Source organism: Anolis carolinensis, chromosome 5 (genome assembly GCF_035594765.1).
Source record: "Anolis carolinensis isolate JA03-04 chromosome 5, rAnoCar3.1.pri, whole genome shotgun sequence".
Taxonomy (NCBI): domain Eukaryota; kingdom Metazoa; phylum Chordata; class Lepidosauria; order Squamata; family Dactyloidae; genus Anolis; species Anolis carolinensis.
Genome location: NC_085845.1, coordinates 77626972 through 77894058, shown reverse-complemented (window position 1 = coordinate 77894058; position 267087 = coordinate 77626972). Strand labels below are relative to the sequence as shown.

The 267087-nt window shown below is 39.6% G+C and overlaps 1 protein-coding gene and 1 long non-coding RNA gene across 3 annotated transcripts; one reads left to right on the top strand and one right to left on the bottom strand.

Moving 5' to 3' along the window:
• Positions 1–25253: 25253 nt before the first annotated feature.
• Positions 25254–142890, bottom strand: LOC100565311 (gamma-aminobutyric acid type A receptor subunit alpha2). Of its 2 annotated transcripts, XM_062981629.1 has the most exons (10): positions 142523–142890; positions 141580–141669; positions 128995–129110; positions 88104–88171; positions 67511–67731; positions 63761–63843; positions 51740–51883; positions 51017–51169; positions 44425–44627; positions 25254–42461 (listed from the first exon to the last, which is right to left on the bottom strand). In XM_062981629.1, the coding sequence occupies exons 2-10, from the start codon at positions 141648–141650 to the stop codon at positions 42132–42134; spliced, it is 1389 nt and encodes a 462-aa protein (XP_062837699.1). In that variant the 5' UTR covers positions 141651–141669; positions 142523–142890; the 3' UTR covers positions 25254–42131. The 2 variants fall into 2 exon arrangements, with proteins under 2 accessions (XP_062837699.1, XP_008109866.1); XM_008111659.3 differs by lacking the exon at positions 142523–142890 and having other exon boundaries at positions 141580–142311.
• LOC134299281 (uncharacterized) lies at positions 113316–124813 on the top strand. Its single transcript, XR_010006466.1, has 3 exons — positions 113316–113373; positions 116260–116412; positions 124660–124813. It is a non-coding gene; the product is annotated as an uncharacterized LOC134299281 (long non-coding RNA).
• Positions 142891–267087: the final 124197 nt, after the last annotated feature.

Below are 267087 nucleotides of genomic sequence, written 5' to 3'. Positions count from 1 at the left end.
ATACCATGGCAGTTAAGGTGTCAAACTGTATTAATTCTACAGTGTAGATGCACCCTAAATAATGTTTTTATAGCTTTTACTGAGATTTTTGCAATTAGTTTATTAACCCATTGGTCATTTTATATTCACGAAAGCCTCAATAATATTATTTCTCTCTTTTATGTCTGAGAGAAACAAATGTAGAATTCTAGGACATAGTCAGGTAAATCTAAAACAGTTTGCAAAGCGATCATGTTGTAGCCTGGCAAACATCAGATGAGCTTTCTGAGTACTCAGAGGATGAGGAAGGGGCTGATGGATTGCAACCTGTATTTTCTGAGGAGTCTGTGGAAGATAGCAGGGGCCTGGGGGATGTTTTGGAATTGCCAGGCCATTCCCAGGCAACAAGAGAAAGTCATATCAGTTCCCAGAGTGACCTTCGGAGGAGAATGTGGGAGACAAAGGTTTTTCCAAATTGAGTTGCCTTGAAATTAGGAGGCAGAATGTAAAACAAAAACAAACTCATTTTTCTCAGAGGCTTAGAGAAAAGAAGACAAAAAGCAGGTGTGTGAAGTGATGTAATGGGAGGGATTCAGGCCTTTTACATGATTTCTGGGCTATCAGGCCTTTAGTGGAACAACGTTGTAAAAAGGCAAAACAGCTCCCAGTTTCTAGTCTTAAGTTCCAGGTTCATATATTTCAAGATTCTTAGTTTGATTCCTGTTTATAACTTCGTGTTCTTTGAGGTTTTGCTTTTCTTGTGTTCCTGTTTTCATGTCTATGGATATAACTTTTGGACATTACCCCGCTTAAGGATTCTTTTTCCTGGTGTTAACTGAAGTCTCTGTGCAGGCATGTAGCCGGGGGGGGGGGGGGGGGGGCTTCAGCCCACCCCCCTGAAATTCTCAGGGTGGTCCGTGAAAAAGCCTTACATTTATTATTTAAACTGTTATGTTTATTCATATCATGATCTGATCACAATGCTCAATATATCCCATATGCATGGGGATATTGGGATAATGATACAAAAGGTTTGTTAGGGTAGATCCCCCCCTCATCCAGACTCAGACCCCCCCAAAAACCAAAAAACCAAAAATCCCAGCCCCTCCCAAATCAAAATCCTGGCTACAGGCCTGTCTCTGTGGATTGCTTTTTGATGCCTTGGTTCAAAAGTAAATAGACTCTTGATCTCATTGGGAATTAATTTTGTGCTTTTGCTGCTTCTTTTGTGACTTGCCCTTTTTCTTTGATAATTATTTATTAATAAACTTTTACTTCTTGAACATTGTGTGGTGTTGGGTGAAAAAGGGCTGAATTACAATACATGTAATATTTAGAGTCTACATGATCACTTTGCATCTACATGGGCACCTAAACTGAGGGCCGAACCAAGGCATTGCTGATTCAGAACAGCCCTGGATTCTTTGGAGCTGTTTTCATCTTTCTGTTGCCAAACAATAGCAGTGGAGGGAGCAGAGACCTGACCATCCAGTTAAACTAAAGCAAATTCAGCCCCACTGGATGGTCACCCTTACCTTCTGCATTGTTTTTCACCATAGCAGCAGCCATGGAGTTCTGGATAGCTCCTGCCTCCTGGCCATTACTGAGCACCTTTGTTGGTGAAATGAGTGTCATCCCCTCTTCCTTGTGCCATAAAGGATGATGATCTATGAGAACAGTGGGACTGCTTCTAAATTAGAACTGGCCCAGCTATTCAAAACAAACACAAAGTTTAGGTCTGCTCTTCTACTTCTACTAAGGCAGGGTGCAATTGGGCTGACTAATTTTATTCTGTGTTAGGATACAGATATCCCTGAACATCATGTGCATATCCAGAAGAGATTTCTGGCTCCATTAAGGGAATGTAGCCCAAGCAGATAGTCTACAAACTTATTTTTCTCAGTCTCTAAGGTGCTGTAAGAGATAATTTGCATATAGAAAGGAGTGTGATAAACCAAAATCCAAAAGTCACAAAAGAGCAATACTTTTTTTGGCCAAGCAAAATGTACAAACTACATCAAACAAACTTTCCAAAACTTTGATGTCATCTTCACCAAATAAAGTGTTTAAAAACCATTCAAGAGAAAGAAAAAAAAATTGGTGGGGGTGGTAAATAATGCCTGTTGGAGTCACAGGTCTTCCTTTTATATAGATGTCTCTGCTATTGTTCGATTGATCTCGATTGCCATGCAAGCAGAAGCAATTCCTCATTTTTGACCATGTGTACACTGATACTGGGACAGTAAACTTTAAACTCTATTAGCATCACTAATAGCATTTCTGCATTACAGAAATTGTAGTTAGAGAGTGATGCAGACATGAGCTAACAGTATTGGATTTGTATGAGTTCTGTTGTCTGAATCAATGCATTCATTGTGTCATTCATTGAATAAATTCATTCAGTTCAATTGAATCAATACATTCAAGCATTCATTCAATACTGTAGACATTTGACAAGCAACTTCATTCAATCATCCTTCCTTAGGAAATCTACTTGTGAGGTATACACATTACAAATGATTATTACTAGCACATTTTTATATATACTTAAAAGCACAATTTATGTAGCAGCTTAATATATGTAGAAATCCTGTTTTCTTTGAAAACGTGTCTTCCATCAACTTTGCTTTTGATCACCAAAGAGAAGACACTGGCTTTAGAAGTACAAATCTTGAACTATTCAGGCAAACCTGATCATTTAGAAGAATCCACTGACTTCTCACTGCAATCCCTCCACTGTTTATAAAGGCCGACTTCAGTTGGTCTAATGAGAAAAAGATGATTTGGGGGCCGCAAGCTTAAGCTGAAATGGAAGATTAGCTTGGTAGCTCAATGCTTTGACCCATCCAATTGGGAATTCTTCTTAGAAGGAGCAATCTTTGCTTAAATATAGCAAATGCGTATCTTGACTCCTCTCTTCTGAGCTTTAAGCATATAAATCTTTTTCCTCTTTTCTTTCCCTTCTCCTGCTATGTAAGTGCTCTGTGTGTTTATCTAGGTTGGTTGTGTGATAGGGATTAATAGTAAAGGGATTAAATGGAAGAAGCCCAGGTAGGAGAACAAGTGCCACAAGCTCTAGAATAAAGATCTGCAAAGTATGCTATATTGTCTGATCACCTCGATCCTGATTTTCCTAATCCATTCCATCCAGAAATGAATGCTGACAGATGGACTTTGCACTGAAAAAATGTACATTTCATAGGCCCTATTCCACTGTCTTTCTTACACATAAGGTTGTTGTCTTGAAATGAATACACATAAAAAGGTACAGTGCAACCCCTCCCCCCTCAATTACTTTTTTGTCTTTTATAGGCAAAATTCTCATTGGCTGGCCAGTTGTAGATTTCAATAGGGAAAGCAAATCTGGGCTTGTCCTCATTCATTTTTATTCCCTATAATAAAAATATATGACAAACTTCCAGGATGAGGTGTAGAGTAGAATAGCATCTGTATAGTCATCCTGGAACAGAAATGGTCTGTCACTTTGGCTCTGCTGGCTTTTAAACTTGTAAATTTTAATTAATATCATACTTTTTATCTTGTTTGTCTTGTTCTTTGTTTGTTTGTTTTTAAGTTAGGTGTGAATTCATAATTTTGTTATTATCCCTCAATTTTGGTAATGTCTTATTATTTTAATGTGGATGTCGAATTAGTTTTGTAGGACTTGTGTGGTTTCAGTTATTTTGTTCTTCATCCAGCACCTTATGGCATTGAATGTTTGCCCATTTGCAGTGAATGCATTGTTTGTTATACCAGCCATAGGCCATGACATCAAATAATATCCAACCTTTAAAAGTACAATAAGTACTTTCCAATATGAACATTCAAACTTATTCTATATACTGGCTCTTTAAAATTACAGTAGCAGTGGCATGATAACAATAACAATGTCTGATTTGTATCATCCCAAACTATCTCCATTTCAATTTCTAGCCTCTTTTCTTTTCCCCAACTCACAAATACAAAGTTGTTGGTCATAAGGGATCCCTCTATATCTTCTCTCTAGCCAGCCTGATGGCATTGTTTGGAAGCGCATGGCTGTAAATGCTTTTCTAAGAGCTACAGACGTTAAGTCTGGAAAATATTGTTGACAACTACACAAATCTAATGTGAATGAGAAATGAGAAATACATTAACAGAAAACCAAATTGTAATAACAATGTTCAATAACAAGAAACAAACAGTATCACAAATTATAATGACAAGAAATCAATAGAAACAGAATGATTAAAATGATAAGAAACTGGCAAAAGTAATATATTTCTCAGCATCTTCATGTGTCATCGCATTTCCTTCAAATTAGCTGTACCTTCTTGATAAATTGCCAAGATATGTATCCTAGTAAGCTACATAAATTTCCATAATGAGAGATAGCCACATGTTAATTAGAAACACTCACTAACCACCTAAGATATCTTTCAAACTCTGGATTCCATAGTGAAATACTTAATTGATTAACTCTATTTCTTCAGACAGAATAACTCCAAAATAAATAAATCTTCACATTGCAGAAAAATATACAATGTATGAAAAACATTACTTTACAAGTGAAAAATGAATCAAACTAAATGACTGACTTTAAAATTCAAATAAGTAAATCTCTCCCAGGGGAAGCATACAAATAATGGAATGGATTCAAATATATAAACTGAAGAGTACAGGCAATAGACTAGAAAAGACAAAATAGGTTCACATACAGTCATGCTCACCAAAATCAACAACAACAACAACAACAACAAACCAAACTAAAAACATACAAAGCACTTAGCCCTTGGAGTAATACTATTAATCTGAAAATCCATTTGGCATCCCTTCACTACAATACATTTTCTGTCACAGACAGAACGCCAGCGAGTAAAACAAAACTCAGTTTATTGAGGTTACAGAACTAAAAACGCCCGTAGGAAACAAAGAACAGGGCAAACACTTGACTTCAGTGTGATAAGTAACAAAAAACAGCTCAGTTTGAGCTAAAACGGTTCAAAGGGATAAACCGGGTTAAACAGAAGTATAATCCGGATTAAATCAAAAGTGCTTACTTCAGCCTGGCAAACAATGCAAACAAAAGAGGATCAACAGGAGTCAGAATGTAAACAACAGACTGGTAGCAGATTCCTCTCTGCTACTCAGAAACAGCAGGAGAATAAACCAGGCTTGTTTATTCCCTCCTGCAGCGAACGAAAAGCGTGGTCGTAGTCAGGATTCAGTTTAAGGTTCAGCGGCCAACGATATCCAGGTCCAGGCACAGCAGTCAGGGTAACGGCAGTCAGCAGGGTCCCAATCCGGTCCAGAGGTCAATAGCCAAGCGTAGTCGTCTAGAAATCCAAAGGTCTCACCGATAGCCAGCAGAAGGGATAATCCGGAATCGAAGCCAGTCAGTCCAGCGTCAATCCAGTGCGAGTAGATATTGCCCGTCAAAAAGACGACGGAGGTCCAAGGTATCCAGTAACGAATCACACCTGTCTTCAGGAAGTTCCCCAGCAAAAGCCCAAGCGTCCGTCCAGATTACCTTGCCCAACGCAATTAGACATTGGTCCCAAACCCCAATTTATCCCAGTTCAAGCTCATCATCGCTGTCAGCTGCCATCCCAATTCCAGGTGCCCCAACATCATCATCCTCATCAGAGCTTAAGCACCTTTGACTACACCCCACAGCATCCCCAGCTGTGGATCCCGCTCCATCCCTCCAGCCAGTCCATGGGTCTGATCCTGCAACCCGCCAATCACCTCCCATGCTTTCATTGCCTGTTTCCCCAACACCCAAATCCTCCCTCACACAAGTCCATTCCATGTCGTTCTCCTCCGAGCTGGCCATCTCTTCCTCCAAACCCTCAGAAAAACCCTCAAATGAGTCCTCATCTGTCGGGTCTGTAAACAAATCCCGGAGCCGTTTTCTTTCACGCTCCTCAAAAGAGTCTGACTCTCGAGGAGTCTTATGACCCCTTCTTCTATTACCGGAGCCCGAAGGCTCAACCATAACATTTTCAGTCAATCTAATTTTATTTATGAGAATAATTATTGTTGTGTTTCCAACTTGTGATGACTCTAAAGCAACTATAGCATACAGGCTTTCTCAGCAAAAATTGTTCAGAGTGGGTTTGTCTTTACCCCCCTCTCAGACTGAGACAGTGTGAATTGCCCAAGTTCACCCAGTGAGTTTTCATGACTAAGCAGGGATTCCAACCCTGGTCTCCCATGTTATAGTGCAGCAGTCAAACTACACTTTACTGCCTCTATAAGAAAATCACTAAAGCCATAAGAACAATCAGTAAAGTGCTTGATCAACTTGATTCCTGACTTTTGAAATATGTTTTTCAATGCATGTTCTGATCTTACAGAAAGATTCTCCTAGCTGAAACTATATGGACAAATATTGATGTAAGCATCCCACTTAGTAGCACTGTTGGAGAAGTGCTATAATGTGAAAGTACAATGATCTAGAAGTTATTAAAATCTTGATGTGTAAGGATAAAAGATGTAGTGAACACGCACAGCATTTGGTCCTGAATTTATGGGTTGCAACTGGATAACAGGCAGTCCCCAGTCACAAACATCTGACTTACAAATGATTCACAGTTAAGAATGGGGGTGAGACAACAGGAAGTTATAAAAATCTACTCCTAGGAATGGAAATGCACTTGTGAAAGAGTTATCATGCGGAAAAGGTGTCTCCAGTGAAGCTTTATCATCAATTCTGGATTCCACATCAAACCAAATTTTTCAAAATCCAATTCTCACAGGGATAGAAAGTGAGGTGAAATCTTCTGAAGAGGAGCACGGACAGCAAAACAAAAAGAAAAACAACATCAACAACAATATTCCATACAGCCCTATATCCCAGAATATCAAGGCAGAAAATGCCACAATATCTGCTTTGAACTGGGTTATCTGAGTCCACACTGCCATATGTTCCAGTTCAAAGCAGATAATATGGGGTTTTATTCAGCTGTGTAGAAGGGGCCTTATTCATAATATGCCTGTACATATCGAAGTATTTTTAGTGAGACCCAAATAATGTAATTTAAATAGAAACACAGTCCATTCCATCATAATGGGACTACGGGGAGATGACTTGCATGTTTTTGTACTCAGTTATCTGCATGTTATTTATGTGCAGATTTAAGACTTCGGCTGCTTTCATTTGTGAGCGCCTTTATCTTTTCAGCAGAATTGGACAGAACGTTGGCAGTATATCAATAAGAAGACTATCTATATATATAAAAGAGTGATGGCATCACGGCAATTCACAAAACAACAAAAGTACAGGCCCCCCAACCTCAAAATTTGACAACACAACCCATCATCCACGCCTCAAGGTTGATACAACAAAAAGAAAAGAAAAATAAAGTCCTAATTAGAGGGAGAGCAATAATTTTTTTTATCCAATTGCTGCCAGTTTAGAGGGCTAATCTCTGCCCACTTGGTTGCCTAGCAACCAAGGGACAGCCAGGTTTCAGTTAGGGGACAGGCAGATTTAGGCCTCACTTAGACTTCTTCCACAGATTATCAGATTTGCACTGGATTATATGGCAGTGTAGACCCAAGGCCCTTCCACACAGCTATATAACCCATTTATAATCTTATATTATCTCCTTTGCACTGGATTATCTTGACTCCACACTGCCATATAATCCACTTCAGTGTGCATTTTATACAGCTGTGAAGAAGGGGCCTCATATAATCCAGTTCTGAGCAGATAATTTAAGATTATCAATATACAGTAGAGTCTCACTTATCCAACGTAAACAGGCCGGCAGGATAAGTGAATATGTTGGATAATAAGAAGGGATTCAGGAAAAGCCAATTAAACATCAAATTAGGTAATCGTTATACAAATTAAGCACCAAAACATCATATTATACAACAAATTTGACAGAAAAAGTAGTTCCATGCGCAGTAATGCTATGTAGTATTTACAGTAGAGTCTCGCTTATCCAACGTTCTGGATTATCCAACGCATTTTTGTAGTCAATGCTTTCAATATATCGTGATATTTTGGTGCTAAATTCATAAATACAGTAATTACTATATAGCATTACTGTGTACTGAACTACTTTTTCTGACAAATTTGTTGTCTAACATGATGTTTTGGTGCTTAATTTGTAAAATCATAACTTAATTTGATGTTTAATAGGGTTATCCTTAATTCCTCATTATCCAACATATTCGCTTATCCAACGTTCTGCCGGCCTGTTTATGTTGGATAAGTGAGACTCTACTGTACTGTATTTACAAATTTACCACTAAAATATCACAATGAATTTAAAACACTGACTACAAAAACATTGATTATGAAAAGGCAGACTGCGTTGGATAATCCAGAACATTGTATAAGCGAATGTTGGATAAGTGAGATTCTTCTTTAATATGAAATAATTACTGGGATAGAATAATGCAGAATAATATAATCCCTAAAACCAGGACAGTAAATAAACAGGGGAATTCCACACAGGAAACAATCGGGGCCAGCTAACACCTCCCAACAAAGTATTCCCATCATCAAAGTCTGGCAAATCCTGTTTTCTCAGGGCCACAGACAGTAGAAGCACATAAAATATCGCAAACAACACCACTCTGAAAACAAGGGAATTCCAGACAGGAAACAATCAGGGCCAGCTAACACCTCCCAACAAAAAAATCACTCAGAGGAAACAGCCAGGCTTTAAAGCTGCAAGGCCATTACATCCTAATCATTTTTCCTAATTGCAGCATTCATACTTGCCTCCAACAAACAAAAAAAACCAATCAGAAATATTGTATATTCACAACCTTTAGGAAATAATATCCCCTGATGGCGCAGCGTGTTAAAGCGCTGAGCTGCTGAACTTCTGGACCAAAAGGCCACAGGTTTGAATTGGGGGAGCGGAGAGAGCCCCCACTGTTAGCCCCAGCTTCTGCCAACCCAGAAGTTCGAAAACATGCAAATGTGAGTGCATCAATAGGTACTGCTCCAGCAGGAAGGTAACGCCGCTCCATGTAGTCATCCCACATGACCTTGGAGGAGTCTACGGACAACGCCGGCTCTTCGGCTTAGAAATGGAGATGAGCACCAACCTCCAGAGTCAGACACGACTGGACTTAATGTCTGGGGAAAACCTTTACCCTTGACCTTAACTACCACCAATTCCTCAATACTTTATTTCCCATACCACCATACTTCGCCACAGCAACGCGTGGCCGGGCACAGCTAGTTCTTTATAAAGTGGGAATGAAGGAAGACCATTTCTGTATCAGGGCAAGATTTCCCCGTCTTTGGATGGGGAACCAGATGATAGTGGAAGCATGACCATAAACAAGCCTCTGGTTGATTCAGATTGATTGCTGGTGAAAGTATCAGATGCTCAAGCATTGTGCCTATTGACATCTACAGGGGCTTCACATTGTAAAGTAATCCTTGTGAGCCCACAAAGGTCCTATTCCTGTGAGATCATAAAAGATCACCCCTAAGTTTCAGGCCCTGGGATAGTTATGAATTGGTTACCCTGGCCCAAAGTTCAACCTACATATTTGCAGCATTAAAGTTTTATCTTAGGCTGGATATGTCCCCCAGTGTTTTACAGCCCTCTCCCAAGTCAGACTCCCACAGAGTGCACCTTTGGGTGGGGGTGTTGAATCATTGCCTCACTTTTCTTGAATGCCTTGAGGAATGACATTTTAAATGGGCTGCAGAACTCCTACTGTTTGGCATTTTGTTTTTGTTTTTTAAAAGTTATTTTTTTAAAACCAGAAGTGATTCTGTTCTTGCCATTCTGTATTGCTTGGCATATTTGGCCATACAGCTATCAGGGGCAGACGGTTGACTCAATATAGTACCTCTGCTGGAAAAAGGCTACTTGATATGTATACAAGAATAAATCCTTGTAATATGTGTTAAGTAATTAGAAAAAGCTGCCAGCTTCTACATTCTCTGCTCCAACATTCTCCAGCTATGTTAGTTGGGTGTCATAGCAATTTCAATCTCCAACACAGCTAGGAATCACTAAATTGATAAATGCTACAAATTTCCATGGCCCATTAATCATGTGCATTTGGGTCGAAAGGCACGCCGTTTTTGGGTCCTTTTCCGTCTGACCCTCATTTTATTTACCAGAAAGTTACCCGAAAGGGGAGGGTTGTTTTCTGTTTTATTCGGCAGAGATTCGGCACATTGGATACAATGGGAAACTTTAAAGGTTCAATCCTCACCCATTTTATGGTCTATTTTCATGAAACCTCAGTTTTAGATCTCATTTGCAAATTCAGGCCTGCCATGTTTCAAAACAATTCACCAATCTACTGATTTTTAAAGAATTATTTTAAGTTTCTACCATAACATTTTGGAATTGTAGTTGCTGGTTGTGTCCATTCTCAGCTAATCAGAGCATGAACACCACCAGGCTTTTTATTGGCTAAGAGACACACAGAGAGAAAAACTTCAACTCCATCATGCTCAGAGAGTAACTTTCAATGGCCAACCTATGCTAGTGCCACTGGGAAAGTGAGTTCTAGGGCCCTCTCTGGAGGAAGAGGTAACTTTCCAACTTTCTGCCGAGGAGAGAAAAAGACACCACAGATCCCCATGCCTCAGGTATTTTTTGGACTTAACTCTTTCCAAAAATATTGTCTCTCTGAATCCGTTTCACTGGTCTTTTAATCTCTCTTCCCCTTTCTGTTTTCAGAAATTACATGAAAACGACCCTTTGAAAACTACAATTTTTTTCGTGATTTGGGCCCAACTCTATTGTCCATAAATACACCTTGTGTTTTGAGTATGTGTGGGGAAGAATACATTTACATTTTTTCCACAATTATCATAAGATCATGAATAATAGTTGCATCATCATGTAGATAGCCATCATTTCATGAGTGCTTGCTCATACCACAGAATATGGGAGTACACCTTCTTGAGCACAGAGGTTTCTCAAGTATGTTCATATATCATCATTAAATATGCAATATTTTTAAGTATAACACTGGAGCCTCCGGTGGCCTAGGGAATAAAAGCCTTGTGACTTGAAGGTTGGGTTGCTGACCTGAAGGCTGCCAGGTTTGAATCCCACCCGGGGAGAGCGCGGATGAGCTCCCTCTATCAGCTCCAGCTCCATGTGGGGACATGAGAGAAGCCTCCCACAAGGATTGTAAAAACATCAAAACATCCGGGCGTCCCCTGGGCAACGTCCTTGCGGACAGCCAATTCTCTCACTCCAGAAGCAACTCCGGTTGGTCCTGACATGAAATAAAAGTATAACACTGACAATCCCTTCTTTAAAAATATAATGCTGCTAAGAAATCCCTATTGCTAAACATTTCAAAACTCAATATATGCATTACAATGCAGTTTTACATTTCAATTGCTTTTTCTTTTCAACATTTGTTTACATTCAAAAATGTATTATTTATTTATTTATTTCTCACATTTATATCCCGCCCTTCTCACCCGAAGGGACTCAGGGCAGCTTACAACAGTGGCAACAATTAGATGCCCATACAAACCAATATAAAACAGCACATGAAACAGTTAAAACTATTAAAATACATTATGAATTAAAAAATATACATTTCAAACATAAAATCAGATCCGTTCTTCCTCATGCTTTGTCCATAGTTCAGTCCGTGTCATTTTCACCATTTATTGATTAAAAGCCTGGGCACACAGCCATGTTTTTAGGGCTTTTCTGAAGCCCAAAAGGGTTGGAATTTGACGCATCTCTCTTGGGAGGGTGTTCCACAGCCGGGGAGCCACCACCGAAAAAGCCCTGTCCCTCGTTCCCACCAGCTGCGCCTCCGAGGCAGGTGGGAGCGAGAGCAGGGCCTCTCCAGATGATCTCAGGGATCTTGCTGGCTCATAGGAGGAGATACATTCGGACAAGTAGATTGGGCCGGAACCGTTTAGGGCTTTATAGGTCAAAACCAGCACTTTGAATTGGGCTCAGTAGCATATCGGCAGCCAGTGGAGCTGGCTTAACAAGGGGTTGGTGCCCTCCCTGTAAGTCGCCCCAGTTATTAATCTGGCTGCTGCCCGTTGTACTAGTTGGAACTTCTGGGCCGTCTTCAAAGGCAACCCCATGTAGAGGGCATTGCAGTAGTCCAAACGGGATGTAACCAGAGCGTGGACCACCGTGGCCAAGTCAGGCCTCCCAAGGAATGGGCGCAGCTGGCGCACAAGTCTGAGTTGTGCAAATGCTCCCCTGGCCACTGCTGAAACCTGGGGCTCCAGGCTCAGCGATGAGTCCAGGAGAACACCCAGACTGAGAACCTCTGTCTTCAGGGGGAGTGCGACCCCATCCAACACAGGCTGTAACCCTATTCCCTGTTCAGCCCTACGACTGACCAGGAGGACCTCTGTCTTGTCTGGATTCAATTTCAATCTGTTTTTCCTCATCCAGTCCGACACAGCGGTCAGACACCGGTTCAGGACCTGAACAGCCTCCTTAGTGACAGGCGGAAAGGAGTGACAGAGCTGGACATCATCTGCGTACAGATGACACCGCACTCCAAAACTCCGGATGATCTCTCCCAGTGGCTATATGTTGAACAACATGGGGGACAGTACTGACCCCTGCGGGACCCCATAAGTCAATGGTTGTGGGGCCGAGCAGGTGTCCCCCAATGACACCATCTGGAAACGCCCCTCCAGGAAGGACTGGAGCCACTGCAAAACAGTGCCTCAGAGCCCCATCCCAGCGAGGCGCCCCAGAAGGATACCGTGATTGACGGTATCAAAGGCCGCTGAGAGGTCCAGCAGAACCATTAGGGACACACTCCCCCTGTCCAGCTCACGGCGTAGATCATCGACTAAGGCAACCAAGGCTGTCTCGGTACCATGCCCTGGCCTGAAGCCAGACTGTGCTGGATCCAGAAAGTCAGCGTCATCCAAGAATGCCTGGAGTTGTGCGGCCACCACACGTTCCACGACCTTGCCCAAAAAGGGGAGATTGGAAATAGGCCGAAAGTTCTCCAATTGAGTGGGGTCCAGTGATGGCTTCTTCAACCGCAATTTGATCACAGCCAGTTTCAGGCTCGCTGGAAATATGCCTTCCCGAAGGGAGGCATTCACCACCACCTTCACCCACTCGGCCAATCCCCCTCTGGCTTCTCTCACCAGCCAGGATGGGCAGGGGTCTAGGATGCATGTGGTAGCCCTCACCTCTCCAAGCACCTTGTCCACGTCCTCGAGTTGAACAGATTGAAAAGAATCCATCAAAATGGGACAAGCAGGTGCTTGTGTTACATCCCCGGAGACTGCCGTTAATATGGTGTCAAAGCTAGAGCGGATCGAAGCGACTTTATCCGCAAAGAACCGAACAAATGCTTCACAGCAGGCTGCCGAGTTGTCAGGGATCCCGTCCACAGGGGCGGGATATAGCAAACCTCTGACAACTCGAAACAGCTCCGACAGACGGTTCTTTGCGGATGCCATATTAGCTGCAAAGAAAACATTCTTAGCAGCATCTATTGCCACGGCATAAGCCCTGAGATAGGAGCTTCGCCATGTTCGATTTGACCCGTTCGGCTCTGAATGCCACACGTCCTCTAGTCCCCTCTTCTTTCGCTTCATTGCTGCCAGCTCCTCAGTAAACCAAGGAGATGGTTTAGCTTGGGTACTCGAGAGGGGACGTTCCGGAGCAATCGTGTCTACTGCCCTGGCTGCCTTCTTGTTCCAGAGAGCGACCAGAGCATCGACAGAGTCACCAGCCGAGATGGCAGGAAACTCCCCAAGAGCCGTCAGGAATCCATCCGGATCCAGAAGTCTCCTGGGGCGGACCATCTTAATTGGTCCTCCACCCCTGCGGAGGTTGGGGGCGCAGTGAGCCTAAACCTGATCAGATGATGGTCGGTCCATGGCAAAGGAGTGATGGTGAGCTCCTCCACACTGCCACCTTCCTCCCATCTCTGACAGAAAACCAAGTCAAGTGTATGCACAGCTCTGTGGGTAGGGCCAGATACAAGTTGGGACAGCCCCATGGTTGCCATGGTGGCCATGAAGTCCTGAGCCGCCCCAGAAAGAGTGGTCTCAGCACGGACATTGAAGTCCCCCAGCACAATAAGCCATTGAGATTCCACTGCCAGGCCTGAGATCACCCCCGCTATCTCAGATAGGGAGACTGTAGTGCAGCGGGGTGGTCGGTACACTAACAGAATCCCTAAACTGTCCCGGCTCCCTACCCTCAGATGGACACATTCAAACAAGGTTGACTGCGGGATGGGGCACCTGGTCAGGGGGGATGGACTCTTTATAGACCACAGCGACCCCTCCTCCCCTCCCTCCAGATCTTGGTTGGTGCTGCACGGCATAGCCTGGTGGACAAAACTGGGTGAGATTGACACCCCCAGCCTCGTCCAACCAGGTCTCCATTATGCACGCCAGGTCTGCCTGCTTATCCAGGATAAGGTCCTGGATGATAGCTGATTTACCATTGACAGACCTGGCATTCAGCAGCACCACCTTCAGATCGGAGGGCCCGCCAACCTGGACACCCAAATTTACTATGTCGGGAGACCGTTTTAAATCTACAAGAACTCTCCTCCTGACCCTAGGCCGAATTAAATTATGCCTCCCTTTCCCGTATCTCCCCCTCCCCCAAACTACTTCGATGGGGGCCCCCCGGCCGTTAGATGCACACCCTCTCCCCGCATGGTCTACCATGGTGGTAAGTTCACCTTCCCACATACAGATCTTCTTGCCACTACCTCCTGCCCACCTCCTAAGGTATAATCCTAAAACTTTCCCTCCTTCCCTCTCCCTGCCCAGGAGATTCTCCAAGTATACTGCTAACAGAACCTCTGTAGTCCTCAGTCTTATTGTAAGATCTAAAGTGCACTTGTGCTGAGGTAGGTAGATATTACTCCCTCAGTCTTATCATATAGATCTAAAATGCACTTGTGCTGAGGTAGATAATTATTCCCCCACCTGGGAGGGGAGCTTAGGGCGAGGGGATTATGATGGGGTTACAGTTGGGAGTAGTGGTGTACTCAGGTTAAAGTGCTATGTTGTTAATTTCTATTACCACAATCCCCAGTAAAGTGCTCCAGTACTTCAATTTAACTGTTTTCCTGTGGTGGCAATCACACATTCAATGGAACCTGCCCTCCCTTCCTTCCCACCCTCCTATTAACCCTCCCTGGCCCTTAATTAATATTTTGGATAATGGCACATCTTGCTCATTTGAGATGTTAACTGTGGTTATCACCACTACAATGCTAAAAGTGCAATAGCGCCAATTCAATGGTAGGGTTCAATAGTAATAATTGATGTCATCGATATTAAATAAAAAGGAGGTAGGAGGCTCAGTTCAATTCATAAAATGCAGCAGTTCAGTTCCTTTGGTAAAGTGCTCAGTGCTTAGTAATGTCCATTCTGGAGTGCCTTGCTGGAACAAGCTATCCCCAAAAGCATTTGATTATTAATAGCTTAGTAGATGGTAGTTTGGATAGAGCAATGTCCTCACAACAATGTCCTTAGCAGTGGGTGTCAGCTGCCTTCTCCTTTGAGCAACCGCTCACCTCTGTTGCCGCTGCTGCTGGCACAAACGCCGCCTCCTACACGATGAGGACAAACAATCACTTGGCACCTCAGCCACCTCAGCCACTATACGCTGTTTCCGCTGTTCCTGATGACCACCAGACCGACAATAATGAACAAGTGAAGAACGAGAATCTGAACCGACAGCCAAAATAAAGATGCATGTGCATCTTTATTTTTACAATCAATTTGCAAGTTACACACATATTTATTCGGAATCTGCCACATCATTCAAATTCATTTTCTCAAGGAACTCTTCATGTCAGGCCATTGTTAGTGCTTTGGTTAGAATGTCAGCCAAATTTGCTTAGGTGGACAGTATTCTAGTCTAATTAATCCATTCTGTGTTAGCTGTTTTACATTCTGATATCTTAATCTGAGGTTCTGTTTTTGAATTTTTTTGCCTCTGCCATGGCTATACAAGATTGTAAGTCTTCATTGAAACAAATTGGGAGTTCACATTTTTTTTCTCCTAAGTTCGATAATAACTGTTGCACCCACTGCAGTTCATTCACTCCTGACAATGCTGCAAACTCTACTTCAGTTGCACTCAATGCCACACAATTCTTTTTTCTGGATCTCCAGGCTATCAAGCTACCGGCAAACTTGATTACTAATCCAGTGACTGACTTTTTATCTTATTCGGTGGTAAAATAAATGTCAACAAAACATTCTAATTTCACTTCATTTCCACTAAGACTAGACACAGGTCAGTTGTTCCTTTTAAATACCACACTATTGTCTTTAGTGCAATCTAATCTGCTGTTCTGGGTTTGCTACTCTTCTACTCAGAACACTTTTAGCAAAGCCGATGTCAGGCCTTGTGCAATTAGCTATGTATATGAGACTTCCAATAACTGAGTGATAGACATCCGGTCTGTTAAATAACTCTAAATTGAAGAAATCCACTGTCATTGGTGTTGAGACTGTCTTGGCATCCACTAATTCACATTTTCCAACAATCTGTTCTATTTTTCTTTTCTGGTTCAAGTACACTGCGCCTTCTTCTGATCGTTTTACCTCTAACCCTACATAGTCTTTTAAACATCCTGTCTTTTATCCTGAATTTGCTTTCTAAGTCCTTTTGCACTTTGACAATATGTTCTGACCTTTTGGGAACTACATATAAATCATCCACATAAATTAGAAGTGCAACCCATTTTCCCCCTGTACCTTGAAGCCTAGCCTTAGCCTACACAATTCTTTTTGTACACAGAGATTCCAACATCTGGCTGATTGTTTCAGACCATAAATTGCTTTCTTTAGTTTATAAACTTTGTTTTTCTCCAAAATAAAACTGGAGCTTGCTCCATGTAGATGGTTTCTTGTAAGTGTGCGTTCAAGTACGCTGTCTCAAAGGCAAAATGCCTCACTTCTATTCTTTTCTTTGGTGCCAATGTTAAAATTAATCTCAAACTTTCCAGTTTTGCTGTTGGAGCAAATGTTTTATCATAATTTTCAAATTTTTATTGGGTAAAACCTTTTGCCACCAACCTTTATATTTGGTTTGGCCATCAGGAAGGAATTTCTTTTTATAGATCCACCTACACCCTACAATCTTTTGATCCCTGTGTCTGTTGACTACGTCATTTGTTGCTGTATCATGGACTTAAATTCTCTATCCATAACTGTATTCCAATTTCCCTCTCTGGATTGCTCAAAGCAATCTGGTTCCTCTCTATCAACAAGATTTGCATTTGCCCGATGTGCTACAGGTTTTCCATATCTATTGGAGGCTTTCAAAATTCTCTTGCTTCTCCTTGGCTTGGCTACTTCTGGCTCACTATCCACTTATTCAAGTGGCCTGGATCTTGCTTTCCTCAAAGCACACCTATATCTCAATCTGGATGAGGGTAAGGGGGTTTCTTGTACACTATCACTATCTGAGAAAGGTTCTTCTTCTGTTTGAGTAGGTGTGTTCCCTCCTCCATTCCCTATGTTTTGTGAGTTGACAGGTTCCTGATTTGACTGAATAAAAATTTACTTCTTACAGTGTATTCTCTCCCAACCACTGTAAGTTTCAAAATTAGCACTCATTGAGTACACTACCTTCCTTCCCCACTGTAGAATCTATATTTGTTACCAGTGTACCTGACAAATCTCAATCTTCTTCATTTGGTCTGGCTCTTGTGCCTCTGTTGGGCAGAAAATAAAATATTGGCGAATTGCCCAAATTTTCTCAAATACTTCAGGTTTGGTGGTCTATTGTGGAGTGCAAAATAAGAGGTCTGGTTAATTTTTGAACACTCAACACAAATAGCCCACTTATATACAAAAAAGAAAATAAATAAGTTCAGCAAATAATTTGACTGTTAAACTTATTATACTGTTAAAATTCACAGTAATCACAAATAATATTGTATAAGTTTTGTACAATCACTCTGAAATAATAACGACGCCCTGTGTTCTTATGCCGAGTTGAACATGAATCAGCAGACCACAACCGGTTTTGGCCTTACTCCAGGCCTTATTCTGGTGGTCTGAAATTGCTATATACATCAACATTTGCTACAAATATATCCATTGAACATCATATACTAAAAGACATTTTAAGGTACTTACAATAGTTATAAACTTGACACTTGTTCTCCTTAGAGATACAGGTTTTTATACATAGTGTAATCTAAATCAAAGGAACAAAATGTGACTTTAAGCATTTGAAAGTTACATATACAGAAAATAAATGTTTTATTAAGATGTAAATATATTTTACAAAATACATATGTACTCACATGATACTCGCATCTAATTGCGAGTATGAGAAACGCCTGAGAGTTCCCTCAATTTAAAGGGGGAAGATGTAAAATGTTAAAGAGACAAAGAAGCTCATTTAAAGTTTTAGGAATGAAAAATGTAGACACCAGATGATGCTGCGAGTACCCTCAATGTACTCAAATTGGGATGTATAGTGTGATTTGAATAATTTGAATAATTTGAACTCTATAACAATTATACGAATTTTGTTCATTTAGACCATGTGGATATTCTGTCTGTAATCTGAAAATCCAATATGTGTTCTGGATATCCTCGGTTTCGTCACTTCAATCTCATGATGGAAGTCCTGTGGGGTCAAGGAGTTATGTTTAATCCTAAGCATCTGTGCAAAGGGTAGATTGTTTTTAAATGCCCAATGGTGGTAACTGTTATAATGTAACAAAGAGTTTCTATCAGTGGTTTTATGGTGGTTTTTCACTTTCAATTGGTCATTTTCTTTTATAACCAGGATGTCCAGGAAAACCAGGTATGTGGAACTGATCTTCCCTGTAAATTTGATTTTGAGGTGAATGGTATTAATCCAAGATAATAATGTTATTGCCTCACGGTGTGAATTTACAATAATAAAGATGTCATCAATGAATCTGCAGAATTTGATTATGCTTTCCACTACAGGGTTATTTGTACAATTTTAAATAGTATCCTTTTCCAAATTGTCCATAAATAAATTTGCTATAGATGGCACAACAGAGCAGCCCATGGTTACTCCTTGTACTTGGAAATGATATTTTTGGTCAAATTTAAAATATTTTTTTGAGGATGATACCAAGAAGATCCAACAAAAAAAAGTGGGTGGTGGCAATTAGACTTCCTGTTTAAAGTAGATTCACATATAATTAGTGCCTCCTCTATTGGAATGCTGGTATACAGTGATGTTACATCTACAGACATCAGAACTGCATCTGTTGGAATCACCAAGGGTTCAATGATATTAATAAAGTGTTTAGTGTCCCTGACATAAGATGAAGTCTGTTTTACAAAAGGTTGTAGATAGTAGTCCACAAATTTAGCTAATGGTTCTAAAACAGAACCCGATCCTGATACAATAGGATGGCCAGGAACTGGCCTGATGTTCTTATGTATTTTAGCTAGAGTATACAGTACAGGTGTTCTGGGCCACAGATTGTGTAAAAACCTGTACACATCCTCTGATATGTATGCAAGCGCCAGCCCTTCCAATTTCATCATTTTTATAATCGACTGGATGTGATGTATGGGATCCCGTTCTATATTAAGACAATACTCTCTTATTGATAATTGTCTATGAATTTCATCCATATAATCAGTGTGATTCATTAACACTATGGCTCCACCCTTGTCTGTTGGCTTCCAAATAAGGTCTTTGTCGTTAGCTAAATTTCGAAGGGTGTGCCACTCACTTTTAGAAAAATTTGTACTATATGACCCCTTGTTTTTTTTTGTAAATGTGCAACATAGTTCCTCACACACTGTTTTTTTCAAAAATTTTAAGCCCTATATGGTCAGTAGTGGAAAAAAAAGATTCATGGTTTAAAGTTGAAGGTGATAGGGTTTACTGTAGTCCTGAAATGCTGTCTTAATCTAATAGTACGAAATAACCTGGCTAATTCTATGTACATCCTAAAAGAATTGGGTTAGGGGGCAAACATTAGACATTTATTGATGACGTTCTTCTCTTGAGGAGCTAGAACTCTTCTGGATAAATTCACTATTAGGTCTTCCGTTTCACATTTGGAGCCTCTTGAAAAAAATGGTTAGGTCTATTCCTAATCTGACCCTTACATCTAGGTGCACGAATGTTGTTTCTCCTTGTTGAGACCATACTATATCTCAAGCTATCAGACATAGACCCTGTGTCTTCTTCAGAAGTGTTATACCACATCCTGTTATAAACATAATTGACAGTCTGAACCACTTCCCCCCAGAGACTTGTGGGAGCACCTGAGTTTTTTAACATACACTCTTTCAATATCTGAAGGACCCCTATCAGCCTGTCTGCAAGACCATTCTTTGCAAGGGGATACAGATTTGTTGTTTAGTGATGAAAACCCACTTTGTTTAACCAGTCTTGGAACACATTACCATAAGACTCTCCTCCTCTGTCTGTCACTAGGGGGGGGGGGGGGAACGTTATACATAAATTCTCTTTCAACCATGTGGACCCATTGTTTTAATTTTTCTAACGCTTAGTCTTCACTTCTTTAAAGGTATACATAACCATATCGAGTGAATCTGTCCACAGTAACAAATATATACCTTGCTTTCCCTTCACTCTCTGGGAAACTCTCTGCCAAATTTACATGGATCACTTGGAATGGTCTCTTTACCATGATTTTCCTTTCTTTCACAACGGGAAAGGCTTTAACTTTCACTTGCTTACACACGGCACAATTCAGGACAAACTTTCACCCCTAAAACTGACATGAACCATTACCCTATGTAAGTAATGAGCACATGAGAGCACATTCAAATTATTGGCCAAAGTTGGTACTTCATCACAACTGTTGTACTTATCTCCTCCCCCTCCATTTCCTTTTACTACTACATTGAAATTATTTGCTTTATAGGAGAAGCTATTACCTATGCCACCTTTGCAATATTCATAATTGTTCCTCAATTGTCTCTGAGCATGCTTGTATTTTTTTACAAAATGACTAAGCTTGTTACAGAAGAAGCACTCTTTTCTTCTCAACCTGAACACAGTTGGGGAATTTGACTCCACATGCTCATCCTCTTCAGCCTCTGCCACCTGCTGGCTGGCTCCACAATGGCGACCTTCTTGACTCATGTCTTGTGCTGTTGCTTCAAAATTTCTTCAAAAAACATCTTTTGCAGTGTTTTTGTCCCTTACATGCACCAATTAATTTTCTTCTAGGCACAGCAATATTGTGGCACATGCTTTGTCATTTCTCTCAGCTGCATTTGGAGACTGATCCTGGCCGGTCAAAGCCACATCGATCCCCTTCCTGGTCAGCAGGCTCCATATGAACACCACCCATGATTAGTAGTTTCCATCAGATAGCTTTGGAAATAACACGGCACTTGGTAATGCTGCAACCATAATTCAGCAACTTTGGTTCAGCTCACTCCACTCACTGCATACTGTATGCCATTTTATCAAGTTGCTTGACTCCAGGAAGCCTGAGAGCTTTTCAACATTCATGCACTGCTGGTTGTCTGCTGGACTCCAAATTGAAGTGGTCTAGGTTGGGAATAATTGGGGAATTTTTACCAACTGAAACAACTGAGAAAAGCGACCCTTGCTGTAGGGGTGCACCGACTATTTGTTTTCTTGGCCACATTAACACCAACAAGTGCTTCTTTTTACCATCAAAAGCATCTTGGTTGCCCCAACATCTTTGGCCATGGAGAACCTCCCCATACATATGAACTGCAATCCATCTAATATGTATGAACTAATGAGCCAGACTTTGCATCTTATTTTTAACATGTAAACATACTTTATAGGAAACTTGACCACCTTTTCATATGTGTTTCCTTAGTTGCAAAGGACCCATTTGGCCAATTGTGTAATTGGGAAGGGGGGGGCCGGGTGGGGGACTGGATCTAACAGGTAGGGAAGGGGAAGGAAATGGTTCTTGGGGGGTTGGAGGGATATTAGACCCTGATCATAATTCTTGTAGATCAAAAACATTAATTTTCCAGGAAGTTGCCACTAGGGGAGCTTGAGAGTTACCTTGCGATCTGGAAAATCAATCGCAAGAGAGGATTTTACAGTGAGATAAATTGGCTGTTGAAATTCTAGATTTCCGTGTAGAGGGAGATGGGGTACCCAGAAGGCAATTAGGGAATCCTACTTACCTTCTTTTTATTTTTTTTTATTTTAGGACATACACATACACAACATTTACAATTCCCACACCACCGTGAGGATTGTTTTCTTTTACATATTGATCCTTATAGATTTACACACTATATAACATTTGTATCCTGTTTCTTATGCCCTGATCTCTAGACTTATTCATAATATAATTCTTGACCCGGTTCCATCTTTCTTTAACTTCTCGCATTCTATTTTCATTACCTTTTAACTAATTTGAGTTTACATCCATAATTTCGAATTCTATTTGATCCACCATGTACTGATGCCATTTATTTACTGTCCATTTTGATTTGTCTTTCTATCCAAATACTATCACCACTTGTGTGCACTCAAATATTGCTTCCTTTATTTCTCTGTAATTTCCCATTCCCTCTCTTTGTACTAAGAACACCATTTCTTATTATGACCAAATCAATTCCTAATATTTGATTTGACACATTTTGTATAGTCTGCCAGAAGTATTGTACCTGTTCGCATTCCTACATCATGTGCATAAACAGCCCTTTCTGCTGACAATCATGCCAGCACTGACTGCTCCCCTTTTTATAATAGTACACTAGTTGACGTGGTGTATGATACCACTTACATAATATTTTCCTCCTCATTTCTCTTACTTTTGTATTTCTTATCATCCCTATTGTCTCCACCACTTCTCTCATATCTTTTTCTGTAATATGTAACTCAATTTCCCATATATTTTTCAAGTCTTATATTGTACACCTGTCAGCCTCTATTAGCATTGTATATATTTTACTGACCTGCGCTTTATTTCCTTCCACCTTTTCTCTCATCTTTTCAAAGGAGGTGTTTTCTCTTTTTACCATATTAATATTTTCTTTAGTATTGAGATACGTACAAATTGCTCTTATCTGAAGCCAATTTTTCTGTCCAAGCCATTGAATAATTTTGTTCTCCCTTACTGTTTCCTCACTATTGTATAATTGTTCTACTCTGTCTACTCCTTTCATTCCTTTTGCAATTGACATTTTTTTCTTACTCTTGGTCTCCCCCCCCCCCCCCTTCAATCCAATAATTACATTTCCTATCTCATTCTTTTAATTTTGCTAGGGGAGGAGTTCCTTGAAGTGCCTGGAATAGATACATCATTTTTGGAATTATCAACATTTTCAGTTTTAGCATTCTCTTCCATACTTTTCTGTATTTCCCACCTATTATTTTCGCTAATGTTTTACAAATTCAAATTCCCAAATACTTCATTTTAACGCCCAGTTTTAATTCTGATTCCTTCCTTATCTCTAATTGTTCTCTTGGGGGAGAGGTATTAATAATTAATATCTCTGATTTCTCCATATTTACCAATAGCCCTAATTCTTTTTTAAACACCCTCAAGATTATTTTAGATTATTTTAATTGACTTAAATCATTTTCTTTGGTTTCTTGTTTTTGTTTCTCACAAAGTGGACAATTGTATCCCTTGCCACTTTGTTTCTTTTTGCAAAATTAGTATACACTCGGTGAACTATGTCTATCTCCTTCTCACATTCTTGTTCTGTTGTTTGTAAAGTCTTAGCCAGTAGACATGGTACAATTTGACGAATGTCTTCATTCGCCTCTTCTTGAATATTTCTGAATCTTAGTTGGTATTCCATCTCATTTATCTCTAATCTCTCTTGAAGTGTGTCTGTTTTTACTATTTTGCTTTCCAAATTTTCCACTTTCTTTTGCCATTTGTTTTGAGATTTTTCTGATTTTGCTTTATCTACTTTCAATTGCTTAATATCTTCAACTGCCTTAGTTAAATCTGTCTTAATAGAGCTCACTTCCTCTTTGATCTCCTTCATTTCCTGCATTTCATTAGGGCTTGGAGGTATTAACATTTTCATTCCCCTCATGCTGCCATATCAGAAAAAAGCCCCCTCCTCGAAATTAGCCATGAAACAAATGGATCTGCCAAGAAGATGATGAGGATGGAATCTATTTATGTATATATTCGTGTGTGAGACAGAAAGGAAAGAGATAAATAGGTGCAAAGTGTGTGTACATGTACATATGAATAGGGTTGACATGTTTTTCCTTGAAGGAACTGGGGGCGGTGACGGCCGACAGGAAGCTCTGGCGTGGACTGGTCCATGAGGTCACAAAGAGTCAGAGATGACTAAACGACTGAGCAGCAGCAGACATGTTTTTATGAACAACTATGTGTAGGACTCCTCCCACTTGTGCTTTGGCCCTAACTACCTCAGTATGTTCCTAGAAAGTTGGCCATAAAATGTGCTACTTGGGCTGAAATGATTCTTCATCTATAAGGATGGGAAACTATATATGTATATGGGATTAGATTCTTCTTCCATACCAGGGATACTTCTCAGAAATTATCAGCTTCCAACTATATTGGCATAGTTGATCAATTTTGACCACTGTGCTCTTTCAGCAATGGGAGAATGGGGTAAACCAGGGCTGGGAATCCCGCTCTTCTATTCTAATCTTGATTGGATATAAGATAAATGCCACTTCAGGCAATGCACCCTTCTAATTGTCCAGTAAGCAAGGGAACACTTTGTACTTGGGGAGGATCTTCTATAGAAACTTCTGTGAGGATGGTATAAATCAAGAAATGTTTGTCAAAAAGTCAGTCCAAATCTGGGTCAATTTATCCATGGGTTAATGTATGTATTCTAGCTTAACTCTAATAAAAAAGAAACCTTCACTTTCTCTGAGCAGAGCTTAAGACAAGATCTTGGTCCATCTTGGGAAGACATAAAGGAAGCTCTTACCCTCTCTAGTTTCTCTATAGTTCCACTTCTGGCATTTTTGAATGCCAGGAAATGGCAGTGGAAGCCAGGAGTGGCTGGTCTCCAAAGGTAGCATTGATGTTTTCCCTCTGGTCAGCTTTAAAGAGTTAAAATAGCTATCAGCCCAGAGTAAAGTTGGCATTTGTCAAGAGCACAATGCAATTACTGCTTCTCTAGGCTTGTTGCCATCAGAAAATTCAATCAGTTAATTGCATTAACAGATATTGCTTTATAATAAACATGGGGAAAAACTTGTGGAAAAAAATGAAATGGCACAAGAGAACACAGAATATTTCCTTTTCTCCAACAGATGTTTTTATGTGACCATCTTTCATTACATTTGTTTCATTCTCTCTGTTTTACAGAAAACACAAGGATGAAGAGTGGGTACATCATCAAAACCAAATAAAACAAAACATAGTATACTTAAATTAATTTTAATAGGTACCAAAAAGATAATATTTAGCAAAAATTTGCATGGGGGTTACTACTTTTTTTTAACAGCAAGCAAAGTGAAACATTCAAACATTGGTCAAGTTATTTCTTTTACATATTCATGAAAGCAATAACTTTACCCCCAGCTAAACAAGGTCACAAATTACAGAATATTATATTCCCCTCTGTTTGTGTTTGTGTCTTCTCCGTAATTATAAAACATTGAAATGTGAATTGCCATCCAGAGATTTCTTTTGACATGGATGTTTAAGAATTACATAGACTACATTTATCATGCAGATTTTTAATTATGCAAGTGTATAATTGTGTGTGTGCATGTGTGTTCTATTTTTTAGAAAAGCAAACAACTCACCAGCTATTTTTTCTTACTCAGCCAAGAAAGAAAAGGTAACCAAAGTTGCAACATGTAGATGATTATCTACATGTAGATGATTATCTAGCACTATTCTTGGATGCTACATCATCATAACTCCAAGTACAGGCAATCCCCAAGTTACAACAGGAAGACAACAGGAAGTCACACATCAGATGACATCAATTGAATTGTGCCTAGAAATATCTTGCCTTCTCTGTGTGCTCAGAAATTTCAGAGAATTGAAACTGCCCAGGATCTCACTAGGAGTATCTTATCTGGAGCATTTAACATTTCAACATTGTATCATCATCTCTGATTTCCAATATATATTGATACCAAATTCAAATTGCTGGGCTGGATGCTATCTTCCAGACTCTGGTCATCTACAAATAAAATGGCTATGAAGACATGCACAACTAGTGATATACTTGGCCAAGCAACTCACTAGACATGAATCTCACCAGGGATTTATCAGATCTGCTTTTCTTGCAAGCAAGGAACTGCAAATACAATGGGGGTTATTAAGTGCCTGGTAGACTACAATGCATGGCTTGCAGAATTTCAAAGTATTCAGACCTCCTGTAAACACTTTCAGTTACCCTTTATCATTGATTGGTTTCTTTAAAAAAATCATGTGACATCATTTCCCAATATTAAACATTGGTTTTTTTAATGGAGGCAAGTAAGTGGACATTCAGTGAAATCTCCTCTGTTGAACACAAGTTCCACCAAACTATTTCCCATAAAGTGACAATTTTAAATCGATTTTACATTTTTTCTGTGACTGATGCCCAAAATGTGGTACATGTATCTTCTTGATGAATAAATACAAAAATCTATTTTGCATTCTGCTCTATAATATTGTAAACAAGGAACTGTTAGATGCAACTAACATGATAATCTAGAATAGAACTGCTAAAAGTAAAAAATCAAAACAATTTCTTCTTTCATATTTTGTGTTAATGTGAACACAATGGGCTGAACCTGAACACATCAAAGATCCTATTGGCTAAATATTTGGTGGAAGCTTGAAATCATTAAATACCATGAACAAAATGTAGTTTTGTGCAATCCTGAGCAACTTGAACACACATGAGCTGTAGCCTAATTGAATGCCTTAGGCTACACCGAGCAACTTAATGTAGGCTAAATGATAAACCCAAGTTACAGAGCTGCATATATTACTTTATGATGAAAATGATACAAACTATCTTGCATATTATCTTATAAAACAGATTTTATAATCGTTTTCAAATGTGTATCCAGCCATGATGCGCATCAGTTTCTTGTTATTCCTCACATCAATACAAGCAGAGTTGAATAATTAAAAAAAAAACAGATATGACTGAACCATTTTGAGTGAAATAGCTTTCGTTAGTTGATTTAACTGCAATAACACAACTTCCTGGCAAAAAGAAAACTTTTAGAAAGAGAAGTCAAAAGAAGAAACTTCTCTTGATTCTGTATACACATCTTGAAGACATCTGCATTTCTTAAAAAGAGCATAGAACTGAAAATCATACATTAATTATGTATTTCTAAACTCTCTTTCAAGACTTGAAATTTTAGGAATTGAACAATGTTATAAAGAAAGGGTTACATGTTACAGTGCCAGACAATGAGACTGAGAATGGTTGAGAATGAAGTTATATGAAGTTCATATAAGGACATATATTTTGAAAGTAAACAAAGTATGAGCAGATACTCCAAGGTTTCTTAGATATTAATGTAGAATTAAGCCCTATATGCAATCAGATTTCAACACAAATAGACTTTAGGAGTGCTTAGCATGTCCCTTGAACAGAAAAAAGTGTATCCAATGAACAATAATGTATCTTTGAACTATTTGACAATCGTATGAAAATCACTTGATTACTACTAGTCATTGGATGTGCAACGCAACAAACAGGACAATCATACGCCTCATATCTAACGCAGGGTTTACTAGGTGAACTTAGGACAGGGATCCTCAATTTTTTAAAGCAGAGGGCCACTTCATTGTCCCTCGGACTGTTTGAGGGGTGGGGGAATATAGTTTGGACATATCTTCTTTGTAGTGAAACATGAAGGAACAATACAATATTTAAAATGAAGAACAATTTTAACCAAGATACACTTACCAGTATTTCAATGGGAAGTGTGGCCTGCATTTGGCTAATGAGATAGCCAAGTTAATTAGTGTTGTTGTTGTTGTTGTTGTTGTTTTTGTTGTGTGTCTTCAAGTCATTTCAGATTTAGGTCGATCCTAAGTCTAAAATGTAGGTCAGAAGCTGGGTAGATTACCTTGAAGGGCCGCATCTGGCCTTCGTTTGGTGACCTCTGTCTTAAGATGTTACAAAGAGCACCCTAACTGACCTTCTGGCAGGATGTTAACTCCAGAAGGAAAACATAACTCTGTCGTTATTGCAATATCACTGTAGGCCTTTTTCATTGTGGACTGAATGTATCTAATGCATTGTTGAAATTGCAGCTAGATTTGCCAGCTGACACATTAATGCATGAGAGTCAGATGAATCAAGTAGCCATACCTGAACGTGTTCAGCAGCGTATGCCATTTTTTTCTGGCATTCTATGCAACTAAATGAGATTTGCTTTCTAGAAAATAGGATTTGGATACTTACCTTCATATGGACGTGTGGCCAGCCTATCAACTGAGCAACCACTTGTAAAACAATGACATCTGTAATGCACTTTATCTAAACAAATGAGGCAACCCATTTGGACTTGTAGCTTTTTGTGCAATTCTGTAGATTTCTAACAATAGCAGCACTAACATTTATATTAGAATCCTGACTTTTTTTCATCCAAAAATCTTTGGATCCAATTCTTTAACTATCCCGTCATAAAATAATGTTCTGGTGATCGGGGTCCTTGTTTTATGCAAGTAAATCAAGAAGAAAGATAAATGAACAGAAACGATACTTTAGGAAACTAGAACAGTATTAATTTCAAGTTAATAGTGTTCTCATGGTAGACAAATTGGCTGGATCCATAATCTACTTGCAGTGGTGAACCTCCAACAGAATTACTCTGAAGTAAATGTGGTCTGGCAGCCAGGACCAGGGCCATAGCCAGAAAAAAAATTAGGGGGGGGGGGGGATTGAAACTTTTTTTTTTTTTAGCAAATCATGAAAAGTAGTTCCATAATACAAAATAATTTAGAAATCAGGCTCCATCGATTAACTTCAGTGGACACTCAAGACAGATAAACTTCAGTGGACATTCATGGGGATTTGGTTAATCAGTTAAAATTCATGAGTAAACCAGATTTTTTTAACCTGAAAAATCTCCGGGGGGGGGAGGTTAAGCCCCTAACTGCCCCCCCCTTCCCAGCTACAGCCCTATTGGCAGCTATTATAAAGCTTCTGAGAGAAAATGCTCTTCATGGGTCAACAAGTGGGTTCCTTTTTGTGAGGATTCCAGTTAACAGCAGTTTCTCCCAAAAACATTCTTTTCTTAAGTAAACTTCTAAAAATTGTTCCTTTTACTATGTGCAAACAAAATGAAAAATTATTTATTCATGAGATTTACTATATTAAATCAATTGAGCACTGCGGAGTTCTGTTGTAAAATATACATATTAAATTACTGTTCAAAGTCATCATCTTCATCGTAAAGATACGTCTCTTAAAATCGTTCAGTCCAACTCTTCTCAGTATGGTATATCTCCACCACAATTGCTTTAATAAAAACAGTTCTTCACTATCTCATAGTATAGCAAAGCTCTGTTTCACAGTGAGTTCTTTGTAACTTGAATGGACACCCAACAAGTTGCCACCTGCACAGAGCATACAATGCATTATAGGGAAGTGTAGATGGGACCTGTGAACAAGCCTAACAAGTGTAGTTGTGCCATATATATATATATTAGGCTTGCTCAAATAATTCGTTTTCCCCGTTTACCGTTATTGATTCGTTATTTTCGTTTGTTTTGAAGCAATATCGAACCTTGGTTGTCCACACGCCTGGATATCGCGGTTTCGAACCGCGATTGGCCGTTTTCCGTTATGGCGCCTTTTTTTTCGTTTTTAAAAAATGCTTTGGCAAATCATCCAAACTTGTTTAAGTCCACTGGGGCAATCTAGCGTGTTGTTTGCACCTTGTAGCCAATCAGAGAGCACGTTTAACCAGGGGGAGGGGCTGGTAGGACGTCCTGAGCGTGCACACGCCTCGTGGCTCAGTCGCACTGGGAATTTTGGAGAGGGTGGAAGGGAGATTTTGGTGCAGGCACTGGCAGGCAGGAAAGATTGCTGCGTCACAGCATGGCTGTGTGAAGACCGGGAGAAAAGGTGGGGTGGCTGGCTGAGTTTGGGTGGTGTGTGTTAGTTGGGTCTTTCTTTTTCTTTTGTTTTTGCAAAGGGCTGTCCTGTGGGTGTTTTTTTCCTGGCGCAGCAATTTTTCTGCTACGCCATTTTTCTTCTTGCGGGCGGGGTGGGCTTTCTCCTTTCTTTTTTCCACGCAAAAGTGTTTTTGGAAACAAGGGATCCGAGCCAGGGACGCTTCCTGATAATCCTAAACCAAGTTTGGGAAAGAGTTGCATATCCCATACTTCCCTGTACAAAATACAACTCCTTTTGGGGAAAGAAGAGGGGGTGCCTTTGTCCCTTCACTGCTCTCAAACACAAGCGGGGCTGCTTGTGTCTCAGCCAGGGACGCTTTCTGATAATCCTAAGCCAAGTTTGGGAAAGAGTTGCATATCCCATACTTCCCTGTACAAAATACAACTCCTTTTGGGGAAAGAAGGGGGGGTGCCTTTGTCCCTTCCCCAGTCTCAAACACAAGCAGGGCTGCTTGTGTCTCAGCCAGGGACGCTTTCTGATAATCCTAAGCCAAGTTTGGGAAAGAGTTGCATATCCCATACTTCCCTGTACAAAATACAACTCCTTTTGGGGAAAGAAGGGGGGTGCCTTTGTCCCTTCACCGCTCTCAAACACAAGCGGGGCTGCTTGTGTCTCAGCCGGGGACGCTTCCTGATAATCCTAAGCCAAGTTTGGGAAAGAGTTGCATATCCCATACTTCCCTGTACAAAATACAACTCCTTTTGGGGAAAGAAGGGGGGGTGCCTTTGTCCCTTCACCGCTCTCAAACACAAGCGGGGCTGCTTGTGTCTCAGCCGGGGACGCTTCCTGATAATCCTAAGCCAAGTTTGGGAAAGAGTTGCATATCCCATACTTCCCTGTACAAAATACAACTCCTTTTGGGGAAAGAAGGGGGGGTGCCTTTGTCCCTTCCCCAGTCTCAAACACAAGCGGGGCTGCTTGTGTCTCAGCCGGGGACGCTTTCTGATAATCCTAAGCCAAGTTTGGGAAAGAGTTGCATATCCCATACTTCCCTGTACAAAATACAACTCCTTTTGGGGAAAGAAGGGGGGTGCCTTTGTCCCTTCCCCAGTCTCAAACACAAGCGGGGCTGCTTGTGTCTCAGCCAGGGACGCTTTCTGATAATCCTAAGCCAAGTTTGGGAAAGAGTTGCATATCCCATACTTCCCTGTACAAAATACAACTCCTTTTGGGGAAAGAAGGGGGGTGCCTTTGTCCCTTCCCCAGTCTCAAACACAAGCGGGGCTGCTTGTGTCTCAGCCGGGGACGCTTTCTGATAATCCTAAGCCAAGTTTGGGAAAGAGTTGCATATCCCATACTTCCCTGTACAAAATACAACTCCTTTTGGGGAAAGAAGGGGGGGTGCCTTTGTCCCTTCACCGCTCTCAAACACAAGCGGGGCTGCTTGTGTCTCAGCCGGGGACGCTTTCTGATAATCCTAAGCCAAGTTTGGGAAAGAGTTGCATATCCCATACTTCCCTGTACAAAATACAACTCCTTTTGGGGAAAGAAGGGGGGGTGCCTTTGTCCCTTCCCCAGTCTCAAACACAAGCGGGGCTGCTTGTGTCTCAGCCAGGGACGCTTTCTGATAATCCTAAGCCAAGTTTGGGAAAGAGTTGCATATCCCATACTTCCCTGTACAAAATACAACTCCTTTTGGGGAAAGAAGGGGGGTGCCTTTGTCCCTTCACCAGTCTCAAACACAAGCGGGGCTGCTTGTGTCTCAGCCGGGGACGCTTTCTGATAATCCTAAGCCAAGTTTGGGAAAGAGTTGCATATCCCATACTTCCCTGTACAAAATACAACTCCTTTTGGGGAAAGAAGGGGGGGTGCCTTTGTCCCTTCCCCAGTCTCAAACACAAGCGGGGCTGCTTGTGTCTCAGCCGGGGACGCTTTCTGATAATCCTAAGCCAAGTTTGGGAAAGAGTTGCATATCCCATACTTCCCTGTACAAAATACAACTCCTTTTGGGGAAAGAAGGGGGGGTGCCTTTGTCCCTTCACCACTCTCAAACACAAGCGGGGCTGCTTGTGTCTCAGCCGGGGACGCTTCCTGATAATCCTAAGCCAAGTTTGGGAAAGAGTTGCATATCCCATACTTCCCTGTACAAAATACAACTCCTTTTGGGGAAAGAAGGGGGGGTGCCTTTGTCCCTTCACCGCTCTCAAACACAAGCGGGGCTGCTTGTGTCTCAGCCGGGGACGCTTCCTGATAATCCTAAGCCAAGTTTGGGAAAGAGTTGCATATCCCATACTTCCCTGTACAAAATACAACTCCTTTTGGGGAAAGAAGGGGGGTGCCTTTGTCCCTTCACCGCTCTCAAACACAAGCGGGGCTGCTTGTGTCTCAGCCGGGGACGCTTCCTGATAATCCTAAGCCAAGTTTGGGAAAGAGTTGCATATCCCATACTTCCCTGTACAAAATACAACTCCTTTTGGGGAAAGAAGGGGGTGCCTTTGTCCCTTCACCGCTCTCAAACACAAGCGGGGCTGCTTGTGTCTCAGCCGGGGACTACACCAATTTAACAAAGTTTCAGCCACAAAAACAAAGTTGGTGAAGTAGAGCAATGACTTTCACAGTAAAGACAACCCAATTTAACAGGAAATAAGACTTTCAAACCAGGAACAGATTTCTGCAATTATTAAAAAATGGTTTATTATAAAAGCTATGAAAATTTGCCAAAAATCAGAGGATAAGGGAAACGTTCCACATTTTGGTGAGCTATCAGTGTTAAATGTGTTCTACCACTGTACCAAGTTTGAAGAAGATCACTCAAAAAATGAGGGCGGGAGAGCCCCCTAAGTCCCCCCCCTTCGGGCTGTTTTTGGGCCACCGCGCATGCGCGTCCGCCATTAACAAATTAATTTTGAAAATAACGAATTTTCGTTAATTTCGAAAAATTTTGGGGGCCAAATTCGTTATTAGCAACAAAAACGAAAAAATGCCCCCTCTAGTTTTGAAACGAGTTTAGAATCAAATTTTTCATGGATCGATCAAGCCTAATATATATATATAGATAAAATGTTTAGATAAATACTTGAAAATATTAGAAAAAGAAATCCCAACATAGCTAAGATTCCAGGTGAGACTGGATATACTAACTTGATAAGACAGAGTCTCCAGGATTTTCCTCCTTGAGAGAACTTACCTTCAGAATAATAGCATGACAGCAAATGGCAGGGGTGGGGAGTTGTGCAAAGACTTCTGTGCAATATTTTCCCAATTTGGGAAGTTAAGCACACACATACACAGCAAACACAAAAAGACAGGCTGATTGGTTGCAAAAAACACACACATACAACCTATCCACTGCTACTCCTTTAACCAGTCCATGCAACAAAACAATATTTTCTCCCAATTTTTCACATTATACACAATTGTCCAAAGAACAGTCTCCAGAAAGGCAAAATTTCTCTGACCAAACGAAACAAAGCTTTAAAAAATAATAATCTTTTGGAGGTGGCATTATTTTAGTTACTAAGGAGGGGTAATCAGATCATGATTTACATCCCTGATATCAGTGAAAAAAAGTAGAACCTGGGGCTTGAGACACTTGCCAAAGCTTTACCCTGAATTACATAAAGAAGATTGAGAACAGAGGCTTATGTAGTCATTGCAGTAGTAGAGCTACACCTTCTGAGCTTTACTTGTCATACAGATGCTGTAGAATCAGCAGCCCCATTAACTCATTCTAAATATGGATAAAGTAAATTTACAAGAAGATGAAGTGAGGATGAGCACCTTTTCTGTATCCTTCCAGTGTCATTTTCATTACTCTTCATTGTGCAGAAACAACTTTATGATGGGGGAAGCCAATTCTGTTTCTGTGGGTTATCTGAGTTGTTTGAAATCCCAAGAAGCCAGGATTCCAAATCATGGGGAAGAGGTTCAATGAACAGGACAGGCTCTTTCCCTTCAGAACATTTCCTTATATTTCTTGAAGGTGATGCAAACAGTGACATGGACAGGTGAGTGAGCCAGATATGCTTGCTTACTTTTAAGATGCCTGGTTAGGGTTTGAATCTTTTTTTGAATCAGGAACTGACAACTCTATCAGGAATCAATAGTTTTGGTCTCCCACTATCAATTCAAATTTGTGTTTACATTAGTTTCTACTGACATATCTATTTGAATCTAATGAAATCCACACAAATGATACCTCAATAACACCATAGTAAATGTTCACCTTCTGATTTCAAATTCAGTTATAAACTTCAAAAATATGTACCTATTGATGCTCTTTTGTTGCAAGAGATAATTACACAAGAATTCCTTAAAGAGAATGGTTTGTTTCAAAAGATGAGCACTAAATGCTCATTTCACAAGACAAATAATGTAATAAAGCATAGCTATATGTTAAATATAACTTCTTATTCTAATTTTTTAACTTAGTATGTAGTCTGGTGGGAATAAAATAAAAGACTAAGTTGGAAAAGATTAAAAATAGATTTTTTTCACTTTCTCTTTTAGTCACCAGGGGGGAAAATACCGCCATTATAAGTTCTCTATAGTATAATACCTTAGTCAAGAGGTAAAAATACACATTTTGCTCACCCTAGCAAAATCTAATCTAAATTCCTATGCACAGATTAAAATACAAAACATTCATTCATTCCTATGATGTAAAGTCAACTGCAACAATATAAATACTGTAAATAAATAAATAAATAAATAAACAATGTATTTCAATATCTCTTTACTCTGAATTCCAGCTCCTTTCAAATTCTTTCATTCACATCTCTCAATGTCAGACTCTGGTTCATCCTAATGAGATAGATGGAGCAACATCCTGAGACAGTGTAAGGAAGCTTATTTTCTTCCTATTTAGCTTGCAAATCTTTCTGTTGCCAGCTTACCCCTGTTATCATACTGATCCCAAAAGTTGAAAACATACTGGATTTCTTTCTCATCTTGGAAACTTTATGGTAACAGTGAACAATCTCTTTCCCCTGGCCTCACTTCTGCTGTCCTTCATCCATGTTGGAAGCTCAGCTGAGAAATTATTATTATATTTATTTATACCCTGCTTTATCTCTCCTGCAGGAGACTCAAAGCAGTTAAAAAAACCTTTTCCATAGCTGATAATTGACAAAGATACCAACTCTACTATGAATGGTATGAATATTCATATCAGCTAATAGCCAGGAGCTTTCCTAGCGCCTCATCTTGCTTGCCTCATAACTGTGTTGTGGTTAGTACAAAGAAAATTCTGGAATGACAGTCCCCATTGTATATGAATTCTTTGGCTTACTAGACATAATTTCAAGAAAAAATCTATTAATTGTAAATGGCATATAGGGGATGATGATTGTTATGACATATTGCCATCTAAAGCCCATACCTTTGGATTTTAGAGATTATCTTTTTCTGTCCAAGCTTCAAATGTTGGACAAAATACTTAAAAATGATGACCACAAAATAAAGCACTGCATTGATTTAACAGTGGATTTATTAAATCTTTAATTTCATGCTGGATTATACAGAGATCACTTATGATTTGATTGTAATTGCCTTTCATTAAATAATGTTTTGTGTGTGTTTTATAAAGGGTAATATTGAAACAGTGGGTAGAAAATTAGTCAAATCCAGTTTGAAAAGCTAAAGGAAAAGCTAAATTCCATTAGTTGGTATACCTGTAAAATAGGAAAAATAGGGTCATTTTTATCTCTATGCCAGGATAACACTGCTAGCAGTCAAATCTAACATTTTGTCGTGCCACAAGAGATGGGTTGCGGTTACATGCATGAAAATAGCTACCATTACCAGATATGATAGTTGCATTATAGAAAGCTACTCTAGCTGTGAGGAAGTTATAAAAGTCTTACTAGTCCCCAAAGTTGACAATGATATAGCATCACATTTATTGCATATAGTGTTCCATCCTATCATTTCTGTTCCTAGGTTTTGTAATGTTTACATATTCCGACGCTATTTGATGAGATATGATAGTGGGATGAAATAAATTAGTATACTTTGAAAACACTGCCCATCATGGTATCTCTAACTCCCTAAAAACAAATATATCTTTATCTGTCTTCTCTGAAATCATGCAGAATGGGCCCTGAGAATCAGTGTAATAGAAAAACTTCAAGAGACAAAAGTGATTATGAACCATTCCTAGACTTAGGCATAGCTTCACGGTATAATTCTATAACTACTGTTATATATTTAGCATCTATAGAATACTAGACACTGGTGCCATTGATATCAGTGCAACTGTGCACATCTGCTACACAGATTAATAACTTGTTTGGAACATGGTCAGGCAGAAAAATAAGATGAGCTTTTTCTGTGTGAGAGACAACTGTAATTTTATAGTTAGAATCAGCCTTGTGTCACTTCTGTGGTTATCTGTATCTTTAAAATTTGGGTTTTTAGGAACAAAAATTTAATTTAGAAAAATTGTTCTCTTTGGACCTCATCACATTCAAAGCAACAAATGGCAAAACTCTGTATACCTCCACCACACCAATTTTTTACGTTTTGAATTTAATCTCCTTCACTCATCACATGCTAAAAGTGTTGCTCCTCCTTCCCAATCCATTCAAATCCAGCAAGAAGAAGAAAAATTGCAAAGATTCATTAAGTTGATTTTTTAAAAAACAAACCTTTAATTCGTAAATAACAGCCTTTCTGCAATTCTCTCCCCAGCAACCATGGAAAGAGAAGTGGCAACTACTTTTTCAAGGAAGACTCCCAGGGTCAGCAGAATCTGGCCCCAGACATGCCCTCAAGGAGACATCACAACACAGCTGATGAGATGCATACTGGATGGAATTGGGTATTAAGTACACCTTTTTAACATGTGCTTTTCAGCTGTTAATCTGATTCCATCTGCACTTTAGCTAAACATCATTTAACACACACACACCCTTATCCTGGTTACTTCTGGGGTTTTAGGCATGTTTAGAAGGGCCCTGAGTCTCTAGTTTTCATGAGTCATCTCCAGATGGGGGACAAGGAGATTTGGTTTCAGACAAGAGGAAAGGGCTGAGTGCAGATCTACTGCTCAACTATGAGTAGAAGCTTGCAACAATTCACAAGGCTAACTTCATGTGTTGCTGCAACTTGCAACTGCCCTCCAAGGGACCTTTGTGCCTTCCCTCCTAGTTATCATGGTGCCAAGATTTACCCTATTCTCTTATGCTTTGCTATCACTTTCTGACTAGAAACAAGATCAGGAACAATAAAATATAATAATCCTTATCCCGCCTTCTTAAATAGATGAAGTGTAATGAATCTCATTTCATCTTTATCTGAAAACAGCCCTTTTAGCTAATATATTTTCATTCTCTTTCTCTCCCTCTCTTTGTGTGTGTGTGTGTGTGAGAGAGAGAGAGAGAGAGCGAGAGAGAGAGAGCGAGAGAGAGAGAGCGAGAGAGAGAGAGAGAGAGAGAAATAGAGCAACTGTGGTTGGTACTTAATGCATAAAGCTTAATGACATCACTCTGGGCTGTACTTAGATCAAAGGTTTTCATTCATAAATCAGGGGCCTGAAAAATCCTGAATTGGCTAACCCATAAGTGCAAATGCTGAATATTTACATATAAACCTTTTCCAAAATGTATTAAATAACTGTTTTTATTACTATATTTGATGTTGGTTTGTGTCTGTATCCTACAGTTCTGTTGCCTGATATGGTGTTACTGTAGGTTCCTTCGTACAAACTCAGTGTATAAAACAGACAATTATCAATGGTCAGAAAAAGGTTGACACATTACACTGATCAGAAAAAAGAAGAAAAACAACTCACTTCATTGTGCAAGTAGTATCTTCTTCTATGTCTACTGTTCTTAAGAACATATGCTTACTACAAACCTGAAAAAATTCTAATCTCACCATAACCTCTGATTTCTAGAATGAAAAGTTCTGATTTTTTTTGTTTATGGAACATCACAGTTGTTCATCTACATCACATGGAGTTCTGAGAAATCACTTAGGATAGAAAATCTACTTGTTTTCCCATTTCTGTGACATGCTGTAGCTGTTAACACTAATTAAAATTACCAAGACAGTCTATTTCATGTTGTAACAGAATTACTACACACAGCACAACAATGACAGAAATTCAAGTGTTAGATTCCTAGATATTCCCTCAACCGAAGCTTCATTTTCTTCCCAGATTGTATTTTCAAAACAAGCAAATACATAGTCTCCCAAGTCTGGTGATCAATCCTTGGATAGAATTAGAGTTTGAAAATTGAGAAAGTCAGAGAGATGGCCAGTAAAAGGTGGCAAGAAGAAGTGGTGTATTTGCATATGCCCAACCTTAGTGAAGGTTGAGCAGTCTCCCTGGAAAGTCACATTAGAATAAGTCACATCAAAACCGTTGAGATGGGCTTTGCATCACCATTATGCCATCAGAGCCCTTTGCCTAAAACAAAGATAAAACTAAAGAAGGCTTTCTACAATACTGGTATTTACAATTGATTTACATATGTACATATTTATATTTATACCTGGAGAGTGTAGCATTAAAGGGTAAATTTATAATTTACAATTAAAACATTTTAGATATGTATAACTATATTATGAAGAATTTTTTATTGCTCACCTTCAAACCTTACAATGCTTTAGCATGTTACTGCACCCATTTCTATTCACAGATCTACATTATATATAAACAGATATGAAAATAAGTAAATTCTATATTTATGTGTCAAATAAAGTGCTCATTTCCTCAACTACTGTTCAAGAATACTATTGAATTTATTAGAGGGGTCAAAAGAATACATCATAGGACATTAATGTCTCATCCTTCCACTCTTTTTGTATTGTATGATGCCAGATCTGTTTTGCTTCTGTGTTCTAACCAATAAAATGCATTTGCGACCTTGCCATCAATATTTGTCATGCAGAGCAAAAATCAAAATCACACTGAATGAACTAATTGTAAAAATATACAAGAAAATAAATCAGTAAATGAAAAAAAAAACCTTTGGATTTTGTGTATGAGTGACATATCACACATTTAAGGTAATTTTCAATTTGTTTAAAAAATATTTATACAGTGTTGATAAACTTTGGAATATTTAGTTTATGCACTATATTCAAGTACTGTACAAAACTGCAATAAATGACACTATACGACTACATATGTTTCTACTATAAAGACACCATCATAAAGGTGTATCCTTTTTAAAAGGTCAACTAATAACTGCTAATGTGTATGTGAATCAAAATACTTTTGATAGACCAAATATGCTAATAAAATCTAAATACAGTACATAATCATTTATGGGTAGTATGATTTACAGGGTCTTTAAGGAATGTTAACAAATGCTCCATGAGAAAGAGTCAACGGATCAGTATTCAATATTATACAAAAATGCAAATGGATGCTCCAATTTGTTTCCATTTGCACTTAAGAACAGATGATGCACTGAAGTTTAATTTCTTTTTTAAAAAATTATTTCTCTTAGCAAAATCATTTTAATATATATATATATATATATATATATATATATATATAAACTTGTTTTGAATTTATTCCAGCAAAATATAAAGATGCAATTTACAAAAGCAGCAATACTCCTTAAATATGAGGGCATTCTCTTGAGGGTGAAAATAAAATGCACTATTTCCAGTGCTTGCTATGGACTCACTAACAGTATGAAGGAAGGCAGGTCTCAAATAAACTGAAAAGTTTATTGAAAAATCTGTATTGAGAAATCTTATATACCTAACCTAGAACAATATCTGAAAACTTGTTCTGGACATTTGTCTTTTTTTTTAAGTTATAAAGGTATTGGTTCACCAATAATGGAGAAATACTGAAAATCAGTTTGTGATTGGCTGCTATGTGCAAATTGTTGCCATTTAATCTAATAAATGTACACTTAAAGTTTTGGAATGTTGTTCTTCATGGGATTGGACATAGAAAATTGTTAATATTATAAGTAATAACCACTTTACAAAAATGTTTTCATCTATATGCAGTTTCTGGAGCAGTCAAGTCTGAAAACAAAGTTTTATGAGCCTACTGGCAAAAGCTTGCTTACCATTTGGAGGACACTACATGCTCTACGGTGGGGCTTTAGGCCTCATTACAGAATAAGCCAAGGTCTGTTGCAGATTGCGTACATCACGCGCCATGAATTCCAGTCTACAGGTCGCATACAGACCTCTGCCTCTTTCCTCATCAGCTGGAAATGGCCATTGAGCAGTGTCCAATAAAAGCACTCCACATGCATTGTGCAGCTTGCGTAAGTCAGTAACAGGATGCTGGACTGCCAAAATGTCTCACACCCAAAAAATCTAGAAGTGGTTGGAAGTCTTTTTCTGATTTTGAATAGTGGAACATGCAATATATTTAAAAGGCAAATTTACATCTCCCAGAGACTCATTTTCACTCTTTTATAGGTGTAGATAGAAATAAGGGAGGAGCCCAGAAAGCCATGAAGTCTTGGAACATCATCACAACTACAACACAAGTATCAAATATAACATATCACCTCAAACATATGGATTGTGTGCAAAGAATGCTGGAAGAAAATCACAATGCTGATATGTGAAATGCTTGTGCAAGCATGAATTTGCACAGTGCTCCAACAGGTAGCACTTAGATTTAATATGACTTTCATGCTTCCACTCATACAAGAATATGCACAAGATCTTTCACATTGGGAAGAATACTTTTGGATTTAGTTTCTCTTTTCTCATTCAGCACTCTAGTCCATGGTGTAAAACAGCCCTTCCATCAGTAGAAAGCACCTTCCTGTTGTGCACCATTGAATCCAACAAGACAAATTATGCATTCAGCTTCAAATCATCAAATGTACAACAACACAGTGGTGTGAATGTAAATTATTCTTAAAGCTGCTCATCAGAACAATTCAGAATTTATAATACCTGGAAGAATAATGGTCTCCTACTGCATATCAACAGTTTTTATAAACAAATAAGCAAACAAACAAAAACAACCTGATCTCCTCTTGCTACTCATTGTCTACACACCTGACTCTGAAGATTCATGTGGAAATTAAGTCTGCATGTGAAACTTTGAGGCAAGGGGAGAAATAAAGGAGAGGCATTTTAACTGGATGGTTTTGCTACTCTTTCCAGATAAACAATCCTATATGTAATTTCCTCATTTTTTCAGGATCTGGAATGTCTGCAGAATGTCACATAATGGATTTTATATGAAAACAATTAACAAAAAACATCTGTGACAAAGCAAGTAAACAATGTATGAAATTATTATCAGACATCCTCTAGTTTTGTAGATTATATTCCAGAAATTAACTCACTGGAAACTGATAAAGGTAGGATTATTTAACAAAAAGAACTGAACAAATGATATTGATGGCGTAATTAGAAGCGGAAAAAGATATAGTCTTTGCTTTGGTGTACCACAGCTGTTTTCTATGTATACAGCCAATTGCTAGTGCCCTGTGGTGTGGTGGGTTCATCCCAATGTTTTTCCTCACCATTGGCACTGCACACGTGGTGTTATTTATGAAATACTCAAGTGCTGGACAGAAAGAGAAAGGTTCTTGTGGAGAAAGTAATTTGTAAACCTGCTTGGGCACATGGACTACTGGAAATCTATTTTCCCCTTTCAGACAAAAGTTTTGGAAGATCACAGATTTAGCCTTCAATCATTAACTCTGAACCTTCACTAAAAGGAAGAAATTATTAACCCTGACATTCCAATAGCTTTCACATGTACCTTGCATTCAGAATGGTTGCAATAAGAGAATATTTGAACTCACCGCACATCTATAATATTTACATGGGCGCTGCTACCGTAAGAAATTATTAAGATTACTTTGTTTTAAAAAATCTCTTTTAAATGATAGCTTCTTTGCATTAAAGTAGAATTAGTCATTTTATAGAAAAATATTTTAAACTTTAAATTAAAAAAATAGTGTTACTAAATAGTTATGTAGGACCATTTAAGGTTGTATGGATATAATTCAGGATATTTGAATCCAAGTTTAGGAGAACTCACATGGGTAGGAGAGCAGACTATATTTGACATGGGTGCTATCTGTTTTTCAGATCCCATGAATAAACTTTGTGCACCTCCTTTGGAGATAAACGGACATGATACCTATATACATTCTGTACATATTGGTTCACAGATTAGCAGTTATTAGTCGTACTGTACATAGGAAAACAATCTGATTATCATGATGTTATGCACCCTCATCATAAAATTAAGGTTTTAGTGTGATGGAGCAAATCCATGTAAGACAGGTTCCCTGTTTAGATATGTTGCCCAGTATACCAAGTTGAAAGTACCAAATAAAACAGGAAATACTATTCTTGACATCCTGTCAATTTTACTAACACTGTTGAAGGTTTTCTTTGCTTCTGCTGGTTTGGCATCTGGCTTTGCCTTATTAGGTTCTGCAGTGGTTGTGCCAGTAGACGTGGTGGTAGCACTCTTGGAGATGGTTGGGAGAGCTGAGTCTTTGGTGATATTTGGTGCATAATTGGCAACCGCCACTGCATAAGCATTATTTTTCTTCATGACAGATGCCTTTTCTTTTTTCTGTTAAAAGATGGAATGCAATTACTCATTTCCAATGTTATGACTGTATTAACATATAACAAATGAAAGACAAATAAAAATAGTGAGCTAAGTTTAATGCTACACTCATGGTAGCATCAGGACATTTCCTAACCCCTCTTCTGCAAAAGAGGGTTTTCCCACTGCTGTCATCAGATCTATCAAATTATTTCCTGTTGTATATAATTTGTCTCCCCTTGGCTTCCAAAAGTTTCTGTAGGTACCCATAATTATTAGGGCTGTGCACAGATCCATTTTTCAAAATGGGCTTCGGCTGATTCAGCTCTTTCGGCCAGGCATAACATCATAGGTACCTGCACCATTTTTTCCAGCTGCGAACACACAGCTGCCTACCATGGCTACATTTGGTTTCATTTGGCTATATGTGAGCCTACCTGTTGAGCCAATCAGAACAGAAGAAAACCATGATGTGTCTTTAGCTAAGCGGGGCTTCCATTTTTCTGTTGCAGGCAGGCTTCTAAGAGAGACAGACTGTGCTCTAGTCTGCTGGTGATCTAAATTCTCAGTGCCACTCTTAACTCTGCATAGCTAGCCTTGTTTTTTTTACTCAAATAGCAATAAATAAGCATTTACGTTCTACACACTTAAGACACTGCCACTGAGGGTGCCTTAACTCAGCTACATTGAAAGGGTATTGAGGAAAAATGAAAGGGTGGTTTCTTAAGTCTGATGCCTTAAACATGGGTCCTATTGAAGGATATAAGGAGAAAAGATCCCAGAAAGGGTGGTTTCTTAAGTCTAATGCCTTAAAACCAGATGTTATTGAAGGACCTGAGGAGAAAGGATCCCAGAAAAGGTAGTATTTTAAGTCTGATGCTTTAAACCCAGGTCTTATTGAAGGATCTGAGAAGAAAGGATCCTAGAAAAGGTCTGATGCCTTAAACCTGCCAATGGGTTGGATCTTCCTGGAGCAAAAACCAATCTTTCAGTTGCTGGACCAAAAAACAGAATTTTACCTGCCCAAATTCAGGAGGCTCCCAAAAATGGATCGGGAGACCACTGAAATCAGGAAACCAACAATGGCATGGGGTTTAGGTGAATTGCACACCCCTAATAACTATAGAACTACTACTTTTGTGCAATTCTGCTATTATTGCTTGTTTTTCATGCATCAGATGTTTTTGACACTGAACTCTCATTAGAAACATAAGTATCAGTATGATTGCTGTTTCTATCAATTCTGTTGAGATTTTTTTGTTCAATTTCATGTCATATTCTCTCCCCCACAGAATTTGTACACATTTCCAACAAAATGCTTTTATCAGCATTTTTTTCAAATATACACAACTTTGTATGCAACAGCCATTGGTTAAAGCTCATATTTAAGCTCATTGTAGAACTGTATGTCATTCTCTGCATAGTTTCCAAATGTGTGCATGTTGCCAAATAGTGGTCTTTCTTTCACAAGTTTAGAGATGTACACTATGTTGACTGAAATTACATTTAGTTTAGTGTTTGGGTCTGGAAGTTGTGAAAAGAGTATAAAGGAATCTGATGGAGTAAACTTCATGCCCATTGCTAAATATGAGGTTTAAATATGAGATGTTGGACATCATTAAGCCTCATTCATATTTTTTCTTGAAAAATCGTGGAAGATAATGAAATCTTGTATAAGATAATTTGGTGTGTGTTAACAGGCAAAACAGGATATTGTTTAATTTGTAGACAGCCTTTGGACAATGTTTGTGTCTTATGATGAAACAGATGGAGAAAGACTCCATATGTTCAAATTAATTTCTGCTAAAATGTGTGTCCAAACTGCCAGCTTCTCTTCATCTCCACCTTTGCTTTAATCTGCTCTGTCTGTATATTGGTTTAAGACTTCATTTATTTTTCAGTAATAGAAAGCTATCAACATCAGATATTGCTAAATTGATTTCTTAGAATTGGAAACAGCTTTAAGCATGTTTTTTTTATCACTCACCTTATCATTCACTACACTTTTTCCATCCCATGCCCATCCTCTTTTTGTGAAATAATTTACAGTGGCAAATTCTATCAAGGCAGAGAATACAAATGCATAACAAACAGCAATAAACCAGTCCATAGCTGTGGCATAAGCTACTTTGGGTAGGGAGTTTCGAGCACTGATGCTTAAAGTTGTCATAGTTAGGACTGTTGTTACTCCTGCAAAGAAAAAGAGAGAAAAGTATTTTTCAATTCATTCATAAGATTAAATAAAGGAAGTCAGTCACTGGGAACTTTAAGTCTGACTATTAATTATTATCATGCTTTAGAGGCTTGATCCAAAATTCAGGTGAAAGAGAGAAAACAAGCAACAAAGGAAACCTAGGTTAAAACATTTATTAGATAAACAATTACTGACTATGGAGATGTCAAAAGTTCAGGAGAATAAAATGTGGATTTATTTGAAGAGCTTTGGAAATTCTTTTGCATTGGGGTAGGTAGGAGAATAAATCAGAGATATATTCTTAGTAAATAATTTATACTTTTTGGCTTTATTTCCCATAAAATTGTTATTGTTGCAGTTGTGTTTATTCTTGTTTGCCTTTAAGTGATTTTCAACTTGGGAGATCCCTGAGGCCATGGGGTTTTCTTTGCAGGATTTACTCAGAGGGGCGTTTGCATTTGCGTTCCTCATTCCTGTGAAGTTAATAGAGTGTGATTTGCCCAAGAAGTCTCATACATATCCCAACCTGGGGGGAAAGGCAGGGTAAATATGAAGAACTGGATGGTGATGGCAGTAACAACAACAGCAACAATAACAACAAGAGGAGAGGCAAGCAGTTTATTCATACTTGACCATCTAAGCTCACAGAAAGTAGTAAATGTTAAAATGAGTGTTCTGATCTTTAGAGCAGAAGGAGCATATTAGTAAGGACAGCTGACCATTTCCTATACTCAGGAAAGCTTTTCAAAAAGAATAACACAGTTCCCATCTACACTACCTTATAATGCAGATTAAAACTGCATTATATGGTCAATATAGATTCATATAATGCAGTTGAACCGCATTGAACTTCATTATATACTGACCATATAATGCAATCGCCACAGTGACAAGAATTCTGCACCATTTTTACCTGCACACCAGAGTATTTGAAGACATTGCATGGCGTTTTTTTTGTTGGAAAACACCCATGTCTTTTGCTCAAAATGAAGTAAAAACGTTTCCAAATGGCAACTTTAATGCAAGTTCCCCCCTCTGCAAAAATCATAATATTGTGGAAAAATTTCACATAGATATTTGAAAACAATTCCTCGCAACCCCCCCCCCCCTCAATGTTGTAAAAAATAAATTTTAAAAGCTGGATTACTAAATGGAAATAGAATTGTTTTGTGCTAACCCTTGCTCCCATGCTTCCTGTGTAGAATTATTATTATTTTTTAAAAAATACTTTGAAGTGTGTAAACAAAGAGCAAGAACTATGCAGAAATATGTTTTCTTTGAAATGGCGATGAAAACTGCAGAAATTATTTATTCTCAGCTGTAAGGATGAAACAGTTCAATATTTATTTATTTTTGACATTTTTACCTTGCCTTTCTCAACCCCAGAGGGGACTCGAGGTGGCTTAACATATAGTTAACTATTTGATGCCTTAAAACAATATACAATTAAAATAAACATTTTAAAATAGAATTATAGAATACATTAAAACATTTTAAAACAATTAAAACAATACTTCAGTTATTAACCACAATCATAATCCGGGCTGTTCCAATAGTATTTGCACATAATTCCATATCTATCTATTGCACAATTTCTTGATCACAAAGCCACATTTTCACTCTCTTATGGATGGTTAGGAGGGAGGGGGCTAATCTAATATTCCTGAGGAGGGTATTCTACAGCCAATCGGCCACCACTGAGAAAGCTCTGTCTCTTGTCCCCGCCAGCCGCGCCTTTGAAGGGGGTGGGACCGAGAGCAGGTCCTCCCCAGACAATCTTAAACTCTGAGGTGATTCATTAGCTTTATAGGTTAAAGCCAGCACTTTGAATTGTGCCCAGTAGCAGACTGGCAGCCAGTGGAGCTGACATAACAGGGGGGTGGTATACTCCCTGTACACTGCTCCAGTGAGTGATCTAGCTGGCGCCCATTGGGCTATTTGGAGCTTCCAAACAATCTTCAAAGGCAACCCCACGTAGAGTGGCCCATCCCTACTTAGGAGTTTGGTTAACTAGAAAAGTACCCTGGGTACAAATTTCAAGGTGAAAGGAAACATACTTTTTGTTCTAAAAATGGCAATTTAAATAAGTTGCCAGGTCAACCTCAGTCACAGAATGAACTTTCTCAGGTAGTGTTCTGGAACAGCTTCAAAAATCCATTAAATAAATTTCTTAATGCCAAAAAAAGTTATTATTCCCCAAATAAAGAAAATAAACACAAAAAGTAAAGGATTTAAATTTTAATTGGTTTAATCATTTACAGTTATAACTTGTGCATTAAAACATATTTTAATTACATTTAATTAGAATAATCAATCCCATATATTATCCACCCCTACAAAAAACATAAAAAGTGGGGAGCTAGTGAAAGAAAAAGTTTTGGATGAATTTTGGAAGAAACATTCTAGTGGATGGATTCTTTGTGGTCATTGTTGTGTGCCTTTACTTTATTTCCTACTTAGAGCGACTCTTGGGGCCCTTCCACACAGCCCTATATCCCAGAATATCAAGGCAGAAAATCCCACAATATCTGCTTTGAACTGGAATATCTGAGTCCACACTGCCATATATCCCTGTTCAAAGCAGATAATGTGGGATTTTCTTCAGCTGTGTGGAAGGGGCCTCAGATATTCCAGTTCAAAGCAGATATTGTGGGATTTTCTGCCTTGATATTCTGGGATATAGGGCTGTGTGGAAGGGCCCTAAGGCAAATCTAGAATAAGGTTTCTTTGCAAGATTTCTTCAGAGCAACTTGCCCTTTGCCTTCTGCTGAGACTAAGAGTATGAGACTTGTAATGGTTCACCCAATTGATTTTCATAGTTGACCAAAGATTGCATCTAATGCTCAAAGCACTACACTACATTAGACCTCTTTTAAACGTGCTCTAGAACTTTCAATATGTTTTTGCTTCTTTATGTAAGGCTTTCCCTATTTGAATGTTTAATTTCACATGAGCATATTGTTAGTTTTAAATAACAAAGTTTTTTTGAAACGTATTGAAAATGAACCTATCTCTATCCTTTCTCTGTTATGTCTACTTCTGGTAACAAATTTTCTGCTAAGGAAGTAATGTCTTCTTCATTAACTGAGGTTTACCAGTATTTTGTTTTCATTGAGTTAAAGGTTGTGATTTTAGTTATTCTTTCTATCTTTTTTCTTGAATTCAAGGTATTTAATGATGATGGATATGTTGCCAGGGGTATTTCAGAACTAGCATTTAATTGGCTGTGCAACATTATCAAAATATGCAAATGCTATGCACAAAATACTATAGACAATTTAAAGATTTTTTTTGAAGGATTTGAATCTTGAACCAGGCAACTGTGTGCCAGCTTTATGGTGAGTCCCTGAAGGCACAATCAAATGCTTTTCAAATGCATCTTCTATGAAGAACATATTCAAGATTTATCCAATTAGCAGCACTGTAACTTTCTACACAGGCTAATTTGAAGCAAGGCAAAGACAACAAATCATTCGGTCGTAATTCACCATGGACACTTTAGGTCAACCACATTAAACAGATGTCATAAATGAAAGGAACTGAAGAGCTTGATTATTAAAACTGCCTCATTATCCCAAGTCCTTAAACATAACCTACTGCTTAAAAGTACATTATGTGAGTAGAGTAAAAGCAAGATGGGGGACAGGAACTGATCTCAGAGAAGAAATATTCAATATAGTTTTAAAAATAGATGCTGCTTTCTCACCGTCCTCTCCCCTGCCTTCAGGATGTGTTCCAATTTAAGGAAAATAATAATAACCTTGCACATATATTTAATATAAGAGAACAGTATGAGATTTTTTCATGAAAAAAGAAAGCTGAATTAATTCTGAATTTATCCTGTCAGTGCATTTGAGTTTGAATGGTTCCTATACAACCAGTCTCTTTGTAACAGAGCTGTGACCCATTCCTAACTTCAGAACTGGCCCCGGTGAAGCTGCCAGTGTGAGGTTATCTCTCAAGTGAGTCAGCTGAGCATTTTCAAGGCAATCAAAAAGAGTTCAGATTAGGAAGGAAAAGTTATCTTGGGGAATCGACACTCCAAGTTGCCACAGAGATTTAGCCCAAAGTGAAACCTGTGGGGAATTCTGAGGATCATGACTGGGCATAACATAAAAGAAAATTCAAAGGAAGTCTTCAGAGATTTCTTTGGGAAGTTTCGCATGTCACTAAACAACGAAGATAGCTTGCATTTACAGGATTTTATTATGTTTAACATGGTGTACTTTCATTTGATGATAATCTGGAGAAAACACTGTGAAATTACATGGAGCTATACAGTATTTTGGGGTATGCATTCCTCAATTTACAGTGAACCCTACTGAATTAACAACTTCTATCAGAAGTTACCATAGAATTACCTGAAGAACCTAGAAAATTCTTAGTGAGGATATATTTTGTCAGATGGGTACTAGTCCATCGGGGCATGGGAACCACTAAGCCATTTGCTTTAAATCATTCCGCTGGCAGCAAAGCATATGTATTTGTGCCAAAAACAGAACAACTTGCAAAGAAAAAGTCTCTTGAATCCCCAAGGACCTGAAAATTATATTAAAGTTATACAAATGCGTGCAAATCAGAACTACACAGGGATGCACCTCTCAAATTATTAAGGAGTTGAAAGCAGATGTATGCTCTAATTCCAGTTAATGACCATTTAATTGAAGGATTTTATGTATTAGTTGCTATTCTGTCCTTTGGCCTACAGCTGAGAGCAGATGGAATTTGGGATTCCACATCTTCTAAGATAGGGAGAGAGTTAAACCACTGAGCTGCTGAACTTGCTGACCGAAAGGTTGGCGGTTCAAATCCAGGGAGTGGATTGAGCGCCCACTATTAGCCCCAGCTTCTGCCAACCTAGCAGTTTGAAAACACAAAAATATGAGTAGATCAATAGGTGCTGCTTCTTCGGGAAGGTAATGGTGCTTCATGCAGTCATGCTAGACACATGACCTCAGAGGTGTCTACAGACAATGCCGGCTCTTCGGCTTAGAAATAGAAATGAGCACCAACCCCCAGAGTTGGACACAACTAGACTTAATGTCAGGGGAAACCTATATCTTTAAGATATGGAAAAAATCAGGAATCTTCATGCAGTATGCTAAGATACAGACAAATTTGCAAGACATAGAGTTAATCTATTGTATAATGTATTTCACCATTGATTTTTCAAAGTAGTGAGTCCCTTTGCAGCCATAATAATTATATTATTGGACAGACATTTCTGTCAAGTTTTTACCTCTTCTTCCAAAACCTGAAGAAATAAGCATATATGCAAAATAGGAAAAATGAGCAATGTCCACATTAGATTAATGGGTTTTGTCCTACATCCTGCTTGAATACGCCAGGGGTTAAAGCCAATTTACTGTCCCCAATTTGATGCCTTTAAAATGTGAGAATGCCCTTGTACATAAAATTTGCTTTATAGATTTTGTAGATGCAAAGGTTTGCTCATAAAAAGTGTCACACACCTATCTCTACAGAATAAGGAAGTGCCTATCTAGAACCCAGCCTTTGGCAAATGAGTCTTCCGAAACTTAAAGCAAACTGCAATTTCGAAGCTACAATGTGTGGGAGGATCTATAGATTTACATTTACTTTCTGTAGACAATGATTTCTGTTGTGGGACTGGAATTCTAAAATATACTTGTAATGATATCAGACAAAAAGAGAACTTATTCTATATACTCTTGTGTAGGTTGACCTCATTCATAAGTCAAAAGTTTGGGGTCAAAATTATGAATTTTGGTATGACCTGTGAATTAATTAAAGGTCATTCTGCAGAGAGGAGAAAGCACCCCTGGCTACCATTGCCATCTCCCCACCCAAGCATTCAAAAAGCTCAGAAGCAGGATTAAAGAAGAGAGAATAAAGGGGGTGAATGCTTATTTTAGGATTAAGTTTTCGCCTTTTGCCATTTTACTCAGAGAAGGAGATGCCTCCTTTTGGGATAGGTGTTAAGTCGCAGTGGTCACATTGACCCATGGACAAACTGACTCAGGTTTTTTGGGTTGATTTTTGAAGAACATTTCTAGACTTATACATGAATCTGTAAGGTAAATCTGTTTTTCAAACACTGAGGCACATTTCTTCTATACTCACCCCTATCTACAGTCAAATTCATCAATTTGCATGCTTCTCTTTCATGTTAATTCACCTCCTAGCTGCCTGGAGTGCTATAGAGTGCTGTAGCCTATACCTGGAAGCAGTGTCGGAAATAACAGTAATTTTCCCCACTGCAAAATGAACTTAAATTTTTAAAAAAGATTGATAAAGAGAATCTGAAAAGAGAGATGAATTAAATGTATTGCAGCTGGCACCTGAAATGCTGGACTGCCTTTAGTGCTAACATACACAACATCCAGGTGTCCATCACAATACGCACCAAACACTGTCCTTGCTGGCACGGATTCTCTGTTCAACCAGAATGACACCTGGGACAGGATGACAGTCATAATGCAGGGGAGATAAGTCTGAATCACAAAATAACCAATCTTCCTCTTCAAATGAAAATGAGCTGTCATTACTGTGTATTCACCTGGAAGAAAATGGATCGAATAAATAAGAATAAAAATGATAGAAATCATTACAAACAAGTCCATAAAAACATGGCAAATTGAGAAAAATAGTTAAAAGAAACAGACAAATGTGCTGCAAATCTGTCAGATCTCTAAAAAGTGCAGAAAGTCATGAAATGGAAATCGGAAGATCAAGGTCCAAAGCTTAGCTCACTGAAGGACTTGGATGAATCCTTTTTTTCTACCTTGTACATTTCACCTTGGAGCCATAAAAAAAACTGCTCATGAAACTTTCTTCAGTTTCAAACGCACTTGATGAACTCTAAAATTGGTTTGTCAAGCAAGATCGCTTGTGAAAATTTTGGATCCTGTCCATGGATTTTTTTTTCTAAAGATTTCAAGCACTATAAAAATGAATGAAAATTTCTTTTCCCTCTCGCTCTCTTCTACGTAAACCCACCTAAGCCTCTTAGGTGTCTTAAATGTTACTACAAAAAACACAATCAAATAGTGGAGCCCATGCAGTAAAATGTTTTGGCAAATAGATAACAATAGGTTGTTTGTTATATCTCTTTTTTCATCCTACATACCTGTGCTAGATTTAGCTGTTTCTTGTCCAATTGTCTGACCTAAGAGATCATACTGATTTAACCTTGAGCCATCTGAAGCCACTTCTACTGAATTAGATGCATTGAAAGTCCACTTGTAGGTCACTTCTGAAGATGTATATGCATCTACAGAAAGGGAAAAAAGACACTTTTGTAATATCAAAAGACCAGAAGTGTTTTGCAATTACTTTTTAATGATATGCATGTCCGTAACCAGAAAAATGGGGAGGGGGGTTGAAACATTTTTTAGCAAATCATGTGTCCATAACACAAAATAATTTAAATTATATTATTCATTCTATATGGACCGGGCTGTGGCGTAGCTGGTTAGTAGCCAGCTGCAATAAATCACTACTGACCAAGAGGTCATGAGTTTGAAGCCAGCCCGGGTCAGAGTAAGCTCCTGACCATAAATAGTCCAGCTTGCTGTTGACCTATGCAGCCGAATGACAGTTGCATCTGTCAAGTAGGAATTTAGTTACCGCTTATGCGGGGAGGCTAATTTAACTAATTTACGACACCATAAAATCTCCAGCAGTATGCGGAAGAGGAGGAAGTTCCATCAAGGACTCAAAGTTGCAGTGGATGATGAAGCAGCAGCTCCCCCTGTGGCCAGAATCGAGCATATCTTCATGAAGCCAAAAACTGGAGTGTTAAATTGCCTCTATGTCTTTCATAGAATCATATCATAGAATCATAGAATAGTAGAGTTGGAAGAGACCTCATGGGCCATCCAGTCCAACCCCCTGCCAAGAAGCAGGAAATTGCATTCATAGCACCCCCGACAGATGGCCATCCAGCCTCTGTTTAAAAGCCTCCAAAGATGGAGCCTCCACCACGGCCCAGGGGAGAGAGTTCCACTGCCGAACAGCCCTCACAGTGAGGAAGTTCTTCCTGATGTTCAGGTGGAATCTTCTTTCCTGTAGTTTGAAGCCATTGTTCCGTGTCCTAGTCTGCAGGGCAGTCTTTGTCTATATGTGGTTGTCTATATGTGTCATTTGTCCAATGGCATTGAATGTTTGCCATTATATGTGCATTGTGACCTACCCTGAGTCCCCTTCGGGGTGAGAAGGGCAGAATATAAATAATGTAAATAAATAAATGAATAAAATATATTTATATAGACTTAATTAAATCAAATTTTTATTTTAGTTACAAAGTTTTAAGTCTAAAAACTTGAAATTGACTCTTAATTGGTAATTTGACGGTTACAAAAGAATACCACAACACCTGTTGGAAACACTTGAAAACTGTGTCAGTGCACTTTGACAGAAATCAGGCTCCATTGATAAACTTTGGTGGACACTCAAGAGCACAAGTCCAGTCAGTCTTTCTTGCTCCATTGTGCTTCTTATGTATGTTTTCAAACGTTTAAGAATTGAAAATGACCTTTCATTTGTAGCTGTTGACACTGGCAATGTTGCAGAAATCTGAATAAGTTCCTTCACATTCAGAAAAAAACCTGTCCATCAGAGACAAGATAGTTTCTCTGCAGGTGCAATATTTTTCCATTTTCTATACCACAGGTCTAACTCTTCCATCAGTATGTCAGTCTCTTGAAATTCTGTACCTATCATTTCCTTCCATTTTGTTGATTAAACAATATCATTTCCTATAGCAGTTTTGTTTTGAATAACTATTCAAATATTTATTTTTCCTTTTATAAGGTCGTTAATTAAATATTCAGAGAAGTTTCATGTTCCATTTTGTTTTGTCTTTCCAATCACGGGTGATTTTGGCATGTTTGGCAGATATCATACATTTTACTATTTCTGCCTATTCTTCATTCCTCTCCTTTACCTCAACTGTGAGGGACAGAAATCAGGCTTTATTCCAATATAATTTTGCCCTATTATTTCCTCTATTACTTTTCTGACTGTGTTCTCATATTTTGAATTTCAGTGCAATCCCATCACATATGTGAAAATGTACCATCTCCCCACACTTATGTCAGCATATATTAGAAATTTTTCCCATAATATGTGCCAATTGTAAGGGGCTTCCATAGTATTTTGTAATTATTTTCCATTATGTTTCTTTGATTCTTAGGTGTTTAAATTTTTAAGTTTTGTCAATCCAAGGCCTGACTAAATTCGCATTAAAGTTTATATCTTGTTTTCAAGATATATTTTGTCTTCTGGATAAGGCTATTAGTTCCGTATACATTTCCCCAATAATTTCTTCTCTTTTTCTATTTTCCAGCTAATAATTCTATCTAATGGGGCATCTGTTGCTTCTTTCTTTTTCATTTCCCGTGTTTTATGGGACAAGCCTAACCATGCTATCCAGTTCTTTACTCCACATTTGTCCTTTATTTTATCCCATTTTTTAAAGTTCTCCAGTGGGTTCAAAGAGGTCTCCAACCTTATTTTCACAGTTTTCTTTCTGGGCCTTTATTAAGTTCCTAAACAGTTTGTCTTTGTTTTCCAGGGTTTCTAATGGAAAGGGATCTGTTTTATTTATTTGTAATTTATTTTGCCATTTCTTCCAAATGTAGTGTTGAGAGTAGGGGGCCAGCTCCTAACTTTTTAAGTTCTTTTTATCAATTTTTCTCCCATAAATTATTCCTTTTTCCAATTGTTTAGTTCTTCTCTAATTTCACACATTTTTGTCCCAATTCCAGTTCTAGTGATCTAGCAAATTTACATGCCTCCAGGGAGGGGTTTCCCCATCTACCCATTTCTTGGGTACTATAAAATATAAAGTTCAAGATTATATTTTTATTTTCTCCTGTTACCCATTTTTTGATGGAGTCCCAGTTCCTGAATAGTTTGATGGGGATATTTACTGGCAGAGTTTGAAATAAGTATAGAAATATGGGTAGGATATTAATCTTATAATTTTTTTGTTTTGTTGTGATATCCTGAAATTTCTTCCTCCAAGTGTTAAGTAATTTGCTTATGTTTTTCCATAAGTGACTGAAGTTTGAATAATGTTATTTAATTTTTTTGGAATATCTCCTCCTACATATTTATATAGTAGATTTCTGATTTTCTGAGGTTAATTGTGAGTCCAAAAATTTTCCCCAAATCCTTAATTATTCTGACTATTGAGGTCAGCGACTCCTTCACCTCGCTTAAAAGCATCATGGCATCATCTGCATAAAGATTGATTTTGACTTCTTCTTTACCCACCTTATATCCTTTAATGGTTTGCTCCTTTCTAATTAAATTTGTTCATTTTTAGACTATTGCATTTCCAATTTCTGAATTCATTATTGTGCTATTTAATTTTAATTGTGACTCTGGGTCTATGTTTTCCTTTAAAAGTCCATCTTGTTCAATTGTATCTTCACCTTCATAAAGTTTCTCATAAAAAGTTGCCATGATTTCACTTATTTTGTTATCTGATGTTCTTAATTGTCCCCTGTCATCTTTTAACTTTAGTATTCTGTTTCTTGCTTGTTTTGTTTTTGTTTTTTATCTTTCTGTTTGTTCTTAAGTTATTAATTCCTACTATAAAGTAGTCTATATTAGTAACTTTGCAGTGTCTATGTGAGTAGAAGGTTGGTGTCAAATCCATTTCACCTATTCTATTATGGGCCTTGATTAGGTTCCATTTTTTAAAGTTGATTTTACCTTCCAGCCCTGGCGGGTTAGTCCCCAAACTTCTTTTTTTCATGTATAGCTCCATATTTAAATCTCCTCAGATGATTACATCTCCCTTGGCGTGTTTTTCAATTTTGGTGAAAGTTATGTTTATTAATCTTAACTGGTTTTTGTTTGGCGTATAGCTGCTTGCAATGGAAATGTCGCTGTTGTTTAGTTTCCCCCTTATCACTATGAGTCTACTTTCTTTTTCTTTTTCCCTAATTAAAATTAATTAGTATCTTCTATTATAATTGCCACTCTTCTGGATTTATTTGTTCCTCTTGATTCATACTGATTATCCCAACTTTTTAGGTTCAACAGTTTCATCTTATCCTTTTTTTGGGGGTCTCCTGAATTGAACATTGTGATATGGATGGTGTTATGGATGATGATGTGAAAGGGAGGAATCCTTTCAAACCCACCTCTGACACCAATTTGCGATAGAGGAATGATTGAATGATGATTGTGATAGTGATGTGATGTTATGATAGCCAATTTGTGTTTGCTGTTTCCTTCCTGCTGAGGGGATTTTTGAGTCTTTTAATCCCTCTAGATTATATATATATCACCTTTATATGAGGGGAAGGATTACAGGGGGTGATCTTTATTTCAAGATCCCAGCCTCTGTCTCTGTAGTTAGGGACTTCTGTGTTGTGGTTCCCTTTCTGAGGTAAATGTGACTATTACTCTTCCCCAATTAGGTGATTTATTAAGGTAACTGCCACCCACGTGAGGCTTTTGAATTATCACCGATGAAATTTGGCTCCACAGACACAGATGAGATGAAATGAGTCAGTTGTTAACAAAGAACAACAAGTTTATTGCGTACAAAGCTTATGGTTGCAGGTTGATTGATTTACTTATGGAACTTTAGATAAACAAGTGGTTTAATAACTCTTATAACCACCACAACAGTAGTCTTTGGTGTAAATCCACTCTCACTCTCCTATTGATGATATAAATTGTAGCGAACTCTAACCTCAGCTGAGCTCCTTAGTGAAGAATGTTCAAACTACAATAAAACTTTCAATTTGATCTACTACCGACCAAATCCCTGATCACTAGTCTTTTCTCAACTAGAGATCTTAACTAGGCTCCCTTTACTTTAGGCCTTGACTAAAGATTTTTGGCCAGGCCTGTCTCCTCAGCCCTTCTTGACTGAAAAGCCTCCAGCCACGCACACACACCCTCTCACTCTGGCTTCCCTTTTTTAAAAACTGCCCTTTTTTTCCTTTTCTTGGCTCCGCCAACTCTTCCTCTGGTGAGCTAGCCAGCTTCGTCTCCTTGGTAACCGCACTACTGTGGATTGAAACAAGATGGCTTCTGTTTCAGCTACTGTTAACTAAACACAAATACATACTCCAACAGTCAAAATTAAACACAATAACTATGACTTCTCCACAAACATGTATTGGCATGCTTTTCCCATAACAATCCACAGAGTTTATACTTTTTGAACAGAGATGAAAGGCCATTAATATTGAGCAACAATATTTTAATTTCATCCATCATAAATTGATTGTTTATATTCTCATCTCTCTTCCCAGGGCCCTCCCCTTATATAAACCCATATTCTAGCTGTGCCCAGCTTCCTATCCCAAAGCTTCCCCTCCTTTGTAACTCTCGACCCCCTCCACAGTGAGGGAGTTGCAAGGAATAAACTCCTTACATTCAACCAGAGAATAGCAAAGGGCAAGGACCCTGCTTCAGCCCCTCCCATCTGTTGGATACCTCATAACCCATATAACACCCTTCTATGCTACTAACCTTTTTATTCTTTTTAGTATCAGTGCATACTTCAACACCTATCCTCCCTTTATCCCCTCTCCTAATCTCTTCCCCTTAACACCACCCTCTTCCCTATTACTATTTCCAAATCTTCCACAACTCTTATATTTCTTACTAAATTTCCAACCATTTCCCCCAAGTTTTATACCTTGACAATACAGTAAAACCCCACTCGTCCGAGCCCCGCTCGTCCGAGCCTCCGTGCAATCCGAGCGGGTGAACGGGGAGGGCCGCAAAGGCCCTGCCCGGTCACCTGCTCACTGGCGTGCGTGTTGCTAGGTAGATAGCAAGCTACCTAGCAACACGCACGGGGCACCTCCCAAGGGGCGAACGCCCCCTGCATGTTGCTAGGTAGTTCGCTATCTACCTAGCAACATGCACGACTGGCTCCTTCACCACGCCAGGCACCGGTGCTGCCGGCCCGCGGCATGACGAAGGAGCCGAGGCACAGGCGGTTGGGTGAATGGGGAGGGCTTTTAAGGCCCTCCCTCTTCACCTGCTCAATGGCTGGCCCAAACGCCCGCCAAAGGGAGAAGTTTCCTCTCCATTCGGCGGGTGCTTGGACCCAGAGAAGCGGCAAGCTCCCCTGGATCCAAACCGCGGCCATGGAGGCTTCCCCTCCCTTTGGCTGCAGCCTGGATTCAGGGGAGCTTGCCACTCCTCTGGATCCAAACCGTGGCCGAACTGAGAGGAAGCCTGGTAATCCAAGTGACCAAGCTGAGGTCCGCCCGTTTAACTCGGACTACCGGGGTTCTACTGTAATAATGTTTCTGAATACCATCTCCTTATTTTGAAAATTAGACTGACATATTCCTATTTTTGCTGGTGGTTATTACTTCTTTCCTTTATATAATTAATATATATATATTTGCAGATACCAATGGACACATCTATCTACACATCTGCAGGGACAGTCATTCACAACCTATGTAGATGGGTTCTTACTCTTGAGATGCTAAATCAGGTCAAGATGTAGATTAAAGAGACTTGGTTCACTGTAGAGTGTCTGCAAATGCACCCCAGGAACCAGCTGGAGGCTGATTGTGGATCAATTTAATTCAATTTTTTTTCTATCTCATCTGGTGGAATGTGCTGATAAGAAGCAGTCTGAAATGGTCTCCAGCACTATCCTAGGACTGTTCCACACAGTCATATAACCCAGAATATCAAAACAGAAAATTTCACAATATCTGCTTTGAGCTGGATTATCTGAGTCCAAACTGACATATATTCCAGTTCAAAGCAGATAATGTGGGATTTTATTCAGCTGTGTGGAAGGGACCCCAGACTCCCTGCTCTTTTACTGCCATCTTACAGAGCCTATTCTTGTTAAAGCACTGCTGTTCTTCAGTACTAGGGACCCCCCCCCCCCATGCACTCATGCATGTGCCTGCCTTTATCTCTGCAAGCTCCTTGTCAGAGAAGGCAGACAACAGTAATCCTGCATTCAAGGGCTGCCAGGATTACAAATACCTTGTTCCTCACCCTCTTCCTTTTTTCTTTCCATATCAGGGATCCAGAGAGATGGAAATGGTTTTTAGCAGCCTTGTTTGTCTGATGGAAGTAGTCGGCCTTTCCTGGGTCCTTACCTATGTGAGCTTGAAATCCACAAATATAGAACTATATAAAAATTCTTTGGAATGTGAAATTATTTGTTTAAATATGTTTATCTCATATAGCAAATGAATGCCATCATTTTATTATCATACTTAGGCTATGCCTATTTAGAAAGTTTTCTAGAAATCTCAATTCTATGAAGAAGACTATATATATATATAGTTGATATTATCATGTTTTCCATGAAATATGGTAGTTATATTTTCATTTCATCACATTGAATTGGTTCTGTCAAACCAAGTTATCAGGTTTGAATTATGGAGGTACTATGGAAAGTGTACCAGAAAGCATTCTTCCTAAGACATAGTAAAGATAAGGTAGAAATACTTAAAATGATATATGAATAATGCAACCTATGCCGCAGGGCAACCATTTTTCAGATAGAATCATAGAATCATAGAATAGTAGAGTTGGAAGAGACCTCAGGGGCCATCCAGTCCAACCCCCCGCTAAGAAGCAGGAAATCACATTCAAAGCACCCCTGAAATCCGACATAGAATATGCATCGTTTTTCATTTTGTCATGTTGACAGAGTGGATCACCTGAGTCTAAATTCATCCCTCCACTCTTTGATTAAGAGACCATTCTGGAGTAGGTAGGTTTTTAATAGGATGTATTAAGTTACTAATAACTAAGAGCCATCCACCTAGTTCAGACATAACACCAAAATATTATTTATTCTGCAAACCACGATTTGTGTCACAGATATATCAGCTAATCTGTAGTTTGTGTAGTTTATCTCTCCTTTTTGTCAAAGGATCTGCACCTGATCTTATCATCTTGTCATTGTCCAGTAGTTAAAATGGGGAGGAGGAGCTAGGAGTTGCTTGTTCAGAGATTTACAGCCAGTCTCAGCCAATGTCAAATTCATTCCACGTTTAACCCAGCATTCCTTTTACAGAAAAATAATGGAAACAAAGATTGTTGTTATATTTATTTCCACAGCGCCTTTCTCCCAAAATTAGAACTCAAGTCAGATTACAATTTGAAAAGAACAATACAACAAAAAACATTAAAATGTGACCATTAAAATGGAAATAAATTGTTCTCAGTGTTCAGAACGATTCAGAACCACACTTAAAAATGAAATGTAATTAAAAAGCTTTAAAAGCTAACAGCATAGTTTCAAACAACACAGTACCCTTTAAACAATTCTTTCAAAATATTCTATATTAAAAGCCTGTTGAAATAAAACAGATCTTGCCTGCAACCATGTTCAGATGGTGATGTCCCCTTCCACACAGCTGTATAAAATCCACATTGAACTTGATTATACAACAGTGTGGACTTAGATAATCCAGTTCAAAGCAGATATTGTGGATTATTGGCCTTCATCTTCTGGGTTATATGGCTATGTGGAAGGGCCCTGAGAGAAAATTCACATGTGGTTGATTCTCATTTTAAAAGAACTCAGTATTTTCCTCACAGAAATCAGCTTCTTCTGTGCAGAAAATGCCATCCATTCATCACTTTATTTATATCCAACTTTTAAAGCAACAACAACTAGAATTAAAGGTGGCTTACAAGAAGCAGAAAATAACAATAAAAGCACATATCATTATCAGAGATGCCTCTTTTCTGAAATAGTGAGTATATGTATACTGCAGTTAGACATTACCAGAAGCTCTTTTGATCATATCATGGCCGCATCCTATGGAATCCTGGGTGTTGTGGTTTGGTGAAGCACTAGAGCTCTTGGACTGTGTACACTATAAATACCACTAAACTACCCTAAAAATTAAACCCTGAGAGGATATAGCGGAAGACCCCTAAGCTCTTGCAAAATGAATTGGCATCCTTAAAGTTATAATGGAGCCAAGGGCATTAAAACTCACCTTGAAAATAGAAGAGATTCTGCATGAAAAGAACCAGGAGATGCATGGTGGGTCCAGTCACCATGCTAATTTCCCCTGACAATAGTGCTGCTTCAAGGTAATGCTAGAAATTGATGGATCAAATAACCCAGCCCCTTTTCAAGCAGACGTGTAGTGCTTATTCATAGTGCACCCTGACAGAATACTAGAGTGCTGGCTCTCTTTGGGCTGAAAATTTTAAATTGAATTTCTGACCTAAGATGCTAATATATATGGTATTAGTTTCAGAGAGCAAAAAATGAATTCGCCGGCAGCAGCAAAAACGTTTTGTCAGTTTGCTCAATGCTCATATGTTTTACCACAGTACATAATGAAAATTCCCACAGTTAGTAAAACTAGATTCAAAGTGTATGAGTTTACCGAATAACACTAGTGCTATCTTTACTTGGACCTTATTGCATGACATTGTGACTCTCTTGGTGCTTTACCATGTTGTACTGTTATTGATCCACTTGGAAAACTCTTATGCATGAAATAACCCATTAATGGCACCCTGTCCTGCTATAGGTGTAAATGAGTCTTTCTACTTTGTTATGAAATTGGGAGCATAATAAGTGAGGTGTCAGCTGGGAGGGCAACTGCCAAGCAAACCACTGTGCAATCTGGTATATTTTTCATTTTTAAAAAAGATAAGGGGACAAGCACAATTGCATAATTCTGATATGCAGGCAGTCCCCGGGTTATGAACACGATAGGTTCTGTGGGTGTTTTCTTAAGTTGAATTTGTATGTCAGCTGGAACAGATACATTTTTAAGTGTAACTCCAGCCAATACCACCCCCCATTTTTGGACAGCATAACATGACACCCCTGTAATGTTTGTTTTGCTGCCTGTGCCCTTATTGAGAATCTATCACCTCATTTTCTGTCCCTGTGACAATTTGATTTTGGGTTGTTATGGAAACAAGGTGATAATGCTTCAGTTGATACACTTTTTTCCCATGATGACTCTTTCAGTAATGAATTTTCTTTCCTAGGGATAAATTTCCTCTCAATTCCTGTTGTCACACACCCCCATTTATTACTAGGCATTGCATGTGCCAGATGTTTGCAACTTGGGGACTGCCTGTAATCCTATTAAGGATTAATGTTCAGCGAGACTACAGAGTTCAGGAAAAGTCTGAAGAAGAAATAAATATTACCAAAAAATCTCATGTATAAGTCATATTTATGTATAAGTTTAGGGCAGGTTTGGGGGCCAGTTAGGGTGGTGGTGTTAAAGCACTGAGCTGCTGAATTTGCAGACCGAAAGGTTGCAGGTTCAAATCCCGGGAGCGGAATGAGCGACCGCTGTTAGGTCCAGCTTCTGCCAACCTAGCAGTTCGAAAACATGCCAATGTGAGTAGATCAATAGGTACCATTCCGGTGGGAAGGTAACGGCGCTCCATGCCGTCATGCTGGCCATATGACCTTGGAGGTGTCTACGGACAACGCCGGGTCTTCGGCTTAGAAATGGAGATGAGCACCAACCCCCAGAGTCAGACATGACTGGACTTAACATCAGGGGAAAACCCTTTTTACCTTGAGGACCAAAATTATGAATTTTGTTATAACCCATGAATAACTCAAGTGGCAAACCACGGAGATGGAAAAGTACCAATGTTACATTGAGGAACAATGGCCCCTGTCTACATTGCCATTTCCCCACCCAGAAGCAGCACTACCACAGAGAGAATACTGAGGAATTGTGCAATTACAACTTCCTGGTTTTTTTTTAAAGATAACATTAGTCATGGAGCAAATGACAGACAAAGAGTGTAGTATAAAAGGTATGGTTGTATTTTAAGTGTGTGTAAGCAAACACAAGGATTTTCATTAAAATACAAATTCAGAAGAAGCAGTTTTCAAAAAGAAACACCTAAAATAACTGACTAGTGTAATATGCGCTCTAGTTTCATATTCCAGTTTGTTGGCCAATTACAAGTCATGGCTTGATTTTTCAGGTATCACAATAAATCACTGTGTCACACCCTCATCGTTTGGTGCAATGTCTGAACATAAGCTTGTGTTTTTAAAAAGAAAATTAAAATATAAATGAAATAAACAAACCTTACATTTAGAGGCCCCTTAACAACCAAATGTTATGGATTAGCAAAAGGAGATGCACTCTCACATTACTACCAACAATGAAATTAATTATTTCACTTACTATGTATTTTATCAGTAGAATTAATTTTGTTCCTTGAAAAAGTAAATCAGTTGTCTAGCTAATCTTGTCCAACAGTTTTATCTTATGATATTTAGTTCTTAATAACGATTAACTGTCTTACACTCTGTCTGAGGCAAGTTATGTCACATATATTTTAAATAAATAGGATACTCTAGAATTAAAAATGAAGCATCTCATATCTCGAAGAATGTAACAAATCTCACATGATCTGCATATAATTTGAGAAGAATGGGCACAAAGCTAGGGAGAAAGGGAGTGATGCAAAAGACATGTACAAAATCTAATGATCTAATTTAGAGAATCTTTTTCTCTAAATTAGCAAAAATGATGATATACAATGCAATCCTGTGTAAGCGAACTCAAAAGTAAGCCTTATTGTGTTCATTGGAGCTTCTTTCAGGCAAGTGTCCACTGACCATCAGGCTTAAGTACACTTTTGACTAAATAATTGACTTGTGCCAATTTAAATATACAATACAGTTCTAACAACACCTTTTAATTTGTCAAAGAGTTTGCCTGTTATAGCTTTCATTGATGAAGAAAGAAAATTAATTTTAAAACAAACTTCATATTGGGTAACCCAATATAACTTTCAAAAGTATCATTTATCATACATATGTGCTTACTTTGTTTCTAAAGTATTTTAGATATGTAAAACTGTATTGATCTCGGTGTTGAACTAACAACACTGTCACACTGTTACTATAATATCTATTGATGCCATCATATGAGGGAAAGCTGCAAGTATATTTATGATGAATTAGACAATAGCATCTTTTAAAACAAACACAGGGTGAGCTAATACATTAAACGTGAAAAGCACTAAAATGAAATTTAAAAACTCAGACTCAGAATATATAACGTAGCACAATGTTGTTGAAGCATATATAAATTTGTGCAATGAAACAATGCCTTGTATTAGATATTTAATAGCTATAGGCTAACTGAAGAGTCATGTTACTTACAGCTGCCAAATTTCAATGGACATGAGTGAGCATCCATAGGGAAGTCTTCTAAGTGCATTGGACACTCGGCCTGGACTGTGAGCCTAGAAGGCAAAAGACCACGATATGCTTGCTTGCTGCTAAGAGGTAACAGAAATCAGTTTCACAAAAATTATTCCAATCACAAAGTAATATGTAAAAGTAATAAAAACTTTTACAGCCTCTGAGGATGCCTGCCATAGATGTGGGCGAAATGTCAGGAGAGAATACTTCTGGAACATGGCCACACAGCCCAAAAGACATACAACAACCCTGTGATCCCGGCCATGAAAGCATTCGACAACACAATAAAAACTTAATTTACTATTTCTCAGAATTTATTTTTCTTTAGTCCTTCACAGAGCTTTGAGCGATGTAAAAAGAACTAATGTAATGTTGTGCTGAAGTGAACTGTAATAAAATAAGGTAAGCCAATATTTTGGGACCCTTTTTAGTCATGCAGAATTTTGGCAACAGAAAAACTTAACACAGTTTCAAACCGAAACTGAAGAAAATGATTTCGCTATGCAGATTATTACATAAGAAATCCTGGAACCAGTTTGGGGCCTGGATGGTGATTACACAACCCACAGAGCACTGATGTGCATTAAGGACTTTTCCCACATGCCTTTGAATGGGTTTGTTGTTTGGCTGCCGAAGTTTAAAGCTAGCTTTGACCTGAATTGAATGGTCACTGCTAAGGATAAGGTTTCAATGAGCTGTACTCTTAATTATTAAAAACTTTCCTCTCTCTCTCCCTCTCCCTCTCCCTCTCCCTCCCTCTCTCTCTCTCTCTCTCTCTCTCTCTCTCTCTCTCTCTCTCTCTCTCTCTCTCTATATATATATATATATATATATATATATATCATCTGTTGGTTGCTTTGTTAAGATAACTAGTAGGCTTGCTCAAAAAATTCGATTTCCCCGTTTGTCGTTAGTAATTTGTTAGTTTTGTCGCTTTTGAAGCGATATTCGACCTGGATTGTCCCATCGTGTGGATCCTGCGGTTTCGAACTGTGATAGGCCCTTTTTCTGATGTCGTCGGTTTTTTTCGTTAGGAAAGCAAGCATTTGCAAATCACCCAAACTTGTTTCAGTGCACTGGGGCAACCTATCATGTTGTTTCCACCTTGTGGCCAATCAGAGAGCACGTTTAACTCAGGGGAGGGGCTTGTACGTCCTGAATGAAAAGAGCCTGCAGGGAGCCTCGTGGCTCATTTGCACCGGGGATCTGGAAAGGGTGGTTGGGTTGGCTAAATGGCTAGCTTTGAGTGAGATTCCAGGCAGGCAGGCAAGATTTTAGTGCTGCGTCACAGCTTCCTTGGCTGAGCTTGATCCAAAGAAGACCGGGAGAAAGGGTGGGTGAGGAGGGAAAAAGGGGTGGGTGTTTGGGGAGGAGGGTGTTTTTTCAAAGGGCCTGTGGGCCTTTTTTCCCCACCAGCTTGGCGTTTGCCATTTGCCCACCAGCCCTGCAACTTTTCTGCTGCGCCATATTGTCTGGTGCTGGGTGGGCTTTTTTCTTTCGGACAAAGAATAAAAGGAGTTCAGCAGCTTTTTGGGGGTTTTATTGGGAAACTTTTCTTTGCATATACCAAGGCGTTAAAGTGAGTTGCAAATAGAAGAAATCAAATTTTCCAATTTTCATTTTGCAAAGTCTGGCAAACAGTGCAACTCCCACAATCCACCGAAATACAACTTGTGGAAAAGGGAGGCTGTATTCTTTTCCCCCCTTTCCTTTCAGTGCGCTGCTCATTGGGCTGGCAGTGGCTCTCTTTCTCCTATCAACGCTTGCAAAGTCTGGCAAACGTTGCAACTCCCATAATCCACCAAAATACAACTTGAGGAAAAGGGAGGCTGTATTTTTTTCCCCCCTTTCCTTTCAGTGCGCTGCTCATTGGGCTGGCAGTGGCTCTCTTTCTCCTTTCAACGCTAGCAAAGTTTGGCAAACGTTGCAACTCCCATAATCCACCAAAATACAACTTGGGGAAAAGGGAGTGCAGGAGAGCCCCGTAAAAGCCCCCCCCCCGGGCTGTTTTGGGCCACTGCGCATGCGCGTCCACCATTAACGAATTACTTTTGAAACTAATAAATTTTCGTTAAATTTCGAAAAATTTTGAGGGCAAAATTCGGAAATGACATCAGAAACAAAACGCTAGCCCTCCTTACTTTTGAACCAAGTTTAGAATCAATTTTTTCGTGGATCGCTCAAGCCTAACAACTAGTATAATAATATAATATGTTTTTAATTTATTTGTTTTTTAAATTATGGGGTTGGGTTTAGCACAGAGGCCTAAACCGCTGTGAATCTGCCATTCAAAAGGCTGGCAGTTGGAGCCCAGGTCGGGGTGAGCACCTGTCATCAGCTCCTGCTCACCTGCCGACCTAGCAGATCAAAAGCAGAAATGTGAATGGATAAGTAGGTACCGCTTTTAGCGGGGAAGTAATAAAAGCTGCTCTTAAGGACATTGATCGGGAGAATGTCCAAGGACAACAAAAAACTCCTCAGCATGGAAGCGACAGCACCCTCTGTGGCTGGAATCAAACACAGCCTCCAAGATGCCAGAAATAAGATGGGAAATGCCTTTACCTCTGTTTGTGTATTGTCTGTCTTTGTTAATTGTATAACAGCATTGACTGCTTGCCATATGTGTATCCTGTAATGCACCCTGAGTCCCCTCAGGGAGAAAGAGCAGAATATAAATTATTATTATTATTATTATTATTATTATTATTATTATTATTATTACTACTAATGACATACTTTAAGTTTTAGTTCCCTGTGAAAGGTGATGATGAGGATGATGATGATATGGTATCCAGTCTTCTTAAACATAACTTTAAAAGTTCTGCTCATATGAAACTATCTCACTCTATTAAAAAAAATAAGTGACTTCAAAGTTATGAGGGAAAACCCAGTGACAGTAATGATATAACTGAAGATTTTCTAAAAACAATAAGAAGAATATGGCACATGCCTTGTGCTCATTGAAACCAAATATACAATTTAGCTTTTGCTGTTTATTCAACCAATTGTAAACAATAAGTAGATCAATGCAGAGATAAATCTTAGACAATGCCATGATATATCTGGTATTTCTCTTGTAATACATCATCCAAATTTACTAGTTACTAATCCCTACTCCTAAAATGTAACAGACCTCTCTATAGACTATACAGCAGTGTACTAGCGAATTGTGGGCATTACAATTAGTAGCATGCATGTGTGCATAGGGAGCACCACAATGATACTGCTCTGGGGATGATGCACTTATTTTCTGTATTTAACACTCTGACAGGTGACTTATAGAGAGAGCGGCTCATGGTGACTTGGAACTAAAATGATAGGGACTCACAAAGTTAGGTTTTGAAACATGGACAGCCCAATACTGTTTCCCACCTAACCTCTGACCCCGGATTCTCCATTTTTTTCTGGTAAGAAAGCAACTCCAGAAGTGACAATAGTTTGTAGGGAGAGTTTGCATTTTTGACAGCTGCTAGAGCCTCCTTGCAGTCATGCCGGCCACATGACTTTGGAGGTGTCTACGGACAATGGCTCTTCGACTTAGAAATGGAGATGAGTACCAACCCCCAGAGTCAAACACAACTGGACTTAATGTCAGGGGGAAACCTTTACCATTACCTAGAGCCTCTGATGGGCAGAAGAGTTTCTCCCTGGCTCACCAAAATAGTCTACCAAGAGAGTAAATTGAATGAGATGGAATAGAATTTTTACCTCATAGTATATAGGAGAGTCCCATCATCTTGGATTCTTAGGAGTTTGTTTGGCATGGTCATGTTATGAGCAACTGACTTCTTCCCATTATGAAAGAATGTATCTGGAGTCCATATTTTGCTGGCCATTAGATTGTTCAGTCGAAGAATATTCATAGGACCTTTAAACTTTAACCGTTCGTCTTTCCATTTTTGACGGAAAAAAACATCTATTGTGTATTCCTGTCATGGAAAAAAAAGATAAAGTGTGGAACTACATTATATTCAACCTGTTATATTGTAGAAATAGCACCTTACTGCCAACTTTGTGCTAATGGGGAAAAGCTGTCGGCGTAGGAGGGAGGAGGCAGCATCAAAGGAGAAATAAATTAAATTAAATTCTGTAAAAACATCAAAAAATTCAGAATCTTTTTCAAGATCTTTGGCTATATACATCTGCATTTTGTGTGGGAATAGCTGTTTATACTTCCAAAGAGTGTTCCAAAGTAGATACTGGTAACTTTGTAGATAGAGGTGTTTGTGTAAAAGTAAGTTACTAGCAAAGTTTATCTTAATTTTCTTGGTTAACTGAATCTTCTGGTATCATTAAGTACCATATATCTTTCTGACTTCAACAGGACTCATTAAGACAGATACAATATACATTTACGAACTTCATTTTTGTTGAATTCATTAAGAAAAATGATGGGGGAAAGCCTTAATGATACCAACAAATTCAGTCAACCAAAGCCACATATAATCTTCAAAGAGATGTATGCAGACTAGACTGGACAATTATGACCCTTGTGCTAGTGGTTGTGGGTTAAAAGAAAGATATAGCAGCATACAAAGAAGAAGGCAACTGCTAGGTTTGAATGTCCTATTTCCATATGCTGGGAAGCGTGGTGGTGGTGAGAACCAAGATATTTGGGGGGAAATAGCCTTGGCATAAATCTTTTCTAAGCCATTTCTACCAGAGAGTTTTAGGACTTCATTTTCCAGAGATTGGGCTTTCAGAAATAGTTGATTCAGAATCTACAAACATTTCCTCTTATAGGCACCATTTCTGATTCTGCCCTATCCTTGCTGTTATTGCATGTGACTTTCAACATCTGACTGCCACCACTGCTGCTTTTGCATGTGCTGGCCTCTTTCATATTCATACACATTATCATTAAATATAAAAGTCAGGAAAACTGTTTCAATAAAAAGACAATAAAAGTAGGAGATGAGATATAGTTATAGAATTTAGAAGACAATACAAGCTTATCTAGTATTCAGATGAAATAAAAATTGAAAGTTGAAAACATTTTTTAAAACAAGGACAGGTTGCTTACCTCTAACTGTATTTCTTCAAGTGGTCATCTGTGAATTTATATAATTGGATAATCTGCACAGGTGCAGAGCACTGTTTGGAACCTTCTAGAATTACTAGACAGAAAAAGTTTTAGCAGTAACCCACTATCCTGAGACTATACAAGGTGCGGTTTCTTCCCAAACCCCTCAGTTCCTAGGCTGCAGCTGCAGTGATGTGTTGCTTCCGGAGCTGACCAAGGTTAATTGATGGACAGATCTGCACAGTGGGGCCCTCAACCCACCATCAAAGCATCTGTTGTGATTGAGGCCTCTGGTTTTGGAGACTGAAATGGCATACATTTTTCCTGATGATCCACCAATTGAAGGATTTTCAAACTAGGCTTGGGAAAGGCACTTGCCATGGGGATTTCAAAGAGGATTGAAGGCATAGAGGAACCATTGCTGAAGTGGATGCATGTGAAAACGTGTGAAGGATGTGATCACCATGGTAGAGGTCATGTGTCCCAGAGCAATTTGAATGTCTTTGGCCTGGACTCTCTTGACGATGCGACAACGTGTGATTGCTTTGTACATGTTGAGAAATCTGTCCTCAGGAGTGGGCTCCTTGGACTTTGTCTTCTTCTAATGAGAAGCAACCACTACCTCTGCCGAACATTCCATAGCAGCTTTCATCGAAGACATTGAAACAGGAACAGGTTTTCCCAAAGTGGATGCAGGGACTGGTGTTGAGAAGCCACATCTGAATGCTTCAACCCAATCTGGGACTTTGAGGTCGAAGTCAATGCCAAAGCTAAGGAGGAAGGTGCGAGAGCCTGTTGGTACAAGGAAGAACGAAGCCTTGCCTCCCAATTCTTCCTTGCTTGAGGCATAAAGGCCTGGCAATGAATGCAGGAATGGACAGAATGTCCTTTGATGAAGCAAAAAAGGAACTTAGAATGTCCAACTGTGTCAGCAAATTTACCTGAACATTGCTCAAACCATTTGAAGCGAGTTGTGGAGGCCATACTGGACTAGGCCATAAGTACCATACCCACAGAATGAGATGACTGCAGTACGGACGAAAGGAACTGAGGTGTTTTGACAGCAACCGTGCCTTATATAGTCTTGGGATGATGGGTGAGGTTAGCGCCAAAACATTTTCTGCCTAGTGATGCTAGGGTTCTGAACAGTACTTTGTGCTTGTGCAGATTACCTAACTGTGTGATTTACAGAGATCATGAAGAAGAAGCAATATTATAGTTGTCTCTGAGTGCCCAGTTAAAGACGTACCCCCATTTATATAAATATGGCTCCTACCTAGAGCCTCTTGTGTCTGTCATTCTCTCTGTTCCCTTGAGAAACTGTCCCAGGAATAATACCTGCCAAGTCACCTAGAAGTTTACAGATGGGTGGGTGAATGCTATATAATTATGTATGTATGTACTACATATGTAACAGCTACAGCAATACTGTAGAAGTAAACTGAAATATGAATGTGACTTCAAAGATTTTGTTTAATAAATGATGGCCTAAATCCAATTGTTTGATAAACTATGCAATTAGACCAGACTCACTAAAGCCCTAAAACTTACATAACAGTTGACCAAGTCACCATTCATTCACTGGCTCAATTGTAGGTGAAATGTCCAATTGCATTCAGGCCTAAGTGATGTTGTGCTTGCATGAGTGATTAACTTCTAAGCATTCCCAAAGTAATGATGCAGCATCTACAGCTTGATACAATTTTCTATCTTCTAATACTTGTAAATTAATAAAAACCAGCACATTTCATAAGGAAATTGTATTTAACCGTCATCCACTCAGATTGGTTATTTTAGCCTCACAGAGACAGGTTTTACAGCAGAATTCATGCAAAACTTGACATAGATGGCAAGCATTTATGATACTGTCACTAGAAAAATTGTAAACAATGTCTGACTTTCAGCTACTTTCTCTCTATCTATCTATCTATCTATCTATCTATCTATCTATCTATCTATCTATCTATCTATCTATATTCCAACCACTTTGGTCTCTCCAATGTATTAATATATTTGAGAAACCAAAATGGCTGGTATGGTTAGAATGAAAAACAACTAATCTGCTGTATTATGCTATTAGGGTACTTTTATGCCTTAGCCACACACAAACAGCAGGATTAAAAAAAAGAATGAACATAACTATTGGTAGTTGCAACAAGATAAATAAAGGCTGGTAAGGGTAATCAGATGAGAAAAATGTTTTTCATATGTAGATAAATCGAAAGATAACTGTAAGCTATAATCTCACTAGTATAAACAGCTTATTGGCTACTAAATAGTGAAGGTATCCTATTTTATATTACCTTTATTAAAAAAAGAAATACAAACATCTGCAAACAATGCTACTAAACAATACCATCCCCTACACACTACCAAACACTCCTACTACTCTAGCACACCCTTTACATTTGCATATAAAACAAACAAATTTAAAATTGACTTCCTGTGCTCCAATCCAAAGACATCTATATGAAAGAAGTCACATTTTCATTATTATCTAGTATTCCATACTAACTTCTTCCTAGTAAGTAAAAAAGTAAACCTTAATCCTCAAAACCAACAAGCATTTTCATTATTTTACTGCTTCTTCATAAAAGTTAAGAAAAGTTTCCAGTCCTATGGAAAATTATCTAATGATTTTAAAAAATAATTTATCCATCTCAGGGCCTGTCCAGGCAGGCTCAAAAAATCTGGACCTGTCTCTGTTTTACCGGAGGCATCCAAATGACACCTCCAGTAAAAATGAATTAATTCGGAACAAACCAAGGTTTCTTGCTTTATTCCAAATTAATTTTATACCCCATTAGATCCAGGCCTTCCTAATGGGGTATTAGGCCTATGGAGACACAGCCATTTATTTATTTATTTACTCTATTTCTATCCCGCCTTTCTCCACCCCGTAGGGGACTCAAGACAGCTTACATGGAGGTAATAATTCAATGCCTTAAAAACATATAATACAGACATTAAAATTAAATTACTGTATATACTTGAATATAAGCCAAATTTTCAGCCCTTTTTTGGGCTGAAAAATCTTCCCTCAGCTTATATTTGAGTTATGCCAGGCAGCGGAGCCTGAAGGTGAGACTCAAAAGCCGGCTGACTATGGAGGAGGAGGAAGAGAAGTGGGAGAGGCTGCACAGGGGGCCCATGGGTGAGTCTCCTATGCCATGAGGGCCGCTGTTCCTGCCAATCCTTCTCCTCCTCCAGCTGGCCATCAAAGAGGAAGTGGAGGAGGAAGAGGAGAAATGGCAGAGGCAGCACAGGGGCTGCTGCCCTTGTTTCTCCTCCTCTTCCTCCTCCCCCTCCCCCTCCTCCCGCTAAAGGAAAGAGGAAGAGAAGAAACAGTCCCCTCCAGCTGGCCATTGAGGAGGAAGAGGAGGAAGAAGAGGAGAAACCATGGCAGCAACCTGTTCTCCTCTTCTCCCTCCTCTCCCTCCAGCTGGCCATCAAAGAGGAAGAAGAGGAGAAATGACCAGCAGCAGCCACTTCTCCTCTTCTTCCTCCTCCCCCTTCAGCTGGCCATGGAGGAGGAATAGAAGGAAGAAAAGGAGAAATGGCAGCAGCAACCCTGTCTCCTCCTCTTCCTCCCCCTTCAGCTGGCCATTGAGAAGGAAGAGAAGGATGAAGTGGTGGCAGTAGGTGTTTCTCCTCTTCTTCCTTGACTCCCTCCTCAATGGCCAGCCGTTTCTCCTCTTCTTCCTCCTCCCCTCCAGCTGGCCATTGAGACAGGCAGGCAGCTGGAGGATTGCAGGAGGAGAGTCTCCTCCGTGCCTCCATTCCCCTCCTGTAGTCCACCAGCTGCCTGGGGTCGCCTCCTCTTCCTCCCCCTCCTGCTCCCCAGAAGGGAGACCTGAAAAGCAGAGAGGGGAATGGAAGTGTGAAGGAAACACCCCCTTTCACGATCAATAAGCCGCCTCTGTGCTTCTATTCCCCTCCCTGCTTTCTAGGTCTCCCTTCTGGGGACAGGCAGAGGCGTAGGGGGGAGGAGGAGGAGAAGGAGAAGGAGAAGACGAAGGAGAGCAGGCAGGTAGCTCTCCCAAGCAGTTCCTTCCAAAGAGCCAAAGGAAGGACCTCCCTGCAATTTCCCTCCCCAAGCTTTCCCCTTCCTCTCTTCCCACCTCCATTCCCCCCCCCACTTTTACAGCACCCCTTTCCTACTCCAGTCTTCCCTTTTTCTTCTTTACCCCTTCATATCCCAGTCTTTATTGCCTCCATTCCCCAACCTCTCTCTCTCCACTTTCCATGCCAGCCTTTCCCAGGTTCCAGCCTCTTTCCCATTTCAGTCTTGCCCCTTTCCCCACTGCAGTTTCCCACTTTCCACCCCCCTTTCCATCTCAACCTTTCCCAGTTTCTAGCCTCCCTTTCCCACCTCAATCTTTTCCCCTTCCCCAGTTCCCATCTCAATCTGTCCTACTTTTCCAGCTACCCCCTTTCCACCTAATTTTCCCACTTTGTCAAACACCCCTTCCCATGCCAAGATTTTTTTCTTGTTTCCAGTCCTTCATTCCCACCCCTTTCCTAAGTCAGTCTTTTGCACTTTTTCTTATTTATATACATAGAGCACTTTCCCCAAAATATATACTGTAGTTAAAATAATCTATGGTGATTATTGGATTGTTGTTCTTGTTGTTGTTGGTGGTGTTACATTTATTATTATTATTATTATTATTATTATTACATTATTATTTTTTTCTATTATTATTACATTTAGTATTTTACTCTTTATTATAATAAATTTATTATTTTTCTCTATTATTATTACATTTATTTTTCTCTATTATTATTATTATTATTATTACATTTATTATTTTACTCTATCATTACGGTTACTATTATATTTTTATTTCACTCTATTTATTAGTATTGGAAGGATATATAAGCACATTTATCAGTACATTGAAGAAGGTCAGAATAATGATTTAATCAGAGGTAGATAATCTTATTTTAAAATTACAGTTTTATGTAAATATTCAAAAACATTTAAGCTACTGATGCCTCAATTAATGTAATTTTATTGGTATCTATTTTTATTTTTACTCTTGAAATTTACCAAATAGCTGCTGCATTTCCCACTCTCGGCTTATACTTGAGTTAATATGTTTCCCCAGTATTTGCAGTAAAATTAGGTGCCTCGGTTTATGTTTGGGTTGGCTTATACTCGAGTATATACGGTAGATTAAAAAGCCATCTTGCTTCTTCGGGATTCCAAAAGGAAGTGGTGCTTAGCTCAGCCAGACCAGTAAGCAAGATATATGTGGAACATATGAGTATCATGGCCATACTTATAAAAGGCCCAGCGAAGATCTAGGAAACAAGTGCTTCTTTATCTGATACTGTTCAAGAGGGGTCAAGTACAGATAACTGCTTTGAGTCCCCTTTGGGGAGAAAAAGCAGAATATAAATAAATAATAATAGCATTGTCATGTAAGGCAAGGATGGAAAAATTGGTAGATATTTCACTGAAGAGTATAACAGGGCCAAAGGAGGGTGTAAATTAATCCAAAGTATTGGAAATTTTTGAAATGTTATTCATTGATACATCAAAAAATAGTAACAGTATTCAAGATATGGAAAAAGAGAAACCCTATCCAAGAGAAAAAATGGAAGACATCACTGAACTAAAGACATATGTTGACTTACTGCTTCTGGTCGGTCAGAGGGCGGAGTGGGTGTATCATGGATATCATAAAGCCTTGGAGGAAATGTGACACTTAGTCTCAGGGGACTGCGACTTGAAATGATGAGTCTGAAGAGTTGCTGTGAACTCACAAGTCACTTGAGATTTCAGAAGGAAATAAGAATGATGCCACTGATAAAGTGGCTGCCTTTTAGAACATTACTTTACAGAGCAGCTACAGAAGTAGTGCATTCCAGGAAAAGACCCAGGAAATTTTATAAAAATGTAATGGGAATATAACATAATGCCTGAAATCCTCTGAAGAGACTGACTTGAGCTGCCAGGTTGGTACATCATGGATTACTCAGCTTGTTTATCTCATCACACTAACTGAACAATATGTCAGCAAACCTGCAATCAAACTGGGGTGAGGACAATTTATTCAACAGCCTAACAATATCAGAAGGCTGCTAAACAAAGAACGAATATACAATGGTTACTGTTCAGTAGGGCACATGTATCCCCCCTTATGCGTTGTTATAGCTATAATAGCATAATGGATAAGAAACTGCATAGCAATGCATGTGGGAAATTTGCTCAGAAAAACAACTTCAGCACTAAAGTATCAGGTTCTCCTTCTTGACAGATACCTACCATAAAATATTTCTTCACTGGGGAACATTTCTCTCAGCAGAGGCTATTTTATTATAAAGATAGATATAAAGTTTTCTTGTACATAAATAACATCAGCTATTTTACTTCAGGGATTGTGTTAAGTCCTTACTGTTTGGGTTTCAAAACAAGGTTTTTGTTGATTTGAATGAGAAACGGCAGAAGATATTTATTGGAAACAATATTGCTTATTTACTTTTGCAAAAGAAAAAAAATGACTGACAGCTGCTCAAACAAACATGTGAACAAAATGTTTCCTGATGTTGTGTGTTTGAGTATGTGTAATTCTGCAGCTATGAAAACTTCTATGGATATGGAACATTTTTGTACCCTGAAGTGCACTGGAATTCCAATGCCATTTTTTATTTTAAAAAACTATACAAGGCTGTCAGTACAAATTTTATTACCTACCTAGATGGGAGCCAAATCAATTATTTAAATGAGGAGGTGGTTCTTGAAAAATGAAATGATGATTTCAAATTTATTTTTGATTTTAATCCATGCTGGCTGAGACTGAAACAAGAAAACAAGCAAAAGATATCCTACAAAACCATCTTAAGTATTACGTTGCTTTATTTGTTTTCCCATTAAAAATGCGTACACACAATAAACACACAATTTTACTGGCTAATGTGTATCATCTCCAGTGGTTAATTTGATTTTAGATCTATCTATCATTCCTTTTCCTTAGCATTGATTAAAGCAGTGATCAGCTTTCTACTGAACAGTAGATTTTTTTTAATGAGGCTTTTTAGTTGTATGACATTAACATTACTATGCTACTGTGACTGCATGCATTTACAGCACATCTGATTGCATTCCCCTTGTGTTAAATTTCTTCTCATTATGCAACTGAAACTTCAAATTCAGCAGTCTGAAAAGGAAGAAAATACTTCCAAAACAAGTAAAAAAAAAGAAAAAGTCAAGAAAAATCTGTCTCCCACAGTTTTAGCCTTTGCTTTCTTTGCTAATATTGCATTTCACCACAACATCAAGCTCAGCAGGTTTATCCTGAACACATTCTTCTCCGAGTGTCAAGTTCCTCTATAGAGGTTTATAGGTTGCCTTAACTGCCACATCTCTTTACTTGCACAATGTTAAAAGCCAAGAATTGCAGAGCAACACTGGCTAAAGAACTGACATTAACTATAAGGGAGGGAGAGTTTATAAAATCTGGCTGGATATTGCAAGTGATATGGATGCCACTGACACTTTAAAAGTGTCAGTCTAACTGATTGACCAGCTCTCTTGTTAAGTGAAAAGCTCACTTGCTCTATGGTAGAAAGTTAGTATTTTTGATCCTGAAAATACCATTTCTGTCAAGCATTTCTTTTAGGTAATTTTCATTGTTAATTTTTATTTTCTGAATCAGCTAGTTTCAAATGCATGTGAAAGGATAGAAAGAAAACACAAGCTTAGTGACTTTAGCTATTGAATTTTTTCAAGAATATTCTTAAAAGTGGTCGTATTTAAAATTAATCAGACAATCATTTTTTAAAAAGTGATCTCCAACACTAGGTCCCCATGGCAGTGCTGTTTTGGATGGAAAGGGGTCTTAACTGTATTTACATTTCCAAACAGGATTCATTAATTCAAAACAAAAATTGGAAATCAAGCTCTCAGTTACAAAAATCTTATTATTTCTGAGACTTAAAGTCTTCTGTGCCTTGTGTTATCTAGGGATGTTAATTGTTACTTCTCCTTCCATCAATCATGGATAAACGTGTTGACCAAAATGCACAAAATGAGAGTTTTAGGTGCATTTTTTAAATAATGTTTTACAGTTCAATACTTTTTGATAAAAAAATCTGATTCTTCACACAAAATTAGTTAACATGTGAAGTACAATACTTCATGCAAAACCATTACCTTTGTGTAAAATAGCATATGTACCTTTTTGCTATTGCAACTGATAATATAAAAATGCTGAATTTTTTGATCTGGTCCATTAGTGAAAAGCTTCATGCCAGTTCAATTTTTTGTACAGAATGATTTTACATGTTGAGATATATGACCCAGCAAGGACAAGAAAATTTGTTAATATTCTTTTTGTCAACAGTACTTGAATTAGTAAATTAGTGAATTAATGGAACACCATTTGGAATAAAAATACTAAATTATGCTACTCTATCGAATTGAAGGAAAATTGGCTAAAAACTGTACACAGGTGGTATTTAACACCAAAAAAAATAGGATTCATGTATAAAGATAGAAATAATATTTGTTGGCATTGTAGAAAACAGGTGGGATCATACTTTCACATGTGGTGGAGCTGTAAGGTAATTAATAATTTTTGGTTGATAGTTCATAGAGAATGTAAAAAAAATTTCAAAGTAAATCTTGAATGTAAACTAGAACATTTCCTATTAGGACTATACAATTTAAAAAAAGAAAAAGACTCAAATTCGGAAACAGAAAAAAATAACAAAGAGAAAATTTTTATTTATGCTATCACTGCAGCTAGAACAGTACTAGCCAAAAACTGGAAAGATGGGGAAAATCTCACCAAGGAAGCATGGCTGGAGAAATTAATGGACATCAAAAATATGGACAGACTGACTTTTTTGTTAAAAAAAACTACCGGAAGACCAATGAAAGAAACGAATTGGACACTTCTAGACAACTATCTACAAAAATCAACGTCTTGATACAATAAACACACGGGAAGTTAGAAGATCGGAAGTCTACCCCCCCTTCTCTTTCCCTCTCCCTCCCGTCCCGGATAGGGACCTTCCCTTTAGGCTATACCCTTCCCCATTCCTGTGCCCTCCTTCCCTGACCCATACCTGTCACCCCCACACTGACGTCCCTATAGCTTTCCCAACCCCCCTCCTTTTCTTTTTGCTTTTATGTAACATACCAAAACTTAATAAAAAGTATTTTTTTAAAAAAAGAATTAGTGGTTATTTAAACTCTGTGTTATTATTTATCTGAATAAATGGTTTTCTGATGAACAGATGGAATAACAAGACCACAAAAAACATATGGATTGAAATAAGGGCAACCTTATTAACGTTACCTATTCAATTCTGTCACCTTTGTGAAGATGTTGATATGCAAAGCCCTATAAAATTACCTTATTGTTACCCCAACTTTATTTTTTATATATGTTTGCTCTCCAATTCCTGGTATAAAGTGCTTTGGTTAAAAGATAACACACCTACATTTTATCTTCTGTATCTTTTGAAAATTGCATCGGTCCTTTTGTTTGCCAGTACAAAATTGAAGGTCACTGGACTGAAAGATAGAATGGTGGGTTATGCTTACAACAATGCGGTTTGCCAAAATACTATTTTATATGTTTATATAAATTGTATTCGTGTATTTCAGTAATCCTGCCTGACATTCCCTGCAGGCAATAGCTTCTTTCTATAGTTTATTTGTTAAACAATAAACTCTGAAGGATCAGAAGTTGATAAAACTGAGTAGGAGAATTGTCCTCAGCTTTTCACTCCCAAAGGCAATGTCCTTAGCTCCAAAGGCTTTAACAAAATACGCTGCACTCAGGAGTGTTCCTAAAAAAAATGTAAATTTCCTACTACATACTACATAACTGAACTGTTTCATTCAAATTGCTTTAGTAAATAATACAAAAGTTCCAGAAAATGCATATTTTCCCCATATGATCTATATAATTTCCATATTATTTTCTTTATTGTGGTAACGGTCAATTAACTTTGGCTTTTAGGATCCTTCACCTGATTGTCAATTTTGTCACAGATCAAGGATTGATCTAGTGAAATCAACTCAAAAACAGCAATCTTAGGCCCCATCTACACTGCCATATAATCCAGATTATTAAATCAGATAATCCACATTATATGCTTTGAATTGGATTATATGAGTCTACACTGCCATATATTGCAGTTCAAAGAAGATAATCTAGATTTTATCTGGCAGTGTAGAAGGGGCCTTAGGATACACCTACCTGGTACAATTAAGGCAGTTTGACAACACTTTAACTCCCAAGGTAATTGCAATTTTACAAGGACTTTAGCCAAAGAAGTGCTGGTTCCTCAGCAAACTACAGCTCCTATAATTCCATAGAACTGAATCATGGCAGTTAAAGTGGGTTATTTTTCATGTCAGGAGTAATTTGAGAAACTGCACGTCACTTCTGGTATGAGAGAATTGGCTGCCTGCAAGGACGTTGCCCAGGGGATGCCCAGATGTTTTGATGTTTTTGATGTTTTTGTAGGAGACTTTCTTCATGTCCCCACATGGAGCTGGAGCGGATAGAGGGAGCTCATCCATGCTCTCCTCGGGTTGGATTTCAACCGGCAATCTTCAGGTCAGCACCCAACTCCACTTTGCTTGCATAAATAGCTCCAGCATAAGGCAGCAATAACTCTGGACTCTATTGCACAGCAGCTGTAGGACAACCGATTGGAGCAACATACCAGCATGACTATCCTCACTATTGCACCCCTTCACATTTGCACAGTTGCATCACTTTGCCAATCCATGTACCATACCCATATCTGCATACCCTTATAATCCCACCTTCTTGCAGATTCATGATTTTTAATTATTTTTTTCAAGAAATCATTTTTCAGTTGCAACTAAGGATATTTTTTAAAAGCCAAATAATATTGAAAATGTAATAAAAATAAGCTTGGGAAAGTAAAGGGGAGAAAGGAGGAAAATTCCACTATATGCTAGAAGCAAGCAGTTTGGCAGATGCAATGACCAGTGGCAGTGAGTAGTAGGGGTGATCAATAAGCAGGGACAAACTCATCCTGATGCCCTCCAATCCTCTGCCTAGGGCATGGAACTCATTGTGCCTTTTGTCTGTTTTTGGAATTAAATTCTGCCCCTGAATTTGAGCTTCTGGTGGTGCAGCAGGTTAAACCAATGAACTGCTGAACTTGCTGACTGAAAGGTCGGTGGTTCAAATATGGGAGCAGGGTGAGTTTCCGCTGTTAGCCCAAGCTTCTCCCAACCTAACATGCAAATGTGAGTAGATCAATAGGTACCTCTCCGGGGAAAGGTAACGGGGCTCCATGCAGTCATGCCGGCCACATGACCTTGGAGAATGGAGAATGGAGAATGCCAGCTCTTCGGCTTAGAAATCGAGATGAACACCACCCCCCAGAGTCGGACACGACTAGATTTAATGTCAAGGGAAAACCTTTACATTTACCTACCTGAATTTTTACTGTGTTTTTAAGTCTCTCAGGCCCCTTCTGTATAACTGTATAAAATATACATTGGACTAGATCATATGGCAGTGTTGACTCAGACAACCCAGTTCAAAGCAGATATTGTGGTTTATCTGCCTTGATATTCTGTGGGCTCTTCCACACAGGGTCCATAATGTGGGAGCTCCCGCAGTTTTACCGGAGGTGTCCAAATGACATCTCCAGCAAAACCAAATTAATTCGAAACAAAGCAGGAAAACCCTGCATTGTCACAAATTAATCTGATACTGCATTAGACTTGGGTCTTCCTGAAAGTATGGGCCCTGTGGTGACTGACCCCTCGGTAGTCCTGGGACTACTGAGGGATCAATCTGCACTGCCCTCTAGGGTTTTCTGGGCTGAATCAGCCCTGAAACTCCCAACGGCACCAACCCTCTCCCCAAAACCCCCTCAAAAAGACTTTAAAAATAAAATTACCTGGTTGCCATTAAACTGCTGCCAGAGGTCTCCTGGTGCATAGAAATGACGTGCTAGGAGAAGTGGGGTGAGGAGTGATTTTGCTCCTCATCCTCCTCTCCTGGTGCTCTGGCAGCAATTTAATGGCAACTAGGTAAATAATTTTATTTTTAAAGTCTTTTTGGGGGGGAGTTGGATGTCTGGATGTATTCCTGGAAGATACTGGGAGGACATTTGGACAACCCTCACTGAAAGTGTAGGCTTCTGGGCTGGTGTGCAGACTTACGTTCACCTCGACCCGGGTTTCTTAGACCTAGTTCAGTACAGACTTTTCGACTGTGTGGAACTGACCAAGGTTATATGGCTGTGTGGACAGGCCCTCAGACTACCACCTCACTCTGTTTAAGGTGCAGATTGACTTGAAACCAAGGTATTTTTTGTCACTGGAATGCAGTACAACCAGAGCTTCAGAAAAGGTTTGCAGCAGCATAGATTTTACAGTCAAAATTCTTTTGATAGAACTAAATTCCAATTCCATGACAAATGCATCAGTACATACATAAAGGAGTAAACAACAAGACGATTTAAATCCAGTCTTCCTTGCCCAGATTTGAAGAAAATGTTATACATTTCTCTAACTGAACTGAAGACACCGAAATTAGCTATTTAAATTAGGATTTAATATTATAACTTTCCTTTGACAATTATGTTGATTAGTCATTCAGATTTACTGGTATTTGTTTTTCTGCATTGTGTTTTTGGGAGAGTTCCTTTTACATTTTTTTAAAGTGAACACAGCTTTTCCTCTCAGGCTAATGTCACAATAAATTTATATCACTGGCCTCTCTAATTCTTTAGGGCTTTTCGGCACAACACTAAGCTTACACATTTCATAAAAACAGCTATAAGACAGCTGAATCTCCAAAGGTGCAATCTGCTTTACTCTTATTCTTTAGTTTTCTTCTGTTAGGGTCAGTTATTGTACATAATCAAGTTGCGAATCATCTTTCCAACCTTCACCTATGATGTAAAACTTGATTGCTAATGCACTTATATAAACTTCTAAGGTAGGAATTAAATGTTGGTTTGGATTCGAAACAAACAGAGATAGCTAGTTCGCATTGGTGAAGTCATGAAAAGAATACAGTTGAGAAACGTGCCCAAAGCACACACATCCATTTCTGTATGGACAGAGGAAGCAATTTAGTGTATGGATTCAATGAGGCGTTTTCTACAGTGCCATAGAATCCAGATTATCAAAGTAGATAATCCATAGTATTTGATTTGAACTGGATTATATGAATCTATACTGTCATATAATCCAATTCAAAGCAGATAATCTGGATGTTATATGGCAGTGTAGAAGGAGCCTGAGTTTACTGACTGGAACTAGTTACCTCCAGAAGATAGTACCAGAACTCAATTTTAACGATTTTAACAGATTAGAGAGATGGGCCGAAACTAACAAAATGAAGTTCAACATGGACAAATGCAAGATATTCCACTTAGGCAGCAAAAATGAAATGCAAAGATACAGAATGGGGGAGGCCTTGCTGGAGAACAAGCCCTATGAAGAGTGGCTTAAAGAGAAGGCTGGGAGGAGACATGATGGTAGCCATGTATAAATATGTGGGGGGATGTCATAGGGATGAGGGAGCAAGCTTGTTTTCAGCTGCCCTGGAGACTAGAACAGGGAACAATGGCTTCAAACTACAGGAAAGGAGATTCCACCTGAACATTAGGAAGAACTTCCTCACTGTGAGAGCTGTTCAGCAGTGCAACTCTCTGCCCGGAGGCTCCTTCTTTGGAGGTTTTAAGCAAAGGCAGGATGGCTATCTGTCGGGGGTGCTTTGAATGCATTTTTCCTGCTTGGCAGGGGGTTGGATTAGATGGCCCATGAGGTCTCTTCCAACTCTATGATTCTATGGTTCTAAGACCTCAAAAAAGTTGAGCCTTTGAGATTTCCATGTCATTAAGTTTCAGGCACATAAAAGAGTTAATTTAAGAGTTGGATAATTTCATTTAATATATACTGTCCATGAAAAAAGTGCCACCATACTTTACCTGTGCACATTTTGGGAATATACAAAGCATACATTCCTTAGCAGAGTATAAAAGAACTCAGAAAATCAATAATCTCACATGCAGCAGACATGCATTTCAGGAATCCCTTGGTGCAACAAAAACCTGTAAACAACACTGCTTAATTAATAATTACATTGTCAACCAACTTTTTCTCCAAAGAATTAATGGTAAATCATTCTTCCACACCTCATTTTATTTTCCCAGTAACATTTGTGGTAATTTATGCTGAAAGATAGTCACTGGGACATGGTCACTCACTGACCTTTCTGACTGTATGTGGATTTTAACATGGGTCATCTGCTTCTAGTTTTACACTTTAAAATCTTATGCAGCTTGACATCAGTAGCAACAAGAGAGAGGAAACAGAATGACTCAGAAAGAGAATGGCTCTTGTAGCAGACCATTATACTCTTAGTATTGCACAAACTATTATTTATGTGTCATCACATCTCAACATCATTTCTCAATGTCATGTACACCAATCTAAAATATTTATCTTCTGTTGTAAATTCTAGTCACTATCTCTGGACAGAAGCTTGGCTAGAGTATCTGACTGCAATCATTTATTCAGATGGACAATGCTGTATATCAGCAATTCCTTGTTCTAGTATGAATCTTTGGAAGCACTGACTCCTAGGGTCTTGGTGAAATATAGTGTGAGGATAATTGTAAACTTTTCTCCAGAAGTATTTATATCCCTTTCACTGATAACTGTACTCATTATACACTTCCTATGTCTGTATTCCCCATTTTAACCGTACTTAATGCCAAAATTATGGCATTCAATAATATGCACTTGATCAGCTTAACCACAAAGAGTTTTCTTTACTTTTCACCCATTTCAATCTGACAAGGAATGTACAGCACAGCCATCGATTGCTCAATGACACATTCCTTTCAATGTTTCTTTACTATCCTTTTGTGTATATCCACACTGTCTGTGTGAAGTATTTGTTGCTTTTATTGGAATTTATTGTTAGTCACTGTCACTAGCTGTTCTAATCTTCTCAGCATCTCATTGATCTATCTCAAGAGAGATTTTAAAAAGTATACAGTTTGAGTACTCCTTATCCAAAATCCTTGGAACCAGAAATTTTTCAGAGTTTGGATTTTTTTAATCATGGACTACCTGTATTTGCACATACATACATACATACACTTTGAATTGTGCTCAGAAGTAGGCTGCCATTTCCTAATTGGTTCTATCATAAAAACATGAAAAAGGTTTATTAAACTGCAAAAACTTTGTTTTTGTGGGACATACTGTAACCAATTTTGCTATAGTTTTTTAATGAATATTTCCTAGAATCTCAACCAATTCAACATATGAACTCATCAGATGGGGCTTACTTTGGTGGCATACGCTGGTTGAGCCATAGTTTACCCACAGAACCTGCTGGCTCTCATTCCACATTGCAGAGGAACTTCCAGCAGGGCTCCATGGATAAACTGTAGCAAAACTGGCATATGTCACTGCCACAGTAACACAAGAGGCTTTCCTGTGTTGCACCAAAAGCAATGGGGGGAAGCTATGCTTTCTCCCATGGGATAGGCATGCTGGTAAGCTGGGCGATGCAGGGCTTGGAGTGACAGGTTTCCCACACACATTGACAGGCGCCACTGGATTTGCCATAATCTATGGCTATTCTGGCAGCCTTTATGATAAAGTCCATAGTTTGTGGCAGCCACAAAAATGAATTTTCTGGAATATAACAGTTACTTTCAAAGTATGTACTGCACATTAAAAAGGAACAACACTTTCAAACCAGGAACAGTTTTTTTTTCAAATTTTGCGACACAGTAATTCAGTTTTACTAGAAAATGTGAGGTTAAGACAACTGTATAAGAGATCTAGACAAATTGTAATAATTGATTGTATGGAGACACAACATATCTTATGAAAACTTTTCATTTATATTTTAAAAAATAAAGTTTGTAAGATAATTATATACAGTTCCGGGATTGTTGTCATTTCTTGTTACATTTGCACAACACACCTACCTGCTGAAGCTGACAAACTAACATGTTGCAACACACAGTTTGGAAAGCTGTGTGAATTACGTACTTTAGCCATTCCCATGCTGTTCTAACCCTAATCTAACCCTATTCACATGAAGTTGCCTCATGAGCAGTATGTTATAAAGCAGTTAACTAGTTTCTTATTGATTCTCTTTGAACTCTTCAATCAAAGTAAAAAAGTGTCAATCTACCATAATGGAATAGTGGGGTGGAAGATAAATCTGTTATGAACTATATGGGAGCTTCTTTCAGATCCCCTCATCTGGCATAACAGCTACTTTTGTTGTTGATAACTATTAACACTGATAGCAGCAGTTTAGATGGGAGAATATGTCATTGTTTAGTGTCAATTCAATTGTTTACTACTGTTTTCTATTCTTAGGTTTTTTGGCACCATCCTCAATCAAAGTGGTTTAAATTGTAGTTCTGTGAGATCAGATTGACTAACAGCAATTTGTTCAGAGTCCTAATGGAAGTTGTGTGAATAAACATCTGTATCTGCATTGTTCATCAAAAAATGCATGGGCCGTAGCTATAATAAAGCCATAAAAAGAGAAACAAAAAAAACTCCACTTATTAAAATGAAAAGGAACATAAGTAAAGCTCACTGGATAATCAAATGATACATCTTCATTCCCCAAATGCCTGTTTTCTTAGTAAGACAGAAAAGAAGCAAAGGATTTTTTTAGTTTGTTCTAGGTATGCAATGCTACCTGTCAAGCACTCTGTAGACCTCTCAAGAGTAATTCCCTTTTAATTTGTTATAATTGTTAATGATCACCTCAATAATTATTTACTTTCAAATTTATGAAGATAGCTGTAATTTTATGTTTGTCCCTACATATTTGACAGTTGTCTATTAAATAGCAGTGCCAATAAGCACTTTAAAGGAAATGCTTCCTATTTCAGAGTTAATGTCAGCCCTTGGCTTTGGTAAACACTTTAACCACTTTTGTACAGCTGACTACTTATCTACCAACAGACCTGCAACTAATGGCTGTGGCTGTCATTTTGAGGCACAGATTTTCATTTCCATAAGGACTCTCTAGAGAGCTATCATTTTTGTAAAAGCTAAATAGGATTCCATTATCTGTTGCTGTGTGTCTTATGTTCTCATTTACACCCAAGCAAAGCAAGTGTGAAATGCTGCCAAGTGAATTCTCCACCCGCCTCTCTAGATTTTAAAAATGTATTTCATACTACATGTGCTGCAATGGCAAACCATGCTGACAGTGCCGAGCTACTAAAATGATTGATCTATTAAAGTAAGTGATAATATTTTCTATCACTTAAAGAACTTCTGATATTCTCTTGAGATACATGCTGTCCTTTAATCATTTCAAATTTTACATATGCTCTGTAGCCTGTTGCCTACCTGAAGTGATTGATTAAATCTGGTATATGCTCTTGTAGCAGTTATTTGGAAATTAAGCAATAAAACAATATAGTGATTTAGTCTTGGTTAATACATATAAAATATAGAGTCTTCTATGATATGAATATTACGTTTTTTGATTAATATTAGTGAAGAGGTCATTGGGCCTGTAACCAAAGCACCTCCTACTATACCTTATTCCACTGCACAGTATACTCAGTAAAAAGAAGTTAACTTGTGCAGTGTTAAATATTATTTTGTTCCAATTTGGTTGTTTGTATTTCTTTTGTATCAAAAGAAGAGCCATAACAACAACATAAATGCTATATGTGTTAAAATGGAACTAAGAAAGTGAATATAGGGCATGGCTAGAAGAGTAATAGAGAAAAGAAAAAATTGAACATATTTCAGAAATAGGTAATGCCTATTATAATCAAGAAGGTAAAACAAACATTTTTTGCTAAAACAATGATATCTATTATCTTTAGGCATCTTGCAGAATAAACAACAAAAGACAGAAGAGGGCCACCCTTACACAAAAGATTCATTGTATCAAATTTTAGTTACAACTCTAAATATTGTGCTGTCAATAACAGTAACTTATTCAAGAGTTGATCAAGTATACCATCAAATGTTCCAGCTTCTGCTGGCATGTTCAGTTCATTCATTAGCCCAGCGATATATTAACTTTTGCTTACACGCAGTCACCATGAGAAGAGCATTATAACTAGCTACAAATCTGAGAGACTGTGCCATGTCAACCTTTTCAAATTGCCTGGTTGTTGTTTACTTAAAAGGCATGTCCTAAGCTGCCTGTGGGATCTTCAGTCTTCAGCTGTGCCTGACAGACCATGCTGCTGTAATTGGATTCTGTGAGTATGACACTGGGTCAGACTTGAGGTTTGCTTTCCAAGGTTGAAAGAGTAATTACAACGGGAAACAAATCTGTATGTGTTACTTTGATATCTTGGACTCATACCCTATTGCAGATTGATTTCTTGCCCTTGATGCTGTAAAAATGACTGCTTAGCTTTCCCTGTAAGGAAATAAAGAAATGGCACCTCTTGTGTATTGCACATATGATTGCATTACTGTCTGATGTACTTTCCTGAAAGGCAAAGGGCCATTGCTAATCAGTGCCTTGAGGGAATCTTTCAATTATGGAGTTTCAGGAGGTCGGTAACCTTGTTAAGACATGGTTGCAGCTCCCTCCCACATTTCCCTGACAACCCATGGAGGTCAGAAGTGCAGAGAGGGCTGGAAAACACATCCCCAGTGTTCCCTACGTACTGTACTTGGACAACATGTCTGAATAGGGTTGTAGCCTAGTTGCAGAGTGGCTTTACTTGCAAAGACCATAGGTGCTTCAGTACGTTTTGAACCTCATCATATTAGCCAGGCAAAGCATCCCGCTTCCTCTGGCAACCAAGAGGAAAGAGGGGACAGTGGGGTGAACCTGTCGCCCCGCACTCAGCTGCTTCTCAGTGACACTTTTCCCCATCACATGGAGAAAGTGTCACTCTATTGGAGCAGCCCAGTACTGGCTCCATTGGAGCCAGCATAACACAGGAAGCCTCCCATGTTGAGAGGGAAGTGTCATATGATGCTTTCCCTCCAGTTGGAGGAAGGGCTTCCACAGGAAGCTTCCTTACATCATTTGATGGGCAGCGGGCCCATCAGTGCTCCAGTTGGAGTGGAAGCATCGAAGGACGTTTCCCAAGGTAAATGTGATGAGGTGGTTAGATCCCAAAGGTTCAACAACAGTCCATGAAAGAGTGTGAAAGCCATGTCCCCCAACCAGTTTCCATGCATTCTTGCATATTTCTACCTTATTCTACATCAGCTCTTAACACTACCGCTATACGCTAAATAGCATTATGTAAAAAACTTCTTTCACTTTGTAGACTCACCATGTCTGTATCTGAAACTGGCCCAAAACTGGTCACGTAGATGTTTGTGAAGACTTCAGTTGTACTGTCTGGTATTAAAAAAAGAAAAGCAAAAATAAGTGCATATGTGTGTATTTTCCTCTTTGTATTCTGTTTACAAATATGCTGAGACAGGTCTTGCAATGCATTTTCTTCAACAAACAGTAATGCATTTTTGTCAGCAAATAACAAACAGGTATTTTTGGAGTGCAGCCATGAGTACCTTTAAAAAAAAGAAACTATTTATGACCACTGTAAAAAACTAGTTTCTAAAGGAAACCCAGTAAAGCCTCTAAAATTCTTCCAATAAACAAAGAGCTGATCATTTCTTTCAGTGGGTTGTCTTGTTGTATCTAGGATAAGAACATCTGTGAGAATTTGGTATATCCTTAATTTTGTGTGTATATCATTGGCACTTTTGAATAATACATTGGATATAGGTTTGTATACAGAACACTAAAAATTAAAAAATATGCTTTTAAAGTCTAATATAGAATTATAGAAGCATAAGGTGGCTCATGAACAGAACTTATAAAAGATATTGTGCTGTCAATTACAATGTCAGGATCCCACCAGTGAGAGCTGGAGACCAAATTCTGAAAGCATTTCCCAAAAACACAGCCCTTCCAAGCTTTGCTTATGAACCAAGTATTTTTCTGCACATCAAATCATGTGAGCCTAATTCCAGTCTTTTTCTTGCTCTCACAGAGGGCCGGTCCAACAATGAGGCGAATTAAGCGGTCACTTCAGGCGCAAAACATACAGGGATGCAGTCGAGACTGCATTTTTTGTTGATTTGTTGTAAAACATGATGTTTTGGTGCTTAATTTGTAAACTCTTAATGTAATTTGATGTTTAATAGGCTTTTCCTTAATCCCTCCTTATTATCTAACATTTTTGCGTATCCAACGCTTTTATTTTTCAGTGATTGGTTTGGGGGGGGGGGGCAAAATTCTGTTTGCCTACACTTGAAAAATACCTAGGGCCGGCTCTGCTCTCACATGTTCCATTTTGGATAAGTAATTTTGTTCTTTAAAGGTACACTGCTACAGTAGATTGGCAAACTATGCACCCCTGGACACTCCTATATGTAGATGACATAGCACTTGGCCAACTAAAACATGCAGCCCCCCAACAACAGCTGCAGACATGGAGTAATAGTGAAAATTGACTTCAATTGAACATACCCAAAATAGAGTATCTGGAATGTGGGCTTCAAACTGGAAAAACAATTCAAATTCATGGACAAGCATTAAAGGAGGTCAGTCAGTTTAAATACCTAGGGTCACTGACCTCAAAACAAAGTTCCGTGGAAATGACAGTCACAATACTAACCCCTCCATTGGGAAAATAGTTTAGAAAGAAGGAAGTTCTTTTAAGGTACACCAATACAACTGTCCATCCTTCAGGAAACACTGCCCTAATGTACCAGCTGGTCCCAATTAGATTACAAAATCACTTACTGAATGATAAACCATTACTAATATGAATCCAAATATTTTGTTGAAGGCTTTCATGGCCAGAATCACTAGGTTGCTGTGAGTTTTTTGGGCTGTATGGCCATGTTCTAGCAGCATTCTCTTCTGATGTTTTGCCTGTATCTGTGGCTGACATCTTCAGAGGTTCTGTTAATAGTGAAGCAAGTGGATATCTGTGGAATGTCCAGGATGGGAGAAAGAAGCCTTGTCTGTTTAAAGCAAGTGTGAATGTTTTAATTAACAAGCTTTAAGTCACATTTAGTAGCCATGAAGCTGCAAAGTCAACAGTAAGGGTATCCGCATAGAGGTAGGAATGAAGGAATGAAAAAGATCCTACAGAAAGGTAGTGTCTGGGAGAACTTTTTCTCAAACAAGTAAATTCAGCACATTGCTTCAGGTGTCATTTATAATTATAGCAATTGCGGTAACTGTGAGAACCTAAACATTGGACACCAACTTTTTGGGTGTGTAGCCCTCTGTGCAGAAAACCATATTTTCAAAAAGACAGAAGTGGGCTGGTTTAAATGTAACATAATACAGTATATTATAGTCCCTCCAGGAGATAGAGTGGTCTACAAATAATAATAATAATAATAATAATAATAATAATAATAATAATAATAATAATAATAATAGAAATTGACAAAATTACGATCTGCCAACTGAAAAAGGCCACTCTGCTGGGATCTGCACACATCATCCAAAAATACATCACACAGTCCTAAACGCTTGGGAAGTGTTCGACTTGTGATTTTGTGATACGAAATCCAGCATATCTATCTTGTTTGCTGTGTCATAAAATAATAATAATAATAATAATAATAATAATAATAATAATAATAATAATAATAAACTTAATCCATGGTTGATCTGATGGCCGAAAGTGAGGAAGAGCTGAGGAGGTGAAAGAAGAAAGTGCAAAAGCTGGGTTGTAGTTAAATGTCAAGAAAACCAAGATCATGGCAACGACACCTATTCATAACTGGCAAATAGAAGGAAAAAACGTGGAGGCAGTTTTATATTTCTAGGTGCAAAGATCACTGCAGATGCAGACTGCAGCCAGGAAATCAGAAGACGTTTACTTCTTGGGAGGAGAGCAATGGCCAACCTTGACAAAATAGTGAAGAGCAGAAACAGCACACTGGCAACGAAGGTCCGCATAGTCAAAGCAATGGTATTCCCCATAGTAACCTATGGATGCGAGAGCTGGACCATAAGGAAGGCTGAGCGAAGGAAGATAGACGCTTTTGAACTTTGGTGCTGGAGGAAAATCCTGAGAGTGCCTTGGACCGCAAGAAGATCCAACCAGTCCATCCTCCAGGAAATAATGCCCGGCTGCTCACTGGAGGGAAGGATATTAGAGGCAAAGTTGAAGTATTTTGGCCACATCATGAGGAGACAAGAAAGCTTGGAAAAGATCACAATGCTGGGGAAAATTGAAGGAAAAAGGAAGAGAGGCCGACCAAGGGCAAGATGGATGGACAGTATCCTTGAAGTGACTGGCTTGACCTTGAAGGAACTGGGGGTGGCGACAGCTGACAGGGAGCTCTGGCGTGGACTGGTCCATGAGGTCACAAAGAGTCAGAAATGACTAAATGACTGAGTAGCAATCCATGGTTTAGCATTATGAAGTTTTATCCATTCAGTCAGTATGTTTCGCCCTCATGCACTTCTTCTTGCCCTCTGATTCAGCCACAAGATGTTGACTTCTATTTTAAATTAGTCACAGCTTGCTCTTTCATCCAAACACAGAAAAGTTGGTTAACTTTACTCGTTTCAATTAAGAACAAGTACTGTAAGTTTCTATTTTGTTCATCTTTCCCTTCCTGCATTTTATTCCCCATCTAGTTTTGCATCAGATTACAAAAGTGTGTTTTCTTCCTACACTGAGATTTTCAGAAATGTGAACCATTTCCACATAATCATAGAAATTAGGCTGGAATCACATCTGCAAAAAGGTCTACATGTACTTCAATCCCACTGCTGTTGAAATACATGATGTTCCTCCATTTTCAAAGTTAAAGTGCTTCTTTTAGGGTTTAGTGTGATTTATTTTAAAAGCTCCCATTTTACTTTGCAGTTTTAGGGAAAACAGTTTTTTTTTACACATGAGACCCATGCCCCCAGAGGACTGGGTTGAAATTGAGGGGAAGTGATTGAGGGTGGGACAGGTTAGTAAGTGATTAAAGGAACCAGATGAGAGAGAGGAGAGGGAGGAAAAGTCCAAGAATCACTGAGAGTCCCTCATAGTGCTAAGCTATGCTTTGGCATTATGACAATGACACTTGGAAGCTTTGGCTTCAGTGTTATCTCCTTACACAGACAGCCAAATTACTGCCTTTCTCATTTCTTCTGTAGTTATTAATGTACTGGGTACTATATTATTCACAACTGCTTAGTGTTAATTTATTTTACAAACTGAAAAAGTCCCCATAGTTTATTTTTCTGCAGAATGAAAAATCCAAAATCCACACCAGGGCAGTTTTTTTATTAAGATCAAACCAATTATTGGAAAATAGTGCTTTCCAGTGCTCTGAAAGCTTTCACTAAAATAGATGTTAAGCAGAACAAAACAAAACAAAAATAAAAAAGGGAGGGGGAGCTGACAGCATGTCAAAACCACACTGTCAGTTGGATGAAGCAGTCTTAAAATGAATTTCAGGAATTGCTCTCAAAATTTAATTAGTTTAGCCTTGGCTAGGTGCTATGCAGGTGATAAACTAGAAAAAATTGGATAAGACAGAGCATTAAAACAGCAACAGAACACAACTAATCACAAAAAGCCTTTCTAAAAGGAAATGCTTGTTTAGACGATATGAGTGCCCAGATCTGTTACACTGAATTTGACCCCAAAGGTTTAGGACCAACAACCAAAAATACTAGTTCATCGATGTCTGTCAATGCAGCTGTTAGCAAGATTGCTCAAAGATAGTCATTTAAGTCCAACAAGGTCAATACCTAAAGTCCGCAACTCTAAACTAGGGGTGTGTGAAATGGCATAAATCTGTTCCGTTTTTTGTTCCATTTCTAGATTTTCCCCTGCCAATTTTGTTTTCTAGAAGATTCCAGGATATTAGGAGACATTCCGATCCGTAATTCAGAATTCTGAGTTCTATTTTCATCTTGATAACATTCAGTCCATTGGTGCCAATAGGGGAACATGCAAGGCTCATCTTTCTGTCATCTCTATGGCTATCATGATTAAACTTGCCATACTAGCAGAACACATTTACAACTGCAAACCTGCCAAGTTTCAAATCATTTCACTAATCCATTAATTTTTGGGAATTTTTAAGTTTTTATCAATAATATATATATTTTAAAAAAAACTTGCAAGAGGGGTTTCTGATATTTGAAGTCCAAATTAGCACATGTCACAAGAGGGGAAGTGAATGGACAGAGCCAGGCCTGTGATTGGCTGAGAAATGTGATGCAGCAAATGTAGCTGCACTCACTGCTAAACCCTGTCATCCCACCATGGAGAGATTGCTGCTTACGCATACAAAACAAATAAACACTCAGAATACTAATGATGAAAAATAAGCCAGAATCAATGAATTTTTCCTGAATTTAGCCAAAATATTTAGCAGCCCATGTTTCATTCTGGTAAGGCTTCAAAGAGGTCCTTCCCAGTTCATATTCAACAGTTTGGCTGCTGAATAGAGTTACAAGCTGAGTCGATACAGGGAACACTGTGGATGTAGCGTACCTGGATTTCAGTAAGGCCTTTGACAAGGTCCCCCATGACCTTCTGGCAAATAAACTAGTAAAATGTGGGCTAGACAAAACTAGAGTTAGGTAATTGGCTAAGCGAATGAACCCAAAGAGTGGTCACCAATGCGTCTTCTACATCCTGGAAAGAAGTGACGAGTGGAGTAGCGCAAGGTTCCGTCCTGGGCCCAGTTCTGTTTAACATCTTTATTAATGACTCAGATGAAGGGCTAGAAGGCATGATCATCATGTTTGTAGATGACACCAAACGGAGAGGGATAGCTAATACACCAGATGACAGGAGCAGAATCCAAAACGATCTTAACAGATTAGAGAGATGGACCGAAACTAACAAAATGAAGTTCAACAGGGACAAATGCAAGATACTCCACTTAGGAAGAAAAAATGAAATGCAAAAATACAGAATAGGGGATGCCTGGCTGGACAGCAGTACATGTGAAAAAGATATTGGAGTCCTTGTGGACAACAAGTTAAACATGAGCCAGCAATGTGATGCGGCTGCTAAAAAAGCCAACGGGATTCTGGCCTGCATCAATAGGGGTATAGCATCTAGATCCAGGGAAGTCATGCTCCCCCTCTATTCTGCCTTGGTCAGACCACACCTGGAATACTGTGTCCAATTCTGGACACCATAGTTGAAGGGAGATGTTGACAAGCTGGAATGTGTTCAGAGGAGGGCAACTAAAATGATCAAGGGTCTGGAGAACAAGCCTCATGAGGAACGGCTGAAAGAGCTGGGCATGTTTAGCCTGCAGAAGAGATGGCTGAGAGGAGACATGATAGCCATGTATAAATATGTGAGGGGAAGTCATAGGGAGAAGGGAGAAAGTTTGTTTTCTGCTGCTCTGGAAGCTAGGACATGGAACAATGGCTTTACACTACAGGAAAGGAGATTCCACCTGAACATCTGGCAGGACTTCCTCACAGTGAGAGATGTTTAGCTGTGGAACTCTCTCCCCTTCTTTGGAGGCTTTTAAGCAGAGGCTGGATGGCCATCTGTTGGGGGTGCTTTGAATGCGATTTTCTGCTTCTTGGCAAGGGGTTGGACTGGATGGCCCATGAGGTCTCTTCCAACTCTATGATTCTATGCTTTTATGAATTGCCTAAATTATCCAAAATCTGAATCGACCAACAAGATTTCGCACACTCCTACTCTAAACTAACTTGATAATGATTCCACAAAACCAATCCATCAGATTTGGCTACATGACAATATCATGAAGCCAGCTAAGAATAATGATTGGAAGCATAGTCCAATAAATATTATAGAGAAAGGATGTGGTTGCTGTAATGGGAAAATCTGTTCCACTATTAATCGCATCTCTTGCATGTTCCCTTTTGAACAATAATAAAAAGAGACAAAATTTTCCATGGGAATGAAATTGAATCCCCTCTTTTCACTTTAGCTGACAGGCAAAAATGGAATTTCCCCTCTCATTTTAAAGTCTCTCTGGAGATTTTATAGACACTGGTGAACTGACAACTTGCAGCTTGTAGTACAAAGGAAGTAACTGATCCTTAATTCACAGCTTGGTTTTAATTAGCTAAATTGGGTGAAGTAAAGGGAGGAATAAAGAGGAAAAGGACAGACTTTCTGATTATTTCTTTCTGTACCACTGGTTCAAAATTATGCTGGGTGGTCATCACCTACTCCTTTGTCTCTTGATTTCGAAGAAATGCTAGCTAGAGAATGAAGCAGGCAGATAGGATCATTCCTTAGATTGCTGCATTGCTATCCATCTTCTCAGAGTTGTAGGTGAACCTTTCCCTAAATTTATTTTGTAACTTTTAGTCATGAGAAAATCATTTGGGAAACAAAATATGGGGGGGGGGGGGAGCTTGGAGAATATGCTCTTCCATATATACCTGCTAAAGCAAGCAGCCCATCTTAAATGTGGAGGTGATGAAAGAAAGCAGCACAACTTTACATTGTGAGGATATCAAACTGTTATATACCATATATGTAAAAGGCAGGCCTTGAAGCTTCAAAGAAGAATGATTTAGAAGGGATGCTGTCACATATCGGAAGCCAGCGAAAGAAATTTGAAAGTACTAAAACTGATGGACAGTTGTGTCAGTCTGTAGTACTGAATAGTACTACAAAGGTAGCTGTGTTATAATAACAGTGTGAAACACCCCTGAAAGTCATGGGGGTATTGCAATTTTCACTTCCACCTCTAATATAACCAGTACTCTCCAATCCAAAAGACAGGCGATGATTGCAAGTCATGAAAGAGTGATCCAGTTGGCTGTATTGATAGGATGTTGACTGTTTAGGTAGGAGTATCTTTAATTATGTGGCTTGTTACAAAATTATAGTAAGTGATGCAAAATTGAAATGCAGAACATGTATCTTATTGTTTAAGCATCTTAGCAATGATATTCTCATGGTACTCTCCTAAAACGGTGCTAACGGTGAGAGAAAAAAGGTTGAACATTGTGAAAGCCACCCACTGCATGGCTATCACCCTCCTCCCACCAGACTCAAATCAAGGAAGGGCTTCATGAGAACCACCACTCCTCTTGATGTTCCTCCAGCAACAGCAAGGGTGTCTCTCTGGGCAGCTAAACCTGGCAATTCTAACTGGATGGCCCCCCAAGAGGGTCTTCCTCCAGGGGCAAACCAGGAATGGGCAACTTGGAAGTCCCTGAACAGACTCAGAAGTGGAGTAGGCAGATCAAAAGACAACTTGGCAAGGTGGCACTACCTGGAGGAATCCTCCACCTTGTGTGACTGTGGAGCTGAACAAACAACTCAGCATATGTATGCTTGCCCACAATGCCCTGCCTCATGTACGGAGGAGGAGTTGCTTAAAGCTACGGACAATGCGGTTGCTGATGCCCGCTTTTGGTCCAAAACTATTTAGTTGCTTGTGATTTCTTTTCTTTTCTATTTTATTTCCATTATTTGAAATGTATTTGCTGTACCAATACTTTTGACACGAAAAAAAAAACTCTCCTAAAAGCTAGCAGCATTGAATTAAATTAATAATAATAATAATAATAATAATAATAATAATAATAATAACAACAACAACAACAACAACTTTGCGGTTTTCTGGCATTGTATATTTCTGTCGCTTCTGTGACTGTTCATTTGTATTTTGATTCCGTAGCCCACTTGTTGATGGATGTCCAGAATCAGCAGCATCCACCGCGGTCCTTTTTATCCTGGGCGATGACCGAGCCAGTATAGACTTCGTTTTGGTTTGATTCCCCATAATGCTAATGGGCTAGGTGCTCTTAGTTCTACTCCTCAGCTGAGACCTCTCTGGCTTGGTTGGACCTACCGGTAGTTACACTACCACCAGCACAGCTCTCAGTCATCACTGGAGCAGTTAAGCTCCAATTAAGTTTGCCTAATGACCAAACAATAAAGTGTCACCAGCCAGAGGCCTGTAAGTATCTGGGCATATTACAGCTGGACAACATCAAGCATGAACATGTGAAAATTGTGGTCAGCAAAGAATACACACAAAGGGTCAGAAAAATTCTCAAAAGCAAGCTCAATGGAGGCAACACCATCAAGGCCATAAACACCTGGGCCATACCTGTCATAAGATATACTGCTGGCATTATAAATTGGACACAGGCGGAACTGTACAATTTGGACAGAAAAACAAGAAAACTCATGACCATTCATCATTCACTACAACCCCGCAGTGATGTTGACCAGCTACATCTGCCTAGAAGATCATGTGGCAGAGGACTCCTACAAGTAAAACAAGCAGTCAAAGAAGAAGAACATGCCCTTGCAGAATATGTAAAGCAAAGTGAAGAACCTGCTTTGATTGAAGTCAAAAATCAGAAACTCCTCAAAGCAGAGCAGACAAAAAACCAGTACAAGAAAACCACACTACAAACTAGAGCTGACAGCTGGCACAACAAAACACTGCATGGAAAGTTCCTTGACAAAACTGAAGGAAAAGCTGATAAGGAGAAGACCTGGCTCTGGCTCATGAATGGGACACTGAAGAAGGAGACAGAAGGCCAGGAGCAAGCCATCAGAATAAAGGCAATTAAGGCCAAGATAGAAAAATCACCTGATGACCCAAAATGCAGACTGTGCAAGGAAGCTGACGAAACCATTGATCATATCCTCAGCTGCTGTAAGAAAATTGCACAGACAGACTACAAACAGAGGCACAACTATGTGGCCCAAATGATTCATTGGGACTTATGCCTCAAGTACCACCTCCCAGCAGTAAAGAACTGGTGGGATCACAAACCTGTAAAAGTATTGGAAAATGAGCACGCAAAGATACTGTGGGACTTCCGAATCCAGACTGACAAAGTTCTGGAACACAACACACCAGACATCACAGTTGTAGAAAAGGAAAAGGTTTGGATCATTGATGTTGCCATCCCAGGTGACAGTTGCATTGACGAAAAACAACAAGAAAAACTCAACCTCTATTCTGGACCTCAAGATTGAACTGCAAAGACTCTGGCAGAAACCAGTGCAGGTGTCCCGATGGTGATCGGTACATTGGGTGCTATGCCAAAAGATCTCAGCCGGCATTTTGAAACAATAGGCATTGACAAAATTACGATCTGCTAACTGCAATAGGCCACCCTACTGGGATCTGCGTGCATCATCCGAAAATACATCACACAGTCCTAGACACTTGGGAAGTGTTTGACTTGTGATTTTGTGATACAAAATCCAGCATATCTATCTTGTTTGCTGTGTCATACAATAATAATAATAACTTTATTTTTATACCTTGCCACCATCTCCCCAAAGGGAATCGGGGTGGCTTACATATGGGACAGAAAGTCCAATATACATAAATGCAATAATACATTAAAACAAAACCACCAGTAAAATAAAATAAAAACATCATAAAATAAATTATCAGTACAAAACACAATTGAATATAAGAGAAAAACAGCAGCATCGAGGCTCCATCAGACTGTGTTCAACAAGAACCAATGACCATAATTATAAAAATGGGTATGACCAGGCTATAAAAGGGCCGGGCATGGGATAGTGCAAAACAATGTACGATACAGTTGGGGAAATGGATTAGGTGACCTAGGGACTGGGCATTTATATCTAGGGACTAATCATTTGATTGATAAATATTAATTTAAAAAGAATAAATATTTCAAAATCTGTCCACTGAAAGGTCTGCTTCTCCCTTCTTCATGAAAGAAGAAGACCTTTGTGTCAGACAGGAAGAATATATCTAAACTGTTTCCAGAACTGGAACCCGAGGTGGCTTACAGCAAGTACAAATGAATACACAAAAATTAAAATCATACAAAAATAATAGTTCAACAATGGTTAGGTCAACTGTAGCATTAAAATATTTTAAACTGAAATGGACAAATATCAAAGGCTGAGGAGGGGGGCACCATATTATCCCCCAGGAAACCACAGAGAGATGCATCTTCTCTTCATAAATTCTTTTTTAGAAATTGACTGGAGTACCAATAAAGGCCAGACAGTTACACTTTTGTATAGGGAAGGAAGTAAAATGTGAGGGAGAGACATCCTACATCTAGAACACCAAATGGTGTACTATAGCAAAAAATGAGGAGTGAAAGAGCAAAAATACCTTGCAGAGATAATTTGCATATTTACAAGGTACACAAGAGGATTAGAAATATGTCATGAATTATCAATATGGGGAATGCTGTTAAAATGTCAGTCTCTTTAGTTAAAACACATAAGAACCCATTTAAAATTAAATTTCTGCATTTTAAAGAACAGAAGAAAGACTTGCAGATGCTATAAAGGAGAGATGCATGAAAATGTTTTCCTTGTTTTAAAATTATTAAAAATATCATAAAGGCAGTATGTCCACTTTGGATATGTGGTCCTTCTGAATATGAATTATATGTACAAAACACATGAACAGAAGGATTTTTTGCATTTGAGTACTATGGATGTTTTTTTAATTATTTTTTTTCAAACTATGCCCAAACCAGAAAGACTTCTTGCAGTACTTCTTTCATTGCTTTAACAATCTGTTATGCAATCTGGACACAGTTCGATTGAACTCCTTTGAAAATCACATTCTACAGAAGTGCAGTTCTGTCCTACTTTTGCCTCTCAGCTTGCTATCTCTCCCTGCAAAAATTTGGAAAATGTACAGAAGTAAATACCTGATAAAACTATTGGGCCACTGTTAATGTTTTGAAACAGAAGGGACATCTATGTTTTATCTTAATGGACCTCAAAAACCCCAACAAATTTAATTAATATGATTAAAACATAATTCTGACATTATTAGTGATATCTGCCTTTAGGCTTGGAGTGCGATGTCCAAGCCATATGTTATTGGTCTTGTATACCTTCGTCATTTCTGACTTATGGTAACACTATCTGGGGTTTTCTTGGCATAATTTATTCAGAAGAGATTTGCCCTTGCCTTCCTCTCTGAGGCTGACAGACTGTCGTTAACTAAGGTCACGCTTTAGGTTTCCATGCCTGAGTTTATATGCGAACCTTGGTCAAACCACTACACCACACTGGCTCTCAGTCTTCATACTCTTCCACTACTGCCATATGATACATTCCTTTATGGACACTGCCAATTCAACACCATGTAATTTTCACTAGTATCAAACATTCTCTCTGTATGGTAAGTTGGCCTACACTAACATCATTCTTTGTTGAATGCCAGCTTTTTGAACAAGACATTTTTGACATGGAGGACTACTTAGCTATAGCATTATTTGCTTTAAACACTCAATTTAACCTTTCCCTGCCTGCTGTTTCTACATGCCAAATGTTTCCTCATATTTTCCCTTTATGGCTTTAAACCAATCTCCAAAGAACAAATCACCATCATCATCATCATCATCAACATCAACATCAACATCATCATCATCATCTTTATTTGTATACTGCCCTATCTCCCCAAAGGGACTCAGGGTGGTTTCCAACATATAAGGCAAACATTCAATTGCCAGAAGGAAACCATACAGATAATACATCGAAATGGACACATTCAACAATATAACACAAACTAACTTAACATAAGATGTCACACGAAATTTCCTCAGACATTTTGGCTAGTAGCTCTTCCTTAGCAAGTGACAAACCTTCTATATTAAGAGACATAATAGTTAGCAATGGTCTTGATAAAGACCTTTGGTGTTCATCCATTTGTGGAGGGGGGGAAACACACCTCCAATTTAAAATGTTTAAAAGCGATGCTTTTGGGTTTTGAAAGATTAGCCATTTACAAGAAACATTGCCCAGGGGATGCCTGACTGTATTTACTCAGTTTTCTTTCTCATCTGCTGAGTATGCCTGCCCTGTCTGGCACAAGTCTGCCCATGCAAAGCAGGTGGATATAGCATTGAACAAAACATGCTGAATAATCACAAGATTTTCAAACCTACACCTGTTGATGAACTCAACAAGTTAGCTGGCATTGCCCCCTCCCCCGATGTGTGACAGGAAGTTGTTGCTAACTGTGAGAGAAATAAGGTTTAACACTGTGAAAGCCATTCACTGCATGACTATCAGCCTCCTCCCAGTAGACTCAAATCAAGGAAAACCTTCATGAGAACCACCACTCCTCTTAATGTTCCTCCAGCAACAGCAAGAATATCCCTTTGGGCAGCTAAACCAGGAAATCCTAATTGGATAGCACCCCCACGAGGGTCTGCTTCCAAGGGCAAACACAGAATGGGCAATGTGGAAGTCCCTGAACAGACTCAGAAATGGAGTGGGCAGAGCAAAAGACAACCTGACAAAATGGCACTACCTAAAAGAATCCTCCAACTTGTGTGAATGTGGAGCAGAACAGACAACTCCGCATGTGTATGCTTGTCCTGCCTCAGCGGAAGAATTGTTTGAGGCTACAGACAATGTGGTCACTGTCACCTGGTTTTGGTCAAAAGATATTTAGCTGCTTGTGCTCCTTCTATTTTTTATCAGTTTTATACTAATTTATGCAATGCTTTTGATACAAAATAAATAAATTAAATTAACAACCAAAATATCAACAACTAAAAGAGAATAACTGCAGATAAATGACAATTTTTCAACAACAACAACAACAATCTATAAAGCATATTGCTAGATTAAAGGCCTCTTTAGACCAATTTTCTGTTTGCATTGTGGTCAGTCAATTGCCTACATGAAGACTTTTTGTACTGTATTCCTATCATGTTTCATAAGCACCAGAGGAAAACTATTTAAGGCTTAAAGGTTTCCAGTGAACAAAGACTTTGATGACAAAAAATTTGATTTACAAACTCCATGTTGGAATTTTGCAATTGCAATGAGAGACCAGGATGGCCCCTGCTGGGGAAGTGCGGGTGGGATTCTGTGTGGGTTTTAAAGGCTATTTAAGTGTATTTATTATTATTTATTTTAATCTGTTTTTTTTACCTTAACCCACACTGTGTTATTCAATAGTTTTTAAATTTTGTATTATGCTTTTTAAAACTACGACCAAAGTGTGAGATTGTTAGCCACCTTGAGTCCCTACAGGGAGAAAGGCAGGGTATAAATAAAGTAAATAATAATAATAATCATCATCATCATCATCATCGTATTTGTAATAATAATTCACAATGAGAAGGTAAAGTCTAGCCTTGATTATGTATCACTTTTTGCAGATGGTATAAAGGTGAAATAGAGGATCACAGAAATATATGTCCTTTTTTACAGATGGGCTAATAAAGAATATTTAAAGATAAGACCACTACATTGTGCAGTCTTGAAGAATTCCAGTTATTCAAAAAAATAAGTTGGCATATTCACTGTAATACAGAGAATAACAAAAAACCTAATAGTGATTTTAAAACACTTTGTTATAGTCATTTGTTGACTTTTTAAAAATGAAAAGTTGATATTATGATATAAGAAGTACATTAACTTCTACATAGTGTTCTGTTTTCACTTTTTAGAAATATATATTTCCTTCTTTATTTGCTCTTAGGTTACTGCTCTTAGGTTTTGCTTACACCTAAAATAGAAATAATTTCTCTTTTACAGCTATATAATAAAACAACCATTTTAATCCTATATCATAAATCTTTTAAACATAAGGGGCAAAAACAGTTTTAGGCTCATTATTGAGGTCAAATATTTTGGTTTTGCTGCTAGTGGGCATTTATAAGGGTTGTTCTTATTCTCTTTTGATGATCAAATTTACAATATCAGGAGGACAAAGTTATGATCTCAGATCAAGTGTTTATCTACAAATCTTACATTCCTGGTCTTTACAGTCATCTGTTTATATTTTCAATCCTGCAAATGGAATGCAATTTTTGCCATTAGATTTCACATTGTCCCTGGAGATGGCCTTTGCAATATATGCACATGGGGCTCTTTCCCAAAATTAAAAATTAAAAGAGCCATCTATTGAGCACATGGAGACAACTCTCTCTTTTCTCCTGCCAATTCCATTGGGTACTTTCCAATCTTTACCTCTTCTGGTTATCTATACAGCACCAAGGGTACTAGAGGTCTATAACTTTTTGAGTGTCTAAAAGTTGGATTTAGGAGCTACATTTAGAAAAAAAGTAATACACTTTTGATCCAATGAAAGATATACCCAGACTAATTTTTAATTGAGGTAAAGTTTTAATGAGATAACTAGGAAAGGAACCAATGAGATTGAATGGAAGGGTTCTTTATAAGGCTAGGGTTATAAAATGAGGGGACATCTGAAAGGGGATGCATCATAGAATTAAAATATCTATGAGTAGAAAATCTAAATTAATAGCATACATGTTTTGGTTGCTTCTGGAGGGAATATTACATTGATGATATACTACTGTCCAGTGGCACATCATACATACACAATTCATTTTTTCTGTCAGAAATAAAGTTGCAGGAGTCATGGCAGATAGGGAAACTTACCGTATATAGTAGAGTATAAGCCAGGTTTTTCAACACCCCCTCCCCCCCAGCTAATACTCAAGTGAGGGTCCTGGCTGGCTTATATTTGGTTTGGTTTATATACGAGTATACACGCTAATCAAGGTTTTTCAAGTATGTATAAAAACTTATAGATTCTCATGCAAATTTGCTTTCCTTTTTAAATAATGTGAACTATTAAATAATAAATGTCTGAAATTAGATGAAATGACAGACCAAGACCAAGAAGCAAGTGCCCCGGAGATAGGAGAATGGCAGGAGTATGGACAGAAGGCACTAGAGTAGAAATCACTGGTGAAGGCAAGGATAAAGAAGGTTTGTATCAGAGAAAAAAAAGAGGAAGAGCCATTAGCTGTAGCTGTAATGAGACCTAAGAGCTTCAGAGTGTGGGACGGATTTTTGTGAAAACATGAGTGGTATTCACCATATAAGACTGAGTTAACTACAGAGGGATTTGGCAGATAAACTAATGGCTACTAATGTTGTAGACAGTGGAAATGTTACTAATATCCTATTCTCAGTGGCAATTAAATAGCAATAACCAAATTAGCAATTTAGTACGGTAGGAGTACAGATATCAGTATCTACACTAATGTTGCTAAATTAAGACAATAAAATAAATAAATGTTTCTATTTCTTGAAGAACATCTTTTTTCCTATCCCTGAACACATCTACCTAAGGCAGTATGAGGGGATACATTAGGATGGTAGTGGTATAATACGTGAGTGTAGACCAGTAGAGCAGGACAGAATATCTGAATTGAACAAAGAAGGTTCCTGGTTCAATCCTTAGTTTGTCCACTTTAACAGATTAGGTACAGGGGTTAGAAAGAAAGACCTCTGCCTGTTTGAAATTTTGGAGAGCCAATTTGGGAGGTTCATAATGAACGATACTGGCCTAAACATGCCATTTTGGGGCAAGGTATTGGAGAGCCGGCCCTAGGTAATTTTCAAGTGTAGGCGAACAGAATTTTGGTCCCCCCCCCCCCGAAACCAATCACTGAAAAATAAAAGCATTGGATAAGCGAAAATGTTGAATAATAAGGAGGGATTAAGGAAAAGCCTATTAAACATCAAATTACATTAAGATTTTACAAATTAAGCACCAAAACATCATGTTTTACAACAAATCAACAGAAAAAGAAGTTTAATACATGGTAATGTTATGAAGGAATTACTATATTTGTGAATTTAGCACCAAACATTGAACAGGGATATAGGGCAGTGTGGACTTAGATAACCCAGATAGCCCCCAAGAAAAACTCTAAAATCAGGACAATAAATAAAGAACAACACTCTGAAAACAGGAAAAATCTAGACAGTAAACAATCAGGGACAGCTAACACCTCCTAAAAAAGATTCTCCCAGGCAAGAAGAAGCCAGGCCTTGAAGCCACGGGGCCATTAAATGCTAATCAAGGTGATTAATTACAACATTCACACTTGCTTCAAAGAAGAGTTCTTTCTCCACCCTGGACCTTCTACAGATATATAAACCCCACTTACCTAGCTTCCAAGTTCCCACAGACCTCACAATCTCTGAAGGCCCCAAAGGTGGCCCCACACAGCACGAAGGCGGGAGGCACAAGATGGGCACCGGGAGGCCCAGCGCGGCCGCCAGATGGCCCGAAGGAGAAGGAGGTTGGGGGTGGCGCCATCTTCCTGGGACGAAGGTGCCCCCAGGACGATGGCGCCACAGGCAAGTGCCTAGTTCGCCTTATGGTTGGACCGCTTCTGAGTGTGGGCAATATTGGGCTGAACATTTCATTTTGGAGGAAGGTATTGGAGTATGTGGTGGGTTCCCAGCTTCAAGAGTTTCTGAATGAAATATGTTATCTAGATCCATTTCAATCTAGTTTCAGACCTGGTTATGGAACAGAGACAACTTTTGTCACTTTAGTGGATGACCTACAAAGAGAATTAGATAGAAACTTAATCCAGACAAGACAGGGGTACTCCTGGTCATCTGGAAGGCAGATCAGAGAATAGGGATTCAACAAGTGCTGGATGGGATCATACTCCCCCTGAAGGCACAGGTCCGCAGTTTGAAGGTTTTCCTGGACTCAGCATTGAACCTGTTGCAGTCCAGGCAGCGAGAGCACTGAAAACCAACACAGAGACCAATAATCTTTTAATATCTTTATTAAAGCAAATAGTAATCCAAAAATGAAATGGTGGAAAAGTTGAGCAAGCAATAGCCCTTTAATAAAAGGTATAAGATAGTCCAGAAATGTCAAGGAATACGTCGGGTATTAGAGTCCAAAGTCCAGAAACCGAAACACACTCAAAACTAATGATAGCCTTTGAGTGGGGAATCAAACCAACAAGCTAGGCAGATAAACGGGGTCCAAATGTTCAAGAATAGTTCTTAGAAGGCAGGAACTTGAGATCGTGGAAATAAATCTTGGTTCACGAAATGACAGGAAAGTAGACTTAAATCCGGGTCTACTTGTGAGTCACAGCAGCTGCTAGCCGCTTGAGTCAAGGGGCTGGAAACTGGAGACGATGTACCTTCTTAGAGTTGAGCAACGTTGACACAAGGGAAACTACTGGGAGCAAAACCTTTATTGGAGCATAGAGTCTCCCCCCAAAAGGGGGGGGGGCTTCCTCCCCAAAGTTCCCAAGGGAAAGGCTTCTAGAGAGAGTCTCCATGCTCAGCCAAGCTGGCACTTCTCCTCCGCGCTTGTTTATCAGATCTCTGCTTGTTTAGATACTCTCTCCGGTTGAAGGACACAGACTCTGGTGAGCTAGAGACATCTGGCTAGGGAGTAGAGTTATCCACAACACTCTCCCTTTCAATTAGAGCTGGCTGTGTATCATCAACAAGTGGCAGCTCCAAATTCATCAGGTCTTGCTGACTCGGAGAGATATCAACATATTCTTCATCCTGGTCAAAGGCGAACCCAGGGTCAGGTATAGGGGCCAAAGGTAGCTGGGATAAAACAGACCCTGGAGGCCCAGTTATTGGCGGTGGCCAGGAGGGCCTTTGAACAATTTAAACTTGTGTGCTAACTTCACCAATTCCTTGTGAAGCCAGATCTGGCCATGGTGGTAAATGCTTTAGTTACATCCCATCTGGATTACTTTAACACGCTCTATGTGGGGCTGCCTCTGAAGAGTGCTCAGGTTGCTCACTGGGGCTGTCTACAGGGAACGGACAACCCCCCCCCCTTGCACCAGCTCCACTGGCTGCCAGTCTGTTTCCGGACACAATTCAAAGTGCTGGTTATGACCTTTAAAGCCCTACGGTTCAGGTCCAGGCTATTTGACTGACTGCATCCCCTTGTACGAACCTGCCTGGGCCCTGAGATCTTCAGGAGAGGTCCTTCTCTCAGTCCCACCTCCCGCTGAATCTCAGTTGGTGGGAATGAGAGAGAGGGCTTTCTCAGTGGTTGCCCCTCTACTCTGGAACTCTCTATTCAGGGAAGCCAGAATAGTCTCCTCTCTGCTGTCCTTCCGGTGATAAGCTAAAACCTTTCTATTATAGCAGGCTTTTAAATATGAAGGTGTTCCAGATCAATTATGGGGGTGCTGTGGTTTTTAACTTTAATTTTTTTTAATACGGTCTATATTTAATCCTGTTTTAACATTTGTATATTTATATATATTAAATGGTTGTGATAATGCTTTTATGTTAAGCCAATTTGAGTCCCCTTTGAGGGAGATAAAGCGGTGTATAAATAAATAAAATAAAAATCATCATCAGAAGGTAGATCAGGGAATAGGGATTTAGCCTGTGTTGTGCAGGTTTACACTACCCTTGAAGACACAGGTTTGGAATTTGGATGTATTCCTGGACTCAGTGTTAAACCCAGAAACCTAGGTTCCTGTGGTGACAATTTCAAATGGGTGCACCAACTGCACCAATCCTTGAGCTACTGGATCTGGCCACTAAGAACATGCCTTAGTTAAACCCTCTTTGAATTACTGTAGTGTGTTCTCCTTGTGGTTGCCTTTGAAGAGTATTCAGAAACTTCAGCTAGTCCAAAGAACTGTAAACAAATGATTAACTGGGTCAGCTCCACCAGATGCCAGTTTGTTTCTGGGCACAATTCGAATCCTTAGATTGTTCAGGTCCTTGCATGAGTCTGCCCAGGCCCTGAGAGGCTCTTCTCTCAGTCCCACCACCATTGCAGGAGCTGCAATTTCCCTGGGCTTTTAGATTCCCTTTTCAGGGAATCTAAAAGGCCCCTCTCCCTGTTGTCCTTTTGGCAGCAGGCCAAAACCTGTTTATTCAGGGAGGCTTTTAAAACAGAATATTTCTAAGACTGGGCCAGGGGGTGTTGCATGGTGATATGAATAGTTTGCAATAGTTTTTTTTACTTATTTTTTTTTACTTATTCATTTTATTGTTTTAACAATTCTATAGGTTCTTAATTGTATCACTTTTAAGGCTGTAAGCTGCTTTGGAACTTGGTCCGTAGAGAAAAGGGGGCACAAATAAATATCATTATCACCAAGTGGTCTGGTAATAGTATTAAGCATTTTCAACTGTCTTAGCATCTCATTTCATTGCATTCTACTTCTTAAGAACAACACTATTAAACTGGACCTTTTGAGCTCGATCTTTTTTTCTTTTTTTTTAAAGATCTGCTCAGATATTGATGCTTTACATATTTGTATAATGTATTCTATTACATACCCATAATGCCCCTCTATGTATTTTTACTGGAAATTTGGTCCCTTTGTGGTTTGTGGTTAGGCTATTATGTGTCCTGGGTATTTTTGTTGGCATTTTGAAAATGATTCAGAATGAAGCATGATTAGCTTTTCTAGCCCGTGGTTATGACAAATTCAGCTTAGTGTGTGTGCCAATCAGAAGATGGATTTTTCAATTTTACTTTCTCTTCCATTGCAATCATTTACACCTCAAATTCTTTAATCTTGAATTTCAAGAAATTTGGAAAATATGTAAATTCTTTAAAATCTGATACAAAATTGTCCTCACCACACCTTGTGTGTGTGTAAGCATGTCTATGTGCCTTCAAGTCACCTGTTGACTCATTGAGACCTTATGCATTTCATAAGGTTTTCTTAGGCAAAGAATACTCAGAGGTGTTTTGGGAAGTTCTTTCCTCTGGAGCCCACAAGGAAGAGCTATTTCTAACATGGAGAAGGTTGTGTTATGTCTGTCTACCTGCCATATTGAATGAGGTTTCAATAGAAAGATATATCAACACTTCTGTTATGGAATGCTTATGGATTCAAACCCAGACTTCTAAGAACTAAGCATTGAAAGACTCTGAAAAGGATGAACACAATTTATCCTATACAGTATTTGATTTTCATGAAAAACTAAACTTCCTTCCCTTTTGAATATGGAGAAATTAGTGAACATAGATCAATTTTACAGAAGGCATACTGATACAAAATTCTCAGTTATCTCTAACAGCAAATAAAGAAGCTCACACTTGCCTTACCATAATCATTTACATGTAAGTTTTCCTGGCACTAGAGGTCAGCATGAGCACAACATTAGATCAGTTTATATAGCATTTCCAGTATGAATACCATATAGAGAAAGCCTGTTCTGAAGGCATGAAAAATGGCACACACAAAATACCAGCCAGCCTCCATGATGAAAGCAAAGGTTTTCTCAACCAGATTACTTTAATCAGCGCATAATGAAAATAGATACTATAATAGGTGCATATTGAACCTAGATATATTGCAGCTGATAAATAAGTACTTAATGTGGTCTCAATTTTTAACCAAAGAAATGAATGATATTATTATGTAATAATATTTTAATTACATATTACAAGGACAATGCTTTGCAAGAGCAGATTATAGCACAGTTTTCACTTGCACAAATACTGTTAGTGTCATTAAAATGATGCAGAGACAAATTAGTTGTAATAGTCTCGCTAAAATAATGTTTTAATCACTTACTGTTTTCAGCAATACTGATTTGTGGATGCAAAATACAACAAAGTTAAAAAATCATTGAACTTATTGGAGCTAAAACACATGAAATATACAATGAAAGCTATTGAAACTTCACTGGCTTCTTCATCATGCAAAGATGTTAAAATTTAAATAGTGGAAGAAATGTGACAGTGTTAGAATCACAAGCCTACATTTTGTCTAAAATTTTGGATTTCCTTGTAGCTTGCTACAAGGCCAACACAGCTGCTCTTGAATATGTTTTCTTGATGTTATTCTTTATTACCACCTATTGTGACATCTGTGCCTAATAATAGTGTCACTGAAATGGGATATACTTTTAATCAAAATCCTTTTGATGCTAACTTCATCAATAACACTAGCCAGTATCGATTTACTTGTTCAGCAAAAGAAACCAACAGTCTTCAAAACATCTCTACATTGCTATTTGTTGTACTGGATCAAAATGTCTTCCCCAAAGGAATCATTTTTGTTGAAACAATGTCACATTATTTCAACATTCGCATTGGCTCAGTATTATAAGCACAATATTATGTTGCTTTAAAAATGTCTCTTTCCTTTACTAACATCTTCACTGCTTTTTATTAGAGCTCTATAGAATCTGGAGGTGAAAGTGTCATGATGTGTGTGTGTGTGTAGCACAGAAAGCCATACTTTATTAACATGTTTTTTAAATGTTGTTTTCGGTTTTGCAAGGCTACAAGCTCTATTTCAAGCTCTAAAACACTATCTAGAAAATGAGCAGATATGAAGCTTGTGAGATTTGCTGTTTTTTAAAAAAAAGAAAACTTGACCCTCAAATTTACCCATAAAGAAAGAAAGTCATCTAACTGCAAGCTCAAAAATGTACTCTGAGCATCACAATTATGCAAAGTTTGCATGGGTGGTTTTTCCCCCTGATCTTCAGGTTTCATTGATTTTTAGCTGTATAAATGTGAGATTTATTTTGTTATTGGTATATTCTACAAAACTGTAGAAGTGGGAGGTACTCCAAAGATGATGATGTCCTACCTCCTGCCATACAGGAATCTATAGCTGAAGCCATCCTCTTTCCACTTGCTGCTTAAAAATCTACAATCAAGAAGAGCCTCCAATACTCTCAAGCAATCAATTCCATTGTCAAACTGTTCTTACTATCAGGAAATTCTTCCTTGGATGGGTGACATCTCATTTCTTGCCGTGAGTCCCCTGATTCAAACAGTAGCTTAAGAAGCGGTAGAGACTTGATACTATTTTGCCATCTTGGTGGGCCTTTTCTGGACACATTACTTAAGTAGTGGTGCCCAAAAATGGGCACTGAATTTCATGTGAGATCTGAATACAGCAGAATACCTCCCGCTGAAATGGATTCAATTGATACACTTTAAACCAGGGGTCCCCAAACTAAGGCCCGGGGACTGGATGCGGCCCTCCAAGGTCATTTACCTGGCCCCCGCCCTCAGTTTGAGACTTGGCCTTGCCCAAAGTCAGAAATGACTTGAAGGCACACAACAACAACAATCCTAATTAACTTGACTATCTCATTGGCCAGAAGCAGGCCCACACTTCCCACTGAAATCCTAGTAGGATTATGTAGGTTAAAATTGTTTTAATTTTTAAATATTGTATTGTTTTTTCATTTACTAATATTGTGCTATGTAATAATGTGTACCTATATACATATAATATTGTGTACCTATGTGTACCTATATATATAATATTGATAATAATATTATAATGTAATACAATATAATACTAATAATAATACAATATAATAATATTAATTATATATTAAATGTAATATTATTAATATTACAGTATAGTGGTATAGTACAATATAGTACCGTGTTTCCCCGAAAATAAGACAGTGTCTTATATTAATTTTTGCTCCCAAAGATGCTCTAGGTCTTATTTTCAGGGGATGTCTTATTTTTCCATGGAGAAGAATTCACATTTATTGTTGAACAAAAAAAAAAGAACATTTATTATATACTGTACAGTAGCTGTCATCACAAACCAGTATAACCAGACAAACTGAATCCTATCAAGAATTTCTTGTTACTATCATTATTTCCATGTACAACACTCTATGGTACGTACATTTACCAATCCTGCATGCTCTGGTGTTCTGTTCGGTGGGCATGCTTCCAAACAAAACCTTTGCTAGGTCTTACTTTCGGGGAAGGACTTATATTTAGCAATTTAGCAAAACTTCTACTAGGTCTTATTTTCTGGGGATGTCTTATTTTAGGGGAAACAGGGTAATATATAATGCTAATATTGTGCTATGCTAATAATATAATATATTGTATGTACATACAACTTGTAAACTGCTCTGAGCCCCCTTCAGGATGAGAGTGGGTGGGGTATAAATGTAGTAAACAAACAAACAAATAAATAATTGTTTTTGTGGGTTTTTTTCCACTACAAATAAGACATGTGCAGTGTGCATAGGAATTTGTGCTTTTTTTTCTTCAAGTGATAATTCGGCCCCTCAACAGTCTGAGGGACCATGAACTGGCCCTCCACTTAAAAAGTTTGAGGACCCCTGCTTTAAACGCTGGCTTTTCTGTATCCCACTTCCAACTCATTTTAAAATTTCAAGCCTATTGACTCCCTCAAAGGTTTTTCACACCTACAAGCTATGTGTCCCTAAACCTATATTTGTATATTAATGTGCCATGCCTAAATGTACAGTAGTATCTTACATGAAGTTCATCTTATTAGTTTGACCCAACTCTCCTATCTGTTAATGTCACTTTGAATCTTGATTCTATTTTCTGGGGTATTGGCTACCCCTTCAAATTTAGTATCATCTGTAAATATTGTAAACATTCCCTGTGTTCCACCACCCAAGTCATTTATAGAGATGTTGAACAACACCAAGCCTAGAACAGTCTTTAACTACAATAAAAATCAATAGGGTGAAGAGGAACCATTGCTGAATATTCTTTGAACTCAGTCTATTAATCAGTTAGAAATCCATGCAATGTTAGCATTATCTAGCTCAAACTTTACCAGATTTTCTGCAATAATATCATGGAAAATCCTGCCAAAAGCCTTGTTGAAATCAAGATATACTGCATTTCCTCTCATCTATCAAATGTGTAACTGTACCGAAAAAGTAAGATTCATACTGAATGATTTGTTTTTTTGAGGAACCAGTGCTGGGTTGTAATAGTTACAGAATGTTTTTCTAAGTGCTCACAGACTGATTTGTTCTAGAACCTTTCTTGTTATTGATGTCAAGCTTTGTCTGGCTTAGTCATGGAAATGGAGAGCAGTGAAGCAAAACTGTTGCCCCTCACAGCAACACTACTCCCATTACATGTGGGAGGAGTGTTGTTTGGGTGGCACAGAACTGTGCTGGTTTTATTGGAGCCAGTACAACATGAGAAGCTTCCTGTGTTGAGAATGGAGCATTGAACAACGCCTCCACTCCAACTGGAGGAGGAGCTTCCGGTCGTCTGATGGGTGGTATGTCCATCCGACTTGCACCTCAGTTGAATGTATCGTAGGACACTTCCAGAGGTAAGTATGATGAAGTGGCAAGACTTACTTTTTCCTTTTTTTGAAGAGGGTGACATTTGACCTCTTCTAGGGTTCTAAGACCTGTTCTCCAAGAATTCCCAAAGATTCTCTGATATTATGCCTGTCAATTTAGTACCTTGGATATAGCTCATCTGACACTGGAGACTTCAAATCATTCAGAGTTACTAGAAATCCCTGTGCTACCTGTTTGGCTATTTTAGGCTACAAATATCATATGTTCTTTTCCCACCAGATTGGGTACTAGTTTTGTTTTGGAAGAGGACTGAGGCAAAAATAGATATTGAGCAATTTTAGATAGAGTAGAACAGACTTTCTATAAGGAACACAGAAAGGATGTTTCTGAGAAGGATGTCAGCTTCCAAACACAGGAGGTAGACATTTGGAAAAATGTGACACATAGAAGTAGAATGTCCAAGGATCATTCTGTGAGTTTGGAGCTACAGAATCCATTCAAAGCACTATCCCTTATTATTGATGATGAGGAACAGGAGAAACAGTGTCAGTCCTCAGGAAATATGCAGGTGACCTTGGAAGATTCGGCACATGAAAAACAGAAGCAGTGGCTTGCGAGCCTGGAAGGAATAAAATTCCATGACATAATAGAGAAGCTGACATGACTCATCAAGTCCACTAACTATAACTTTTTTCTATTGGTTCATGTGTGAACCAATGGCATTGCAAGACACAGCCTTCAGGATATCACACAAGTTTATGAGGCTCTGGACCACAAGTTCAAGGACCTTGATGCAAAGGTTATTATTTCATCTCCCCTCCAAATTGAAGGTCAAATCTCAAGAATGGGAAGGACAACTGTGGAGGTGAAGAGCTGGCTCTACAGATAATCCACTGGGAACAGTTTAGTTTCTTGGGGCATTGCCTGTGATTTCATGAAGGATGATGATGCAAATGATGAGTTTCACTTACAGCACTTGGCAGGAATGTTTTTGCTACAAAACTGATCAAATGGGGTTTAACCTGAATTACATTCCTGAAAGTAGTAGTAGTAGTAGTAGTAGTAATAATAAGTTTATTTGTATCCCGCCTCCATCTCCCCCGAAGGGGACTCGGGGCGGCTCACAGTAATATCAAATACAAAACAATAACAATGTACAATACATCAACAAACAATGACATGCACCAGTAGTAGCATTTACACATTAACTAGAAAAAAACTTATTAAAAACATAGAATTAAAAACAGTGAGGCTGTAATAGTAGATCAGCAAAGCGCACACTATAAGTTGCGAATTCAAAACATAGATAAAGTGCTACAAATTTGTTTGAGGTCAATCTGGGATGAGAGGAGCCCTGAGCCAATGTCAAGTAATCAGGAGAAGTGTGACCAATATAAAAGGTCAAGGAATATAATTATGATTATGATGGGGGGGTGGCAATCTTAACCAAAGGCCTGGGTGAAAAACCAAATTTTCAGGCTCTTCCAAAACGCCATCAAGGTGGGGACTTGTCTGATCTCCCTAGGGAGCAAGTTCCAGAGCCGGGGGGGGGGGGGGGTCACTACAGAGAAGGCCCTCTCTCCCATCCCCACCAACCGCGCTTGTGACAGCGGTGGAAGTGAGAGGAGTGCCTCCCCCGATGACCAAAGGGATCGTGCAGGTTTGTAGAGCGAGAGACTATCACAAAGGTAGGTGGGTCCCAAACCGTTCAGGGTTTTGTAGGTAATTACCTGCACTTTGAATTGTGAAAATAGCCCAGCTGTTACAGAGAGAACTGGGCAAATTGTATAAGTACTCAACAGTGGGAAGGAAAAAAAACTTAAGCAAGTAGCCCATGGTCATATCTCTCTCAGTATTAATGTACAGAGCAATAATTGTTGATGAAGGGAAGAGTGTGGAATTGATTTTATAGCTCCAAACCTATAGCATACATTCTGATAGTTCTGTTTCTGCGTGTCACAGTCTTCTTGCTGTGTTTGGTAACTACTTCCTTCCCTACAGGCATCTGCTGTATTTTACCTACCATGAAAGTCTGTTGTACTTTGTACAACAGTTTTCAACTTCTAAGCTACCAGCTTGAACTGTTGCTCTGCAGAGAGAGCTCCTCACATCATTAGGCAAGAACACAAACATAGCATAGATGTTTCAGATCATGAAAGCATTACTGGCACCATTCATGTTCAGTTATCCTGTCTAGGCAGTGGCACAATACTCTGGACCTCTCCCTCAAATTCTACTGTTAAACAGTCATGTACAATGTCTGTTGTTTTTGTCCTGCTAATTAAGCTTTAGCAACTGAGGAAACAACCTCATAATGCATATGGCTGCTACGTATGCCCCAGGCAAGTCAGTTACTCATTTTCATTCAAAAGAAGCCCCACCTCCTCTGGCCATGTGCTCAGACAGACCACACAGTACAAAGTGCATAAGAACACACAAGCAAACAAGGGCCATCCAAGCAGTTAGTCTAAACCTAAAAGACACAAGCTCACTTTATCCATCAATCCAAAATAAACTGTCTGCTTTTCTTGTTGTATGGAAAATCTTACAAATCTACTGCAACTCTCTAGAGCTCTGCCAGTAGATCCAAATCAATTTTCTATTAATCCTCAGCCTATACCAACTATCTAGAAACATTAGATGGACCATTAGTTTTCCTTGCCATTCTTCCTCTAGTCTAAAAAGATGTTCTGATCACCCCTCCCCCAATTTCATTTAACAACAAGAGGCATATGGGTGAACCTCTTCATACACATACCCTGTCTGAGATATTAAAATAATCCATATCTACAGAAAAAAAACTGATATGCTAGACCACAAAAATTGATTTAATAGCAGCAGCTGATAGTCTAGGAAGGGCAACTCAGCAAAATGTAGGAACAACTGGATATTACAAGTACACATAACCCATCCACTACAATTATCACACTATTAGTGAATAGTCTTTCTGTCTAATAAATGTTTTGTTGTATATATTCTATCCAAGATAAAATGCACAAAGATACCTGGGAATATTAACCATGGCTGTTTTTACATTTCATCAATTAGAAGAAAATAAATACGGACTGTATTAACAATGTATCTTCTTGTCAATATCAACAACAATAAAATGATTTCATGTTTGCTCTAAACTAGAAGCTAGCAACAGGAGACTGAGGATAGGTTGCACCAAAAAAAAAATACTCTATATAGTTAAAGATACATGTAATATGTGTGGCTAACTATGGATTCTGTCTTTTTGTGTCAGATCTGCTAACCCACTAAAGACTGCAGGATCTCAAAGTCTAGATGCTAAGCCCACCATACAAGTATTTGGCCATTACAAAACTGTAATTATGAACAAGGGAAGGTTCATGCAAAGTAGTATGTAGGCAACTAACTAATATACTGGCCATGTTAGCTGGTAGATTCTGGAGCAGAAGACCAAAAAAGTAACATTTCCTATTTGTGCCTAAATCACATGAAGAATCCAGCACCCTGTTCAGGATACCACAAATTGCCCTGGGAAGCCCATAAAAACTTATTCCTAACATGTTAGTCAGAAGTATACTATTTCTAAAGATGGAGGTAGTTTGAAATGGTTATACATAATTCTCATGAATGTAACTAATCATCTTTAACATAAACAGTTTTGTTCACTATCAAATGGATCTGTGAATGATCTAACATCACCAGTTCTTTTCAGAAAACTGACTTTGATAGACATGGAAAGTATGAAAACAGGAAGAAGCCTTCCAGATATTGTTGGAGTGTACTTTCCAAAGCCCTAGCCATCATAACCAATGGGGAAAACAAGTATTAAGAATACAAACAGAGAAGACAAGATACTAGTATTCAAGTAAGTATAATTACAAATTATTAGTAACTAAATTTCAAAGTACTGTATCATGTCTGGTTTTTAGGCACATAGTTACAGCACATTGCAAAGGCACCAACTAGTCAGCCAATGTGTCTTTCATAATTGCACAGATATTAATTAAGTTTCTTTTTTTCAGAAAGAAATGTAATGGCAAGCTTTTAAACTAAGGCACATTCAGTACCTATAATAAAAAAATCTCTTAACTCTTCCAATCTGACATTTTCAGTCATTTGAATCAAAATGTGATCACTTCCCATCTGCCAAAAATAAAGAATAAGAGAAATCTACGCAAACAAGGAGAAAAAGATTTTGGATCATATTTCACTGCTCTTATGATGAGTTGTGATTATGGTGCATAAACTGAAAAAACACAGCTTATGCCAAATCATTCAGGCTTTTTGAAGAACCGTATGTTCTCATATGAGCCTGCCCAAGCTCTGAGATCTCCACAGGGTTGGCTGGTGGGAATACAGTGGAATCCTTCTCTGTGGCTGCTCCCACACTTTGGAATTCAATCCATAAAATATCAGAATGGCTCTTCCTTTGTTGCCTTTTGTATTCTAGCAATCATTTAAGAATTGATTTAACAAGAAAATAGATTTTATAGTTTTGTACTGTTTTTAATGCTTGCTTTAAAATAAGATTTTGGAAATGTTTCAATTATTTTGTTTAATACCATTTCATGTCTGTATGTTATTTTAACTATATGTGTTTTTACTATAATTTTCTGTTTTTTTTGTGATCTGACTTGAAATTTGGAAAAAAGATGAAAGAGAAATAAAGGGAATAGATATTTTAAAACTTTTTTTAAAAATCCATTACTTCTTCCAAGAAATCCCAAACATATACCCCTGGAATTTGTATTTGAAATCAATGGGACTCACTTTTGAGGAAGGATGTAGAAGGTGACTATGCCACAGTAATGAAAGAAGCACAATGAATATTCCAAATGTATTGGTCACATGAGTGGAAATAGCCACTCCTTTCATATTTCCTTCATCATGTGAGTTCCAGATTACTGGTTGTTATTATATAATTTTTTAAAAGAATGCTTCAGAACCTATGATATATTTATACTGTGGAAATAATCTGTCATTTTAGAGTAAGAGTTAAGTAGTTAATAGTCAGAATTATGGAGCTAGTTGGTGGGAACTTACAGGAGAATTCCAGCTTGGTGATTAATTTAGACCTGCTCCATAAGTGACTTTTTGCACCTGAATTCCTGCAGTCTCACACCAGAAGAAGGCAATCTCTGTGGGTTGTACCATCTGTGAACAGTACAGTAAAATGATTCTTATAATATGCTATCTATATTCCTGACTGTAGTACAGCCATTGAATCAATGATATGTACCTATGCATTAAATCTCCACCCAACAATTGATTGAATAAATCTACTCTAGTTGGGACTAATCCACAGAATATCAGCCAAAATATATGCATTTGCACTTTAATATATGCACCTTTTTTGAAACATATTTTTAAACATACATATTTCTAAACACAAATTAAACTCAGATATCCACTGAGAAGCAGGAGGCCATTAAAGTTCTCTCCAATTTCTAATACTGTATTTAAAAAACTGTTCAATGAACTTTGGAACAGTACCTTGTCTTTTAATCCCCCCACCTCTATCATTTATAGTTTCCATGTGTGCACATTCAAACTGATGAAACATGGGATAGTAGAGAGGTTAGGGCAGGCATGGGCAAACTTCAGCCCTCTAGGTGTTCTGAACTTCAACTCCCACAATTCCTAACAGCTGGTAGGCTGTTAGGAATTGTGAGAGTTGAAGTCCAAAACATCTGGAGGGCTGAAGTTTGCCCATGCCAGGGTTAGGGCAATGAGAAGAGAGAAAGCTAAAAAAAGAAAGCTCACATTGCTTTCCACAGACACTATATTTCAGAGCAGACAAGAACATGTTTGCTTTGGTACTCTGTGTCTTTCCTATTTTTTCTCAATCAACCCTAAGATAGAGTTCCCAAGAAAATCCTCGGTTCGGTCAAGCTGAAAAACTCAGTGTGATCTTCTTCCACTATGGTGGCAGAAGATGAGATCCTTCATTCTGCTCAAGAACAGTTAAAGCCCACTGACCTTTGTGGAAGCAGTGGCTTCCATGCCAGTGAGATCATGAAACTGCTTTGACATTTAGGCCGGGGTTTAAAGGAACTATCCAAAGTGCTGAACCCTATCTCCAAAATAGGGTTTTGCAGCACTTTTGCAGCTTAGAATAAAGCCTAGAACAGGTTCTATTGACACAGAAGCCACAACTTACATCAAAATTGTAATATTTTGCCTGAGAAAGAAGAAATAGTTTCCATGTACTTACACATCAATCATACACTTCCATGTAACTGAGTTCCAAGGATATGATTAAGTGGTGTGTTAAATATGTTTTAATATTTTTATGTTCAATTGCACTGTTTGGAAACTTCAGCATGGTCATAACAGCTTCAAGGAGCACATAATGTGAAAGCAGCTTCATTAATTACTATATCATTTCTAGATGCAAGTCAAAAGGCTGCTATAAAACTATACAATTTTACGAGGTTAAATTCCAACAATTGTAAAGACCATTTTTTCTCCCCATATGAGTCTGGTCCTGTCTTAAGTTTTACACAGGAAGACTTTCTCTTGCTCCTACCACCATCACAGACTAAGTAAGTACAGGGGATAGATCCCTTTCAGTGACTGTGAAAATTTCCTGGGATTCACTGGTGCTCCCCTGTTCTCCTTTCAAAGGGTGGCAAAGTTTTTTTTTTGGTGTGTTTTTTTACTGAAACAGGTTTTTACTATATATATTCCCATGCAGGAAATCTTCTGGGACACTGTGCTTTATTTTTAATGTTTATGTTTTAATACTTTTCTATGAGTATGATGTAGTGTTTGTGTACTGGACTATAACTCTGGGGACCAGAGTTTGGATCTCAGTTCAGTCATGGAGACCGTATGTGTAACCAATCACCTTTGGACAAATCACATTCTCTCAGCATCAGAGGAAAAGCAAAAGTGAACTCCCTCTGGGCAAACTATGCCAAGAAAACCCCATGATAGATTTGTCTTAGAGTCTCCATAAGTCAGAAATAACCTGAAGACACACAACAACAATAACAACAAATGTTTTATACAATTTTTATCATGTCAGAAGCAACTTGAAAACATAATGCAAGTCACTTCTAAATTTATACAATTTATAAATTGTATAAATTATGATAGCTTGTACATTTACATAATTTATAAGCTATCATTTTAGTGTGTGCTTTTAAATTATGTTTAAATTTCAGGTTGGGTTTAAGTGTTAGGTTATTTGCATGTTAGGTTTTAACTGGTTGTTTTGTGAGCTGCCCTCACTCCCACTCTAGGAGAAAGATTGCATACAGATTTATTAAATATAGATACATGCTCCTGAATGTATTATAAACTAGTTTATAGTTAATATGGTGGCATTCTCTGGGTTACTACACCATAGCTATCTCACTTAGATTAATCAGGTTGAGTGAGCCTCCACCACTTTTTCTTCAATTTCTCCGTTACACAGTTGCATTTTAATGTAAAGAAATATATCTTGAAGTAGTCATGCTAATTCAGTTTGCTTCAATAGAAAGCAGTTTTGAGGATTAAAGCCATAGGCTTCATTAGTGCCACAGACCAAAAACAGATCCTGTCAAGTTACTTATGCTGATGCTTGTCACAACTTGAAAATTGCAATTAGAAATCAAGCCAGACTTTGGTCTTCTTTGTGCCAACTCCTGAATCATCACAAAATATACAGAAAGAAGTAAAATTTGGCATAAAGCAGTTATTCATTGTTACAAGCAAAAAACAAAACAAAAAAACAACAACTTAGAAACAAATGCGGTCATTGCTAATAGTCAACACAGATTCACCAAAAACAAGTCATGCCAGACTAATCTGATCTCTTTTTTTTGAGAGAGAGTTACGAGTTGGGTCGATACAGGAAACGCTGTGGATGTAGCGTACCTGGATTTCAGTAAGGCCTTTGACAAGGTCCCCCACAACCTTCTGGCAAACAAACTAGTAAAATGTGGGCTAGACAAAACTACAGTTAGGTGGATCTGTAATTGGCTAAGCGAACGAACCCAAAGGGTGCTCACCAATGTGTCTTCTACATCTTGGAAGGGAATCACGAGTGGAGTGCCACAGGGCTCTGTCTTGGGCCCAGTTCTGTTCAACATCTTTATTAAAGACTTAGACAAAGGGTTAGAATGCATGATCATCAAGTTTGCAGACGACACCAAACCGGGAGGGATAGCCAACACTCCAGAAGATAGGAGCAGAATTCAAAACAATCTTGACAGATTAGAGAGATGGGCCGAAACTAATAAAATGAAGTTAAACAGGGACAAATGCAAGATACTTCACTTCGGCAGAAAAAAATGGAATGCAAAGATACAGAATGGGGGACGCCTGGCTCAACAACAGTACATGTGAAAAAGATATTAGAGTCCTTGTGGACAACAAGTTAAACATGAGCCAACAATGTTATGCGGCTGCTAAAAAAGCTAATGGGATTTTGGCCTGCATCCTATTGATGCAGGCCAAAATCCCATTGGCTTTTTTAGCAGCCGCATAACATTGTTGGCTCATTAGAAGAGAGTTCTATAGCTTCTAGATCCAGGGAAGTCATGCTACCCCTCTATTCTGCCTTGGTCAGACCACACCTGGAATACTGTGTCCAATTCTGGGCACCACAATTAAAGGGAGATGTTGACAAGCTGGAATGTGTCCAGAGTAGGGCAACTAAAATGATCAAGGGTCTGGAGAACAAGCCCTATGAGGAGTGGCTTAAAGAACTAGGCATGTTTGGCCTGCAAAAGAGAAGGCTGAGAGGAGACATGATAGCTATGTAGAAATATGTGAGGGGAAGTCATAGGGAGGAGGGAGCAAGCTTGTTTTCTGCTGCCCTGCAGACTAGGACATGGAACAATGGCTTTAAAGGAGTCAAGGTGTGCATGTGTGTATTTCACACAAAATGTAATCACTGTTATTTGTTTATAACAATGCCAGCAGTTGTATAATATTAAATGGGGACAAGCAAAAAAATTTTCCTGACAACATCTTCCAACCAAATTTAAGAGCCAGTTGCATAGTTAGGCCAATTTGAATATGGCAAAGCTCCTGGGCTACCAGCCAGTCAAGGCCACCCGATGCCAAGATATAGAGAGAGAACAGGAAGGAACAGCAGCCCTGGCAAAGTGAGAGAGGACTTTCTGCTGTTGCCATCTTTCCCTCCTCCTCCAATAGGAGGGAAAGTGCAGAGGTGTGTGAGAGTAGGGCACATTTGCAGAAGGAGCCATTGTCATTAAAGAGCAGCCATAACAGCTGCTCTTTAACAAACAGTGGACATTCCTTGGTTGAGAGAAGCAGCAACAGCAGCAGAAGACATGAATTTGTACCACCATGCAAATATTAGGAGATGCGGCAGAGGAGGATGGTTTTATAAGAAAAACACACACATATTTTTCCTTTTTCTTCATTGGGTACACTGTCACATAGTAGAGGGTACATAAAATCCTTGTAACTCTCTGTTATTCAAAGCTAACTTTCATTCCAACCCTAGAGGAGAAAAAAAAAACAACTGGGAAGTCACATCTGCACATATCACAGATCGACAAGGAAAGTAGCACTGTTCCAGAGGGAAGAATTAAGAGCTGCTGGCAGAAAACGTGTCAAATACAGCTTTACTTCCCTCCCAAGTTGCTGTAATGATTATTACTCCCACAACTTCACAACCTATGAATAGGGTCCTGAAATTGGCATTCAAGTTAATACTTAATTAAGGCAATGGATTTCATTTAGATTAATAATGTAACCCTATCTATGTTTATTCATAAGTAACTCACTGAGTTCTGTTGAGTTCATTACCAGATACCTGGATATAGGGTGTAGCCGAAGATGGTTATGCTTAAATCTACTGAAGTTTGTGAGGCAAGTGACTCATTAGTAACTTAAATCGCATGGGTTTCAACAGAAAACAACTTTAACTTAGTCTGGATTCAACTCTTGCAATTATAAATCCTGTGAAGGAAAGTTTATATACAGGAGAACAACTATTTACTGTTTATGTTTATTAAATATTTAAATTTTTTAACAACAATCTATAATTTGTGTTAAGAAGGTCACAAAAGGATTTACAGGTCATGATGATATTCTATGGATCCTTCACTAGAATATGGAAAAACTTGTACATTTTCTTTTCTAGTTATTCCTCTTCTTCCATATTACTCTGCCTGACTCTGGTGCCAGCTGCTCAAACCTTGTTCTTTTCTGCCCTAAATGCTAATGCTAATTTTGCTCATAGAATATTCTTTTTTGTTTGTTTGTTTCTGGGATTTATTATGATATTATGATTACTGTATATTAATTCTTCAAACACACATGCCAGGTACATGCATATATAGATGTTATATGAAATGCAAGAAAAATTCAAAAGTAATCTTAAAAAACACAAAACAAATAGCTTCATGAAGTAACAAGTGCATAAAAGGCTTAAAAGGAAAGCAATCCTTTAAAATTGTTGTGTCTCTGGGAGAGAAAATACCTTTGAGTTGGAGCAGAATTACTGATTCCTTTGTAACAAAATCAGTATCAGTATAAGTTGCTTTTAGATTATTAGAACATATTAACGGCCACTTCCCTAAACAAAGAACTAGGAAATAGTAACAAAGGAGAACTGTGGCAGTGATGGAGGCATTTTCCATAGCAACAGTACTAGTCAGTAACTAGGAGAGGAGCAACAGCATCCACAGAATACAAGTAAGCAAGCAACCATCTGTAATGTTTTTCTGCACTTCTCCATGCTTTTGCACATATATTATATTGAGCAAACTGCCTCAAATTATTCAAAAGTTATTCTGATATCTGTATTCACTTAGTCTCAAATAAGAAAATATCAATTATTTTGAATGTGTGTTCCAATATTTAAAACCTCTGAGCTAAGTTAAATGCATCTCTAGCATTTGTAAACTAGGATGCAATCCTTGTATTAAAATATCACTTGTCAGTTTGAGATGTGTTTTAGCAAAGCTGCAATAGTAACTGAATATGAACAAATGGGACTAAAGGATTGTTTTCTGATTGATCCTCATTGCAAGATTTCCACATTTTCAAAACCAATGAAAAAATTCAAATACACTAACAACATGGATAAAGCAGAACAAATGAATTTCCTTAATGTAACTGGACAACAAATCATCTGTATCCAGCAATTCACTGTAACTCACTTTTGTTTAAGTCCTCACTGTATATTTGTTTTGATGATCACTACTCTTTTTTCCTCTTTCACATTAGATATGTTGACATGATTGTTCTTTCCTAACATAAACACTTCTAGAAAAAATCTGAAAATGTTTGGGATAGCTAGTGGTTCCTTGCTAATAAAGTGCTAAATCCACTTTCACTGATGGTCCAAACTTTTAGGAAACTATCCAAAGTGCTGAATCATTAAAATTCAGATTAAACACTTTATTGAGTTCATCATTCAATGAAAATCAAGAATGAAAGCCATCAAATACACCAATCTATGCTTTGAATTATTTCAGTGAAACCTGGGTAGCCTAGCATACTGTTGGCACAGATGCTTCAAATATGAAAGTATTTGCTATGTTTACTACCGCATGTTATACACTTCACAACTAAAATAACTTCATCAATATTAAAAAGTTAGTAAATTTAAAGGAAAAGTGTGCTTTTGATATGCATATCTGAATAGTAGTGGAACCAGTGATTTGCCCAGAAATGCAAGTACAGTAGAGTCTCACTTATCCAAGCTAAACGGGCCGGCAGAAGCTTGGATAAGCGAATATCTTGGATAATAAGGAGGGATTAAGGAAAAGCCTATTAAACATCAAATTAGGTTATGATTTTACAAATTAAGCACCAAAACTTCATGTTATACAACAAATTTGACAGAAAAAGTAGTTCAATACGCAGTAATGTTATATTGTAATTACTGTATTTACAAATTTAGCACCAAAATATCACGATATATTGAAAACATTGACTACAAAAATGGCTTGGATAATCCAGAGGCTTGGATAAGTGAGACTCTACTGTAATCAAATACTTCAAAACTCAGTGCCTGGCTATGCTAGCCCATACTCCATAGAAGGAAATCCCTTTGATTACCATACATTCATTGTATCCTATACTCTACCAGTTCCCTTTCTTTCTGACCAACCACTCCTTCTCTTATCCATCTCGATAGGAACTGATACAGTCTCAGGGCTGAGAACTGGAAAGTTGTGTGATATTCAGCTCAACTGGCAGCCACAGAGGATCTGAACTCAAGAATAGGACTTCCTTTGTTCCACTGGGATCTGCTGCTAGTTTATATTGTATAAAAATGATCCCACCTTCTATTTAAATGAAATTATTATGGAATCTTGGGCACATCGATGGGTAGTAAGAATGCCTCTCAGGGGCTTTTCCAAAACACAAATCCTTGAAATCATGTAAACATACTGCCAATCTAAATTAGCAAAGCTCTTTTACCTTGCTACTAAAATGCATCTAATATATATTTTAGAGGATGCATTTTCATTTCTTCCAGAGCAGTCTGGCTATGAGCCAAAATATAGCTGCCCAAGCCAAAAAAACAAAAACAAAAAACAAAAAAACAAAAACAGAACAACAAAGAGGAAAGGAACTCTTGCATAACAAACATGGTAAGCACTGTTCACCACTGAGTCTGAGTGGGAAGCTGTTGAGATGATATAGCAAAACTATAAACATGCTGCAGAGCACACAGAATGATACCAGGTTTCTGAACCATATTTCCTTTTCCTTCTATTTGCATATTTTAAAAGACAATGCATCAGAAGTAATAGAATATCTAAATATCTATTTTAAAAACACTCTATGAACTCTATGAACCAAATGAAATATGAAATTATTGTACCATCTGTTCATTTTTTCACATCTCACATTTGTCAGATTAGAGGAATAGGAATGCATCGTGACAAAAGCTTGCCTTATGACTTCAGCATTTATTTGGACTTCTGTTTCAGCACAGCAGGAAAAAGCGCCTACATATACTGCATGTAGATACAGTGGTCTCCACAGAGCTACATTCTGACTAATAATTTTAACAAGGTAGTTTCCCCAGGCAATCACCATTATTTGATTCCCTTATACAGAATACCACAATTGCAGCTGTAATAGATGTCTTATCTTGAAACAGTAGAAACGTTTTCTACCTTTCTGCTTTCAGAAGACCCTTTTCATAGGTAAAAGTAAAGGCTTTCCACTGACATTAATTCTATCTGTGTCTGACTCTGGGGGTTGATGCTCATCTCCATTTCTAAGCCGAAGAGCCTGCATTGTCCATAGACACCTTCAAAGTCATGTGGCCGGCATGACTGCATGGAGCGCTGTTACTATCCCACCAGAGTGGTAGCTATTGATCTACTCACATTTACATGTTTTAGAACTGCTAAGTTGGCAGAAGCTGGAGCTGACAGCAGGAGCTCACTCTGCTCCCCAGATTTGAACCACCAACCTTTTGGTCAGCAAGTTCAGCAGCTCAGCAGCATAACCCACTGTGCCACCAGGGGCTCCACCCTTTTCATAATACACACCAAAATATACTACTGAGGGACTCAGGGCTATAGAAGGATTTTATCTGGTCAAATAAAATGCTGTCCAGGAATCCCTAAATATATCAGTCCTCAATGGATGGGCATGACAAAGGAGACATTTACAGATATGTTCGGGAAATTGCTCTCCAGTAAAATGTTATCTTTTCAGTGAGGAACTTCTACTACTAATCTGAAAATCCACAAGGGTCAACACTTTGAAAACTATTGAGATGGAGGATGAAAAAGTGTCCCCTGGCTTGTATTCCTCTGCAAGACACTCCCCTGAGAAGTCTTGCTTGTTTTAAGTATGATCAGGTTTAAAACTATTTTATCCATATTTACATTTCTTGGTTATTAATTTTCATCCTATCATTTTTCAATTTATTCTAGAAAAATAACTATAATCTGTGGGACAGTTCTAGAGCTACTTCATGCATTACAGTAGTGGTTCTCAACCTGGAGTCCCCAGATGTTTTTGGCCTTCAACTCCCAGAAATCCTAATAGCTGGTAAACTGGCTAGAAGTTCTGGGAGTTGTAGCCAAAACACTTGGGGACCCCAGGCTGAGAACCACTGCATTACAGCAATACAGTTGTCTCATGCTCACTCCAGTCTGACTCCCCCCTCTCAACAGAACTCCGAAAAATATGTCTGAAATTTTTCAGGTCTGTTGGCTATGGCCACCTCTGTCTTGTTTGTCATTTTAACAACAGCTCTCCAAAACCTTAGGAGAATAAATGCATCCTTATTCAGAAATCCCAAATTGTAAACTCTACTCTCACACAAAACACCCTGCACATATTCTTCTGCAACCTGATTCCCTGAGATAATTATCAGCTTTCAAAATGTAATTCAGTTCTGCTAAGAAATTAAGTCCCATAAGTAGTTTCCTTTTAAAAAATTAGTCGCATCACGTCAAATTGCTGAATTTATCTAGAATTTGTAGAGATAATCTCCTTCTATAAAAAATATATGCAAAAAATTTCTGACAAACAGCAAAACAGGTAAATCATTTTATTTTAATGACAAGTCAGTGGCAGACAAAAAGATGTGAGTTTTGAATCCAAGATGTGGATTAAGATCTGTGTTGAATTGGCCAGCTTCCAAGTTAGTCTGCACCAAAATAGCTGGATTTCATAACCATTAAATCCAGTTCTGAATCAGATGTAGCATCTAGTGTAGAACAGAATAATTGCAAGTGAGGTCAATATAAATTGCCTCCCAGGTCTCCAGAGCAGGAGGTGGCAGTCAAACCTGCATCAGTCTCTGTCTTATTTTTATTCCAGTCATGAAGTTGCCACCACAGGGACTACCTTTATCACCTGATGTACATTTCCAGACAAGCATCCAGTGATCTGTATCCTAACAATCAGAATCATCTGGGATTTCCCAGTGCAGTGAAGATTTGCAAACTTCTATCATTTATTCATAAACCAGTGCCAGAAATAGCCAAAGAAACAAAAAGTGAAGAGATGTACCAAATGAGAAAAAGACCTCACTGTGTTTTTGAAGCATTATTTGGTTTTCTGAGAAAAATGCACAATTATTTGTGAAGAGAATCCATATTCTCCCCACATCCCAACAGCACATTATCATTGTAAAATTAGTCCCTTCCTGCCTTTTCTAAATTGATTACTTTTATTGCACTAATGAGCAAAATATAGAATCTAGCTTAACAACTATAATAAACACATATTAGAGAGTACATAAGCCCCCACAACCACATCGATTTTTTTCCTTAGTTGTATTTATTTTTGCTGTTTTAAACTTCTTTAAGAATTCTTCACTCTCCTCCTCTTCCTCCTCCTCCTCCTCCTCCTAATACAACTTTATTTATATACCGCCCTATCTCCCCAAAGGGATTCCGAGCAGTTTCCAACAAAAAATAGCAAACATTCAATGCCAGAATACACTAACAACAAGAAATAAACAACCTCCCAGATTCCAAAAGAAAATTCACAACTATAATAAAATTACAATTATAACAGATAAACAAAAATTAAGTAATAACATAACCGATCAACCACTGCATATCTAACATTAAAGAACTTAAGTAAAAGAGTGTTCCAAAGGCAGATATTAAAAGCATGATAAAATAGTAATTCTCTTCTATAAACTTTGCTCCACTCTCATACCACCCCTTTCCATCCTCTCTCTCCTACTCCTCCCCCTTTATGATCAAAAATGTTGCTTTAATTTTGTTCTATGCAGTATCCTCAGCAGAGTAAGTTAACACATTTAAAAATGAAGCAGGGAGGTGAATGATTCCCTGCCCAAAATGGCAACAAGAATAGTAGACAATCAGGGCAAGATCAGCATTGAGGATGTTCAGTCCCAAATGACCCATATCCATCCCAAAAAGGAAGGTGATTTAAATCTGGGAACGCATGGGGGGAGGTTGGAACAGACATTTAAGTAGCTTGTATGAGTCATCCCCAACTTCTTTTTCTCTGAGCTGTGGCAAAGGTTATCTGTAACAGACAGGCCGTATATTGCCCCTGACAAATCCTTTTTATAAGGAAGAGAGACTGTTAATTTCCACTCATTATATTGGTAATCTTTCCAATGATCTCTATGCTCATTTAATGATCATAGACTTGAACTCAGAAAGAAAGAGTACAGACTCTTTGGATGATTATACTAAATCACTATTTGTATAGCATATTCTCTCAAACTACAGAACCACTTCCAAATTAACCAATCAAAATGACGTATATTATGAACAAGACAGGAAATATTATCCTGTATCCCCTCCAAAAATCTTCACACCATCAACATTAGAGATATATTTCAAATATTTGAATGTAAGAATCCAATTTTTGAGAAACATAATTAAAATATAACCACTATTTAAAATCCCTAGGTCTCCAGTTTTGTGTACAATTAAGTAGTTTATTTAACCAGCAGAATTCTAATAATATTAATGAGGCTTTGTTTTTTGAAACCATGTGTTTTATTCGTTACCTCCCAATCCAGGTCTCAGTCGATTATCATATCCATCCAGGAGTCTGTCTAGAATTCTTGTAAAGATTGTGATGTTATTTTTTGCTTCATCTTCATTGGGGTCAGCCAAGGATGATCTAAACAGACATTTTTAAATATTATGTTAGGAATGCTCTATATACACTTACTATGCAGCTACTGCTGAGCACTGAATAATCCATGTTTCCTTTTAATGCACATTAACTAAATTTTCAAGTTAAATAATTGACAAATAATTAATCTGAAACCTTCCCTTTAACACAGGGATGGGCAACTTCACTAGGATCCAATTATTGCCCTCAATACCCTTCATGGGCTAAACCTATGCTCCAAAATACTATAAGAATCACATCCAAATTGGCCCTGCCCAGTTTTTCTTTTGAAATGGGGACTGGGGGAAAGCTGTAATCCCTCTTGCAAAAAAAGGACTCTAGAAATAGTTTAATTTTTAAAAAGAAAATCTGCCCTAGGTAGGCTTAGCGATCGCAACTTCGCTGGAGGGGTACATGTTGCCTACAGACCATACTTTGTCCTCTACCCTGATTTAACACATCCCTTTGATTCTACATTAAGTCACTTTTTCTTTCTCTGGTTTCTTAGTATTTCCATCTTCAGTCAAGGTATCCCACACGTTTCCACTAAAGAAAAAGAATATAGCAGGGGGCATGTTAGGTTAGCCTCAGGTGGACATGCTTCCATTACCATCCTCCATTTTTCTTTACATTTTTGCTTCTTCTCCTAGAATCACAAGAAAATAAAATACTGGCCAATCTTGGTGATTAAAAAGGGAAGAAGATGGTGTTTCAGCATGATGCAGCAAGATAATTCCTATTATTTAAAAGATTCAAAACAAATAAAAATGGTGACAAAACCAGTGGTGCAATGTATACCACCTTAGTCAGATTGCATCCAACTGCTACAAGTCAGCTGCTGAAAAATAACATATCCAGTTTTATGTGGTGATGTATCTGAAGTCCAAAAGGAATTGAGAATTACCAAAGCAAACTGAGGAATTGATCTCTACTTATCCAAAACCTACCCCTATTCTGTCTGAGATTGCCATAAAAGAGAGACAGTGTGATATAGCAGTTTGAGTATTGAACTATTGAACTGTTGAACTACTCTGGAGGTAAATCTTTGCTTGGAAATGGAAGCCCTAGTCCCTAGGCCCCTCTCCTTGGTAACCAACCAGGACCCTGCTCTGCACTTTATCCACTTCCCCAGCTCTATGATACTTTGTCACATCAGCCTTTGCATAGCCCTTCATAGTTGGCCATGTCCACTCTGAAATTCTGGCCATTGGTACTTGAACACATCTGATGGGATAGACTAAAACTGGATTTTAATTTTTATGATTTTAGCAGGATTGTATGTTTTGTTTTATGATGTCTATCTTATTGTATGGTTTACTATCAGCAATTGAATGTTTTGCTTATGTAGGAAACTGCCCTGAGGCCTCTTGAGGAGATAGGGGGTATTTCAGTCTTAGAGGGAGGCAAAGGCACTCCCTCTAAACAAATCTTGTCAGGAAAACTCTGTGTGCTCAAAAGGTGCCAGATCACATCCAATCTTGAAAATTAAGCAGTGCCAACTCTGATTAGTACTTGGATTGGAGGCTGCCAATGAATGCCAGGTGCTGTAGGCTCTATTTCAGAGGAAGAAGCTGGCAAAACTGCCTCTGAGTGTACCTTATCTAAGAAAACCTTGAGAAATTAATGGTTTCACCATAACTCATCAGTCAGCTTGAAAACACACACACACAATAACAATGATACTCCTTAAGAAACCCTATTCCTTCAATCGCCAAACTAAAAAATGCATTGTCAATGAAGAAAAGATAACAGTAGGAAGACGGTAATTAAAGACACACTACAGGCCTCTTTTGAAATAGTTAGGTAGATACACTTGATGTATCTGGTGGCGCAGTGGATTAAACCCTTGTGCCGGCAGGACTGATGACTTGGAGGTTGGGTTGCTGACCTGAAGGTTCGAATCCAACCTGAGGAAAGCGCGGATGAGCTCCCTCTATCAGCTCCAGCTCCATGTGGGGACATGAGAGAAGCTTCCCACAAGGATAGTAAAAACATCAAAACATCAGGACATTCCCTGGGCAATGTCCTTGCAGATGGCCAATTCTCTCACACCAGATAAGACTTGCAGTTTCTCAAGTCGCTCCTGACACAAAAAAAACTTGATGGGATGGCATTATAAATAACACATCCCAATTTGAGATTTATGGGGTCAGACTTCCAGTGAGCCACGATGGCGGCGGGACGGACTTGCTGAAGCTCCTCCAGCAAGCCACTGACTAAGCGGTTGGGTTAGAGCTCTTAGCTCCCCTCTCCCCGGGGATAGAACCGGGGGGGGGACGCAAGCCTCCGAACGGCGATTGTTGAATCGGGGGAGCGTCTCGGAAGCGGCGCGACCTAAGGATTCAACTGGCCGAGGAGGTCCGCGAACTGCTAGTCAGGAAGCGGGCATAAGCCCTGCATTTACCGCTGACCGGGCTCATTTTAAACTAGAAAGAAGAAACATGGAAAACTAAGACTTAAACAAAAAATTCTAACCGGACTGGGGCACCAATCTGGTTGAAAGGAAAGGAAGAAACACTGAAAGATCAAATTTGGAAACTCACCGCTGAGACTCAGGGCGACTATATCCCTGAGAACAGAAGACAAAACCCAGTCATGCTGAAACGGGATCAATATTAATACAGGCAGAGAAACTTTTTAAAATTCAAAAGAAGAGGACATTTATGAGAACAGCCAATCGAATACTGGATAAGATTGAGAACGCGGTCGGGTCGAGTATTGAAACTCCCCTCTCCCAGAGATTCGCGGGAGGAACGCAGGTACCCAAACGGCGACTATTGCCCTGACGCTAACTCCTCGCAGGAGGGGTGAGCTAAAGGGCAAGAACCAAGCCGTGGGATTCGCGGGCCGCAAACCAGTAAAGGGAAAGATATGAGAAGTTAAATAAGCGAATTAGCAGCCGACCTTGACGCCATATTGTTTAGACAACGAAGAGTGCTTCTTGTAAACAAAGCTAGAACTTGCTGGAGACGGCGGGAAAAAAGCGGAAGCGGAAGTGAGAGAAGCGGGAGACATCACCAAGGAAGGGCGGAAGAAGAAACAGAGGGGGACGACGCGGACGGATCTAAGGGTGGAAGAAAAAAGAAAGCAGAAGGAAGACTAGAAGCCAAGGAATTAGGACCCGCAGGACAGAAGAATAGGAGCGATTGGAGGGGCTGGAATTGGGACTGATTCACGAACAGATAAGCGTCTGAGGAGGAGAGGTGAGACACGAGGACTGAGGTATAAAAGGAGGGTACAAAGACAGAAAGAAGTGCAGAAGGGACTAAATTAAGGACAAACTGGGGACAAATTAGGGACAAACTAAGGACAAATTAGGGATAATATTGAAGAAGAAGTGCTGCGATCTGGATTAAGATTGATACCTAGAGACGGACTAAAGATTATAATGAAACAATAACGTAAACATAAAATCGAATCCTAGGAAATTTAATTGGGAGAAGAATTATACATATATACATATTGAATAGAACATCAGAGTTACGGCAGCCTACCCAGACGATGGCAGGCCCAAAATTTAAACAAGATTTAAAAGACATCAAAGGAGCACCAAGAAGAGCATCCCAAACAGAAGATTTGACCCTAAAAGACATTCTAAAAGAGATCCAGAAACTTTCAGATAAACAAGACCTAAACATGGAAGATCAGAAAAGATTTCAAAAAGAAATGCACCAAGAGATGATGGAAATGAAAAGAGAAATAAAAGAGGATATTACACAGATAAAAGAGGAAATGAAAGAAACTCGTGAAGAGATCTTAGATTTGAAAAAAGAGGAAATATGGAAAAGGCACAAAACAAACTCCAAAAAAAGTTAGATGATCTGCAAAATAAAAATTTGAAAATAGAAAGAACACAAGACTTAATGGACCAAAAAGATTTAGAAACATACAAGAGGAAGTTAATGAGAACATAAGACAAGTTATAATACAGATCACATCAAAAATACTACAAAGTTCAGAACAGGAAATGGAAACCGAATTGGATAGAATATATAGAGTACAAACGAATTATTCAAAACGTAATAAAGTGGCAAGAGATGTCATAGTGCATTTTGCAAAAAAGAGGATTAGAGATGAGATACTGAGGATCAACAGTTCTCAGCCAAGCCTTTATAAGAACAACAAAATTATAATTCTAAAGGAAGTCCCCCTATCAATACTGAATAAAAGAAGAAATTACTTTTTCCTCACAGAAGAATTAAAAAAACGTAAAATTAGATTTCACTGGGAAAAGGTAGAAGGAATAATGGTTACATTCAGAAACGAAAAATACTGGCTCACGACACTAGACAAAGCAAAGGATTTTTACAAAAATTTGATGAAGGACACTCCTGGAGATACTTTGGAAACATTTTTACCACAAAGGAAAAAGAAAAGATTCCTCTCACCTCAAGGCGCAGAATCAGCAATAGCAACAAATGTAACGGGAACAAGTATGGAAGTGAATATACCGGAGTTGACAGTGGACGAAGAAGAAGAAGCGATAGAGGAAGAAGATCTTGAATCTGCAACCACAGAACTTCAGAAAGCTGACGATGAGTGAAATCACGCGCCAAATAAAATGTTACTCAAACAATGCGAATGGTTTAAATTCTCCATATAAAAGGAACGCACTCACACGCCAAATTAAGAAAGGTAAATTTGATATTATCACATTTCAAGAAACCCATATTACACAACGGCATGGAGCACATTTAGTTAATAAGGCCTACGGAAAAGAATTCTACTCATCGGATATAAAGAAAAAAAGGGGGGTGGTCACATACATAAACAATAGTATCCCAGCAGAATTGAAATTTAAAGATACAGAGGGGAGGGTGGTTGCTGTGGAAATTACAATTGGGAACCAAAAAATATTATTATGCAACATTTATGCTCCAAATGGCCCCAAGACTCACTTCGTAAAATACTTAAGGGAACAGATTGAGATTACCCAATCGGAGCATGTTATAATCTTAGGAGATTTTAATGGGGTATTAGACACAAAATTAGACAAATCAAATAACAAAAGAAGTGCTAAAGATATGCAAAGTTTACTGCCAAAAACTTTTTTTCAATTGAAAGAAGAATTTGACCTTATAGATGCCTGGAGATCTAAAAACCCATTAAGCAAAGACTATACATTCTATTCACATCGACATGCTGGATGGTCAAGAATTGACATGATTTGGACAACAAGAACAATATTAACAAAAATCGACAAAATAGCCATCCTCCCCCGTGACAAATCAGATCATTGTCCTATTGAAATGATCATAAATTATAAAAAGACCATCCCTAAATGGAGATTTGATGAAAATTTGATGAAAAAAGAAGAAGACATAGAGAGATATAAAACTCTGTCAAAAGAATACTTCGACATCAATGTCAATCCAGAAATTAAAGAGGCAACTACCTGGGACGCTTACAAAGCAGTAATTAGGGGTTATTTAATACAGCAAAAAGCAAGAATAAACAAAGAAAAATTAAAGAAAATGAAAGAAATTAATCTGCAGATTGAAAGAAACGAAAAAATATTGAAGAAATCGCCAAATGATAGCAAGACAGATAAAGAATTAAAGGACTTAAAAAGAGAGAAAAATCGATTGGAGCTTGATCAGACTGCCAACCAATTGAGATTCATTAAGCAATTTAATTTCGAGAATGCTAATAAACCAGGAAAATGATTGGCGCGGAAAATTCGAAAGAAAAAACAAACTCAACAAGTGACACAAATTAAAAAAGATAACGGAAGTATTACTAAAGATGAGGACATTCTACAAGAATTCAATAAATTCTACTCACAATTATACAAGGACGATGAAATTGATATGACAAAAATTACACAATACTTGGGAAACCAAAGACTAGAGAAGATCAACGAGCAACAGAGAGAGATTCTTAACAAAGAAATCACAGAAAACGAAAAAAAAGGCAATTAATTTATTAAAACCAAACAAATCTCCAGGACCTGATGGTTTCTCAGCAAATTTTTTCATCAGCAAATTTTTACAAAATAATGCAAGATGTAATAGTTGTCCACTTGAAAAGACTGCTGAATAGGGTACTGCAACATAAAGAAATACCGGACTCATGGAGAGAAGCAGAAATTATTGTTATACCCAAGGAAGATCAAGATACTACAGATGTAAGAAATTATCGCCCCATGTCCTTACTGAACACAGACTATAAAATATTTACGTGTATATTGGCGAATAGATTTAAAGAATTCTTAAACAATTGGATTAACCCAGAACAAACAGGCTTTCTCCCAGGAAGAAAAATGAAAGACAATGTTAGATGCATCTTGGACATAATAGAATATTATGAATGGAATCATCAAAAAGAAGTTGCACTGCTTTCCATTGACGCGGAAAAAGCTTTCGACAACTTGAATTGGTCCTTTTTTAAATTACTGTTTAAGGAATTAGATATTGGTTACCAATTTTACAATGCGATAGACATGATCTATGACAAACAAAGAGCCAAGATCATGATTAACGGCCAACATACACAGAACATTAAGATTGAAAAAGGGGTCAGACAGGGATGCCCACTATCCCCTTTGATTTTTATTTTCGCCTTAGAAATTTTATTAAAGAACTTAAAATATGACTGTGGATTGACGGGCACCAAAATCTTGAAAAATGAGTTTAAATACAGAGCATTTGTTGATGATATTATTTGTATTATTGAGGATCCGAGAAAACAATTACCTACGTGGATAACTAAAATTGAAGAATATGGAGAATTAGCAGGTTTCCACCTTAATAGAAATAAGACGAAGATTTTAACTAAGAACATGACCAAAGCAAATCAAGAAGCACTGCAAAGCGCGACAGGAATCTCAACAACTAAAAAAATCAAATATTTAGGAATATGGCTGACAGCCAAGAATGCGCAACTGTTAGAAAACAACTATAAAGCAAAATGGAAGGAAATAAAACAAGACCTACAAAAATGGCAAAACCTAAACATCTCATTGTTGGGAAGAATCGCAACAATTAAAATGAACATTCTGCCGAAAATGCTCTACTTATTTCAAAACTTGCCTATAATTAGATCGATGAAAACAATTGCGGAATGGAACAAAGATTTATCAAAATTTATATGGAATGGGAAAAAACCCAGGATTAGATATGCAATAATGACGGAGAAAAAAGAGAGAGGAGGCTTCGGCCTCCCAAACTTAAAACTCTTGGTGCAATTTAAAGAAGGAAAGTATACTAAATTTAGAGTGCTTTGATTTGAGAAGAGGCTGTCACGCGTATTTATGGTACGATAAAAAACGTATAGAAAAAAAAATTTGGAAACCACTTCATCCGTTCATCATTGATCAAAGTTTGGGAAAAGTATAAAAAATTTATGTATGATAAAACTCCACTATGGATCTCGCCGTTAGAAGAAAATAGTAGAAAGCTACTAGGCTGGTCCGACTGGCCAACATACAAAGAAATCTTAGTCAAGAAAAATAACGGATTCCAAATTAGACCCCTTGATGAAATAAAAAGGAAATAAAGAAATTTATCATGGTTACAATACGCCCAAATCAAAGAAAAATTTGTGCTAGACAATAAAGTGGGCTTCTGCTTCAATGGGAAATTTTGGGACAAGATACTTCAATCTGATAAGAAAGAAATAACAAAAATTTATGATAAACTACTAGAATGGACAAATGCTACAGAAGAAGTCAAAGGCTGCATGGTAAAATGGGCCCAAAATATAGGACGTTCAATAGACATGACCGAATGGGAAACTCTATGGACGAAAAAAATAAAATATACCTATGCGTGGGACTTAAAAGAAAATTGGTTGAAATCCTTCCATAGGTGGTATATTACCCCCAAAAAGTTGGGAGAAATGTATAAATCAACTCAAAACACCTGCTGGAAATGTAAAAAGCACATCGGATCATATTACCATGTATGGTGGACATGTAATGAGACAGCTAAATTTTGGAAAATGATACATTCAGAATCTCAGAAAATACTAGGGAAAAAATTTCCGATGAAGCCAGAATACTATTTATTAAATTTGACAGACTCAGAAACAAAATTTAATGCAAATGAAGACAAATTATTTACATACATCAACACAGCTGCAAGGATTATTTACGCAAAACACTGGAAATCTCAAGTGATTCCGGGAAAGGAAGAATGGATTGAGAAAATTGAAGACATTAGAGATATGGACGAACTAACATTTTTATTAAAAATGCATAGAGGACAATCAATAAAAAAGACAGACTGGGAACAATACAAAAAATATAAAGACGAACAGTAAGAATTAAGCTAAGTAATCGGAGAACCGAACAGGACATACTAGCTCAACCAGGATTTAAAAATAAATAAATAAATAAATACAATTAACATTATAATTGATCCCCATAAGGGAAGAAGGGAAGTACATTATATGGAGGGAGGTGGGTTCTTTTTTTGCTGTGGGTTTTTTTTTCTTTTTTTCTTTCTTTTTTTTCTTTTTTTCTTTCTTTTTTTCTTTTTTTCTTCTTTTTCTTTTTCTCTCCTTTCCTCATATTTTAACTGATTAATGTTTTATTATGTGGAAAACCAATAAAAAATTATATTATAAAAAAAGAGACTTATGGGGTCTACAAAGTTTCCCAGCTACTGGGATCAATCTCCTTTACTGGGGTAACTATGCCTGGTAAAGCTAGAATGAACCAACTGGCCTTTCTGTCAGTTGTAAAGAAAACCCGGGTGGGGGGAATGTGAGCTAATTAAATAGCAAGCCTGAAAATACCAGCTCATTGTGAGTTTATTGCTGCCTCATTTAATGAAAAGATCTAGCATTCAAATAATTAAAATGTTGAACATTTGAACTGTTTGTAAATGCATAAATTTAGTTGATAACAGTAAATGCTAATATTACAGAACTACAATGATGCTGGGAATTTTTGAATAACTAGGAGTTGAAAAAAGTTTTGGGTTGGAGGCTTTGCATGAAGCAATGGGTTTCTGAAAAATGGTCTAAAATTTTGGTGTTTCTCTTTATATATGAAAGTACAGCCAAAATTCTGCAATTACTGTAAAGTGAAAGAGTAGTAGGATATGAAATGTCAAATCATTTCATCCTGGACTACCTTGGTTACCTCCTACAAAGACACCCTGTCACAACAAAACATGGAGAGCATCTTTCATGTCTGTTAATAGTTTATTGGTATAATGATATAAAAAGCAGCAGACTAAAAAAAATTATAGACAGCCTTAAACATTAGAAGGGTTCATAAATTATTTTGGTTAAATTATTATCAGTAATAACAACAATACTTATTTTGGCATATGTCAATAGTCTTCCAAAAATAGGCTTAATAGTAAACCATATATTAAAAAAATGACCACCTAGCTACAATACATTGAGAAGTAAGCAAAAGTAATTTTAGTCCTGCATTCTCCGACCCTTTCATTAAAAGCATCAACTCATCTAGTGTGAGGGATCCCCTGCTGTCCAGCTAGGCTGGTGCTGAAAAGCTAATGTACCTTGTTAAGATAATCCAGACCGAGGCCTTTTGTAAAACTAATATTTCTCTCCAAGAAATACCATATTATATCCCTTTCATTTAACTTTCAGGTATATGGTGTATACATTGCTTTCTCCCTATGATCCTCAGTTATCTGTGAAATTCTAGATCTTTATGCTGTCACTCAATGAACAAATAATGCTATTCTTCTGTAGGTTTACTTATTGTAATGTGAGCACAATGTAAAAGAATGCTAAAAAATCATTAGGAAAGAAAACTTTACTTTTCTTATGGACAAAATGTACCTTTAAGTAATTAACCAAGGAAAAGAGAATATTACCTTTGCCCATGTATTCACCAATATGAATAAAACACGTCAAAGCTAATGTAAAATAGATCAGTCTGTGGCATTTCAAGACACTTCATTTACAACCTATAATTATTTGATTTGTAATCTAAGTTCTAAAATACCACAGGTGACTTGTCATTCACATTTTACATGCTATTGTTAATTTTGTGTGACATATAAAGCAGCTGTTGTTCAAAGATAGACTAGTCCTTGTTGACGTGTAGTTAGTCAAACCTAGTGTTGACAATCCTATAAACATTCATTGTATCTGTTGACTCCTTGACAACAGTGAGATTTATTCCTTTGAGTAAGAGATCAGGCCCATAGTAGGTAGACTAGTACTGCAGCATCTTTGCTGGCTAGATAAAACTGAAAACATATTTTAAAGAAAAACAATACTAATTTTGCTACAAAGAAATGCATCCAATGCATTGCTGCACTGAATTTTTGTCTTGTTTGTTTTACTAGAACACTTAAGGTTCATATGATTTTGAGAAAAATGTGATAGAGTGACATTCTATCTGGGAAACTACTGCAGTCTAAACTGCTTTTACAAGAAAATGAAGTAATAATGTGTTGTTGAAGGCTTTCATGGCCAGAATCAGTAGGTTGCTGTGAGTTTTCTGGGCTGTATGGCCATTTTCCAGAAGCATTCTTTCCTGATGTTTCATCCACATCTATGGCACCCACCTCTGAGGATACGTGCCATAGATGTAGGTGAAACATCAGGAGATAATGCTTCTGGAACATGGTCGTACAACCCGGAAAACTCACAGAAACGCAATGAAGTAATACATTGCCATTAAGTGGATGCACACAGAAGCCAAGAGAAGACCAAACCTAAATAATAATAATACATTCAGCTTAGAACCATAGTTTATTAACAACACCAAAAGTTGATTATTAAATTGGGCTATTGTTTTATTTTATGGCATTTTGAAATTATATACTATCTCCACCTAGAGGTTTAAAGATTAAATGTCTCAATGTTCTGTTGACCAAAAAAAATATTTCTCATCCCAACACACATCCAAATGCAAAGCATCCCTGTATTGCCTATGCTCCCCGAGGGAAACCTTAGAAGAACCTCTTCCTTATATTCCATGTGGATAGGCATGATGTAACAAAAAGTGATACAATGATTCCAGAAAACATCCAAAATCTTCAAGCATTACACAGAAAATAATGTCAAGAGTTTGATTTTTCTCTTCTCTCAGAGATAAACATCATGAATAAGTCATTGCATTTTAGAAGGGCTTGTTCAGCACAAGTTTTTGAACCTTTCACTACACTCAGGACTTTTCCATTTACTTTACCTGCTTTGAATAATAGGCAGTCTTATATTTATAGAGCAGATTTGTGTGCATAGAACAAGATGCACAAGCCAGCTACCAGAACTAATGCTAGCAAACAAGACAAGTGTTGTTGAAGGCTTTCATGGCCAGAATCACTGGGTTGCTGTGAGTTTTCCGGGGTGTATGGCCATGTTCCAGAAGCATTCTCTCCTGACATTTCAATCACATCTATGGCAGGCATCCTCAGAGGTTGTGAGGTCGGTTGGAAACAAGGCAAGTGAGGTTTATATATCTGTGGAATGTCCAGGGTGGGAGAAAGAACCCTTGTCTGCCTGAGGCCAGTGTGAATGTTGCAATTGGCCACCTTGATTAGCATTTAATGGCCTTTCAGCTTCAAAGCCTGGCTGCTTCCTGCCTGAGAGAATCCTTTGTTGGGAGGTATTAACTGACCCTGATTGTTTCCTGTCTGGAATTTCCCTGTTTTCTCAGTGTTGTTCTTTATTAATTGTCCTGATCCTAGAATTTTTAAAATACTGGTAGCCAGAAATGCTGGATGACTCGAACAACTATCATGCCAAACTATACAGAAAAGCCATTGAAATCCACAAGCATGTGGACAATTTCAACAGAAAGGAGGAAACCATGAAAATGAACAAAATCTGGCTACCAGTATTTAAACTCAAAAAACAAGGGAATCCCAGACAGGAAATAATCAGGGCCAGCTAACACCTCCCAACAAAGGATTCCCCAGGCAGGAAGCAGCCAGACTGTGAAGCTGCAAGGCTATTCAATGCTAATCAAGCTGGCCAATGGCAACATTTGCCTCCAACAGGCAAGAGTTTTTTTTTCGCACCCTGGACATTCCACAGATATATAAACTCCACTTGCTTAGTTTCCAACAGCCCTCACAACATGTTGTCGAAGGCTTTCATGGCCAGGATCACAGGGTTGTTGTATGTTTTCCAGGCTGTATGGCCATGTTCCAGAAGTATTCAGAATCCAGGAATACTTGGATCCAGGAATACTTCTGGAACATGGCCATACAGCCCGGAAAACATACAACAACCCAGACCTCACAACCTCTAAGGATGCCTGCCATAGATGAGGGTGAAACGTCAGGAGAGAATTCTTCTGGAACATGGCCACACAGCCTGGAAAACTCACAGCAACCCAGTGATTCTGGCCATGAAAGCCTTCAACAACACTTTTCCATTTACTTTACCTGCTCTGAATACTAGGCAGTCTTGTAATTATAGAGAAGATTTCTGTGCATAGAGCAAGTTGCACAAGCCAGTTACAAGAACTAACTACTGCTAGCAAACAAGACAAGCTCTGTAATTTTGCTGTTGATCAAGAAGCAGCACCTCCTCTCACCTTGCAGACAAGCACGCCAAGAAAAGGAGAAGAACCAGCTGCATGGTGTAGGACATCAGTTTCCTCTTCATCTTTGCTTCCTTGCAAATCCTAAGGAAAGAAGAAGAGGAGGGGGAAGCGTTTAGCTCAGCTCTGTTTCCAACAAGCCATGTCTTCTCCAACGCAAGCCATGGGAAACTGTCATTTCCATGGAGCCTTCAAATCCTCGGGTCTCTGAAGCACGCCTTTCCCCTCCCCACAAAACCAACAACTTATTAGATCTCCGTCATCCTCCCAAATCATGCGTTGTCTGCACATGCGGCGCATAATCAGAAGTGGCATAGGAACAGAGGCATCAGAGGTGGCTTTGCTTTCCCCAACTCAGTCCCCATGTAATGCGTGCCATCTAAAGGCATGCCAGACTCTCCCCCCCTAGGTATTGATTCATCAGATGGGTGCCTCCGCTTTTCTGCTTGTGCTTGCTTTGACTTCATCTCCAAAAAAAGAGAGCCTCTTTCTAAAACCCAGTTGGGTGGCAGAGAGAGAAAAAGAGACTGGTGAGGGGTTCTCTGACATCTCTGTGAACCGAAGTGGCTCATATCCTTCCCAAGGCTAAGCATGTTTGACAGCTGCTCCGAAAGAGCCATCCCTGCCACAGTCATGGTGACAGATATAGGGGAAACAAACATCATCCACAACAACAGCCAGGGAGCAGGGCAAAGTTGCAAGACCCAAATTAAAAGGGGAAGGGGCTTCACTGAAAGAGGTTAAGGGGAAAGGGAAGAAAGATTCAGACCAAAGCAAAGACCCTTTCTTGCTCTTCTTCTTCCCCCACCCCCTGCCACACACAAGACACCCACGTTTCCTAGTCCAGAGGGACGAAACCCCCTCCTTCCAAGGCACTCACTCACAGGAGAAAGGGAAAAGAGAGGCGGCCGGGGGGGGGGGTAACTGAGGAGCCTACCTTGGGAGCACCAGGAGGCGCCAAAAAACAAACAGGGCTTGGTGATGAGGCGGAGGAGGGAGTCCTCACTCAGTCCTCCCACGCGAGGCTCAAAACTGGGAGGGGGGGGGGGAGAGAGAGAGAGAGCTTATATGAGGCGACTGCGGAGACCCTGCGAAGAGGAGCGGACCCGGAGGAGAGGTTCCCTGTGCCTTGTGCTGTGTGTGCGTGCGCGCGCGCGCGCGAGAAGCGGGAAGGCAGCGGCGCGAGGCGAGGGTAGCTAGTCAGTCAGTCAGTCAGTCAAGGGATGGGGATGTCTCTCTGTGTGACTGACTGTGTCTGCATGCAAGAGAAAGAGAGAGACTGGAAGACTCGGGGAAGAGGTGGTGCTGGGGAGGGGGGGGGGAGTGTGAGCGCGCCGGCGCGCGCGCGCAGGCAGTAGCAGCTGCAGCTGGCACGCGCCCCAGGGGCTCCAGAAAGAAAAGGGGGGGAGAGAGAGAGAGAGAGAGAGAGAGAGAGCAAACGGGGGAGGAGTCATCGAAATAAGGGGCGGGGCCACAGATGTAGAGGGCGGGATAATAATAATTTAAAAAAAACAGCCGCGCGGATACCTCACCGCAGGCGCGTGCTGCCACAACACTGGCGCGTGCTGCCACAGCTGCCCCTTTCCCAAGGCCGAAGCTGCCCCTAAAGGCACGCGGGCGGGCAAGCCATACTCCGCCGGGTCCTAGCGCGGTTCTTTCTCTTCCTTCCTTTCTCTTGCCTGACAAGCTTCCCTCTGACAGCCTCTCTGGAGTCAAGTCAGTCCTCTCCAGGCGCTAAACGCCTCAGCTGGCCGCGGAAAGTGGAAGCTGGAAGAGGATATTTTTGGCCTGCATAAATAGCAGTATAGTGTCTAGATCCAGGGACGGCGGTACATGTGGAAAAGATTTTGGAGTCCTCGTGGACAACAAGTTAAACATGAGCCAGCAATGTGATGTGGCGGCAAAAAAAGCCAATGGGATTTTGGCCTGCATCAATAGTATAACGTTTAAATCCAGAGAAGTCGTGCTACCTCTCTATTCTGCCTTGGTCAGACCACACCTGGAATACTGTGTCCCATTCTGGGCGCCGCAATTGAAGGGAGATGTTGACAAGCTGGAAGGTGTCCAGAGTAGGGAGATTAAAATGATCAAGCCCTATGAGGAGCAGCTGAAAAAACATGTTTAACCTGCAGAAGAGATGGCTGATAGGAGTCACCATAGCCATGTATAAATATGTGAGGGGAAGCCATAGGGAGGAGGGAGCAAGCTTTTTTTCTGCTGCCTTGGAGACTAAGATGCGGAACAATGGCTTCAAACTACAAGAAGGGAGACTCCACCTGAATATTTGGAAGAATTTCCTCACTGTGAGAGCTGTTGGGCAGTGGAACACTCTGCTCTGGAGTGTGGTGGAGGCTCCTTCTTTGGAGGCCTTTAAGCAGAGGCTGGATGGCCATATGTCGGGGGTGCTTTGATTCTATGAAAGAGCTGAAAAGGGAGATCAGAGGCAAAGAACAGGCGTCCCCTCCGCTTCACCCGAAGTGCAGAAGGAGAGAGAAAGGCGGGGAAGGTCCAACTCCAGCCCTGAGGGCTGCAGAGGAGGCTGACTCGGTGGGAGTGGACTTCCTGGCTGCGACCCAACTGCAGCTGGTTTCCCTCGCCCTCCTTGCTTTTGCCGCCTCCATCCCTCGCCCTGCCTCTTCTGCTAATCCATCCAGACAGGTTGCTGCAATCCCTGCCACCCGCTCTCACACACCAGAGGAACGTGCGTCCAGAAGTTTGCCTTGGCACGAGAGGAAAGGGAGGAAGAAACAAATAGAGCAGCGTATTGTCGAAGGCTTTCATGGCCAGAATCACTGGGTTGCTGTGAGTCTTTCGGGCTGTTCCAGAAGCTTTCTCTCCAGACGTTTTGCCTACATCTGTGGCAGGCACCCTCAGAGGCTGTGAGGTCTGTTGGAAACTAGGCAAGAAGGGATTCTATATCTGTGGAATGTCCAGGGTGGGAGAAAGAACTCTTGTCTGTTTGAGGCCAGTCTGAAGGTTGCAATTGGCCAGCTTGATTACCCTTGAAACAGCCAGGCTTTGAAGCTGCAAAGCTTTTCAGTGCTAATCAAGGTTTCCAATTGCAACATTGACACTTACCTCAAACAGACAAACACCCTGGACATTCCACAGATATATAAACCCCACTTGCCTGGTTTCCAACAGACCTCACAACCTCTAAGGATGCCTGCCACAGATGTGGGCAGAACGTCAGGAGAGAAAGTTTCTGGACCATGGCCATACTCATACCTGGAAGACTCACAGCAACCCAGATAGAGCAGCATTTCTCAATTTAGGGGTTGGGACCCCTGGGGGGGGTCGCAAGGGGGTTTCAGAGGGGTCGCCAAAGACCATCGGAAAACATATATTTCTGATGGTCTTAAGAACCCAAATCCCTCCAGTATTTTCTGTTGGTCATAGGGGTTCTGTGTTTAGCCCAATTCTATCGTTGGTGGGGCTCAAGGTGATTGTAGGTGAACTATAAATCCCAGCAACTACAATTCTCAAATGTCAAGGTCTATTTCCTCCAAACTTCACTAGTGTTCACATTTTGGGCATATTGAGTATTTGTGCCAAGTTTGGTCCAAATCCATCATTGTTTGGAGTCCACAGTGCTCTCTGGATGTAGGTGAACTACAACTCCAAAACTCAAGGTCAATGCCCACCAGACCCTTCCAGTATTTTCTGTTGGTCATGGGAGTTCTGTGTGCCAAGTTTGGTTCAATTCCATCTTTGGTGAAGTTCAGAATCCTCTTTGATTGTAGGTGAAGTATAAATCCCAGCAATTACAAATCCCAAATGACAAAATCACCCGCCCCCCAAACCAACCAGTATTCAAATGTGGGCATATTGGGTATTTGTGCCAAATTTGGTCCAGTGAATGAAAATACAATCTGAATATCAAATATTTACATTATGATTCATAACAGTAGCAAAATTACAGTTATGAAGTAGCAACAAAAATCATTTTATGGTTGGGGGTCACCACAACATGAAGAACTGTATTATTGGGTCATGGCATTAGGAAGATTGAGAATCACTGAGATAGAGAGAGGCCCTCAACTTGACTCTGCAACCACCATGGGCTTCTGGGGCCAGGGCTTAATTTAGCCACTGGCTTGTCACATCCACTCTGTAGTACCCTGTTATTTTACCTTGCTTGGATTTCACAGTTTTATTATTACAAGTGATGCATACAAACAAAGGAAAGCCCTAGACGTTTCAGGCCCAGCCTACTTGAGTGACCTTATCTCCTTTTACCAACCCACTCGAGCCATGAGAATCTCAGGAGAGGCCCTTCTCTTGGTCCCACCATCATCTTAGGCACGTTTGGTGGGAACAAGAGAGAGGGCCTTTTTGGTGGTGGTCCCGCGGCTCTGGAACTTGCTCTCTAATGAGATACGATCGGCCTCCTCCTTACTGGCCTTTCATTCACAAATCAAAACCTTTCTGTGGAGCCAGGCCTTCCCAATTGAATTGTGTGGATGTGTTTTTATTAGTTTTATATTTTGTACACCACTTTAAGCCCACCCATGGGAGAAAAGTGGGATAGAAATGAATTATTATTAATAATAATAATAATAATAATAACCTAAAAACTGTGTCCTACTAGTTGCTGAGTAGCATGTATGTGCATGATGCAAAGAGACAGATGTGCATTTACATGATGCAGAAGAGTCTGTTACTTCTCCCTCCCCGCAGTGGCATACTAAAATAGAACTTAATAATGCTGCTCTCTTTATCATAGCTTACATGCATGCATTAATGCGCATACACCTAGCACCCAATTAAATATAAGCATTGAGTTTATAATTGCGACAATATTAAAGAATTATTGGAGAACAGGAAAAGTACAAGCAGACTGGAGGAAAGCAAATGTTGTCCCTATTGTCAAGAAGGGAAAAAAGAGGAAACCATGAAAATGAATAAAATCTGTCTACAAGGATTAAAAACTCTAAAACCAGGACAGTAAATAAAGAACAACACTCAAAAACAGGGGAATTCCAGACAAGAAATAATCAGGACCAGCTAATCACCTCCCAACAAAGGATTATCCCAGGCAGGAAGCAGCCAAGCTTTGAAACTGCAAGGCTATGCTAATCAAAGTGATCAATTGCAACATTCACACTTCCCTCAGTCAGACAAGAGTTCCTTCTCCCACCGTGGACATTCCACAGATATATAAACCTCACTTGCCTAGTTTCCAACAGACCTCACAACCTCTGAGAATGCCTGCCATAGATGTGGGTGAAACATCAGGAGAGAATGCTTCTGGAACATGGCCATACAGCCTGGCAAACTCACAGCAACCCAAACTGTGTCCTACTAGTTGCTGGGTAGCATGTATGTGCATGATGCAAAGAGACAGATGTGTATTTACATGATGCAGAAGAGTCTCTATTACTTGTCTCTCCCCGTTGTGGTATAATAAAATAGAACTTAATCATCACTGCTCCAGTCTTTATCATAGCCTACATGCATGCATTAATGTTCATATCCCCAACATCAAGCCTATAGCCAAGGGGGTGGTTTAGGGGTTCTAACCACCTCTGAAAATTTTCAGGTTAAACAAAAAAACTGGTTTACTCATGGATTTTAACTTGTTAACCAAATCCCCCTGCCAAGTATATAAGAAGCAAAAACTGCAAGCACTATCACAATCAAATTTTGATTATTTACACTGTCATTACCTACCTTTCTAACAATTTACATTGAAATTGCAGCAATAGCTGGCATGGTGGAAGTGACCAAGTTAGTCTACCTGCAGCTGGCAGGCTAAGGCCAAGGGGGGGGGGGGGGGGTTGACTTGGATTGCAGATGAAAACTGTGGAAACTGAGGTGTCTACCACTGGTTCATCTAATCCAAGCCCTGCCAAAGAAACAATGGAACAGGAATAAAGAGAAAAATCTGTGTCATTGGAGTTTATATGAACAAGACTATTTCTGATGACTAAGTGAAAGCTCAGTTGGTGCAAAATCCACAGACTCCTTTGCCAGGATATGTACGCATTTTCTGTGGATAAGAAGAGACACCTAAGTTTTCAACCCAAATGGTTCAATCAGATCTCACTGGTTGACTTACTCAATTCATCTACAAGGTTCACTCTATAAGCACGGTGTGGTGTTTGGAGGAGAAGGTGGGGGCAAAGGTGGTCATCAAAAGCTTTTGGTGGTCATCAAAAGCTTTCTGGTAGGTCATCAAGAGCTTTTGGTGCATTGGTAGCTAAACCATTTGTGTGATGGAAAAATGCAACAGAAGTCTACAAGAGACACACACACACACACACACAAAAAAAAACCCCAGAATACCATAAGAATAATTTGTGCTTGGCAGAAAACACAGTGGAAAATGTCTTGATGTAACCCATCATTATGATAAAGGAAATAAGAAGAAAGCTGAACAAAGCAGAAAGGAATTCTTGCAAATTATGGAAACTATTGTTCTTTGTGGCCAAAAAGAACTGATTTAAAGAAGGAGCAATGATTCAGGACCTATTACCTGTGAAGAACCTTTGCATAATGATGGTAATTGCAGGGCCTTGTTGCGATCTGCCAGATCAGGAGGCACTGGCTTGAAAAGTCATCTGGGGGGCGGGGTGAGTTTCAACCCCTCCCAATTTTTTTCCTGGCTACAGGCCTGGGAATGGGGAGGGAGCAAAGAGAGGGAGAGGGAAAGAGAGAGGCCCTCTATCTGATTGCTGCTACCATGGGCTTCTGGGTCAGGGCTTAATTTAGACATTGGCTTGTCACATCCATGTGCTTTCTCTGTGCCACCTTGTCCTCTTTTCTTGCTTTGATATCACTGTTTTATTATTGCAGGTGATGCATACAAACAATGGGAAATCGTGTCCTACTAGTTGTTGGGTAGCATGTATGTGCATGATGCAAAAAGACAGATGAGCATTTATATGATGCAGAAGAGTCTTTATTACTTCTCTCCCCCCGCTGTGGCATACTAAAATAGAACTTAATCATCGCTGCTCCTGTCTTTTTCATAGCCTATATGCATGCATTAATGTTCATATCCCCGGCACCCAATTAAATATGAGTATTGAGTTTACAAGCACAATGTATTCCTTCAAAGGAACATTGCCATTTTCTGATTTAAGCAACAGGCTGTCCCCAAGTTATGAACAAGATTGGTTCTTTAGGTTTGTTCTTAAGTTGAATTTGTAGGTAAGTTGAGACAAGTAATAATAATAATAATAATAATAATAATAATAATAATAATAATGAAACTTTATTTATATCCCACCCTATCTCGCGTGGAGACTCAGAGCGTCTTCCAACAAACAACGGCAAACATTTAATGCCATAATAATAAAGACGTGACCATGAAAATTAAACAATGATGTTACAAAAATTAAATTTCCACACCTAAACATTAAAAAGATGAAAACTTAGATTAAAACCATTGATATAAAATTTAAAAGCCAACCTAGTCTGAATAGCAAGCCATTTCCCTTCCTTAGTATCTGTGCTCAAAGTTCTATACATCTTCCTCTCTATATGCCTGAGAGCATAAAAAGGTTTTTAGCTGCTTTTAAAAAGAGAGTAAGGAGGGGGGCATTTTGATCTCCTTGGGTAGGGAGTTTCAGGGGTTGGGGGTGACCACTGAGAAGCCCCCCCCTCTCGTTCCCACCAGCCATCCTTGAGACAGGGGTGGGACTGAGAGCAGGGCCTCCTCTGCCGATCGAAGCACCTGGGCAGGATTGTATGCAGAGATGCAGTTAGCCAGATAGTCTGGGGCTGAACAATTTAGGGCTTTAAAGGTAATAACCAGAAATTTGTATTCAGCCTGGAAGCAAACTGGCAGCTAGTGGAGCTGCTGCAACATGGAAGTGGTTTCTCCCTGTGTGTAGCCCCAGTTAGTAATCTGGCTGCAGATCTCTGAACCAGCTGAAGCTTCTGAACTATCTTCAAAGGCAGCTCCACATAGAGCACGTTGCAGTAATCTAAACAGGATGTAACTAAGCCGTGGACTACCATGGCCAGATCTGGCATCTCAAGGTATGGGCGCAGGTGGGGCACAAGTTTTAATTGTGCAAAGGCACTCACCGCCAAGACCTGAGCCTCCAGAGTCATCAATGGGTCCAAGATCATTCCCAAGCTGCGAACCTGTGATTTCAAGGAGAGTGTGACCCCATCCAGCACAGGCTATATTACTATACCCTGATCTGCCTTCCGACTGACCAGGAGTACCTATGTCTTGTCAGGATTTAGTTTCAATTTATTAGCACTCATCCAGTCCATTACTGATGACAGGCACCGGTTCAGGATCAGGATGGCAACCTTGGTATATTGGGCACAGGCTTTTGTGGACTGCATCCAAGTAAGTTGGCCAAATATGGTACACAAAAGTTTGTGCCTTCAACGACTAAGGACACAACTTTTGTGTACTATATTTGCCTCAAAGCTTCTCATTTTTTGAGGAACGTAAGTTCAGTTACCTATACTTTGAATAAATATGTTTGACTAATATGAGTAGCATGGAGACAACATTTCTAGAACTGGCAAAATGGATATGCCTTGCAACAGGTACTCATGGACACCGGTGAGGCCATTTAAGCAACCATTGGTGGCGCAATCATTCTGGGGGCGCAGTGAGGCCCCTGGGAAGATGGTGCCACCACCCGCCTCCTTCTTCAGGCCTTGTGGGTCTTCTTCAGGCCTTGTGGGCCTTCTTTGGGCCTTTTTTGGGCCGCCCGGCCCACCGGAAGGGCTGACATGGGCTCCAGAAGGCCCGCCCGGCCCACCAGAAGGGCCAACGCGGGCTCCAGAAGGCCTACCCGGCCCACTGGAAGGGCCAACGTGGGCTCCGGAGTGCCCAATGCGGGCACCAGAAGGCCCAGCGCAGGCTCCGGAGCCCGCATCAGCCCTTCCGGTGGGCCGGGCGGGCCTTCTGGAAGCCGTCTGTTGGAAGCAAGGCAAGTGGGGTTTATTTGTCTGTGGAATAATGTCCAGGATGGGAGAAAGAGCTCTTGTCTGTTGGGAGGCAGGTGTGAATGTTGTAATTAATCACATTGATTAGCATTTAATGGCCCTGTGGCTTCAAGGCCTGGCTTCCTCTTGCTTGGGAGAATCTTTTTTTGGGAGGTGTTAGCTGTCCCCAATTGCTTCCTGTCTGGATTTCCCCTGAGTGTTGTTCTTTATTTAGGCTTTTCCTTAATCCTACCTTATTATTCAACATTTTTGCTTATCCAACGCTTTTATTTTTCAGTGATTAGTTTTTTTTGGGGGGGGGGGCACAAAAATTTCTGTTCGCCTATACTTGAAAATTACCCTGGACCTGCTCTGCTCACAGACATCAAAAGTGTCTTGACTTAATCTGAATCTGTCCAAGAACTAGAGTAAAATGTGTTACCGAGCTGCCAAGAAATAATGATTTCAGTGCTATCAAGTTCAATATATATGGAAGCAGAAATCTCCCAAAGACTACAGCATTATTATTAAAAGTTATACTTTTTTGTAAAGTTTGAAAAATAAAGTAATAGGGAAGAGATACAATTTTAACATGAGGAGAACAGTTGAAAATAGGAGCCAGGATAATTACATGTCTTCATGATGGTTAAAAGCTAATTTAAACAATATAATAAAAAGCTTTGGTATTTTTTTTAAAGATAAGCAAGATTAGGAGGGATTAAACAAATCCAGGAGATGGCACCCTGGTTAATAGACAAAGAAAGGGAAACTATAAGATGAAAAAGTGCTGTCTTTCTGAAGTGGGCATCTTGACAGAAGAACATAATAAAATAAGGCAAATTCTGGGACTGTGTAGCAAGATGATGATGATGATGATGATGATGATGTTAAACTTACCAAAGCATATTGTCTTTCCTTATTCCCTGGAATGCTATTATAACAGTGACTCAGTTGTATGTATGCAGAACTATCTGTGCTAGTGCTGGGAAGCAGAAGATAATTCTCAGAATTGTGACTTTTTATTTATTTATTTTAAAAAAGGAGACTCACATGTCATATTTTCTCATCTCCTGAAGCTTTCTTTTATTCCACTAAGCAATCTCTCCTGTTTTTCAGCATAGTTTTTCCCCAATAAACACCGCTGCCTCACTTGGGAGCCCCCTCCCCTGCTTATCTTTTTGGTCTTTTTGAAGCTAAGTTCCTACGTAATACTTTAGAGGTAACTTGTAATAACCAATTCATTGTTTGAAATTTATTTATTTTTACAATAGCATAGGAAATAGCATATAGTTTACATTGTAACTGTAACACAATGAACTATAACTGTACCCCTTTCACAGTTATTTCTACAGTTACAGGTTTTTAGCTATACTAAGTGGTGGAGTAGGCATATAGTTCAAGGCCTGGTTTATGCTGCAGAGTGCATTTTTAACACAGGCAAGGGGTTTGTGGCACTTTTTAAGCAACTGGAAATTTCCAGTCTTATTACATCTGAGAAAGTACTTTTTAGAGCTTCTTTTAGATAAATGTAACTGTAATACTACTGAACTACAAATGGAATCAAATACTTTTTAAAAATAATACTTTCCAGTCCCAGACTGGGTAGTTGTTGACTGGACCATTATGAAAGATCACACTTGAATGAATGTGACCCAGTGCTTTTTTGTGCTTTATTGCTTCTACATTAAGAAAACAAGATATGATGAAAAGATTGGGTAAAATAAAAAAAATATGAACAGAGAGGCCTTAGATGTAGAATCATTAGAGGGAGGCAATTACCGTTTGCTTTCCTGTACTAAATGAGTAAGTCTTCATAGTGCATGTTGGGGAGATTTTGGATTCATTTGGGGTCAGAGGGAGTATTTCCAAGCAAAATAGTGTACTTCACATTTGTGTGTTTATGCTAAGTAACCAGAGCCCATTTTTATCACCACATTGAATTTAATATGCATGGAGTAAACTGATCTATGCGCGCGCGCCCAAGCTAATTGACCTGATGTTTTAAATGTCTGGAAATAATTTTATGTGCACATGAGAGAGAATAATATGATATAATGTAATATAACATATTTTAAAAATGTAATTAAGAACATTAGACATGCTTACTATCCACTGCTTTAACATCATTTTTATAGTTTACACTTCAAACATGAATGCAGCTAAAACATTAATCCCATTCGAAATCTTTACTTTGAAGTAAACAGATTTGCGATTGGATAACAGATTGATCTTTTGGAATTTTCAGTTGGACTTTTTCCATGGCACTCAGTTATATACCATATATTCCAGTAACCAGGATCCAAAAAGCCCTTCATGTGAACTAGCACTTTTCCATATATGTGAAAAGCTGCACTTTCCCTTCCCTACTTTAGCCTAACAGTAACTGTTTAGGAATAGCTTGTTGGGCAATATAAGAACACACGACTCTTGAAAAACCTGGTAAAAATGCATGTTTTCGAATGATTAATATCTGCTGTGAGTCAGCACTGACTTAAAACATTATATTGAGTCAAAGAATAAGATTGCACTTTCTATCCTGTTTCAGGATAGAATACTTGAGCAGATAGGATCTAAGAGGCTTAGTAGACCACAAGCTCAAGATGAGTCATGTCAGGACCCAGGCTGCAGAACACCAATAACCATGCGCAGAGGCCAGACTCTATCTAATATCTTTATTAAGGAAATATATAAAAACAATAAAAAAGTGAAGAATATAGTTCAGAAGCAGACCTTTCAGATGAGGTCAAATATAGTCCAGAAATGTATTGTCCAATATAAGATATTAGAGTTCAAAGTTTTAATCCACTTGACCGAAACACACACTTTGCCAAGCAATAGTGTGGGGAAATAACAGAGTCCTTATAGTCCAATGAAGCTTGACAACAAGGCTGGAATTAAACTTGATTTTTGACTTGATCCAAGACTTGAAACGAGGCAAACATGAAGCATGAAACAAAGTCCGTGGCAAAACGTGAAACAAGGCAAGGCTTGAAACTTGATCCGGGAAGCAAGGAACTGGGATTACGAAATCCACACACGATCTCTCTCCTCAAGCTGATCAATTGACTCCGCAAAGTTCCCCTTGCGACAACCACCTATATTGGGTCTCGTTTTCCCGCCAACAGAACACTTTCCCTAGAGAACGAGAAGCGAAACCCAACTCTGTCCAGATGCATGACTCCTTAGAATTTCCCAAGGGAAGCAGACCTAATCAGCTAGTTGTTTGGCAGCGATTCTCAGACTCCGGCGATTAGCCTCTCTGACTCCTCTATCTCTAGTATAATTGTCCCTCCGGGAAAACGGGGGGGGGGGGGGAGTTCTGCCCAAGGCCTGTTTGGCTGAATTCTTGAGGGCAAACATCCTCCAGGTGGAGAGGCTCTGGCTCTGGCTGAACCGGCGAAAATCCCATGTTTTCCTCTTCGTCTGCCACAATAGTACTAGGAACAGGACTACAAGGCCCATGAGTCATCACAAGTCAACAGTGTAATGTATCAGCTAAAAAAGCCATTGCAATTGCAGGCTGCATCAACAGCAGTATAGTGTCTAGACTATGGACCTCATCACATTGATGAGGGGCAGTTCACCAGCCTCTGTGGCGAATCTGCAGAGCAGTACGGCAATCCTGATGCCCCACACCCAACCTCACCCGCAGCGTTGCCATGCAACTTCCCCCATGCTGGCCCTGTTGTTCTCTACAGAACATAGAAGCATCCCGTGTTCGGAGCAAATCATTGTAGGACACTTATGCCACAGTTGTTCTACAGAGCCTTGCTGGGAGTGAGTATGCATCATGTGATGGGCGACATGGGGCTCTGTAGATCAGCTGTGCTGCAAGTGTCCTGTGACACTTGCAGCCACCCATGTAATGAAGTCATGAGAGAAGCAATAATAGCACTATTTGATTCTGTTTTGGAAAGAACGTACGTGGAACACTGTGTCTCATTCTAGCCACCACCATTCAAGAGGGATATTGACAAACTGGAATGTTTCCAGAGGAGTGTAATCAAAATGGTAAAAGGTCTGGATGCAAAGCCCTATGAGGAATAGCTTAGGTAGTTAAGTATGTTTAGCCTGGAGAAAAGGTTGACAGGAACGTGGTACCAATGTTTAAATATTTGAATGGATGTTGTATTTAAGATGGAACAAGAATGTTTTCTGCCACCCCAGAGACAAGGGCACAGAGCAATAGATTTCAACTACAAGAAAAGAGAATCCACATGAACATTGGGAAGAATGTCATGATGGTAAGAGTTGTTTGATAGTGGAATGCACTGCCTCGGTTCTTTGAAGACTTTAAGAAATAATCTGGATGGCCATCAGCTGAGAGTTGATTGATTGTATATTCCTACATGGCATGGGTTGGACTGGATGTTTCTTGAGGTCTTTTCCAGCTCTGTAATTCTATGAATCCTTCAGTGCTATCTTAGAGATATAGGGCAGGTATACCTTTTCCCCCATCAGTGTCATATATTTGCCATCTGAAGCAGCTTTCTCACTGTGCCTAAAGGTAGAGCTGGCCCTGTTGTGAAGCTACACTTCCTCCATTTCTGTTGCATTACTATTCATGCTCTCCTAGCAATATTCATGTTATATAAAAAAGCCTGGACCAATGTAACCACACTTGACAGTTAAAGAAATATAACCAGAACATTCCACAAAAGTACTTTCAGTTGCACTTTAAGTGGAAAGGTCAGTGGGGATAGAAATAAATGGACTAATAAATTTAGGAACATAGAAAGCTGACACTGAGAGGTCCCTCTAGTCCAGTGTCTGGCAGTGGCTCTCCAAGGTTTCAGGCAGTGACTTTTTCTGGGGATTTCTTTTCACAGCCTTATTAAGGAGATCTTTGATATTACTGGTTGGTCCTTCATCCAATCATTAGCCAAGGCCAAGCCTCCGTAATCACTAAAATTAGACAAACTGTATTCTCACATTCAATGTAACAAATAAAACCTCTAAGAAACCTTGATGTTTCTTTTTAATGTATTAGCTTCTCAAAATGGACAGAGAGGAGGGACATTCAGCAGTCTTTCATTCACTGAAACAACTAATTATGATATGGAGGCATAAAGACAGGAGTATCTCGATAAAATAGTGAAGAGTAGGGACATCACACTGGCAATGAAGGTCTGCATACTTAAAGCAATGGTATTCACTGTAGTAACCTATGGATGCGAGAGCTGGACTATAAGGAAGGCTGAGCAAAGGAAAATAGATGCATTTGAACTGTGGTTTTGGAGGAAAATTCTGAGAGTTGCCTTGGACCCCAAGAAGATTCAACCATTCCATACTCCAGGAAATAATGGCCGACTGCTGACTGGAGGGAAGGATATTAGAGGCAAAGATGAAGTACTTTGGCCACATAATGAGAAGACAGGAAAGCTTGGAGAAGAGAATGATGGTGGGGAAAATTGAAGGAAAAAGGAAGAGGGGCCGACCAAGGGCAAGATGGATGGATGGTACCCTTGAAGTGACTGGCTTGACCTTGAAGGAGCTGGGGGTGGCCACGGCCAACAGGGAGCTTTGAGGTGGGCTGGTCCCTGAGGTCATGAAGAGTTGGAAGCGACTAAACGAATAAACAACAAAAATAAATGAGAAAACGATTAAATAATTGTGAGAAAACAGTGTTTGTGTTCTTCCCCATATTTTTACTGCATCAACTTTATTGAAGTGGGCCTAATATTATTATTACCCTGAAAAGGCACTAGCATAGCCTAGTATTTAAGGAAAAGCTATACATCAAGGTAACCAAAGCCATTGAAAACATTCCAAAACTCTTTGTCCCGCTTTGTTCTACATTACATATTATTCCATTTTTATAAAAAAAGAAAAGAAGCCTTAAACATAAGCTGAATCAAAGCAGTTAATAGTATGGGTCCTAATGAAATCTAGAAAACTTGATTTCTGGAAAGTTTGTATGAGATAGCAAGAGAAATATCAGATAGATATATGATAGATAAATAGAATTTGACATAAATGACTGGTAGCTCAAAGTGCTTGAGAAAATTGCAATTGTGAAGATTCTCAGAAGTTTCTAATAAATCAACACTGAATTGCTAACAGAGAATTATGTAGGCTTGTTAAGTCATTAAAATACAATCTGGTAACAAAATCCACCAAGTCAGAAATACACATCAAGATAGTCCCCCTTTCCCCGCACCCCTCAGGTTTATGGGAATGTTAGTATTTTATTAGGTTTCCAGTCCTCCTGAATTTCTAGAACAGAATTCATGTACATGATTAAGTCCCTGAGATTTGTTCTGTTGCTGGGTACTGTTGTAAAATACTTTATTATTCTGTTGTTCAAAATGGAGACTCAATACATGTTCTTGCACTTTAACAGCACTGTCAAGGCTCTGCATCTCTTCCAGACGAATATCTCCAGGCAAAGATGAATCTTAATCATCTACTAGCTGTAGATGTACTTTTTTGATGTTCCAAATGCACTAGTTTTATATGTCTTCACAAGTCAAATAAAATGAAAAACATTTTAGACAGTAGAGGGCAGTAAAACACACACACACACATACACACACATCATTATAAAGGATGATGTAAAATACAATTGATTAAACCTCCCATATTTTCACAAGCTCTACAAGCAACCTTCCTGTTAAAGCATGAAAATGAGTAGGTGGCTGTGTAATTTTTCATCTCAATATTTTTCCTTTTATTTCTTACACTTGCATACAAATGCATTTCAGGGAAACACAATTAGTTGAAATATCAAGGCATATGTGTGCTAAAATTACAAGATGAAGAAGGATTATTATGTGGAAATGTACACAGAGTTTTTCCTTTTTTCTTCATTGTCTCCAGGGTTTTCCAGCTGTGTTTAGTTTTATCTTGCTTTTTAATTCAGTACACCTTGACTTGATTTCAGGGATGGTGCTAGAAGACTTCAACATCCATACTGAACCCACTCTTTTGGGAGAAGCTCAGGATTTCGTGTCCTCCATGATGACTATGGATCTGTCCAAAATAATATCTGAATCCATCCACAATACAATCACACTCTGGAGCTGGTTTACTTCACTTGTGGAGGGGCGATGATAGTGATCTGGGGATGAAAGAACTTTTTATAGTTCCTTTCACATGAATAGATCAATATCTGTTGGAGTTTAGTCTCATTGGAATAGGACTCAAAAGTTGAAGAAGAATAGAGGGATAATTAATATTAGGAGGCTTATGGCTCTTGGAGAGTTCTCTATTGCCTTGACAGGTAATCCAGTCAAAAACATGACTAGGGTAGGAACCATGGTCATTCTTTCATCAGGCCTGTAGCCAGGATTTTGTTTCGGGAGGGGCTGGGATTTTGGTTCGGGGGGGGGGGGGGGCTGAGTCTGAATGGGAGAGGGTCTACTCTAGCAAACCTTTTGTATCGTTATCCCAATACCCCCATGCATATGGGATATATTGAGCATGGTGATCAGATCATGATATGAATAAACATAACAATTTAAATAATAAATGTAAGGCCTTCTCACAGACCACCCTGAAAATTTTTTGGGGGGGGCGCTGAAGCCCCTCAAGCACCCCCCCCCCCCCGCTACATGCCTTCCTTCCATAGAGTGGAGCTAAGCAAATCAATAGCGATCTGTAAAATGAGTGGGGAAGAATCCAGAATTTCAAAGCAGAAAATTCAGAGTGAGTCTGATTCAACATCAGCTTATTGGATAGTGGCGGCAATAAAGAAATCATTCTTCTTTGTCACCATTGAGTCTGCATGGTGCTGTCCAGTGGAGCCATTTCAAAAACATGTTCTGCCCCACTGGAGCATCATCTAAACCAATTGGCAGGCTGCTGTGAAAGGTTGTATAACACCCTGCAGGATAGACTCCACTTTAATGCTGTAATTCATACAGGTCCAGAGGATTTAATCTTGGCTCTTGCTTGCCCCCAGACTAATGAATAGACTTCCATTTGTGACACCTCAGGATGTGGACAGGATCCTTGAAGTGGTGAGAGGCACTACATGTGCAGCCATAGAGAATGGCTCACAGCAATAGAACAGGGTTCCATCCTGCTTAAATGAAGCTATGCTGAGACTTCTACCTCTTGAACTCATCTAGACTGGATAACTACTAACAAACCTCCAAAATCCCTTTTTAAGCATGATTCTGGTGTGGCGACCTCTCAGGTCCAAAGGTTCCTGAGTGAAATGGATCCCCAAAACTCCAATCCCTAGAAATCCTATCTTTGTTACCCTAAGTATTCTCTCATTGGACTTCAGTGTGGCCCCCAAATAGGCTGTGTTGTTGTGTATGTTCTTTAATTTTGGTTATTTATGGCCTGTCTCCAATCTGAATCTCACAGAGGCAAGATAATGCATTTTGATACTTTCAGTTTCCCCACAGCTCCACTTCACAGCTTCTCTGCACAGTGATTGTCTATATTAATCACAAATCTGACTAGAACCTCCTTCATGAATGGATTAACTAGATCCATTTCACTCTGGCTTCAGGCATTATAATGGGACAGGGATAGCTTTGGTTGCCTCAATAAATGACCTATGCAGGAAGTTGGACAAGGGGAGTGTGTCCCTGTTGATTCTACGGGATCTTTCAGCAAATTTTGATAGCATTGATTATGGTATCCTTCTGAGCCATCTCTCTGAGATGGGACTTTGAGGCACTGCTCTGCGTTGCTTTCAGTTCTTCCATTGCTTGGAACCCAGAAAATGAGGGTTGGGAGGATTCCTTTTTGACCCCAAGACCAGCAGCCCACAGGGTCCCACAGGGCTGAGCTTTGCCCCTTGTGCTATTGATCATCTACATGAAAATTATGGGAGAACTCATACAGAGTTTTGGATTATACCGATTACAGCAACTCTATCTCACCTTTCCATCCAATTACAAAGAAAACTGGCTCTGACTTAACCAATGTCTACTGTCAGCAATGGACTGGATGTATATGGATTGTATATTTTAAATGGTTATGCTGATGTTTTTATTGTAAACTGCTTTGAGTCCCCTTCGAGGGGGATAAAGCGGGTTATTATTGCTATTATTATTATTATTATTATTAATAATAATAATAATAATAACAACAACAACAACAACAAGCAAACTGAAACTTAATCCAGACAAGACAGAGGTATTCCTGGTCAGTCAAAAGCCAGATCAGGAAATGGAGATTCACCTTATACTGAATGAGGTTACAAACCTACTGAAATATGAAGTTTCTGGCTTGAATGTACTCTTTGACTCAGATATGAACTGGGATTCCCAGGTTTTAGCAAAGGCTAGGAGTGCATTAGTCCAGCTGAAACTGCTGTGCCAGCTGCATCCATTCCTTGAGATGCATCTACAGTGACATGTCTTGATTACATCCCATTTAGATGAATGAAATGCACTCTATGTAAGGCTGCCTTTGGACACTGATTGGAAACTCCAGTGGGTCAAAGAGCTGCAACCATGTTGCTGACTGGAGCAGGTTATAGAGGGTCACACAATCTCCCTGCTAAAATAATTCCACTGCTGCCAATCTATTTCCAGGAAGAATTCCTATGGCGTTTATTGATGACTTTGGTCCAGACAATTTGAAAAAGTTTATTTCCCTGTCCATGCATTTATCTTGGTCCCACTGTTATCCTAGGTATGTCTGGTGAAGACTCAAGAGAAAGTCTTCTCAGTGATGCTCCCAGGTTATGGAGCTCACTTTTCTGAGATGTTTGTTTTCTGAGATTGGCTCTTTCCCTGCTCTTTTTTCCACTGATAAGGAAATTCCATTTTGTTTAAGCAAGCTTTTGGATTTAAGTGTATGCAGCAGATGAAACTTTTAATGAAGGGTTTAATATTTTTATATTGTTATGTTTTTTAAAACTTCCAATGCTGTCTAATAATAATAATAATAATAATAATAATAATAATAATAATAATAATAATAATAATAATAATAATAATAGCTTTATTTTTATATCCCACCACCATCTCTGCAAAGGGAATCGGGGCAGCTTACAAGCTGGACCAAGCCCAACAGACAACAGAGTTTGCCAACTAAAAACACATTTAAAACATAATAAACATATAACAATCTAATTAAACAATTAAAAACAGCAGAGTAAAAAGCATCATTAAAATGTATCAAAGCAAACCTTAGCTTGTTTTAAGTATTTTTTACTTGTGTTTTTAAAATAGACATTTTAGTTGAATTGTGTTTTATCTTTTGTATTAATAGTTTTTAACATTGTCTTGTGGTTTTAAAATGTTGTATGCCATCTTGGATCACATGTTGGGAGAAAGGCCAGATACAAACTCATAAATAAATAAATAAATAAATAGCCATTTTGGGGGGAAAGGCTGGATATAAATTAGTAAATAAATAAATAGCCACCTGTAGGCTTGTTTCCACTGAAGTGGGCAAACTAGTGACTAGGGAGCATTCCCATCTGAGTGCTGTTCAGATGTCCTAGGCTATGGGCTCATAGGACCATCTAGTCCTATCCTTGCCAGTGTATCAATCGCAGTCTGAATGGGAGCTTAGAAAAGAGCAATTCAGAGATAACTTTATCACATTTCGTCTCTTCCTTTTTGGGAAACAGATGCAATCACAGGAGTGGTTTTACAACCAATAGTTATAAGAAATGGACTGTGAAATATCCCCATCTTCTGAGATGCTCCCAGAGAAGACGCTAGTTGTCAATCTGTTTAACAGGGCACTATAACTCATTGTAATGGCAATTTTAAAAAAGGCTTTTTCTTTTCCTCCCCACTTTTCATCATGAAGCTATTCCAATGAAATTTGACTTGTTCCAATTTATCAGAAATAGCAAATAACACACATATCTTCTATTTTGTATGTAAATTTTAGACTCACTTTCCAACCAGAGGTAAATTACATATAGAATATGTACAAACATTTTGCATATGCTAAGGTGGACAGTTTATTTACCAAAGAACTAGCTACGATTTATTAATGAAATATTGAGAAAGATTGAAAGGGGTGTTATAAAGTTACAGGAGCGAGTAAATTCTAAGGGCAGTAATGTACAATTTGATATAGGTTTATTTAAAAATCTTGTATAAAGCAAACCAGAGATGTTAACACTTGCTTAGTTTGATATCTCACATTCCAGATATAAGTTTCTGGATGCACAATTTCTTGGATTACAACATAACTGTTGAAGTGAAACTGACTTCAGAAATTAAGCACATGTGTCAATAAAACAACTAATGAATAATAAAAGTAAAGGTTTCCCCTTGACATTAAGTCTAGGCATGTACAACTCTGGTGCTCATCTCCACTTCTAAGCCAAAGAGCCAATGTTGTCTATAGACACCTCCAAAGTCATGTGGCCGGCATGACTACATGGAGTGCCATTACCTTCCTGCCAAAGCAGGACCAATCAATATACTCATATTTGCATGTTTCAAACTGCTAGGTTGGCAGAAGTTGAGGTTAACAATGGGAGCTCACCCCGTCCCGCTGATTCGAATAGAACAATCAAACAAACATAGACTGATATTTAAAAAACGGCAGTCCAATTATCTAAATTGCCCTTTTACTTTAATCATATTATTAACAGTTCAACAGTTAACAGTTCAAAATTAACGGTTCAAAGATTTCACATATTATTCTTTTTAAAAATGACATAAAGTCCCTGAACCAATTCAAAATTACCAACAACATTAGGAACTTTCTAGTAGGGAACATTCCCACATAAATGGCTGGAAAGTGGGAAAGTAAAAAAGAAAAGAAAATTCCTGTTCATTTGGAAAATGAAATAACTGTCACCTTATTTTTTGATGAATAAAGTAGTATGCACTTGTGGGTACTGTTTGTGGATGTGGGTATATTTAACTTCAGAAAAGGACAGACACTGGTTTGGGATAGAAACAAGAACTTCGTGGAAATTATATTTTGCATAGATTGTTAAAACTACAAGACAAAACTCCATATTTGGCATTTGTCTTGCACTGGAGATTAGGGGTTTTTCCCCCCAAGGAGAGTGCTACATATTCTCAATGCAGATTGATCTTGCTGAGATTCCTAGATTTTGAGAGCAGTAAGATATTTTGGGATTCCTAATCAAAATCCTATGTAGTACTAGTATTATAAAATGAAACTTAATACAACAAAACACAAGATTGCATTGCTATAATATGGAATACAATCAAACAAATAAGGTTTTACCAGAAAAACTGTGACCTATTTTAGGCTTCCAGCTAGTGATGCTGTCCCAAGCCAGCAAAATCAATAAAAGGGCACACAGAGATGTATTATGGACACAATCAATTGATCATTTGATACATCAGTTTGTGTATAATGCCTTTCCAGTAACAATATGCTCAGAGCAGTTTGAAGCACAAAACAAAATAGAACACAACAAAACAAAACTGAAGAAATACCATATCACCCTCATCACACATAAATAAAGCACTGATAACAGAGCAATTTGTTAATAGTTTCATTATTAAATGAAATATCCTTTGGTCATAATAATTAACTATGAGAAAAGAAGAGTAAGGCTTTTCAGAAAGTTTTAGACGAAGGCAGAGCAAGTTGTCAATCTCAAATATTGATAGGAAGAGACTGAAACATCCTCTGATCAACTTCCTAAACAGAGATGTTTCCTCTGGAAAGTACTCCACAATCTCTGGCAACCCTTCAATTGATAAACTCTTTTTTTTCCAAAAAACATTTTTTCTTTTTTAATGGATATATTTTCCAATATTCAAATAGCAACATACTCTGAATGCTAACCAGGCTGCAAATCTATGCACAATTACTTGATTATAAGCAACACTGAACACATTGGATGTGCTTCTGAGTAAATGTGCACAGGGTCAGGATGCATATCTCATAAAGTTACAGAGCATAACTATTTGTTCCATTTCATCATAGTACCTATCCATGGTGGACCAACAGATTTGTGTCAATTTCCAATTCAAAGATGCAACAAGGATAATCCCGCATTTAAGCTTCTTATCTGAGATGCACACAACAGATCAGATAGGAAAAATTAGCCTTCATGATGTGCTTCATTTCACTGAGTAATTCCATTTTTAATTGAACACAAAAGATTAGAATATGTGTGTGTGTGTGTGTGTGTGTGTGTATGTATGTGTGTGTGTATGTGTGTGTGTGTATCATATTGTCATAAAAATGACTCGTGGCTTAACATTCTGAAGGATTTTCAGGATAGGGGTAGATAACAAAAAAGATAATCAGTTTGGTCTTTTATATTACAGTTTCTTGTTCCTCTTCTTTTATTCCTCTCTTCCCAAAAAAACAAGGAAAGGGATGCAAAAAAATATGGGTAAACAAAAAAGTATTCTGTTTCCAAAATATGTCCAGCTGTTCAGATGCCCATTATGCAAATTTGACAGATATTATGAGTAGCCAGCAGACTGCTGACTTGAAGGTTGGATTGCTGACCTGAAAGTTGCCGGTTCAAATCCAACTCGGGGAGAGGACAGATGAGCTCCCTCTGTTAGCTCCAGCTCCATGTGGGGACATAAGAGAAGCCTCCCACTAGGATGGTAAAACATCAAACATCCGCACATCCCCTGGGCAATATCCTTGCAGACAGCCAATGCTCTCACACCAGAAGTTTCTCAAGTCGCTCCCTGACACGGAAAAACACTGAAAAAAACCCTATATTTATGAATTTAGCACCAAAATATTGCAATGTATTGAAAACTTTGACTACAAAAACATTGCCTACTAACAAACTGACTACAAATAAAGATAGAATTGTATAAAATGAACTTACAGTAACAACATTGTTGGAAGTTAAATCCGTAAAAACTTCAGTCCTTGCTGCCTAGAGAAAAAGCTGTGAATCCGGGTGGGAGCCAGACTCCATTGGATAATCCAGAACGCTGGATAAGCGAATGTTGGACTCTACTATATTATATGTTTTATGACTTTATGTTTATATGTTTTAAATGTATTTATGTGATTGTATTTTATTGTGTATTGCTGGGCTTAGTTCTCATGTGAGCCTCCCCGAGACCCTTCGGGGAGAAGGGACGGGATATAAGAATAAAGTTATTATTATAAAGTTGTTATTATAGAGGGAGTTCATCCATGCTCTCTCCGGGTTGGATTTGAACCGGCAACCTTCAGGTCAGCAACCTAACCTTGAAGTCATCAGTCCTGCCAGCACAAGGGTTCAACCTACTGTGCCACCACAGGGGTGAAGAATTATTGATACTGCAATCTGGAAGAACTTTCATCAGAAGCAAATAAAAAGTCCTCCTTCCATCCCAACTGCCACTGCCCTGGCCTCAAAGGTGGAGAAGAAGCAGACACAACTTCGTCATGTCTAAGCACTGAAGCAGTTTAATGGACCTTCCACTATCCCAACTATTACTGCCATGGTTTTGAGGGTGAGAAGAAGAGACAGGCAAAGCTCCATCATGCCTAGAGCCAGAAGCAGATTTAAGGCCCTCCATCCAGCCCAACTGCCAGTGTTCCTGAAAATAAGACATCCCCAAAAAATAAGACCTAGTAGAGGGTTTGCTGAATTGCTAAATATAAGGCCTCCCCTGAAAGTAAGACCTAGCAAAGTTTTTGTTAGGAAGCATGCCCAGCGCCTTCCAAACAAACACCAGACCATGCAGGATTGGTAAATGTACATACCAGTTATACATGAAAATAATGGTAGTAATAAGAAATTCTTGACAGGAGTCACAGTTTGTTTGGTTTGGTCATGTTGTTTTGTGATAACAACTACTGTACAGTATATAATAAATCTTCATTTTTTTGTTCAACAATAAATTTGAATTCTTCTTCATGGAAAAATAAGACATCCCCTGAAAATAAGACCTAGATCATCTTTGGGAGCAAAAAATAATATAAGACACTGTCTTATTTTCGGGGAAACACGGTAGGAGGGAGAGAAAAAGAGGCAGTATCTACTGGACCTATTCTCTCTCCCACGCTGCCGCCCTTTTCCCTCTTTTGTCCTTTATCTTAATTAGATTGTAAATTTGAGAACAGGGAGTTAATTTGTTGTTTGTTTACTTGTAAAGCACCATATACAATAATGGCACTATGTAAATAAATGATGGTGATGATATCACAATTGCGCACCACAGCCCTAGATGGTACAAAAGTTCAAATGCATAGTGATGGTAAATGCAAGTGGTCCTCTCTATTTCCATGTTTATTTTATGCAGTATATCCATTCTTCCTTCTCACATTACTTCATTTCGCCTCTTCAATTTGAGCAGAGTGTAATGTTCCTTTAATGTACAGTGAGAAATATTGCATGAAGTGCGCCCCAGATATAACTGCAAAGTAAGCCTTCATTCTCAAATCTAGTTCACCACAGTACTTAAAAGAGCTTGTAACCTGAACTCTTAATTCCCAGTTAGGATTTTCTACAAGCCATTTTAGGATATAAAGCCTTTGTCAACAACAGCTCCAAGTCCCCTGTTGATAAACTAGATTAAATAAACTTGCAGCAAATAAGAAAGTTATATAACATATTTATTAATGTTATATTGCGGTGGTGTGGATGGTTTGTAAGCAATCAGTCTTTAAAATCAATCACAGGACTGACACAGATTAAGAAACTGCATATTTTTAATAAAGTTGGGAAGTTCTCTCGGTGCTTATTAAACTGCAAATGCATCAGTCTCCCCAAACATCCTTTCCTTTTTGACAGAGAACTGTAAAATGTAAACTTTTATAGGACCATCTCTGTCCATTGAGAAATTCCTTTGTGCCATTAAAATTCCTTTCTGCATTAAAACTACCACCAATACTTGTATATCTAAAGCATAGGTGTAACAACCTTTTTATGAGCCTGTATTATATTAGTCTCAAGTTAGTTCATTGGACTGGAATTATACTTCAGAGGAGGATGCCAATAGCATACAGGGAATGGGCAGAATTGATCTGTGGATCTTATAACTTTGGGATCTATCTACTAACTTTTTGCAAGCACTGCTTTAAAAATATTTGTAGTCCAAGCTTGCTCGCTCTTCCTTCCTTCCTTCCTTCCTTCCTTCCTTCCTTCCTTCCTTCCTTCCTTCCTTCCTTCCTTCCTTCCTTCCTTCCTTCCTCTCCCTCCCTCCCTCCCTCCCTCTCCTTCCTTCCTTCCTTCCTTCCTTCCTTCCTTCCTTCCTTCCTTCCCTTTCTGTTAAAATGCATATTGCCCCTAACTTGTTCCAAGATTTTCTTAGAGTCAATTTATAGAAGCTAATATTTGGATACAGATCATGCCTAAGTGAGATTACAAGTGGAAGTCAAATGAATACATTCATACCCTGCAACAGCCATGATTTGTCAGGGACTTTCCCAAGTAATCCTCTGTCATCACACTTTTTCAGCTGCTTTTAAAATATTCTGGATTCTAGCTCTTCTCACTTCCCCCCTCCATTCTTGGCTCACTTCAAGTATTGCAAACTGAGTTCATGGGTGCAAATAAGACGCACTTTCATTCCTCAATGGAGAGACATGAGAAGGAGCAGGATCTTGTCATAACCAGTGTTGTTGTTTTGTGCCTCCAAGTCATTTCGGACTTATGGTGACCCAAAAGCAGTGGTTAATAAATATTTTATCCTAGATAATAGATTACAGGGGAGTGGGGTTCCAAGATCTACATCTGCATGTAGATCTTGCAACCCCCTCCCCGGTAATCTATTATCTATCTTCTATCTATGTATGTATATAATAAAAGTGAATGCTCATATATATGGAGACAGCAGAATATGTTTGCAGCAGCTTTCCTATTGGCTCCCACTTCCAAAGACCACTCTGAACCCCACCAAAGATGCATCAGGACCAAACTTGGTACACAGAATTCCCAGGACCAACAGAACTGACTGGAAGGGTTTGTGGGGGGACCGACCCACTTGGGTGGGAGTTGTAGTTCACCCTGCATCCAGAGAGCACCCTGAACCCCACCAATGATGCATCTGGACCAAACTTGGCATACAAAACCCTAATGGCTAACAAAACATATTGTATTGGAGGGCTTGGGGGAGGGGGAACTGACCCATCTGGGTGGGACCTGTAGTTCACCCTTCATCCAGAGAGTACTCTGAACCACACCAATGATGGATCTGAACCAGCCTTGGCACAGAGACCCAACATGGCCAACTTTGAATACTGGTGGGGTTAGGGGTTATTGATCTTAGAATCTGAGAGTTATAGTTCACCCATATCCAGAGAGCCCTGAACCCAGTCAATGACAAATCTGGACCAAACTTGGCACACAGACCCAACATGAACAACTTTGAATTCTGACAGGATATTGGGTGATTGACACATGATTGACACATCAGCTATCCAAGCTACTTTATAGAATAAAAGTGAGTATGTGTGTGTGTGTTTTTGGCAGTGTATGTTTGTGGGTGATTTCCTATTGGCTCCCACTTCCAGAGAGCCCAGTGATTACCACCAATGATGAATCTGGACCAAACTTGACACAAAGACCCCACATGACCAACAGAAAATACTGGAGGGGAGGATTGGCCCTAAATTTCAGGAATTGTAGTTCACCCACATGCAGGGTGCAGTGTGAACCCAAATAACTATGTATCTAGACCAAACCTGGCATACATACTCAACATGCTCAACTTTGAATACTAGTGGGGTTTGGGGGGAAATGACATTAAATTTTTAGAATTATAGTTCACCCACATCCACTGTGAATCCAACCAAAAATGAATCTGGACCAAACCTGGCGTACATACCCAACATGCCCAACTTTGAATACTGGTAGAGTTTGGATGAATTGACCCAGGATGATAGTAGTTATATTTCACTCACCCTTATACATTTTCTATTGGGACCATTCATAAAATCCAAAAACAATGACTTTTTCTAATGTTATCCTTATCTTGTTGTAAGCCGCTCCTAGTCCCTTTTATATAATGTTTTTTTACTCTGCCATGTTATTTGTTTTAAATGAACTGCTATTTTAGTGTATTTTTTCAGGCATTGAATTTTTGCCTATTTATTGTAAGCCGCCTTGAGTCCCCTCGGGTGAGAAAGGTGGGGTAGAAATACTGTAAATAAATAAATAAATAAAGCTTCATTCATGCTAAATTCATATTTTAAAACCAAATGGATTTTTGGTGTTTTGCACACCTTTATTAAAAATATGAAAAATTCAAAAAGCAAACTTTGCTTTAGCCATTTTACACTGGGGACACCATTTTACAATGGCATGGCACAGAATAGATCTTGAGCATCTACCGATTTGGGTATCTATGAGGAGGCGGGAGTGAGTCCTGGAACCAAACTCCAGTGGATACCCAGGGCCCAATGCAATGTTTATGAAGAAGCCATACATCATTTTAGGCCCAGAGGGCTCAATATAAATTTTAATGTTCATTTTGTACTCAGCTGACTTTGCTGGAATCCATTCTCACAGCATTTAGGTTACAAAAATGGATGCCATCACCAGTGAGAAGCATTGTCTTTCTCATCATCCCTATATCAACTGTGATTCAGCACCATTATCATAAATGCAAGTTGAATCATGAGCCTATCTGCATTGATTTGATGTCCTTAGATACACGATGAAGTCTCTTTTGAGAAAAAATGTAAAACAAATCCAAGTGCCTGGTATTAATTATGTACAATATGTTCCATTTCCTTGTAGGTTCGAAGAAAAGGTCAATTAGGCAATTCAGGCATAGTGAGTCAGAAGGGATCTCCTATCTTTCCCGATTCAAGAAAAATGGCTACAATTCCATCTGGAAGGGGCCCTTCTGCTATTTGTACCTAGGAGCGTGGGCTGTATTATTTTTTTCTTATCCTCCAGCTCAACAGGAACCTTTTGGAATGAGTTTCACTTTTAAAATATAAACCTTGCTTAATTTTGTATGAGGTAAGCAACATTCAGGTCACATTTTAATGGAAGGAACATGGATCAGCCAGGTTCTCAGTGCTGCTGGAAGGAGCAGTTATCAACAGTGTAAATAGCTCCACTGGAGTATTATACGACAAAAAGGGCACCTCTCTAGGAAGTGCCTACATCTCTAGCTCCATTTTTTTGCAGGCTGTGCTACATTTGAGATGCAACATCACTTGTGGGCACACCTTCCCCATTTCATATCCACTCTTGGATTTCTGAAGATCATACTCCCATTTTTTTAGGAAAGCGGGTCCATACAGGCTCTTTGCTTTGTTTGTAAGTCAGATGTTTGTAGCTTGGGACTACCTGTGATTCCAACAGAAGAATCTGAAGTGGGATGGAAATGGTGCAGACCTCCTTGTCTGATAGCATATTCTATCCCAATGATGTGAACTTTCATTATAGCAATATTAAGAACCTGAAGAATAAGTTATGCTTCAAAGACCAATTGGGAAAAAGGCGTATGAGAAAACATCCACCCACATGAATCTAAATCCTCAAAATAATGGCCTTTAGTGGATGATTTGTGTTAATCTACTGACTCAGGAGCATTCACTTTCCCAAAAGCTCAGAATGAAATATTGCTTTTCTTGACACAGGTGAATGCATTTTATCACTGCTGTTGTTTCCCTTACTGTGATTATTATGGTTCTTCAGTCTTCTGCTCTCATTTTCCTTTCTTCTGCCTTGGCTCTAGCTACAGCAGTTATTTTTTTAAAAAAGAGAAATCTTACCTTCTGTTCTGTCTCACTTAAACCAATCACATCTCTTTCCCCTCTTCTTCTTCATTATATCCATGTCCATGTGGAAAAGAAAACAAAGCTCTGAGAATCTGAGAACCATGCCTTTGTTGTTCCTTCTTCTTCTTCTTCCTCTTCTTCCTCTTCTTCTTCTTCTTTTTTTTCCTTTTTTTCTTTTTTCTTTGCAATGTGTGATAATGTCCAAAGGCATTCAGGAAACTTCATTTCATGAAAATCAATTGGTTGTTTTAAGAACCACAGAGCTAGCTTTTCACAATGTTGGTGTCTATTCCTCCATCTTTCCAAATGGAATGCAGTTTTAGGAAGTGCAAAACAGGTCAATAAATTCACACCATATAATGAAGCAGGGATAGGAACTTTCCTTCTTATTTATTTATTTACAGCATTTATATTCCGCCCTTCTCACCCCGAAGGGGACTCAGGGCAGATCACATTACACATATAGGCAAACATTCAATGCCTTTTAATATAGAACAAAGACAAGACAAACATAGGCTCCGAGCGGGCCTCGAATTCATGACCTTCTGGTCAGAGTGATTCATTGCAGTTAATTGCAGCTGGCTTGCTCTCCCGCCTGCGCCACAGCCCGGGCCTTCTATCACAAATAGAAGTGATAATATTTCTTCTATCACAAATACTACCATGTGGAAAACTGACCAGGGAACATAGTAAATGATGGGGTTCAGCATTTTAGGCTTGCAGAGTTTTTTCTCTGGCTATTACATCTCTCCTCTCTCTCTCTTCTTTTCACACACACACACATATTTGAGCACAAGGAGGAAAATACTCCCCTGAGTAGGGTGAACTATTGAGCCAAAGTAGACCCACTGCATTTCACATGGCTCTTGGGCCAAAGATTTTCCACCTTTGATCAAACCCCCAAAATCAATTTCCAGTCTCTAAGGACACATCCAGACAGACCCTTAGAAGTGAAAGTTCCTGTTTCTTCCATTGGGGCGTCCAGATGATAGCTGAAGAAAAGTGATTGCATTTGTCACATAGCAGGAAAACCCTGCTTTGTAGAAAATTAATTTGATAGTAGGTTTGATCCGCGCCTTTTTGAAAGGCATGGATCAAATCCACTATTTCTGCTGTCTGGACTGCTCCCTCAGAAGTTTGGACTTCTGAGGGAGCAGTCCAGACAGCAGTCTCATGTTTTTCTGGGCTAAATCAGCCCAGAAAATGGTGAGGGCACCAACCCCCTCCCAAAACCCCTTAAAACAGTCTTTAAAAAGTTAAATAACTCAACAGGAAGCCATTTCCCCTTCTCTGGAGTTCTCCTGGGTTGTGCCAATGACGTGCCAACAGAGGGGGGGGGAGCAAAATCAATCCTGCCCCCCCCCTTTACGTGTGGATAACCCCTCCCAGATAAGCACACACTTGGGGGGGGGGTGGACTTCAATGCAACTGCAATCACATTTTTAAAACTTGATTGCACTCACATTAAAGTGCTGTTATAACATAACAATAAGTTATAACATAGAGCAGAGCAACTCAAGGGGGTGATTCTGTCCTTGGATAATTTCCAGAAAAGAAAGAGAAAGAAAGATCCCTGACACTCAGCTTAAGATACACTGGCCTGGCATACCAGTTATACATTTGTATAGGTGAATTCATTGAAATATATGATAAAGAGTGTGCTATGATTTTCAAGCTTACAGGATCAAATACTTGAGACACCAGCTGCCGCTTTGATTGGAGTTCCTTATTACCTCATTTTAGCTACAATTCCCACAGTAACTCAGGGTGAAAAATATTTTTGTGGCACCTTTTATGAGCTCTCTGCTGCATATTTTAGCTTACAGCTCAGGCCTGATCAAGCAAGACAAATTAGCTTTTTGAAAAGCTGGGTGAAATTCTGTGATCTCTCTGAGAGGTCTTGCAGTTGGAGCTATCATAAAGAGGACCTGCACTTTACAATTAAAAAGTTAAAGGGATGAATGGTCAGAAAGCAGCAAGATGCTCAAGAAAGTGAAAGAACGTATAAGACAATGTGCCCAGAAAGATAATGATTGTAATTTTGTGGTGTGCTAACTTCCCTTTCTAGGTGGACTTGCTTTACATGTTTCTGCCCCCATAATTCTTTGGGATGATTTGCCCACCACTTTATTTATATTGTAATCTAAATTCCAATGTTTCTTTTCATCATTGACAAGTACTAGAACCCGCTGTAAAGACCCATCAAATCACTCTACAGCATTCTCTTTCTTCCCTTCTAAAGGCCTGCGTTCTCCTAGCCTATTGCAATTATTTCTTTCAAAAAGTTCAGTGCAACTTTTAACACCACAATTTTAACAGAGCCCTTCAATAATTTAGGAAAAGTAAAATGGAAAATATTTAAGAGGGTAGGAGATCAATAATAAATTTTGCCAGGCTGATGGCCAAGTGAAAAGTGAATTACAATTCCATTTTAGAAGGGGTTGGGGGCAGAAAGAGTGCAGTTAAAACATGTGTAACTAAAAGAAAAAGATGGTTTTCTAGAAATCCAAATTCCCAAAAACTCATACAGTTGATTCATAAATACAAGTGTAGACGAAATCAATATAATACTGATAAACACAGAAAATAAATAGACAGGTTATATTTTCTTGCTTGGGGACAATCTGACACAATCAAATGTTTTGTACAAAACTGAGAGAAAATTCATTGAAGGCTACAACATCTTGCAAGCTATAAAGAACAGAGGGTGTATAAATTGCTAACAATCATAACAAAGTTGTTCTATGGTTTCGAGAAAAGTCCAGGAAGTATAAAATAAAATATAGAGAAAGTTCTTTGTTATATATTGGACAATCATTATTTCCAGAATGACTATCATTCTACCCTCCCTTTGCTTCCATGATTGTCAAAATGGCCCTTTCCACAATCACAAAGAGAAGCAAGTGATAAAACATAGATGACATACAGACTAATCTCTAATGAGAGGTCTGAAATAGGTACACAGAGCTAGAGCTGGCCAAGGACCTCATCAGATATAGGTCCTGAAGCTAGGCAACAGCAGGGGAATCTGTGGGGTAGAGGAGGAAGTAGTTGCTCTGCGCTCTTCATCACCTTCACTGCCCTCTTCCTGATCACGAGGGAAGACATCACTGCCCAGTTTCCCTCTGCGCTGTTCCTGGTTTACTTAACCAGAACACAGGCAGTCACATGTGTTCTGAATTCTCTCTCCCAGCATGCTTTCAACACGGAGCCGGCTGTAACACTTTTAAGCGGCGCGAACACTGGGAACCAACACAGAAGCCAATAACAATATAATATCTTTATTAAAGCAATTAAAGTTCCAAATGAAAATAAGCAATAAGGTAGAAGTAGCAATTGACCTTCCAGGAAAGATCAATTTTAGTCCAATAATATAAAGTCTTATGTCCAGTATTAGAGTTCAAAAAATCCAAATCCGAAACACACTCAAACTCCGTCTGAGTTTTGAGTGGGGAAAAGAGCAAGGAGCAAGAAGAGTCCTTTAGAGAAATGTTCCAAACAGGGATTCAAGGCAAGGCAAACTGGAAGTTCAGGAGCTGAAACGCAGTCCCAACTTGGCAAGAAGGTAAACCATCACCGGTCTACTCCAGAGTAAGCGCACCATCAGGCCACTTGGAAATCAGGAACAAGAGGCGACGATACTTCTTAATCCAAAGTTAAGTTGACACCGTACAGAAGAATCTCAGCGCACAACTTTTAATGAAGTTCATAGCTCCCCCCAAACAGGTATTAAACTCCCCAAAACTTCCCAAGAGAACTGAGCCTCCAAAACATCATGCCAGGTGCCTGCCTCCCTAATTCTTCCCAAGAGAACTGGGTTCAGCCACAATCGCCTCGCTCTGCTAATCTGGCACTTCTTTGTAAACTTTGCCTTTGAGAGTGATCTGTTTTCAAGAAAGCCCTTCTATCAAACAGTAACCCCTCTGGAGAGCCGGGAAGAGCCAGCACCTTCTCAAGGGCTTCCCTAATTGGCTCTGGCACAAAAATGTCAACAGGAGGCATCTGGAAAGGAATTAAATCTTGCTCACTTGGGAAAAAACCCAAGTCCTCTTCAGTTTGGTCAGCAATGGTTGCGGGGTCAGGGGCCAAAGGTGCCTGAGACATCACACTAGCACAGACCCCTGCTGGAAATAGCCCTACATCATGTGATGGTCTCCAGCAGGCTCTGCACCAGTTCTGTGTTGAAAATATCCCACGATGATGAGGTGGGTTTTAGACTACAACTCTTAAAATTTCTCCTAAAATTGACTCTCTAAATTCCGTGCTCCCTGCTCAATGCAAGAAATCCAGAGGTAGATCACTTTCTACAAGTGGCCGCCCTGATTCTGTTGGAAGATATCTCATGAGGAAGTGTCCACCCAGAGCAGTAATTGGTCACTTATCAAACTATTCTTACGGTCAAAAAGTGTTTCATAATATTCAACCAGAAACTTAAATCACTTTACAAATAATCCTTCCCTTAGTGTCAGCTCAGAAGGCAAACAAAAGCATACCAAACCTATGCCCTATTGGTAATTCCAACTAGAAAACAAGGATGGGAAGATGTTATTGGACTACCAGCATCTGCTGCCAGCACAGTCAAGGCGAATTCAATATTTAGAGATTGTGTGTCTACCAGCCCTGTATCAATCAATTGAATTTACATCAAGTATTGACTAAGGATTTTATCACACAGTAAAATGCCCTGTCTCAGGTGTCATCATATGACACAAGGTCCATTTCATAGGTAACCCATAGGAAGTTGTATGCAAAGCATCTGCAGGCCATATATTTTTTACGATGGGATTCTAATGGTCTTCTCTCATCCTTTTTTCTCCACTCACATCAGAGGCACTGTATTTGATATGCGATGGCACACCCGCCTTCAAGTCATCACAGCTCACCCTCTGTTAACAGATCTCAAGATTCCCATGGAAATAAGTGGATTAACAGATTGTAAGGCTTGCTCAGTTTGAAGTGGACTAGCAGATCTTGAATTTCCCCCAATGAAAAAAAGTGGATTGGCAGATTGTTTGCATTCTCCAGCTCTGAAGGACCAAAACTATGTTTTCATGGTTCTCCATTTGGATAAAGGTCACAGACTTGCATGGTTGTACAAGGTTTACAAAAAAGATTTTAATAAAAGGGAGTACATCCAATGGATTGAGAGGAGTCATCCATCTGCTGTGTGATCAGTCAAAAGTACGTTATTTCAATAGATACAGGAAGAATGAAAAAACAATTGAGTAGGGGTTCAAATGCATTCAATATGTATTGCATGCTCAAAAGCCAAAGGTTTCCTACTGGAAAGGTGTATCCTGTGGTGAGTGTTATAAAGGTCCTTAATATTCAATAATTTATTTAATTGGTCTACTCAAGAGTATCAACTATGATGTCATGTCCAACTAAGAGTTCATTGCCTGGGTGCTAGTCTTTTTTATGAAGTCAAAATTAAATCATCAGGAATTATAGACTGTATTATATACTCCAAAAGGATCTCATACAAGTAGGAAATTCTCATTCCAACATGGACACAGATTGCTTAAGTCCACTGATTTGTTAAGACCTCACCCTCATTTGCTATCCATGCTACTGGCACAAGCACAGTTTATAGGCCAAACAAGGGGCTAAAAGCAGTTACTGCATTTGTCAAAGTAAATTAGATTCTTTTCGCTTTGTTCCTATGAAACTGTTTATAATAATTCTGTCTTCCGTAGTGTCAAGATTAGTTGGATATGCTGATAATTTCTTTCAGGCATATGACAAGACAAGTGAAGAAGAAACAAAGAGACTTTGGAAATTTGGAACTCATTTAAAACTTGCTGAAATTGTATGAATTAAAAGATTTAAAACTAAAAAAATGCAAAATCAGTAGGTGCTAAACTTAACTTTCAACTTCTTGTTTTAGGAAGGTAATTTTCATATATCTTTGTTAAAGGTAAAAGGTAAAGGTAAAGGTTTCCCCTGACATTCAGTCGTGACCAACTCTGGGGATTGGTGCTCATCTTCATTTCTAAGCCGAAGAGCCAGCGTTGTCCATAGACATCTCCAGGTCATGTGGCCGGCATGACTGCATGGAGCACCATTACCTTCCCGCCAGAGCGGTACCTATTGATCTACTCACATTTGTATGTTTTCGAACTGCTAGGTTGGCAGGAGCTGGGGCTAACAGCAGGCGCTCATTCCGCTCCCGGGATTTGAACCTGCGACCTTTCGGTCTGCAAGTTCAGCAGCTCAGCGCTTTAACACACTGTACCACCAGGAGCCCCATCTTTGTTAAAAAAGGACTTAATTAATCAAGTGTAATTAAATATCAGATCAAATCTAGTCCCCGGGTGGCACAGTGGGTTAAAGTGTTGTGACTTGAAGGTTGGGTTGCTGATCTGAAGGCTGCCAGGTTCGAATTCAACCTGGGGAGAGCGCAGATGAGCTCCCTCTATCAGCTCCAGCTCCATGCGGGGACATGAGAGAAGCCTCCCACAAGGATGGTAAAAACATCAAAACATCCAGGCATCCCCTGGGCAACGTCCTTGCAGACGGCCAATTCTCTCACACCAGAAATGACTTGGTGCAAGTTGCTCCTGACATGGAAAAAAAGCTAAATAAGATACTATATCTTGGCTCTTAGGTGTGAAGACTTAGCTGATGTGGGTATTGATGAACAAATTCATTATACATAACAATGCAAATGTTTTGTTACACTTCTGGATCATACTATGCCTCTGTTGGTGAATATATTTGTTCTAAAATGAGGTGGTGTGCTACTGAATTAGATCAGATGCAATAAACTGAAGCTGAATCTCAATAATCTGGAGGTTCTGTAGACTTTCACCATATTTGTCCCAGCAGTGGGAGGGCCCTCTCCATTGTGGCATGCCAGTTGTGGAATATTGTTTTGACTTGTTCACTTAATAATTTTTGTCCTATTTAAATATTTTAACTGTAGATATATCAGTTCCATGCAGTCATGCCGGCCACATGACCTTGGCGGTGTCTACGGACAACGCCGGCTCTTCGGCTTAGAAATGGAGATGAGCACGAACCCCCAGAGTCGGACATGACTGGACTTAATGTCAGGGGAAACCTTTACCTTTATATCAGTGTTTGTTGTCCCAATCTTCACTCAATATACCCCCGGAACTATTATAACCCAATGGAAGGAAATTTGCAATGTGGCTGGCAGTACTTATTTCAAGCACCCAGAAGCTGATTCTAAGTGGCAGAAGGGGTGTAGGAGGTATACTAAAGTGGCCTTTTTCTTCATCTTCTCCATCCTGCCTTACTGACTTCAACTTAGCATTAATTACTTTGTATAGTGAGCTAGTGATGACTCTGCATATGTGAATCAGCATTGTGGAAGAGAGTTGCAGTTTTATGACAGCAAACAGAAACTGCAAATACACAGTGCAAGCTGTAACTGTGGAGATATACTCTTAAGTGAATGTTAATCACATTGTGGGGGTGGGGAAAGTTGCCTTCATCAGCTATTCCTCGAATAAGAAAGATATTTCAATTGTTTAGCCTTCTAACACAGTTTTCCATGCCCAGCCAGACTACAAGTCTAATGGTCTTTTTTTATTAATCACTGATTCAGTATGGCTGGCTGCAGAGTGACAGGGGTTGGAAATACTCTCTCTTTTTTAGGATTAGGTTTCAAGAGCTGTCTTGCATGCATTGATGTATTTTTTGCTTTTCCCCAGTAATTGGTGGCTATGCATCCCATTTGTCAACTGGCCAATATTCTGAGGAGGAAAGATACTCAGTTCATCCATTCGCTTACTGAATCTCTGGTTCTTCAACTAAAGATGGCCAAAATTCAACACTGGGGCTATATATCACCTGGAATGTTGTTTCCATACCATCTGACTACAAATCTTTTGCTGACAAAAAGAAAGTAGCAAAAGTCTTTAGGACTGGCCATTCATTTAAAAAAATGCAGGATTCTTTCTTTTAAATTAATTGTTTGTAATTTTATTTTACAATAACTCACCATGTTTAAAAAAATTGTGAATCTTTTTTTATAAAAAAGACACATGCAAAGATAAAGCAAACCATTCACTTCACCCTCAACATGTTTTTCAAATGCATTCCAATTTTGATATTTTGAATAGTTCTCATAGATTTATTAAATTCAATTGCTTTTTTTCTTCAATAAGTCTCATCTCCAATAAGAGATACCAGTTTTTCAAAAGCAGAAACATACTTCCAAAAGTGTAACTGGGTTTTCTCATTCCATGGAGCATACATACATACTAGTTTCAAAACCTGCCTGTGTGGCCCATGCCATCATAATTGGGGTAGGAGTTAACCCTATATTTCAAAGGAATCGTTGAACACTATTTTGGTATAACAGAGCCAGCAAACATCACTTCAAATGTATTTTTTGGCTGACTTAAACAATTTGTAGCCTACAAGCCAAATTAAGATAGCAACCATGCTGCTTCTTGGGGATTTTGGAAGCTATACTTCAAAAAGTCATGTTTCCCGGTTGTTGTCAAAGCCCTCTATATATTTGCAATCCCAACTAGGCACTTAAATGAGCAAGCCACAAAATCTTAAATGTGGGCTGTTGAGTTGGCATGAATAGTTAGGGTACTAGCTTTAGCTTTGGAGGCGGGGGGGGTCATTGATTGTGAATGTTTGCTCTTCAGAAAAGCTACCTCAAGGTTCCATTGGTTAGAAATTGGCCACCATCAAGTATAACAAAGAAATACAAGTAGGAACACCAGTTGATTATGAAGTGTCTCATATATCACCTTTTCATTTTAGAAGGTTAATTCTAAGGATAATATCACAGTTCAATGGTGAGTAAAATAGGTAGCAAGTTAAATATAAAGTATTGCTGCAGAGAATTTTCACCTGTGAACACTTTCGGAGTGAAAGTAATAGGTTGGCAGGAGCGGGGTGTGAGAAATAATATCCTTGGTACTTTCTTTAAAAAGTTCTTTAGTTCTATATCTTGAATGATTGTTTGCTGGGGGGGTACATTACACAATAATAGCACTATATTACACTTAACTGTTATGGCAACATCAAACAGAATGGCAAGTAATGGAATGCATTCCTTGTTTAGCTTTTTACCATTGCAAATAATGGCAATAGGTTGCTCCTCAAATTCTGTAATGAGTTGTACATACATATTACTTAAAAATAACTCCAAACTCTGTAGGCATTTGGCATCATAACTGTTTCCATGCCATCATCACTGCATGGGTCAAATACTTTTGTTCTTGTTCTGAGACCACCAATGAATCTACCAAGTGCTCCTGATGATACTGCTCTACAGTTCCATTGTTATATAAGGACACTCTTGATGCTAGACTCTACTCCTCCAAGCCATATTACACTACTTGTGAAACTATCAATTAAAAATGAGACATGCACATATCTGTCTTGCAATAATATATGTAGATCTTGATCACCAGTGACAGAAATGCTGTTGCCACTTTCTGTAGTTTTTGTTATTGCTGTGTGCCTTCAAGATGTTACTGACTTTCTTGGGCTGAGAATGAGCGATTCACCCAAAGACACCCAGTGGATTTCCATGGTCAAGTGGGGTATCGAACTCTGGTTTCCAGAGTTGCAGTCCCACACTCAAACCACAACACCACACTGGCTCTAATTTCTATGGACCAGCCCTCACAAATAGATGTCTCAAGATGTTTGACAGCAAAAAGAGAAAGGGAGAAGGAAATGTGGAAATGTTGGAGAATCAGATACAGCTATTTGTTTTTATTTCTGCCTATTGTATTTCTTTTTCCCTGGAATTATTTTTTTAAAGTGAGTCATCTAGAGAAGCAGAAAAGGGAGTTTTTTTATTACAGTTAGTGTATTTTGAAAACAAATATGACTAATGTGACAGTGGCCAACTGCATATGGTCAAGGTCCAGTTTCTGTGCCACAATACTGACACTGAAAGTAAAGTCAATAGAAAATAATTTGGGTCAATGGGGAACTCTGGGTGTTTTGTGGGACTTCCTGTTCATTTTTGTACCTTGGGGGGTGGGGTGGCAGGATCTTCATGTAAAAGTCATCTGAAAATAACTTTTTCTTTTTAAAAAATCAGAAAGTTGGTTTGCCTTGAATCAGGAATTTAGTGGGAGCCTTAAGCAGAGCAAAAATGGGATCCACGGACCACATGTGACCCATGAATCATACCTGTTGGGGTTCAACAACATGCTAGGGATTTCTCAGAGGACTAGGAGGAGAGATGGGTTTCCCATTGAGTCTGTGTGTGATCAGGATGAATTGTAGGCCTCAGATCAGAGAGAAGTGCTGGCAGCTGCAAAGAAGACAAGAGGTTTAGGATTCCAATGTCCTTTCTTTAGCAATTGGGGAAAAGTCAGTTTCTCTTGAGAATCTGCCTTCAGATGCAGATGTGGAGTTTTCCTGTGATATCAGATTAGGCCTCTGCATGGAGGGAGTAAGGATAATTACATTCAGGAAGACTCTGTGAGAAGTCTTCGAAACCAAGGTCTCAAAGGCATGACTTCATGGCTGCTTGGTCGAGATTGAACCTAAATTAAGGGATGTTTACCTTGTGTCTTCAGAGCAGACAATGTTGCCATAGAATCAAGTTCCTGTTCAGCTTTCAAGTTCATATTTTAAATCTGTATTTGCTTATATACTTGAAAGAAGTTTGCTTTGGAAAAGTTCCTGTTTTCATAAATCCACAGATTTATGTCTATGTACTTGACTTCCTGGATTTTATGTACTTTGCTATTTTGGATCTTTTGTATATATGGACTACAGTGTTCCCTCACTACTTCACAGTTCACTTTTCGCGGATTCGCTATTTTGCGGTTTTTTAATAAACTCTAAAAGACTATTATAAATCATAAAAAATTACAATTTACAGACTAAGGGAGGGAGGAAGGAGAAGCCAAAGGAAGAGAAAAGAAGCCCAAGCGGCAACGGGAGGAGAAGGAGGCAATTTATCAACACATGATTGGTTGATAAAGACTTAAAATAGTGTATAACTACTAAAATAATGTATAAATATTAAAATAAATATAGCGTCCCTACTTCACGGATTTTCACTTATTGCGGGTGGTCCTGGAACCTAACTCCAGCGATAAGTGAGGGAACACTGTACTGCTATTTCATAGCACATTTCTCACTGTTTTTTGGGAAATGCCTTTTTTCGTTCTTGTACAGGCTTTGTAAATAAACTGCTGTACTTAGTAACTTCTGGAGACTGTGTGGTGCTGGATAAAAAGGTGTTCCAAGGGTAGAGACTTACTTGCCTTTCGGAAAGCCTGCAAAACCTTGCTCTTCCGACAAGCGTTCAATGGGTGAAAGACTCGGGGCTATGTCTATTTTTATTGTTGCTTTTATTGTTGCTTTCATTGTTTTTATTGTTATTTTAAAGCCAAGTGTATTGTTTTAATCTATTTTTGTAAACCGCTCCGAGCCAAACCGGGAGTAGCGGTATATAAGTTTAATAATAATAATAATAATAATAATAAACAATAATAGAGTGCAACAATACCTTCCCCATCTTTGAATTGTGCAACTAGAAATTTCTGCTACTACAAGTTAGAATCTAAATATAGGGGCTCACATAATTTTATGTTGCCCCTTCACACTTGTTTTACTTTGCTGGTGTCCAAGGTCATGATGATAGAACAACAATCTTGTCTTATAATGTTAACACTATTGTTGAATAAGCAGATATCAGCTGGTCCTCACCAAGCTCATGTCCAATTAACAATGGTAGTCATCATTTCTAATAAAAGTCACATTTAATGTCCTCCTGAGGCAGCACTCTTTCTACACAGAAACCTCGGTTGTGAACTCAATGTGGTGTTCATTAATCACTTGTATTTAATCACTCTTTGAAAATGAAGAACCTTGAACCAAACATACATTAGTGTGCTACCTTACTGTATCTAATTAGCTTATCTATTAAGAAATAATTACAATAATAGTAGTAATCTGGAATATTATTTTTAGGGGGGGGGGGTACTTCTAGCACTGAGAGCCCTTCCATACAGCCATATAATCCAGAATACCAAGACAGATAATCCACAATATTGCTTTGAACTGGATTATTTGAGTCCACATTGTGATATAATACAGTTCAATGTGGATTTTATACAGCAGTGTCGAAGTGGCCTAAGATGCAATGGTCACATTTGAAGTTCAGTACAGCTTACTATTAGGCTGTATACTCATTTATAATTCTAGAACATTTTGTCAAAACATTGACCCCAAAATTCTCCACACGTCAATGTAAGTACTGTACCGTAAATATTATCAAAATTAATTAATTAAATAAATAAATAAAAAGGAACCATCCTCTTCTTGGGGTAGCATAAGGAAAGGTGATAACTCTGTCATAGGAAAATCTAAAAGAAGCACCAATTCCCACTATTTTCTCTGCCTTTTTGAATGTCCGGGCAGAAAAAAATGATGATAATGATGACCTAGGGCCTCCAAACCTTCCTTAATTTCCAAAATCCATAATTTTGGCCTCCAAAACTTTCCTTTAATTATACATGTGGTTGACATATATGCAAACATATATGATATATCTATTTTTTATCATCTAACTCTAGATGTTTTGGACTTTTAGCTCATTTTATACTTACCACTGTCAATTTTCTCTTACTTCAATAAATTATCCATTATTTACTAGAGTCCAATGCGCCATTGAATCTAATGTGCACCTCAATTTTCAAAACCCTGAAACCCAAAAAGTATTTACTATATTATGCAAATCTAATGCACACCATAATTTTGGGAAGGCAATTTAGTCTAAAAAGGTGAGTATTACGATTTTAAACTCTGCAGGCCAGGATCACAGAACATTTAATGTAATCTTTATTCACAGGTTAGGATGCTGATCTGAAATGTACATGTTGCTGTTTATAGATAGTGATAAATTTTGTCTATCCTCCTCCTTGCCTTACTCTTCATTTATGAAAATCATGTCTATTGATCTTGACTAAGACTCATTTTAAACACTGCTTGTTTATCTTAAGAGTTGTTATATGGATCAATAGCCAACATTATACAGAATCTGACCAATAATAATAATAATAATAATAATAATAATAATAATAATAATAATAATCTGGGCATACTACAGTTAGACAATATCAAGCATGGACATGTGAAAAATGTGGCCAGCAAAGAATATATCCAAAAAGTCAGAAAGGTTTTGAAGAGCAAATTAAATGGCGGAAGCACGATCAAGGCTATCAACACCTGGGCCATACCCATCATTAGATACACTGCTGAAATTGTGAACTGGACACAAGCAGAGCTAGATGATCTGGACAGAAAGACAAGAAAACTGATGACAATCCACTACTCATTACACCCACGTAGTGATGTTGACAGACTTTACCTGCCCAGAAAATCAGGAGGCAGAGGGCTTCTGCAAGTGAAACAAATGGTAGAGGAAGAGAAATATGCCCGGGCAGATTATGTGAAAGGCAGTCAAGAACCAACATTGAGGGAGGTCAACAGTAGTAAACTGCTTCAAGTGCAAAAGACAAAGAGTGAATACCGTAAAAACACAATCCAAAGCAAAAAAGAAAACTGGCGAAAGAAGGCTCTCCATGGACAGTTCCTGGGAAAAATTGAGAGCCAAATTGACAAAGAAAAGACATGGCTGTGGCTCACAAATGAAACTTTGAAAAAGGAGACAGAGGGCCTGATTCTGGCAGCCCAGAACAAGCCATTAGAACCAATGCCATCAAAGCCAAAATTGAAAAGTCGACGACAGATCCCAAATGTAGACACTGCAAGGAAGCAGATGAAACAATAGATCACATCCTCAGCTGCTGCAAGAAGATTACACAGACAGACTACAAGCAGAGGTATAATACCATTGCTCAGATGATTCTTTGGAACTTGTGCCACAAATACCATCTGCCTGCGACAAAGAACTGGTGGGATCACAAGCCAGAAAAAGTGACAGAGAATGAACATGTCAAGCTAGTCTGGGACTTCTGAATGCAGACAGACAGAGTGTTGGAGCACAATACTCCTGACCTCATGATTGTGTTAAAAAACAAAGTATGGATTGTCGATGTTGCAATCCCAGGTGACAGCAGGATTCAAGAAAAACAACTGGAAAAGCTGACACGATATGAGGATTTAAAGATCGAATTGCAAAGACTCTGGCACAAGCCAGTCAAGGCGGTCCCAGTGGTGATCAGCACACTGGGTGCAGTGCCTAAAGACCTTGGCCTGCACTTAAACACAATCGGCACTGACAAAATTACCATCTGCCAGCTGCAGAAGGCCACCTTACTGGGATCTGCACGCATTATTTGCCGATACATCACACAGTCCTAGACACTTGGGAAGTGTTCGACGTGTGATCCAATACAACAGCCAGCAGAGTGTCTGCAGTGGACTCATCTTGTTGTGTTTCAAATAATAATAATAATAATAATAATAATAATAATAATAATAATACTTTATTTATACCCCGCCACCATCTCCCCAACGGGGACTCGGGGCGGCTAACATGGGGCCATGCTCAGAGCAGTACAAAATAATAAAATAAAAACAACATATCATAACACAATTAAAACAATACAATAAATAATAATATACATTACATCAAGAAATCCAAGAACCAATAAAAACAAGGGCGGGCCGCATCCAAGAACCAGTAAAAACAAGGGCGGGCCGCATTATAATAATAATAATAATAATAATAATAATAATAATAATAATAATCTTTTATTTGTATCCTGCCAACATCTCCCAGAGGGACTCAGGGAGGCTCACAAAACACTCAAGGTGCGACATGCAAAATACAACAAGTGCGAAATAAAACACAGACAACAAACAGTCAACACAACATCATAAATTCACTGTACCCCCTGGTAAAAACAATAGAATACAGCAATTGCTGTAGATAAAACAGCAGTATTAGATTTCAGAAATGTAAAGTGCTAATCTAAGAAACTAAAGGTCCTCATATGCATTATTAGAGATTCTAAATATGATTGAAGGCTTGTTGGAAAAGCTAGGTCTTTAACTGTGTGCAGAAGATTTGGAGGGTGAGGGCTAGCCTGATCTTCCTTAGGAAGGCATTTCAAAGCTGAGGGGCCACCACCGAGAAGGGCCTCTCTCTCATCCCCACCAACCATGCTTATGACGGAGGTGGGACATTCAATCTCCTTTACTTCCCACCCAAAGACCATCTGATGAGGAGTTTCCAAGAATTTTAGACTAGGCTCTGGAAGTGTAAGGAGAAGGAATTTCCCCTTAGCAGTTGCACTGTTGGAAACAGTGACATCACGGGAATTATCATTGGGTCCTGCTTATTGTTTTATTTGTTGTTTTAATATTTGTTAGTTCCCAACAACCCCAGTAGTCTCCACCCATCCTTCTCTTTCTGAGTTTCCTTGATACAGTAAATGAAGAGGCAAACTCTTTATTGCACCAAAAGAATAACACATTTATTGGTAATATGTTAGGAGAAATGTGGAAATAAGTTAGCAGTGAGTTACATTTAACTCATTTAATTAGCTATTCTCAAGCTTTAATACTGAAATGCATTAATCAACACATTATTATTTTACACACGAGAATGTGGGGTAACTTAGTAGCACATAACTAAAGGTAAATATTTTCCCCTGACATTAAGTCTAGTCGTGTCCTACTCTGGGGCATTGTGCTCATCTCCATTTTGAAGCCGAAGAGCCGGCATTGTCCATAGACACCTCCAAGGTCATGTGGCCAGCATGACTGCATGGAGCTCTGTTACCTTCCTGCCAAAGCAGTACCTATTGATCTACTCACATTTGCATGTTTTCAAACTGCTAGGTTGGCAGAAGTTGGGGCTAACAGTGGGAGCTCACCCCCACTCCCCAGATTCAAATGGCCAAACTTTTGGTCAGCAAGTTCAGCAGCTCAGCGCTTTAATCCACTGTGCCATCAGGGGCTCGCAAGTAACACATAATAAGTTACATTAAAATAGTTATTCTAAATGCACCACTATACTATCAGAAAGAAATTCTGAAGTGAAGCTTCAACTCCCAATCAAATGTGGGAATTATGGATGACTACTACATCTAAATGCATGTTGATGATACATGTAAAGGATAAATTCTTTACATTGCATGTAACTGTGTAAATCTGAAAACCTCATTCAACAATGTATCGGGTATTTTCCATACTATATTTCTTCCAGCATTCCAATGTTTCCTCATTGGAAATTTCTCAGCTTTTAACTATAAACTAAAAAGAAAATGTAGTATCAGTGACAGATATATGCTGGCATATTGGCCTGTGGGCTAAGCTCACCCTTTCTGTAACAGCACTTGCAATGAATCTATACAGAATACTTGTGTTAAATTCACAGCTGGTGCAAGCCATAAAGTACAGTATGACTTGCAATGATTCATTTTTCAGCAGGGATACAAAATGAATACATTACAGCTGAAAGGCACAAGAGACCTCTGAAGCATCATTTCACAAAATGTACGTGACTTCCCCTTAGAAAGAAATGTGACCCAGGATGGTTACTCAACCTGCATCTTTAACAGATGTATGTGTGTCCCAGATAACAATGTGGAAGACACAAAACCAGGCATGGACCTCCAGTAACTACTGAAACTGCCTGGTCTTGTTGTTGCCCTTCTTGTCATTGTCAACAGTTTATCCAGTTAACTCACCAGCAAAGATGGTCACCCTGAAAATCATGATGAATCACAGGGAGTGAGATGGACTTATTACACTGATTCCTGCTCCAATACAGCCCAGCCCAAGTAGGCTATTCTCTTTATCAGATTTGGTTGAATCCAGCACAATAAATTCATCTGGTTAAGGAGTGAGTCCTATCACATGCCCAAAGAGTACCCATCACTTATTATGTGCAGAAGGATGTGAGAACTGACGGTAAGCTGGCTCCCTTGATATACTTTTCTCTGTGGCAGCTTGTTGGTCCTATAGTGACTCTGTTCTGGCTTTGTTTGTATTTTCAAGGAATTGACCATGGTGCTGAATGTAAATGACAGTGCTCCATACTTTGGATGCCTCAAATTATTGTTTGGACTAAAACCAGAAGTGGATTCACTCCCCCACCATTCTGTGACACACACATACATGAAAAATCATCAGAAAATTTCCTTACCTGGAAAACGCTTTGTCAGACAACAAACAGGGGAACCAAGATAAAAGGCATTAGCTGGAGCCACAGAAGGCTTGCAATCCTGCCCTGAAACTGCAAAAGTAGTTCCCAGGCTGTCTCATGCCACTCCTGAATATTTATAAAATAGTCACTTCATCTAGTGGAAACAGACAGAATCGGCTGAAACATCAGTTGTGAAAGAAGAGGAAATCCTATGACTTGCCTTAAAATGAACACACTAAGCTAATTAGACCAACTGCATTGATTTATAGGCAGCTATAAAAGAGCACACCTAGGGCCATTCCTTCATAGCAACCAACATTTTCAATATCTCCTTGTCTAACATTTCTCATTTGGTGGATTTCAGGACAGTGCATACTTTGGATTATGCTCTTGGTGACTCCCTGAGTGGCATTGGCTCCTGCTCAAGACCACTTTTCACATCAAGATCTCAGACTGTCTCATTCACATCTCTGGTTTTGCTGGCACTCTGTGTATGACCCAGGCTTGGCTTGGTTTCTCCACAGTTTATTCTTATGGACTTTAGGTGCATTTACCTGGGCATTCGCTATCCTTAAACAGACCATCACCACTATGCCTTCTCCCTCGCACAGCTGCCATATCCAAAGATTAATGAAGCTCAAAGGATTCTGGGAGCTGTCATCTCCAAATCTAGCATTTCCAGGCAGATCATCAGCCTTATCAGTGACAAAGCATACTTAGGTTGCAGTTTTCAGGGATGATTTTACAGTATATTTGATGGCTGAAAGCAAGGAGGAGCTGGGGAGCCTTATAAACAAACCGAAAGAAGAAAGCGAAAAAGCTGGATTGCAGTTAAACATCAAGAAAACCAAGATTACGGAAACCAGACTGACTGATAACTGACAAATAGAGGGAGAAAATGTGGAGGCAGTGACTGACTTTGTATTTCTAGGCACAAAGATTACTGTAGATGCAGCCAGAAAATCAGAATATGTTTATTTCTTGGGAGGAGAGCAATGACTAACCTCAATAAAATAGTGAAGAGTAGAGACATCACACTGGCAACGAAGGTCCACATAGTTAAAGCAATGGTCTTGCCCATTGTGAGGGCTGGACCATAAGGAAGGCTGAGCGAAGGAAGATAGACACTTTTGAACTGTGGTGTTGGAGGAAAATTGTGAGAGTGCCTTGGATCCCAAGAAGATCAAACCAGTCCATACTCCAGGAAATAATGCTCAACTGCTCACTGGAGGGAAGGATATTAGAGGCAAAGATGAGGTACTTTGGCCACATAATGAGAAGACAGGAAAGCTTGGAGAAGACAATGATGCTGGGGAAAAATGGAAGGAAAAAGGAAGAGGCGCCGACCAAGGGCAAGATGGATGGATGGTATCCTTGAAATGACTGGCTTGACCTTGAAAGAGCTGGGGGTGGCGACGGCTGACAGGAAGCTCTGGCGTGGGCTGGTCCATGAGATCACAAAGAGTCAGAAGTGACTGAACGAATAAACTACTATAGATATAGATATATACACATATACATACACACATATTCAAAGTTTTAATTAAAACAGTGTCTGAAAGAGTGTTTTTCTTTTTAAAAATTAGAGGGGGTAGGGAGACAGACTACCATTTAGAGTAGGTGTCATTACCAAGGAGAATTGAGAGACCAGATCAGGAATTTTTATGAATTTATTGCACACAGTAGGCTATAGACCATGCAAAGTCAAAAAACTATAAGCTTGAAAATTATAAATCCCACTAAGCATATTAAATTTATGTCTCTGCAGTACTGTACGGCATTTTTCCCAGTCACAAAGTTTAGTGTTAAATTATTTTCTTTTAAAGAAAGTTGAGAAATTCAAGCCTATCTAGAAAGTTGCTTATAGTGTATTCCCACTCAATTTGCGACTAACCAAGGTGACTGCATCAAACTGAAAGTACATGGAGTATTGCAAGGTCCTTGTAAACCTGTATATGTTGTTGTACTTTTACAGTTTCAAAAAGATGACAAAAACAGAAGTCTGTGATTACTTTATTGAGCTTGTGGTTGGCTTTGGTTTGGGGGGCATTGATGGGCCACATGTTATGTGTCCTAAAAGAGTGTAAATATTGCTGAGGAACTTTTCTTCAGTCACAGAATATATCCTCTGGATAAACCAAGAGAGAACGCAGTTAATATTTGTCATCCAAGTAGCAAGTAAAAGTATTTTGCATATTCTACAAACTCTCTTCTGTCAAGAGCCACATTTCTGCAAGGATAATATGTTGGGGGCAAAACCTCACACTCACCCTGTTGGCCAGGAGATTTTGGTATATCCCAAAACAAGTAGCATTTCTAGGCACTGCAGGGAACTTCATGATAGCAATGGATAGAGCAGAAACCAGTGGTGTAAGGAGCCTGAACCAATATTTCACAGGGCCACATATTCCCCCTCCCTCTCAATCTCTCTCATGTTTGACATTCTCATTCTGTCCTCTGTCTTAATTTCTGTTGAGAACTCCAAACAATAATTGTTAATTTTTATAGCACAGTGATCAGAAGGTTAAGGCAGAAGCTGAACAATGTGTCAGTCCCATGTCCATTGACACATAAAGTTTCTAGCCAAGAAAGAAATTAGTTTACTCTTCTTTGAAAAATATGCAAAAGTAGATTTACTGACAAGCACTTGCATGTCTCCAATTCTTGGTCAAATGGAAGACAGGGAGAAACAAGGGGGAAATGGCTATTTGGTTAAAGTGATAAAGGAAGTCAGTGTGAAAGCAAACCAAGAAGAAGTCAGGAAGCAAGCTAACTAGCAAGCAGCCCAGTGGCCCTAGATATTCACTTCGTAAAAATGTGCAAACTTTTGTATGTTTCTTATTACCCTTTGAAGAAAGATAAATTGCTCTTCTCAAGAGAGCTGGACTGCACTATCCAACCTGGACTATGAGATGGCTTTTAGAAATGAGATTGAGGGCCTCATGGCTTCAAGTCAATAGTTGTTTACATCTGTACCAGCACATATTCCAGCCCTGTTCTACAGACATTGTAATCTCCTCTCTTATTTTCTTTTTGCACATACAAAGGCATGTATTCTAGTAAATTTAACCTTAATTCCACAAATGCAGGTTGTTTTTGCAAAATCATTCCACTTGAGTAAAGTTTGTGAAACACCCACCTAACAGTGTACGTGTGTGTTTTCTAGGACACATAAGGATTAAATATGGAGTCTAGTATGGGGTTGCACTTAGTTGCCTTTCTTAAAATGTTCCCAATCCCTTCATCCCCTAATCACATTGCATTGAACAAGAAGACCCGAAAAATATTGCTGTGCTTGCCACAGAAGTCAGGACTGGAGAGCAAGGTTATTTAAAGTCTAAGTGGTTAACTAGAAATCCATCACTGTCCTGGTGCCCTGATACTGAAATACTGCTTTCTCAAATAAGTAGAAACTCATAGACTAAATGTTCCTTCTGATGATTTTTTCTATATCCCACAATAAAGGCAGGAGAGGAGCTGTGCCATGGCAGCATTGCAGGTATTGAATCCTATTCACCTACTCCAGCTGATAAATGTTACTAACCTGCTATTGAATTTTAAAGATGGTATATTTATTCCCCTTAATTGTAACGGTGTCACATGACTGAACGTTTCAATGCTTTACTTTAATTTTGTTATTGTTTGTTTTTCTGATATTTTGCATTGTCCTTCATAGAAAGGACATATTTTGTCATATGCAAGTAGTTGAAACTGAAGGTACCAGTCCTGCAGGTCCATGTCACTGAATGCACAAATATATCATAAATATCACCAATAATTATAACTAGCTGACAATATTCTTTGCAGTTTTAAAAGATAATTGGAATAATCCACATTAAAGCCGCAATCACTGCACCAGAACTGATTAAGGTGTTTGAACAAAAATATCCATTAATTACTCCCAAAGTGACAACAATTAATTTGATATTCATTGTAGCATTATATATAAATCACAGTTAAAAATGGAAACTTTGCAACGTGTTTCTTCTCTTAATTAATGTCCTATCATTTGGATTTTTAAAAAAACTAATTTGTTTAAAATTGAGTTAGTATGGAATTTTCTGCAAGGACAATTTTATGACTACTCCATTTCTCTAAGTAGCAGTGAGTATACATATTCTGACTATAAAACTATAAAACTACAGTAGAGTCTCACTTATCCAACATAAACGGGCCAGCAGAATGTTGGATGAGTGAATATGTTGGATAATAAGGAGGGATTAAGGAAAACTATTAAACATCAAATTAGGTTATTATTTTACAAATTAAGCACCAAAACATCATGTTATACAACAAAATTGACAGAAAAAGTAGTTCAATACGCAGTAATGCTATGTAGTAATTACTGTATTTACGAATTTAGCACCAAAATATCATGATGTATTGAAAACATTGACTACAAAAACATTGACTACTAAAAGGCAGACTGCGTTGGATAATCCAGAACACTGGATAAGCGAATGTTGGATAAGTGAGATTCTACTGTAATATGAAATAATTACTGTGGTAATCCAGTCCAACCCAATTCTGCCATGGAGGACACAATCCAAGCACACCCAACAGATGGTCACCCAGCCTCTCAATAATAATAATAATAATAATAATAATAATAATAATAAGAAGAAGAAGAAGAAGAAGAAGAAGAAGAAGAAGAAGAAGAAGAAGAAGAATATCATACAATCATAAGGTTAGGAGACACCCCTAAGGATCATCCAGTTCAACTTCCTTCTACCATGCAGCACGACACAAACCAAGCACTCCTGACAGATGGCCATCCAAGATCTGCACAGTAATAAATACAAATCGAATCATAGAATCAGACAGTTAGGAGAGACCCCTAAAGGCCATCCAGTCCAACCCAACTCTGCCATTGGACGATACAACCAAGCACCCCCCAACAGATTACCAGCCAGCCTCTCAATAATAATAAGAAGAAGAATAAGAATAAGAATAAGAATATCATACAATCCTAAGGTTAGCAGATACCCCTAAGGATCATCCAGTTCAACTTCCTTATATCATACAGGAAGACACAATCCAAGCACTCCTGACAGACGGCCATCCAATATCTGCACGATAATAATACACATCAAATCATAGCATCAGACAGTTAGGAGACACCCCTAAAGGCCATCCAGTCCAACCCAATTCTGCCATGCAGGACACAATCCAAACACTCCCAAGAGATGGCCACCCAGCCTCTCAATACTACTACTACTACTACTAATAATAATAATAATAATAATAATAATAATAATAATAATAATAACAACAACAACAAGAATATCATACAATCCTAAGGTTTGGAGTGACCCCTAAGGATCATCCAGATCAACTTCCTTCTACCATGCAGGAGGACACAGTCCAAGCACTCCTGACAGATGGCCATCCAGCCTCTACATAATAATAATGATGAAGATAATAATAATAATAATAATAATAATAATAATAATAATAATAATAATAATAAAATAGAATCCTAGAGTTTGGAGAGACCCCTAAGGGCCATCCAGCCCAACTCTTTCTACTATGCAGAAGGACACAATCCAAGCATTCACAAAACATGGACAACGTATAAATACTATACAATACTACACAGGGACATAGACCCCCTCTACCCTCACCACTTTCACAGTACACAAACAACCAAATGCATACTAAACATAAAGACAACCATACAACAGACATTCAATACCACCACTACCTCAGCAAGTTCTCACCAACACCACCAGACAACGCCACAGCAATGCTTGGCCGGGCACAGCTAGTCAATTATAAAGGGACTGGGCGAGGGGTAGTGTAAACAACATATCACAGGGCCTGGGCAGTGGGTTAGGTGCAGAACAGATTACTATCTGGCAGTTAGGGACTGGGCCTAGGGATTAATCCTTCTCAAAGACTTGTTGGCTTATATCCTTAAAGGCTTATATCCTTAAAGGCTTATATCCTGCAAAGCTTTCCGCATTACAAAGTGTACTTTTTGCTGCTACATATACTTTCTGTTTAGTACTAATGGAGCTGTAAGCATCTTTTGCATAAGCACAGACAAAGTCTAGTACATATACCATAGCCTTTCAAAAGCATATTAAAGCCATAATGGAATTGAGATCAATCAGCTGTAATGTACTTATTTATAATTTAGTTTCTTTGTATTATTTGGACCTTGTTATGCCATTTAGAAGAATTGATATTCCACTGGCATTTCTCAGCAATCTCATTGAAAAACCAGGACACTCTAAATGGCAACACGTATTTTTCTGGAAGGTGATAGGAGATATAGCGCTTGCAGTTTTGTGGACTTAGTTATAACATATTTCTCAAGAAAGAAACTGGCATCATTGGGGTGAACAGCTGAAAGCTCAGGGAAGAAGATTTACAGCAAAGGTGTTATACAGATTTACTGCAAATGTATGTACCAGCAGATCCTTCAGTGCACCAACAGTAGAAGTGAAAATTTGAAGTGAAGGACTAAACTGCCCAGGGAAAGAATGACATACTATACAAATAATTTAAAAATTAGAAGTTAGCTTTGCCATACTATACAAGCTGCAAAAGTATAAGAAAATTTGGAATTTTATCACACGGGGGAGGCAAACCAGAATTGAACCTTGGATGACAGTCCCTATTCCACAACATTCAGAAGTAAGCATACTACACCCATACTAAAATGACTCTACCGGCATATGAAAAAGAGCACTCATGTTGGCATGCAAATGTTATCAGTGATCATGCAACTGTCATGGAAAAACAACTTTATGTGATAAAGTCCTTGGATTGGCCCATGTGCTTCTGCTTTTACAAAATCATTGCAAGACCTCATCTCCAACCAGATTAAAGATGAATTAAGTATTTGTTGATTTATTATTAAAACTCAGAAATTTTGCCTGGTTTAAATTCCTAGTTGTGGGGAAAGAGAAGAGGAATGGACCAATTTCCTCCAACTATCTGATCAATTTGAACAGACACACACAATCGCATACACACATCAAAATATATGCTCTGATAATATCTTTCTGAAGCTTACCGAAAGGTGCACTGCAGACATCTGCAGGAGTAGAGTTTAATATTTTGAACGTTTAACATTTTAACTTTATAAATAACTTGTTTTTCTAATCGTATACAATGCTACCTTGACTTAAGAGTTTAATTCATTCTGTGATTGAGCTCTTAACTCAAAAGCCTTTTATCTCAAAGTGAAATTTCCCAGGCCTTTGGAGATACAGTCAATAATTAATCAGCCCCAAAGGGTTTTTAATAATCTATCCTGTATTTATTACGATTTTACCATTTATGTGTTTTAAATGCAATTTTTTATCCTGTATTTTTGTTTTAATTGATATTTTGCATTACTGTTTTATCGTTTTATAGTGTGATTTGTATTATGTTGCCTATATTTTGTCCTATGTTGTTTGGGCCTCTGCCCCATGTAAGCCGCCCCGAGTATTTATTTATTATTTATTTACAGTATTTATATTCCGCCCTTCTCACCCCGAAGGGGACTCAGGGCGGATCACATTATAACACACATAGGGCAAACATTCAATGCCCATAAACACATCAAACAGAGACAGAGAGAGACACGCAGAGGCAAGTTAACCTTCTTCTGAGGGGATGTTCGATTCTGGCCACAGGGGGGAGCAGCTGCTTCATCATCCACACTGACGGCACTTCCTCATACCAGGTCGTAAATTAGTTAATCTTGCCTCCCCACTTTTTATAAGTGGTACCTTATCTCCTACTTGATAGATGCAACTATCTTTCGGGTTGCTAGGTCAGCAACGAGCAGGGGCTATTTTTTATTTTTAATTGACGGGTGCTCACCCCGCCACGGGCTGGCCTCGAACTCATGACCTCATGGTCAGAGTGATTTAAGGCAGCTGCTCAACAGCTGCGCCACAGCCCGGCCCCCACGGGGAGATGGTGGCGGGGTATAAATAAAGTTTTATTATTATTATTATTATTACTTTATAAATAACAAATGTCATCTAAGGAAACTAAACATTTATTTCAAATGCCCTCTAAGGGACATGGTGGGCCTTTTTCACCATGCTTTTATTCACCAGGGCCATTTTAGGCCCAAGAAAAGTCTTTTTAAAACCAGAAGTAAACTGGAAATGACTTGCAACTGCCTCTTGTTTTGAAAAAAAGACCTCTCCTTGGGGACCTAGAGCATGGCAAAATCCTTCCACAAGTTGAAGCAAGCACTGATGGACATTTTGGGAGCAGGTTTTCTGCAGTGGGGGTAATAAACGGTTCGGGCCCCGCCTACCTCTGTGATCGCAATTTCCACCTATGAACCGGCACGGACTCTTAGATCTACTGGAGAGGTCCTCCTCTCACTCCCAACACCGTCCCAAGCGCGATTGGTGGGGACAAGGGAGAGGGCCTTCTCGGTGGTGACCCCCCATCTTTGAAATGATGTGCCCGGGCTGTGGCGCAGGCAGGAGAGCAAGCCAGCTGCAATTAACTGCAATGAATCACTCTGACCAGGAGGTCATGAGTTCGAGGCCCGCTCGGAGCCTTTGTTTGTTTGTCTTTGTCCTATGTTAAAAGGCATTGAATGTTTGCCTATATGTGTAATGTGATCCGCCCTGAGTCCCCTTCGGGGTGAGAAGGGCGGAATATAAATGCTGTAAATAAAATAATAAATAAATAGGTAGTTTTTATATTAAGAAGGTTGTGGAGAGGCTTCATCTATTTGGTATGATTGGTGATGTGCCAACATGGTACAGTGGTTTGAGCATTGGAACACGAGAAGAAGGCCCTTTAGTAGCCCATCCATATCTACACAAGAAGAACACACCAGAGAACCAATGCACTTAAAAGGAGAGAGAGAAAGGCAGCAAAGAAGATCACAGTACATTGGCTGTCTGATTCCTTTTATAAGGGAAATGCAAGCAAATGCTTTGTACATTAGTCCTCCATTCTGTTCAGGGCTGGCCGGAGATATTTTTAAATGTTAAGCGGGGGTGCTAAAAAGCGCCCCCGCCACCGGCCCCGCCTCCGACGCCCTGGCCCCGCCCAGCGTGCCCTGGCCCCGCCTCCCACGCTGTGTGGGAGGAGGGGCCAGGGCGAATAGTGCGGGGGGCGGGGCCAGAGTTGGCCCCGCCCCCCGCCCAGCGTGCCCTGGCCGCGACCAGGAAGTAAGGCCCGAATGGCCTAGCTGTGCTGTGCGCGTGCGCACAGCACAGCTAGGCCATTTTGCCCTTAGTAACAAACTAAGGGCAAAAATGGCTTATCTGGCTGTGCGCATGCGCACAGCCAGATAAGCCATTTTTGCCCTTAGTTTGTTACTAAGGGCAAAATGGCCTAGCTGTGCTGTGCGCACGCGCACAGCACAGCTAGGCCATTCGGGCCTTACTTCCTGGTCGCGGCCGGCGATCGCCCGGGCGATCGCCGGCCGCGACCAGGAAGTCAGGCCCGAATGGGCTATCTGCGCTGTGCCCGTGCGCACAGCGCAGATAGCCCATTCGGGCCTTACTTCCTGGTCGCGGCCGGCGATCGCCCGGGCGGTCGCCGGCCGCGACCAGGAAGTCAGGCCCGAATGGGCTATCTGCGCTGTGCCCGTGCGCACAGCGCAGATAGCCCATTCGGGCCTTACTTCCTGGTCGCGGCCGGCGATCGCCCGGGCGGTCGCCGGCCGCGACCAGGAAGTCAGGCCCGAATGGCCTAGCTGTGCTGTGCGCGTGCGCACAGCACAGCTAGGCCATTTTGCCCTTAGTAACAAACTAAGGGCAAAAATGGCTTATCTGGCTGTGCGCATGCGCACAGCACAGATAGGCCATTTTTGCCCTTAGTTTGTTACTAAGGGCAAAATGGCCTAGGTGCTTGGCGCGGGCGCGGGGATTGAAGCCCCGCGGGCCCGCGCCAACACCGGAGGCGTCGGTGGCGCTACGGGTCGCTGTCGACGCCTCGACAGCGCCCCTAGCAGCCAGCGCCCGAGGCGGCCGCATCAGCGGCCGCCTAGTAACAACCGGCCCTGATTCTGTTCATGCTTTTATATTTCAAAGGGGGAAGAAAATGTATTCTCCACTTCTGGTTGTGCCTTTAATTTTTAAAAAGCCAGCTGTGCTTCCATTACACACACACGCACACCCTCTCTCACACACAAACACACACTGCTTCCCCCACATTTTAAAGCTCTCCGACTATTAGGTTCTCATGTGGCTCAAAGATCCTCATTCTCTTTCTTTCTTTAATAGTTTCACGCTGTGAACTGGATGCCTTTTACTCCTTTTTCTAATCAGCTGTTAAATAGTGTGACTCTGGGAAATCAGATGCAGTTGCTGGACTGGGGATTCCCTCTTCCTCCCTGGAGAGAAGATGGGCAGAAGCAAAGCATGCAGACAAACCATGACCTGGTCATAAAAACCACTCGAGAAGCAGCTACGCACAAAGTAACTAACTTTAGACCACTCAGCCTAATGGAAACTGAAATGACGCCTTCTGAAGGTTGGCAGTGACCTTAATGAAGGGTTCAGTTGTTTCAGTGACTAAACCGGCATCCTAAAAAAGGCAAGCAGGCACTGGACGGTTAAGCTCAAATATTTTTTATCTCCCATTTCGGGGGGGGGGGGGGCAGATCTGAGCCAGAGCAAATACAATAGGGCAAGTCAAGGTTGATTCAATGGTGGAATAAGTCTATCATATGTTGCCCTATAACTTGCTGCCTGCACTTTGGGCTTTTTGTAGCTTTTGAAGTGATGATGAGGTTGGAAGGAAGAGAACATAACATGTTTTGTATGACAAGGCAGGAGTTGGGAGCATTCAGATTTGTTAAGTACAGTAGAACCTATGAATCTGCAGGAATGCGTGATTTTGTTTATTCACATCTGACAAAATACGTGCTTCCTAAGGATTTTCTATGTCTTGCAGTGTGACTCTATGGTATTCTTGGGTCAAAAGTCCTTAATTACAATTTGTTGTTTATTTTATTAACTTATTTAATTTATATACCACTCTTCTCCCCCAGGGGGACCCAGAGCGGTCTTACATAATGGCAGAATGCCACATATATTACAACATGTAGAAAAACCAAACATAAAATACATATGAAAGCTGGTGTCAAAATCAAATTAAAACAATTAAAACCATGTGACCATTACAAAAGGGGAAATTTCAAGCCAAAGTCAGAGCCAGTCTGAGTTGTTTACAGTAGAGTATCACTTATCCAACCTTCACTCATCCCACGTTCTTTATTATTCAACGCAGTCTGCCTTTTAGTAGTCAATGTTTTTGTAGTCAATGTTTTCAATACATTGCGATGTTTGGGTGCTAAATTCATAAATATAGTATTACTATATAACGTTACAGTGTATTGAATTGCTTTTTCTGTCAATTTGTTGTAAAACATGTTTTGGTACATAAATTGTAAAATCATAACGTAATTTGACGTTTAATAGGTTCTTCCTTAATCCCTCCTCGTTATCCAACATTTTCGCTTATCCAACGTTCTGCCAGCCCATTTATGTTGGATAAGCGAGATTCTACTGTATTTGTTCAGTCACTTCTGACTCTTTGTGACCTCATGGATCAGCCCACACCAGAGCTCCCTAACTGGACGTCACCACCCCCAGCTCCTTCAAGGTCAAGCCAGTCATTTCAAGGTTACCACCCATCCATCTTGCCCTTGGTCGGCCCCTCTTCCTTTTTTCTTCCATTTTCCCCAGCATCATTATCTTCTCTAAGCTTTCTTGTCTTCTCATCATGTGGCCAAAGTACCTCATCTTTGCCTCTAATATCCTTCCCTCTAGTGAGCAGTCAGGCATTATTTCCTGGAATATGGACTGGTTTGATCTTCTTCTGGTCCAAGGCACTTTCAAAAATTTCCTCCAACACCACAGTTCAAATGCTCAGCCTTCCTTATGGTCCAGCTCTCGCATCCATAGGTTACTACGGGGAATGCCATTGCTTTAACTATGTGGACCTTCGTTGCCAGTGTGATGTTTCTAATCTTCACTATTTTATCGAATGAATTACAATAGGGTCCACTTTTATCCATGGTTTCACATATCCACATGAAGTCTAGGAATATATCCCCTGTGGTATATATACACTGTAACTTTAAAAAGTACTTGAGATACTTTAGAGAATGACTAATGTTATATTTGAAATTGTTAATATGATTTGGTAACTCCTTTAGATGGACTTGGACTATTAATGGTAACTTTTTAGAGATAACTTTCCAAGCTCTACTCTCATTCATCCCCAAGACAGAGTGCACAATATTTAAAACTAAGCAAGTTACTTGGCTTATAAAGCAGAAAAATCCCAGAAATACATCTCTTCCTCTCTGGCAGTAAACCGAGAATATTTACATAAGATATCATTTGCAATTTCCTTCCATGATGTGCCAGATCTGCTACCCAAAATGGCAATATCACTGCATTTGTCTCCAGAAGCTGCTGGAGTCCAAGTTTTATCACAGTCAGCCAGAATAACCAATCTCTGCCCTGAAATATAAGGATGAAAAGTGGACGTAAAAAAGACCTTGGCTTTGTGGATGAATTAAATGGCAACATGAATAAAAGAATCTGGATCTAATCTCAGTATCTTTTCTAAACTCCTAACTCTCCTTTTGAAAAATATGACTACTGTTCTGCCAGGGTTCAGTGGTTAATATTTGTGTGTTTCAACAGAAAGCACTTCAGCTTAGCCATCTTCAGACTCATATCATTTTAGAACAAAATAGATGGTCTTTAGATCTATATCTCACCTTTTTCTGCAATATAATTAATGCCTTTTGTTTGAAACAAACCAAGCAAAAGGTTAAAACTCTTAAAACAAATGATGCAGACTTGAAAGAAATCTAAAGGTTATGTTTCTCACCGATACCAATAGAACTAAAATTCAAGATATGGTGAAATGATTGGGCAGAAAGAAGGGGAAAGATTGTACTGTTCATTTTGATGTTGAAAACCTAGGTTCAGTAATGTAAAAGAGTGTATAATTTCATAATAGAATAGTGTTGCTGTTCATATCAGAAGGGTGACAGTCTCCTGGAATTGTATTACATAATTTAAGGTTTTTATTATAAAATACAATGCACATGTTGCTTGTGACATCATGATTTGAGTGTTGGACTATGCCTCTAGAAACCAAAGTTTAAATCTCCACTCAGTCATGGAAACCGACTAGGTGATCTTGGCCAAGTAAAACTTTCTCAGTCTTTGAGGGTGGCAAAGGTGAGCCCCTTCTGTACAAATCTTGCCCAGAAACCCCTGTGATAATTTTGCCTTATGATCACCATAACTTAAAGACACACAATAACAGCAAAGTTGTATGAAATTTTTTTTCCTTTCAAAGTTTTGCCTGGCCCAACATACTTTGCTGCCTGAGGAAGAGCAGCAAATGACACGCTTGCGACTCAACCATTCATACATGTATTTTATCTCATGCACATACAAAGTCAAGGTACATATCAAGGTGAATTGTGCCCAAAGCCAGACCAGTTATTCACGATGTTCATTTCATCATCAATATTTCTGGGTTTTGCTTCTCTAGTTGTCTTGGGCTCTAGCATATATATATATATATATATGCTATATATATATGTATGTATGTATGTGTGTGTGTGTGTATATACACACACACACACACACACACACACACACACACACACATATATATATATATATATATATATTGCCCAGAAAATATCCCATGCATCTGAAAAATGGGCTAAAACCTACATGAGCTGATCTATACTCATAATAAAAGTAAAAAATGTGTATGTGGTGGAAGTGTCTTACACAAACAGCCTCCTGCCTCCACAAGCAGCTATAGTTCTCACTGAGCAGGAGACACCAATGGCCCTCCCTCCATTGACATGCAGGTTGTAGTGAGTGCCATGAACATGTAGCCCAAACCCTGCCAGTGTCCTCCACAAACACCATTCTGTCCCCCACTAAAGTGAAGGCTTTCATGCTGGGACAATTTAATGCTAGATGTTCTGTTTTTCCTCCAGAATGGACAGGATTCCTTAATTTGCATGACCCCGGTCACTGCCTGTACCTTAACCCTTTACCTTTTCCTACTCTTTCGTATGGCACACAGTTAACAGAGAAATTGATCAACAACTTAACAAGAGGTTTTGGGAGAATTCACCATGATTTATGAGTGTTGTACTTGACCTACATCCAGAGAGCACTTGGATGTAGATCAAACTTGCCACTGATAATGGGACTTGAAGTCTCTTCACTGACACACAGTATCTGTGGAATGGGACCAAACTTGGCACAGAGAAGCCCCATGACCAACTGAACATACTGCAAGGGTTAGTGGGAATGGACCTTGATTTTAGGAGTTATATAGTTCATCTGCATCCAGAGAAACTGTGACCCCCACTGACAATGGACTGGGACCAAACTTGGCACAGAGAAGCCCCATGACCAACTGAACATACTTCAAGGGTTAGTGGGAATGGACCTTGATTTTGGGAGTTATAGTTCACCTGCATCCAGAAAGCACTGAACTCAGCTGACGTCAGATCTGGATCAAACTTGGCACATAGACCCAACATGGCCAATTGTGCATACGGACCTGCTTTGGGGTGATTGACGTCGGATCTGGGAGTTGTAGTTTACCCTTATCCAGAGAGCTCTTATCCCAACCAAAAACAGATCTGGACTAAACTTGGCATACAGACCCAACATGGCCAACTGTGAATACTGGCAGGGTTTGGAGATGATTGCCCTGGGAATCTGGGAGTTCACCCTGATCCAGACATCACTGAACCCAACCAAAGATGGATCTAAATCAGACTTCAGTGATATTATCTAACATCCCAAAACAAACAATGCCTTATTTTAATAACCTGGGCACCGCCAGGACCCCAAGCTAGTACTAAATAAAATGTAGTAGTCTTTAAATTCCACAAAACTCTGTATTCACATTATTTTGACACATGAGCCAGAAAATCCCCCAAGTGCTTCTCTCAATCACTGGCAGTAGAAATATGCTAACAGCAAATTAATCAATTAATCCTTTGCTGACTCATTTGGCCACTTCAGTCTGCCTAATGAGAGGGACAGCCCTGCAAACTGAAGAGTCATCCATTTAAATGGGACTGTTAACCAGTTCCCTGAATCGGGTGAAGTTTCAAAGGCAGAAGGTACCTGGCACTGGTTCAATTTTGAAACAGAGGCCGCTAAAGATGGATGGTGCTTCTCAACAGACAGCTCCTTGCACTCTCAATTAGGAAGCATTCTGCAGCTATTCCATTTTTTCTTAAAAGGTTTTCTAGGAATGAAATTAATACTGTACTTTTCTCCTTCTGAAAGAAAAAAGAAATGAATGTTTCAAATACTGAGAAGTCTAACCTACAAAGGGGAGGAAGATTTATAGGGGATCAGGACATTTGCTTCACAAGAGTCATTTATGATAAAGCACATGCTTTTTCAATAGAAAAAAAACCAAATGTATCTGCAGGAAATAATGTATTTATTGAAATATATTTAATAAAAAAATCTCCAAATGTAGTCAAAAGCTGCACAGAACTCTTCATAGTTTCATTAAGCAAAGATAGTTGAAATTATTCACTCTTGCAAGTAAAAATGAAGTAAGTCACTATGCTCATCCCATGAAATTTCTATGGAAAGGAAAAAAGTGATGGGAAGTCCCAGGAGAGTTAAAAACAAGGACATCTCTCTCCAATAAAATTCCATGAATAAAGCAAATCAACTGCTTTGCAACTGTTTTTCTTTGGAAGTGGCTCTTATAATATTTTAGAAATCTTTTTAAAACCAACCTCTAGCGCAGTGGTTCTCAACCTGGGGTCCCCAGATGTTTTTGGCTTACAACTACCAGAAATCCTAGCCAGTTTACCAGCTGTTAGAATCACAAAATAGGAACCATGCTTTTGAATGCTCCAGGACTCTTCCTTGGGTTGTGACGGCGTGAGTGGCGCCATCTATATGTCAAACTATAAGTTTCAAGATTTGAATTGTTGTATCATGTCTGATTTGCCCTTACCCTGTAAATGTATTTGGATTGGTTATTTATATCTGTCAATCAATGTTGTTTGTACCTGTTACATTGCTCACTCAGCAAAACTGTTTGGCTCCACCTCTTCCTGGAGTAGGACTGTGTTTCCTCCTTTTCATTCCATCAGCAAGTTCTCTATCGGATGGACATGAAAGAGAGGCTTGGCTCAAAAAGCCCTTCAAAAGTTACCTCTCAGCACCAATTCTGAGGTTCTTACCCTTGGGACTCACACTTCATGTTCAGGGCCAACCTGAACAACGTTGAGGAGTCTCAAGCGCCTTCACATCAGTCCTTTGGCAACAGAGGAAGACTCTTGTCTTCAGATATAGGTCATTGGACTGAGGCTGAGTTTGCTCCGGCATTCACAGCCAGAGAAAGAGGGATCTGGACAAGCTTCATGGACTTAAACAATCAAAGACTGTAATGTATGTTTTCTTTTACCCCCTTTGTGAATAATAAACCCAGTTTTTCAGTTAACTACAGTGTTTTGGTCCTTGGGAGTTCCAGTTTCCCTAAAGGAGGGCAAGAAGCAATCCCCTGGGGAAAGATGTCACGTCCATGCCTCTTTCACTAAGAGTACAGCCCCAGGCGCGACGGCACAGTGCTGAAAGAAGCCTTCTTTTCCAGAAGTACTGAGAGAGAAGCCTTCTTTTCCAGAACTGCTGAAAGAAGCCTTCCAGAAGTGCTAAGAAGGGAAAAGAAGGAGTGAAAGGGCCTTGAATTTGCCAAGCCCATAGTCTCCTAAAGATAAAGAAGTCAAAAGAAGCCTGCCTTTGCCTCCAGAGGGAAGCCCAGCCTTCAAAAACTTGAGACATTTACAAGCTTTCCTGCTCTTTTGCATCTCAAGCCACCAGCAAATCCCTACATCCAGCTCTTGCAGCAGCAGCAAGTTCAAGCCTTCTGCAAAGTGGATACATTTGCTAGAAGCCTAGCCTTTGCAAAATTGAGACATTTGCTAGGTTTCCCGCCTTTTTTTGCATCTCAAGCCCCCAGCAAATTGATACATCCAGCTCTTGCAGCTGCAGCAAGTTCAAGCCTTCTGCAAAGTGGATACATTTTGCTAGAAGCCTAGCCTTTGCAAAATTGAAACATTTGCTAAGCTCCCGCCTTTTCTGTTTCCAAGCTAGCCAGCTAATTGCTACATTCAGCTCTTCAACTGCACAAGATCAAGCTTTTTGCAAAGCAGATACATTTCTCCAGAAGCCAGCCTTTACAGCTCAACCAAGCCTCTTCCAGAACTCAGTTTGCAAAGCAATAAATTTCCAACCTTCTGCAGTTCCTGCCATTTCTTCAGAGCCTGCTGCAAGTTTATGAAAGCCCAGGCTTAACTTCTCAGTTAAGCAGCTGTTTTAATTGTCTTGTTTAAAGTATTGCATTGCCCTTTTGTGTGCCTTTAATTGTATAGTTATATAGTATTGCATTTTGTACTGTTTGAAACTTGGGATAAGTTTCCTTTTGAATTACAGAATGTCAAGTCATAGCAATGAGATTTTGCAAACAAGGGTCAAATCCCCCCGCCCTGTCAGAGAAAGGCACCCCACAGAGAAAACAATGCTCTGCCTTTTGCAGCAGGAAGGCCAGCTTAGGCAGAGGTTTAACAGAGCTTGGCAAAACCTGCCAACCATAGCTGATGCAATAAGGGCATCCCTTTGCCCAAAGGAAAAGGAAATTCTTAGGCAAGAATTTTTAAAGGCCTTCAATAATGGGAGTGCTATTGCAGAAGAAATAATCTATGTACTGAACAAAATTAACACTCCAGAGTCTTTAGATAGGGCTAAGGAAATTTCTTTTAGCCTACAAGAAGAGAGGAGGCGTTACAGCGCGGTTCTATCTGAACCAGAGCCCAGTTCCTTATTCAAAGGTGCAGAAGAAAGGGTTCAAGGCTCCCCATGTGTAAGCCTTAGATCTAGTCTGCTCAAGATTCCATCTAATGATGCTAGCCATAAATCCAAGCATTCATCTAGGCATAGCAGTTCCTCCCAATCCATACATTCATTCATCAGTACTTCTTCCAAAGCAGCCCACTACAACAGAGAGGCTGTTCGTTTGAAAATTAGAAAAGAGGTTTTAGAAGCACAGGCGTCTGCAGAAATGGCTAGGCAAGACTTTGCCTTCAATGAAGAGGAACTCCTCCTTCAACAGGCTAAAGCCAAGCAGAAACTGCTTCTAGCGCAGGCTAGGGCCCAGCAAGAAGCTGATCTAGCGCAGGCTAGGGCCCAACAAGAAGCTGACCTAGCGCAGGCTAGGGCCCAACAAGAAGCTGGCCTAGCACAGGCCAGGGCCCAGAGAGAAATAGAGCTTGCAATGGCTGAAGCCAAGTAAGATGAGCTGCAACGGGATCTAGATCTGCTTCAAGTAAAAAGAGACACAGCACAAAAGATAGTCAGAGCTAACGTTCTAGCCAAAGCCCTATCACAGGAACTAACACAAGAAAACCTTAGTTTCCTGCCAACACAAGAGCCTACAGCAAAGGTTTCAGCACATCTGCAACTGGAATCACCTGTAGTGCAGAGTCATATCTCCTTTTGCCACCTTGAAGATCGCTCACCTGTTCCAGTGTTCGCAACTTCAAGGCCAGCCCATTCCTCAGAAGTACAGCAAAGCACGGCCGGGAGAGTGCCATCTCTGTCAGAGTCCATTCCTGTACTTAGGCCTCAGAGATACCACCTGTCTACTTGGGAACGAAAGGATGACGTCTTTCAACAACATCCAGATGTCCATTCAGATTGGCAAGGCATGGCCGGGAGTGAACCACCACATTCATCCCTGCATACCAAGTCAATTCTCCCATCGCTGAAGATGAAGGCTTCAGAGGTGCTGCCTGCCAGCAATCTGCTGAACCCAGCATCGCCTACCATCGAGACAAGATGTGTTCAACCGAAGAACATTGACTTCGTCGGGCCACATCACACTCCTCAGATGTACCCTTACACACTGGAGTCTCAATTGGGTTCCCTCTTGAGAAATCCAAGAAGAGACATCAGAGACAAAGGCGTCCAGAAATTCACTGACCAACCGGATGACTACCTTCTGTGGAAAATCACCTTCATGAGGGCCATTCGAGATTTCAAGCTAGAAGCGGATGAAGAACTGTCCCTTCTTATGGCGTGGCTTGGACCCAGCTCAGCCGAGCAAGTAAAAAGACTTTACGCTGCTCATGTAGCAGACCCCCAAAGAGCATTGTCCACAGCGTGGTCTCGCTTGGACCAGCGCTTCGGTGCGAACACTGAGATAGAAGCATCCCTCATGGATCGACTCAACAGGTTCCCATCACTGAAGATGAAAGATTGCAAACAGCTTTGGGACTTTAGTGATCTTTTACTAGAGCTAGCTTCAGCCAAAGGAAATCCAGAGCTGCCAGGTTTAGCATGTCTGGACCAGCACACATCGCAGAATGCCATCCTCTGCAAACTTCCTTTTCCTCTTCGAGAAGCTTGGGGGAAACAGGTGTTCAAGTACAAAGAGGAGAATGCAAATGTATACCCGCCCTTCACCTTTTTGGTGGATTTCATCACTAGAGCAGCCCGTGAGAGGAATGACCCTCAAACAGGTCTTCTCGCTTTGTACCAAGACCTAAAGCCTGAAAAGACCTCCAAAGAAGACAAAGCCCAGGGCAAAGATCTTAGTAGGAACCTAAGTGTCAAGATGACAGACGCAACTCCTGCAACTTCTGCTCAACCAGTCAGCAACAACACCATATCCTGTCCCATTCATCAAAGGCCACACAGCCTAGCTGAATGCAGAGAGTTCGCAAAGAAGCCTTACAAAGAACGACTCCAAATCGTTCAAAAGGCCAAGGTGTGCTTTAGATGCTGCAGCGCCACTATTCACTTCTCCAAAGACTGCAAAGAAAAGGTTAAATGCCAACACTGCAACAGCATCAAGCATTGCTCTGCAATGCACAACTTCGATTCCCCTCAATTCAAAGCAAAGTCAAATTCTCCTACCAAAGAAGAAACCAAAGAAGACCAAAAGCCTACAGAACCTCAGGTAGCCCTCAAGGCTCCTGCGGTTGCCTGCACCAAGCTTTGTCAAAATAGCCACAAGCCAAGGATTTGCCACCCAATCTGCCTGGCAGAGGTGTATCCAGATAAGCAGCCGTGGAATAAGAAAAGGGTCTATGTCGCCTTGGATGCCCAAAGTGACGCATCTCTTGCAACCCCAGAGTTCTTCGACATGTTCGACCTTCATACCGAGACAATAGATTACACCATATCCACTAGGCTTGATCGATCCACGAAAAAATTGATTCTAAACTCGTTGCAAAAGTAGAGGGGGGCAGCGTTTCGTTTTTGAAGGTATTTCCGAATTTTGCCCCCAAAAAATTTCGAAATTAACGAAAATTCGTTATTTTCTAAATTAATTCGTTAATGGCGGACGCGCATGCGCAATTCCCAAAAACAGCACAGAGGGAGAGGACTTTACAGGACTCTCCCACCCTCATTTTTGAGTGATCTTCTTCAAACTTGGTACAGTGGTAGAACACATTTAACACCGATAGCTCACCAAAATTTGGAACGTTTCCCTTATCCTCTGATTTTTGGCGAATTTTCATAGCTTTTATAATAAACCATTTTTTAATAATTGCAGAAATCTGTTCCTGGTTTGAAAGTCTTATTTCCTGTTAAATTGGGTTGTCTTTACTGTGAAAGTCATTGTTCTACTTCAGAAACTTTGTTTTTGTGACTGAAACTTTGTTAAATTGGTGTGTGTGTGATATATACTGTGTATATATATAGTCCCTGCATATGTGTGTGTGTGTTTGTGTGTGTGTGTGTATAGGTAAAGGTAAAGGTATCCCTTGACGTTAAGTTCAGTCATGTCTGACTCTGGGGGTTGGTGCTCATCTCCATTTCTAAGCCCAAGAGCCAGTGTTGTCCATAGACACCTCCAAGGTCATGTGGCCGGCATGACTACATGGAGTGCCATTACCTTCCCGCCAGAGCGGTACCTATTGATCTACTCACATTGGCATGTTTTCAAGCTGCTAGGTTGGCAGAAGCTGGAGCTAACAGCGGGCACTCACTCTGCTCCCGGGATTTGAACCTGGGACCTTTTGGTCTGCAAGTTCAGCAGCTCAGTGCTTTAACACACTTCGCCATCGGGGCTCATGTATATATATATAATATACATACACATCCACACAATGTGGAGAATATGTGGAAAGGTAGATAGATAGATAAGTTGGGAGCCACAGCGAAGGCACCTTCCTGGGAGCAAGGTCTAATAATAATAATAATAATAATAATAATAATAATAATAATAATAATAATAATCCCTTACAATATCCAAGATGGGTACCATTATTGGCAGAGAAAGCCAAGCTGTAGGAGTTGAAATCCAATCATTTATCCTCCCTATAGAATCAATTTTATATGCATTTTTAGCTACAGAAAAGCTAAAATCAGGACAGTAAAAGAACAACACCCAGAAAATGGGAATTCCAGACAGGAAACAATCAGGGCCAGCTAATACCTCCCAACAAAGGATTCCCCCAGGTAGGAAGCAGCCAGGCTTTGAAGCTGCAAGGCTATTCAATGCTAATCAAGGTGACCAATTGCAACATTCACACTTGCCTCCCACAGACAAGAGTTCTTTCTCCCACCCTGGACCTTCCACAGATATATAAACCCCACTTGCCTAGCTTCGCACAGACGTCAAAACCTCACCGCCGGGCCCCTCTCTGTCTCTCTCGGTCTCTCCATTCCCGGCTCCATCCGCCGCCTTCCCGCCTCACAGAGAGACACCAGGCCTGAGCTGAGGCGAGGCGGCGGCGGCCATTTCCCCCCTCCGTCTTCCTCCTCCTCCTCGGCCTCCTTCCCCCTCGCCCCCTCCCATTGGCTGAGCCCGTGACGCCCCTTTTGCTGAGGGGCAAAAGGAAAGGGCCTGAATGGTGGGAGTTTGGGTGATTTGCAAAAGCTTTTTTTTCCTAACGAAAAAAACAACGACATAACGAAAAACAGCCTCTCGCGATTCGAAACCGCGATATCCAGACGTGTGGACAACCAATGCCGTATATTGCTTCAAAACAAACGAAAATAACGAATTAATAACAGTTAACGGGGAAAACGAATTATTTGAGCAAGCCTAATATCCACTTGTTCTGGAAATAATAAGATGAATGGCAGAGTTGCAACAAAGTTCAAAATCTCGCCTGTCGGACAAAAGGTCAGATGCGATCTTCCTGACCTTATAGAATGCAGCCTGATTCCCAGGAACAAAGAACAGATAGCCACGAAGGAGGTGGTACAAGCCCATCCTCATCTCAAAGGTATTCAAGACCTAATTCCAGCTTTGGACTTAGAAACAGACATCGTAATGCTTATCGGTGCAAATTGTCCCACACTGTTCCGTGTTAGCAACCAGATTGAAGGTCCTAAGGGATCACCCATGGCCCAGCAGTTGCCTTTAGGATGGACGGTGTTAGGCCCAGTCTGCCTGAACAAGATGTTCCAGCCTGTCACTAAAAGGCCTTCACTAATGCAAGGATGTGCCAGCCACATCTCAGTTTGCTGCCAGGGAGTAATGCCAGATTACTCTCCCATCATCGAAGTCACAGAGAGAGATGAGCAAACAGCCTTCTCTAAAAATGATCAGAAGTTTCTTGAGATGATGAACAACCAAGTCACTCAAGACCCTGAAGGTAATTGGATAGCACCTTTACCTTTCAAGCCGGAAAGACCATCTCTACCCAACAACAGAGATGTTGCCCTTCATCGTCTCCTGTCCTTAAGAAGAAGGATGCTAAAGGATCCGAAGGTAAAGACCCAGATCACCCAGTTTGTGGAAGACCTCTTCAGAAGCAACTACGCTGAACCAGCCAGCGTGTGTGCGGAGAGAGAAGAGCAGTGGTTCCTCCCATACCACAAAGTGACTCATCCTCAGAAACCTGACGAAGTCCGTATTGTTTTTGACGCTAGTGCAGATGGCCAAGACTTATCAAGGCAAGGTTTAAATCCAGCCAAGTTTGAAAGATTTTCAAAATGGACTAGACTTCAGGCAGCCATTGCCAGGCTCATACATTACATCACTACAAAAAACAGTGGTGCAATTCAGCCCCAAGATCTTTCGAAAGCCTCAACAGTCATCCTGAGATCCACTCAAAGACAGTGTTTTTCAGAAGAAATAGCTTGTCTAGAAAGAAAAGCATCCTTGCCCAAAAATAGTTGTTTAAAGGACTTGAACCCCTTCCTGGACAATGAGGGTCTCCTTAGGGTTGGAGGTAGACTAAAAAGAGCAAAGATTAGATCCTGTGTTAAAAATCCTTTTATTTTGCCACACCATAGCCACATAGCTCTGCTGTCGACACAGCATTTCCACACAAAGGTCAAACACCAAGGAAGGTCATTTACTGAGTCTGCCCTAAGAAACTATGGGTTTTGGTTTGTTAATGCTCGTAAAGGTTGGGGATTTGATGTTACTTAAACAAAGATGCTCCTAGATACCAATGCGGTAAGGGTATTGTGTCAAAATTATATCCTAGCTCTGACAATAGAGTGCGCAAGGCCCAGGTTAAGGTCATCTCTAACGAAAAGGTTTTTTTTTTTTTATTTGACAGGCCTATTAGCGACATGGTTGAGTTATTTTCACAAGACGTACAGTCTTAAAGTTATTAGAGTTAAAGGTATTTAACTCCATTTTGTTTAGATTTCCGAAAGTCCGGAAATCTAGGCCGGGAGTGTGACGGCGCGAGTGGCGCCATCTATATGTCAAACTATAAGTTTCAAGATTTGAATTGTTGTATCATGTCTGATTTTGCCCTTACCCTGTAAATGTATTTGGATTGGTTATTTATATCTGTCAATCAATGTTTTTTGTACCTGTTACATTGCTCACTCAGCAAAACTGTTTGGCTCCACCTCTTCCTGGAGTAGGACTGTGTTTCCTCCTTTTCATTCCATCAGCAAGTTCTCTATCGGATGGACATGAAAGAGAGGCTTGGCTCAAAAAGCCCTTCAAAAGTTACCTCTCAGCACCAATTCTGAGGTTCTTACCCTTGGGACTCACACTTCATGTTCAGGGCCAACCTGAACAACGTTGAGGAGTCTCAAGTGCCTTCACATCAGTCCTTTGGCAACAGAGGAAGACTCTTGTCTTCAGATATAGGTCATTGGACTGAGGCTGAGTTTGCATTCACAGCCAGAGAAAGAGGGATCTGGACAAGCTTCATGGACTTAAACAATCAAAGACTGTAATGTATGTTTTCTTTTACCCCCTTTGTGAATAATAAACCCAGTTTTTCAGTTAACTACAGTGTTTTGGTCCTTGGGAGTTCCAGTTTCCCTAAAGGAGGGCAAGAAGCAATCCCCTGGGGAAAGATGTCACGTCCATGCCTCTTTCACTAAGAGTTTACAGCCCCAGGCGCAACGGCACAGGGTAGATATTAAAGCAGAGGAATGAGATGGGAAATGCTGGCTGCCAATGCTATTTTGTCTGAGTTTAGCTAGTTGGTTTGTGGAATATCAGTTCAATTGCACTGGAATGCAGCAGACTGCCTAGGAGGCACAGAGTATCCAATACAACAGTTCCCAGGCATGCTCCAGCTGCCTGAAGTTGTTGTCCCACTCTTCCCAGTGATACATTAAGTTTTCCTTGCTCTAGTTTCTAAATAAGTAAAGATCTACTTTACCTGAAAGTGACAAATGATGGGTGGATATAGAAATGAAGTGACTTGTGGGCAAGGAAGACTTCCCAGTATGTTTGGGCTTTTATTCAATTTCAACTGTGAATATTCTATCCATTGAAATCCTGGGATCTGCAGGTTAGGGATAGCTATATAGAATTCCCTGCCAGAGGATTCCAGTGTCTCATCAAATTACTTACCCCAGAATTCTGCAGGATAAAGCCGTGACAGTTAAAATAGAATTTAAAAAACCCAATAATTATATAATGGGAAAGGACCTTGGGACTTCACAGCCAACACATTCAGTCAAATGCCTTGCCAGCATTGCTGCAGGGCATGATCCAAGATGCAGATGAACTGGATTGCAAAGCATCTTCCAATTCTGGTTTCATTTGTGGGGAGCATGACTAATAAAGTCCTTCCTTGGATGATGGGCTCTAGCTCAGAACCATGGGCATGATTTCAAGTAGAATAGCAGCTAATGGTGAGACATTGTGGTGCAATGGTTTGAGTCTTGTGGCCCTTCCACACAGCCAAATAACCCAGAATATCAAGGCAGACAATCCACAATATCTGCTTTGAACTGGGTTTTCTAAGCCCACACTGCCATATAATCCAGTTCAATGTAGATTTTAAACAGCTGTGTGGAAGGGGCCTTGCGTTAAGACACAGGTTCAAATTTCTCCATCCTTGTTGCCTTGGTAAGTCACAATCATAGTCACTGAGGAAGGCTTCTGAATAAATCTCATGCAGAAAAATTCCATGACAGATTCACCTGTCTATGATTCAGACACAACCTGAAGGCATAAAACAACAACAAAGTAGCTAATGACAAGTGAACAATCTCAGACTTTTGTCTGAACAGATAGGCAATGAAATGACTGTGCCCTGCATGCTTAATTGGGGACGAGGGGGTCCTTAATTTGTAAGAACCACATCTGACCTCACCTACTTTTGTGATAAATATGATGTGTGGTTTGAATAAAATTGTATGAAAGATGTATGATTAGGGCCTAAGATACCATTCTAAGAATGAGGCCTGGAAAACTGCAAAATGCTGGTAAAGGAAAATTACTGAACTGCTGACATGACAGAGACAATAGTTAACTGTTGAACTGGGAGTGAAAGCAACATGTTTACATAGTGAAAGACAATGATTCTTTAAGCTAAGGAAGCAAACACAATGCATCTTACTTAAGAAGGAAAAGAAATATGTTAGGGGAAAAAAATCTGCCCTGAACTGATGGAGTCACCATGTTTTAGCTACAAAACAACCTGTCAGTCAGTTACAACTTTTTGGAACAACAACAAGAAATATGCTACATAAGAGACCTTTTTGCTATCCAAAAGTGTGCCAGATCTGCAATGGTACACAGAGTCTGGTCACCTACCGCTTTGTCCAAGGGATGGAGAAAGATGGAGTATTGCAGAATGGCCAATTTGCAGGGCCTACGTAATCTGGACTACGTGTGGGTCTCTTCTCTAGGAGAAGAAAGAAGGGATGGTAGAGTATGCATGATGAGTGAATTAGTGTTTATATACATGTGAATGCTGAGTAAAATGTAATATCCCCTTGTTTGTGTAACCAATTATCTAGCTTTGTGTCTACTTTTTTCTCTGTAAAGTGCCTGTAATATACTCTGTCCCACTGGAAATGGAATAAAATAATATTTTCAATGTTTAAAAAGTATTCATGAAACTTTGTGCTTTCCTTACATTGTGGCCTTAATCCCAGCTGCAGCTGGAATGTGGTTCTTGCCATCCTTTTCAGTTTCCTCACATTGTGTTTATCTAATCTGAAAAAGATGTGTCTCTTATTGAAGTTCTCAAAATATCTTATGCTTTATATATCAGCTACTAGGTTTCTGCATATCAAGCTCATATCCATACATGTTAAATCAGATGTGAGAAATGCATTTCTTTCAGTCTGCATGCTTTCCCCTGCCAATTCAGTGGCTATCCAGCACCCCTTGTTGTTACTGTTGTTATGCTGTCAGAATCTGTTGTTACTGTGCAGTTATAAAGGTCCCCCTTGTGCCCTAACAATACACTTCCATCATAAAACAAGGCAGCAGGGTGGACTTCCGGTGTGGAAATATGGCGACAAGACGGGTCCTCTGAGCTCTGCCAGAGGTCCGACCTTCCTACACAGCTGGGTAGAGCAGATGCTCCCTCTCCCTCCGCGGACCGAAGCGGGGAGACAGCATAACCCACGGGGACACCCGATGGCCTATAGAGGGGTCCTTCCATCAAGGAGGGGTCTCTAAAAAGGTCCGGGAGAGTCCTCGCAGGGTACAGCGAGCTGTGTGGAAGCGAGCTGATAGTCAGATCGATTATCAGCCTAATCGCCGCCACCACATCACAGAAAGAGACCTAAAGGAAAGAAATAAAACGGGAAGAAAGAAGCCTACCGGAGGGGCGAGAGCGCTTCATTCGAATACTAGGCGAGTAAAACTACAAAATTGGAGGAAATTCAAAAAGTAAAATTGGACTGATCGGGCGAGAACAAAGAAACAAACGAACGAACGGGAAAATACCTGGACACGTAATAGTTAAACTGCTAAGGGAAGAAAGGTACAGACATAAAAGAAGACGGAGGGACAGACAACTTAAAGAACGAAAGTAAGTCAATTAACGATTCTACAAATATTCAAATATATACAACAAATAAACCTTGGAAAATATGGCGCCTACAGGGCACCGACCTTGAAAACGCCGGGAGACTCTGAGCTGGCGTGGCTTTGAGGCTGGCAGAGCGAAGGCGGGGAGAGAGAGCAAGCCACACAGGGAGGGAGACGAACCAGGAAGTAAGGAGGAGTTACCGCGAGGGAGAAGACGAGAGGAAACATCGCGAGAAGACAAAGAGAGGATTGGAAAGCAATAAGGGGAAAGAGGAGAACGAGAGAACGGGAGAGGGAAAGTGAAAAGAGACTAGAGAGAGAGCGTGAGACAACACGAGAGAAGAGAAGAAGGGAGAAGGTAAAGATACAGCAAAGACCTAAACAGACCTGGGGAAAAGACAAAGAGTAAGAAAGTAAGACTACTCAAAACTGTTTATAAGCTTACCTATACAAACGGGACTGCACGGAGTGGTTGTATAAGGGGAACTTACAGACCCAAAAGGGAAAGAACTATATTAAAGAAATTGGGGAGGATCCCTAGAGGTTCCGACTGCAAGTGGGAAACAAAGGGAAGGAGACGAAATAAAGAAGGAAATAAAGATACAGGGATAAACAACACCCCGTCGGTATAGCAATAAGGAAAGAGGGACGCTAGAAGGAGACAGCTTAAAATACATTTTGAATTACTTTCCTTTGAGAGAGAGATAGTCAAAGGCCTAATTACGGTATCCTTTCATATATGTCCTCTGTGTTGCGGATACTAATTCAACAATAACTCCATCTTATTTGAAGGACCTCTCTGATCTTTAGAACTATACAGACCGCACAGACCCGAACGAGAATCAACAAGCCCCACTTAAAGAAGTCAGGAAGGACAGAAAATACAAAAAACACCATCATAAAAAAAAAAAATGGCCTACAGACTTAGGAGTGAGAGAGAGACAAAGGAACCAAAATCTATGCAGAAAAGAGGTTCATTCTCGGAGGAACCTCAGGTCAAAGAGATGACAGAAATGATTCTAAAAGAGCTTTATAGAATGCAGGAAAAGCAGGACGCATACCAAAAACTGGCACAGGATCAAATGGCAGAGTTTAAGAAAGAAATTAAAAGTGAACTGAAGGGAATGAAACAGGAAATAGGGAGTTTAAGTCAAGAGTTGAAAGAATTGAAAAATGACAAAGAGGAACTCAGAAACTCGCATGGAAAACTACAAAGAGAAGTACAAATATTAGAACAAAAATATAACAAAATTGAAGCGAAACAAGAATTAGCAGAAGCAAAAGATCTAGAATATCAACTAAGACTACGTAACGTCTGGGAAGAGCCAAGAGAAAATATAAGGATGGTGGTGTCAGAAATTTTAGCGAACCTACTGCAAAGTACAAAAGAAGAAATAGAAGACAGAGTGGACCGTATATACAGAATTAATACCAATTATGCTAAAAGGAACAAAACATCAAGAGACGTAATAGTAAATTTTACGAAGAAAATCTATAGAGACGAAATTCTAAAATTGAGCAACGAAAACACTATCTCTTTCAAGGAGAAAAGAGTGATAATACTGAAAGAATTCCCAATGGACACAATAAATAGGAGAAGAAAATACCTCTTTTTGGTAGATGAATTGAAAAGGTATAATTTAAGGTTTCGCTGGGAAAAAGAAGGACTAATGACGACATACAGAGGAGAGAAACACTGGATAACATCGGAAGGGAAGGCACAAAATTTTTACAAAAAAATCAGAAGGGAGATGGAAGAAGAAGAAGAAAGGGACCATGCGGAAAGAATGAGGAAAAAGAAGTCTGGACGGAAGAAATACACAACACCTCAAGGGAGAGAAGAAGCAGACAGGAAACAACAAACTAGAGAAGATCAACTAAGAGAGGACAATAAGACAGAAGAGGAAGGTGGATCAGAGGAAGAGGCAGAAGAGGGCTCGATAAACCCCTCAGAGGAAGAAAGAGACCCTGAGGACAAAGAAGAAGATTAGGCATGAGTAGAAAGTTAAAAATTTATAGTAACAACATTAATGGACTAAATGTACCCCAGAAACGGAATAAAATACTTAATAGACTTAAAAAACTGGACTATGACATAATATCACTACAAGAAGTCCATATTAAACAAGACCACGCCAAATTGTTAACTCACCCAAAATTAGGCCAAGAATTCCATTCATTGGACACACAGAAAAAAAGAGGAGTAGTTACATACATTAACCCTAAAATTACGGCTGAATTAAGCTTCAAAGACAATGAGGGTAGAATACTAGGAGTAATGATAAAATTGGAAAACTTAAAAATTTTGGTGTGCAATATTTATGCACCAAATGAATCTAAATCAAAGTTCGTGAAAAAACTTAAAGAATCTTTGGAGGAAAGGGAATGCGATGGGATTATTCTACTAGGGGACTTTAATGGTGTCCTAAACAAAGAAATAGATAAAAACCCAAATAAAAGTAGAGGAAAAAATCAGAATAGAGAAACGTTACCTAAAGAATTAAAAAAATTAAAAGAGGAATATAATCTGGTAGACATATGGAGACTACAACATGAAAAAGTCAAGGATTATACATTTTTCTCAGCCAGACATAAAAGTTGGTCCCGGATCGATATGATTTGGATATCAAGCTCACTAGCATCCAAAGTCACAAAGTCAAAGATCCTCCCCATGCTAGACTCAGACCATAGCCCAATTGAGATAGTATTGAATCAAAAAAGAGGAAGATGGAAATGGAGATTAGATGAAAATTTATTAAAAAGGAAAGAGGATATAGAAAAAAATAGGAAATTAATAGAAGAATTTTTTCTGATTAATAATAACCAGGAAACTTCACCAATAATAGTCTGGGAAGCCAGTAAAGTAACTATGAGAGGATACTTCCTACAACAAAATATTCAAAAAAAGAGGAAAAATCAGGAACAATTAAAACAAGCCACTGAAAAAATAATTGAAATGGAAAATAAACTAAAAAAGAATCCTAAGAATAATAAATTTTTGCAAGAACTGACATTAAGACAAAAGAATAGAGAATATTTGGAACTAGAACAAAGAACAAAACAGCTAAAGTACTTAAAACAGGATTACTTTGAAAATGCAAACAAACCGGGGCGTTGGTTATCAAGGAAGCTAAGGAAAAAAAGAGAATCAGCTTTTATTAATAGAATAAGAATTGGGGAGAAATATTACTATACAGATAAGGACATACTACATCAGTTCCATAAATTTTACAGTAAACTATATGAGAATGACAATATAAAAGAAGAAGGGATCACAAATTATCTGGGAAAATTAAAACTAGAAAGAATAACATCAGAGGAAAGAGAATTTCTAAATAAGGAGATTTCAATAAAAGAAATAGAAGAAACAATTAGTAAAATAGATGGATCAAAAGCGCCGGGGCCGGATGGCCTAACGGCAATATATTACAAGGTATTTAAAAAAGAATTAGCACCACACCTCCAAAAAGTAATGAACACAATAAGAAACCAAAAAATAATGCCGGAAACATGGAAAGAAGCTTCAATTACGGTAATTCATAAGGAAAACAATGACCCAGAAGAAATTAAGAACTACAGACCCATCTCGTTATTGAATATAGATTATAAAATTTTTTCAAACATTGTAGCGGAGAGATTAAAAAAAATTCCTAGTAAATTGGATAAAGGAAGACCAAGTGGGTTTCCTCCCAAATAGACATATAAAAGATAACATCAGAATAGTGCTCGACCTCATAGAATACTACGAAATAAACAACCAAAGAGAAATGATATTTCTGGCAATAGACGCCGAAAAAGCGTTCGATAGGGTGAATTGGAATTTTTTTAAACTTCTAGCGCAAGAAATTGACATGGGCTATTACTTTCAAAACTTATTGGACACTATCTATCAAGAACAATCAGCAAAAATTACAATAAACGGTCTAGAAACAGAGTCAATAAAAATACAGAAAGGGACAAGACAAGGATGTCCACTGTCACCATTGATATTTATATTTACATTAGAGATATTACTTAATAAGATCAGAGAAGACAAGGAATTACAAGGGACGGTGATACAAGGAACACAGTACAAGGTAAGAGCCTATGCTGACGATCTAATTTGTTTTATAGAAGATCCGGCAGGTAAAGGGGATAAATGGATTAAAACTATTAAGGAATTCGGAGATCTAGCAGGATTTAAATTAAACCTAAGTAAAACCAAAGCATTGGCTAAAAACATTCAAAAGGAAAAACAAGATAGGATAACAGAACATCTAGGGATCCAGATTACACCAAAAATTAAATATTTAGGAATAACTATAACACCAAAAAACATCCAATTATTAAAAAATAATTATGAAAAAACATGGGAGGAAATAAAAAAAGAACTGGAGACCTGGAAAAATTTAAAGATATCATTATGGGGTAGGATAGCTACAATCAAAATGAACATTCTCCCAAAAATGCTATATTTGTTTCAATGCCTCCCAATTCTAAGAAATCAAAAGAATTTTATAAATTGGAACAAAGATATAAGTAAATTCATCTGGAATGGGAAGAAACCCAGAATCAAATTAAAAAATCTGACAGATGATAAGAAAAGAGGGGGCTTTGCCTTACCCAACATGAAGCTATACTACGAAGCAAGCAATTTATTATGGATAAAAGATTGGATACAATTAAAAAATAAGAAGATACTAAATTTAGAAGGATTCGATTTGCGTACAGGTTGGCATTCATACCTATGGTATGATAAAATTAAAATAGAAAAAAACTTTGGTAATCATTTAATCAGATCGGCCTTAATAAAAACGTGGGATAAATATAAAATGAGAATGTATAGCAAAACACCAAGATGGATATCACCTCTGGAAGCCTCACAAAGGAGACTATTGGGATGGTCAAACTGGCCAACATACGAGGATTTAATTAAAAAACAAGGACAGGAAGATACATTATTGACACAACAAGAAATAAAAATAAAATACCCAAATTTAAATTGGTTACAATTTGGACAACTAAAAGAATCTTTCAAAAAAGATAAAATACTGGGATTCATGGAAAAAAATAACAGATGGGACAGAATTTTTGAATTGAATAGAAAAATCATATCGAAAATATACAAAGTATTACTTGAATGGGATACAGAGACGGAGATAGTCAAAGAAAATATGACCAAATGGGCAAAAGACTTAGGTAGAGTGATACACATGGACGAATGGGAGGCAGGCTGGAACAGAAAATTAAAATTAACATACTCATATGACTTAAAAGAAAATTGGATGAAGATGCTATATAGGTGGCATATAACACCAAAAAAATTAGGCCTGATAAATAAAAGTAGGAATACAAAATGCTGGAAGTGTGGTGAGGAAGAAGGCACGTATTTCCACATATGGTGGAAATGCAGAAAAGCTAAAGAATTCTGGTCAAATATTCATCAAAGTGTAACAAAGATCCTAGAAAAAAGACTTAATAAACTCCCAGAAACATACTTATTAGGAATCTCTAACCTTCCCCCGGGCTCAAATGAAGAAAAAATAGTGACATACTTAACAACAGCGGCCAGAATTACCTATGGTAGATACTGGAGACAGAAAGAAATTCCCAGCGAAACAGAATGGTTAATTAAAGTAGCAGAGATAAAAAATTCGGATAGACTAACTTTTTTACTGGCTAAACAGCGGGGAAATCCAAGAAAAGAAACAAATTGGCAACAAATAGACAACTACATAAATAGAAAGGAGAAAAATGAAAATAAGGAATAAGTAAGCAAGAAAATAAGATATCACATCAAGGTAAACGATAATAGAACATCAGGCAAAAATAGTAATATGAAACATACAGATAAGTCGAAAGACAGAAACAGATAGCTAGATAAGAACACAACTGTATAAGAAGAAGTAGGAGGAAAGGAAAGGAAACGAATGAAGAAAAGAAGAAGGCAACAAAGGAAAAGTACCTCGCCGGGAAAGCTGGGAAGTCCTAGATTTTTATTCATCTATTTTATTCTCTCAACTTTTTTTTTTTTTTTCCTATCCTCCTCTCTCTCCCTATATCTGTCCTTCTTTTAATCCAGCTTTTTTTTTTTCTTTCCTTTCTCCCATACCCTTCACTTATCGTTTTTATCATACTGTATAAAAATTTTCAATAAAGATTATTTAAAGTATAAAACAAGGCAGCAGGGAGTATGTTCCTTGTATGAAGGATAATTACTCTTTCCAGAAGGCTTCCAGAAGTACTAGTTGGTTCCCAAAAAGGTGTAGCCTCTCTGCCTTGCTAAACCATAATAAAAAAATAAATAAAAACTATGCTATACTATGCCTAAAAGTTGTGGAGTGTGGGTGAAAGCAAGGTGTAATTGTTTGCTGATTTTATTCTGGAAGAAAACCACGATTTATTTTAGCACTTTTCTTTCTGCCATTTGCGATTCAAGAGTTATTCTGGATAAAATGCATACATTTTTGGAAGGCTAGACATCATTTTTTTGTACCAAAAATACTGTTCCCTTCACAGATGATGCTATGCTCAATCACAGGGAAAATCTGCACTGAATAAATTACAGACTAAAAAGATTCTCCTTTGCTAGGGTTTCCTTACACTTAAGAAAAAAATGCTTTTCAACTGCTTTTGAACACTTTCACATATTTCTCATCCCTAATGTGAGGACCTCAGGAGATTGTAGGGCTGACATTATGGCTAGCAGACTACTACCTTAAATGCAGACTAGCAGACTACTACTTTAAATGCAGTTTCCTGCTTATTGGCAGGGGGTTGAACTGGGTGGCCCATAAGGTCTCTTCCAGCTCTATGATTCTATACTAGTTGCCCAATATAGATGAAAAACCTTTTTATATTGCCTGTTCGCTTACCCTCTCCTTGTCATTCAAAGCCAAGACCCACTTGCTTCCTTGTGTTGTGGTTCAGTCTGATGAAGGGGGATTTGAAAGGGGATTTGGGTTTGAGCAGTCTGTTCCAGGAAATGTGGAACAGCAGTTTGAACAGCAGTTTGTCCCTGGGAATGTTGACGTTTCTGAAATACAGGTGCATTCGGAAAGTGTTGATGGCTTAGAAAGACAGACAAAACAGGGGAATGTTGAAAGCTCTGAGTTTAGCAGAGATGCTGCTGAAGTTTGTGATAAGGATGATCTGAGAACTTTCAATATCAACCAGATGGGAATGAGGGGGATGAATTTGTGTTAGACAGGGATTCCAGGTTGAAATTGAGATTGGGCCCCAGACGCTCTGTGAGAATTGGAGGCAAGTGTGTGTGTGTGGGGGGGGGGGGGGGTAGAGCTCAAAGGAATGTGTTTCTAGCTTGCAAGGAGGTTTTACAGGAGATGTAATTGGGAAAGATTTCAGTCAGAGCAACATCGCTGTTGGAGATTCAACTCTTGCTTAGTTTCGGTTCATGCCTCGTCTCATGTTTGGAATCTGTTTGGATTATACTTTTGAAGCTCATGTTTTCTGGTTTCTTTGGAACTGCCTTGCTATTTTTGGGATACTGCACTTTTAATCTATGAACACTCTGAACTGTGTTTTATGGATTGCACTCTCAATTGGATTATTGCTTTCCTTACTGCTTTTTATTAGGTTTTGCTATTCTTTATCAATAAACTGAAAAATTCAAGCCTGTTGTGTTGGAGTGTGAGTGTGTAGCAAGGTAAACCAGCACTGAGGTGCAACACCATGTTTAAAAAAAGTTTTAAATTGCAAAACTTATTTTTCCTTCTCCAAGACTTTCTCCCTCTCCATGTTGCCTAACAATCAAGTGAATGTATGGGCTGCTATTGGAAAAAAACATTGTATCTAGGACATCATCACTGATAATTGTACAAAGGCTAACTTCATGTAAGCTGAGCACTAGTCTTCACAGTGGTATTCCCATTTGGACAATTGATGCCATACATCCTACAAATAATGTATCGCTGCTCCAATTCTCTGCCATTTCAGTGTCATTTTTAGGGTAAAATATTCCTAATACAGTATCCCTATGATTAAAGTTCTGAAGCTATACTGACATCTGAATGCAATATTAATGAGCCACCCAAGCAAAAATATTAACACGCCATCATTTCTCATGAGACCGTGCTTCTCTTATGCTTACTCTCCCCCCGCCACAAGATCCAGTTAGTTTCACAACAGCAAAGTTCAAAGCCTGAGAAATCAAGAGGCTCCAGTTTAATAAACAACTCTTTGAACCTTCCCCGGCTGAGATGGAACATCCTCCCAAAACAGCTACAAAGAACTGTTCTTCCAACTATTTCATACATACAGCTTGAGCAAAATGTTCAGTTTTGAAAATCAATAATGAGCTTGAACAAACTGGAACAGGTAGGTTCATTCTAGAGGCACTGAGAACTCTGTGAATGTTTTATGAGTTTTCTACTGTATGTATTGGACTATACAACCGTCTGTGTCTCATTACAGTACCTATACTGTAATGATCCCCAGCATTGTTTCATGCTTTTAAATTGTATATGAAAAGCAGTACGATATGACAGAAAATAGATATAGATGAGATATATTGATGTTCAAAATTAAAGAACAATAAATAAGTACACATAAAACATATCTAAGTAGGCTGAAGATTTAGGTCTGAAAGAACATCATATAGTAATAATTCTTTCATTAGGAAAAACGTATTGAAACAATGGAAGAAAATATTTTTAGATTCATCTCACTCTTGTTTACACGATCACATCATATTGGATTGAACACAGAAGACTGGGTGACTTGGAAGGCGCTGAACACACTGCGCTCTGGCACCACGAGATGCAGAGCCAACCTTAAGAAATGGGTCCACAAACTGGAGTCCACGACATATGAGTGTGGAGAAGAGCAAACCATAGACCACCTATTACAATGCAGTCATTGCAATGCAGTCTGAGCCCTGCCACATACACAATGGAGGACCTTCTTACAGCAACACCAGAGACATTCCAAGTGACCAGCTACTAATCAAAGAACATTTAGTATAATGACTTTTTAAGCAACTTTGTTTTCAAATACATTACAACTTGTACCCTTGGTTCGCTTCTGACACGATAAATAAATATTGGATTAAAATCTCCTTGTCTGCTTGTCTGTGAGATGTCCCAGTATTCTGTTTTGGGCCCCATGCTATTTAACATGTACATGTGAGAGGCCCACCAGGAGTTTGATCCCACCAGAATGCAGATGACATCCAACTCTATTAAGCCTTTCTACTTAAATCCAAGAAAGCTTGACATCAGTGATGTATCAGATGAAAGTGAAGGAACTGAAACTTACTCCAGACAAGATAAACAAGTTAAAAGGCAGATAAGGGAGTAGCAATTCAGCCTCTATTGAATTAGCCTAGGCTTATAAAGCTATTTACACCTTCCAAAAATGCAGATTCACAGCTTGGGTATATTCCAGGGTTAAACACTGAGCCTGGAAGCTCAGGTCTCAGTAGTGGCTAGAAAGGCATTTGCACATTAAAAGTTCATATGCCAGCAATCTAATCTAAAGTTTATGTGCCGCCTATTCTCTGAGATGTCAGATTTGGCTACAGTGACATATGCCTTAGTTACAATTTATATACATTACAGTAATGTGCTCCACATGGGGCTGCTTGTAAATTTCAATTGGCCCAAAGTCAGATTGTTAAAAGGAACTGGCTACTTCCTTATTGGTACAGCTTTACTGGCTGCCACATAGAACCTCATCACACTAGAGCTTGGATCCACTTTAAATCCACTTTAGGGAGGGGGCTTTAAATAGCTCAGCCAGACAGGTCCTGGGCCTCACCAAACTACAAACCCCAGAATTCTGCAGAATGCAGAAACCGGATTTAAAGTGGATTTATGCTCTAGTATGATGAGGCACATATAGCACAATTCAATGTGTTGGTTATAACCTATAAAGCCTTATATAATTCAGGTTCAGATTGTTTGATTGATCACATTCTCTCCCATATCAGTTATGTTTTGAGATTTTCTGGAGTGTTTCTTTTCTCAGCTCTGCCAACCTCAGAGTCCTGCCAACCTATGAACCTGCACGCTCTCTTCACTCATTGGGGTAGGTCCTCCTCTCGCTTCCACCACCTTCGCAGTCGCGGTTGGTGGGGACGAGAGAGCGGGCCTTCTCCGTCGTGGCCCCCCGGCTTTGGAACTCGCTCCCCAGGGAGATCAGGCAGGCCCCTACCCTCCTCTCCTTCCGGAAGAGCCTAAAAACCTGGCTCTTCCAAAAGGCCTTCGATGATTAATCATTGTAGGTTCGAGCTATCTGCCCACTCAACAATAGGATGCTTTGCCATTATTACCTTGCACTTTATTGACTATTTTAGGTGTGAAACTACCTCTCCCTATTTTGAAATATTCTGCACTTTGGCCCAGATCTGTGTTTTAGTCTCCCGTTTTTAACATTTTATGGTGTTTGTTGATTTTTATGACTGTTTTATTGATGCTGATGTTTTATTGTTGGGATATTTGTTTTATTGTTTTATTGCTGTTATTATATTGTTGTGTCGGGCAAGGTCCCATGTAAGCCGCTCCGAGTCCCTTCGGGGAGATGGGGCGGGGTATAAAAATAAAGTTATTATTATTATTATAATCTCATAGGAGATCTGGTAGGAACAAAGGAGGAGGCCTCCTCAGTAGTTTTGCTCATGTGGAACTCCTTTCCTAGGACCTCATCACATTAAGGATGGGATTTGCCACACAGTGTGGTGAAACCGGCAGGGCCCAGCTGGGGGCAGGGAGAACCTGTGACCCCATGCCCTGAATTTCCCACCTTGCCCTTCATCCTATCACATGGGGGGAAGCATCTGCCACCCGGCTTTTCCTCATTGTTGCCTGTGCAACACTGGAAGCACGGCTTATCATGCTTTCACTTCACTTGCTCCATGGAGCCCCGCTGGAAGTATTGACATCATGAGATGGGAGCCAGCAGGCTCCGTGCCACAAGTGAAGTGAAACTGTCATATGACTGGCAAATTTGCCTGTCTGATGAAGGTCCACAACCAGGTGAAGATCTTTTCTTTCAGCAGGCTTTGGGGATTCAGGTGGAAACAGCTATATTGTTTGTGTCTGTTCTTTCTTTCTTTTCTGATGGTTTTAACTGCTTTACATTCTGTTGACAATTCCTTCACTTTGAAGGAATCCTTTTTCCACATTTTTTCAGACATATATAGATACCAACAACATTCATGGAGGTAAATTCAGAGTGAATCACCATTTCTTCCTTCATCTTAGTGCTGCAATTTAAATACATTTGCAGCATGATTATAAGAGATTGCATTACCAGAAAACAGGGAGAATAAGATACTGAAGCAAAAGGCAAAGGTGAAAAATCAAGATTAGAAGGAGGTAGGTATGAGAGATCAGGAAAAACCTTGGTTGTTTTAATCCCCTTATTCATCATGGTGCTGTTTTATATCAAATATCCAGTAAATCTGAAATACTAGCATCTGGGCGGGAGTGGGGAGGACTGCAAAAGACAACTAAGGAGGTGGCTTTTATTGCCCCGTCTTTTTTATCATTTCTGTGCTCAAACTTCTCCTTGACAACAATTCACAAGAAATCCGCTTAAGTGCTGACAGTAAATCAGATTGCCTTCACGTTAGTCTAAAAATTACCGTTATCATTGATTCAAGGCACATGGAAGAAAAATAAAAGTAATCGTTTCTCCTGCTGTGTTAACACTTGAGGTTTGCCTGAAGCAAAATCTGAGACGAATGCAGGAGGCCTTGCTTACGGTATAGATTTTACTTTCTTTGTTTTGCTGTTTCTTTCTTGAAAAACAGCAGGAACTGTAACATTTTGGAGTTACCTATTCTTCTTTCTCCAGTATAGAAACAGGCATTTGATTATTTCAACAATATTAAAAATGGGACTGACCAGTGTCATGCAGTCAAATGGACACAGTGAGGACAAGTCACTGAAGTATTAAGTCTAGGACACCACAAACCGAAATCCTCTCCAGGACTTCCAAACACTGCAAGATATAATTATAGCATTTACAAGAGAGGCAACCCAGGCCCATCTACTCTGCCATATAATGCAGTTTCATAATGCAGTTTAACTGCATTATACTGCATTACATGGCAGTGTTGACTCATATAATGCAGTTAAACTATATTATTCATTCATATTTATCATGTCAGAAGCTAATTGAGAATACAGTCATAATGCATTAAAAACCACAAAGTTAAAAACATGGCATTATACTAAATTTCCATTGACCAGAAGCTGGCCACTTCGAGTGCCTCTGGTGTTGCTGTAAGAAGGTCCTCCACTGTGCATCTGGCAGGGCTCAGTTTGCATTATGGAGCCCCCGGTGGCATAGTGGATTAAAGCCTTGTAACTTGAAGGTTGGGTTGCTGATCTGAAAGCTGCCAGGTTCGAATCCCACCTGGGGAGAGCGCGGATGAGCTCCCTCTATCAGCTCCAGCTCCATGCGGGGAAATGAGAGAAGCCTCCCACAAGGATGGTAAAAACATCAAAACATCCGGGCGTCCCCTGGGCAACGTCCTTGCAGACGGCCAATTCTCTCACACCAGAAGTGACTTGCAGTTTCTCAAGTTGCTCCTGACATGGAAAAAAAAAGTTTGCATTATAGTAAATGGTCTGTGGTTTGCTCTTCTCCATACTCACATGGCGTGGACTCTACTTTGTAGCCCCATTTCTTAAGATTGGCTCTGCATCTTGTGGCACCAGAGCGCAGTCTGTTTAGCGCCTTCCAAGTTGCCCAGTCTTCTGTGTCCCCGGAAGGGAGTTTCTCATCCAGTATCAGCCACTGATTGAGGTTCCGGGTTTTAACTTGCCACTTTTGGGCTCTCGCTTCCTGAGGTGTTCCTGCAAGTATCTCTATAGATCTTAGAAAGCTATTTCTTGATTTAAGACACTGGCATGCTGGCTGATATCAATACAGAAGATGAGTACTTTCATTACTGGCTGCTACTTCACAATGGATATCAGGTTGTGCAATACCGACTTAACAGGACAATTTTTTCAGGGGTGTAGGGTATAGACATCCTGTGATAATGTGGCATGTCTCATTAAGAGCCACATCCTATGTTTTAATGTAGTGAGATGTATTCCATACTGGGCATGCATATTCAGCAGAAGAGTAGTAAAGTGCAAGGGCAGATGTCTTCACTGTGTCTGGTTGTGATCCCCAGGTTGTGCTAGTCAGTCTTCATATGGTATTATTTCTAGCGCCCAGTTTTTACATGATAATCAAGCAGTGCTTCTTTTAAGTTAGAGCACAGGTATTTTGGTGTGCTGCAAGGCTCTAGTGAGATTCCTTTCCAGGAAATCCTCAGAGCTCAAGATAATTGTCCTCATGGCTCGAGGCGGGTTACAACATTGCTAAAACACATAATAATTTGAAAATACTCCATAGAATACATATATTAAACCACATTTCCATAAAATACATAGAATAATAATAATAATAATAATAATAATAATAATAATAATAATAATACACTTTATAGACCGACCTATCTCCCTAATGGGACTCAGGGTGGTTTCCAATATATTCGGCAAACATTCAATTCCAAAAAGGAAAAACAATTCAGAACATATTACATCAGGACAAATCATATTGAAACAATATGGCAGCAACCTAACTCTAAACTTAATAACAGACAAAATAACTGACACTAAGAAGTTAAATGACCTATCTGGATATAACAATTAATTTAAATTTGACACTAAATAAAAGCAATTAAGAACAATAGCTAAAACTTATAAAAAGATGACATGTTATGCAAATACACAAAAGAAAAATCAGACATCGAGTGGAAGTTTAAAATGCAGTTTGGAGCTATATTATACAGTCAGTGTAGATCCTAATAATACAGTTCAGTGCAGTTAAACTGCATTATGGCTCTACGCTGACTGTATAATGCAGTTCCAAACTGCATTATGTGGTAGTGTAGATCCAGCCTGAGATTCCAGAACTGGCATTGTAAAGGACAAGGAAACAAGGATCAGCAACAGTGAGAAGCACAAAATATCTAGGTATCAAGAAACCAAATCAAACCTAGTGGATAGAAAGGGATGAAAACAGAGGTGTTTGGGGAGGGGTCGCTCTGTGCCCAGAATCACCATAGATTCCCTAAACTAATATTGTCTTCCCCTCTGTGTGCAGAGAATATTTCTGGAAGTATTGTGCTGCAAATGCTTTCAAGTAGATAGCTATTATCATGCAGTGTTTTTCTGCTGGCATTTAAAAAAATTATGACAGGCACCATTCACCCAGACTGCTGCACTAGTAATTCTATCCACCCTGGAGACACAGCAAAGCCAACCTCACATCCTTTGATATTAAAGTTTGGTGGTCCTCTGAATTCTGAATTTCCTAGGCAGACACTGTACTTGAGTCCTAGCTTTTCTAAATTATCAAACTGATATGCACTACCACCCTCTAAAGGTCCAGCATGGAACATATATAATATTAATCTGTACAGAATGGATAGAACTGAGCTGATTCAACAGAGCTGTTGAAAAATATGTTGTAAATACAGTAGAGTCTCACTAATCCAAGCCTCGCTTATCCAAGCCTCTGGATAATCCAAGCCATTTTTATAGTCAATGTTTTCAATATATCATGATATTTTGGTGCTAAATTTGTAAATACAGTAATTACAACATAACATTACTGCGTATTGAACTACTTTTTCTGTGTCAAATTTGTTGTATAACACGAAGTTTTGGTGCTTAATTTGTAAAATCATAACCTAATTTGATGTTTAATGGCTTTTCCTTAATCCTTATTATCCAAGATATTCGCTTATCCAAGCTTTTGCCGGCCTGTTTAGCTTGGATAAGTGAGACTCTACTGTAGCATGCAGCCCTCTTTTGATCAAGTGTTGTCTTGAAACTTTTGACAAAATATAGATTAGCACCTGTGATTATTGTATTATGGGGTGGATATAATACAAACAATGGGCTGTGTGGGGCCCTTAAGTTTCCTTTTGTGACTTGCCTGCTTGACTGTCATTATGACTGTCAAAAAAGTATCAAAATATTATATGTACAGATTTACAGCTGTTCACTGGTTGATAACTGGCAAACAGAGGGAGAAAACATGGAGGCAGTAACAGACTTTGTATTTCTAGGCACAAAGATTACTGTAGATGCAGTCAGGAAATCAGAATATGTTTATTTCTTGGGAGGAGAGCAATGACTAACCTCAATAAAATAGTGAAGAGTAGAGACATCACACTGGCAACGAAGGTCCACATAGTTAAAGCAATGGTCTTCCCCATTATGAGAGCTGGACCATAAGGAAGGCTGAGCGAAGGAAGATAGACGTATTTGAACTGTGGTGTTGGAGGACAATTGTGAGAGTGCCTTGGACCCCAAGAAGATCAAACCAGTCCATACTCCAGGAAATAATGCTCAACTGCTCACTGGAGGGAAGGATATTAGAGAAAAAGATGAAGTATTTGGCCACATAATGAGAAGACAGGAAAGCTTGAAGAAGATAATGCTGGGGAAAATGGAAGGAAAAAGGAAGAGGGGGCAACCAAGGGCAAGATGGATGGATGGTATCCTTGAAGTGACTGGCTTGACCCTGAAGGAGCTGGGGATGGTGACGGTTCTGGCGTGGGCTTGTCCATGAGGTCACGAAGAGTCAATAGCGACTAAATGAACAATAGATTTGTGGTGGCCTCAGGGAACATGATAATGGTGGTGGTGATGATGATCCTACCTCTTATCAATAATCAAGGTGGGGAATGATGATACAGTAAATTCAAATACTGTACATTAAAATATTATTTTCCTCATAATTGGAAAGAAACAAAGTTGGGGTGGCAGTGCTTACTGTCTTTACATTAGTTTCTTGTCAAATTCCATGCAAATAGAACCAAAACAGCAGTTTTATGGGAAAGAGATTCGTAGATTATATGTTCTTGCAAATGGGATGCCAAACTAAATAAATATCAAGTTTAGTTCAAATCAGTGCACAAATGCACACTGCAGCACAAAAAAATTACTGAAATCAAAGGTATTTATTTCTGAATCTGCCCAATATGGTTGATGGATTGCTGAATCTTACTATGTATTAATATTAATTCAATTATATAACACACCAGGCTTTTTAGCTGTTGCATCACACTGTTGACTCAATGTATTTTATATGCAACACCAGAAAAGAAAATACGTATGTTTGGATGGATGGCTGAATAGACAGGCAGACAGATGACAGAACAAACTGACTGATTTTAAGCATTTTGTTTGATGTAGAATTTTAAAAATATTTCCAACATAGACCGCTCCTTTTCTTTCTTTTTTAATTTGGCTGTAATAAAGACAGAGGGGCATGAAGAAGAAGAAATCAGCCCCTTGTGTCATCATTCTTTAGAGTCGTCCTTTTTACTTATTAATTTCCTAATTTTCTCAGCTTTTTGCCAGGTTCAATGGCAAAGGTTGAATTATACCAAATGACTAATGGCTGTACAGAACCATGGCAACTCACTGATAAGCTGCGAGTAAGAGCAGCAATGAAAATCAGCAGACTCTTTAACGAGGATTTGCTGCAATTCACATTAAACTGACCTGGGTTACAGTGTAATGTGATCAGAGCTATGGAGCTATTTTTGAAGAGTTTCTCAGCATATTATTCATCGTGCAGTGCATATTCCATCAGCAGCTGCTTTCCTTCACTAAATAAAGTGCTTTTATTCATCACTTGGGGGTGCTCTTGCCTGATCAGAGACAAGGTGGTGGGACATAGCAAAATGCAATTGTATGGGGATCATCACTGTTGTTGTCATCCATGATGTTGTTAATTAATGCATTTATTGTTCTGTTGATATACGTGTTCCATGTTTCCCCTCACTCCACAGTAGTCTCAGTATAAAGAATGGAATATCAACATATAGGACATAGAGGAATAGCCAAAATAAAAACACAAAAAAGAGAAGACCATTTGAAAAGCAACAACATACATTCAACAGAAATGTACTGGACTAAAGGAGCAATCCTGCACATGTTTACTTGGGAATAAATCCCAAATTGGACTTATTGTTGAATACAGAAACACGGGGTTGTGCTGTATAACACTTTATGATCATCTGACAGAGCACTAGAAAGGACTTTCATAGTGCCCTGTATGAATGCCACACGTACATACATGCCAAGACTGGTGTGAAAGTCATTAGCCTTTTCAAACCGAGGCCTTAATTATTCTTAGGTATCCATCCACCCACCTAACCATCTTTCCATCTGCTGTTTCCACTATATCAAGCAAACTGAAGGAGTGGAAAATGCAGCAGAACAAAAAGCAGATGATAAAGTAAACTGTCCCAACTGATATCCTCTAACTGTTCTTGTTAATCCACTATTATCCTTGAGTTCATTGACTTTAAAATGCCCCAGTTTCTCTCTCCCTTCTATTTTCTCCCTTTGTTTTCAGTTTCCTTCAGTTTCTGCCAAAAAGACTTCAAAGTGCAAAAGTTGTTTGCATTCACTTAACTCATCAGAGGTGAAAAGAGAGGAAGGATAGAATGTCACCCTTCCCTGTAGTAAAAAGGTAAAGGTTTACCCCTGATGTTAAGTCCAGTCATGTCTGACTCTGGGGGTTGGTGCTCATCTCCATTTCTAAGCCAAAGAGCCGGCATTGTCCGTAGACACCTCCAAGGTCATGTGGCCGGCATGACTGCATGGAGCGCCTTCCCTGTAGGCTCTGGCAAAAGCAAACTACAGTCTGTTGCAACATGTGTGTTCTTCCGCATTCATAACTTTTGAGATCTTGACCATATTCTGGTGTTACTTGGTCTAATATGTCTCAATTTTCATCTGTGAAATGTTGGAGGGTATGAAATATTTTGAAATTTTTTTAAACAAATTAAAACTATAGGCACCCAAACAGAACTTCACAAGCTGCTCAGGCCATGGTCCCTAGTCCTTGAAAACTTGCATAAAGAGCCATCTTAACTTGGCACTTAAATGAAGACAATGTTGGCACCAAGCAGACTTTCAAGTGAAAGATCATCTGGAGAAAGGAAGTCATAGCAGAGACAATACTTTCTTACATATGAAAGACAATACTTTTGTATGTCTCAGTGTAATGAATCCCTTCTAATGAGAGAAGATACAAGAAAGCAAGCTTTAGACATCATATAAGTCAGTGGTTCTCAACCTGTGGGTCCCCAGATGTTTTGGCCTTCAACTCTCAGAAATCCTAACAGCTCGTAAACTGGCTGGGATTTCTGGGAGTTGTAGACCAAAACACTTGGGGACCCACAGGTTGAGAACCACTGATATCAGTGTATATGGGGAGACACGCTCCACATATATACTTATATGTGTCTCACTGCGATGGATTTAGGGCATAATGCTACAAGATATGTTTTGATAGAAGATACAGTCTCCACCATCTTAAGCTATTCCTTTTCATCTGATTATTATATGACATGTACAGTTCTGAAAGCCCTAAATTAAAACACAGCAGAAGGTGACCATTTTGCCCTGACAGCATTCTTAAATTGATGGCTCTCCACTTTTTAAAATCAAATTTATGTCAAGAATAAGAACACTTCAACAGACACATTAATAGATAATGAAGACTGGTTGAATATGGAATTTCAATTAAAATGGGAAAAAAACATATATAAGAGCAGCTTAATGCTATTACATCCAGTAATACATCCATACACGCTGCAATGAAATGAGAACATCTTGTCTCTTGCTGTAACAGATATAATTATATATTGCACATGTACATTAAAATATGTTAGGGATTAGGTGTTCTTCATTAGAAGGCTAGGAAACAATAATGAGCCAGGGAGTGATCTATACAAACCCACAAGACATTACAGAAAGGAAAATTTCAACATTTAAATAAAAATTATACAAAAGAAGTGGCCTTCAAATGCATTTGTATCACAACTCCCCTCACTCTTTAATATACTAGCTGGGGTTGATGGGAATTACAGGCCAGCCGTACTTAGAAGGCCATGGTTGCCACACTAGTATTAGGTGATCTAAAAATTGTGTTTTCTTGAGAAGAATTATAATTACACAAATAACCCTGCATTTCTTGGAAGATTCCCAGCCTTGCTACCTTCAGGATGGTTCCACATAAGGCTTTAACCGGGCACAATCAGCCAATTGAGCTCGGGTTAAAGTCCACACACCTCCCCCCAATACTCACACTTTCCTGGGGGGGGGGGGTGTCCAGATGCCCTACTTGACTTTCTGGTGAGGCACCTGGACACAAAACAAAACCTCCCAGAAAAGCCTTTAAAAAAGAAAATAACTTACCCGACTACCATTCCCCCTTCTCCGGAGCTCTCCTGGTGTGTAAAAATGATGCACCAGGACAAGGGGGGCAGGAGCAATTTTCCTCTTCCCATTCCTCTTCTCCTGGCACGTCATTTCTACATGCCAGGAGAGCTCCGGAGAAGAGGGAATGACATCCACATACGTTATTTTATTTTAAAGGCTTTTACAATGGGTTTTCGGAGTGGATGGGAGATGTCTTGGGTTTGTTGGGCTCTAGGAGGCCAACAAACCCAAGACAGTTGTGTGGACAGGCACTGGAAGTTGCACAAAGTGATCCCTGTGCCCAAGCCACACAGTTCCCACAGCTGCAAAGACCCGGGTTTTCTGAAAGGCCCGGGTTTTTCCAGCTGTCAAATTACCTCTGGATTTTCCTGCTTTGTCCCGAAGGAATTCATTTTTATGTGGGACAGCATTTGGATGCCCTACATGAAAATGTGGAAGGGCATGCATTTTGAGAGCTATCTGGATGCTCCCTGTGGGATAAGAAATCTAATTGTTGTTTATCATAGTCCTTTGGCTAGTGTTTCTTTGCAGCACTCCAGCTTATTTCTAATTTCTAGACTTTTCTTTTTATACATTTATATGTTGTGTTTAATAATTCAAGGAACTCAGGGTAGTGTGAAAATTCTTAACCCCTCCAATTGCATCTTCTCAGTAAATTAAGCTAGGAACAATGACTGTTTCATGGTAAGCTTTGTAGCTGTGTGAAGATTTGAATGCAGCTAGCCACTTCAATCTACTGACTAAAGCAGGGAAGGAAATATAAATAAATACATATCTGTATGTTCAGGAAGGTATTCTAGTGGAATACATTCTGTCCTTGGATGGATCAGTACTCATGATACTTGTTGCTGAGAAATTCAGCCTTGAACACCCCCCAAAGATGTAAATTCTGACTTTATTTTTTCTTGCCTATGCAAAAGTGAAAGAAATGGCAGCTATCTATATATATAAAAGAGTGATGGCATCAGGGCAGTGGACAAAACAACAAAACTACAGGCCCCCCAACCTCAAAAATTGACAACACAACCCATCATCCACGGCTCTAGGTTCATACAACAAAAAGAAAAGGAAAATAAAGTCCTAATTAGAGGGAGAGGAATAATTGTTTTTATCTAATTGCTGCCAGTTAGAAGGCTAAGCTCCGCCCACTTGGTCTCCTAGCAACCGACTCACCACAGGGGACAGGCAGAGTTAAGCTTCACTTAGGCCTCTTCCACAGATTATCTAATTAATATTGCAAAGAACACCACTCTGAAAACAAGGGAATTCCAGACAGGAAACAATCAGGGCCAGCTAACACCTCCCAACAAAAAAATCACTCAGGGAGGAAAAAGCCAGGCTTTAAAGCTGCAAGGCCATTACATGCTAATCATTTTCCCTAATTGCAGCATTCATACTTGCCTCCAACAGACAAATAAATAAGAAATATTGTATATTCACAACCTTTAGGAAATAATATCCCCTGATTGCGCAGCGTGTTAAAAGTGCTGAACTTCTGGACCGAAAGGTCGCAGGTTTGAATTGGGGGAGCGGAGAGAGCCTCCACTGTTAGCCCCAGCTTCTGCCAACCCTAAAGTTCAAAAACATGCAAATGAGAGAGATGAATAGGTACCACTCCAGCAGGAAGATAGCGGCACTCCATGAAGTCATGCCGGCCACATGACCTTGGAGGAGTCTATGGACAACGCCGGCTCTTCGGCTTAGAAATGGAGATGAGCACCAACCCCCAGAGTCAGACATGACTGGACTTAACGTCAGGAGAAACCTTTACCCTTTACCTTAACTACCACCAATTCCTCAATACTTTATTTCCCATACCACCATACTTCGCCACAGCAATGCATGGCCGGGCACAGCTAGTAGCTAATAAAAATGTTAACATGCTGTGTTTTTGCTTTAGAAACCATGTATCACTGCTCATGCACTGGCTTCCCCTCTGCCCCTTAGCTTATGTCAAGATATTGGTTTTGACCTACAGAGTTCAAAAAGTTTGAACCATGGTATCTCATAGTGAGTCTTGACATCACAGTTTACCTTGCAGGAGCAGCAGATCGACTCCACAATCATCTGACACATGGAGCTGTATAACACAGGCTGAGGCCATTTAATATGGCATTGATCAATGTTACCTGATATCTCTGGGTGATCTTAATTTTATCCAGTCTCTCGGTAATCTGGAGCTTTCCCAAAATTCTGTTATCCAAAGACTTTGGGCCCATGTAATCAACTGTGCTGCTTTCTATTCAAGAAATGGCACAGTTGATTATGTGCTATCCATCTTCCCCTGGGCACAGGCAGTCTAAGGAAAGCAGGCTCGTACCAGTCTTGCCCTTCCACCTTACCTTAGTGGTGCCAACCGGGCAGCAAAATGATACTGAACTCTTCTTGGTCAACAAAATCACAACATAAAAACAGTTAAGCAGGCACCACCCTGACAAGGGGAAAAGCCAAAAAAATATTGACTGAGGCTCAGAGAAATACCTTGAGTGTCTACATTCAAATGTTGTCTTGCATAATGCAGGAGAAGGGAATAATTTCAGAAGCTGTCATGAAATGAGGGGCACTCAGCACTTGAAGTCTTAAAGGGAACAGGCTTTTGTGACATCAAAATCCTCTATAGGCTTAGTATGTCTTCTGTGAAATTTTTGAGACCAGAAACATTATCAGATCTGTATTTGCAGAAATATACATACAGTAGAGTCTCACTTATCCAAGCTAAACGGGCTGGCAGAAGCTTGGATAAGCAAATAACTTGGATAATAAGGAGGGATTAAGGAAAAGCCTATTAAACAGCAACTTAGGTAATGATTTTACAAATTAAGCACCAAAACATTATGTTGTACACCAAATTTGACAGAAAAAGTAGTTCAATACGCAGTAATGTTATGTTGTAATTACTGTATTTACGAATTTAGCACCAAAATATCATGATATATTGAAAACATTGACTACAAAAATGGCTTGGATAATCCAGAGGCTTGGATAAGCGAGGCTTGGATAAGTGAGACTCTACTGTAATGATATTTCTTGGAAACGCAAGTCTAAACATGACATTCATTTACATTTAGGACTTCAACCCCACAATTCCTAAAAATTGGTAAGCTGGCTAGGATTTCTGAGAGTTGAAGTCTAAAACACCTGGAAGGCCAAAGTTTTCCCATGCCTGGTATACACCCTATACATATATATGCACAATATTTTTGTTTATTTCATGAAACAAAGTTTGCTTACGGTGAATCATAAAAAACCAAAAAGAAGGAATCACATTCTCAGCAACCCATGTGAACATTTGAGGATGCAGGAGAATTTTGGATTTTGGAAGTAGAAATTATATAATATAGGAATTATTATATATTACATCTATATTAATGGTCAGAATAGTAGATTTCATTTGACCTTACTCTTAACATCCTTCCTTCCTCTGTGTTGTTTTTTGCATGATTCCCTGTTCTCCTTCTATTTTCTGGCCCCATTTTAGTAGCATTAATCAGTTTTCATATTAATTTCCTTTTCACTCTTAAAGAAGTAATTCATATTTAGTTTTGAGGATATTTTCCCCTAAACTGCAACATTTAAGGCAATTTGGTCACAAAGATATAAGAGAAATATACCTTCCAAATGGAAGTTTTATCAGTTATGTTTGTGGTAAAAGAATCCCAACTACAAGTTATGTAATGCAATATACTTATAACTTTTCTTTATACCTTTTCGCATGGGAATAGAATCAAGGCAATGCATTCATCGATAATGCATTAGCTAAAAGCTTCTAAGCACAATATAATCATAATATATGAAGTGCTTTGACATCAGGGACTTTAAGATGGAGAGTTATGTTATCCATTAAGGGGGGGAAATGGGGTACGAGGGGAAAACTGACTCTTAATTGTTTCAATCCAGTTGGGGGATTCTGTGTGCTCAGAAGCAGGTTGCCACATCCCTACTTTCCAGGAAATGGGAAAGGGATCATTCAAATTCATAACCAGTCACAAAATGAGAAGCTCTAAAGGAACATAAAGATTTTTTAATTTAAAAAAATAACCATAGAAGTTGTATTTTTGTATTTTTGATAGAGGATGCATATAAGCTAAAAATATTTTAAGATGTAAATAAAATAAATATCAATATAGTCCAATATCTCTGGAACTCCATGGGAAATTATGTATGCCCAGATTACTGCTACAGTAGGGTCTCACTTATCCAAGCCTCACTTATCCAAGTTTCTAGATTATTCAAGCCATTTTTGTAGTCAATGTTTTGAATATATCGTGATATTTTGGTGCTAAATTAGTAAATACAGTAATTATAACATAATATTACTGCATACTGAACTACTTTTTCTGTCAAATTAGTTGTATAAGATGATGTTTTGGTGCTTAATTTGTAAAATCATAACCTAATTTGATGTTTTAATAGGTTTTTCCTTAATCCCTCATTATTATCCAAGATATTCGCTTATCCAAGCTTTTGCCGGCCCATTTAGCTTGGATAAGTGAGACTCTACTGTATTTGTGGACTAAAAAAAAGGACTAAAAAACCCTTATTGCTCTCTGCATCTGGAATTTATGACATCTTTAGCTCCTTCTAGTGCTGCTGATTGAAGTTGTTGAGTTTAACACTCTTAATTCTATTTTCATGTGTTCTGTAATTTTGCACACTTTCTTTTAGGGAGAGTGTACCCTGAAATATAAGTTTAACATCTTCTTCATCTTAACAAGACTTTCATTGGGGCAAAATGATATGAAAATATTGTTTCTGAAGGTTATTATTACAGCAGAGTTAGTTCTTAGTTGATATTCAGTGAGGGACAATCTTTTAACACAATGATATGGACAGGTTGCTCAGAGAGCTGAACCAACATCTGATCACCCTAGAAGTAGTTCCAAATATTCTATGTTAAATATAAAATGAACAAGAAAGGGGAACATAGTCCTCAGATTGAAAGTACAGTAGAGTCTCACTTATCCAACACTTGCTTATCCAACGTTCTGGATTATCCAACGCATTTTTGTAGTCCATGTTTTCAATACATCATGATATTTTGGTGCTAAATTCATAAATACAGTAATTACTACATAGCATTACAGCATATTGAACTACTTTTTCTGTCAAATTTGTTGTATAACATGATGTTTTGGTTCTTAATTTGTAAAATCATAACCTCATTTGATGTTGAATAGGTATTCCTTTATCCCTCCTTATTATCCAACATATTTGCTTATCCAACATTCTGCTGGCCCGTTTATGTTGGATAAGTGAGACTCTACTGTAATTATCTCTGGCCTCTTGGAAACTGATAGTTATATCAAGGAGTTCTCCATATTTCCTTATACGGTACAAGGGAGCATTTATAATGCCTTTATTCTTCTTAATATTAAACTAAATGGAGCAGATCAGCATTGGCATCATCCTCATGAAAATGATTTTTATATCGTGTTCTTTCATTAAATTATACTCAAGACAGCTAATAAATGCACACATGTACAATAAAATGTGATTAAAAACATCAATTGACATTAACAAGCAAAGTTTTAAATAACACACAGGCAAGGGTAACAGCAATACAATCACTTTAAAAACTGTTAAGACAAAAGTCAAGATTTTTTCCAATCAGCTTTCAAAGGTGAACAACACAAAAGTACCCACTAGTACAAAACGCTATAAAAGTTGGGAAAGTTATTGTGGGCACACTATCCGAAGAGTGCTAAAACAGCAAAATTCTCATGGCCTTGGCATCTTATTTCAATTTCTGGATCTAACCTTGAAATACATGAGATAAGAGCAAGATTAGAAGGTGGTGAAACACATGACTGTACAGAAGTTGCTGAACTGCAATACCCATTAGTCATGGACACTACACTAGTGGATAGAGAACATGGAAGTTATGGTCCATCAGCTTCTGCAGGTGTTGTTGAAGGCTTTCATGGCTGGAATCACAGGGTTGTTGTGTGTTTTCCAGGCTTCTGGAACATGGCCGGAAAACACACAACAACCCAGTTTCTGCAGGGGCATCCATTCTCTAACCCTCCATTAGTGGGAAAGTTTTCAAATTGACACAAGAGAAGATACAAATCCTTTTTACAGACTTTAGTTCCACGTTTAACACAGTCCTCCCAGATAGACTGGTGGCTAAACTTAGGGATCTTGGATTTTCATATTCAGTCTTTTCTTGGGTTATGGATTTCTCTTCTGGACATTCCCAGGGGATTGGATTAGGTAATCATAGAATCATAGAATAGTAGAGTTGGAAGAGACCTCATGGGCCATCCAGTCCAACCCCCCGCTAAGAAGCAGGAAATCGCATTCAAAGCACCCCCGACAGATGGCCATCCAGCCTCTGCTTAAAAGCCTCCAAAGAAGGAGCCTCCACCACAGTCCGGGGCAGAGAATTCCACTGCTGAACAGCCCTCACTGTGAGGAAGTTCTTCCTGATGTTCAGGTGGAATCTCCTTTCCTGTAGTTTGAAGCCATTGCTCCGCGTCCTAGTCTGCAGGGCAGCAGAAAACAAGCTTGCTCCCTCCTCCCTATGACTTCCCCTCACATATTTGTACATGGCTATCATGTCTCCTCTCAGCCTTCTCTTCTGCAGGCTAAACATGCCCAGTTCTTTAAGCCTCTCCTCATAGGGCTTGTTCTCCAGACCCTTAATCATTTTAGTCGCATCTCCCTTCAACTGCGGTGCCCAAAATTGGACACAGTATTCCAGGTGTGGTCTGACCAAGGCAGAATAGAGGGGGAGCATGACTTCCCTGGATCTAGACGCTATACCCCTATTTATGCAGGCCAGAATCCCATTGGCGCCGCATCACATTGTTGGCTCATGTGTAACTTGTCCACGAGGACTCCAAGGTCTTTTTCGCACACACTGCTGTCAAGCCAGGCGTCCCCTATTCATACCCTTTCAGCTCTCAGTCTCAACACTGGGATGCCACAGGGCACTGTGTTGAGTCTTTTGCTTTATACTCTTTACACATATGATTTCACACCCATCCATCATAGCAATATCATTACCAAATTTTCAGATGATACAACAGTGATGGGGCTTATCTCTGGGGAGGATGAGTTTGCCTATCAGAATGAGGTAGATCAGTCACTCTCATAGTTCAGGGACAATAACTTGCTACTTAACATCAAGACCAGGGAGCTCATAGTGTACTACAGAAAGAATATATCAGATATTCAGCCCTTGGACATAAATGGAGATCAAGTGGAGGAGGTGGTTAGTTTTAAGTTTTTGGGTGTGACTGTTAAGGAGGATCTGATTTGGGGCATTAAAACAGCAGCGCTGGTTAGGACAGCCCAGCAGAGATTGTACTATCTGAGACTTTTAAGGAACAAATATCTGAATGAAAAAACTTTGGTGACTTTTTACTGCTGTGCTCAGGCCCATAGCCAGGATTTTGATTGGGGGGGGGGCTGAGTCTAAGTGAGAGAGGATCTACCCTAGCAAACCTTTTGTATCGTTATCCCAATACCCCCATGCATATGGGATATATTGAGCATGGTGATCAGATCATGATATGAATGAACATAACAGTTTAAATAATACAAGTAAAGCCTTTTCGCAGACCACCCTGAAAATTTTGGGGGCAGGGGCTGAAGCCACTCAAGCCCCCTCCTCCCGGGCTACATGCCTGGCGTGCAATAGAGAGCATCCCAACCTACTGCATCTGCACATGGTTTGGTAACTGCATAGTGGCAGATAGTTGGCGCTCCAAAAGGTTACCATTACTGTTCAGAGAATCATTGGTTGCTCTCTCCCCTCAATAGAAGAGCAGCCTTAAGAAAGCTCAGAACATTCTTAAGGACCCATCTCACCTGACATATTTTTTTTGAATCATTACTATCTGGCAGACAGTACAGGATGACAAAAACAAGAACAAACAGACTGAGAGATAGCTTTTATCCCAGAGCTGTAACTATATTGAACTCCATGGTTTCACATTGATGTGGCACTGGGAACTGTGCGGTGGTGGGTGGAGTGTGCAAAGATGGGTGTGTTGTTTTTGTGATGTGTGCTGGGGAAAGCATTTAATTTCATTGTACAATGTACAGTGACAAAGTTACACTATTCTAGTTATTTTATTTTGAGTCAAACATCTTTTACAGAAAACAAATAATGCCCAGCATACACATTGTCAGACAGCGAGGTATCAAATGAATAATTTTAATTGGTGTGACCACAGATTTACTGGGTTACTTGAACACTCCTGACCTTAAAATTTCCACCCGCCAGCTCCCATTTTTTTAAAGTTAGCTGAATAATAAAAAATTACATTATTATCAAAAGCCAGCAGCCTGACTAATAACAATAATATTACAGCATATTATCAAACCTTCTGTGCTACTATTATGCAGACATACCTTACTGTCTGTGCTCATATTTCTTTCCGTTCTGTTTCTTAAATAAGGGCCTAGAATGAATGTTCCTCCTCAAGAAGAGCAGGAATTAGATGCTTTAGTGATTACCCACCATGCTTTTGTATTTTTTTTGGGGGGGGAGACAGGGCCCTTATTCAAAGTCTGCCAAATTATGCACATCCATCAGACAGATCTTTAATTACCATTACAGCAAACCACTTGACACATCTTTAATTAAATCTCTGTCACTCTGGTGATGTACAGTCCTAATCACATAGCACTTTAAAGATGATGTATAATAAAGTTAGTAGTTGTCTTGATAACGTGCAACTGCCCAGCTACAGTCTAGGAAACAAGGACAATTTGCACCTTTGCAAGCACCTAGTTTGAAGACTGAGACCCTGGGTTAATCTTCACATTCAAGACTTTCAGCCACAATGTTCAAAAGCAGCCTTTCTTAAATACAGTTGAAAATTAAAAATAATCAAATAACCAATAGCAACAAAAATAGTGCCTCGGAGCTATACTGAGAATAGCTCTATAAAGCAGAACTTAGAAAGGGTTTCGTTTTTCTTTCCTGGACTAAAACATTAACAGGATGGGAGTTTTTTTGGTCCAAAAGCTAACTTTTCCCAGCTCTGCTATAGAACCACCATAAAGTTATGTAATCCGATATCTGAACTTAGGCTGAGAATTCTAAATACTCCTCCCTTAACTGTAAATTTCAAGATTCAGAAAATGTTAGCATGGCAGCTAAACTGGAATCATAGTGCTATAAATGTCTAACATGAAAAGGTTCCAATAAATGAATAGAATCTTGATAGGTCAAGCAGTTGCGTATTGACTCAACATCTCTACTCTCATTGAAACTATCAATTGAGTTTATTCTATTATCCCGAAAATGAATAAATATTTGATTCTACATTGTATACATATATTTAAAAGTTTTATTGATTATGTTGTTATTTACATACAAGCTGTAACCAAGCATTGAACAGGCATAGGTTTTGCACAAGAAACAAAAAAAATCCAAAGCATTAATGTCCTAAAACATTTGGAAACAGCAAAGCGTACAAGGGGAAGGGTGGAAGACAACAACCACAACAACAAGGACAAAGGGTTTTTCTATATGTCTAAATGACTTGGGAATAGGAACATGGTTCCAGTGCAAGTGTTTGAACTTAAAAATAACTGGGAGGCAGCTTAGCATTGATGTGACTGCTGCCAATCATTGAAAAAGCAGCTCTTTGAAAAGGAGCACCGTTTGGGACACAAGGACCAACACAATGCTTTCAGAGCCTATTCCTTCATGCAAGGAGATCAAGTCAGTGGGAGTTAAGGTAGTACGCAGGTTGCTCAACAACTGGCTTGAGAAAACATACCCCAAGCACACAACCAACCAACAGGGACAAAACAGAACAGAACAAAACATGCAATATCAAGGATCTAATACTGGTTTTATATACACTTACATACGCAAATAATACAAGCCAAGAAAGAACACCTTAAATACAGTAGAGTCTCGCTTATCCAATCTTTGCTTATCCAATGTTCTGGATTATCCAATGAAGTCTGCCTTTTAGTAGTCGATGTTTTTGTAGTCAATATTTTCAACACATTGAAATGTTTTGGTGCTAAATTTGTAAATACAGTAATTGCTATATAACATTGCTGTGTGTTGAACTGCTTTTTCTTTCAATTTGTTGTAAAACATGATGTTTTGGTGCTTAATTTGCAAAATCATAATGTAATTTGACGTTTAATAGGCTTTTCCTTAATCCCTCCTTATTATCCAACATTTTTGCTTATCCAACGTTCTGCCGGCCTGTTTATGTTGGATAAATGAGACTCTACTGTACACGTTATGTGTGTATGCACCTTTCTCAAAAAAAGGGATTGAAATAGAACGATGAAAACGGCATGAATTCATGGGTCGGGCAAATTGTGTGGAAAATGAACAAGTGAATGGCACAGATTTTCTTCCCAGAATGGTTTAAAAATAATAAAAGCATGTTATATGTAAATAGGTAAAGGAATAGATGGACTACAACACTTCTGATTATTCAGCTGAGTAGCGACTGAATAGATGGCTTGTTTCCTGTTTTATATTGATTTTAAAGAATTTTACTATCTTTATTTTATTTCCTGTTCTAAATTGATCCAAGAATAGAGGAGATAAGATATAACTGTTCATACAAAAGGAACTACACTAATAATCCTTTGTAATTCAGTCAGGTTGCCTGGAAAATCTCAAAAGGGTAGCTAATAACAGAATCCTGTATGTGTGTAGTCTGAATCCAGTCCAGAAAATTCAACCAGACTGGATTCCAGAGAAAATTTATATACAGTAGGATGGGATCTGTGTGGCTTATGGGTCGCACAATTACCACTCTTGCTATTTAGTCTTTGGACAACCCCAAACATCACTGCCAAAGAAATCTGAGTGTGGCCAGAAAAAAGGAGTTCAGAGTAGATAAATATGCTACTTCAGAGGCTGTTCCACCCTGAAATAACAAAACCCTTTCCTCCAAAAGCCCCAAACTCAACCCAGAGTGACATTACATCACTGTTGGACATTAGAACTGCCGACATGATCCTCCTGAATCTCAGAGCTGCTCAAAATCAGCAACCAAGGTCCTCTGAGTTATATAAAACTGCCGCCTGAATTCCCACCTGCTGTTTTGCACAATGAAGAGTGTTTTCTAGCACACTGTCTCCAAGGACAACTTTGAACTGTTTTAGAGAATACTCTGTCTTCCACATTTTGATTGTATTTCTTGCCGTTGTTGTCATTTTCCCTTTGTCAGGGGACTGTCTAGTCACTTTAGCATGATTCTAAGCAGTCTGAAAGCTACATGAAATTAATTAAATACATTTCTAAAGGCACATTAGTGCTAATAGGTGCAACATAAAGTACATCAAGTAAGGCATTTTATAACAGAGATTTGGTTTCTTAAAAATGCCAGAAGCCCTCTTTCCTTAAAAGAAAAATAAGTTATTTACTTACTTACTTAGGCGATCCCTCGTAGGCCAACGATGATGGTCCTCCAGTTATAGGGTCCTGTGTGTGTGTGTGGGGGGGGGAGGTGTCCGTAGATGGCTGAAGAGATTCTTGATCTGCATGTTCTCCCGCAGTGAGGACATCGGTTTCCAGGTGGAAGGCGGTCTCGGTCAGGGTTGGCTTGACGGGCCTTCCTCTTGGCACATTTCTCCCTTAAGCCCTCCGTTCGTGCCTCTTCGAACTCTGCAGCACTGCTGGTCACAGCTGACCTCTAGCTAGAGCGCTCAAGGGCCAGGGCTTCCCAGTTCTCAGTGTCTATGCCACAGTTTTTAAGGTTGGCTTTGAGCCCATCTTTAAATCTCTTTTCCTGCCCACCAACATTACATTTCCCTTCTTGAGTTTGGAGTAGAGCAACTGCTTTGGGAGACGGTGCGGGCATTTGGACAACGTGGCCAGTCCAGCGGAGTTGATGGCATAGGAGCATCGCTTCAATGCTGGTGGTCTTTGCTTCTTCCAGCACACTGACATTTGTACGCCTGTCTTCCCAAGAGATTTGCAGGATTTTTCTGAGGCAACGCTGATGGAAACGCTCCAGGAGTTTGGTGTGACGTCTGTAGACAGTCCACGTTTCACAGGCGTAGAGCAGGGTTGGGAGGACAATGGCTTTGTAAACAAGCACCTTGGTATCTCTACGGATGTCCCGGTCATCAAACACTCTCTGCTTCATACGGAAAATGCTGCACTCCCAGAGCTCAGGCGGTGTTGTGTGTCAATGTTGATTTTTGTGGAGAGGTGGCTGCCAAAGTAGCAGAAATGGTCAACGTTTTCTAATGTTACACCATTAAGCTGTATTCCTGGCATTGCAGAGGGATTAGCTGGTACCTGTTGGAAGAGCACTTTGGTTTTCTCGATGTTCAATGAGAGGCAGAGCTTCTCGTATGCTTCTGCAAAGTTGTTTAGAGTGGCTTGTAGGTCTTCTTCTGAGTGTGCAGAGACTACGTTGTCATTGGCATATTGGAGTTCTATAACAGATGTTGTGGTGACCTTGGTTTTGGCTCGCAGTCTGCCGAGGTTAAATAGCTTGCCATCTGTCCGATAGATGATTTCCACTCTGGTGGGAAGCTTCCCATCTACAAGGTGGAGTATCATAGCGATGAAGATGGAAAAGAAGGTAGGGGCAATAACACATCCCTGCTTGACACCTGATTCCACCTTAAGTGGGTCACTTTGTGATTCAAAATCCTGTTCTTCAGTTGATTTAATATTATGCCCTTCTTTGAAAAGTTAAGACCCTTGGCTGAATGGATTTTTCATTTCTTAGGTAACCAATCCTTAGGTAACCCAATTTCACCAACAATGGAACAGCCCTTAGTTTGAGATACTAGCAACTCCCAGAAAAAATGCTGCCAAGACTGAACTGGGTGGGCCACTTTGTCTGAATTAAGGCAGAGCCAAATCAAGGGGCAGTAGCTCCCATAGTATAACTCTACAGCTCTCTGAGATAAGAGCTTATCAATGCCATGCAGTCATATTATAAAATAGAGGGAGAAATCCTTGAACTCTGTCCCCAAAACATCTCTATTCTGGCTTCAAATTACAGTGACTGTAAACTTATACTCCTGTTAGGGAAGTCTCCCACCTAGTGATTGAAGATGATATTGCAGATTATAAACACCTGGGCAGTATTACTGCGTTTTTTTTTAAAGCAAAATCAGTTACAGTAGAATCTCACTTATCCAACATAAATGGGCCCGGCAGCATGTTGGATAAGCGAATATGTTGGATAATAAGGAGGCATTAAGGAAAAGCCTATTAAACATCAAATTAGGTTATGATTTTACAAATGAAGCACCAAAACATCATGTTAAACAACAAATTTGGCAGAAAAAGTAGTTCAATATGCAGTATTGCTATGTAGTAATTACTGTATTTATGAATTTAGCACCAAAGTATCACGATATATTGAAAATATTGACTACAAAAATGTGTTGGATAATCCAGAACGTTGGATAAGTGAGACTCTACTGTAATAGCTTTGATAAAACAAATGACCATTTAGTGCATTGCCCAGTGTCCTCATTCCCTATGTTGCATACTCGAGCTATGGCTTTGATAAGACAGAGGTGCATAATTTACACAACATTACCATATCTAGTTATCTACAGTAACATTAGGTCAGATAATTCTTTGCAGACAAAGAGACTTTTCAATATTCAGATGTTTTTGTTTGCTTTTTATATTTGTAAAATGACCAAATCCACATGTCACCTCATATGAAGTGGAGGTCACTGCCATCCCATTCTTTCCTTAAATGATGGTTATGTTAATCTGCAATTACTTCCAGTGTGAGAGTGGTCTATTTGTTATTCGTTTAGTCTTGGCACAATATTGATGCATCTACACTATAGAATTAATGTATTTTGAGAACTTTAACCTCCTTGGCTCAATCCTATAGAATCATGTTGTTGTAATTGTACAAGGTGTGCTTGCTTATTCTTATCTGCCAAATAGTGCTAGTGCCTTGCCAAGCTACAACCCCCATAACACTGAGGCCCCTTCCACACAGTTGAATAAAATCTCACATTATCTACTTTGAAGTGGGATATATGGCAGTGTGGACTCAGATAACCCAGTTCAAAGCAGATATTGTGGGATTTTCTGTCTTGATATTCTGGGTTATATGGCTGTGTGGAAGGGCCCAGAGCCTGGTCTTCCAGTGGCTCTTTCTGTGTTGGATAATATTTCTAACCCTGAATAGCTGAGAGATAGGAGAAACTTCTGGGGAAATGTATTCTGTGTCACAACTTGATCAAATGTAATGCCCTTAGGCTAGGTAGGAAAAGAGGGGATGTTTTCTACTATGGAGCTACCATTTTTGATAGTAACCTTGGGTCTTATTTTTTTAAGTGATTTTTATTGAAGTACTTCTGGGGGGGGGGGTAAATAAAAAAGAGGTAAAAAGAGAAAAGGGGTGGGAGGGGTAGGGATAGGGGAGAGGGAAGGGAGGAGGCTGGAAGGTGGGGAAGAGCAGTGTCAGGGGTCATGGGAGTGGCTAGGGGAGGGGGGAAGGGATTGGGGAGGGGTCCTTGAAGGCTTTCAATCTTCTGTATCTTGGGAAATAAAAGTCCTTTGTTACTTGGCTCCCTAATCTTGATCTGATTGTTCCTCAGTTTTTGGAGCACGAAAGTTCTATGTTTATCCTTTTGTAAGGTCAAATTAATATCTTCATTTTTTCTTGTTTCATATATGTTAACACACGTGTCCAGTCTGTTTCTTGTCTAGCTTTGTTTTGATGGTGTATTAGGTGGTTTGATAGTTGATCCACACTCATGATTTTGATCATTTTCATTAACCATTCACTAGTTGGTGGGATTTCCTCTGATTGCCAACGCTGAGCGTATGTGATCCTGGAGGCTATAGTTAAGTATTGGAAAGAGGCGATCTTTATTTTTTTCCCCATGTTTGTGTTGGTCACACTTAATAAAAATTCTTCTGGTTACGGTTGAATTCGTGTTTCAAGGATTCTTTGGATTACATTGTGGATTTCTCTCCAGAACCTTTTTTGCTTTGTCACAACTCCACCACATGTGGAAAAAGGTTCCTCTTTCCTCTCCAGATTTCTAGCAGTTTGGTTTCGTGTTTTTATAGCATTAGGATATTTTGACCATTAATAGAATATCTTGTACCAGTTCTTCTTCGTATCGTAAGAATGAGTGTATCTTAATTTGTGGTGGTTTTTTTGTGTGTGTCAGGAGCGACTTGAGAAACTGCAAGTCGCTTCTGGTGTGAGAGAATTGGCCATCTGCAAGGACGTTACCCAGGGGATGCCCTGATGTTTTGCTGTTTTTATCATCCTTGTGGGAGGCTTCTCTCATGTCCCCACATGGAGCTGGAGCTGATAGAGGGAGCTCATCTGCGCTCTTACCGGGTGGGATTTGAACCTGGCAGCTTTCAGATCAGCAACCCAACCTTCAAGTCACAAGGCTTTAATCCACTACGCCACCGGGGGCTCCATTTAAATTTCTTTAATTTGTGGTTCCACAATCTTTCCCAGTCCTCTAGTCTTACATTGTGACATACATTCATGGCCCCTTTCACCATACATTCTTTTATGGATTCTTTTTCTGTTAACCATGCCCATAGTGTTTTGTAAATTTTGTAATTACCTTGTTTTTTTATCGTCATTGTTTTATCCCAGATGTTCTCTTTTTCAGTGAAGCCCCGTTCTATGTCTTTCTTAGAGTATTCTTTGATTTGTAGGTACTGAAACCAAGAGATGTTTTTGTTTAATTTTTTTAGCACTTCTTGGGATTTTAATGTATAGGTTCCATTTTGCTTAGCCAGGATATCTTTGTATTTGGGAGAGCTTACTCCTTCCATTTCTCTTCTCTGGCAAGCGTACAGGGGCAACCTTGGGTCTTTTGCACTGCTTAGTTCTGCCTCAGTTCCCTTGGTAGTCTATATGTTAGATGTTTTTTCTTTTTTTTCTTATGAAACAGGCATAATCATAATCAGTTATTAGTAATCACTTGCTGAGAGGATGAAGAGGGAGACAGTTTTTGAACCTACTATTTTGTATAAATCATTAATCATAACTTGAACACTGAAGGCTGACTTCCTCCTATAAAATCAGAACTGAAAACAAACAGGGATGAACAACAAGATTTCTCCAAATTGCCCTCCATACTGGACATGACAGAGGTCCTTTGGTGGTAGAATAAAATACTAATTCTGGCTCCCTCTTTCAACTTGCATTGACCTTTTATATTTAACAAATCAGCTACCTCATCTCCCCCCAATCTGGAAACCATAGAAACCGAAGCAAAAGTACAGCCAAGAAGTTCGTCATTGAACTCTCTCTTGCCGATCTCCATGGAAACGTTTTGGTGGAATTTATTTATTTTTTACAGGGAAAAAAACCCCCAAAGACTTTCAAATCAAGCACATGACCAGAACTTAAGAGAGCTGTGACATCATCAGAAAAGCTTTAGCCAGAAGTAAATAATGCAAAGTATTCCTGTGGTGCATGTTTCTTTCACAGCTTAGAGCTATTAATGTCTATTTTTGCTTCAGAAATTATAATTATAACCCGTCTCATGTTTAGTTATCGAATATAGGTTTGGAGAAAGACGTATGCATTCTGTCCACCAATCAAATATCACTTATTTGTGTTGGGAAAATGTTTTGAGATGTAACACATGATCCTAAAGACTCTAAGTGATTATTTCTTTTTTTGATGAGGAGTGATACAACTGCATGCCGCACCAAGTACATAATGCGCATTATTATTTGCAGGATGTAATCATTGTTTTATTGTTTGTATTGTATATTTCTGTGTATTTCACATCCATGAACTTTGGCTATTGGGCAATCTAAAAGAGTTATCAATCAGTCCAGTGAAAATGGCAACTGTATGCCAAGTTTCTCCCATCTCCATAATGCACAAGCACATTAAATATACTCTTTGTTAATTTCCCTGCTGACCTCCCTGCCACCAACAGTCACTGATGGGAGAGCAGAGAAAATTGTGACATTGTGATATGAGTAAATATACATAAGTATTATGAGGAAAAGACAGAAGAGAGATCTAAATAGAAAGGGTATTTTGCCCCCTTCTTTTTTTTCTCTTTTTTGCGGTTTACTTCCTTCCGTCCTTCTTTTTTTTTTTTTGTATTACTAGTTTTATATAAAGAAGAAAAAAAACTGTATCCCCTTTTTTCTTTGTGTGTTTTCTTCTCTTGCTCTCATTCCAACTATTCTGTAATTGAATTGTTCCACCACTTTCATTGTAAAAAGAAAAGAAAAGACAGCACCTACTATTCTTTTTTCTCTTCTTTTTCTTTATTATATCTTATATCTTATTCTCAATAAAAATGAAATGGCAAAAAAGAAATGGTATTTTTGTATCACCTCTGTGTTGAACGTAATGTCAAGTTTTTAATGAATCTAAGAACATGGATTGTGATGATACCCTTTGTGAGACCATTAAGTCATACTAAACATCTATGGCCTAAGTGTGATACTTGCTTTGTAAATTATTTCATACTTAAACTAAAGTAATCTTCTCAATTCTTTTTATCTACAAAAGAAATGGAAAATGGCCACCATATATTTATGGACTGAAACTCTCATTAGCCAAAATTGCCAGTGGTGAGGAATGAAGAGTTCTACAGTCCAGTAAAGATCTTGAAGATCACATATTCTTCATCCTTGCCTCCCTGGATGTTGTATATAGGTGGTGGCCAATTACAAAGAGGGTGGGGACCATTTCATTATATGCACCCCATATAGCTACCGACTTCACCTGGTTGTTTGGACCACCTATGAGTGACATAGCATCATTTCTGATTGCAGCATTGCTGTATCTTGGTTGGCACATTTTGGGGTTTTAAAAATACTCCCAATCCAGAAGCTTCCAGGAGATTCAATGACAGCACTGTAGGATAATCATGTCAGTAGTTTCTATGGTTGGAGTTGTGATGCAATTTTAATAATGTATTGTAATCAGCACTATATTTCCCTGTCCATTTCTATAGCAACACTGAAATTCTTTTTTAGACATGCATTTTCTCTAAAAGTCACATTAAAAGATTCTTTCACATCAACAAATGTTTCACATGAAGGAGAGATATTAATAGTTTATGCCCAAACTGGATTAAATGGCAATATGTTTTAGTCATTCATTCACACTGATGAATATCTGCTCTTCACCAGATCAAATTATAATAGCTTTGTCTAAAGGGATGTCACACAATTAATACATTTTCACTGTCATTTCATCTTGGACAGCTATTCCATGACTTCCACTTAAATTTGATCTGCTTATCTCTGTACCCACCTACCTTCTTCCAAATTATGTCTATGTTTTTCAAACATTTTAATTACGTGAAAATTGTTTGTAATCTGCAGTGCTGCAAAAACATTGGACTACTCAAGAGCAGGGAGCCTTGTGTCTTAGATTAATGCAGCATGGCAACTTTTAAACTATGGTTCAATGCTATGGAGTCATGGAGATGTAGTTTTACATGATCTTTAGCCTTTTTTGTCAAAAAATGCTGGTGCTTTATCAGACTACAACTCCCAGGATTCCATTTCATTGAGCCATGGCAGTTAATTACATTAATTCAACAGTGTAGATGCATCCTTGGTCCAAATGCTTGCAGGTGTTTTGAGGGAGGTGAGGTTGGAGCCAAATTGCTTAAACCTTCATTTCCTTCCTCTTCTAGAAAGAGAAAGAGTTGGTTTTTGTGTAGTGTGGTTGTGTGTTCTCTATTCTGTGGGGGGAAAGAAAAACATGAAAATTCCTAGTGCTCAATATGTATAAGACAGGGATCCCCAAACTAAGGCCCGGGGGCCGGATGTGGCCCTCCAAGGTCATTTACCTGGCCCCCACCCTCAGTTTCAGACTTCACACAATACCAACAATCCTACTTAACTTGACTATCTCATTGGCCAGAAGCAGGCCCACACTTCCCATTGAAATCCTGATAGGTTTATGTTGGTTAAAATTGTTTTTATTTTTAAATACTGTATTGTTCTTTCATTTACTAATACTGTATTGTGCTATGGTAAAAATTGAATATATTGTGTATACATATAATATTGATACTAATATTATAATGTAATGCAATATAATACTAATAATTATATACTGTATATACTTGAGTATAAGCCTAGTTTTTCAGCCCTTTTTTTAAGACTGAAAAAGCCCCCCTCGGCTTATACTCGGGCGAGGGTCCTGGTTAGCTTATATTTGGGTCAGCTTATACTCAAGAATATATGGTACGTTTATTATTTTTCTCTTATTATTGGTATTATTACATTTATTATTTTTCTCTATTATTGTTGCTACTATTACATTTATTTTACTCTATTTTTATTATTATAATGTAATACAATATATTAATAATTATACAACATAATAATATTAATATTAAATATATTAAATATATTAAATATATTAAATATATTAAATATATTAAATATATTAAATATTAAATATTAATATTATAAATTAATTAATTAATTTAATATTATATATTAAACTAGCTGTGCCCGGCCACGCGTTGCTGTGGCAAAGTATGGTGGTATGGGAAATAAAGTATTGAGGAATTGGTGGTAGTTAAGGTAAAGGGTAAACGTTTTCCCCTGACTCTGGGGGTTGGTGCTCATCTCCATTTCTAAGCCGAAGAGCCGGCGTTGTCCGTAGACTGCTCCAAGGTCATGTGGGATGACTGCATGGAGCGGCGTTACCTTCCCAATGGAGCAGTACCTATTGATGCACTCACATTTGCATGTTTTTGAACTTCTGGGTTGGCAGAAGCTGAGGCTAACAGTGGGGGCTCACTCTGGTCCCCCAATTCAAACCTGCGGCCTTTCGGTCCAGAAGTTCAGCAGCTCAGCGCTTTAACACACTGCGCCATCAGGGGATATTATTTCCTAAAGCTTGTGAATATACAATATTTCTGATTGGTTTTTTTTTTGTCTGTTGGAGGCAAGTATGAATGCTGCAATTAGGAAAAATGATTAGGATGTAATGGCCTTGCAGCTTTAAAGCCTGGCTGTTTCCTCCCTGAGTGAATTTTTTGTATTCGCTTATCCAACGTTCTGCCGGCCCGTTTATGTTGGATAAGTGAGACTCTACTGTACTGTATTTACAAATTTACCACTAAAATATCACAATGAATTTAAAACACTGACTACAAAAGCATTGATTATGAAAAGGCAGACTGCGTTGGATAATCCAGAACATTGTATAAGCGAATGTTGGATAAGTGAGATTCTTCTTTAATATGAAATAATTACTGGGATAGAATAATGCAGAACAATATAATCTCTAAAACCAGGACAGTAAATAAACAGGGGAATTCCACACAGGAAACAATCAGGGCCAGCTAACACCTCCCAACAAAGTATTCCCATCATCAAAGTCTGGCAAATCCTGTTTTCTCAGGGCCACAGACAGTAGAAGCACATAAAATATCGCAAACAACACCACTCTGAAAACAAGGGAATTCCAGACAGGAAACAATCAGGGCCAGCTAACACCTCCCAACAAAGTATTCCCATCATCAAAGTCTGGAAAATCCTGTTTTCTCAGGGCCACAGACAGCAGAAGCACATAAAATATCGCAAACAACACCACTCTGAAAACAAGGGTATTCCAGACAGGAAACAATCAGGGCCAGCTAACACCTCCCAACAAAGTATTCCCATCATCAAAGTCTGGAAAATCCTCTGTTTTCTCAGGGCCACAGACAGTAGAAGCACATAAAATATCGCAAACAACACCACTCTGAAAACAAGGGAATTCCAGACAGGAAACAATCAGGGCCAGCTAACACCTCCCAACAAAAAATTCACTCAGGGAGGAAACAGCCAGGCTTTAAAGCTGCAAGGCCATTACATCCTAATCATTTTTCCTAATTGCAGCATTCATACTTGCCTCCAACAAACAAAAAAAACCAATCAGAAATATTGTATATTCACAACCTTTAGGAAATAATATCCCCTGATGGCGCAGCGTGTTAAAGCGCTGAGCTGCTGAACTTCTGGACCGAAAGGCCACAGGTTTGAATTGGGGGAGCGGAGAGAGCCCCCACTGTTAGCCCCAGCTTCTGCCAACCCAGAAGTTCAAAAACATGCAAATGTGAGTGCATCAATAGGTACTGCTCCAGCTGGAAGGTAATGCCGCTCCATGCAGTCATCCCACATGACTTTGGAGGAGTCTACGGACAACGCCGGCTCTTCGGCTTAGAAATGGAGATGAACACCAACCCCCAGAGTAAGACACGACTGGACTTAATGTCTGGGGAAAACCTTTACCCTTTACCTTAACTACCACCAATTCCTCAATACTTTATTTCCCATACCACCAGACTTCGCCACAGCAACGCGTGGCCGGGCACAGCTAGTAGTAATATATAATGCTAATATTGTGCTATGCCAAAAATATATTGTATGTACATACTACTTGTAAGCCGCTCTGAGTCCCCTTCGGGATGAGACAGGGTAGGGTATAAATGTAGTAAATAAATAAATAAATAGTTGTTGTTGGGTTGTTTTTTTTGTTTTGTTTTTGTTTTTTTGCACTACAAATAAGACATGTGCAGTGTGCATAGAAATTTGTTCGTATTTTTTTTTCAAATGATAATTCGGCCCCTCAACAGCCTGAGGGACCATGAACCGGCCCTCCACTTAAAAAGTTTGAGGACCTCTGGTATAAGAGAAGGAAAGGAAAGTCTTTAGGAGTGATGGGAGCAGAGGGGAGAAAAAAGAAAAGTGAAAAGTACAAATGCAGTATTTTCATTTGACTTGATGTTACTTCAATTCTTTCCATGCCACCTGGTGTATGGAAATATGGGAAGCCTGGCTTCCCATATTTAAAAAATCAAGCCGAATCAATATCACATGTTTTATATCACTTTAGTTGGAGCCTCCGGTGGTGCAATGGGCCAAACCCTTGAGCAGGCAGGACTGCTGACTGAAAGGTTGGTGGTTCAAATCCAGGGTGTGGGGTGAGCTCCCATCTGTCAGCTCCAGCTTCTCATGTGGGGACATGAGAGAAGCCTCCCACAGGATGGTAAAACATCCGGGCGTCCCCTGGGCAAGGTCCTTGTAGATGGCCAGTTCTCTCACACCAGAAGTGACTTGCAGTTTCTCAAGTCCTTCCTGACACACACAAAAACCCACTTTAAATTTCTTGGCTCCATTCTCAAGTATCCTAGAATTTGCAGCTTAGTAAGATACTTAGAGATAACAGGATACTTTGAAAAAAAGAGAAACTAAGGGCTGTGTTTGAAGGTATAAGGGGAGGAGGAAGCTCAACAGGTGGAAGAAAGACCAACAAAGAGGAAAAGGAGGGAAGAGAAATAGTAGGAAAAAAACAATAAAGGAAGAAGGGGCAGATTGTGTATTGGGGCGTGGAGGAAGAGAAAAACAGCAAGAAATTGTCGAGGGATATGGAAGAGAAATAGCATGACTTTTGCCTGAGTTTACAAATTTTGAACCCAGGTGACACATTAGACCTCTGATAGTACTCAATTCTACACCAAAACATTGAAATTAAAATCTTTTAATAATAATAATAACGGGTCCCTCTTGTTTGAAAACATGCAAATGTGAGTAGATCAATAGGTACTGCTCTGGAGGGGAAGGTAACGGTGCTCCATGCAGTCACGCTGGCCACATGACCTTGAAGGCATCTACAGACAACTCTGGCTCTTTGGCTTAGAAATGGAGATGAGCACCAACCCCCAGTGTTAGAAACGACGGGACTTGATGTCAGGGGAAAAACTTTACCTTTTACCTTGTTCAGTGACTTGTTATTTTGCCCCCTGTGTGTTTGCATTATTTGTACAAGACAGCCTCCTAACAATTTGCAAGCCCACTTTCAGGGTATCCAAAGCCTGCTTTGTCACCTTTGGCAATGCATTTTTGTCTGAGTTTTATTAGCCCTTAGGTGCAAGTTGTCAAACCGTTTGGCAAAAAAACCGGTGCAAAACAGTGACAGAAGGAAAATTGCTCTCAAATGTACCATATATATAGAAATGCCATCATAAAGGCGTAAACATTGACAGAATCAATACATAGTTGTTGTTTTTTTTAAAAAAGCACATCTTCATTTGTGATTCAGATGTTGTGGGCTAGGTATGGTTGAGGCATTGGCTGCTCTTAGCCTGTGCTTTTGTGTCCATTTTTTTCTTGGCTCTTTGACAGAGCCTCTGATTGTTCATTAATGAGATACTTTGCTTCATTTAGGCTCAGGCCTCCATTCCACCATCAATCACCCATTCAAGCAATGTAGTTGTAGTTGTATTAAATCATCATTATTTAAACAACCCTAATTGTAAGTGCAGAATCTACTTTAGAAGGTGAACCTCCCTTCCTTTTACTGGGGTTTGTCCTCCAATAGATTTCTAAGTAGAAAGCTTTTTGCCAAGTTTTTAAAAGGGGCTATTGTGTCAGATCCGCATGCATTTCATCATTCCTGCAGAGTTTTCTGAAAGCATACATTCTCCAGGGGTTTGAAAACTTTCATTGAAGCTCCTCTTTCAACCTGTGTGTTCACCTTCTGCTTACCTCCCTTTACTTCCCAGCTGGAAACTGCCAGATCATTAGTGTATTTTTCTTTTCTTTTCTTTTTTTCTTTTACTGTTTTGTGGTTTTCTTTCTTTTTCTGTTTTGTAATTCTGATCCCAGCACAGCAGTATTTTTCCTATGGCTCTCACATTCTACACCAAAACAAAACACAAACAGTTCTATCCAGAAATGACTATCCAAAAACATAGGCTATGTTTACCTTCCCAGATTCACCAACATGAAATCTGAGATTTATGGTCATTGGGAGAAAAATAGATTTATCTATGTAAGCAGCAGTTTTGCAGGGAGGTAAAGGATTAAGAAGCAGTTTCATATGGTGGAGACAAACAGTCTTGCCCAAAAGGTTTTCCATAAGTGAGTCAGCAAATGGCACACCACTAGCAAGATTGTTTTCTGCTGCCCTGGAGACTAGGACGCAGAACAATGGCTTCAAACTACAGGAAAGGAGATTTCACCTAAACATCAGGAAGAACTTCCTAACTGTGAGAGCTGTTCAGCAGTGGAACTCTCTGCCTCGGAGTGTGGTGGAGGCTCCTTCTTTGGAGGCTTTAAAGCAGAAGCTGGATGGCCATCTGTCAGGGGTGCTTCGAATACTATTTCCTGCTTCTTAGCAGGGGGTTAGACTGGATGGCCCATGAGGCCTCTTCCAACTCTACTATTCTATTATTCTATTTATTTCTTTATTTAAAACATTTATATTCTGCTCTTCTCACCCCGAAGGGGACTCAGGGTTGAACACAACGTATTTACGGCAAACATTCAATACCGGAACATAAAATAAAACATAAATATACATAAACACTAAAATCAGTTATCTTCACATTAAAACCATTATTTTAAACCATCGCATGACAGCCTCACCGTATCCGGTCAGCAGGGTGAAATTTCCTATTGCTGCTGTTATTGCACTGCCCCAAAGGCTTGGTCCCACAGCCAGGTCTTTACCATCTTTCTAAACTACAGGAGGGAGGGGGCTGATTTAATCTCACCAGAGAGGGAGTTCCATAGCCAAGGAACAATAACTGAAAAGGCCATGTCACTCATCCCCGTCAATTCCACCTGTGATGGTGGTGGGACTGAGAGCAGGGTAGGGTGAAGAGGGCCGTTGGGCTGGGGGTCAAGGGTAAGGGACTTGTGGGCTTGGGGCGGATGGCAGGGGGCTTATTGGGCTGGGGATTAGGGATAAGGAACTATTAGACTGGAGGAAAGCGGATAAAGGGACATTTGACTGGGGGTAGGGTGAAGAGGGCCATTGGGCTGGGGGGTCAAGGGTAAGGGACTTGTGGGCTTGGGGCGGATGGCATGGGGCTTATTGGGCTGGGGATTAGGGATAAGGAACTATTAGACTGGAGGAAAGCGGATAAAGGGACATTTGACTGGGGGTAGGATGAGGAGGGCCATTGGTCTGTATGACTGGGAAGTAAGGGGTGGGTGCGAACTATTGCGCTGCGAAATAGGGGAAAGAAGTTCTTGTTGAACTAGTCAATATTTCATTGTTTGGCTCCCACCAAGTTCTTCTGACAATTCTCTTAAAATAGCAGGACAGAATCACTAATGTCATGGGAGAAAAGCTCTTTTGATTGTTCCCTTGGATATGGGGGCTGGGGGGCTGTTTGTTCATATCTACCTAGTGGGGCTGTTGGTTTGAGTTGGAGAAAGTTGGAATCTACTATCAGTTGTGGTACTTTTTCCTTAGGGTTTGAATGGCGGGAAAAAATATCCCTTGTTGTCTTGTCTCTGGGGGTTAGGTGTCACGACCCAGGCTGCAGAGCACCAATAACCATACACAGAGGCCAGAATCTATCTAATATCTTTATTGAAGGAATATATAAAGTTAATAAAAACAAGTGTAGAAAATAGTCCAGAATTAGACCTTTCAGGAAAGGTCAGAATTAGTCCGAAAAAGCAATGTCCAATAGGAAATATTAAGGTCCAAAGTTGTAATCCAATAACCGAAACACTCACTTTGCCAAGCAAAGTGAGGGGAGATGACAAGGTCCTTTAGTCCATGAAACTTGAGCGAGGCTAGGAAATAACTTGATACTTGAAACAAGGCTTGAACGTGGAACAAGGTAACTAAGAACAAGAACAAGGTCCGTGGAATAACTTGATAAAATCCGTGGTACAAGGCAAGGATTGATCCTGGGAAACAAGGCAAAGTCCGTAGATAAACAAAGGCTGGGAAGCAAGGCGAAGGCTGGATAGCAAGGCAAGGCTTGAGCAGGAGCGAGGCTTGAATCGGAGCGCGCTGTCCAGACACAACTCGCTCCGTAGGCTGACGAATTGACTCCGCGAAGTTACTACGCGGGTAAAACACCTAAATAGAGTCTAACTTTCCCGCCGAAGCAGTTCTCTGGGAATCAGAACCGAAAGCTAAACTCTGAGACCAGATGTGAGACTCCCCAAAGATTCTCACGAGAAGCAGTCTTAATTGGCCACATTCTTAGCTGCAATCCTCGCACTCCTGCGCGAAGCTGATTCCAAACTTCTCTGTTGTTTACAAAACTCCCGGCGCAAGAACACGGGAGAAGTAGGCTCTGGGCTTGTTTGACATACTTCTGGGAGACAACTTTCTTGCAGGTGCAAGGTTCCCAGATCTGCCTGGGAAAGATCTGGCTGAGAGGAATCCAGTTCAGACTGGGAAGGTAAAAAACCCAAGTTTTCATCTTCATCAGGGATTACAATGTCCTGAGCAGGACTACAAGGCCCATGGGTCATCACACTATCCCCCTCCCCAAGGCCCCTCCCAAACTGGGGCCCTCTCCCCGAGGCGCGAGGTCGCGGTTTGGTGGGATAGGTCTGATGAAAGCGACGGGTTAGATCAGGAGCATGGACTGTGGAGGCGTCTTCCCAAGAGCGTTCCTCAGGGCCAAAACCCACCCAGTCAATGAGATATTGTAGGCGGCGGCGGTGAAAGCGAGAATCCAAAATGTCCTCAACCTCGAACTCCTCCTCCCCATTCATCAAAACAGGAGGGGGGGCCGGTTGGTCTGTATCAGGTCGCACACCATCCGCCGGAAGGAGCAGGGAACGGTGAAACACTGGGTGAATGCGCATTGAACGCGGAAGTTGGAGTTTGAAAGTCACGGGGTTTAATTGCGCCACCACTGGATAGGGGCCAATGAAACGGGCATCTAACTTCCGGCAAGGGCGGTGGGAGGGCAGAAAGCGAGTGGACAGGAAAACCCGATCTCCTACCTTGATTTCGAGGCCCGGCTGGCGATGTTTGTCAGCGTGGCGTTTATAGTCCTCCTTGGCTTGGTCCAGTTGCTGGAGCAAAAGTTGTTGCACCGCTGTGAGTTCCTGCAGCCAATCCTCTGCTGCGGGAACTTCTGAAGTTTCAATGACAGGGGGGAAGAAACGTGGATGGAAGCCGTAGTTTGCAAAGAACGGCGTTTCTTTTGTAGAAGCTTGAACTCCATTGTTGTAGGCAAACTCAGACAGTGGTAGCAGAGAAGCCCAATTGTCCTGTTGGTAGTTTACATAACAGCGAAGATACTGCTCCAAAGTGGCATTGGTGCGCTCCGTTTGCCCATCTGTTTGGGGATGATGAGCTGAAGATAAGCGAGAGTCTATGCCCAATAGTTTTTGTAGTGCCTTCCAAAAACGAGAGGTGAATTGAGATCCACGGTCTGTGACTAAACTCTTGGGCAATCCATGTAGTCTGAAAACATGTTGAAGAAATAGATCCGCAGTTTCTTTGGCCGTGGGGAGGCCTTCGCAGGGAATGAAATGGGCTAACTTGGTGAAAAGGTCCACCACCACTAAGATCGTGGTGAATCCACAGGAAGGTGGTAGGTCAGTGATGAAATCCGCGGAAATTATTTCCCATGGGCGAGATGGGGTAGGAAGGGGGTGTAAAAGCCCTGAGGGCTTCTCCCTTCGTATCTTGGAGCGCTGGCATACTGGGCAGGTGTTGACATATTTTTCCACATCCTTGCGGATCTTGGGCCACCAAAAATCCCTTAGGATCAAATGCATAGTTTTAAATAGTCCGAAGTGTCCTGCTGGTTTGCAGTCATGACACAGACGAAGCGCTTTTTCCCTGCCCGGTCCGGGTGGGATATAAACATGATTTCTATAGCAGAGCAGCCCATCTTTAAGCGAAAAGGGAAAATGCAGACCTTGGCGAAGTTGGTCCTGCGCCCAGGCATCTGCTTGCTGACTAGCCCTGATTTCTTGAGCACAGATGGGTCCTGGAGTAGGGGAAGTTGAACCAATGGGAATGGATTTGGTGTTCCCCACCGTGAGCGTGGCAAAGTTCTCGGGTTGTAGCAGTTGGGATTCAAAGGTCTCCTTGCGTCCTGCAGCGTATTCCGGTTTACGTGACAGGGCGTCTGCTTGCTTGGTTTGGGCTGGGGTCACATAATGGATCTGGAAGTTGAAACGTTCAAAGAATAAAGCCCAACGTTGCTGCCTCTGATTTAGTTTGCGGGCAGTTCTTAGATGTTCTAGATTACGATGATCAGTGTGGACTTCAATGGGAAATTTGGCCCCTTCTAGCCAATGTCTCCAAGTTTCAAAGGCTGCCTTTATGGCCAGTAGTTCTTTTTCCCAAATGGTGTAATTCCTCTCTGGTGTGGTTAGTTGACGAGAATAAAAGGCACAGGGATGGAGGTGATCTCCCACCGGTTGTAAGAGTACAGCCCCAATTGCCACATCAGAGGCGTCCGCTTGCACCACAAAAGGGGTTCCAGGATTTGGGTGCTGTAGAATTGGCTGGGAGGTGAATAGTTTCTTTAGTTGCTGGAACCCTTTCTCTGCTTGATCAGTCCAGCGGAAAGGCTGCTTTCCACGGATGCAGCTAGTGATGGGGTCGGACCAGCGGGCAAAATCTGGAATGAACTTGCGGTAATAGTTCGCGAACCCCAAGAAACGCTGCACCTCTTTCTTGTTAGTTGGCGCCCGCCATTCCAATACTGCTGAAACCTTGGCTGGATCCATGGAAAGCCCTAGAGGCGAGATGCGGTAACCAAGGAAATCTACCTCTTGTAGATCAAAGGCGCATTTTTCCAGCTTGGCATAAAGTCCATGATCCCGCAATCGTTGTAACACCATTTTGACGTGGTTCTCATGTTCTGATTGTGATCTAGAAAACACCAAAAAATCGTCCAGGTAGATTATCAAGAACCTGTCTAGATAGTCCTGAAAAATGTCATTGACAAAATGCTGGAACGTTGCGGGGGCTCCGCATAAACCGAAATTCATAACTCGGGACTCAAATAATCCGAATTTGGTCTGGAAGGCGGTCTTCCACTCGTCCCCTTCCCTGATGCGAACTAAGTTGTAAGCCCCCCGAAGATCCAGCTTGGTGTAAACCTTGGCTCCTCGAAGCCGATCCAGTAGATCCGAGATTAAGGGCAGGGGATAGCTGTTCCGCTTGGTGATATTGTTCAATGCTCTGTAGTCCACCACCAAGCGTAGTTCCCCTGACTTCTTCTTCACAAACATCACTGGGGAGGCGGCTGGGGATTGAGAGGGTCTGATGAATCCCTTGCGAAGGTTTGTCTCTAGGAATTCCCTGAGAGCTTCTTGCTCTGGTTCAGTCAGGGAGTAGAGATGCCCTCGCGGGATCGGGGCCCCCTCCACCAAGTCAATGGCACAGTCATAAGGTCTATGTGGGGGTAATTTTTCGGCTTCTTTCTCATTGAATACATCCCAATACTCGGAGTACTTCTTTGGCAAGGTGATGATGGGCTCGGTGTCTGTGGCATGGCATACCTTGGCTACGAGGCAATGGTTTTGGCAGTACGGTGAAGCAAACTGCAGTTCTCTGTTGGACCAGGAGATGTTAGGGTCGTGGAGAGTCAGCCATGGAATTCCCAAAATCACAGGGAAATGGGGGACCTCGGTAACAAAGAAGGAAATCTCTTCCATATGTTCCCTTATCCACATCCTGGTGGGTTCCGACCACTGACTTACGGGGCCCGTCTTGAGGGGGCGGCCGTCTATGGCTTGCACCACACGGGCATTCTTGAAATCATGATATTGTAATCCCAGAGAGTCGGCATACTCTCTATCGATGAAATTGTTGGTAGCTCCAGAGTCTATCATGGCGTGGATCATGACGGGTCCCCTTTTTGCTGACCATAATGTGACCACGAGAAGGAACAGGACCCCGGTTGGCGGCTCTTGGATGGATTTTTTGACCGGGTTGGCGAGCCTCTCTACACCCGGTCGTTGGCTTCCCCCGCCGGCTGTGTGCCAGTCGGCTCAGACGCCTTCGTCTCCGTGGAGGACGCCGCCGCAAGACGGGCGGCAGGCTTCCCTTTGGCTGGGCACTCTCTGGCGAAGTGGCCCCCGTTCCCGCAGTACCAGCAGAGGTTTAAGCGTTGACGACGGGCCTTCTCGGCGGCATCTAGTCTGGGACGCACATTGCCCAACTGCATCGGCACCTCCTCGCCTCCTCTGGGGTATGGGGTTGGCGGTGGGGGTCTCCACACCGGACGTGGCTGAACGCTGGCGGGAGCGGGGGGTTTTGCCCCGGCTCTACTGCCCTGGCCTCGAACCCACTGTTTCCTGTTGGCAATCATGACTTCAGCCCGTAAACATTGATCAATGAGTGCCTCGAGGGTCTGGGGAGGATCCACCTTGGAGATTTCTTCCAGCATTTCAATGTTGAGACCCTCCCGGAATTGTCCCCTGAGGGCTACATCGTTCCAGCCGGTGTTGTGGGCCAGTACTCGGAACTCGGCTATATACTGAGACATAGGTCTGTCTCCTTGGAAAAGGCGACGGAGTTTGTGACCGGCTGCCTCCAAATTGTCCTCGATTCCCCAAGTCTCCTTGAGGTGGTCCAAGAAGTGTTGCGCTGATCTTAGGTGTGGAGAGGCTTGGTCGTACAGTGCCGTCGCCCAGCTGGCCGCTGGCCCGTCTAGAAGACTGTAAACCCATGCCACTTTGATGTCTTCTTGGGGAAACTCGGCAGCACGGGCCTCTAGATAAGCTTGACATTGGCGACGGAAGACATGAACCTTAGAAGCTTCTCCAGTAAACTTGGTTGGCAACGCCATGGCCGGAAGACGAATTCCGCGTTCCTTCAAACCCCTTATTTCTCCATCCTGTGCATTGAGCTTATCACGGATTCGGTCCACCTCATCCTTGTCGATGGTGTAGGTAATCGGCTGGCCGCTCGGCCCAGGTACGACTCCGGTAGACATTCTGGCCGAGGTTAATTGGTGCTTAGGGTGGCGGAGTCAAACTGTCACGACCCAGGCTGCAGAGCACCAATAACCATACACAGAGGCCAGAATCTATCTAATATCTTTATTGAAGGAATATATAAAGTTAATAAAAACAAGTGTAGAAAATAGTCCAGAATTAGACCTTTCAGGAAAGGTCAGAATTAGTCCGAAAAAGCAATGTCCAATAGGAAATATTAAGGTCCAAAGTTGTAATCCAATAACCGAAACACTCACTTTGCCAAGCAAAGTGAGGGGAGATGACAAGGTCCTTTAGTCCATGAAACTTGAGCGAGGCTAGGAAATAACTTGATACTTGAAACAAGGCTTGAACGTGGAACAAGGTAACTAAGAACAAGAACAAGGTCCGTGGAATAACTTGATAAAATCCGTGGTACAAGGCAAGGATTGATCCTGGGAAACAAGGCAAAGTCCGTAGATAAACAAAGGCTGGGAAGCAAGGCGAAGGCTGGATAGCAAGGCAAGGCTTGAGCAGGAGCGAGGCTTGAATCGGAGCGCGCTGTCCAGACACAACTCGCTCCGTAGGCTGACGAATTGACTCCGCGAAGTTACTACGCGGGTAAAACACCTAAATAGAGTCTAACTTTCCCGCCGAAGCAGTTCTCTGGGAATCAGAACCGAAAGCTAAACTCTGAGACCAGATGTGAGACTCCCCAAAGATTCTCACGAGAAGCAGTCTTAATTGGCCACATTCTTAGCTGCAATCCTCGCACTCCTGCGCGAAGCTGATTCCAAACTTCTCTGTTGTTTACAAAACTCCCGGCGCAAGAACACAGGAGAAGTAGGCTCTGGGCTTGTTTGACATACTTCTGGGAGACAACTTTCTTGCAGGTGCAAGGTTCCCAGATCTGCCTGGGAAAGATCTGGCTGAGAGGAATCCAGTTCAGACTGGGAAGGTAAAAAACCCAAGTTTTCATCTTCATCAGGGATTACAATGTCCTGAGCAGGACTACAAGGCCCATGGGTCATCACATTAGGAGACACAGTTTTTTGGTCTGAGTCCCTATTTTGAGTCTGAGGGGCAACTTCTAAGGTTCTCTTTGGTCTATTTGAAGTTTGATTGTCCTGGAGAATTACCAAAGGCCTAATCAAAAGGGGACACATGGTTACATTTTGAAACACCCGCCATTTCCCATCTTTGTAGGGAGGGCCTAAATGCGAATAGCTCTTTAAGTATAACGGCATCACCAAAAGTTATTAATAGATTAAGGAAGTTAACATTGTACATTCTACAAAGCCATTTGATGGTTGTGATCTTAAGTTTCTTGAGTTTCTTCCTAATAATCTGACTTAGGGACACTCTGACAACTTGGATGAACACCACCTCCCCCTATTCAGGTGAGTATCCAGGATGTCAAAAGCCAGCTCATTAGATTAGAGAAGTATCTGTTGGATGTTGCATTTTGGCCTACAGGGTGGTTCATGTTCCTTCATTTGGTGACTAATGAATTCTCTTACTTCACATCCTCTTCCCCCCTTCCCCTATTAAATCCAAATCCTCCCTGCATGAAGCTGATAGAGGGAGCTCATCCACACTCTCCCCGGGTTGGATTAGAAACAGCAACCTTAAGGTCAGCAACCCAACCTTCAAGTCAGCAGTCCTGCTGGCACAAGGGGCTCCAATTGTGCCACCAGGGGCTCCAATTCCCCCCAAGTTTCAGAAAGATTCACACATCTGCTGATTTTGGGGAAATTTTTAAATTTTTGTCATTTTTTAAAAGCCACAACAGCTATTCCTTTGAATTTGTCTATAATGTATCCCAGCTGCTATGGCTGGCTAGAGTGACATGGGGTGGGGTGGTTGACTGTAGCCACAGTCACACCAGCACAGATAGTATCAGATGCAATAACTGAGAAGAGTTTTTTTTTAAAAAAAGCTGTACTATAATTGAACTAACATATTTGGTTTGTAGCATCATTTTGATGTTTTATTGCCACATAAAGAGAGTAGGATTTGTGTGGTGTTAGTTAGGGCTTATTTTTAAAAATAGGGCTTATATTTCAAGCATCCTCAGAAATACTGAAAAAACATGATAGGTCTTTTTTCGGGATAGGTCTTATTTGGGGGTAAATAGGATAACTTAATAGCATTTTGTGGAATGCTTGTATTTGTAGCATGGTAAGATACTAGAGTTTTCTGATCATGGATTCTAATTACTCTCCATAAGTGAAAATCACAAGATTCATAATATGTTGCCATGGCTGTCAAAGTGGAAACATAGCACTATAATTGTGTTGTGTAAAAATATCCGTAGTTCTAATACTGTCATAATCATATATATATTTTTTATCTCCTCTGAGCCTGGTCACACACATACTGACAGATAACAACACACAAAAGATCAGTGGTCTTATCCTGATTTATATCAAGAATGATAGACAAGTGAGAGATAATAGAGTTGAGAAAAATATGATGGAAAGAGTTGGAATAATGAGCAGACATCACCTAAAGTAAATCATGGGAGAGACAAGCTGTCATTGAGTCTAAAAAGGAAACCTGCTGGAGCTTTTAAAAAAATATGGACGGGTGTTAGGAAGATATTCATGAATTATAGAGTTACAGAAATGAGCAGTCACTTGTTTTAGAAGCTTTCACCTTGCTAATTGACATTTACAGGTATTTTTTTCCTATCTGAAGGTGACTTTTTTTTTAAAAAAAAACTGTTCAACAGGAAAGAGTCTGTTTCTGAGCATCCACAACTACAAATGCAGGAAGAGGGACTGGATTTGCTGAAAGTCACAGTGCATTTTTAACATGACCATTCAAAAATAATCTCATTAAAGTCTATGGGACCTACTGCCACATATGTA

Bases quoted from the DNA above. Each gene is read 5' to 3' on its own strand.
- LOC100565311 (XM_062981629.1), bottom strand. From the start codon at position 141,650: ATGAAGAGGAAACTGATGTCCTACACCATGCAGCTGGTTCTTCTCCTT. The intron at 129,111-141,579 runs GTGAGAGGAGGT...ATGTCTGTTTAG, and splicing joins TTGGCGTGCTTGTCTGCAAG to ATCATCCTTGGCTGACCCCA. The intron at 88,172-128,994 runs GTAACGAATAAA...TTTTAATACCAG, and splicing joins ACTGAGACCTGGATTGGGAG to ACAGTACAACTGAAGTCTTC.